A 255907-nucleotide genomic window follows, 5' to 3' on the forward strand; every position below is an offset into this window, starting at 1 on the left:
GGCATCTCATGTGTAGTACAGTAGTTGTAAACACAGTGCAGGTTGACAGTGAGATGAGTTGGGATGGAGCAGAGACAGCATCTTTGTACTGGTCTTAAGATCACTTAGGAGTCTAATAACAGCAGAAAAAAAAACTCCTTGAACTTGGGAGTGTGATCTCACATCTTGAATCTTCCTGACAGGAAGTGGGTGGAGAATGTGGTCAGGGAAGGTGGGTCTTTGAATACATTGGCTTCTTTTCCAAGGCAGTGGGAGTTAGTCGATGGAGGGGAGGGGGGCTGGATGGAGGAGAGGGGGTGTGTGATGGAGGGGAGTTGGTGTGCGATGGAGTCGATGGAGGGGAGTTGGTGTGCGATGGAGTCGATGGAGGGGAGTTGGTGTGTGATGAAGTCGATGGAGGGGAGGAGGTGTTGAGAGGAATGAGTGAAGATGTACCAGACTCGGCTGTTGGACGACAGTCACTGCCTTCAGTGGGGACGGGGAGGGGGTGGGGTTGGAAGGGGATAGAGGAGGATGTGGCATTGGTGCCTGTTCTTGCTTCAGCAACCCCCCTTAAGCCCACTGACTCACTGTGCAACAACCCTTTTCACCCAGCCCCTGCCCCTTGTGTTTACACCAGCGATCTTCCCTCTCCATCAGCCCTAATGCTGGGTCTCGACCCAAAACAACAACCCTTGCTCTGTCTTCACAGACGCTGTTCCTCCAGCTGGACATGACAGAGAGTTTGGGAAGTTATCACGAGGTGGTGGGAGGGCAGAGATGTCGTACTGGGGGATGGGATTTCTCACACAGAGTAGTCATGGCGGCAGTGCACAAGGGGTTTGAGCATTCGGAATATTCCAGAAATAATGCTGAGTTCCTGGCGAAGGCACACGGTGATATGGCCCGGAGAGGAGGGCAGGATGTTGTTGGCTATTGTCCAATCATATAGTGTCACACAGTGTGGAAACAGGCTGTTCAGCCCAACTTGTACACACTGACCTAAATGCCCCACCCACCTTCCTGCATTTGGCCCACATCCCTCTACCCCATCCTATCCAATTTTTCCTTAAACTTTGCAGTAGTTTCTGCCTCAACCACCTCATCCGGCAGCTCGTTCCACACATCCACCTTCCTCTGTGAAAAAGCTGCCCTTCGGGTTCCTGTTAAATCTCCCACCCCCCACCTCCCCTCACCTTAAACCCATGTCCACTAGTTACCGATTCCCCTACTCTGGGTAAAAGACTCTGAGTTCACTTGATCTATTCCTCTAGTGATGTTGCCCACCTCTATGAGATCATCCTTCATCCTCCTGTGTTCCAAGGAGTAAAGCCCGGTACTGCACAACCTCTCTCTGCAGCTCAGGTCCCCGAGTCCTGGCAACATTCTCGTAAATCATCTCTGCTCCCTCTCCAGCTTGATGACATCTTTCCTGCAGCATGGTGACCACAATACTCCTCATGGGGCCTCACCAACATCTTGAACAACTGCAACATCACCTCGCAGCTTCTGGTTGATGAAGGCCAATGTGCCAAAAGCCTTGTTGACCACCCAATCTACACCTGACTCCATTTTCAGACATCTGTACTGCGAGACCCTGGTCCTCTGGTAGCGTGAGGCAACGGATCTGCCCACTACACACGGTGCAGTGCATGATGGGGCAGGGTCAGTGGGGAAGGATACCGATAGTTAAAGTGAAGGGTTTAATCAGCTGGGGAATAGGACGTTTCCCACTCCAAGGTAAGACGCAAGGCAGATCCCAGTTTGTCCTGGAGAGAGGGAACGCCAGGAGAAACGAGGATCAGACATTCCCAACCAGTAGCAACCAGCTGAAGTGAGATGGGTGGCAAGCAACAAGGATTTAATTGTCCCGGGAACCAGTGCAAGGAGGTTGTGTGGGAACGGTGAGGGCTGAGTATTTAAAGCCCCAACTCACATTGATCACTCAGGCCATTTAAATCATAATTACATAGCGACGGACAGGAGGGGGTGGGAGAAGGCCACTGACCTACCCCACTGATCATCATGGTCACAGCTGACCTGTGCTGTTCCCCACAACCCTCAATTCCACTATTATCCGTCTCCACCTGAAATGTATCTAGTGACCCAGCCCCTAACCCCTCACAGGCCGAGAACTTCAGCTTCCCCGCCTCCTTGGGAGCAGAGAAGTCTAACCATAACCATTTAGGGGGAAGAGAATCCGAACCTCATCCCTTCAGGGGCAGAGAACCTTTACCCTAACCCTTTGGGGAGAGAGCTACAGGTCACCCACTCCCTCGGGGACTGAGAATTCTAATCCACTGTGTTCGCGGTCAGTGTTTCTTCCCCCCACCCCCAGGCAGTTTCCCCCCCCCCCCCCCCCCGGGTAGTTTCTCCACTCCTTTGGGGCCAGAGGACTCCAATCCAACGGTTCCCTCCCTCACCCCCCTCAGGGTCAGTTCTCCCCCAGGCACAAAGCTTCCCCACCCACCCCCACTCCCCCCCCAGGGGAGCAGTTCCCCACTAGGCGTCGTGCACATTTCTCGCACACATCTGTGGGTTGTAGAAGTTGCCGATGTTTGCTTTTCTAATTGCCCCTGAATGATGGGGAAAGTTGGCAGTCACCCCCATGCGATAGACAGGAGATCAGATGTGACAGGGAAGCATCAGTATCCATCCTGCCATGGGGCAACCAGAACTCAACGCAACACTCCATCATGTCTCTGAACCATGGTGTCCAAATCACTTCACCAACCAACCTTGGAATCACACAGGCTGTAAAGCATGGATCAGGCCCTTCAGCCCAACACCTATGCTATCCAAGGTGGCATTTTGGCCTGGTCCCACTTCCTTGCATTTGGTCTATATTCATCTCCATGTTCTTGTCCAACTTTCTTTTGAGTGTCAAAATATTGCCTGTTTCTATAGCTTCCAGATAGAGTGTGATTCAGATTTACTGTCAGGGCACATACATGACATCACATTTCCTGCAAGCCAGGCAGAATGTACACGTAAACAAATAAAGAAATGTAAACAAATTGTGCAATAAAGAAAGGAAAAAAAATAAAGTGCATAAGTAAGAGTCCTTAAATGTGTCCCTGATTGAGTTTGTCCTTGAGGGATCTGATGGTGGAGGGGTAGCCGCTGTTCCTGAACTCGGGGGTTTGAGTCTAGTGGCCCCCAGACCTCTTTCCTGATGGCAGCAGCGAGAACAGAGCGTGTGCTGGGTGGTGTGGATCTTTGACGATTGCTGTTGCCCTCTGACGGCAGCGTTCCCCATAGATGTTCTTGATGGTGGGGAGGGTTTTGCCTGTGATGTTCTGGGCTGCGTCCACTACCTTTTGCAGGGCTTTAAACTCATGGGTATTAGGGTCCCTACACCAGATGCTAATACAGGGTTAGATTGTTGCGGGTAGATTTCTGTGGGCTGGAGGGCCTGTACTGTTCTACGTACCTGTGAGGGAGTGCTGCATAGGTGCTCCTCCACCACCATCCCCCACCTCTTTATTCAGGCACCTGTCTGTTTTTGCTTTTACCTGATGAAAGGCCCAGGCCCCCAAACCCTTTACTTCCCCAGGTTGCTGCGTGACCTGCTGAGTTTCTCCGGCACATCAGTTTTCTCAACCCCTGTTGAACTGAAGTAGACTTGGGCGAACTGAGGAGAACATGCGATGTGTGCTCCCTCCACAGGATGGCAGTAGGCACCTGAATCTGGAGTCAAATCCCCTCAGTGAGGCCGAACTACAGCTAGAGTGAGCATCGAGGAGCTGGAGGGGTTCGGTGGGTGAGGCCGAGTCCATGGGGAGAGGTCAGTCAACATCTCAAAGGACACCGAGCTCCTCCCCGTCAGATCAAGAATCCAGGATCAGCAGTCTTCAAGTTTCAGCACAGCTTTACTCCCCATCGTGTTCAGCACAGACATTGTGGGCCAAAGGGCTTGTTCCTGTGCTGTAATGTTCTTAGGAATAGGGTGTGGGGAAGTGGCAGATGGAGTTCAATCCGGATAAGTGTGAAGGGATGCATTTTGAAGGTCAAACAGTAAGGTTCAGTATGTGATTAATGGGAGGCTTCTTAACAGTGTGGGAGAACAGTGGAACGCTGGGGTCCAGATGCATCCATCTCTCCAGGTCGCCACACAGGTTGATAGGATATTTAAGAAGGAGTATGGGGTGCTGGGCTTCATTAGACAGGGGATTGAGTTCGAGATGTGAGGTCATGTTGTAGCTTCTATAAATCTCTGGTTAGACCACACGGAGGATTGTGTGCACCTCATTACCAGAAGGATGTGGCAGCTTTGGAGAGGGTGCAGAGGAGATTCACCGGGATATTTCCTGGATTGGAGAATGAGTCTAGTCCTATTCCATCGAATTACTTCGTTCAACTTTCTTTAATGGAGTCGGCCTTCCAGGTATTAAACATTTTTATGATTTATTTATTGAAAATAATTTTGCTACATTTCAACAACTCTCTACCAAATACAATTCACCAAATTCTCTTTTTAAGGTCTTGCAGATTAGGGACTTTCTCTATTCTCGACTATCAAACCTTTTTCAAGCTCCTTTTATGAATGTTGTAGAAATAATTTACAATATACAACCATCTCAGAATATCTTTTGTATATGATTATTTGCTTCAGGGGATCAGATTAAAAAGACATGGGAGCAGGATCACGGGAGCAGGATCTCCAGATTTCAATTCTTGACGATTCTTGGAACTCTTTTTAAATTGGTTAACACATCATCTCTATGTGATTGACACCCATTTATGACAAATTATAGAGCTTATATGACAGAAGTTAAATAAGCTCGTATTTACCCTAATATTAGCTCCTTCTGTGACAGATGTAAGAATGAGCACTGACCATTAATTCATATGTTCTGGTCCTGTTTGACCCTCGCCAAGTATTGGGTGAGGTATTATGTACTGTATCAATAATTATTAATGTAAACCCAGCACCAGACCTGTTGGTGGCCTTGTCTGGGATGGTTGAACAGAGGGTCGTGAAATGGTCTTCATTTCTATGCCCTTGCCTCTCTTATTGCAAGACGAATTATTTTGATTCAGTGGAAAGGTGTTATCCCTGCCTACTCAGAATCAATATGAAGTCACATTTAACCTTGGAGAAAAGAAGATGTTCAACAGAGTGTTTTAAATTTCAATTTTTCTTTTCTTTGGGGCCCCTTGAATTATTTTCACAACCTTTAATGGTCGTGATAACCAAGTAATCTGTGATTCTCGTGGAATTGCGTGTTTTAGTTTTACTAGTAGTGAACTCTCTCTTTATTTTTAGCCGTGCAACTTTGGGGTTTGGATTATAAAATTATTTTTGTTTTTTTTCTACTTTGTGAATTAATAGCATTGCATAGTGTAAAGAATTTCCGATACAGTGAGTTTGTGTGCTTGTTACAGTTGTAGTGTTATGCATCAATCTCTTTTACTATATTTATTCCTACATAAAAATCTAATAAAATATTGAAAGAGGAGATTGTTGTGGGGTTTTCAGAGCTTGGGCTTTTCTCTTTGGAGCAACAGAGGGTGAGAGATGACTTAACTGATATGTGTGAGATTGAGAGGTATAGATACCCAGCAATATCTTCCCAGGGCAGCATTGCTAAACCCCAGAGAACATTGTTTAAGGTGAGAAGTTTGAAGGAAATGTCAGAGGTAAGTTTTTTTTTCTTTTACAGAGAGTGGTGGGTGCCTGGAATTCACTGCTGGGGTGGTGATGGAGACTGGAACATTCCAAATAAATCTTCGACAGGCACTTGGATGTAAGAAAAGTAGAGGGTTGTGGAGGTGAGAGTGGAAAAAATTAAGATTGTTGTGGAATAGGTTTGTATAAGTTAGCACAACATTGTAGGCCGAAGGGCGTGCACCATGTTGTAATGTTCTCTGTTCTATCTGCTCGTGTCACAAGGGGTGAGATCCGGACACATTGCTCAAACAGTTGGTGGAGGCAGGGACTTTTAGCACCTTTCAGATGTTTAAGTTCATTATTACATGCACTAAGGTGCAGTGATGGAGGTTGTTTTGCCAGTAGACATCAGAAACAGTACAACAAGTGAGGCAAGACACAGAAATGGCAGGTACAGGGAGAGATGAGTTGAGACGGAACAAAGGCAGCGTCATTGTACTAGTGTGGGGTTCATTCAGGAGTCTGATAACAGCAGGAAAGAAACTGTCCTTGAATCTGCGGGTGTGTGACCTCACACTCGTGAATCTTCTTCCTGACAGGAGGAGGGTAAAGAGAGTGTGGCCAGGGAGGGTGTGGGTCTTTTAATATGCTGGCTGCTTTTCCAAGGTAGTGGGAGTTAGAAATAGAGTTGATTTGAGGGGGGGAGGATTGTGTGTGATGGAGGGGACAGGGTGTGTGATGGAGGGGAGTAGTGTGTGTGATGGAGTCGATGGAGGGGAGGTGGGGTGTTCGATGGAGGCGATGGAGGGGAGTGTGTGATGGAGTCAATGTAGGGGAGGAGTTGTGGGATGGAGTTGTTGAGGAGAGGGGGGTGTAGGATGGAGTCAATGGAGGGGAGTGATGTCCATTGCATCGACGTGGGTGGGACCAAGACAGGAACTGGAGATGTTTGTCTATGGGAACTTTATGCTGTCGACTGTCTCCACCTCAGCACCGTTGATAGGGCGGGAGGGAGCTCCACCCCTCCTCTGGAGATCTGTGACCAGCTCCTTGGTCTTGCTGACATTGGGGGAGAGTTTGTTGTCCTGGCAACAGGCCGCTTGCTATCACTCTCCCTTCTCCCCACACATTATGGATCGTGTTGTAGTTGCTCGTTATGATGGAGAAGAGTTCAAGTGCAGAAACCCCCCAACTGGTGCCAAAAATTTAAAGATATCTTCAGTCGTTCTTTGATTCATTTTTGTCCGTTTCATTTGTCTTTAAGCCCCTCTCTCTGTCAGAGACTGTGACGTCCTCCCTGGCTCCTGTCCCACGCCGATAGCACCGTCTCCACATGATTCCACGTGAGAACAATACAGGACTGACTCCACACTCAGCCCTATTCAGACTCTGAGCCCAGCAAGCTTGCACAGACACCCAATCTTGCCCAGAACCCAACTGGTCTCACAGTATCCATAGGAGGTAAAGATATATTACTGACGTTTCAGGACTGAGTCCTTCTTCAAAGTGTGATCATTGGTCTCAGGCCTGAAACCTGATTTATGTATCTTTACCTCCTGTGGGCACTGCAAGACCTGCTGAGCTCCTCCAGAATTTTTGTGTTTTTACAATTACAGCTATGTGTTTCACGACAGACACATCTGTACCGACGATAAGGTGGGCATTGGTGAGACCACATCTGGAGTAACCTTGCTTATTGTTGGTCTCCTTATCTAAGGCAGGATATTCAGGAAGACTAATCAGTTCAGGGAAAGTGTTCAGAGCCAATACTTTTCTAATTCAGAGTTGTGAAACAGGCTCAATTTGTGGAGTAAGGATGTGAAATAATAAAACCCTGAGAAGGAAGATTCAGCAGGGTGCTAGTGAGAAGAGAGCGTTGTCTGGGGAACTGAGGGTCAGCGTTAAAATGTTTGCGACCAAGCTGAGGCAAAATTTTCTCTCAGAAGGCCATGCATGAGTCTTTGGAGCTCTTTTGCAGAAAAGGCGATTGAAGCAGAGATTTTGAATAACATTTGACAGGCAATGTATCTGTGCAGTTCTAGTTCAAAATTCAAGTTTCTTTTATTGTTATGTAATAAAACAGATGGAATATTATTCAAAATTACATTCAGTCTGTCGTACTGCAAATGTTTACTATCAGCAGAAATTGCCCGGTCGGTGCCCCTTACAGTCAGAGAAAGAACCTCATTCTCTCCCACCCCGCCCTGCCCATTTCTACCTCCTACCCAAGATATATAAACAAGACCCATTGCCTCTCCTTGCTCCTTCCCACCAAACTAGTTTTGTCTTACCTTGACCCTCTCCTTTCTCCCCTGGTCCAGTTCCCTCCCCATCTACATCCACGACACCCCACATGCCCTCCATCTCTTCAATGACTTCAGATTCCCTGAACCGGACCGCCTCATAGTCACGATGGATGTCCAATCTCTTTATACCTCTATCCCCCACACAGAAGGTCTGAATGCACTTTGCTTCTTTCTGGACCAAAGACTCGACCAATCACCCTTTTCCACAACCATCCCCCACCTGGCAGAACTTGTCCTCACTCTAAACAACTTTTCCTTCAACTCGTCCCACTTCCACCAAATCAAAGGTGTAGCCATGGGTACCCGCATGGGTCCCAGCTACACCTGCCTGTTTGTGGGCTTTGTGGAGCAATCCATGCTGCAAGCCTACACAGGCAAGACCCCTCAACTCTTCCTCTGGTAAATCGATGACTACATCGGGGCTGCCTCATACACCCGCAATGAGCTTGTCAATTTCATCCACTGCATCCAACTTCCACCCTGATCTCAAACTCACCTGGTCCAACTCTGATCACATTCTCCCCTTCCTGGATCTCTCTGTCTCTATCTCAAGAGATAAACTGTCCACCGACAAATACTATAAACCCTCCAACTCCCACAACTTCCTGGACTACACTTCCTCACACCTTGCCCCCTGCAAGGATTCCATCCCCTTCTTTCAATTTCTCTGTCCCCACCGCATTGGTTCCCAAGATGAGGTCTTCCAGTCCAGATCTTCCAAAATGTCTGCTTTCTTCCACAAACATAGCTTCCTCTCCACCACCATCAACTCAACCCTCACCAAAATCTCCTCCTTTTCCCGCTCTTCTTTGTTATGAGCCCAGAGGACCCCAAAACCCAGCAGCAATAGAAATTCATGAAGACAAATGGTTACTTAAACAAAAGTTGCTTTTTATTATCTTAAAGCATGAAAACAGGATCAAACTTATTTCTGTTAACCTAACTTAACCCCTTCCTAATTCTAAGCATACGTGTATATAATCAGTGTGTAAGTTCATAAAACTTCTTTGATTCACAGTCCAATCTCACTTCTCAATCCTCCAAGTTCACTGGTTGCAGGCAATTCTTATACTGTGTACAGAATTTAACATTTATGAATTTCACCAGGCTTTGGTGCTTGAAAGGTAAATGGTTACCGCTCAGGAAGGTTCTTGTCAGTTTTCAGAGAGAGATTTGTTGCTCGTTGGGCACAAACTGATTCCTTCAGATCAGCCACTTCAATGTCTTGCTGAAGAAACTTGCCCCATCAGGGTTTTCCAGATCACCACAGAGTTCCTTTACTGTTTCCCTTATTTCAAGTGAAACATTATACAGCCAGCCATCTCCTCTTGTATAAGGGCTTTGACCAGGCTGAACTCACAACCCATCTTCAAAATGGGGTTTTTCCACAAACTTGCCAGCTTGTCCTGTTCCAGTCCCTGCTGCTGTACTGTAGAACTGAATTTTCTCCCTCTCTCTCACTTTCTCTCTCACACACAGAGAAAACCACATGACTGTCTTAGAACAGCCAACTTCACTCAGACAGACTGCGGCTCCGGAGTCAATCTTCTGAGTTTGTTCATATGTTGTTTTCCAAAATAATAATCCATTACTCCACAGCATGTGGAATTAACATCTACTTGTGAAGTCTTTATAGGCATTCTTCAAAGGCACCTGGAACCTGGATTGTCTGACTTGAGCAGAGCTCTGGCATTTTAAATGAGATCTGTTTTGAAGTGTTTGTATGTGACCTACTCTAACAAACCTGCCACAATTTATCTCCTTTTAAAACATATAAAATATAACATAATCCGTCACAATCTGCTCTGCCCCCAGACGCAACAAACATAGAATCCCTCTTATCCTCACCTACCGTCCCACCAGCCTCTACATCCCTCCAGTGCCCGAAACCATCTCCAGCAGTCCGTAGCCTGGTGCAAGTCTTTTGACTGCAAGTCGGTAACAGCCCACAAACTGCCTGTGTGTTCTTCAGCCCTCGGTCCCCTCCCTGATCCATTGCCATGATCATTGCCCCGATGGGCTGTCTCCTCTGCATTTCCCTCTCAAACATGGGTGGGGCATTCTCTCCATTTTCCAGTGCCCACACCAGCCCTCTGCTTCCCCGTGGTCTGCAACCCCTCACAGCTGCTGCCAGCACAGGTGCCACCATCTTGGCCAGCTCGCAGAAGGGCATCAATAAGTTGGAAGGGGTGTAGAGGAGATTCACCTGGTTGTTGCCGGGACTGGAGTGGATGAGTGTCAGGGAGAGGCTGGGGTGGCTGAGGCTTTATTCTAATGAAAAATGTTGGGGGGAAAATACAAGCTGATTTTGTGCGGCTGGGTGCTCGTCTTCATGCTCCTGGACCTCCTTCCTGATGGTAGCAGAGAAGAGGGCATGGCCTGGGTGGTGGGGGTCCTTGCTTTGTTGAGACCCTGTCTCTTGTGGATGTCCATTGATGCAGGATGTGGAGAAAAGTCGTGACAAACAGTGCAGGGGTTAACAGCTGTTGCAGGTGAAAAGTCCAGTTAAGAGACTAATTCCAGCAGGAAGCGAGCTGCCTGGATGAAAGTCAACGGTATCCAGGTGATGCATGGCCCCATCCCCCTCTCCCCCACCCTGGCATTGGAGAAGATTCAAGAAGTTCACAAGAATGATTCCTGCAATGAAGGGATTACCATACGAGGAACGTATGATGGCTCTTGGTCTGGACTCCTTGGAATTCAGATAAGGGAGACCTCATAGAAGCATTTTGACTGTTGAAAGGCCTGGACAGAGTAAATGTGGCAAAGTTGTTTCCCATGATAGGGGAGTCTAGGACAAGAGGGCACAACTTCAGGACTGAAGGGTGCCCATTTAATACAGATGTGGAGGGATTTCTTCTGTCAGTGGTTGGTGAACCTCTGGAATTTGCTACCCCAGACAGCTGTGGAGGCCAGGTCGTTGGGGGTATTTAAGGCAGAGATTGATAGGTATCTGAATAGTCAGGGTATCAAAGGTTATGGAGAAAAGGCCGGGGAGTGGGGCTGAGTGGGAAAATGGATCAGCTCATGATGGAATGGCAGAGTGGACTTAATGGGCTCAATGGCCTACTTCTGCTCCTATATCTTACATTCTTTGGTCTTTCCTGGAGCCTGTCATCAGATACAACCATTCCAGCCAGCAGACATCAGTCAATTCAACACAAGTTTATTTTTGGGTGAGAGCTGTTAACTGATCTCACTGTGGCCTCAGGAGTTCAGGAATCCAATTCCTCATACATTCTCCAGGACACTTGCAAATTCCTTTCCCGGCCTGTGGTTAAATTAACGAGACCACTTCCTCCGTTCCCAGGCAGATGCCAGCCCATTTCTCCACTGTCCTGCCCACACCTCAAGGTCATACTCACAAAAAGCCATATCATTGAGTCGGTCACCGCCCCCTCCCCTTCGTCCTGAGCTGGTGGAAGACGTGCCGAGGCTGCCCTTTTTGACCGGATGGCAGCAGAAGAATTCTCACCATGGGTGCTCAGGAATTGCCCCAAGGAATTTCTCTGGAATTTGGACGGGAAAGGTTCATGGGATGTGTGCCAAAGTAATCTCCTCTCGCTCAGCATCAATAAGACAAAGGAGATGATCATTGTCTGAGGAGAGGGGGCAGAGTCCGCACCCCCATCCACATCAATAGCGTTGAAGTGGAAAGAGTAGACAGCTTCAAGTTCTGAGGAATAAATCTTTCCAATGACCCAAACTGACCAACCCCTTCAATGCAATGCCCCTGTGCTGGCAGTGGCCTCAAGGACTTGCAGACTCCGGGGAGGCAGAGGACTGGTGCAGGGCACCAGAAAACAAGGCCACCCCACCATTTGAGAAGGAGAAGCCAAGGAGGCGAACCACTGGACAGTGTCCACAAGGCCCTCCAGTAGAGGAGTAACCAGCTAACCAGGTTACCCCAGATATTTTACACAGAATCAGGCTCTGTGTTGGATCTTCTCAAAAACATTAAGATTGATAAGTCCCTGGGGCTGGACATGATATACCCTAGGTTGCTGTGGGAAATGAGCAAAGAGTTGGCTGGAGTAGTAGCTATGATCTTTGAATTCTCTTTGGTCACAGTAGTGGTGCCGGAGGATTGGAGAATGGCAAATGTAGCCCCCTTGTTTAAGAAGGTCATTGGAAGAATCGTGAAAATATCAGTGAGTCTTACCTCAGAGGTGTTCAAATCAATGGAGAGGATTCTCATCGATAGAATTTATGAGCATTTGGAGAAGTGCAGTCTACTCAAGGATCATTCCGGAATCTGATGGCAGCAGGGAAGGAGCTGTCCTTGTGCTGCCGGGTGCTCGTCTTTAGGCTCCTATACCTTTTCCCCGATGGTAGCAGAGTGAAGAGGGCAGGGCATAGCCTGGGTGGTGGGGGTCTTTGAGGATAGAGGCTGCTTTTTTAAGTCACCGCCTCATGTCGATGCCCTCGATGGAGTGTAGCCTGGTGCCTGTGATGCCACAGGTCGAGTTAACAACCCTCTGGAGTTTATTCTTGTCCAAAGAATTGGAGCCTCTGTACCAGACAGTGATGCAACTGATCGGAATACTCTCCATGGTCCATCTGTAGAAGTTTACAAGAGTCTCTGGTAACATACTGAATCTCCTCAGATGCCTAACAAAGTATAGCTGCTGCCGAGCCTTCTTTGTGATTGCATCAATGTGACAGATCCTCGGAGATGTTGATTGTGAGTGTACAGATTCTATCACCAATGTGTACAGGTACAGATGGTCGTGTAGGATGACTGTGATTGGCTGAGAGTGTAGCCACACCTACTGGCAGGTCTTAAAGGATTGCTCCTAGCCAGACCAGGTCATTCTGGACTGGTCGACCTACTTGTGATAGGCTCCAGTCTTTTAGTTAATAAAAGCCTTGGTTTGCATCAACAAGTCTTTGGTTCTCTTGACCCTCTCCACTACTGAGCCCTCGATGAGGACTGGGTTGTGTTCCCCTGACTTCCCCTTGAGGTCCACAATCATCTCCTATGATTTTCTGTCGTTACACCATTCAACAAGCTGATCGATGTCCCTCCTGTTCGCTTCCTCCTGGCTGTTTGTGATTCTGCCGACAACTGTGGTGTCATCAGCCAACTTGTAGATGGCATTGGAATTGTGCCTGGCCACACATTCGTGGGTGTATAATGAGTAGAGCAGGGGACTAAGCACACATCCTTGAGGTGCGCTGTGTTGATGATCAGTGAGGAGGAGATGTTGTTTTCAATTTGTACTGACTGTGGTCTCCGATGAGAAAGTCAAGGATCCAGTTGCAGAGGGGGGTACAGAGCCTAGAGTTTGTAGCTTCATGACCAGCACTGAGGGAATGATGGTGTTCAAGGCCGAGCTGTAGTCGATGAAGATCAGCTGTATGTATGAGTTGCTGTTTTTGAGGTGGTCCTTCCCTGTGAAGCAGTCAAGTTTTCATTTCTTCCATGCTTCTCTCCTACTGACTACATAAAAAGTATTAGGTGAGGTGAAAACAAGGCTTTTACTGAAATGTGCTGTGGGCCCCTAGAGGGACTGTACAGCATCCCACTGAGAATGGCTGGATTATGGAGCCAAATACTGATGAATGCAACCAGCTTGGGTAAACATCATGTTTAGGTTGGGCTGAAGGGTCTTTTTTCCTGTTGTGTGTCCCGCAGACTCAAAGTTTAAAGTTCAGATTTATTGTCAGAGTACATACATGGCTTTCCATACAACCCCGAGCTTCTTTTTCCTGTAGGCGAGGCAGAATTTCTACTTGTCGGTAGGCGAGGCAGAATTTCTACTTATCAGTAGGCGAGGCAGCATTTCTACTTATCGGTACAAATAAAATGTCTCAAGAAAAGTTAAATATACAAAAGAGAGAATTGTAAACAAACTGTCTGTGTAATACAGAAAATAAATAATAAATAATGTGTAAAGTTAGAGTCCGTAAATGAGTCCCTGATTGAGTTTGTCGTTGAGGAGTCTGATGGTGGAGTGGGGGGCAGATGTTCCTGAACCTGGTGGAGCGAGTCTTTTGGCAGCGAGACCTCATATTTGATGGAAACTATGAACTACTGAGACAGGAAACAACTTGGACAAGTTGTGCTCTTTCCCCACCTGCCAATAACCACTCCCCTCCAGTTTGCTTGCAGTAGGATGTGGGGTCTTGGTTATGATGTTTATTGTCATAGAATGTTGCACAATGCATGCTCAAACATTCTTACTTGCTGCTGCCAAACACAAATGTTGTAGATCAATTACAATAGTGTACATTACATTTGAGAACAGCAGCCATCATCAAGGACCCACACCACCCAGCACACGCTCTGTTCCCGCTGCTGCCATCAGGAAAGAGGTATCGGTGCCACAAGACTCGCAGATTCAGGAACAATGGCTCCCCCTCCACCATCAGACTCCACACAACAAACTCAATCAGGGATCATTTTAGGACTCTCACTTGTCCACTTTATTGATTTTCTTTGCTCTCTCTGTATTGCACAGTCAGTTGGCTTACATTTCTTTATTTACAGGTGTACGTTGTGTACAATATTTTTTGCATCACCAATGAGTGGAAATTCTGCCTCAACAGCAAGAAAAAAAGGAATCTCAGGGTTGTCCTCTGACAATAAATCTGAAATCAGCAGTTTGATTACAATTTGACAATAATGGTAACATGTTTATTGTCATATACATGAGTACAATGTACAGATGCATTGAAATTCTGATTTGCTGCAACCACACAAGACACATAGACCACAATAAATCAATTAAATAAACCCAGTGCAGAAAGGAATAATAAATATTGAGGATGGAGAGGGAAATATAGATTCTCAGTTCTGGTTCATGAAAGAAGTGACATTTCAGTACTTACAGATGATGTCCCAAAGTTGTTCATGGTTCAATGTTGTTTTTATTGACACGTTAATAAAACATTAAAAATGTAACATGGCTAATCTACTTTAACTTCTGCCCAGTGAGAGGCAGACAGAGTCACCGTTAGCGTCACCTGGCGTTTCTTACAGTAAAAAAAAGAGTAGAAGAGAGTCCCTTCAGGGACAGTGTCCGTGAATTTTCCTCCAGCCCTCCCGCATCCTCTGCAGCCTCTCACAGACTCCTGTTCGATCCATTGGCTACCCCGAGCCCCAGGTCCAAACCACATTTTTTCCTTACTAACATTCAAACTTTATTCAAGACTAAATTACAAGACAAACACACATAGAGCGACAACTAAAAACCATCAGTGATGTGACAAAACACCACGAGAACCAGTAATCACGACTGCCTCTCTTCCACACCATATTAAAACACGATTTTCACCATCAACCACACCCGAGAACTCGGCCACTGTCCCCTCGGACACCGCGTGTTCCCCCTCCAAGACCACATGGGCCTGGTCGTAACCTCTCGAGTACTGAGACTCACTGATCTATAATTTTCAGGATTCTTCCAATTACATTCTTAAACAAGGGGGCTACATTTGCCATTCTCCAATCCTCCGGCACCACTACTGTGACCAAAGAGAATTCAAAGATCGTAGCTACTACTCCAGCCAACTCTTTGCTCACCCCCTTGACTGCCTACTGCCCCAATTTTGCCGACCCCAACAGCAACCCCACAAGGAGATCGACCAAAGGCCCGGCCCCCTTCCATACCGGGTGGCCGTGGATCAGGATCATGGGGACTCGGGAAGTGGTTAGGTGGCACTGCTCGGAAAAGCACTCTCTACCCCAGGTCCCTGATGTAAAGGGGGAGGACTCCTATGTACAGAGACCTACACTAGGGTTCCCCCCCCTCACCACTGGGTGGTAGAACGGACTTTCACAGAGTCTCTGGAGGACTGATGAGGGTGAGGAAGTGAAGATTGTACAGGAGCAGGCCCATACAGGAACCACTCAGCACATCCCGGAACAGCACAGCGTGAATCACCACGAGACGGCTCATGTTATGCCGGACCTGGACCGGCTCTTGCAAAACCTATCGGGCTTTGGGTCCGATGAGCAGCCCCATTTGATGGGGGCTCAGCACAGCCGGGACTGCCCCACCCCTCCGACACCCATCACTGTGGGATGGGGACCACCCTCTCCAGCAGACACCACACCAGAGACCCGCATCAACTCCCAGTAAAACGTGGGCAGATGCACCATCGTGGCCCAGCCGATCTTCGACATAGGGAGCATCTCTGGCAAAGGAAGTAGGGGCCAGCATGTGCCTCCGCAGAGGGTACTCAATGAACATGCCTCAGTGCAACACGAACGGCTGCAGACGCTGTGATGGTAGTAAAAACACACGGAAATGCTGGTCTTTTCTGCGTCCATAGGAGACAAAGATACGTTGCCGATGTTTCAGGCCTGAGCCCCTCTTCAAGGAATAAGCAGAATGAGCCAGAAGCAGGAAATCCCGGACAGTCTCAGAATAGAGACGGTGCCGGATGGGGGAGGGATCCAGACCAACAAAAGGAGTTCGTTGCATGAGATAAGGGGTGAGGTAAGAATTTATCGTCTGTGTTAAAGGAGATGGAAGGGAGATGCAGAGAAAGGCAATGTGGGGGGTGGGGGTTAATGAAAGCCAGAGAAGTTCATGTTAATGCCATCCGGTTGGAGGGGGCCCAGATGGAAGTTGTTCCTCCAATTTATGGGGGAATCTCAGTTTGGAGACCATGGAGAGACATATCACCGAGGGAATGGGACGGGGAATTGAAATGGGTGGCCAGTGGGTCAGAGCCGAGGTGCTCAACAAAGTAATCTCCCGTTCACTCCCACGTGGAGGAGAGCACAGCGGGAGCACCAGACGCAGTAGACAACCCCTGCAGATCTACAGGTGAAATGTTCCTTCACTTAGAAGGGCTGTTTGGGGCCCTGAATGGTGCTGAAGGAGGAGAGGTGGATACAAGTGGAGCATCTCCTGTGGTCACAGGGGTAGGTCCTAAAGGGGACAATTGGTGCGGGGGGAGGAGTGGACAAGGGGATCATCGAGGGAGTGGTCCCTGCAGAAGACAGAGAGGGAATCCGTGTCTAGTGGTGGGATCATCCCTGAGATGAGGGGCTGCCAGCTGGGTCCGAAGGCACACCAGTGACTGACAGTCCTCCCCAGTGCCTCCTGTTTCCCCAGAAGTCCACCAACTTCTTCTGGGTTGTGGCAACAGAAATGGTGGGTGGGACCAGGGTGACCAGCTGATACCACAGCATGGAGCCCACTACCCCCCCCACCCAACCCATCTTCCCCCACCCTCCTCAGGTGGTGCTGCTCGGGGCTGTGGGAGGAGGGGGAAGGTGCAGGGAGTCGGGAGGAGAGTGCAGGGAGGAGGGAGGCGGGAGGAGGGAGGCGGGAGGCGGGAGGCGGGAGTCGGGAGGAGAGTGCAGGGAGGAGGGAGGCGGGAGGCGGGAGGAGGCTACACCCCCAGTGCAGCTGGACGGTGCCGGAGCGGCGGTGCCGTCTGCAGGAGTGGGTCGGCTCCATTGTTGCTGAGCGGAAGGATATGCTTTGAATCATTGGAGGGAGGGAGTGAGTGAGGAGGGAGGGAAGGAGGGAGGGAGGGAGGGAGGGAAGGAGGGAGAGGAGGAGGAGGGAGCGGGAGCCGAGGCGGACATGGCGAGCGACTCCCCAGCCCGCAGCCTGGACGAGATTGATCTGTCGGCGTTGAGGGTGAGTGATTCGCTCCACGGGCTCGGCCGACCCGTCCCCCCGACACCGCGGCGGGTTGGTCCCTCTCCCCGGTCCTGACGCCCCCGCTCTCGGCTGCATCGATGAATGGGGCGGCGGAAACCGGCCCTGGGGCACATTCACGGGGGGGGGGGGGGTCCATTCATTTTCTCCCCCTTTGTCCCTCCTCACAACCTTAACAAGTGTAACGAGAATGATCTGAGATTGTGGCCTTCACGCCTTTTAAAGGCGTGGGGGGAGGGGGTTGTGACTCTCTCCCCCTCTGTGTCTCCCTCTCGCTGTGTCCACCCAAGTGTCTGGGTCTGTGGGGGTCTGGGTCTGTGGGGGTCTGGGTCTGTGGGGGTCTGGGTCTGTGGGGGTCTGGGTCTGTGGGGGTCTGGGTCTGTGGGGGTCTGGGTCTGTGGGAGTCTGGGTCTGTGGGGGTCTGGGTCTGTGGGGGTCTGGGTCTGTGGGAGTCTGGGTCTGTGGGGGTCTGGGTCTGTGGGAGTCTGGGTCTGTGGGGGTCTGGGTCTGTGGGGGTCTGGGTCTGTGGGAGTCTGGGTCTGTGGGAGTCTGGGTCTGTGGGGGTCTGGGTCTGTGGGAGTCTGGGTCTGTGGGGGTCTGGGTCTGTGGGGGTCTGGGTCTGTGGGAGTCTGGGTCTGTGGGAGTCTGGGTCTGTGGGAGTCTGGGTCTGTGGGGGTCTGGGTCTGTGGGAGTCTGGGTCTGTGGGGGTCTGGGTCTGTGGGGGTCTGGGTCTGTGGGGGTCTGGGTCTGTGGGGGTCTGGGTCTGTGGGGGTCTGGGTCTGTGGGAGTCTGGGTCTGTGGGAGTCTGGGTCTGTGGGGGTCTGGGTCTGTGGGAGTCTGGGTCTGTGGGGGTCTGGGTCTGTGGGGGTCTGGGTCTGTGGGGGTCTGGGTCTGTGGGGGTCTGGGTCTGTGGGGGTCTGGGTCTGTGGGGGTCTGGGTCTGTGGGGGTCTGGGTCTGTGTGGGTCTGGGTCTCTCTGGGTCTGGGTCTGTGTGGGTCTGGGTCTCTCTGTGTCTGGGTCTGTGGGGGTCTGTGGGTGTGGGTCTGGGTCTGTGGGGGTCTGGGTCTGTGGGGGTCTGGGTCTGTGTGGATCTGGGTCTGTGGGGGTCTGGGTCTGTGGGGGTCTGGGTCTGTGGGGGTCTGGGTCTGTGGGGGTCTGGGTCTGGGTCTGTGGGGGTCTGGGTCTGTGGGGGTCTGGGTCTGTGGGGGTCTGGGTCTGTGGGTCTGGGTCTGTGGGGGTCTGGGTCTGTGGGGGTCTGGGTCTGTGGGGGTCTGGGTCTGTGGGGGTCTGGGTCTGTGGGGGTCTGGGTCTGTGGGGGTCTGGGTCTGTGGGCGTCTGGGTCTGTGGGCGTCTGGGTCTGTGGGCGTCTGGGTCTGTGGGCGTCTGGGTCTGTCTCTGTGGGTGTGTGTATGTGCTGGGGATACTTGGGCAGGGGAAGAATGCCTTTTGAACCCTGATAAAATCCTCTGCTTTCTTTTCAAAGGCCAGGGTGGGGGGAGGGATGGGGATTTCAGCCTGGCCAGAGATCTTCCTTTGACAGGCTCACGCAGCCTCTGCAAGCTCTGGCAGAGGGACAGCAATGTGGCCAGAGGGTTGAAGCCGGGGTTGGTGCATTGGTGAGGGGGGTCGGGCTGGAAAATGGGCTACCCTCTGTTCGCTGCGGATCCTGTGGCCTCCGACGTTCATGAGCTGAGGATTCGTTCAATGCCGTGGAGGCGACCACTCGGTGTAAATAAAAAAAATCAAGCCCAAGTCCAGGAGATTTCAGCATCTCGAGTCATTCAGATAACTTGCAGTCAGTTCCCCTGTCTAAAGCCTGCTGCCCGCCGAGTCGGTGTCCCTGTCAAAGGACATAGCAGAAGCTCGGGAGGGGGCGGAGTTGGAGGTGGAAAGGGCGGGAGGTGGAGGGGGTGCTGATGGAGGAGGTGAGGGGGTGGGAGGTGGAGGGGGTGGGAGGTGGAAGGGATGCTGATGGAGGGGGTGGGAGGTGCAGGGGGTTCTGATGGAGGGGGTGGGAGGTGGAGGAAGATGAGCAGGAGGCAGGTGGGAGGAGAGTGTGGGTGGGGAGAGGGGCTACCTGCTTTGTTGCCCATTGTGGTTTAATGAAGCAGCTCTGTTTGGATCTGTAACTGGGTGAATGAGCTGCTCCGATCATTGTCTCTTGATTTGCCTGAACGTCTCCGCGATTGTGCTGGGTGACATTTTAGAACCGGGTCTTGTCAGTGCGCATGTCTGTCGGGGGAGGGGGAGAGGGAGAGGGTGCAAGGCTGGGCTGGGATTAGTGTGATGTCCTTTCCTAGAAGCTGAGTGTGCCTACCTGTCTGTGTTTGTGTGAGTGCACCTGTGGGCGTGCAGGTCTGCAGGCATTTACAGGGGTACTGGTGACCACCAGGTGTACATGTCTATACCCGTGTTAACGTGAGTGTAAAGTGCCTGTCCGTCGGTGGACGTGCGTGTCTCCATACACATGGACGAGAGAGTGCAGAGGCATGCAAGCTTATCTGCACACTTTTGCCTGTCTGTGCAAATGCCCACCAACAGGGCTCAATTGTCCCCACAACACTTGTATCGCTGAGACAATTCAATGTCCGTCTGATAAATAATATTTATTCTCTGTGTTACAAATTTATGGTCTCTTTAATTCAATTAGTTTATTGTTAGAGCTGAAGTGGAGAATGTGGGCTCAATGTGAACATTTAAGAAAAATTTGGACAGGAACGTGGAAGGGAGGGATATGGATCGGGTGCAGGTCAGTAGGAATAAGGCAGATTAATAGTTTGGCACAGACTAGAAGGGCCGAAGGCTGTAATGTTCTTTCGTTCGATCTCTTTTCTGTACTACTACCGGTTTGCCTGCAGCAAGTAAGAATTTTTTGGGGGGGGGGGCAGTGGGAAATTCTATGGGGATAGATTTAATGGCAGATTTTTAGGGAATGGAGGGAATTGGGTCAGAGGAGGCAGGAGGGCAGAATGATCTCCACTTGCTTCGAGTTCTCGCCAGCTGCATTGGCTGATGCAGAGATAACAGGAGAGATTTTAAAATTTTCCCCCTCCCTTGGCTCCCCCACTCCCTATTTATAGCCCCTCTGATCGCTCAGCCCTCTCATTTCAACCAGTTAAATTCAGCCAGTTTAGTGGGATGGATTCTTGTGTTCCCATTCGCATCTGGGTTTCCTCCTCCCACCCACCCCCCCCCTTCTCCAAAGCTCTCCTTCATGCGAGTGGGGAGAGTTTCTGGGATGAGAGGGTGGTATTATCTTTGGAATTTGAGGTTAAGGCAATGATTCTCGACCTTTTTTCTTCCCACTCACATACCACCTTAAATAATCCCTTACGAACCACAGATCACCTTTAGTGAAGGTCTAGAATTCTCTCCCGAGAGGATTGCGATGGCTGGATCACTGGGGCAGAATTTAAAGAGCTAGTAGATAGATCAGGGAATTGAGGGCAGTGAGGAACTGTCACAGAAGAGGTATTGGGGCAGATTATCGATGATTGAATGTCGGGGTAAGTTTCAGGGGGTGAAGGAGAGTAATGTAGGAGTTGGCCACACGGCCTGTCGAGCCTGCTCCCGCCATTCAATGGTGATCTGGCCATGGACTCAGCTCCACCTACTTCCATCTCCCCAGAACCTGTCATGCACAAATCTATCCATTTGTCTTAAATATATTTAATGAGGCAGCCTCGTCCTAGAGTAGAGGATTCCACGGATAAATCCCTGCTTCCCAGCCTCAGCGATCTGGGTTCAATCCCAGCATCTATTGATGTCTGTGCAGAGTTTGCTCGTTCTCTCTGTGATCAGACAAGTTCCACCTTTGCCTCAATTTTCCTCCTGAGGGTTGGTGGTTAAATCTGTGTGTAGGTAGGTAGTAGAATTTTGTTGGGGGGGGGTTAACTGAGGATGTGTAAATGGGTGGTTGATGTTCAGCATCAATGATGGGCTGAAGGGCCTGTCTCTGTGCTGTAAGACTCCATGACGTGAGCTTGTGCTCCAGTTTTCTTATGTTCTTGTCACCCGAATGGAGCAGAATGTGGGACGTGAGAAGGTATGGGAGGTGAATGGTGAACGACTGCAGAAGCTCTGAGAACAGGCTTCTGAGAAATTCACACAGCACTGGTATGCAGGGAGAACAAGGAACAGGAAGGCTGAGCTACAGTGCATTGCTGGTGAACTTGAATGCAATTAGCTTGCCTGGGCATTGGTGAGATCAGACCTTGGTCTGGAACAGTGCTCTCCTTCGATGGGTTTGGGTTTACTTGTTACCAAATACTTGGTTCACTGAGACTGGTTCTTCTGGTTATCAGAGGGTGGGATTACATTGAAAAGGAAGATCAGCTGGTACCAAGCAAGGGCAGCGTGAGAGCACTGTGTGGGATTCATTCAGGAGCCTGATGATGCAGGGATTATACTGTCTTTAAGCTTGTTGGTGTGTGATTTAAACATCTCTTCAATGGGAGAAAAGAGTGGGTCCAAGTTGTGATGGGTCAGCGTTGGCTGACTTTCCAGGCAATGGAGGATGTAGATGGAGTCCATGGATGGGAGGGAGGTTGTGTGATGTCCTGAGCTGCTTTCACCAGCTTCTCTTGATCATAAGTGGAGCACCACCCGTCCCCCGCTGTGATGGACCCAGCAAGTTGTCTCTCCACAGAACACCTGTAGAAGTTGCGTGATTGTGGGGGGGGGGGGTGAGGAGCGGGGGGAAAACATGCTGATCTTCCTGAGTCTTCTGAGAAAGCTGAGGCATTGGTGAACCTATAAAAGATGGTTCTGTATCAGAAACAGTGATCAGGCAGATGTCTGGAATGGGTGGATTGCTTCACAACAGAAGGTTGAACCAGCTGGGGCTAAACACGAAAATCTGTGGATACTGGAGTCCAGTGCAGTCGACAAACGTGCTGGAGAAGCTCAGCAGGTCACACAGCATCCACAGGAAGCAAAACGCAGTCAGTGTTTCAGGCTGAGCTCTCTGTCAGGAAAGTCAAAATTCAGGTGAGGGGAATGGGAAGGGGAGGCCAATAGGATACAGGAGGGAGGACAGTTGAGGAAGAAGCTGAGAAGTGAGGGATAGCTTTTGAGAGGAGAAGGGAAGGAAGGGGTGAGGAGCTGAATGAAAGGAGACAGAGGCTTGGGGAAATAGAGAGACTAGGTGGGGGCACCACACCTTTTGTTGGTCTGGACTCGTGACATATACCTTCACCTCCTATGGACGCTGCAAGTTCCTCCAGCATTTCTGTGTGTTTTTACTTCCAAGTGAATCTTGTGAATCTGCCAGGGGTCGTCTACTGCGTCTGGTGTTCCCGCTGTGGTCTCCTCTATATCGAAGAGACTGGGCCCAGACTGGGGTATCGTTTCCTTGAGCAGCTTCGCTCTATTTGCTGCCACAGCAAAGGGCCCCCCAGTGATCAACCCATTTCAATTCCCCACCCCATTTCCATGCTCTCATGCTCTGCCAAATTGGAGGAATAACATTGGCATTCTCTAACCAGTCAGAATCTATATAGGCTTTTCCAACTTTCATTTACCGCCCCCAACCACTCCCCTTTCAATCGGTCTCTCCCTTTCCCTCAACCTTTTGTCTCCCCATCCCTTTCTCCTCCTCCTCCTTTCTCAGTCCACTCCTCCTATCACTTCTCAGCTTCTTTCTCTTCGACCATTCCCCCCCCCCCCCACGCTTTATCTCTTGCCTGTTCTCACCTCTCCCCCCCACTTTTTATCTGGATGTCTGCCTGAAGCGCTCAGGCCTGAACTGTTGGCCACTTTTACTTTCTGCAGACGCTGCATGAACCTGCTAAGATTCTCCAGCACGTTGATGCACTCCTGGGTTTCCACTGGGTTAGAGACGATTGCAGAAGTGTTCACAGGAAATGGTTGAGGAGAGTATATTTCCTCTGTGGGAGACTCTAGAACTGGGGGTGACATTTAGAGATCAGGAGTTGACGTCTGAGCAAGAGATGAGTGGAAACATTTTCTCTCAGAGGACAATGAACCTTTGAATGCTTGAGTGACAGTGGAAACAGTTTTGAATCTTTTGAAGGCAGAGTTTGACAGGTTTTTGTATGGAGGGGAAGGGTGAACGGTGGTGGCAGGCAGGAGTATGAACCCAGGCGCAGTCAGGTCAGCTGCGACCTTATTAAATGGTTGATCAGTGGGCTGTGGCCAATTCCAGTGTTTCCTCCTCCAGATTTCATGTAGCATATCCTCAATATCACAGGATGACTGATTTGTACAGCCTGTACAGTCCAAAAAAAACCCTCACATTTCATAGAGACCCCTCCAAGTGGACAGACAATAAGGCAGATGCTAACCTTGGGCAAGCCCTCCCCACCCCCACAATGAAATGAGAAGCCAGAGGATCCACAGGTCAGGCAGTGGCCGTGGGGGATAGAAGTAGGCTCAGTGCCTCAGTTGTCCCCCAGCAAAGCTGAGAATTTTGATTCCCTTGGACCAGTGGCTTTTCAACTTTTTCTTTCCACTCACACACCACCTTAAGCAACCCCTATGCCATCGGTGCTCTGTGAGTGGAAAGAACGTTTGAAAACCTCTGCCTTGTGCTGTTCCCTTTGGGGCGGGGAGGGGGGGGGGAGGGAGTTCCAGCAACGTCAGCTGGAAAGGATGGGAGGCAGGCTCAGGCAAGCAGAGGAGAAGCAGAGGATCCATCAAATTACGTCTTGCATCAGATTGATGCAGTCACCATGGGAGGGACCTCCTATAGAATGGTTGTGGGTAATATTGAGGTGTAGTCAGAACCAATTCCCCTGTCTTCTCTCCATAACCTTTGACACCCTTACAGATCAAGAACCTATCAACCTCTGGTTTAAATCTATCCAAAGACCCGCCTCCACAGCTGCCTGTGGCAACGATTTCCGCAGATTCACCACCCTCTGGCTGAAGAAATTTTTCTGCATCTCCATTCTAAAGGGACGTCATTTTATTCTTGGGCTATGGTCTCTGGCCCCAGACTCTCCCACCACTGGAAACAATGGGTAGAAGTGATCAGCTGACATTTCAGCTCAAAAATGTAGGGCAATATTGCATATTGGAGGGGAAAAGAAACAGAGGAGAAGGCCAAGGGCTGGAAAGTTGGGAGAGATGGAGACGTGAGGGGGGATGGGGGGGAGGGGAGGGGAGGCATTGCAAAACTGAGAATGGGATTAAATAAAGAGATGGAAACAGTGGAACCAGATTGGGGTGGGGTCACCTAAAATTAAGCCATTGGGGTTGAGGCTGTCCAGGAGGTATATGATGTGTTGTTGTTCAAGTGGATGTGGCCAAAGGCAAACATGGCACTATAGGAATGGTCGGCCACAGGCACGTCAAGCATGGGCCCACAGACAGAGCACAGGTGGTCAACGAAGTGGCCACTGACGGAGAGAAAGCCACATGTCTTCACTACTTTGGCTGACCACTTGTTTCCAGGCAAGGTGAAGAACTTGCAAACCTCTCAATGATTTAGAATAGCCATTCTCAATGAGGGCTTCACAGTCCACTCCCCCAACCAGGGCCACAGCACATTTAAGTGGGGGGGGCCACGGACTGAAATCATAAAATATGGTTTATGTTTTTATGTAGTCGCTAGGAGAGACATACGGAAGAAAAAAGCAACTAAACCTGACTGCTTCACAGGGAAAGGGAAAGCATAAACTTTGACCAGAGTCCGGAGTTGGTGGGGGGGGGGGGGGGGGGGGGAGAGCTGCAGACAAAAAAGAATGTTGAGAATGTCAGATGTAGGCCATTCAGCTCATTGGGGATATACAAACCTATACATATATGTCTGTGTGGGTTTCCTCCCACCCTTCAATATGTAGGGGGTGGTAGGTTAATTGGGTGTAATTAGGAGTCATAATTTACAGTGGCCGGAATTGGCTTCTACTGTGTTGTTTAAAAAAAAAACATACACACACATATATATGCATCTCCCTCTCAACGATTGCTATCCAGGTACCTGTTGAAATGACCTTTTAAAGTTTTAAACAAGCCTGCCTCTGCTACTTCCATGTATCCACTACCCATGCGTGTTGAAAAACTTAGCCCTCAAGACCCTCTTAAATCTTTCCCCTCTCACCTAAAATCCGTGACATTGTTTTGGATTCCCCTGCCCTGGAAAAAAAGACTGGGATGGCAGACCTTATCAATGCTCTCCATGATTTTATAAACCTCTATGAAGACCTCCCCTCAGACTCCGACGCTCCAGAAAGAAAAGTCCCAGCTTCTCGTGCCCTCTGGTCCTGGGAACCTCCTGGTGAATATTCCTGCCCCAAGGTTCAAAGAGAAGCTTGGGCTTGCAGGACGAGGAGGAGGGGTTTGAGAAACTGCTGGTGGAAATGGACATTGACCAGCTGAAATGTTAACATGGCAATTATGAGGCAAATGATGATGTATATTTGAAGGACCTTGGTCACCGCCTCTTCTCGCTGTTGCCTTCAGGCAGGAGGTACAGAAGTCCTGGTTAAAAAGCAGAGGGAGATACAGAGCAGGTATAGGCAGCGAGGAACAAATGAGGTACTTGAGGAATACAAGAAACTGCAACAAAATGATTAAGAAGGGAATCAGGACGGCTAAAGGAAGGTATGAGGTTGTTATGGCACACCTGAAGGAGGATTCCAAACACTTCTACAGATATAGTAAGAGCAAAAGGATAGCAAGGGGCAAAATTGGTTCTCTTGAATGAACCAAAAGAGATGGGAGAGATCTTGAATGGATTTTTTGCATCTGTATATACTCAGAAGACATACATCTGAGTCTGTAGAAGGGTGAAGAAACAGCATGAGGTCATGGACCCTACAGATGACACATGAGAAAGTGCATGGTATATTGAGGCAGTAAAGGGGCGGTGATGGTGGAGGAGATATTTCGGGCTTCTGAGAAAGTCGAGGTGCTGCTGCTTTCTTGGCCATTGCGACAACGGGCTTGTCCCAAGACAGTGGAGATGTTTTGCCAGGACGTACTGTTCCTGATGTGGACGGGGGTGTGGACACTGCCCCCTCTTCTGTTCCCTTTAAATATGCCCTTTAAGTCTAGTATGGTTAGCGTGGCAGTTAATGCAATGTTGTTACAGCGCCGGCGATTGGGACAAGATTAGAATCCCACGCTCTCTGTCGGGAGTTTGCACGTTCTCCCTGTGTCTGCGTGGTTTTTCCAGGGGCTCTGGTTTCCTCCCACTGTTCGTAATGTACCAGCTGGTTAATTGGGTGTAATTGGGTGGCACAGACTCATGGACAAAAGGGCTTGTTACTGTGCTGTATGTTTAAATTAAAGAATGTAAATATCTCACCTTTCACCCTTAACCCATGTCCTCTAGCTTGTATCTCACCTAACCTCAGGGGACGAAACCTACTTGTAGGTTCTATCTACACCCCTCATAATTCTGTAAACCCCTAGTCTATGACATCTTGCCTCATTCTCTGATGCTCCAGAGAATAAAATCCAGGAAATAAAGGTGCAGGGGAATTATACAGCACAGAAACAGGTCATTCAGCCCATCTTACCCATACTAACCATGAGGTTCCCATCCGTACCAATCCCATTTACCAGCATGTAGACTGAGCCTTTGATACTTTGGTGATTTGTCCTGTCTCTGCCTCCATAGCCCCTCAGGCTGTGCGTTCCAGATCCCAACACCCCAGGTGAAAAAGTTTCTCCTCAAATCCCACCTACAATCTCTTGCCCCTCTTCCAGTTGTCCTCAGTGCCTCTGTCAGGGGAAGAGTTTTGTACTGTGCACCCTATCTGTGCTGCTCATAATTTTGTACTCCTTCTTGTGTCCCCTCACCCATCTCCCTTGGCTCCAAGAGAAACAACCCCAGGCTTTCCCATTTCACTGGAATGCTCTGTCCCAGGCACTAACTTGTGGAATCTCTCTCTTGTAGTCACATCCCTCCTGTTGTTTGGCAACTGGAAATGCGCAGAGATTCTGCATGGCCTTCCACTGCCCTTTCTCTCCCTGAAAGACCTCAGCCATCAATGTGTTCAGCTGTGTGAAGATGCTTTGCCTCTGGCATAGAATGTATGACCTATTGTGCTTGACCCTGCCCGCTGTGGTCTATTATCAGTCTCACAGTCAAACCCCTCTTGTGAACCTGGTATGCACATCCTTCAAACCAAGTCTGGGGTATGCACATCCTTCAAACCAAGTCTGGGCCCAGAGGGCACAGCCTCAGAATAAAAGGACGCCCTTTGGAACAGAGACAAGGAGGAATTTCTTCAATCAGAGGGTGGAGAATCTGTCGAATTCGTTGCTGCAGGCACCTGTGGAGGCCAAGTTATTGGGTGGATTTAAAATGGTGGATTCTTGATCAGTGAGGGTGTTAAAGTTATGGGGAGAAGGCGGGAGAATGGGGTTGAGAGGAAAAATGCATGAGCCATGATTTGAATGGTGGAGCAGACTATGGGCCGAATGGCCTAATTCTGCTCCTCTGTCTTAAAGGCTGTTATAGACTTGGCCTTGGCTCCAATCTCCTGTCTGTCCTCTTGTGCTCTCACTTCTCCCAGAGACCAAATGTCCATCTCTGCTATGAAACGGTTCAGTGACTCTACCTCCACTCTGCAGGAGTAGAACTCCAGAGATTCATGGCTCTGGTGGGGAGTGGGGAGAGCTAGTGTGGATGTGCCTGTATTCTGGAACTGTACGTAGAACATCGATCCTGACCTCTAGTGTGGAGTTCTCTCTCTGACTGTGTGGGTTTTACATGGAACATTGAACAGTCTAGCTCTGGGACAGGGCCTTTGGCCCATGAGTCTGTGCTGAACATGATGCCCAACTCAAACTACAACTGCTTACACCTGTTTTCTGGTCTGCCTCTTAAACACCATGGGATTGTATCTGCTAGATAATGGTCGTGCAGGTTGATAGGGCAGTTAAGAAGGTGTGCAGAGTGCTGGCCTTTATTAGTTGGCGGATTGAGTTCATGAGTTGAGAGGTCATGGTGCAACTCTACAAATCTCTGGTGTGACCACACTTGGAGCATTGTGTTCAGTTTTAGTCTCCTCATTACAGGAAGGATGTGGAAGCTATGGAGAGGGTGCAGAGGAGATTGACCAGGATGTTGCCTGGATTGGAGAATGCATCTTCGGAAGCAAGGTTAACAGAACTAGGGCTTTTCTCTTTGGAGCGTAGAAGGATGAGAGGTGGTTTAATAGAGATCTATAAGATTATGAGAGGCATAGACAGGGTGGACAGTCAGCACCTGTTTCCCAGGGTGACATTAGCAAATGTTAGAGGACACCTGTACAAGGTGAGGGGAGGAAAGTTTAAGGGAGATGTTAGGGGCAAGTTTTTTTTTACTGGGTGTTTGAAATGTATTGCTGGGGATGATGGTGGATGCTAGTACAATACGGACATTTAAAAGTTTCTTGGACAGGCACATGGATGCAAGAAAAATAGAGGGTTAAGGGTGTGAGGTGGGGAAGGGTTAGATTATGGAGTAGGCTTATATAGGTCAGTACAAATGTTGTGGGCCAAAGGGCCTGTACTGTGCTGTATTATTCTATGTTCTAACGTACTCCAAGGTTCAAGGAACCTTTACAAGGCCAGCGACAGTCGAAGGCCCCTGGATTCTGTTTCTGTTACCGTCTCTCGTTGAGTTGATGCTCGATGAAGCTACTTTAGACAGAGTGGAACAGCAAAGTGGGGGACAAGTCTATACACATCCCTTCCAAGGCAGGAGCTGTTTGGTCAGAGAATATTTTGTTTTAAAAATTTCCTCATGTAATTGATAAATAAAAATTGAAAAATTACAATGATTTACATGATGGGTTTTTACCCCCTCCCTCCCTCCCTCCTTCTACCCCCTCCCTCCCTCCCTCCCTCCCCTCCTCTACCCCCTCCCTCCCTCCCCTCCTTCTACCTCCTCCCTCCCTCCCCTCCTTCTATCCCTCCCTCCCTCCCCTCCTTCACCCCCTCCCTCCCTCCTTCTACCCCCTCCCTCCCTCTCCTCCTTCTACCCCCTCCCTCCCTCCCCCTCCTTCTACCCCCTCCCTCCTCCCCTCCTTCTAACCCCCTCCCTCCCTCCCCTCCTTCTACCCCCTCCCTCCCTCCCCTCCTCTTTCTCCCTCTCCTCCTCTTTCTCCCTCCCCTCCTCTTTCTCCCTCCCCTCCTTCTACCCCCCTCCCTCCTCCCCTCCTCTTTCTTCCTCCCCTCCTTCTACCCCCTCCCTCCCTCCCCTCCTCTTTCTCCCTCCCCTCCTCTTTCTCCCTCCCCTCCTCCTTTCTCCCTCCCCTCCTCTTTCTCCCTCCCCTCCTCTTTCTCCCTCCCCCCTCTTTCTCCCTCCCCTCCTCTTTCTCCCTCCCTCCTCTTTCTCCCTCCCCTCCTCTTTCTCCCTCCCCTCCTCTTTCTCCCTCCCCTCCTCTTTCTCCCTCCCCTCCTCTTTCTCCCTCCCCTCCTTCTACCCCCTCCCTCATAGAAACTACACGAAAAATATAAATGAGATATATAGTTATATAAAATATAGAAAAGGAAGAAGAAAGTAGTTTCCTGGTTTGGCCGAAAGGTCAGTTCGCACACTGGGATCCCACTTCCCAGCTTGACGGCTGTTTTGGGGAGGTTATTTTAGTCTCGAGAGGCCAGAAGTAAATTTTACATATTTACCCCTGAACTTTGCATATATGGGCTCCAAATTTGCAGAAAGGCAGTGTATTTCGTTGTGGACAGAGAACATTCTTTGCTATCTTTAAAAAGGAATGTTGTTGGCTTTATTTAAAAAATCAAAGTTAAATGTGTCCCTGCAGGGTTATGCGTGTCCTGGCTAGGCTAGTCGTGAAACTAGAGGAACAGCACCTGTGCTCACCTATTACCTGCCCACTCCTGCTCCCACACCTTTTCATTTGGCCTTCTGCCTGGTTCTTGCCTCTCCAATGAGGGGATCTGGCCTGAAGCGTCGACTTCCATGGATGCTACCTGAATCGCTGAGTTCCTGTACGTGGCTCCAGCTTTCCAGCATTTTTAAAGGGTTTACAATTTTAAGTACAACACAGTAGAAGCCAATTCCAGCCATTTAAACCCATGCCTCCCAAATGCCCAATTAATCGACAACCTTTATGTTTCAGAAGGTGGGAGGAAACCGGAGCCCCTGGGGGAAAACCCACACAAGTCACGGGGAGGAGGTACAAACTCTTTACAGACAGCGCTGGATTCGAACCAGGGTCACTGGTGCTCTTATATGGTGTCCAACATCTGCTGCCTCCTGAGATTTGTGTTGACCATTAACTTGCCCAGGGGGCAGGAGTGTTCTCTGTCAGGCATGACATGTCTTGCAGATTTTTCTGAGGAGGTGACAAATGTGGTTGATGAGGGTGGGGCAGTGGATGTTGTCTGCATGGACTTTGGAGAAGGGTTTGACAAGGTTCCTCTTTGTTAGCTGATCTAGAAGGCATGGCATCCATGGGGAATTGAAGGTTTGGATACACCACTGGCTGGTCCAGAAGGTAGTAGTAGGGGGTGTTATTCTGGCTGGAGGGCTGTGATCAGTAGTGATCTGCAGCTTCAGTGTTGTTAGTGATATAAAACTGAGGTGGATGAGAAAGTAGCTGGATGGTGAGTAGGTTTGCAGGTGACACAAAGATTGGTGGAATTGTGGTCAGTGTAGAGCAGCCAGTCTCAAATTTTCTCGCCTCTGCCACCCACCCCCCCCCCCCCCCCCCCCCCACCCCAGACTCTGCTCAAAGATTATGGACCCCCTTCCCTGTGAAGCGGTCACGTTTTGGTCTCTTCTGTACTTCTATTGTGCTAGCTACATAAAAACTATTCATGTAGGTGAGGTGAAAAGAAGACAAGGCTTTTAGTTAATGTGCTGTGGACCCTGGGGAGGAGAGGGTTATCACAGTAATAGATTTGGACAGAGAGATAGTAGTTGGAGTTTAATCTGCTTAAGTGTGAAGTCAGTCAAATGTAGGAGAAATGGATGCAGTTGATGGTGGGGCCCATTTTTTTTAACTGATGTGCAGAGAGATCTGGGAGTCCAGGCCGCAGTTCATTGCAAGTGGCCATTGCAACAACAAGTGGCCATTGCAACAACAAGTCCTTCCCAGGACACAGATAACAACCCTGTTGGTTCTGGTGAATTGGTCCAGGACAAGATTTCAGACCACACCTTGGCTGCAGGGGTATTTCAGCTTGTAATTAATTAAATATGGAGTTTAAAAAAAACCCTGATCTCAGAAATAATGGTGGAGGTGGGGGAGGGGGGGGGGTCCTTCTTTAGAAGCCACCTGGTATAGGGAAGGAAGTTCATAGTGATGACTCCTGATCCATCAATGTTTAACTTTTTCCTCAGTGCCTGGGCAATAAGGGATGGACAATAAGGGTAAGGATGGCTATTCAGCCCATTTAATCTGCCCCACAATTTAATCATGAGCTGATCCATTTTCCCCACTGCCCGGCCTTCTCCCCATAACCTTTGATGCCCTGGCTAATCAAGAACCAATCAATCTGCCTTAAATAACCCAATGGCCCAGCCTCCACAACCACCTGTGGTTACAAATTCCACAGATTTACCACCTGATGATTGAAGAAATTCCTCCACATCTCTGTTCAAAATGGACACCCTTCAAACCTGTAGTTGTGCCCTCTTGACCTAGATTCTCCCACCATGGGAAACAACCTTTCTATATCTACTCTGTCTAGGCCTTTCAACATTCAAAACATTTTAATGAGATTTCCCCTCATTCTCCTAAATTCCAATGAGTACATGGCAAGACCTGTCAAACGCTCCTCCTATAATACCCCTTTCATTCCCAGAATCGTACTTGTGAACCTTCTCTGAATTTTCTGACTGGAAAATTATAATAACAGATGTAAGGGACTCTGAGAGTGAGGGGCAGTGGTGCATCGTGGAATATGATGGAATCTCCATCATCTCTACACCTGTCCAGTGTCTCCACTGAAGGTAAAAGAGAAAAAGCAAAGCTCAATCTTTGGATATTCCAGCTACCAGGCAAGGGAGGCACACTTGAGGCAGGACAGGGAATGGGATGGCTTCTCTGATGTGAAGTATATGTTGGGAATGTCGTGGGAAAGTGTGGGAGCCCTGGCAGAGATACTTGCACCATTGTTGGTGACAGTGAGATAGATACTAATGTTGTGCCTTCATTTCAAAATGGCTGCAAGGCCAAGCTAGAAAATGATCAGCCAGTGAATGTAACGGCAGTCGTGGGTATATTACTGGAGGGGATTCTGAGAGACAGGATCTACCAATGTTTGGAAAGGCTGGAACTGAGTGTGGATATGTGCGTGGGAAATCACGCCTCACAAGTTTGATTGACTTTTTTGAAGAGGGGACCAAGAGGAGGGCAGTATGGTGGATGTTAACTGCATGGAGCTTAGATTGGATACCTACGGCCATACTAGCCTGAAAACGCCCGATCACGTCTGAGCTTAGATTGGATTAGTTATTTATTGTCAAGTAATAAAAAGGAAATATAATATTGCATGAAAATTGACTTTAGTCTTCCATAAAACAAGATTCTTCATGAGCATTGCCCGGTCAGAGAAAGAGAAGTAAAAGAGAGTGTTCCCCCCCCCCCCTCCCCCAGAGTCACTGAATATCCATGAATTCACCTCCAGCACTTCCACAGCCTCTGCAGCCGTACAAGATGCCCAGGGCCATTCAGGAGCCCTCCTTGCCCTCAGCACCATCTCAAATCCCGGTTCTGATACCTGGTTCCCATGAGCCAGTCTCCAGCTGCCTGGTGTGAGTCCTTTAACCTTAGGTCACCAGCAGCCCCGCAGACTGTTGGTTCCTCACCGCATTTCATCAACAGCTTGCCACCCGTGTGTGTCCTTCAGCTGCAGAGCCACTCGTCAATCCCCCACCGTCCTTAAGCCAAACTACTGCTCCCCTGATGTCTGAATACCCTCGTGGCCGCAGCCGAACAGCGGCGGTGCCATCTTGGGCCCAGACCCTGCAATTGTAGGATTTTAACATAAAACACCGTCAGCTCTTTTAACAGGCCATTTAAATCCTGTACATAGCCATTGGCAGTCAGACTGGGTGTAGGACCCAGCAGAGCAGCACTGTGTCTCCGCTCCCCACCCTCCCCAGGTCCGCACCAGCAGCATTGTTGCTGTTACAGTGGCTCTGGCTTGATAAGTTCGCACCTGGTAGGTTGTTCTAGAAGGTCAACTGTCATGGGATCCAGGGGGAGTGGGCCAAATCGATTCAGAGTTGGCCTGGAGGTAGGTGGACAGAGGGTGAGAGTGGAGGGTATTTCTCATGTTGGAGGTCAGTAACCAGTGGTCATCGGGGGCCAGTGCTGGGTCCACTGGTGTTTGGCATTCATATTAACGACTTGGATAACGATCTATGTAGCATAGTTAGTACATTTGTGGATGACATCAAAGGTGGGGGAACAATGAAGAAGATTATCCAAGATCACAGCAGAGTCTAGAATGAACTGGATAAGTGGACCAAGAAATTGCAGGTGGAATTAAACTCTGAAAACAGTGAGGTGTTGCACTTTGGGACAGAACTTGCACAGGCCTTGGGAGAACAGGGATTTGGCATTACAGGTGCAGAGTCCCATGAAAGATGGACAGGTTGAGGAAGAAGGTGTCTGGTACACTTGCCTTCATTGGTCAGAGCATTGAGTACAGGAGCAGAGATGTCGTGTTACAATTGTACAGATGTTGGTGAGACCACGCTTGGAGTGTTGTTTAGTGTTGGTCACCTAGCTACAGGATCGACATCATTGAGGTGGGAAGGGTGCAGAAAACATTTACCAGGATGTTCCCAAGGCTAGAGGGCTTGAATTATGAGGAGAGGCTGGGACTTTTCTCCTCAGTTAAAGGGAGATCCTGCAGAGGTTTATAAAACTACGACAGGTGTAGATAAGATATATTTTCATCGTCTCTTCCCAGGGTAGAGGAATCTAAAACTACAGGGCATAGATTTAAGGTGAGAGGGGATGTGAGGGACACCTTCTTCACACAGAGGGCCGTGAGTGTGTGGAACGATCTGCTGGAGGAAGTGGTGGAAGCAAGGTGAATTGTAACAGTCACAAGTCATTTACATATGTTACATGGATAGGAAAGGTGAAAAGGGAAGTGGGCTGAACCCAGGCAAATGGGTCAGCATGGACAAGATGGGCTGAGTGGTTTGTTTCGTGGAACTGAGGTCTACAGCTCCACTGATTCCTGTCTGCCTAAGGCAGGAGTGGGGGACACCCAGCTGTGTGTGGGCCATACTTTCAGGATGAAAACAGGGAAATAAATAGAATGTCAGAGTTGGAAAATGCTGTAATAAAAGCAGAACGTGCTGGAGACATCCAGATTATAAGAGCATAATACATATCAAAGCAAGAGTCAGCCATCCGGCCCATCGAGCCTGCTCTGTCATTTAAAGGGATCACGGCTCATCTGGCTGTGGACTCAACTCCACTGACCCTCCTGTTCCCCATAAACCTTAATTTCCTGATGAGGCAAAAACTCATCTGCAAATAAATGTATTTAATGAAGCAGCTTCAGCTACTCTTGACAGGTCAGGCAGTGTCTGAGGAGAGAGAAGCAGTTAATGTGTCAGGAACAGGCCCTTCACTGGGTTGAGAACAAATGAAATCACTGTGACATTGGCAAGGCTTTACACAAACAATCTGATCCAAATCACTGCTTAACAGCTTGTAATTTGTTCTCATCCTCTCCGAGACATTTCCTTTCCCTCTCCCCTGCCCTTCCTGTCCCCCACCTTCTCAGCTGCTAAAAGCTGCGTTCTGTTCTCCCTTTCCCAGTTCTGAGGAAGGGTCCCAGAGCCGACTCTCTGCTTGACTTACTCAGTTTGATGTTAGAGGAAGGAGAGACATGGATGTCAGCACCATTTCCAAAAGTACACTCCAGCCAATCCTGCAGTGATACAGGCACATCTTCTGTGTGCAGCAAGATGCCACAAATATATATTCCATATTTGTAGAGACAATACAATTAGTTTTGGTTGATTGGGGTTTCAGCCAAAGTATTCAAAAGCTAACAGCGGACGTTGGAGATCTGACATGAAGCTTGGGAAAAACTCAGCAGGTCAGACAGCATCTGTGGAGAGAGAAACAGAGTTAACGCTTCAGGTAGAGGACGGATCATCAAAACTCAGATTTAAATTTAGACATTCAGCACGGTATCAGGCCCTTTTGGCCCACGAGCCCGTGCCGCCCAACTAACCTACAACCCCCTTATGCTTTGAAGTGTGGAGGAAACCCACGCAGATGTGTGGAGAACGTACAAACTCCTTCCAGACAGCGTGGGATTCAAACACGGGTCGCTTGCGCTGGAATAGTCTTACGCTAACCACTACACTAAATCTCAGGGTTGTATGTGATGTCATATATGTACTCTGACAGTAACCTGTCTCCTCTCAGACTAATACCTCTTCTCTGGAACAAACTGGTAAACTTCTGCACTGCCTCCAAAGTTATGGAGAAGCAAGGAGACCAGAACTCCATGCAGCTCTGCCAATAATAAAAGGAATGGTAGATTAGCGAATAATCTAGCATTTCTGAAGGGCCTTCACATCTGTCGACATGGTTCTAAGGTGCAGGCCAGTTCCTTCCATGTCCATTCATCAGCGTCCTTCCACAAGGTGGGCCTTTGGCCAATGTTGAGGAGATGGAGGGACTCAGTGAACGGACCAGGCAGCATCAGTGGGGACAGATGGTCAGTCAAAGTTTCGTCAAGAGGTTCGGACTGAAAGTGTTGAGCATCCACCTCTCTCTCCACAGACGCTGCTGCTCAGCGTTTCAGCATCTGCAGTTCTTGGGCTGTTATCAAAGCGAACTTTGTGTTATTTGTGTGTCTGGGTTTTGGTTTCCGGAACCGTGGTTTCCTTGTCTCAGCCGAGATGAACTACTGAGCTGATCCTTCGCTGCGTCCCTGAGAGGTGACAGCGTGTGCAATGTGCTCTGCAGCTGTGGCGCGAGCAGTTGGGGTGCTTTTCTAGGAGTCACACTATGCCAGAGAAGTTCACATAGTCTAGACATCTCAGCATAGTGATGGGTGGCTGATGAGCTGCCTGACCTGACGACCCTCTCTTTCATCTGAAACACTTCTAATTATTTATTTGTACACATGAATACTGGTCCCTTGTGTGTATTGATTGTCTGTATGTGTGTTATATCTGGTTGTGTGTCTGCGGATTTTGCACCAAGGACCAGAGAACGCTGTTTTGTCGGGTTCTACTTGTGCAATCAGATGACAATGAACTTGACTTGAAGCAAAGTCTGCATACCAGTTTATCATTCAGCCATAGAGCAGTATTGCACATAACCAGGCCATTCTGTCCATTATGTCGATGCTGACCCCCTCTGCCCAACATCTCTAACCCTGCCTGCCTTTATCTATCATCCTTTGCCTTGCCTGTTTCTTCTCATGACATCCAGTGATTGTATCTTGCCCCACTGACAGCAGGTGAGATCAGTGTAATGACCACATTCTCCCTATTGCTGCCGTTGAAGGCTCCTTTTTAGCTCCAGCACCCTGGAGTGAGATGCCCTGATGCTTTTCATTTGTATGATGCAACGAGAGGCCATTTATCCATCTGGTTCATGCTAGTCCCATCACTACCCCTCCTTCTTCCCTGATACAGAAAAGAACCTGAACCCAACTCTCTGTCGATGCCCCCACCATTAATCTCCTGCAAGGGGTTATTTACAGGAACCAGTTAACCAACCCCCTCACATTTGGGCTGTGGGAGGAAACCAGAGCAGCTGGGTGGGTGGGGAAAACCCACTTTGTCACTGGGAAAACGTGCACGGACAGCACCGAGGTGGGGAAGAGTCCCGCTCTCCCACCTCACTGCCCTGTTCACACCAACAGAGTAGGCACTTTTGAACCAGATCTTGTAACAGGAAGGGAGCCTCCACAACTTGGGGTCCAATCAGGGAAGGGGAAAATGACCCATCAGTCCCCCTTGGGAATGTGATGTTCCATTGTGAATGGGAGTGAACTTCACAGTGAAGAAATTGTGTCAAGATTTGGCCTCTTTCTTTACGTCAAGATCTATTTGTCATGGAGAGATTTTTGCTTAAACGTTCCTCTGAAGTTTGGTTTGTTGTTTTGAGTTGATCTCATTGAAATAAATACAAGCCTGTCACAATTTTTAAATTAAATTTAGGTTTCAACGTACATCACGGTAACAGTCCCTTCCGGCCCTCAAGCCTGTGCTGTTCAAATGTCTCAGTTAGCTTCCACCCCTGTATGTATGGATTCGATGGATCAAGTGGTACATGTTCAAGTTTGCTGATGGCATCGAATCTGGTGGGATTGTGAGTGAAGAGGATATAAGGAGGCCTTCTGGGCAATCAGATTGAGGGGGTGAGAACAGGGCAGATGGAATCAACTGTGGGAAATGCGAAGTGTTCCGTTTTGGAGGTGCCGCAGAAACGTGGAGTGTTTTGTGAATGGTGAGTGATTGGATGGAGTTGATCTTCTCTGAGAGCTGGATGTTCAGACCCATGTCACTGTCAGTCTGTGGCTTTCAACCTTTATTTTCCCACTCACATCCCACTTTAAGTATTCCCTGTGCCATCAGTGCTCTGTGATTAGTAAGGGATTGCTTAAGGTGGGATGTGAGTGGGAAGAAAAAGTTTGAAAACGACTGTTTAATCGTCCCTCATTGACTCGTTATGTGCACTGTTTCATATCTCCAAAAGAAATAGGCCAATGCCAATTTTTCTCAAACCAAATATTTCAGTAACAATTAGGTCTAAAGCAGTGATTCTCAACCTTCCCTTCCCTCTCACATCCCACCTTAAGCAATCCCTTACTAATCACAGAGCACCGATGGCCTAGGGTTTACTTAAAGTGGGATGTGAGTGGAAAGAAAAAGGTTGAGATCACTGTTGTAGGCCAATATGCAGGTAGGGAAAGCAAATATTGAAAGAGGATTTGAGAGGCCCCATTGGGGAGAGAGATTGATTTGGAGAGACCAGATCTGGGAGTGGATCATTTCTCTCTGTACTGAGGAAGGATGGAGCTTTTCAAAGATGGAGGACAGCAAGAATTAGGGTAGACAGCCAGCACCTTTTTCCTGGGGTGGGAATAGCAAACACCAGAGATAATCTGTAAGAGGTGAGGGGAGGAAAGTTGAGGGGAGGAAAGTTGAGGGGAGGAAAGTTGAGGGGAGGAAAGTTGAGGGGAGGAAAGTTGAGGGGAGGAAAGTTGAGGGGAGGAAAGTTGAGGGGAGGAAAGTTGAGGGGAGGAAAGTTGAGGGGAGGAAAGTTGAGGGGAGGAAAGTTGAGGGGAGGAAAGTTGAGGGGAGACATCAGGGGTAATTTTTCCCAGAGATAGAAGTGGGTGCTTGAGGACTGCTTGGCAGGGGTAGAGGTGGAGACTGAAACGTTGGGTGCATTTAAGAATCTATTAGACTGGCACATGGTGTGAGTAGGGAGGTATAGTTTGTTGAGTAGGTCTCTATCGGTTGGCACGACTTTGTGGGTGGAAGGACCTGCACTGTGCTGGAATGTTCTACATTGTAAGGATTCACCAGGCTGTTTCTGGAATGACAGGTTATTGCACGGGCAGAGATTGTGCAGAGTGAGTCATGCAGAAGCTGGCTTATCAGGCCGACTGGTAACCAGTCCCTTCCTGAGCTCATCTCATTTGTCTGTGTTTGACTCCTAACTCTGTTAAGCATCCATTCTCAACCTTGGTTTGGCAATGTACTCCCCTCACCCCCCCACCCCCCGAACCTTGAGGAGTCTGCTTAAAGTTTCTGGACCACTTCACTGTGAAGCAGTCAAGTCTAGTTATTTTCTCTCCTAATGACTGCATAAAAAAAGATACTTTTAAAAATTATGATTTCAGTCTGTGGCCTCCGTTGAGAAAGGCTAGTCAAAGGCTTTCCCCTCTCCACCAGTCTTGTAAACATTGCGATTGTCCCACCTCTGGCAGCTGGTTCTTCAGACCCACCACCCTCTGTGTGTGGATATTCTAGGCCTGTTTTCTTCAGGCACTAGAGGAATGAAGGGAAACATGTAGATATACTGGGGAAACTTAGCAGGCCACACAACATCCATTATGGGTGGCCATAGTTTCGGGCCTGGGCCCTTCATCAGGAATAAAAATGGGGGAAGGGTGGAAGAGAAAGAAGGTGAGATGTGAAAGGGGGAGAGAGCAGAGGGTGACTCTCTGGCAGGAGAGGGAAGGGAAGAGGGTGGGGTGTGGAGACACAGAGATGGGGAAAGGGAGAGATTGGGTCTGGTTGCAGGGGACCGAGATGGAATGCAGGGGGGTTTTCTTCCAATTTGCAGATACCCTTGGTTTGGCAGTACGTGTCGGTGTGGGAATGGAGTGTGGAATTGAATTATTTGGCCAACACCTGCAGATTTTATTTGTTTAATGAAATTCTCTAAAGATTTGTCAGGCTGGTTGAAGAGAGGGGTGGGATCCAGATCGGGGGAAGCAGATGGAGAAGTGGGGAGTAAAGTTCACTCGGGCAAGGTGAAGCTTTGCCATTGTGTACCTCTCTGGCATGCAGAAGCACATTGGGTTCATTTGGAACCTGGATCTGGTGGCAATCGAGGGGCACGGGGCATTGAGGAAGGGTGGAAAATCAGCCGTGTGGAGTAGGCTTGGGGGGAGCGGGTGGCTAAGAAACACAGTCAGTGTCACAGTGTAGTCACCCCTTGGGAAACATGGCACTGGGTTTGCGCACATCAGGGTCCCACAATATGGTAAACAAGCCCTTGGTTTTGGATGAGATGCAGGGACAAACGTTGGCCGGGGCAGTCAGCAGATGTTCACACCACTGGGCGCGTGGACGTTTGAGCCACTGGGCACGTGGACGTTTGAGCCACTGGGCGCGTGGACGTTTGAGCCACTGGGTGCGTGGACATTTGAGCCACTGAGCACATGGACGTTTGAGCCACTGGGCACGTGGACGTTTGAGTCACTGGGCGCATGGACATTTGAGCCACTGGGCACGTGGGCATTTGAGTCACTGAGTGTGTAGATGTGTATAAGATTTAGAGATCACTGTTTTAAAAATGAGGGGTCATATATGACGGGAATGAGATGGGTTTATTTTTGTTTCAGAATTGTTAGTCTCTTCCTCAACAGGCAGTGCTCGCAATGTCTTTGAATATTTCTCAAACAGTTTCACGTGGATGCCTGACAAGTGAGGAGGTGAAAGGTAACTGGAGGGTGGAGTCGAGCCTACAGACAGATCAGCCATGATCTCCATGAGCAGAGAGTGGCCTTTCCCAACCCTGAAGTTACAGGGTTGCTAGAATGTTGAAAGTATAAAGGAAATACTGGCTTTATCTCGCAGTGACCAATAATGCTCAAGTATCACTGAGTCATCCTTGGAGTAAAGTCCCCGTTTGCTGCTAGTCTAACCCGTGGTTTCCATTCATCAATATGTGATGACCTTCTCTTGTTCATCTCTTCCAGGATCCGGCTGGCATTTTCGAACTGGTTGAACTGGTTGGCAATGGCACCTATGGCCAGGTGTACAAGGTAAGCATCTCCATCATCTGGCCCAGAAGTCTCCCCCGGATGTGACGGCCACGGAGCCCGGGTTCAGCGTTCCTTTCTTATCTACATCATGTACAACATTTAGTTACTTTTGTTTCTCCTGTGTTTTTTTTAAGTTTTACGATTGAATCGAGAAGCCAAATCCAGCCATTCAAACCCATACCGCCCAATTGAACACAATTAACCTATAAGCCCCATAGGTTTTGAAGGGTGGGAGGAAACCGGAGCACCCGGAGGAGACCCACACTGGCCGCGGGGAGAACGCACATCAGTGGTTCTCAACCTTTTTCTTTTCACTCACATCCCACTTTAAGTAATCCCTAGGCCATTGATGCTCTGTGATGAGTAAGGGATTGCTTAAGGTGGGATATGAGTGGGATATGAGAATCACTGCTCTAGACCCAATTGTTACTGAAATATTTTGCTTGAGAAAAATTGTCATGGGCCCATTTCCTTTGAAGTTATGAACCTGTGCACATAACAAGTCGACAGGTCTGTCCATGGCCTCATGCACCGACAAACTGAAGCTACGTGCAAACTGGAGGACTAACACCTTGTATTCCGATTCAGCCACCTCCCACCTGCTGGCATCAATATTGAGTTCCCCAGTTTCCGTTAATTCCTTCTCAATCTTTCTCCTTCCTTCATTCCTCTAGCTCCCCACCCCCTTCCCTTCCTTCTTCTATCAGGGATGCTTCTTGGACCCCTGCCCTCTCTCCCCTCCATCACTTCTCAGTTTCTTTCTCTTTTATCCCCCACCTGTAACTACCGATTATCTGTTAGCCTGTGCTCCACTCCTTCCCTGTTCCTCCACCTACTTCTGCCTGACGAAGGGTTCAGGCCAGAAACCTCGACTGCCCTTTACTTCCTGTGAATACTGCTTGACCTGCTGAGTTTCTCTGGCACAATTGTGCACTGCATTCTGTGATGGTTTGGGAAAGGCTCGCAAAGGGTGTTCCTGGATGTGGGACAGTTGCCGCCTTCGGACAGGCTAAACTGGCTGGAATTTGACTCATTGGAGGGACACTAGTATCGGAGGAGGAAAGATTGTTAGAAGGTTAGGGAGGGTAAACACTGAGATGTTGCCCTTCAGTGGGGAGTCCAGAAAGAGAGAACAGGGTCTCAGTCTGAGTGTTGCCCGTGGCAGGTTGAGATGAAGGGGCCCATGAGTGACATGAAGAATATTGGATCAGCTGTGGTCCTGTTGAATGATGGAACAGAATTGATGGGCTGAATGGCCAACTCTTGCTTCAATGAGTTCCTCAAACAGAAGATCATTGAAGAGAGAATTGTGCCGTGAAGAGACTTTGTGGTCATGGAACAAGGGGTAGAGGGTGTGATGAGCTGATCGATGGCGGAAGGAGCCTGGGACAGTTCTGATTGGTGGCAGCCACACAGGGTAAGGGCAGGTTTGTGAGGAGGCATGGGGTTACCGCAGAGTAACTGCACAGAAGTGCCTGACAAGGCAACCATAGAGGAAACTGCAAGGGGAATTATGTCTGCACAGAGAAATTGCTCAACACCATTGTGTCCTTCGTTATGAACATCACATTTCTCCCAGGTCACTAAACATCCCCACTAATCCTGTACCCCAGTGTTAGACAATGACCAACCCATCCCCACCAGAACAGTACCCCAGTGTTACACAGTGACAGACCCGTCCCCACCAGTACTGTACCCCAGTGTTACACAGAGATAGACCCATCCCCACCAGTACAGGGTCCCAGAGTTATTACAGGGGATAGCTGTCTACTTCCCTGTTGGCTTGCAATATTGGAGCTCAGCTCAGCTCCCCATTGGCCACCTTGTCTCTAGTTGGGATATGTGCTGCTCTCCCCATTAGCCTGAAATGCTTGCTGAAGCCGCCCCCATCTCTCTCAGCGGAACCCTGCCGACAGATGGTCACCATGTTATTCTTGATTCACTTCATTGAGGAGGGTCATCATGTCAGGGGCGAGAATCTTGGTCCGTGCCTGCAGCCAACATTGGTGCACGGGTGAGCAAGTGGCTGAGGCACTGGTGCCACAAGAAGCCCTCTCCCACCTGTGAGGGCGCAACCTTGAGATTCAGTGCGGTTTATCTCTGCTGAGGTTCCCACTAACATCCGATGTAAAGAGAAATTTTGGCCTTCATTAATCAAAGTATTGAATAAAGGTGTTGGAATATTGTGGTAAAGTTATACAAGACATTGGTGAGGCCATTTCTGACGTATTGTGTGAAGTTTGGGGCACCTTGCGACAGGAAGGATATTGATAAGAATGAAAGAATGCACAGGAGATTTACTCGGATGTTTTCAGGAATTGAACTGAGTTACAGGGCAATGTTTTTTTTTTGTTTTTTTTTAAATTTTTTATTTTTCACACCATAAATCACGTTAGCCATGATATACACTTTTTCTTTTTCACACATATACAGTGTCTTTTTCTCCCCCCCCCTCCCTCCTCCCAAGCCACCCCCCCACCCCCCCTCTCATCCATTTTAGGTATACAATCTAGGTTGCATTAAGCCAGTCAGACAATGTTGTCATTCAACAAAAATACACCAGAAATTCTACTGAGTCCATTCTTTTCTTTTCTTCTCCTTCCATCAACTTAGGTAATGTTTGTTCCCAGTAGGTTTTCGCTATTGTATTTAATGTAAGGCTCCCATACTTGTTCGAATATTTCAATATTATTTCTTAAACTATATGTTATTTTTTCTAATGGAATACATTTATTCATTTCTATATACCATTGTTAGTTACAGGGCAATGTTGAACAGGTTAGGACTTGCCAGTAGTTTGAACTGTAGTCTGTGCAGCGCAGAGGCTGTGGGGAGTGTGCTGGAGGTGAATCCATGGAGACTCAGTGACTGAATGGGCCTCTCTTTTGCTTCCTTTTCTCCTATTGTTTACGGCAGACAGAAGTTGAAGTGTATCAATGTAATGACAGTAAAAGGAACCTTGGAACATATTGAACTTTATTCCCTGGAGTATTGGAGAATGAGGGGAGATTTCATCGAGGTCTACACAATTCTGAGGGATATAGATGGAGTAAATGTAAGCAAGCTTTTTTTCACTGAGGTGAACTGAAATGAAAAGTAAAGGATGTGGGTTAAGGGTGAAAGGCAAAAAGTTTAAAAGGAACATTTTGGGAATGTCTTTACACAGAGAGCGGTGGGAGTGTGGTCGGAGCTGCCAGCTGATATGGTGAATGCGGCCACAATTTTAACATTTAAGATAAATTTGGATGAGATGGTATGGATATGGACTGGGTGCAGGAGAATGGGACTAGACAGAATAATAGTTTGGCACAGACTAGAAGGGCTGAAGGGTTTGTTTCTATGCTGTAGTGTTCTCTGGTTCTATCACTGAACTGAGAAGAAGGGCTCAGGCCTGAAACATCACTTTTTATCTTTACCTCCTACGGACACTGAAAGACTGGCTGAGTTCCTCCAAGCATCTCTGTGTTTTATATCTCTGACTTGAATCTCAGCTGGGCCACCCCCAGAAATACTGTGGTGATTGGAGAAACTGAAACCCCAAGGTCACTTCCACAAGGCACAGGTCAGGGTGAGATGGAACCCTTGCGACTCAAAGCCATCCAGGGCCAAACAGCTCACTCGATTTTTCCTGATCCCCCCATCAGTCGGGCACTCTGAATCTAGTGGTCGGCATGGTTACCATAGCGGTTAGCGCCACGCTGTTACATTGCCAGTGACCTGGGTTTGAATCCAGCTCTGTAAGGAGTGTGTATGTTCTCCCTATCTCTGTGTGTGTTTCCTCCGGCGTCTCCAGTTTCCTACCTCCCTTGAAAACATAATGGGGGTTGTAGGCCAATTGGGCACCAAGGGCTCATGGGCCGAAGGGCCTGCTACTGTATTGGATGTCTAAATTGAAAAAAAATTAGATCAAAGACTTGAATTGCTAGAGAAGAGGGAGAGGAATAAAATGATTTATCCCTGGACAAGGTTCTGTGCCTCACTAACTGTGGCATGATGCCATTGTCTGGCAGTCATTCACAGATTTCTTGATGTTGTAACGCGATCTCCCAGTCACAGAGTTATGACGTTACCCTGTGGTTACTAAAGGATTACTTAGGGTATTATGTGAGTGGAAAGAAAAAGGTTTAGATCTACGGTTCTAAACTTTTCCCAACCATGCACCTGTCCAAACACTGTGATTGTTCACCCCCCACCCCCCTAATCACCTCTTCTGGTTGCCCACTCCATACACCATGAAAATGGAAGATTATTGTCTTGGGGGGGGGGGGGAAGGTTCTTCATACACAGGTTGGTGAGTAGAGTTTTGCCTCATCAGAGAAATAAGGATCATGGGGAACAGATGGGTCAATGGAGCTGAGTCCACGTCCAGATCAAGCCGTGATCTCATTGAATAGGAGAGCAGGCTTGATGGGCCAGATGGCCGACTCCTGTTTCTGATGTTCTTCTGGTCTCTGGAATGAGCTACCAGAGGAAGTGGCTTGCTCGGCCCAGATGTGTAGGGTCAAAGTTGTCTTGTGACTGTGACCCAATCTTCAAGTTCCTTCCTTCCATTGAGGTAGCAGTGATGGCCACTTTCTCCAAAGCACAGTTAGTGTTGTGGTTAGCGCAATGCCTTGACAGCTCCAGCTATCGGGACCGTGGTTTGAATCCAGCGTTGTCTGTAAGGAGTTTGTTCGTTCTTCTCGTGCCTGTGTGGGTTTTCCCCAGGGGCTCTGGTTTCCTCCTGCCGTTCAAAACGTATCAGGGGTGTAGGACAATGGGGTGTAATTGGGTGGCGCAAACTCGTGGGCCGAAATGGCTTGTGTTACCGTACTGTGTGTCTAGATTTTATAAAAACCCGTGGACAGGACTCTTGTCTTTTGCGGAGACCCTGAACCTTTGTTGTTGGAGTGCAGCTGAACAGAGGAGGGCCTTGGTCTTGTGGGCATTGAATGTGAAACCCAATCTCTCGTCATTTAGTCAGCAAGTCAATGATACGCTGAGGTAGTGGGTAGTGCGCTGTCTGTACGGAGTTTGCACACGCTCCCTGTGACGGGGCAATTTTCTCTGGATGCTTCCTCTTTCTCCCATGTCCCAAAGGCGTGCAGGTTAAATGACCTCTGTATATTGTCCCGGCTGAATCTGGGGGCATTGAAAGGGATGTGGAGAAATGAGAAGGCAAAACTAATTAAAGTTTGAAAATTGGGTGTTTGGTCAACAAAAACTCCATGGGCAGAAAGTCTTGGTCCCATGCTGTCTTTCTCGATGGTCTTGCCTTGGAGCCAACTGCACACCGTGAGGTGAGAGCATGTGGTCTTCAGGAGGTCCGACCATGACTTGCATCTCCTTCCAAAGATGAAGTAAAACACGAAAATCTGGAGACACCATGTTTGAAGTAAAAATGCAAAATGCTGGAGAAACTCAGCAGGTCACACAGTGTGCTTTACATAGCAAAGGCTCGAGCCCTTCAAGAAGTGGAAAATTGTTGGCAGGCACCCTAACAAAAAGACTAAAGGTGGGGGGAGGTGATAGGTGGAGAAGGGAGGGAGGGGACAGCAGCGATCAGGGGGAGGAGGGATGGCTGAGTGAAGGGAAGGAGGAGGGGGAAGACAAGAGCAGGTTAGCAGAAGCCGGAGAATTTGATGTTAATGCCACCTGGCTGAAAAGAACCCAGACTGGAAATCAGATGTTGTTCCTCCAAAATGAAGTCCCTGCCAGCATGGTTAGTATAGCAGTAATGTTATCTCAGCACCAGCGACCAAGGTTCGAATCCCGTCCTGTCTATAAGGAATTGGTACGTTCTGCTTGTGTCTGCGTGGGTTTTCCTGGGGGATCCGGTTTCCTCCCACCGTTCAATCAGTACTGGGCTGGGGGTTAATTTGTGTGTAATTGGCCGGCACCATTTGAAGGGCTGGAATCACCTTCTACTGTAAATTACACCTTCTGTTGTAAATTATCTTTTCAATTTTAAAGAATTAATAATTTAATTTTAAAAATACAAATTTAATTCAGTACCACACTGGGAGAATCGACAGACAGGTGTCTGACCCAGGTGTGAAGGGAGCCCACTAACTCCAGACGGACACTGTCCCCTCTCCCTCCAATGGCCTCCTCATTGAGTTTCCATCCATCCCTTGTGCCCAGCGGCAAAGATTCAAAATTCTTTTATTGCCACATAATAATACAAAATAAATGTAACTGATGAGGCAAACAAAGAGTCACCATGAACATTGCCCGGTGCCCCATGTGAGAGAGAGAAGCAAAACAGTTCACCCCTACCCCCCAGAGTCCATGGATTCACCTCCAGCGGCTGCACAGACTCCTGTTCAATCCCTCGGTAACCCGAGCTCCAGATCCGACACGATCCGGAGCCTCCACATCTGCAGCTATTGTCCTGTGGTGGGCTCTGTGCTGCTTTATTCCAAGTCCTCTTGCACCTTCGTTCCTTTCCACAGGGTTAACCCTGTGTCCTGATTTTCTCCGTCTTGCTCCCCCATCCCCTGCGAAATGACCTGAGGTCACCTTGCCCGGTGACATTGCTGCACTGTTCCTCGCCTTCCTGTATAACTTGCTTCTCTAAGCTCCTATCCCTGGATGCGATTACCCCCGCCCCCCCCCGCCCCCTGGTTCCTCTCAATCTGCTGGGTGCCTTCAGTGGCCTGGGCCTTGGGCTCTGACGTTCTCTCTCCAAACCCCTCCAGCCTCTCTCTCTTCCCTGCGTGACAGTCTCTTTATAATCTATCTCTGACCAAATCGTTGGAATATCTTCCTGATCTGGCGCCCTGCAAGATTTTGAATACTCCTGAGATTAGAACAACACAAAGCCTTTCTGTAGCTTCCATACCACCTTGTAAAGAGGAGAGGAAACAAAAAAAATAATTGAAATGCTGTTTTCTCAACTTCTTCCCAAAACAATCTTGCACAATGAGCAAACTGGTCTGGTTTTCTTGAAAGTTCTGCATCTCAAAATATCAATCTGACTGCTGTCAAAGTTGAGCTGACAACTCAAATCAATGTCCTAATATGAAGAGAGTTATTTACTCTGTGGTGGAACGCCCACTTCTCACATTTTTCTTTTGGTATTTTTAGATGTGTAGTTTTAATCTCGCATGCTGACGTTGCTTTGTTGTAGAAGCTCGAATGCGCGGACTCTGAACTCTCACTGTCTCAGTTCTGGACAGCGGACACTCTCTAACAGAGAATTACCTGCAAAGAACAACTCCCCATTCACGTTTAAGAGGTCTTGCCTAATAACATTGGAATGGGCATTTTACCCAATTGAGGACCTTAAAATTTGAACCATCCTATCTCTTCCCATAACTCCCTAGAAACATGCAGTGATGGTCCCTCGTCTCCTGTGGATGCCAGTCGATGGCTGGGCAACGTTGCCTGTGATTAGGTCCAGTACTGTCACTTCTCTGCCAGGACCAGAGATTCCCCTGAGGTCTCTTAGACTCCTTCAGTGTGTGAGGGATGTGGGTAGGATTGAGGCAGTTTGGGGGGAGCAAGATAGTTTGGGGGTGTAGTGAGATGGTGTGGGGGAGCAGGGGGGAGCTTGGAGTGAGTGAGACAGTGAGAAGGAGGGGGGAGGAGGGGAGAGTGAGACAGTGTGAGGGGAGGGTGGAAGTGTGGGGAAACGAAGGGAGAGTGTGGGGGATCGAGGGGAGAGTATGGGGGATCGAGGGGAGAGTGTAGGGAAACGGGGAGAGTGTGCGGGAAGCGTGGGGGGAATGTGGGGGGGAGCGAGATGGTGCGGATATCAGTGAATTGGTGAGGGGCAGTGTGGAGGGAGTGAAGTGGTGAGGAGGAGGGGGTATGTGAGGAGCAGTGTGGAGGAGGAAGAGGAGCGTGTGAGGAGAGGAGAATGGGAGGGAGCGAGACAGTGTAGATGTCAGTGAATTGGTGAGGGGGGAGCGAGAGGGGAGTGAGGGGGAGCGTGTAGGGGGAGTGTGGTGCAGCGAGGGGGGGGGAGTGGGGAGGTAGCAGCGCTGCTGCTTGTGTTTGAACCTCTTCCTGTAGACATCTGCCCAGTTCAGTGGATAGGCTTGACCTTTACGAGGGTTCCTGCATTCCCATCACGTTGCACATCTGGGATCTTGCTGTGCGCCCGTTGTTTTTTTCACGTTACTGATAAATGCAGCCTCCTCCTTCTCTCGGTTGGACTGTAGTCTGTGTCACAAGTTAAACCCAGAGGCGGTGATTAACACAGTGTGATGCTGTCTGTTTGATAAGCCATTGACTTCCTAAATGTTTACTTAAGCAAGCATATAATTATTCATTTCCTTGCCTCCTCATGCTCTAGAATGTCTGAGATGAGAGTTTATTGTCATATCCATAAGTACAATGTACAATTCCTCCTCGCTGCAGACACCAACAGTGGAAAACATTGACCAAAATACACCATGTGGAGAAATAGAGGATAAGTTTTGTTGTCGTCTGATTGTAATAGGACAGCGTTCTCCGGTCCACGGTGCAAGAGACTGACTGATAAATATTCATATTTACAAAAATGCGAAAGAAAAGTGATGTGTCAGAAGTGCACACACATCCTTTGGTGGACCTGGAGTTGTTTACAGATCGAGTTGTAATGAGAGGATCACAAGCCTGATGGAAAGAATCTGTTCTTGAATGTAGAGATGGTGGACCAGGCTTCAGTACCTTCTGCCCGAAGGGAGCGGTGAGAAGAGGTTGTTACCAGGGTGATGGGGTTTCCATGATGATGTCGGCTGTCTTCTTGAGGCGGCCAACAACATTGAGGATCCTCACACAGATGTCTGCAGTGGATTGCAGGTCAGAACCTGTGATGGACTTGATTTGCTACCTTCTGCATACTCCTAACCCTACTCTTTCCATGCTGTGCTGCTTTGTGGCCCCGTAACCTGGATTTCCTGTCTCCCCCGTAACCTGGATTCCTGTCACCCCTGTAACCTGGATCCCCTTTCGCCCCCGTAACCTGGAACCCCTGTCACCCCCGTAACCTGGATTGCCTGTCTTCCCCCGTAACCTGGATTCTTGTCACCACTGTAACCTGGATCCCCTGTCTCCCCCGTAACCTGGATCCCCTTTCGCCCCCGTAACTTGGATCCCCTTTTTCCCCCATAACCTGGATCCCCTGTCGCCCCCGTAACCTGGATCGCCTGTCTCCCCCATAACCTGGATCGCCTGTCTCCCCTGTAACCTGGATCCCCTGTCGTCCCCATAACCTGGATCCTGTTTCGCCCCTGTAACCTGGATCCCTGTCACCTCCATAACCTGGATCCCTGTTGTCCCCGTAACCTGGATCCCTGTCCCGTAACCTGGATCCCATGTCGCCCCCGTAACCTGGATCCCCTGTCGCCCCCATAACCTGGATCCCCTGTTGTTCCCATAACCTGGATCCTCTGTTGTCCCCGTTATAGAATCCATTCTCTCATCCCTCCCTCCTTCACAATTGCTTTCAACTGAGAGAATCTTCAGTTATTTTCTGGCAAAGGGGGCAATGTTGCCATGAAAAATCTACAACATGAGCACAATCCCACTGAGCGCAGGATGACTCACTGACCTACGGCAGGCCTGTGTGCTCCTGGTAATGAGAGGTTGTACTGAGATGAGTGGCTGTTCTTTCTGTGGATAATGATTCCACACCAGAGTCCCATAGGACTCAAAAATGGGATTGTGCAAATCTCGCACTCCCAGCATCTCCAAAATCTCTGAAGCTTTTGGAGGAATACCATGATGTTTCAAGGTTCCAGGTTCCTTTTATTGTCACCTGATAAAACATTAAAAATGTAATGTACCTCCTCCACTTTAACTCCTGCCTGTTATCAGCCAAACGGAGCCCCCACTTGTGTTTCCTGGTTCCCCTTACAGTACAAAAGAGAATCCCTTCAGGGATACTGAGTGTCTGTGGATTCACCTCCCGCAGCCTCTGCAGCCGCACAGACTCCTGTTCGATCCATCGGGCGCCCCGAGCCCCAGATCCAAACCCCCGACATGAACAGGAAGCCTTCAGCACCCGAGGCCCTTCAGGAGCCCTTCTTGCCCTCAGCACATTGTCGAATCCCGGCTCCGATACCCAACTCTCAACAGTCTGTAACCTGGTGTGAGCCTTCCAACTGCGTTGTTAACAGCCTGCGGCCTTCGCTGGTCTGCTGCCGCGGTCACCGTCCTTGTCACTCTCAGCTGAGCTGTACGGGGCTGGGATTCCTTTACTGACTGAGTGAAGGGAGGGTGCTGACAGGTGGATTGATGTTTGCTGACGGTCCCTGAGACTGACACTGCATTGGCTACTGACAGATGTACAGTGACACTCTGGCTATTGAAGGGACATCTGGAAGTTCACAACACAAGAAATGTAGGTACTGAAATCTTCGGCAAACATGGAGAAGCTGGAGGGTCTCAGTGAGCATTCATAGAACCATCGAACAGCACAACAGAGAAACATGCCTTTCAGCCCATCTAGTCCGTGCTGAACTTTGATACTGCCTTTCCCATTGACCTGTCAGTCTCAGGGACCGTCAGCAAACATCAATCCAGACCACAGGGTGTAATTGGGTGGAGCAAGCTCGTGGGCTAGAAGGGCCTGTGAAGTGCCAGTTGATGAAGTAGTCGAAGAGGATGTGGTCAAACAATAATCATGGCTTTTATTAGCAGAAATTCATGGTACAATAATGAAAGACAATAGATGCATCTACAGTTATATCCAAGGGGAGTGTCCTTAACAGTAGAGATAATGCACGGCCAATGTTAGTACAGCAAGGCTCGCCAGAGGGGAGACAAGCAGCGTGGCAGACATTCACTACAGCCTGTTACTGTGATTTATCACTCTATTTAAAAAATGTAATTGAAGCATTATCAATAATCACACAAAACAGAAGTTGTGAAACTGACGGGCTTTTATTAACTACAGACTGGAACTGCCAACAACCTCATTGACTGATCGAGGCATGGTGGAATGGGGAGCCTGCAAGGGACTATGGGTAGGTTTGGTTTTGGGAGGTGTGTCCAGCGGCAGCAACCAATCATAGCACAGCAATGGTTTACCCGACACTGCACACTCCCTGGTTCACCCCATCCCAGGTCCTCTGGGTGTTCCGGAGAGATAGCTCAGTTGACCCATGGCCGGGACAGCATCATTGCCTGATGAGAGGTCTGTTGAATAGTGTGATAAGCGGGGGGTGGGGTATCTGTCCTTCAGTACGGCGATTTGTGTTTTCAAGCTTGTCCATACCCAGCGGGATGGGGGAAGGAGAGGTGAGTCCCGTAAGTCGTAGGCAGCAGAAGGTGCAGATGGAGGGGTGGAGGTTTGCAAGGTGGCCTGAGCTGTATTCCTCTTCTCCGGCTGTGTTCCTTCCTCCCTCTTCCCCCACCTCCCTCTCTCCTTTCCTCCTGCTTTCTCAACAATATTATCTGAATGGTGACAAACGAAGGAAAGGGGAAATGTGACAAGACCTAGGGAGTGTCACGCGGTGACGGTTGGAGTGCAGGTCCAGCTGGTGGTGAAGAAACATAATGACAGGTTGGCTTTTCTTCTGAGAGGTTTGGAAAGTAGAAGCAGGGAGAACTGACTGAAGTGGTACAGGGTCTTGGTGAGCTCACACCTTGAGTATTGTGGGCAGCTTGGGTCTCCTCATCTGAGCAAGAACATTCTTGTTGTTGAGGGAGGGCAGTGAAGCTTCACCAGACTGATTCCGAAGATGGCAGGATCTAATGGATGAAGAAAAAGTGGATAATGATGGTTATACCTGTGAGTTACACTCACTTGGGTCTTAAACGAATGAGAGGATCTCATTGAGACAAAATTCTAGCAGGACTGGACGCTTTAGATGCAGGACATTCCTGATGTTGGGGGAAGTCCATAACAAGGGGTCACAGTCTAAGGGGAAGGCGGAAGTCATTGAGGACTGACAGGAGGAGAACTCCGTCCCACAGAGAGTTGTAGGGGCCATTTCATTAGATGTATTCAGAAGGGAGTTGGATGTGGCCCTGATGGGTAAAAGGATCCAGGGGAGTGGAGAGCCAGCAGGAACAAGGTGCTGAGAATATATGGTCAACCATGATGATATTGGATGGTGGGGCAGGCTTGAAGGGCTGAATGACCTTCTGCTGCACTCCCCTCACCTCCTCCTCATACTTGCAATGATAAATAACTTGGTTGCTTCAAGACCGGGGGAAATATTCTGCAGGACAGGCGGTGTCTGTGGGACAAGAAATGGACCTCATCTCAGGATTGGAGAGCTGCATCTGACGAAGGGTCTCTGTCCTGAAGTATTGACTCTGCTTCTCCTCCCACAGAGGCTGCCTGACCCGTCGAGCATTTCCAGCAGCGCTGATGGCCTTGGTTTGGTCAGTGGGTTTGGGGGTGGTGGAGAGGGCAGGGAATCGACTTGTTGAAGGCCTTTGAGAAAAGTCCGAGTTAAAACACAAATGCTGGAAGAACTCAGGGCAACACAGTTACTGTAGCGGTTAGTGCAACGCTGTTACAGCACCACTGACCTGGGTTCGAATCCCGCACTGTCTGTAAGGAGTTTGTACGTTCTCCCCATGTCTGCTTGGGTTCCCTTTTGGGGGGGGGGGGGGCTCCAATTTCCTCCCACGTACCAGGGGTTGCAGGTTAATTGGATGTAAATGGTCAACACAGGCTCGTGGGCCGAAGGGGCTTGTTACAGTGTGGTATGTCTGTATGTCTAACTCAGCAGGTCTCGCAGCATCCATAGGAGGTAAAGATTTATAACTGAGTCCTTCCTCAAGGTGTGAGTGAAAAGCAGACAGGCACCTGAATTAAAAGGCTGGGGAGAAGGGAAGAATGGGCAGGGGGAGGAGTCCAGACCAACAGACAAGTGCTGATAATTAGACATGGATAGGACAAGGGAGGAAAGGTGAGAACTGATTGGAAGGGGAGTGGGGTGTCTCTGTAAAGACCATAGATGCACAGAAACAAGCCCTTCTAGTCTGGGCCAAACCATTTCTCTGCCTAGTCCCACTGACCTGCACCCAGTCCATAGCCCTCCCATACCCTTCCCATCCATGTACCTGTCCAAACTCTTCTTAAATGTTAAAACTGAGCCTGCATTCACCACTTTAGCTGGCAGCTCACACCACACCCCACCACTCTGTGTGAAGAAGTCCCCCCTCATGTCCCCCCTAAACTTTTCCCCTTTCACCCTTAACCCATGTCCTCTGGTTTGTTTCTCACCTACCCTCGGTGGAAAAGGTCGACCTACATTTATCCTGTCAATACCCCTCAGTACATGTTGGCAAGGGAGGGTTGGTGGGGAATTGAAATGGGTTGCCCCATTTCGGGGACAGCCCGCCTGGCGTTGTGACAACCTGGTCTGCATGCAGATTACCTGCTGGTTGGTTGGTGCTTGTTGGGTTCCGGTTCGTCTGAGGGTGCCCTACATTGTCCAGCTCTGTCGTTTGTTCACAGAAGGCGCGGGTTCAAATCCCGCCATAGGAACACGGACTCCCCAGTGGCCACACTGATGTGCCTGTCCATGGACTCGTGCACTGCCAAACCGAGGTTGCCTGTAAAATGGAGGAGCAACCCTTTGAGTCCGTCTGGAGCACGAACTTCAAAAAATTAAATTTAATTTAGACATACAGCATGGTAGTAGCATGCCATCCAAGAGCCCAAATACCCCAATTAACTGGTAACCTCTGTACATTTTGAAGGGTGGGAGGAAACCGGAGCAACTGTAGGAAATTCATGCAGACATGAGGAGAACGTACAAACTCCTCACAGACAGCACTGGATTCGAACCAGTGTGAGGTCTGCCTCAGACGGTAAACCTGGTTTGCAATAGTCTCTGCGTGCTCCACGGGGAGTGTGGGTCAGGACTATAGTCTTGGTCTCTGGTGGGGCTTGAATCCACTGCTTATTGGGGAGTCGAGGACTAGAGGGCATAGTTTAAGAATACAGGGTAGGCCCTTTAGGACGGAGATGAGAAAACATTTTTTTACCCAGAGAAGTGTGAATCTGTGGAATGCTCTGCCACAGAGGGTGGTAGAGGCAGATTCGCTGATTATGTTCAAAAGAGAGTTAGCTCAGACTCTAGTGGGCAAAGGTGTTAAGGGTTATGGGGTTAAGGCTGGAAAGGGGTACTGATAGTAGTGATCAGCCATGATCTGTGAAATGGCGGTGCTGGCTCGACGGGCCGAAGGGCCTACTCCAGCTCCTATTGTCTATTACCCAATGGCAAAATGAATGAGATGTCTTGATCCACTGCAGTGTCAGCCTAGAATCCTGCCCTGCCAGCCGTTCAGTGCTGGCCCCTTGTGGTGTCGCCTGGAAACAGGGTGGCTCCGTGCAGGCGTCTTCCCACACCAGGTTCTGGGCCCCAGGCACGCATGTCTGTGCGTGCACCTGGCCGTCCTCGCCTGCTTTTTGGTGCCTGTGTATGAGAAGAAATGGTGGCATCACTGGAGCTGCTGTAACGCAGCAGTGCTGCTGGTATGGACCTGCAGGGAAGCGGAGACACAGAACTTCCCCGCGGGGTCCCACCACCCAGGCCTTCTGTTGACGGCTCCATACAGGCATTAATGACCTCTTAAAGGAGCCAAAATCCTAAGACCCTGGGGTCTGAGCCCAAGATGGCAGGACCTGTGTTCAGCAGCGGTCTCAAGAGCTTGCAAACTCTGGGGGAGTAGCAGACTGGTGCAGGGCACCAGACACAGGGACACTATCCCTCTGTTGAGAAGGAGAAGCAGAGAAGATGACCCTAAGGACAGTGACCATGGTGGAGGGCCAGAGAGGGGCTCTGCGGCTGATGGACACACACAGGCGGCAAGCTGTTGGTGACTTGTAGGCAAGGAACCCACACAGTCTGTGGGCTGTGCGTGACTTCAGGTCAAAGGGACTCACATCGGGCTGCTGGACACTGGCTCATGGGAACCAGAATTCGAGAGGGCGCGGAGGGAAAAAGGGGCTCCCAATGGACCTCAGGCACTTAGGGCTTCCTGATGGTGTCGGGATTTGGATCTGGTGCTCGGGCGGCCGATGGATCAAACAGGAGTCTGTGTGGCTGTGGGAGCACTGGAGGCGAATCCACAGACACTCAGGGACTCTGGGGGGGTGGGAAGAGGGCTTTCATTTGCTTCTCTCCCTCGTTCTGTAAGGGGGGGCCGGGCAACACTAATAAGTGACTCTAGTGGCAATTGCAGTGAGAGAGGGAGAGAGGGCAGTCTCCACACTGACAGCAGCCGAGACCGGGAATTCAATCTGGATAAGTACTTTGGAAGATTGACCTTGAAGGTAGTGTACATGGTTAAATGTGGGATTCTGGACAGTGCAGAGGAAGAGAGGGACCTTGGCGTCCAAATGCACCGATCTCTCAAGGTCGCCATGCAGGTTGAAAGGGTAGTTAAGAAGATTTATGGTACGCCAGCCTTCATTAGTTGGGGAATTGAGCTTAACTAGCTAAATTTTCCTCCTCTGTCAGTGGTCTATTCCCTTGGCATTGGATTGGAAGAGGTATTCACTGAACCAGATTGGGATTTGAACCCACAGTTCAGGGAGGGAGAGATAGATGACCCAGCGCCCATTCCCACTGCAGCCAATCCTGCAGGGTGTGTGAAGTCATCCTGAGAGGGTGAGACCTGGGGATAATCTTGGCAGTGGGGCTTGGGGGGGGGAGGGGGGGCTGTGGCAGTGGGTCCTGGGGACAGACATCATGACTGATGATATCTGGCTGATGTCGCTGTAATTTGCTTCCTTCACAGGGTCGACATGTGAAGACCGGCCAGCTCGCGGCAATCAAGGTCATGGATGTCACTGGGGTAAGGAATCATTCATCAGTAATCAGGTGGGCTGAACTTGGGTAGATGTGAGGGTGACGCAGGGTCAGGGGATTGACTGGGCCCATCACTGACTGACGTCCAGCACTGGCTCCTAGTCACCGCCACCTTCGCCTTCTGCTCCTGAGCCTCTCCAGTCCAAGGCCCAGTTCCTGTAGGAACCAGGAGGGTCTTCCTCACCTGACAGGTTTGGAGGGGAGCTCCCATTAGGAATTGGTTGAGAGGTATGATTAGCATAAGCTGTCACTTCGATGGGAAAGATAACAGATGTGGCTGCATGTAGTCCAAAGGTATATTTGAGCTCTATTGGAGGATAGAGCAGTGTAATACAGAAGCTGTCACTGTTCAACCCCAGGGTACAGTACTGGTGGGATGGGTCTGTCACTGTATAACACTGGGGTACAATACCGGTGGGGATGGGTGTGTCACTCTATTACACTGGGATACAGTACTGGTGGAGATGGGTCTGTCACTGTATAACACTGGGGTACAGTACTGGTGGGGATGGGTCTGTCACTATATAACACCGGGGTACAGTAACCCTTCATAACCTTTGACACCCTGACTGGAAAGACTGGTCGGACTAGAGTTATATTCTGAATGAGAGGGGACCTCATTGAGACATACAATTCTGATGGGAGGAGACAGGAAGGATGTTCCCAAAGTTGGGGGCAGTTCAGGGCAAGGGATCGCAGTTGAGGGAGAAGGGAAAGGTCATTGAGAACTGGGATGAGGAGAAACGTCTTCACTCAGAGAGTTGGGGGAAGTTGTGGAACTTCATATCACACAATGATGTTGAGGCCGGTTCGTTAGATGTATTCAGGATGTGGGAGGTGGCCCTTATGGCTAAAGGGATCAGGGCATGGAGAGTAAGGGACTGAGATCAATGGTCAGCCATGATGGTGGAGCAGGCTCAAAGGGCTGAATGGCCTTCAGCTGCTCCTGGCTTCTATGATTGTATCACTCTCTGTTTGTTTCCTGTCACAGGAGGAGGAAGAGGAGATCAAGCAAGAAATAAACATGCTGAAGAAGTATTCCCACCATCGGAACATCGCCACCTACTATGGGGCCTTCATTAAGAAAAACCCACCAGGAGTGGATGATCAGCTCTGGGTAAGGGACGGGTCTCCGAGCCCACCCTTGTGGGGCAGACAGTTCTGTACACAGAACTCAACTAACACCAATGACTAATTCAGATTGCTGCAAAGCCCACCACCTCACCCCCCCTTCTGCCCCATCCAAAGGGGCAGCCTCTTGGGAGTGTGGGTTCTACAATCACGAGTCCCCCTCCAAGTTCTCTGTAAGAAGTTCAAGATCAGGTTTATTGTCATTTTTAATTTTTCTTAACGAGGTTACCAGGAAAATTAACAAGGGTAGGGCGGTGGATGTGGTCTACATGGACTTTAGTAAGGCCTTTGACAAGGTCCCACACGGAAGGTTAGTTAGGAAGGTTCAATAGTTAGGTGTGAATATGGAAGTAGTAAAATGGATTCAACAGTGGCTGGATGGGAAATGCCAGAGAGTGGCAGTAGAGAACTGTTTGTCGGGTTGGAGGCTGGTGGCTAGTGGTGTGCCTCAAGCATCTGTACTGGGTCCATTGTCTCCCTGGCTTCCTGTTCCCCCATTGACCTTACTCGGAGTGATGCCTCGTGCCTCCCATTCCTCGCCCAACTAACCAATGTTGCTTTGTGCAAGATGTAGGAGTCTCAGCAATGCAGTGACTCTCGATGGGCTCCTCCTGTGCCTTGAGGATTGATTCTCTTGGTGGACCTGTAGATAAATCTCATGCTGGGCCTGTGTTTGACAGCTGGTGATGGAGTTTTGTGGGGCTGGATCTGTCACCGACCTGATCAAGAACACCAAGGGGAACACGCTGAAGGAAGAATGGATCGCCTACATTTGCCGAGAGATTTTACGGGTAAGAGTTTTCCCGGACTCACTGAGGTCCTTGCGATCCCAGCTCCAACCCCTCTGATCATTTCCCAGTATACTTTCCTACTGATCTGACAAACTAGGCTGGCCCAGGAGGTGGGATTGGGTGGCACACTGAGTCAGACTCAAAGGAACAAAATCCCTGTCTGACTGCCCTCAGTGAAAGCTTTCCAAGCCAACATAGTCCCAATACAAGCCTTGAGCCTGGGCCCCATGTGCAAGCCTCAGGATCCAGACAAAGCTTTGGGCCTCAAACATAGCCTTGGACTCCAAATACAGCCTTGTGCCTTGGTCCCAGACACAAGCATCAGGACCCAGACACAAACCTCGGACCTGGGCCCATGAACCTTCCCTCACGCACCAGACAGACTCAGGCCTGGGTCCATGAACACAATCTTGGGTCTCTGTCTCAGATGTGTTCTCAGTCCTGGGCCCCCAGATGCAGCCTTAGGCTTGCGCCCCTCCCCCCCCCCACCACCCTCACTGTCGCTACCTCCCTTGGGTAGCCAGGCCCCTGGCTTTTCAGCATGACCCATGGCTTCAGAGGAGCCACATCAAGGTGAGCAGCCGGCTTCACTCACACGACAGCTCTGGCATCCAGTGCAGCCTTGCCTTGGACTCCGGGGCTGTTGGTGAAGTGAGAGCAGCTCAATGTGGATGTCTTCTACAGTTACAAAATTGGAACGGGCAGGTAGTCTCATGGGATCTGGTGTGTGAGGGGAGCTGAAATGCATCAAGTCCTGAGGACTTGATGCATTTGTATGGTGTCTGGGGAAAGTGGAGGGGATGTCTCCCTCTATGGGACCAAGTTTAAAATCAGTGGCTACGTAACCTGGAGCTGGGCTGTTGGAATATGGTGTGGGCCGTTTAGGAGCAATGAGAACAGAGCAAATTCACAGCCCAAGTTCACATTCGGAGTTGAGCGTCGAATTCCGGGCATTAAGGAGGACGTGAAAGAGCAAGGAACTGGCCCTGTGGCAGAACATCCATGGACTTCCGAGGATCCTGCAAGGGTAGAGGGACAGGACGGGACTGGAGGAGTGTTTGGAAAATCTAGACCCCTGACCACTGCCTTGTGGGGCAACAAGTGGCTTGGGCTGGGGTTGGGCCTTCTCTCTGTATGCAGGCCAACAGGGTCAAGTCCCACGCATCTCCCCATGTCCCTCTTGCTGCCACTGGGAGCCACATTGTGAGCTCTCGTTGTTTGTACTTTTCTGGCCCCTGTGGCTTGACATCTACCTTGGTTTGAGAATGCACTTGCGATGTCCTTGAGCACAACACACAACCATGCTGGAGGAACTCAGCAGGCAATGCGGCATCCACAGGAAGTAAAGTGCAACCAGTGGTTTGGGCCTAAGCCCTTGGTCCTGGAAGTACCTGCTCCACTAAAGGCATTGTCTGTCCCCTTATAGTCATTTCCCCCCCCCCAGAATTTGGGCTTGCTGCTGGAAAGGCCTCTGACCTATGCATCCCTCCATTGCAGGGTCTGACTCACCTCCACCAGCACAAGGTCATTCACCGAGACATCAAGGGTCAGAACGTCCTGCTGACGGAGAACGCTGAAGTAAAGTTGGGTGAGTTCTTCCTGGACCCTGAGCTCTGCCTTAGCCTGGACTTGCGGTTGGTGGGACCGTGGCCCCTCCCTGCCATGCACCGTGACGGGGGTCCGGCCTCTGAGCGTCACCAGCTTGCAACTGGTAGCAGTGCTCACCGCCCAGTTCCGAGAGCTCTGCCGCTTGGCCTCCCTCCTACCCTCAACCACTGTCAGATGCACAGTACTCAGTATCGCTGGCTGTCAGAAATCCACTGATTGCAAGTCATAAAAAAAACCATTAAATTCCCCACCCATGGGTACACTTCTCCACCTGGGATTCCCAAATCACAGAACATTCCAGCTCAGTACAGGCCCTTCGGTCCACGATGTTGTGCTGACTCATGGAAACCTACTCCACAACAATCTAACCTTTCCCAACCTCACACCCATAACCCTCTATTTTTCTTTCATCCATCTTCCTGTCTTTTAGATACCCCTATTGTACCAGCCTTCACCACAACCCACGGCAATGCATTCCAGACACTCCCTAAATTTACATTTAAAATTTTAAACCTTTCTCCTTCAACTGGACAGAGGTTTTCTGCACTTTGTCGACAATTTTTAGTATAGATTCGGTACTGAACCAACTCTGCTTTGTCCCCGGTTCAAAGTCGCGCTATCTGACTGAAATGCAAAGGTGCCTGGCCACCTACTCACGAGCAGTGGTTACAGATATCAGGCCCTGTTTGTACATGGAAAAGATTCGTTATTCAGTTAATAATACGATTCCAGACGCCGTAGGGGCCATTTATCCCTCTCTTATAATTTTACCTCAGTGTAATTCTCCTCCCTTTTATTTTTCCTTTAACATTAATCGTATCTGGCAACGCGGTTAGGGAGGGGACGAGTTTTTATTTAGTTTTTTTTCCAAAAAAATGACTAATTATGGATCTGTTTTACAATTTTCGTTTGTTTTTGATATACTGATTGTTTTATCAATTTTGTGTAACCACCCCCAATTGTCTCATTGTATTGTGTTAGTATTTTAAGCTCTTTAGTAAAGTAATAAAATATTTTAAAAAGAAACCAATGTTACACTTAAATGTAGACACGCAGCACGATAACAGGCCATTTCGGCCTGAGGGCCCGTGATGCCCAATTACACCCCATTAACCTACACCCCCGGTACATTTCGAATGGTGGGAAGAAATCAGAGCCCCCAAGGAAAACCCACGCAGACATGGGGAGAACGTGCAAGCTCCTTACAGACAGTGCGGGATTCGAACCCCGGTCCCGATTGCTGGTGCTGTAAAGGCGTTGCGCTACCCACTCCGCTAACAGCCCTACCTCCACTCTGTGTTTAAAAAAAATTTACTCTCAACGTCTCCCCAAACCTTCGTCCCCTCACTTTAAATAGGTGACCTCTGGTATTGGTATTTGCTGCCCTAGGAAAAAGATGCTGCTGGTCCCATCGATGCTCCTCACGATCGTATATACTTTTTGTTCACCTCTCGTTCTTCATCACTCTAAAGAGAAATCCCCTTGATGGCTCAATTGTTATTCATAGATTGGTTCTCCAATCCAGGCAATGACTCCTCTGCCCCCTCTCTACATCCTTCCTGTGATGAGGCGACCAGAACTGAACACAATCCTCCAACTTCACCAGAGTTTTACAGAGTGCTGCAACATGACCTCAAGGCTCTTGAACTCAACCCTCCAGCTAATGAAGGCCAGCACCCCATATCCCTTTGGAACCACCCCATAAACGTACACAGTTGTTCACCTACTGACACCTGGTGTCTCTGTGACCTGGGCAGTGAGGAGGGGCCTACTGCCCTGTTAGCATCCCCTAGTTGGGGTTCAACCCCCCTGTAACCAACACAGAGCTCTCCCTCAAAGAGGAATGTGGACTCTGTCATCTGTTTGGGCTGTATTCCTGGGCATTCTACTCAGTGACTCAAGGCTCTTTTGCACTGATCGCCATGACTGGTTGCCCGACACATCCATCCCAAGGGGGCCCACCTCCTCTCAACTAATCAGAATGCTCCTTCCAATTCACGTCCACCAATCAACCACCAGTCTGGGGGTGGCTGGAGTCTTTCCCATGGGGGTTGTGGGTCAAGTAAGAGGAGGGTGTTGGCAGCCTGGGTGGGCTGCAGGCCTCCCACCTCAGCAAGCTCCTGTGCTAATGGCCCTGCTCTCCATCTTTGCTGCAGTTGACTTTGGGGTGAGTGCACAGTTGGATCGCACTGTGGGCAGGAGGAACACGTTTATCGGCACGCCGTATTGGATGGCGCCTGAGGTCATTGCGTGTGACGAGAACCCAGACGCCACCTACGACTTCAAGGTGGGCGTAGAATGGATTGAGGCATCAAACCCCCCTTTCCTGCTCTCATTCCCTCATTCCCCCTTCCCTATCCCCTTCCCTGTTGGCCCTCCTCTTCTCCCTCCCTGCCGTGTTCCCCTTTCCCCTCCCCGCCCTCACTCCCTCATTCCCCTTCCTCCTGCCTTGTTTTCCCTTGGCTCCCCCCCCTCTCCCACTCTGCCCTGTTTTCCCCTCCCCATCTCCTTGTTCCCCCTTCCCCTTCTCCCTCTGCCCTTGTTCCCCATCCCCCTCCCTTGCTCCCCCTCCCTTGCTCCCCCTCTCTTGCTCCCCCTTCCCTCCCTTGCTCCCCCTTCCCTCCCCTCTTCCACCTCATTCCCCTTCCTCCTGCCTCGTTTCCCCAATCCCGGCGTTACTGCACCTCAGTTTCACTGCTGTGGTCTTCCTTCCCTACAGATTTCTCCCCCATCCCGCCCACCATTCCACACCTGACCTCCAACCACCTCTGCCCCCCCCCCCCCACCCACAGTGACCCCACTTGACGATCTGCTTCTTTTGCCCTCCTTGCCCACTTCACCGGCCATTTTCTTCTCACAGTTTGGACATCCGTTCTTCTTCCGGCCACACTGCCATCTTGGGGCGGCGGGGGGGGGGGCAGTCATTTTCCTGGGTGGCGAGGGAGCCTTGGTGTTTCTGCAGTTAAACCTTGTTCCTGTCTTGTGTTGACAGAGTGACTTGTGGTCCCTTGGGATCACGGCAATGGAGATGGCAGAAGGAGCTCCACGTAAGTCTCTCTCCTCCTCCTAGCTCTCTGTGCGGCTCCAAATCCGCTCTCCAGATTGTCCCTGAATTTGGTCATTCAGTCAGTGATGAAAACAATCAGCATGTTGGCCTATGTTCTGAGAGGTTTTGAAGATAGAAGCAGGAAGATCTGATTGTTCTTGTACGACTCGAGTACTATGCCCAATTTTGGTTCCCTCCAGTTCAAGCCCCCAGTTTTGATCCATCCCCTGCTGAGTAGTAACGTGGGTTTTTTTTTGCCCCATAAAAATCAAAGCTCAGGATTGAGATTGTAGCCCCCCTTCACCCATTTGAAGGGGCTACTCCTCAAATTCAGCCCCACACTCCTGATCTACGCCGGAAGGGGGCCAGGCGTTCGGTCGATCTCTTTGTGTGGTTGCTGTTAGGGATGGTGAAAATGGCCATTCACAGGTCGAGGTGGCGGGCGGTCAAGGGGGTGGGGAGAGCTGGCTGCCTGCCTGTCTTTCAGGGTTACATCTGGGCCCGTGCGGTGTTGGAGCGGGAACATGCAGTGTCCGAGGGGACAGTGGCTGAGTTCTGGGAACAATGGCCCCCCCAGGGGATCGCGTGTGTGGTAGATGATGAAAATTGTGTTTTAATTTGATGTGTAATGGAGAGGAGCTTCTCACGGATTTGTTGCCTCATGTTATGGTGGTTTTTGGTTTTAGTTGTAGCTCCGTGTGTGTTTTGTGTTTGTAATGTTGTAGTTTGAATAAAGTTTGTGTGTTTTTTTTAAAAAAAGAATGATCTGGATGTTTTGGAGGTCCAAAACAATGGGACACGATGTCAGGGTAAGGGGTCAACTGTTCTGCACAGCACTTTGACAGACCCTGTATTGCTCACAGTCTCAGGAGAAGGGGGAAGCCATTGATGTCGGACATGAGGAGAAATGTCTTCACTCAGAGAGTTGGGGACATGTGAAATTCCCTGCCACAGAAAGCTGTTGAGGCCGGTTCATTAGATGTGTACAGAAGGGAGTTAGATGTGGTCATTAAGGCTAAAGGGGTCCAGGGGTGAGAGACAAAGGGACACGAGATTGAGGTCGATGATCATCCATGATGGTGTTGAATGGTGAGACAGGCTCAATGGGCTGAATGGCTCCTAATTTCTTTGTGTCAGCATTAATATCATTGGTGCTATTCGGCTGCCAGGATTTGGGATTGGGATTAAAACTGGGACTCTCTCCCTGGACCTCAGCCTGAAGCTGCTTCATCAGAATCTCTGTCGACAATGCTTTGGATCACTGTAACCTCTCTCTGCAGCTCCATCCCATTTCCCTGAAGCCTCTTGCAATGTTGTGAAAAAGCAGTTGGATGAATGCATGTTGTTGCTATAGTTTCAGTGAGAACCATAGAACCATTATTCTGCCTGGTCTCACTGACCTGCGCACAGTCCATAACACTCCAATCCTCTTGCATCCATAGATCATTGATATAGATGACAAACAACAATGGTCCCAGCACCGATCCCTGAGGCCCAGCACTCATCACAGGCCTCCAGTCTGAGAAGTAATCATCCATCACTACTCTCTATCTTCTCCCATCCAGCCATTGTTGAGTCCAGTTCACCACCTCACCATGAATAACAAGTGACTAATCTTCCCGACTAACCTCCCATATGGGACCTTGTTAAAGGCCTTCCTAAAGTCCACGTAGACAACACTTTCCTGGTAACCTCTTTGAAAAATGATTGGTTAAACATGACTTACCACACACGAAGCCATGTTGACCATCCCTAATCAGGCCTCCTATCTCTCCAAATACTTGTACATAGATTTAGTTATTTGACTACCTCTTGTCATTAACCCTTGGAAATCCCCAACGATCACGGAGGGTCTGGTTGCATTACTACACTTGTATCCAAAGACCAGGGAAATCGAGAAGAACTAACCATGCCGTCCATTTTACAGCATCCAAATAACTTCCCTGATGTAAACTAAGGTATAAATGGAGGAAATCTGCTGTCACTATCACCAATACCTTCACTCACCAAATCATTGCCCAGAGATGGACACACCATTCATGTGGCATTAGAGTGGACAGTAACACATTCCCAGCGCAGATACTGAAACATTGTCCAGTACCTCTCGTTCTTACCCACTCACTTATATTCTCTCTTCTGCTCTCTCTCCCCCTTTCTCCAACTCTTTTTCTTATCCCTCGCCTCTCTCCCCCTCCCTCTCATCTTCTCTCCTGCCCTCTCTGTCATCTTACCGCTCATTCTATCTCCCTCCTTCACGCCATTCTCCCCCCTTTCTAACCTCTCCCGTCCTCTCTCCCCTCCCGTCCTCTCTCCCCTCCCGTCCTCTCTCCCCTCCCGTCCTCTCTCCCCCTCCCGTCCTCTCTCCCCCTCCCGTCCTCTCTCCCCCTCCCGTCCTCTCTCCCCCTCCCGTCCTCTCTCCCCCTCCCGTCCTCTCTCCCCCTCCCGTCCTCTCTCCCCCCCTCCCGTCCTCTCTCCCCCCCTCCCGTCCTCTCTCCCCCTCCCGTCCTCTCTCCCCCTCCCGTCCTCTCTCCCCCTCCCGTCCTCTCTCCCCCTCCCGTCCTCTCTCCCCCTCCCGTCCTCTCTCCCCCTCCTGTCCTCTCTCCCCTCCCGTCCTCTCTCCCCTCCTGTCCTCTTTCCCCCTCCCGTCCTCTTTCCCCCTCCCGTCCTCTTTCCCCCTCCTGTCCTCTCTCCCCCTCCTGTCCTCTCTCCCCTCCCGTCCTCTTTCCCCCTCCTGTCCTCTCTCCCCCTCCGCCCTCTCTCCCCTCCGCCCTCTCTCCCCTCCGCCCTCTCTCCCCTCCGCCCTCTCTCCCCTCCGCCCTCGCTCCCCTCCGCCCTCGCTCCCCTCCGCCCTCGCTCCCCTCCGCCCTCGCTCCCCTCCGCCCTCGCTCCCCTCCGCCCTCGCTCCCCTCCGCCCTCGCTCCCCTCCGCCCTCGCTCCCCTCCGCCCTCGCTCCCCTCCGCCCTCGCTCCCCTCCGCCCTCGCTCCCCTCCGCCCTCTCTCCCCTCCGCCCTCTCTCCCCTCCGCCCTCTCTCCCCTCCGCCCTCTCTCCCCTCCGCCCTCTCTCCCCTCCGCCCTCTCTCCCCTCCGCCCTCTCTCCCCTCCGCCCTCTCTCCCCTCCGCCCTCTCTCCCCTCCGCCCTCTCTCCCCTCCGCCCTCTCTCCCCTCCGCCCTCTCTCCCCTCCGCCCTCTCTCCCCTCCCACCCTCTCTTCCCTCCTCCTGCCATCTTCCCCTTCTTTCTCTCCCCTTTTCTCCCCCCTTCTTCCCCCCTTCTCCCCTTCCCCCTTCCCCCTTCTCCCCTTCCCCCTTCTCCCCTTCCCCCTTCTCCCCTTCCCCCTTCTCCCCTTCCCCCTTCTCCCCTTCTCTCCCACCCCCTATCTTTCCCATACTCATTCTCCCACAGCTCTGTGTGACATGCATCCGATGAGGGCTCTCTTCCTCATCCCGAGGAACCCACCTCCGCGATTGAAGTCCAAGAAGTGGTGAGTACCACCGGCAGTGGTGCCAGGGATGGGTGAAGATAGACCTTGCCAAAACTCAGCATCCCAACAGTTCTGCAGTAAAGGTAGAGATTGGAGAGCTGTGAATGTAAACCACACAACTCAGGGGTCTGCAGCCCAGGTGGACTGGCATCGGTGCCCATGACTGGGGAAGGGGTAATGGCATTTAAACAATGGTTGTAGGAACAGCGTGGATTTGCAAAGGGGATGTTGTGTCTGACTGACACATCAGAACTGCAGGGTGAAGATTAGAGGAGGGTAAATGATGAGATGTGGAGTATCTGGATGGGTCTTCCCTTCACTTTGTGTGGAAGTTATCCTGTGGGTTGGGGGGACGGTTAACAGGGAGCTGGGTGAGCACTGGATGGGCAGAAGGAGGAAGGGTATGGAGGAGGGGTGATAGAGAGGGTAGAGCAGTAGCGCTGTCACAGATGAGAAGGCCTGAGGAGCCTGTTGCAGAATAATCCTGGGATTAGTTGATGGTGATCCAGTGGGGGCTGAGTTTCTGGATGGTCGCTGGTAAGGGGAGGGGGCAGTGGTGGAGAGTCATGGGCTGGTGACAGGATATCCCACCTCCACCTTGGTCTCTCCCAACCCCACCCCCCCCCCGTCCCCGTGTACCCAGGTCGAAGAAGTTTGTCTCATTCATCGAGGGGTGCCTGGTGAAGAACCACAGCCAGAGGCCTGCCACGGACCAGCTGCTGAAACATCCCTTCATCCGAGACCAGGCCAACGAGAGGCAGGTCCGCATCCAGCTGAAGGACCACATCGACAGGACGAAGAAACGGAGGGGCGAGAAAGGTGGGGGCTGCAACCAAGAACCCTGCCCTGGCTCCAAACCCACATTCCCCCTCATCAGCCCCATCTCCAAACCCTCAATCCCCCTTGACCCAGACCATCCGCATCTCTTTTATGATCCCAATGCACCCGGGCACTCTGCCTGGACTGCCTCCACCTCCCTCGCTCACTACAAGACCCCTCATCCCACGTCTCTCTCCCCCTCATCCCACGTCCTTCCCCCTCAACCCCACATCTCTAGTCCCTCATCTCCACCCCATTGCCTTTCACCTCCCTCTGGGTCCAGCCATGATAACCTCAACCTCCCAGATCCGGACACAATAACATTGACCTCTTGGTGCCAGCCGCGTGAACTGTGACCTCTGGGGCCAACCACGTGAACCTTGACCTCTGGGCCCAACTGCATGAACCCTGACCTCTGGGACTGGCCACAATAACCTTGACCTTCCTGACTCCTCAGATGAGACAGAGTACGAGTACAGTGGCAGCGAGGAAGAGGAGGATGATGGAGATGTTGGAGAACCAAGGTAAAGGATCTTGGGCAGGAGGGAGGCGGGGGGGGGAGCTCGGGAGCAGAAGGACCTGGTGGGTGAACTAGGGAGCCAGGGGAGTGGGGGCCAATGGGGCAGTGAGAAGGGCAGGGAGCCAAAGGCATGGAGAACATTGGTGGGCAGGGAGGTGGGAGCTGATGGTGGTCTGCCAGCAACCACCCAATCTTAAAACCAAAGTTACAAACAGATGCACCCAGAAAGGACATGGAAAGGATTCATCTGGATGTTAACTTGACTGTAAAAATGCAAAGCTGGAGAAACTCAGCCAGTCAAACAGTGTCCTTTATGTAGATACATAACCAACGTTTCGAGCTTGAGGCTTTTGTTGAAGGGCTCAAGCCCGAAACATTAGTTATGTATCACCATCTTTACATGGAGGGCAGTGGGTTTATGGAATGAGCTGTCAGTGGAAGTGGTGGAGGTGGGAACAGTGATTAAAAGACATTTGGCCAGGTCCATAGATAGGAAAGGCACAGAGGAAGATGGGTCAAACATTGGCAAGTGGGGCCAGCAGAGATGTTGTGGAATGAGCTGCCAGTTGATTTTGACATTTAACCGAAGATTGGATAGGTACATAGATGTGCATGGTGTGGTGCAGATCAGTGGGACTTGGCAAAATAATAGTTTGGCTCAGACAAGTAGGGTCGAAGAGCCTGATTCTGAGTTGTAGTGTTCTGTAGTTCTAACAAAGCTTCAGCAGCTATGGAACATGGAGGTGGTCAGGGCATGAACAATGAAAGTGTAGGAGATATTTTGACAGGCACATGGAAAGGTAAGGAGAGAGGGATGTGGATGGAGGGAGGAGGTGGGCCAGCATGGAGGAGTTGGTCCCAAGGCCTGCTGCATGGCCCCGTGTATCTCGTTGGGCCAGAGAAGGATGTGGCGGGTGGTTTAACCCCTGCATTCCCATGCTTTGCCAGCTCCATCGTGAACTTGCCCGGTGAGTCGACCCTCCGGAGAGACTTCCTGCGCCTGCAGCTGGCCAACAAGGAGCGGTCGGAGGCCCTGCGCCGACAGCAGCAGCAGGAGCAGCAGCGGGAGAACGAGGAGCACAAGCGGCAACTGCTGGCCGAGCGGCAGAAACGCATCGAGGAGCAGAGGGAGCAGCGGCGGAGACTGGAGGAGGTGAGGGGCAGAGGGAGAAGGCAGGCAGCAGGACCTGGGGGAACCCCGGCCGCTCCTCACATTGGCCATTCTGCCCCTGGGCTGCAGCAAGGTACAATCATAGCTTTAGATACTATGAAAAGGCCCTTCGGCCTTTCTGACCAGCTTGGCATTCGAGGCCAGTCTTGTTGCCTGCATCTTGTCTACGTCCTTCGAGACTCTTGTCATCCATTAATCTATCCATATCTCTGGAAGGTGTTCATTGTCCCAAGTTCCGCACTTCCCTCTGGCAGCTCGTTCCAGACATGGACCCTCTCCCCCCCAGTGAAAAAGTTGCTCATCAGCTCCCTCCCCCCCTCCCCGAGTGAAAACGTTGCTCGTCAGCTCCCTCTTGAATCTCTCCCCCTCACCTTAAATCTATGCTCCCTAGTTCTGGGATCATCTACACTGGCTAATAGCCCGAACTTTTCATTTATCTATGACTGTGATTTTATAAACCTCCATCAGATCAGCCCCCACCCTCCTGAACTGTCAAGAAGAAATTTTTAAATGACCAACCTTCTCGATACATGTGCACAGTTAACTTACAACCCCGATACGTTTTAGGGTGGGAGGAAACTGGAGCCCCTGGGGAAAACCCATGCAGGTCACAGGGTGGTGGGGTGGGGGTGGGGGTGGGGGGAATGTACAAACTGCTGACAGACAGCAGCGGATTCAAGCCCAGGTTACTGGTGCTGTAATAGTGTTTCGCTATCTGGGTCACCCAGCCTATCCAACCTTTCCATATAAGTCAACTCCCCACAACCCACCCCCCACCCTGTACCGGCCGACAACATCCTGGTGCATCTCCTCTGTGCCCTTTCTAATTCACTGTTCTTCCTGGAGCTGGGCAACCAGGACTGCCCACGGTGTTCTCCTAGCGTCCGTCGGGTGGGTGGCTGTCTGCGTGACAGGGCTGCTTCTTAATTTGTTCACACTCGGAGTTGTCGTCCAGATGTCTGTGAATCTGCCTTCTCAGATACTTGCCGCTCCTTGTGGTGTGGAAGGACATCCTTCAGCCAATGGAACCTCACGTACAATCTGAAGTCTGAATCGTTTCTCCGCCCCCACCCCCACCCCCCCATCCCGTACTCCTTATCCAGATTTGACCCCTCACCCACACTTTGGGGCAGTTTATAGGACAGCAGTGGTGTCTTATTGATGCAGAGAACATCAAGAAAGGAATAAATTGATAGCTGCAGGGAGGTTGTTTCCACTGACAAATGAGACCACTTCTCATGGACACAGCCTCAAGGTTCAGGGGGTAGATGTAAGATAGAGCTGAGGATCTGCTTCTCCCAGAGAGAAGTGAATGTGTGGAGTCTGCCCGAGGAAGCAGTGGAGGCTGCCTCACTAAATATATTTAGGACACAGAATGGAGGGTTGTAGGGAACAGGCAGGTCGGTGGAGCTGGGCCCATGGCCAGATCAGCCGTAATGTCACAGTATGACAGATCAGACACGATGGGCCGACTCCTGTTCCTGTATCTGATGTTCTTGTGTGGGAGCGCCTGGGGGAAACCCACTGGGAGAACATGCAAACACCACATGGGGCAGCGCCCGAGGTCAGCATCAAAACCGGGTTACTGGAGCTGTGAGACGGCAACCACACCTGATGCGCCACTGTTGCACCCTCAAGCACCGTCACATGGCAACTTGTCTGGTGGTTGTCGTGTTGCCCCGTGGGATCTTCCTGTACCCAATTCAGCTGCCATGTTTTCTGCATGGCATCATGCTGGGCGGTGGGATCTCCGGAGATCGGGTGAGGGGGAGGGGCACTAGCTCCCCTTCAGGAATGGGAGGAGGAGGCTATTCATCCTCTTCATCCTTCATCCCCTGGGACAGTGTTGGCTCCCATTTTCCCTCGACCTCAGTTCCATTTCCCACAATCCCCTGCCCTTCATCTTGTTCCTCAACCATACTTGCATTCTAACTAAAATCAAATTTTGTTTTCATTCTTTCTATTCATGGGATCTACCTCAAGGCCAGGAGGCAGTTCAGCCCATCAATCCTGTGCTAGCTTGATGACCAGCACCCCTACTCCTGGCTCTCACTATTTTGGTGCGTTCTCCTATGGAACCAAGTGGCTGGTTGCCATGTGGATGATCCTGTTCTGTCCTCTTCCACCAACTCTCAAACCACAGCAGGTTACACCAACTTGCCGTTTTCACAAAAATTCTTACCTCATTTGTTTGCTGGTGTCTCAGGGTCCAGTCACATTTAAGTTGATGGTCCTCTGCCCTGAATACAGTGAGAGTGCCTTTTCCAGGTAGCCCAGCTGGTCATAGAGACGCAGAGCATGAAAATAGGCCCTTTGGCCCAATGTGCCCGTGCCAACCAAAATGTCCAATCCACTCTAGTCCCAACAGCCTGCATTTGACCCATATCCTTCCATACCCGTCCAATCCATGGTTCGGCAGCATTCTCCATCCAGGAACCAGCTGAAATCTATCCAAAACTTCCAGTCCTGGTCTCTTGGCCTTCCCACCATTCCATCACAGCCAGAAATACCTTCACCTGCATGGGGCCCAGTCTCAGGAACTACCTCCCTGAACCAACTCCCTCTCCTTCTCCAAGAGTTTCCTTGAAGACAGTGCCTTTTTACATGATTGGCCATTCCCCCATATTAAACGCGCTCAATGAATGCACAAGTTGTTTTTGGTTGAGGGGCTGTGGGGAAGGATGAGCAGCACAGAATGTGCTGGAGAATCTCAGCAGGTCACACAGCTTTAATGGGAAATAAAAGCCTGATATTTCAGGCCTGACCCCTTCATCAGGAGGGTTGAAAATCAGGTAAATGCTAGGGTGGGGGTGGGGGGAATGGGAGGAATGTAAGCTAATAGATGTAAAAGGTGTGTACACGTGGGAGGTAGAAGAGAAGATGAGAAGTGATAGGAGGAGAGTGCAGAGGGGTAAGAAAGGTCTGATCAAAGAAAGGGCAGGGGTGGAGAGGTGGAGGAAACAAGACAGAGGGATGAGGGAAAGAGAGATACTGAGGGAGGATGGTGATGGAAATTGGAGAAATTGTTATTGATGATGTCGGGGTGGAGAGAACCCAAATGGAATCCAAGGTGCTGTTCCTCCAATTTGTGGGTAGCCTCAGTTTGGCAGTGCAGGGACAGACATGCCAGTGTGGCAGGGGAATAAAAATGGTCAGCCACTGGGAGTTCCCTGCTGTTACAGTGGAAAGAGCAAAGGTCCTCAGTGAAGTGACCTTCCAGTCTGCGTCCAGTCTCCCCGAGGTAGAGGAGGGCACAGCGGGAGCACTGGATGCAGTAGATGACCGCTTGAAGATTCACAGGTGAAGTGCTGCTTTCTTGATAGTGTGCTCATTGTCCCAGCAACAACGGAGAGAGCGAGAGTTTCGGAAGCAGCAGGAACGGGAGCAGAGACGACGCTTTGAGGAGATGGAGAGACAGCAGCGAGAAGAGGAGAGGCGCAAGGCAGAGAGGGAGCAGGTGAGTGAGTGCAGGGGCTGATGCCCTGCTTGGTCTGGTTACCTCCATCTCCCCATCCGCTGCTCTGTCCAGCATTTTATAAAGTACACTGACTGGTTCCATCTCAGCCTGGTTTGGAGACTCGAGTGCCCAGGAATGCAGGAGCCTGTAGAATGTGGCAAACTCAGCTAAGTCCATCACGGGCACCCACCTCCTGTCCATTGAAGACATCAACAGGAGGTGTTGCCTCAAGAAGGCAGTCAACATCGTAAAGGGCCCCCATCACCTTAGTCACAGTATCTTCTCACTGCTCCCTTCGGGCAGAAGGTACAGAAGCCTGAAGACCAGCACCTCTGTGTTCCAGAACATTTTTTTATCCAACAGCTATCAGCCTTCCCAACTCCATAACCCTCACCATAACCTACTCTGGGACTGCCTCAGGGTTTACCTGCACCACTGAGACATCGCTATTTTTCTTGCACTAACTGCAGCTGTGAATATTTATCTATCTTCCCCTCTTTATATTTATTATCCCTTTCTTTGTCTTCACTCTTTGCAATAATTGAAATTTTGACGATTGTAGTCGGTGCACCCTGCCTACCTGTGTGGCTGCAGTGAATTGACAATAACCTCTCACTTGTGGGCTTGTAGGTTAATTGGGGTATTTGGGCTCAGGGGCCGGAAGGGCCTGTTACCATGCTGAGTGTCTACATTTATAAATTTGAGCAGCCCCACGTCAGTGCTCCATTCTTGTGCAGGTAATTCTGGGATATGTAGTTCACTGGCGTTCACTGTTTCAGAATGTGATCTTGTTCAGTAGAGATGTGATTTAAAAACACAGAAATGCTGGAGGAACTCAGTATGTCTTGCAGTGCCTGTAGGAAGGGCTCAGCCCCGAAATGTCGGTGATGTATCTTTACTCCCCCCGCCCCCCCCAACCCTCACCATGGACGTTGCGAGACCTGCTGGGCTCCTCCAGCATTTTTGTGTTTTTACTACAATCACAGCGTCTGCAGACTTTTGTGTTTCTCTTCAGTAGAGGATGCGAATTTTACTGGGGAGAAGAACTAGTGGGATCATTTCTGCCCTGTGCCAATCTTACGATCTTTGAGATGATTGGCCAAAGGATTAGAGGTTCCCCTTCCTGACAGATCATCTCTCAGGATGAAGTCGTGGTCAGAGGAGAGCAGGTCGATGTACCTGTAGGGTGAGCGGAATGGAGCACAGTGTGCTGGAGAAACCAGCAGGTCACACAGCCTCAATAGGAAGTAAAGGGGAAACTGATGGGCCTAAGCCCTTCATCAGGAATCACAAAAAAAGGCAGGTGTCTGAATAAAAGGAAGAAGGGAGGGTGGAGCACAAGCTGACAGGTAAGAGGTGAAAACAGGTGAGAGGGAAGGTGAGAAGTGATAGGGAGAGGGGACAGAGGGTTAAGAAGGATGGGCTCCAATAGGAGAGGAACGGGAAGGGGGTGGGGATCTGGTGGAAAGGAGTCAGAGGGAGAGGGATAGAGAGGGACTGGGGGAAGGAGTTAACAGAAATTGGAGGTCGGTCTACGCCACCTGGTTGGAGAGATTGTGCTGAGATAGAAAACGAAGCGTTGTTCCTCCATTTTGCAGGAGGCCAAGTTTGGCAGTGCTGGGCTGAGGGGGTGATGTTGAAGTTTGACCAGGTTCACCTGGCGAGGGATCAACTGGGTTGGGTGGAGTGGGATTTACGGTAGAGTGTCTCAATCCTTGGTGCTCCCTGCCCTTGGCTCTGTTGTTTCTGAACCATTCCTGTTTTCTCTTTGTATCTCTCGCTCGCTTTCTCTCGCTCTCTCCTCCGATGCCTGCAGGAGTACATAAGACGGCAGTTAGAGGAGGAACAGAGGCAGTTAGAGATCTTGCAGCACCAGCTACTGCAGGAGCAAGCACTTCTACTGGTAAATGCAGCTTGGCCTCACTCCCCTCCCTCATTTCCCCTCCCCAGCTCTCTCCCCACTTCTTCCCCTCTTCTCCCCTTGTCCTACACCCTAAGCCCCTCCCCATCCCTGCCCCTCCTCACTTCCCTCTGTCATTTCTACCCTTCACGCCTCCCCTCCTCTTTGATCCCTCTTCCCTTCCCCTTCTCCCTTCCCTCCCTCCTTCAAGTCCCTTTCATTGCTTCCCTTCTTCCATCCCTCGCGTCCTCACCCTCCCCCTCTCATCTCTCCTGCCCACTGTTCCCAGTGCTAACCTGTGCCTGTGTTTATGTACAATTTGTGTTTTGTGTTTACGGGAACTCACTCGGTTACCTGACCCCATTGACTTACTTTTGAAGCTTTGAGAAGGTCACTCCCTTTTCCCACATTTTGCGTTGCTGGTTTTAGTCTTTTAGACCAGAAATATTGAAGGTGATTCCATCTCCCACTTTTCATTCTTTTTCATACGCAGAGTCTGACCCTGAGAGTGTGTGATAGGATAGTGTGGAGGGAGATTCACTCGGTGTCTGACCCCAAGAGTGTGTGATGGGACGGTGCGGAGGGAGCTTCACTCTGTGTCTGACCCTGGGAGAGTGCGATGGAATGGTGTGGAGGGAGCTTCACTCTGTGTCTGACTCCGGGAGTGTGTGATGGGACGTTGTGGAGGGAGATTCACTCAGAGTCTGACCCCACGAATGTGTGATGGGACGGTGCGGAGGGAGCTTCACTCTGTGTCTGACCCCAGGAGTGTGCGATGGGATGGTGCGGAGGGAGCTTCACTCTGTGTCTGACCCCGAGAGTGTGTGATGGGACGGTGCGGAGGGAGCTTCACTCTGTGTCTGACCCCGGGAGTGTGTGATGGGACGTTGTGGAGGGAGATTCACTCAGAGTCTGACCCCACGAATGTGTGATGGGACGGTGCGGAGGGAGCTTCACTCTGTGTCTGACCCCGGGAGTGTGCGATGGGATGGTGTGGAGGGAGCTTCACTCTGTGTCTGACCCCGAGAGTGTGTGATGGGACGGTGCGGAGGGAGCTTCACTCTGTGTCTGACCCCGGGAGTGTGCGATGGGATGGTGTGGAGGGAGCTTCACTCTGTGTCTGACCCCGAGAGTGTGTGATGGGACGGTGCGGAGGGAGCTTCACTCTGTGTCTGACCCCGGGAGTGTGCGATGGGATGGTGTGGAGGGAGCTTCACTCTGTGTCTGACCCCGAGAGTGTGTGATGGGACGGTGAGGAGGGAGCTTCACTCTGTGTCTGAACCATCAAAAGTTCCTTCTATGAGAACCCCTTTTTCAGACCCCATTTACCAATCAATGGGTTCTCATGCCTTCTCTCTGACTGAAAGAAAATCTGCACAGAATGCCCTGAATCTGAATCCTGCTGCTGGGAGTTCAGGGGTTTTGGGTGGGAGAGGCAGTGAGTGCCGTCACTCCGGGGTACTTCCCCAGTCGTGGAGTAGCCGTTGGCTGGAGGGGTGATGCCTTGTCCTGTCTCTGTCCAGGAGTACAAGCGGAAGCAGCTAGAGGAGCAGCGGCAGGCAGAGCGCCTGCAGAGACAGCTGCAGCAGGAACGCGCCTACCTGGTGTCCCTGCAGCAGCAGCAGGTAGACTCTCGGACCGGGGAGAAGAAGGCGCTCTACCACTACAAGGACAGCCTCAGCGTCAACGAGAAGCCGGCCTGGGCCAAGGAGGTATGCACTGTGGAGAGTCTGAGGCCCTGGGTCTGCCTCTGGGGACCTGGTGGGGTCTGGCGTCACCTGGCTGGTCCTGGGCATCAACTCCATGTGATGATGGTCTGATGGTAACCATCCAGCACCCTCTGTGTGTCCTGAAGCCATGTCCTCACAAGACCAGTTCTGAAGCCCCTCAGGATGGCCCTGGTGGTCACCTCATGCCCATGTTCTCTCTTCCCTCCCTTCTACCTACGTTTTCCACTGCTTCCTCATCCTCTCACCCCTCTCCTCCTCCCTCCCTCCACCTCTTTACCACTTTTCTCTGCTTGCTCTATCCCTCTCCGCTACGCCCTCTCTCTCTCCAATTACCCCTTCTTTCTTTTCCATTTCTCTCCTTTCCCCTCTCCCTTTCTCCCTCTTTCAACTTTCTCCCCTCTCTTTCTTTCTCTCTTTTTGACCCCTCTCTCCTTTCCCTGTCTATCTTCTTTCTCTCTCCCTTTATTTTCATTTTCTTTCTCTTTCTCTCTCATTTCCCTCTCTCCCTTTCTTCTCTCCCCTCTACTACTGATGGGAGGAGTTACATTGCATGGAAACAGGCCCTTTGTCCCTCCATGTCCATGCTGACCCCATTGGCCACGTTGGGCTGTGCTATGTCAGGTACCGGGCCTAGAGACAGTGTTCACACCAGCTGGAATTTCCTGGGCCATGAATGAGTCCCTCCGCTGGAGCCTCTGCCAGTCTGTGTGCTCCTGATGATATGATTGGGATGGGGGTGGGTTGGCCACGGCTAACTGCCCCAGCCACCATCCCTTGGGGGAAGGAATTGGCAAAGTGCCCATTCACCGAATTGCAGGAGTATGTGATGCCCTGACCAGAACCGTTAGACCAACCAGGTGTGTGGAAGTTACGCTCGGCATTGGGAGGCTCCAACCCATACTGGGAGGTGAGTGTAGAAGGAAACGCATCCACCATCTAGGAATAATGGTACATCGTTCCCTGAAGGGGAAGTGACATGAGGATAGGGTGGTGAAGAAAGCTTATGGCATGTTGGCCTTTATAAATCAGAGCATTGAGTCCAAGAGCTGGGATGTTATGTTAAAATTGTACAGGGCATTGGTGTGGCCAAACTTGGAGTACTGTGTACAGCTTTGGTCACCAAAGTATAGGAAAGATATCAACAAATTGGAGAGAGTTCAGAGATGATTTGCTAGAATGTTGCCAGGGTTACTGAGTCTGAGTTATCGGGAAAGGTTAAATAAGTTTGGTCTTTATTCTTTGGCACCTAGAAGGTTAAGAGGGGATTTGATTAAGATGTTTAAGATTATTAGGGGTATACACAGAGTGGATGTGGAGAGGCTTTTTCCTTTAAGGAAGGGGGAGATACAAACAAGAGGACACGAGTTGAGAGTTGGGGAAAAAGTTTAAAGGAAGCATGAAGGGGGACTTCTTTATTCAGAGAGTGGTGGGTGTGTTTAACGAGCTTCCAGATGAAGCGGCGGAGGCAGGCTCGATATTAGCATTTAAGGAGAAGTTGGATACATATACGGACGGGAAAGGAATGGAGGGTTAACGGGTTGAGTGTAGGTCAGTGGGGTTAGGTGGGAGAAAGTGTTCAGCATGGACTAGAAGGGCCAATTTGGCCTGTTTCTGTGCTGTCATTATTATATGGTTATATGCATATTTAGTGAAAAAACGCCTGGTGGGCTACGATGCTATAAGATGTCGCGGTGAAATTATACCATTCGGCCCATCGATGGCTGATTTATCATTTTGACCCCATTCTCCTGCCTTCTCTTCATAATGCTATTACAGTGCCAGCGACCCAGGTTCGAATCCCCCGCTGTCTAAGGAGTTTGTACGTTCTCCCCGTGTCTATGTGGGTATCCTCCGGGCGCTCTGCTTTCGTCCCACCGTTCAAAATGTAGGGGGTTTGTAGGTTAATTGGGAGGCACGGGCTCATGGGCCAGAAGGGCCTGTTACTGTGTAGATTTAACTATTGATTCCCTTTCTAATGCAGAACTTTATTGAGAAATCTTTGGGTAAGTATGTGGATGGGAGGGGAATGGTCCGGGGACTAGTCAATGGGACCAGGTGGTTAGGCACTGACTAGGTGGGCCACAGGGCCTGAGTGTGTGCTGGATATGGTTCCATCTTGCATTTGCCCACGGCCGTCCGCGGCTGCTGGTTTTGTGGGCCATGGTAAATGAGTGCTCCTTTCCTCCTGATCCAGGTTCAGAAGCGATCACACAGTAATTCTCCACAGCGCATAAGCATGCCGGAGCCGCTGAACGCCCGCTCAACCTCATGCCATGAGATTGCCAGGGCCGTGCCTCACCCTGGCCAGTACGTCGCACCTCCCCGTTTGGTGCCTTCTGAGCCCAGCCAAGCTCGAGCCACCCCACGCCCTTCTGACAAGCCGCGAGCCACACAGAAAGGCTGGAGCAAGCTGCCAAAGCCACGGAAGCGGGCGCCAGACAAACGCAGGGGGTCACCGGCATTTGCGTTCAGCTTTGGACTCAATGGAATGGTGAAAACGAATGTAAACAGCTCCAGTGAAAATCTCAGGCGGCTAGATGAATACATCTTACCGATGCATTATGGAGGGGTGGTTAGGAAGAGGAAGCCAGGCATCAGATGCAAGGGTCACCTCGACTACGACTTCACGATGAAGCCCGGTGGGGTGGTGGAGAAGCGGCTCAGGATCCCCACCATCAAGGTGGTCACTGAGCGGGGGGTACCCGCTCCCAGTGATGGATGGTCATCGCAGGAGGAGATGGGCTCGCTCTCGCCTCCCTCTCCCCACTGCCAGCTCAAGGGCTTTCTCTCCAGATCATGCCCCAGTTCCATCCACGATCTGAGGCCCAGTGACGCTAACTTTGCTCTCTCCACCGACCATCATCCTGCCCCATACAGCCGGTCCCTCGCTGTCAGCTCACCTGACCTCAACGACCTCCCTTCCCCACCTGACCAAGGCTTCAAGTCCACACTCAATGTTCCCTGCAGCTTGCCTATTCCCATTCGCCAAGGGCCAACACCTCCTGTGTCTGACCCTCCCTTCAGCCTGTCCCAGTCCCCAGAGTCCTGGTACAGCTCAGAAGGCAGTCTGGACCGTGGCATTGACCAGGATGCCGGCCTTTCCCTGTCCCACCCCGAGTGTGCTTTCAGGTGGATGCAGCAGGATGAGCTGCAGTTCAGAGGGCGATCCCACTCATACACCAGTTCTCGACAGAGCCCTCGGCACCGGCAGAGGAACAACCACCAGCCCACCACCCCCACTTCCAGTAGGTCCAGCATCCCTGGCCCATGGTCACTGCCGGTCCCTGGCCCATGGCCCCAGCACCGTGCTCCTGTCCATCAGGGTCACCCTGTTGAGGGGCAACCTCTCCTGTCGACTTCCTCTGCACAGTTGCTGGGTTACTGTGCCCAGAATATCTCACAGACCTGCTCTCCAAAGAACTCGCACGCATAACAATTGCAGTCTCTCACCTTCCTTCTCTCTTCTCTCTCCATCTCCCTCTCACTATCTCTCTCCCTTCCTCACCCTCCCCTACACCTCCCACCCTCCCCTACACCTCCCCACCCTCCCCTACACCTCCCCACCCTCCCCTACACCTCCCCACCCTCCCCGGCCTCCCCTACACCTTCCCGCCCTCCCCTACACCTTCCCGCCCTCCCCTACACCTCCTCGCCCTCCCTGCCCTCCCCTACATCACCCCGTCCTCCCCTACTCCACCCGCCCTCCTACACCTCCCCGCCCTCCCTCCCTTTCCCCTTGCTCCCTTCTCCTCCACTTTCCTCGTCTCTCCCCTCTCTCTCTCCCCCCTCTCTTCCACCTCTCTCTCTCCCACCTCTCTCCCTCTCTCTCTCCCTCTCCCCCCTCTCTCTCTCCCCTTCTCTCTCCCCTCTCCCTCCCCCCCTTTCTCTCTCTCTCTCTCTCTCACTCACACCCCCCCTCCCTCCCCTCTTTCCTCCTCTCCCCTTGTTTGGTGAGAGATAGATCTACCCCTCCTCACTGCAGGTCTGGTCCTTCTGTGAGGAGGGGGCTGCCTCTGTAGCTGTTCCCTGGGCATCAAGCCCACCTCGCTCCTATACCATGTGAACTCATGGGCTGGGAGGTATGGAGATGGCAGAGAAGTAGATATCCGTCCTTGAGTCCTGCAGCCCTCTGACCTGCCACACAAACCTACTTGCATGGCATGCCTCTCTTCATTCTCCCACCCCCCAAACACCCCATGGTTCATGCCCCCCACCAACACACCATGGGCAATAGCTTCAGACTTAACCCATTGACCCATGGGTGTGGGATCAGAGATCAGCATGGAACCACAAGACCGATGCCAACTCAGCAACTGTCCTTGCCTTGATCTTCCTTGACCCCCGATCCCCACGGAACTTGTTCTAGTCCTCCAGGATCAATCTCAGCACGGCCCCCCCAACCCCGCCCCTCGTACCTCTGTTCTGCAGAGATCCCTCTCAGTATGGACTGACGGCCACGGGTAAATGCACCTTCCGTGTATTTGTATTCCCAACTGGATTCTAACCAAGACTACGAGGAGTGCACACCTCCCCTTGCCATCCGATCTTTCGAGGAACGAGGCTCTTAAATTAAGCCAAGGGAACCTGCTATCCAAAGAGAAAAGTTCGAACTTCATTCAGTTTATGGATGCTAATTTGGAAAGGGGTTATGTACACTAGTGCGGCCTGTGGCAGCAAGCTCCCATAGGAGACCAGCAGGGTGGAGTTGGGTCACATCATGGATGTATTCAGCGGAAATATACCTCCTGAAGATCAGTAGACAGTGTTGCCCACCAGTTTGGTTTTGATCCCTACCTTTGCTTCCTCCCAGAACCAACAGCAGAAGCTGTTTGGGAGAGGCTTTCAGTAAATGGCAGGGCTCTCAGGGCACTGATGTACAGAGGGCAGCTGAGGTGCAGGTCTATAGTTCCAAGGAAGAGGCCACACAAGTAGAGAGGGTGGTAACAAAAGCTCATGACCTGCTTGCCTTCAAAAGTCAGGGCACTGAGTATCAAAGTCGGGAAGTCACCTTGCAGCTATGGTCTAAACGTTCCGGCTATTGGGGGAAGTTCTGGTGTCTGTTCCAGGAAGGGTGAGGGGGGTGCAGAAGACCTCTACCAGGTTGCCTGGATTGGAGAAGGTGAACTCCTGGGTGGCTTTGGAGTGATACACAAAAGTCTGCAGATTGTAATAAAAGCACAGAAATGCTGGATGAACTTTGCCAGTCTTGCTGCGTCAAAAGGAGGTAAAGATACATGACCAATATTTCGGGCCTGAGCCATTTTTCAAGGCTTTGATTGGAGGCTGGGGGTATTGATGGGGTGACCAGTCAGTACTTATCCCCAGCTGGAAATGTCAAACACAGGAAGTCTCTGGAGTACCTTTTTCAGAGTGTTTTGTGTTAGAGTCGGATTGTGATGTGGAGAAAGACAGTGAGGCAAGCTTCCACTGACGAGATGCTGCTTCCCAGGCAGGGAGGGGCCAGTGGTAACTACTGGTACACTTGGCAGATACCTCAGAACTGTTTGCTGGCTGAGCCTTTTCAACCGCTGAAGGTTTGCAGCCCTGCAGCCAGTTAGTGAACTGGATGGAGGTTTATAACAATTCACTCATTCTGAAGTCTCAGGTCTAGCTCCTGAGGGCAGGTTTATTTATTTAAGAAGCAGGCATGAGAGATGGCAGGGACTGGAATCTGAACCTTAAGAACCCTAACTGCTGAAGGAACAGCAGGTCTGTGGAGGAGATTGGACAGTCAACATCTCAGATCGACAGCAGGCGGTATTAGGACGGAACGGTTAATGTAGTAGTTAACTATTAGAGCACCAGCAACTCAGGTTCGAATCCCGCCCTGTCAATAAGGAGCTGTGTCTGCCTGGGTTTTTCCTGGGAGCTCTGGTTTCGTCCCACCCTTCAAAACATACAGGGGTGGGGGGATTGGAGGTCAATTGGGGTGTAATTGGGCAGCATGGGCCTGTGGGCCTTTTACCATGCTCTACGTCTAAATTGCAGTGTTAAAGAGGGGATGGGGAGGGGTCAGCAGGTGAATTTACACTGATGCACTGAACTTGATCTCCCTGGCTGCTGGTGTGGAATTTATACTCAGATCATGTTTTTAATGTTATGTCCACGTTGCTGAACATTAGTTGCTGGCCTATAGGTGCATCTGGGAGAACTGTCCTGTTCCTGGGGCAGGTGTCATCGTGTCCCTGTGCCCATATAAGCTACTTCAAGGGAACCTTATGATTATATGGCGATAAACGCCATCCACAAATTGCTTTTGAACCTGTCTACTGATCTTCAGCCTGTTGTATGTAACTATATTTCCTGAGGTATTTGTGTATCTTGCCCTGTTCATGTTGTATTCCTGCATTGGAGAACTCACCATAGGAGACAGAGCTTTGGGGACAACAGGTTGGCGTTGACACCATTCCTCTGCAGGCACACTGCCCTGATGCTGAGTCAGATGGAAGGCTTTTCTGGTGTGCACCAACCTGGATCAGTTGGAACACGACAATGTTTGTAAAGCACCTGAACACAGAGCAAAGTTTGCCATGGGGCATCCAGGCTAGCATTCCACTACCTCGTCTCGTCAGGAGGTATTAAGACAGGGCACCTGGATGCCAGTCAAAGGGGGAGGATAACTTTCCTGCAGAGAGGCACCTTGGTGGAGATGGAGAGACCTCATCAGCCAGGCAGCTGAGACATGGTCAGCAGTGGTGCAGTAATGACATCTGGGAACATGGAGAGATGTGGGAAGCTACAAGATTGAAGAAGGTGACAAGGATCAGGAAGACTGGAGCTAGGTTTAGCTGGAAGATTAGAGCTTCAAGAACTTTGAATTATGTCGATTGGTTTTCTTTGAAGAGCTAAGTTGTGGATTTTATAAATGAATATTCCCCCTTGGATGGAGCGGATGCAACAAAGTGCATAACTGATGTCTTCATTGGATCTTGAAACTCTGGAACAAGGTGGAGATAAACAAGGTGGAGATAAACAAGGTACTGCATTTTATGCAGCACCTCTCCCTAACCTCTGATCTCTCCACCAGGAAGGTCAAGGCCCTAGGTTTAGGGGACACACTTCCTGCAGGTTCCCCTCCAAATTACACCCCATCCTGACTTGGAGTGTACCTCCAGTCCTTCATCGTCAGGGGCTCTGAACCCTGGAACATCCTCCCCAGCCAAACAGTGGGAGCCCCTTCACCAAAAAGGACCACAATGGTTCAAGGAGACGACTTTCTCCCGAGGGAGTCAGGGATGAACAATAAATGCTGGCCTTCCCGGCAATATCAACCTTGGGAGATGGGTTGCTTTAAGAATGATTTGAGATGGAGAAAAGAATGAGGTAGAGCAGGTAGTAGTTCTGGTTGGATTGTTCAGGGAAATGAATGGAATCAGTGGCCATGTTGAGAATTTCCATCCGTTTAGTCCTGCATCTCAGACTAGACCTGACCTCATGACCACGTAATGTGGTTTATTTAATGATGCTCCAGGATGGCTTGTGTTCTGTGCTCTAGAAATGCTGTTGTTTTATCCCTGAGGCAACTCTCAACCTTCCTGGGTGCCAACTGATATTTTCTAGATCTAAAGTAGCAACAGAAACTCTTAGATCTACACAAACTCACCCACTTCAAACGCATATTGACCTTGCTGCCATTCTCAGCACTAAAGGCTGGTCCCGCTGTTGCATCCGAGGAGAGATGGCACTGACACTAACTCCTTGCTTGGGGAGGGAAGTGGTGGCTGAGCCTTGTCAGTTTGGTGCACATGCTTCCAGGTGGTGGCCTGCTGGGAGAGATTGGAACTTCCTGACCTCACTGTTTGAGAATGAAGACAAGGGAAGGCTTTTCTTAGCTCAGAAGCACGGAGGTCGAAGCAGGCCATGCCCTTAGCCGAGGTGTTTGGCCGACTCAAGGGTCATCTGGCAAAAGCGGCAGGGGCACTCTGTTTTGGAGATGGCCCTGGATTGTTCCATGCTAAAATTTGGTGAGATTTCTGGTGGATTTTGAACCACCTGTAGCATGGAAGATCTCACCTTGCAGCTGATCTTTACTCTTCTTCTGCTCTCTAGGTGCCAAAGGCTGTGGTGTTTGGGCTGCTCTCTCGCTCCTCGATTGGTTCCTCAGGATCTGGGAATGCTTGCCAGAAGCTGTTGAGAATTGGTAACCATTGTTGACGGACATGAGAGTTCCTCGCATTTATTGGGATTACAACTCTCACTTTGCAATTAAAAGAAACGGTCCCTTCACCACGGATCCTGGCAGTGGGAGACAGCTGAAAGTAGAACCCAGGGTGATGAGCGGAGCCACTAATCTCCTTCAAACTAACCCTTGTTCAAATAAGAGATCCCACACCACAGGAAGGAGGTGAAGGCTTTGGAGAGGGCGCAGAAAAGATTCACTAGGGTGTTGGCAGTATTGGAGGGGGTGAGCTGTAAGGAGAGATGGGTGAAACCTTTACCGTGGTGGTTAGCGCAACGCCATTACCACGCCAGCGACCTAGGTTTCAATCTGGCAGTATCTGTAGGGAGTTTGTAAATCCTCCCCGTGTCTGCATGTGTTTCCCTCCCACCATCCACAAAATTTTCAGTTAGTTGGGTGTAATTGGGCGGCACGGGTTTAAATGGTCAGAATCCTCTTCTACCCTGCTGTAAGTAACATGTTTTAGATTTGGGTTGTTTTCTCTGGGACATTGGAGTCTGAGGAGAGACTGAGAGAGGTTTATAAAATTGCAAGAGGCTTTGGAATCTTTTACCCATAGTGAAAAATCAAATGCTATAACATGGTGCCAGGCAAATTGTGCTTAATGGTGAATCTCTGTCTGTGGGGTAGATGAAAGGAAAATTCATTTTTTGTTCTGTTACATGACAATGAAAAGGAATCTTGAATTTTGAATCTGTTTTTAAGATTTGGTCATACAGCACAATACCAGGCCGTTTTGGCCCACGCTGCCCAATTACTCCCAATTAACCTACACTCCTTGGTACATTTCAACATTTCAAACGGTGGGAGAGAACTGGAGTCCACAGGAAAATCACACGCACACATGGGGAGAACGTGCAAACTCTGTACAGTCAGTGTGGGATTCGAACCCCAGTCCCGATTGCTGACACCATAACAGCGTTGCGCCAACCGTGCCACCCACATCTTGGCATTGGTTTAAGGTGAGAGGGAGGACATTTACCTGCAAAGTTTTGACACGGGGAGTGGTGGGTGCCTGGAGTAGTGAAGCAGATAAGATAGCATTTAGACCCACACATGAACAGGCAGGGGGTGGGGGGGGATTGGGACCATGTACAGGCAGGGGGATCAGTTTAAACTGGCATTGTGTGTGGCACAAACGTGGGCCAAAGGGCTTACTCTGCTGCCCTCGTCTGTGTTCAATTCTGGGTGTGCCATTCCAGATGAGGGGGCAAGGAGGCCAGTCCAAGGATGCTGCAAAAAACCATAAATCATTCAGATTGGGGACATTAAGAAACAAAGTTTGAAATTCTTCCATTTAACATTCATTCATGTCCAGTCTCTGTGGAAATGTGATTCTGACCAGCTTCTGACAAGTTACTACCATGTATTAATCACCTTTGCTGCCTCGGTTACCAATCAGTCTTGAGTACACTACCTTCTGGCCATCTGCAACACACAGCGTGCAGCCCAAACCAGAACCTCCCCCTCACAGACCTCCTGGAAGTGTCCGCAGAGACGTGGAGACCTTTGGGTCCACAGCACCTGTCAACCTCCCTGAACTGCCCCAGATAACCCATCAATTAGCTTGGATTCTCTGCCTCCAAAGCAACCTCCCCCCTCCCTTTGACCATGGAGGTGAGCAGCTCGAGCTGAGCTAACATGGCTTGTTGTCAGAAGGCGGGCGTGTGAACAGGCAGGTTGAGCTGCCGGAGACTGATCCCACTGACATGTGAGGAGAGGGGAGCCCCCTTCTTGGATGGATGAACCTGGACCATCACGCAGAAATGCATGGATTGACTAGGTTCAATCCCAGTTCAGTGACGCGCTGCCCCACTCCCCCACCCCACCCCCGAACTCCAGGCACTCTCTGGATCTGTGTTGAGTTCTGTTTTGGGATGGCTTGTGTGTTGAAGATGGTGCAGCATTGGAAGAGATGCTGCCTTGAAGTCACTAACTCTAGTTTGTCCATGTCCCCACCCTCCCAGGTGGAAGAGCGCTCCAAGTTAAACCGCCAGAGCTCTCCAGCCATGCCGCACAAGATGGGGAACAGGATGTCGGACCCCAGCATGCCCCCACGCTCCGAGTCTTTCAGCAACAGTGGAGTGCAGTTGGCGCGGACTCCTGCTGTCCACGAGACAGTTGAGTTTCAGGTGAGGTCCTGCACCCTCAACACAAGGTCAGGGCCCGAAGGATTAAATCCTTGCAGCTCTGCAACATTTCCAGAAGTTGCTCCACTTGCCTTGAGCTTTGCTGCAGAAGCCATTTGACCCATCTGCTCCATGCCAGTGTTTCTGCTCTCCATCCTGTTGCCTTTCCGTTTGCTCCCTCCTGTGTTGATCTGCTATCCCACCCCTGCTGATGCCTTTGGCCTCTCCCTGTGGGAGCCCACATTCCCCTCGTTCAGCAGGGAAGGGTGTTCCTCCCCATTACTGCCTGTTTTGATCGCTCCTCTCACACTGTTCTCCCCTGCCCAAGCCTCCTTCCACTCCAGCGATTCCAATTTCTCAGAAGTGAAACACTCCATCCCAGTGACATCCCAGTGAGTCTCCTCTGCACACTCTCCAACACCACCACAGTGTGGCTATCAGAACTGTGCCCAGTATTCCAGCTTGTGGTCTTGTTCACCACCTTTTCCATGTGCTGCCACCTTGGGACACAGGGCAGGGCAAGGCCTTTCAATGACAACCCCAGGAAGTGCTGGAAACACTCAGCAGACTAGCCAGTGCCTGTGGGAAGGAAAGCAGAGTTGCTGTTTTGGTCACCAATGTCTTTGCATGGTGACCTTGTCTCTGATAAACCCCCTTTCATGGCCAGTGTGTGTCTCCAGTCCAGGATCTCCAACCTGCCGCGTTAGCTCTGCTCTCCCCCCATTTTGGACGCTGCCTGACCTGCAGAGGATTCCAGCAGATCCTGGCTTAATTTCAGATGTCCAACATCTGCAGATGTTTTATTTGATTTTCAGGAATGTTTTGATGAGAAGGCTGCTGGACATGGCCCTGAGACCCTCTCTCAACCCTCCACCGTCTGATCATTCTGCTACTAGATAGTCCTGCAGCAATGGAACAGACTTCGGCCCAACCTGTCCTTGCTGACCCGGTTGACCTTGTGGGCTTGTCTGAATGCAAGGTAGTCAGAACACACCGAAATGCTGGAGGAACTCAATCAGTCTTCTCAGCATCTTCACCACCTTATCTGCCTCTACAGACTTTTCAATTCTGCATGTAAGATAGACCAGTGATATTACCACAATGGGCCAAGGCAGAATGAGGGCCAGCTAGATAAGCATTCATAGTGGTCGATGGAGTTGACTCACGGTTCCAGCGGAAGGGTGAGCAGCTCCCTGAGAGGGCGCCTCGTGCTTGCACTGATGGTGCTACTGTGCCTGTGCCTAGGTCCCAGTGGCGCACCTGGTTCCAGTGAAAGCCCACGGCACGACTATGACAGGGTCCCAGTCGCTCCACGAGCAGCCAAGCACGGGGATGTCCACCGCCTTCCACTCACGAGAGGGACTGAAGTCACAGCGCGGGGAAATGCCCCGCCAGAACTCCGACCCCACCTCAGAAACCCCGCCCCTCCCTCCCCGCCTCGGAGCGAGGGAAGAGAAGTACGGGAGTGGCAGCTGGTTCAGGCAAGAGGATGACACGCCCCCCAAGGTAAGTGATGGGGTGGGGGGGTCCAACTGCGGTCAGGAGGCAATTCTGATGCCATCTTCTGACCTCTCATCATGCCCCCCCCACCCTTCCATCTCCCACCCGTGGGTCTCCTCCCCCCTCCCATCTATTACTGCCCACCCCACCACCCATCTCCCCCTCCTCCACTCCCTCTCTCTATACCCCACTCCCATCCATCCAGAACCCAGGCTTCCAATTCACCTTTCTCACTTCCAGCCATCACAATCTCCTTCCACTTTCCCCAACCCCAGGCTTCCCTCCTCTACCACCTCTATCCACTCACCAACCCCCCCTTCCTTTCCATCCCCACCTCAGTCCTCCATCCCAATCCATCCATCACCATTCCTGCCTATCTCACCCACCCTTTTCCATTCCCCCACCCATCAACCCCTCCACTCCATTCCACCTATGGTCATCAGACTTGTTCATTCCCTGCAGCCAGATTGCTGATGTCTGTTCACCCCTCCCCAACCCTCTTCAATTGGAAGCGTTCAAAAATGTAAAGTAAAGGACTTTGTTTTAGTTCATGACAGTGACTGGTAGGTTAATTTCTGGAGATTCCCAGCCTAGCCCAGAGATTGGGACCCCCATCCATGTTCTGGTGATTGGAGGTGTGGGTTACTTGTATAAGATCAATGGGGACCTGATATATTATCAAAGTCTTCTCCATCTTTGTCAGAGTTTGTCAGAACCCCTAATTATGTACCTTTTGGAGGGAGCGATCTGAATGTTTTAGAAATAAAGTGGGTATCCTGTGGTATCTGAAGGGATTGTGCCTTGTGGAGGCAGCTTATTAACACAGTGCCAAAGAGAGAGAGGAACCACATAGTGATGTGACTGGTGAGATGAGAGTTTATTGTCATATACATGAGTGTAATGTACAGATACACCAACATTCCTACTTGCTGCAGCCACACAGGTACGAAAGATTCATTACATTACCATAATATGTCAACACAGGAAAAGAGATGTTCTAGTTGTGCAGTTTATGGTTCGTGCGAGGATGTTGCGGGGAGGTTCAAGTGCCTTGGTGGTCTTAGAGAAAATAACTAGGTTCTTGAACATAGAGGTGCTGATCTTCGGGCTTCTGTACCTTCTGCCTGAAGGGAGCAGCGAGTAGAGGTTGTGACCAAGGTGATGAGGGTCCTTTCTGATGTTGGCTGCCTTGTTGAGGCAACACCTCACAGGTATAATATAGATGATGGCTGGGAAACTCATCCAACAGGTCCCTTGTCCCCCCAGTCTCATGCTCATGATCTGGCCTGTGGGGTGAGGGAATCTCATCCTGAAGCTCTGGTCCTGATTGCCTCATGTAACCCGCAGATCAATGGTTCCAGCCCCACCCCAGACTCTGAGCTGGTGTTCCATCAGCCCACACAGAGCATTCTGCACTGTTAGAGCAGCCCCAGCCTTGGGAAATCCACCTCCCAGAGGACCAAAGGAAATGCATCCAGGCTGAGGCCATTCTGCTCCCCCCACCCAAACCTGTTCCATTCAATTGGACCGTGGTTGATCCAACAGTCCCCATCTCCACTTTCCCGCCCTCCCAATAACCTTGGGATTTCCTCGCTCACTAAAATGTAGGTCAGATTTGAACATTCCGTGGAGTCAGCCTCTGTAGCTCTTTGGGATGAGAACTTTTAGTCTTTGTCAGAAGATCATCCTCATCTCAGTCTTCATTCTGGGACCAGCCCCTCTGGTCTGAGATGCTCCTGTATTTTCCCAGGTGAACCCACTCCAAACCACAGTAGTCAATTCAATCACTTCTCACTCTTCGAAACTCCACCTGCTCACCCATTCGTCCTTAGACTCTCCTATACCCAGATCACCCACGTGGGCGTTCTCTAAATTGCACCCAATAATAAGATGTCCTTCCTTAAAAACAAGACCAAGGTCAGTTGAAGCACTCTTGAAGTGGCCTGATTTGTGCCTTGTACAGATTCAGCAAGACTTTTTCCTTCAACCATGACCATCCCCTCCAAAGAACAACCATGTTTCCATTTGCTACCCTGCTCACCTGCTTGCCTCCCAAAGTGTGTTAACTTTGTGTCATGTACAACCACAAATCCCTCCATCTGCACTTTGCTGCTTCCAGTTGTAATCAGCTGTTTTATCATTCTTCCTTCCAGAGTGAGACCCCACAGTTTTCCACATTGTTTGCCACCCTCTCCCCATTATCCTTGCATCCTCCAGAACATTAGTGCACTCTGTAAGCTCTTGCATGAAATTCCAAGCATATTACATCTACTGGATCCCCTCTCTCCTCTCTGGCTCAAACTCTTCACTTCTGTCAGTAATATTTGCCGTTATATATCTGGGGTGCTTGAGGTGTAATTTCAGATCTCCTCTTAGTGCTTGATAATGTCTCCAAGAATGCCCTGCTCTGCATTTGTGGAGCTCCCTGTTATTGGCTGGTTAGAAAACTGATTTCCTTCTCTCCGTGGAATCTTTGCCAAGTTGAACATGCTCAAGGTCAGCCGCAGGCCGGAGGACACGGACCATCCAGTGCATTCTACGTGAGGTGTACACCAGTAGCTCTTTCTTGCATCCTGGCCCTGTGGTATTCACCATGATCTCTGTGAATAGGTACCTCAAAGGACCACGTCAATCTCTCCAGCACCTGGTCGCAAGAATTCTCCAGGAAATGGAGGCGGATTAAGCAATCGGCCTGGGGCTCAGCCAATCAGAGCTAGGTAATGTCTGATGACAGGGTTCCCTGGGCTTTGAGGGGGGTGTCTCTGGAATATTGGGAGAGTGGTCACAGAGTTTGACAGAGTGTTGGTTCCCAGAGTCCCTGCACTCTGTGACTCACTGTAACACCCTACCCTCCACTCTGTGACTCTCTGTAACACCCCACCCTCCACTCTGTGACTCTCTGTAACACCCCACCCTCCACTCTGTGACTCTCTGTAACACCCCACCCTCCACTCTGTGACTCTCTGTAACACTGCACTCTGTAACTGTAACACCACACACTCAAGGTGGTGGGGGGTGTTGGTGTGTTGTAGAGAACACAGAAGGAAGAGATTGTGGGGGATAGGTAAACCCTGGCTTGAGGAGGAGTGGGATTGACCTAGGTAGATGTAGGGTGCTGGGGGAGACCTGAGGAGACTCTGAGAGCTGGAGGAAGGTGACGTTGTGGGGGGGCAGGGGCACGCGGAGGGTGGAGGTGCAGGGGAGAAGTAGGGTGGTGTGGGGTGGGGTCGCTTTCAGGGTCAATAAGGGTGTTGTGGGAGACATCGGAGAGGGGGACAGTGTGGGTCGAGAGGAGACGCCAGGGAGGAGTGTGGTGGGGGAATAGTGGGGGGGGACCAAGAAGAGGTGGGGGAGGGTTTTGATGGGAGGACCTTGGTGGGAGGACAAAGCCTCTGACTGCTCTGCCCCCCTCCCCCCACAGTAACCCGGATCTGCGGAGGGTGGACCACCCGTTGGAACCCCCACTGCACACCACTAGCAGTGGCAGCTCCTCCAGCTCAAGCACACCCAGCTCCCAGAGCGGCTCGCAGGCTGGGTCCAACGAGCGCAGCCGCACCCCAGGTGGGCCCGGTGGGGTGGAAGGGGGAGCATCAATGTTGTGTCCAGGAGAAGTTGGATGGGATTATGGTGATGGACGGGGAGGAGGGACTGGCAGTGAGGGAGAGTGGATGTGTTGGGACTGGGGAGAGGGGTGGGCTAATTGGAGTGAAGAGGGAGAGTTGGAACAAGATGGAGGGGCTGAGGGTTGTGAGGTGACCAGTTCATCACCTCCCCTCACCTTGTACAGATGTCCTCTGGCATTTGTAACTCCCACCCCAAGAAGAAGGTGCTGGTCATCACCCTCTCCTGATTCTCATAAACCTTTTGACCTCTATTAAGTCATCTTTTCCTCTACTCTGAAAAAAACCCTCGCTCTTCTGACGTTTTCTCAAAAGAGACATTCTCCAATCCAGACAACGTCTGGCTGCACCATCTCCATGGCTTCCACACCCTTCCTGTAATGAGGTGACCAGAACTGCACCCAAAAGTCCCAACTGTGGACTCACCAGAGATTTTTAGAGTTGCAACATGCCCGAATGAAGGTCAGCATTTCATAATCTCTCTTAGCTACCTGTGCGCCAACCTGGGCGTGTGATGGATTTGGACCCCAAGGTCCCTCTGTTCCACGCTGTTAAATATCCTGCAGATACCCTGTACTCAGCCTTCAGGATTAACTTTCCAAAATGTATCACCTTACACTTATCTGGAAAGAACTCCATCTGCCTCTTCTCCGCCCTACTCTGCATCCTGTCTATGTCCTGTTGAAGATACCACATGAAAGCAAGTTGTTGTTGCTGGGCCAGCTACTAATTGTTGCCTCCTCCCTCAATGTTGCCACAGGAACGGGCATGGCTGAAGGTTCACCCGTCCTGTCCCAGGAGAGTGGGAGGAAGGCTGAGGAAGGTCGCGAGCTGACACGGCCGGGGAGACCTGCGGTGAGTCCCGGCTATTGCATGTGGAGCCAACAGGCAGAGGGGGTGGACAGGCAGAGGTGACCAATGGGGAATGATGGGGAGGGGACTGTCGGGTGGGGAGTGACGGGGAGGGGACTGACCAGTGGGGAGTGATGGGAGGGGACTGTCCGGTGGGGAGTGATGGGGAGGGGACTGTCCGGTGGGGAGTGATGGGGAGGGGACTGACCAGTGGGGAGTGATGGGGAGGGGACTGTCTGGTGGGGAGTGATGGGAAGGGGAATGACCGGTGGGGAGTGATGGGGAGGGGATTGTCCGATGGGGAGTGATGGGGAGGGGACTGACCAGTGGGGAGTGACCATGGGGGTGCTGGCTGGTACCAGGATGACAGATAGAGGGGGCTACAGGTGGAGGGATGAACCACAAAAGTTCACAGATGCCCCAAACACTCCTTTTTCAAGTGAAGCCACGTTTCACTTGTGATTCTGCAGCGGTCATCTACTGTATCCGGTGCTCCCATTGTGGTCTCCTATACATCGGAGAGACTGGATGTAGACTGGGAGATCGCCTCGATGAGCATCTTGGCTCTGTCTGTGGATCTCCCAGTGGCCACCTACTTCAGGTGAGGCCACCTGCAAATTGGACGAACAACACCTCATATTTCCATCTGGGCACCCTCCAACCAGATGGACACTCTGATTTTCATTAGAGCCCCCTTCCTGTCTTTCTCCATATCTTCTCTCCTCTAGTTTTCTGTCTCCCCCTCTCTCTGTGACTCTCTCTCTATCTTTCCCTCTGACTCTCTCCCTCTGTCTCTCTGCGTGTCTTCCTCTCTGCGTGTCTCTCTGTCTGTCTGTCTCGCGTGTCTGTCTGTCTGTCTCTCTCCTCCTTCTGTCTTCATTCCCCCACCTCTGCACTTCTCACGATTCCTCTCCCCTGGCTTCCTCTCCACATGTAATTAACACTTTTTGTCTGATGGTCTGTACTCCACCCCCTGCCCTTTGTTTTAATTCAGACACCTGCCTGCATTTTACTCATACCTTGAGGAACGTCGGGAATATATCTTTACATCCTATGGACGTTGCGAGTCCAGCTGAGTTCCTGCAGCATCTCTGTATTTCTACTGCAGGTGAAGGGACTAACCAATGGGCTATGACAGGCAGAGGGGGTGACAGCAGACTGGGGTAACAGGCAGAGGGCACAGACCAATGGAACTATTGGTAGAATCATATCCCCAAATGTCACAGCAATGGAGAAGGCCACTCAGCCCATTCAGTCTGTGCCGGCTCCTCGTTGTTATCCCAAATCATCTGGGGGCATGAAGGAGACCATTTAGCACATCTTTCTTGACACTATCCCATTCCTTTCCTGTTTGCCTTGAGTACTGTATTGGGATATATCCAGCAATGTAGTCTTGGCCACCCCCGCCGTGAGGTCCCAGGGAGCATGGAAGCACCAAGGGACCTTTAAGTCCAAGAAGTGCAAGGTGGCAGCACAGGGCAATCAGGCGGCACTGCAGAGGAGAATTTCCATGGAGTGGAGAGTGGGGTGTTCAGTCATGAGGAGAGACTGCAAATGTTTCCTTGGAGTTGAGAGGGGAGCTGATAGAGGTGTACACAGTTATAAGTTGTGTCTAAAATTGGGGGGGGGGGGGGGCATTGTTTCAGAATAAGAGGTTGAGGTGGAATCTGAGTGAGAACATTTTCCCTGGAGAGGGGTAGTGGAGACAGAGTCTCCCAACGTTCAGAAAATAGCAAAATGAATATTAGAAGAGCAAGGATGTGGGAAACCAGATTGGTGCAGATCCATACTTGATGGTTGGCAGGGTAATGAAGAAGGTTGTCTTAGGCCAAAGATGGAGATCAACCAGGCAAAGAAATCGGAGATGATGTTCTACTGCAAAGCGGCTCATTTTGGAAGTTATCTCAGGCCATGACTTGGATGGTGCCCTGGAGTGTGGTTGCACAGGTAGACAGGGTGATGATAGTTGGAGACACATGGGAGACTGCCACACACACACACACACACACACACACACACACACACACACACACACACACACACACACACACACACACACACTGCTGGAGGAAATCTCTGGGTCGAACAGCATCCATGGGAGAAAAAGAACGATCGATGTTTTGGGTCAGAACTGTTCCTCAAGTCCTAATGGAGGGTTTCAGCCCGAAACGTCGACCATTCTTTTTGACTCATGGATGCTGTTCCACCTGCTGAGTTCTTCCAGCAGAGTGAGTGTGTGTGTGTCTCAGTGGTGAAAAAGGCATTTGAAAGACTTTCCTTCGTCAGTCAAGATATGGAGAACAGGAGTCTGAAACATGCTCCAACTGCACAAGGCAATGATGAAACTGCACAGAGAATTGGGGGCAATTTTGGTTGCCCAGCCATAGGGAAGATGCGATGCAGAGAGGTTCAGCAGGACTGGAGGGCTTGAGATTTTGGCAGAGGCTGCTCACGCTGGAACTCGCTTCCCTGGAGAGTCCAAGGTTGAGGGAGGACCTTATGGAAGTTTATGAAATCATGTCTATTTCCCCAGGGTCGGGGAGTCTAACACCAGAGGGGCACCTTGATGAAGGGCTGAACCCCAAAACGGTGGTTATGTATCTTTATCTTTGGTAAATGAAGGTCCTTTGGAATCTCCTTGCCCACTTCCAGACCCATGCACCAACCTTGCTTCCACTCTGAGCCCTTCCTGCCACCCCAGGGCATCATTCAGTACTGGAGGGAGTTGGCCTGAAGTTCTCCCAAAGGTTCAGCAGTGTTTTAATGGACACTTGCAGAACTACCAGGGGTTTTGAAGGATTGGGAAGATGGGTGAGCGGGGGAATCAGTACAAGAGAGGCAGGCAGTAAGACTAATTGCAGCCTCTTCTCAGATCCAGTACACTCTCAGTGGGCTGAATGTCCTCCTCCTGCACTTGTGACCCAACGTGTCAGGGTGACGATCTGGATTGGTCTGTGAATCCCCACTCCATCAGTTGTGTCGGCGTCTCTGATTTGTCGATGGGTGCTGCCCGCTCTCCCAGTGGCACACGGACATTGAGCTGAGTCACCCTAGCTCAACCTGGGCAGTCCTGGAGGGAAATGGGGTGTGCTGGGGAGAGCAGCCTATTCTCCACCCACCTACCATTGGTGACATTGTGGGGAGTTGCCGTGGGAACCAAGGGTTCCCTAATGAGCGGGCCTGGCCCTTTGTCAGACTACTTGAGGCCCTTGGCTGATAGAGACTACCCCCTTTGGCATGGTGCTCTGATCAATGTCCTCACCCAAAGTTCCTTGCTCCCCTGGCTCTGGCTGTACCGATAAACCGTGTGCTAAGATTGTGCCAAAGGTGGCACAGTTGGCATAGCGGTTAGTGCAACACCGTTACAGCGCCAACGATCGGAACTGTGGTTCGTATTCTATGCTGTCTGTAAGGAGTTTGTACATTTTCCCCGTGTCTGTGTGGGTTTTCCCCGGGGGCTCTGGTTTCCTCCCACCATTCAAAACATAGTGGGAGTTGTAGTTCAATTGGGTGTCATTGGGCAGCACGGGCTTGTGGGCCGAAAGGGCCTGTTACTGTAATGTGGGCTTAAATCTAAATTTAAGAATTTACAGCAACTCCTGCCTAAACCCAGTTCTCCAACCCCCAACACTCTTCACTGAGCCTGGCTCTAGCCATCTTGGTCTTGGTGAGGCCCAGTTGTTGTGGCCGGGGCAGGAGGAGGGAATAGTGAGCAGTGTCGGCAGAGCTTTGAAATGATCTGTCAGTTTGTGGAGTGGAACTAACATCTCTATTTTCTTTCCCTCAACCTCTCCCCTTCACTCTCTCCGTCTCCACCTCTTTTCCATCTCGATCGCGGACTAACCTTCCCTCCTTTCCAGAGCTATAAGAAAGCAATAGATGAGGTTAGTATCACCTTGCACAGGTAACAGGTTGGGACGTGTGTTGACGGCAACATGAGCTCTCTGTTGGTTCTTGTTTTGAAAGGAAAGGCTTGAACTACTGTGATTGGTTGGATGATTGATTGGAGCTCATCATGTGATATCAATCCTACTTTCCCATTGGTCCATGCATCCTTCCCATTCCCAGCATTAAGGAGAGGTGGTATTTGTCGACAGGTGACGAGGAGCAAGACTTTGGGTTGGGATTTGGACTCTGCGCTTCAACCTTGCCATCTCCCTTCATCTCTCTCCTTCCTCCCTCTATCACTCCATCTCTTTTTTGGTAAATTTATTGATGAGTTCACAGACTTGTACTTTACAAATATTATAGGGGATCAATCTTCCCCTTTTACATATTATTTTATATCGAGTCCTTCCTTTTTTTTCCCTCGCCACCCTTCATCCTCCCTCCTATCCCAACATTAACAAAGACATATATGTTTAAAAATCAGGGGCGGGTGAGGTGCCAGCCAGGCCTCCAAATTATCTCCTCATTCTCCTCATTTCAGGACTTATGTGAGCCTATTGTCCACTGTTTCCTTTTGAAAAAGGCCTTGGGAAGGTTAATCACACCTGTATGGCTGCCACACCTCGATGAACATACCGTGTCTCCCTCTTAAATTATAAATAATTTTCTCCAGGGGAACACAGCTGCATATCTCTGTGTCCCATCATACTGTGCTCAGCTGGGAGTCAGATTTCCAGGTAGCCGTTGTGCATCTCCTGGTCACCACCAAGGCAACTTTTACAAATTGAATTTGGTGTTTGGACAACCTCGGACTCACGTCCATAATATTCTCCAAAGGAACAGCACTGGGTTCTGTGTATTCTTCACCCCTGTAATTTTTTTCCAAAATGTTCCCTAACTCTACCCAAAAGGGTCTCTCCTTGGCACATAGCCAAGTTGAGTGAACAAAGGTTCCTGTCTCTACGCCACATCTAAAGCACGATTCTGAAATTTCTGATTTTACCTTATGCAATTTTTGTGGTGTAAGGTACAGCTAGTGCAGGAAATTGTATTGCATCAGCCTATATCTGGCACTACCGACTGCTGTCATGCTGTCCCAACATAGGTCAGACCAACATCATTCAGGAATTGTTGTTCCTAAATCGGACTCCCATCTTTGCCTCGATTTATCGGAGACCCAGTTTCGGGCTCTTATTTTGAAATAGGAGATACATAGCTGAGATAAATTTACGTGTGATTCCCCTTTCAAATTAGAGTCTTCATGTCACTATACTGTGGTAGGGCCAAAGATGGACCTAATTTATCCCTGAAAAGAAAATCTTAATTGAAGATAGCAGAAGGTCTTGTTTGATAGATTTTGTTTTTTAATTGTTGTCATAATAGTCCTCGATATACCTGATCCCTTTCTGGTACGTCCAGGAACTTGGAATTAATTCATTCTGGGTTAGGGGCATTTGGTGGGACAACGCTACTTTTAACCCAATAATCTGGTTTATCTTTTGCTCCTTCTCTCTCCCCCCCCCCCACCACCCCCACCATCCACATCCTCCTGTATCCCAGAGACATGAAGGTTCTCGGGTTAGATAGCCCTGTAAATTGTCCTTGATGTGTGGGTGAAGGGTAGAATCTAGTGGGTGGGGTGGGGGGGGGGAGAGTTTGATGAGAATATGAGGAGAAAACAGGAAAATTTGGTCTGGGAATGGGATTCTCTGAGAGCTGGCACAGACACAATTTTCCATTCTCCCAGAACGTGCCACCAGTACAGAGGAGGCGGGGTGGAAATGAACCTTTAAAAGGCGGATAGATTTCTATTCCTTAGAGCCTCAATGGAATATGGGGCAGAGCTCCCTCAAACATTGGTGAATATATGGCAAAATAACGCTCCCTAATGTTAATTGTGGGGAGATATTAGGACCAGAAAACTGGGACATGACCCACTATTTGAGGGAGAAGGGCAAACTGAATCAGACCAAACTCTGGAGATGCTGAAAACCTGAAACAAAGACTGAAAACCCCAGCAGGACAGGCAGCATCCGTAGAGAGAGGGAAAGAACAAATGTTTCCAATCAAGCACTCCTCCAAACTGGGAACATTTAGAACCTGTTTCATGTTGCAGGGAATGGAGAGGGGTGAGGGCAGGGGTGGAGGGTGGGGTATGGGATGCAGAGGGATGGAGAATGTGGGCTTGGGGAGCAGGAAAAGAGGGATGGAGGAGAGGGAGCTAAGGGTGTGTGTGTATGCGTGTGTACTTGTGAGTGTGTGGGGGTGAGCATGTGTAGCATGTGATCCTGCATGTGAATGTGCATAGGCATATGTGTATCTCTGTGTGTGAGCATGTGTGTACATGCACATGTGTGTAGGTGTGTTTGTGTAAGTGTTTGTTTATAGGTATGTGTGTCTGTGCTAGGGGTGTAGCCAGGTTCTAAAGTTGAGGGAGCGATGACATGAAAAAGGCACCACGACACATCCCAGATGGTGAGTCAGTGGTTGTGAATGACAGGCCACACTGATTTTTTTGACGGTGTTGGACCAGAGGTAGAGGTCGTGGGGATGGAGGCGTTGGACCGGGAGCTGAGGGGTGGTGCCGGGGGGTGTGGAGTGGTGTCGGTGTCGGTCCGGGGGTGCGCTACTTTTGATCGCCTTGCATCCCCCACCCCCTCTGTGTGTGTGTGTGTGTGAGTATTCATACTTGTCCAAGCCACCGAGCCTGGTCTCTGACTGTTGGGCCACTGGGCTGTCCCCACTGTCAAGTGTGCGTGGGCCAGATGGCACTCTGCGAAGGAGGGTGTGTTGGCTTAGGTGAGGGGCTACCTGTGGGTCTGAACTCCTGTGGTAGAGCACTCAGGGGAACCCAACACAGCCCGCAGAGAGCAGCAGCATGCCCACAGTGATGGGGGGGAGGGGGTGTGGGGGTGGATGAGTTTGGATCAGAGTAGTGGATGCTCCACTCACTGACCCAAGGCCAAGCCCCGGCAGCTTCCGAGACATCTCCGGAAAACAGGGAGCTGCTGTTTGTGTGTAGGCCCCAGTGATGGGGACAGTGCTGGAAGCATCAGTAACAATGACACATTTCAGAGTAGATTCGACCCCCTGCCTCTGGAACATAAGAACTAGGAGCTAGAAGCAGGAGTCGGCCATCTGGCCCATCGAGCCTGCTCCACCATTCAATGAGATCATGGCTGATCTGATGATGGGCTCATCTCCACCCACCAGCCTTTTCCCCAAATTCCCCAACTATGTAAAAATTTAAGACTCCTCTATCCTGCTTCCACCACTGTTCCTGGCAGCCCGTGGCAGGCACCCACCACTCTATGTACAAGCATTTTCCCCACACATCTCACCCTTCCCCACCTTAAACACATCCTCTAGTAGGTGACATTTTTACCCTGGGGCGAAGGAAGATTCTGACTGCCCACCCGACCAATACCTCGCATGATGCTATAGGCCTCGATCTGGTCCCCCCTCACTCTCCAACACTCCAGAGAAAACTACCAGAGTTTGTCCAAACTCTCCCAATACTCCCTCACTCTTTCAAGAATGGGGACAGCTCAATGGTCTAAAGAGGGCAAGTAAAATTATTGAGGTCCCCTTCCACCCAACACACAGCATCTTTCAGCTGCTCCCATTGGGGAAGAGATACAGGAGCTTCAGAGCCAGCACCGCCAGGCCGAGGAACAGCTTCTTCCCACAGGCAGTGAGAATCCTGAACAACCAAAGGAACTGGTCACACTATAAACCAACTATTTATTTAACAATAATGTGTCTTTATTTTTAAATTTATCTATATGTGCATATATAACATTTGTCTGCATGTGGGGCCAGAGAACGCAGTTTCATCGGGTTGTACTTGTACAATTGGAGGATAAATGAACTTGAATTCACCCACCAGTCTGACAACTGTGCTTTTTCCCATTTTCCCTTGTGGTTGTCAGTTTTCCTCTAGCTTTTATTTCCTCTCTGGAGACCTTAATTCTTCCATCCTCGCACGTAGGACCTGACAGCTTTGGCGAAAGAGTTGCGGGAGCTTCGGAATGAAGACTCCAGCCGCCCTCCCATTAAAGTCACCGACTACTCCTCGTCCAGCGAGGAATCAGACAGCAGTGATGAAGAGGAGGAGGAAGAGGAGGAGGAGGATGCAGACAGCGAGGCTCAGGATGGGACGGTGCCAGTCAGCGACATCCCCCGGATAATGTAAGGGAAATCTTCAAAACCCTCCCCAACTAACCCTGTGTGCACCATCCAGCCATGGAGGGAGGTTTGTGAGAAATGTTTTTAGAGGGAAGGGCAGCTGGGAGGAGAGCTGTAAATGAGCTGTGAATATGGGGGGGATTCTGGTAGATGTTATTATCACCAAGGATGCTGATTTCCCTGACCTTTGCTCTCTCCTCAATGGTTGGAACCGTGGACGATTGAGCATCAGCTCCAGGTTGCAGCACTGTGGTTGGGAGCAGTTTGACAGCCCAGTGATAATCATGCGCTGGTGGTGTGAAGGGCCTGTTGTTACTGCTGGCTCACCGTGCTGAACCCAAAGAGGGAAGCATTTTGTGGCCGGCGTTCTCCCTCTGCCAATGGCTCGGTGTTATCAGTGCTTCCTCCGGGATCTTGCTGCGCACACATAGCTGCCAAATGTCCTCCAGTGCAGGAGCGACAAGGAGAGCCTCAGACAGCAGTGACAGGACTCTGATGCGGCCGTAGGGTAATGGGTCCAGTCGTGCAGGGAAACATGGGTGGTCAGGAACTCTGCACTGGAATCAGGCCCCATTTCTTTGGACAGACCTTCTCCCCCCCACCAATCTTGTGGGGCTTCATCAATAAGTTAGCTGTTTTTGGGCATTTCTTTGAACAAAATTATCCCTTCGTCGTGAAAGCCGTGCACCCACACAAGCGTTTGGAGCACCTCCACCTAAGGGTGTCATACCTCTCCCCCCACCCCATCCAAGGGTGTGTGCCTCCCTTACCCCACCTCGACCATGGGTATCAAACCCCTCCCCCACCCCACTCAAGGGTGTCAAATACTTCTTTTAAATTTATTTTATTAAATACAGCACGGTAACAGGCCCTTTCGGCAATGAGTCCATGCCGCCCAATTTACATCCAATTAACCTACACCCCCCATGCATTTCGAATGGTGGAAGGAAACCAGAGCTCCCGGGGAAAACCCATGCAGACCCGGGGAGAACATACAAATTCATTGCAGACAGCATGGGATTCAAGCCCGGGTCCCCATCGCTGGTGCTGTAAAGGTGTTGCACTAATCATTACACCCACCGTGTCCCCCACTTCCTGCTCTTCCCCACCCAAGGGTGTCAAATGCCTCCTCTTCCTCACCCCACCCAAAGATGTTAACCTCCCCTATTGGGAACCAATCTGATTGCACCAGCTCTCTCTCCCTCCTTTCAATCTTTCCCTCCTTTTCTCCCACCTCGTTTCTCTCTGCTGGTTTCCTGAACCCCTCTTGTTTCCTCTCCCCCTTTTTTACCCCCCTCATTTCTCCCCTCTTGTTTCTTCCTCATTTCCTCTACCCCCATTGTTTCCACCCCCCCCAAGTTCCCCTCCCCTCCATCCCCACCTCCTGCCTCCCTCACCATTCCATGCGGATAGCGTGATACCCTTGACTCCTGCTCTTTGGTTTTCCAGGCCCAGTTCTGCACCAGGCGCCAGTGAGGAGTACAGTGTGGGTCAGATGGGCGCATGCGAGGGACCTCTCTCGTCTGATCTCTACAGGAACCCCACTGGAGACAGCACCTTGATTATCTGTGAGGTACGTGCCTAGTCAGCGAGCTCAGGAGGTGACCAAATTATTCACATAAATGAGACCGTCCAGAGTAAGGAGACAACAATAATCTGGTCCTTTCTGCGTTCAAAGGAAACCCCCACACCCCCTCTCGGCTGAGGGTGAAGATCAGGGCAGCAGCAGGGGCCAAGAGATGAGTCAGTGTCCATCAGAAACTCAGGCTGTGGTGGGATGCCAGCAGGAGACGAGGCTGAGAGGGCTGTTGTAGCTGCGAGGTCAGGGTGTGGGGACTGGGGAAGGTAGCATGCAGCTGCTCTCTCAGAACTCCATTGGTCCCTTATGTAGAGAAGCTGCAGACAACTCCCTGTGCTGTGGACTAGGCCAGATATGGTTCCCAGTGGGATCTGTGCAGTTAGTCGGCGTCTGTAGTATATGGAAAACAACGACGCTGGAGAAACTCACCAGGTCAAACAGTGTCCTTTATAGAGGAAAGTTAAATATATAGACTGACGATTTGGGCCTGAGCCCTTCATCAAGGTATGAAACAATGTCGGCAGGTACCCGAACAAAATGGTGGGGGAGAGGGGCAGGGGGAGGAGCAGAGTCCCACAGGGAGGAGGTAAGAGGTGGAGAAGGGAGGGAGGGCACAGCAGCAAGTAGGGGGAGGGGGGGAGAGAGGGAAGGGGGTGGAGAGCTGGAGGAAAGAAGACAGAGGGATGGGGAAGGGAGGGAGAACGGCAAGTGGTCTAGCAGAAACCAGAGGTCGACATTAAGGCCATCCAGACAGAAAATCAGGTGCTGTTCCTCCTATTTACGGGTGGTCTTGGTGGGATAGGTCTAGGAAGGCAAAGGTGTGTCTAACCTCTGGGATATGGAATCGTTGAGCCTGACAATGAGAAGGAGGCCATTCTGCCCATTGCACCTAGGTCAGCTCTCTGGAAAGGTTCTTTGCCCACAGCCGTGTTCCATGTCCTTTAGAATATTCCTTTTGAAATCTTCTGCTGTTTTGAGACAGTGTCAGAGTGAAACGATTCTCAGGTGCTGCAAGTGCTGGAGCTCCAAAACGAAGCAGAAATATTCAGCAAGCCAGGCAGCACCTGTGAGGAGAGTTTGGCCACCCTTTATCAGAGCTGGGGAAGAGGAAGTGCGTGTGTGGAGGGTAGGGTGAGGAGAGGTGGAGGGAAGGTTGGTGTTATGCGGTGACCAAGGTTAGGTCCAGGAGGTGGATCCTCATTAATCCCTCTTCTGAAGAGCAGTCCTGACCGCTGCAGTGTTGCCTGTAAAGCTCTGGACCCTGAAGGTGTTCCCTCTGCTCCTTTACCCCTCACCTTGCTTACTGAAGGGCTGCCGCGCTGAATCCTGCCCCACTCTCCATGGACACTGACTTTCCTCCTGAGCGTTTCAGCTCCTGCAGTTGATTGAAAGGTGGGTGTTTCCACGTTGAACCCACGAGGGCAGAGGGTTCCACTGCCGGCTGTAACCAGGAAACCTTTCACGCCATCGCTGATCTAGGTTCATTGCCACGTCAGCTGACTAAAGCTGTGAGTCACGTGACCAGTGGTGGGCTCAGGTGATGCCTGCAGGCTTTCTGCTTTACTTCTTCCTGCTCTCTACCAGCTGTTCTCCCCGACCAGATGTTGCCTTGCTCCACTGGGACTGGTTTCTTAATTCTCAGGGTTGCCAGTAGCCCCTGAGGTGGGACGAGACCTCCTTGATCCACTGCAGTCTGTGTGGTGAAGGATCTGCGGAGAAGGGGTTCAGGGTTCAGAGCCGGCCACAATGAATGAACAATCGTGCCCTGATCTTTAGGGGCAGCAGACAGTGGGTTAGAGGTCTTCTACAGGGTCTGCACCCTTTCTCAACAGCACTATCCCCTTGCCCTCATGGACACTCTTTCGGAAATCACCAGAAACCAACAAGATTCCAGAAAAGAACTGTGAGTCCCTTTGGCCTGTCAAGACTATTCTGGGCCCTTGAACAGGTCTCCAGTTCTTCCCACCTGAGTTTTCTCCTCTCTTAGCCAGTCCACGTGTGTCCCGCTCCTGTTGATTCTGCCTTCAGTCTCCTCTCAGTGGGTGGTTCCACTCAACTTCAGCACCTCCCCTCCCCTCCTCAGTGGCCACCCACTCCCTGCCCTTCACTGGGGTGCGTGAGGACCAGGCCTCATGGTAGTAACAAGCGTTGCAGTGTTCGTGTCCCTCGTCAGGAGCTGGAGGGGAACATTTTTCCCTGTGTAACTGCCCTCCGGCCTCCATGCCCCCCTTAGTGGCTTCCCATGTGCCCACAAGTGATGTTCCACTCACGCCCACACCTCCTCCCTCACCACCATTCAGGGCCCCAACATTTCACTTGTGTATCCTCTGGAATCATCCACTGCATCTAGTGAACCCATTGTGGTCTCCTCTACAGGGAGCCTGGGGACAGACTGGGAGATCACTTCGTCAAACACCTCGTCTCTGTCCACTGCAATAGCGAGGATCTCCCAGTGCCCACCCACGTTCCCTGGCTGATTTGTCTGTCCATGGTCTTGGGTACTGCCAGATTGAGACCACCCACAAATTAAAGGAACAACACCTCTGGATGCCCACCAACTGGATGGCATTAACATCGACTTCTCAGGTTTCAGTTAAAAAAAAAACCCCAAAACCCTCCCCCATGACCTTTTTCTGCCTGACTCCTTTCCCCACCTCTCTCCCAATCCCTCCCCCCTCTCTCTCCCCCTCCTTCCTGCTGTCTCTTATCCTTCTCTCTCTCCTGCTCCCTCCCTCTGTCTCATCCTCTCTCTCTCTCTCTCTCTCTCCATCCCCCCCCCCCCCGTCTCCTTCCACAAAGCCAAAATCAATTCTCACCTTTCCTCTTACCTTCTCCAACTAACTTCCTTAGTCTGTGGGTCTGGACTCCTCTCCCCCCCCTCCCATTATTCCCCCTTTCTCTCCTCCGCCTTTAATTCCTCCCCCTCCCATTCTTTCCCCCTTTCTCGCCCCAGCCTGTCTTTTTTCATTCACACCTTGAGGAAGGGCTCAGGCCTGAAGCGTCGATAATATATCTTCACCTCCCATGGACGCAGCGAGAGTTCCTCCAGCATCTCTGTGTTTTGATCCATGTCCTGTCTTCTCATCATCACGGCCTCCCCCTTTCCCACTTCCCAGTCCTCCACTGCAGCCCCTGACACATCAGACCCAGGAGCTGGCTCCCTCTTTCCTTCCTCTCTTCCCCTTTATTTCCTGTGGAAGCTGCATGACCTGCTGAGTTTCTCCAGCATTTTGGGATTTTTAATCTGTTCCTTCTCTCCTCCCTCCTTTTTCTCTGGCTGTTGAGTTGACTGGGGGGCTGATGGAGTCTGGCTCCAACCCCATCACCTTTCTCGACCAGTGCACATTGGCGATGCTTTTCTGTTGCATTGCTTTATCCTGGGGTGAGGGGGCTGGCACATAGAGTCACCTGCTGGCTAGGGTGGTGGTCGCTGGGCGTTGGTGCTTCCCCTGCCTGCCTGCCTGTCCCTCTATCTATCTGTCTCCCTCTCTGTGTCTCTGCAGACTCCTGGCGAGAGAGCGCGGACTGGTCATGCTGACAGCAATGGCTTTGCCAGTCAACCCAATCTGCCTGATCTGGTGCAGCAGAGCCAGTCTCCAGGCACCCCTCCGACTGAGGACACGAGGCAGATCTCGTCTCAGCTTGCTCAGGAGAAGGACTCAGCTGCTGGGGTAGGTGGTGGGGTGGGGGGTGAGGGTCTCTTGCCTAGGCCCACACTCAGAGACAGTGAAGGACTCAATGAACATCAAAATTGATCTTACAAAGAGCTAGCATCATACACAATGGGCTGAACGGTCTCCTTCTCTGCTGCTCTTTGGTCCAGGACCATGGGGAAAGTTCCCTTCACCAACTTAAAAGCTTACATCTGCGGTTGATGCCCAAAACAAACTCCTGTCGTGCCCCTTGCACACCCCTGAGTTACTGAGTTGGGAGCCTCCTCCCAGGAAGAGGGTGAGGGTAGGATGGAGGGTTGGTGCAGAGTAGGTGGTAGGGAGGGGGAGATGGGGGTGTTAGCAGGCTTCAGTGTTTGGGATGGACAGAGAGGGAAGGGAACACTCTACATGGGTTCATCCCAAAGAGCAAGCTTGTGGCCACATTATTACCTGGTGCCATGAGAGGAGTTCATTGGAGCGAGCGTTCCAGCAAGTTCAAGTTCATGGTCACCTGTTGCGACAGAGGTTGTTTTGTAAGCGGTTCACCTCGATATCTCGTATTTAGTACAGGAAAACAGCAGTACAGTCCAGTGCAACCTCATTTTAATGTGGGGATCATTCAGGAATGTGATGAAAGTGGGAAAGAAGCTGTCCTTGAATCTGGGAGATTCACACTCATGAATCTTCTTCCGACGGCAGGGGGGTGAAGAGAATGTGGCTGTTATGTTGGCTGCTTTTATAGGGAGTTGTAGATGGAGGGGAGGGGGTGGGTGGAGTAAAGGGAGGTGGGGTATGTGTGTGAGGGTCTGAGCCGTGATCACGACTCTCTGCAGGTTCATGCAATCTTGGGCAGAGCAAGTCAAGTCTCATTTATCACATGATAAAGACGAGATAGCAATTCCCATCCTAAGCAGTCACGCTCACTGACAGGGTGGTTTCAACGTGTCATCTATTGGAGGGAGATGTTGATGATATTGATGCAATTCTAACATGCATGCAGCAGTAGAAAACAGAGGGCAGGAGCCCATTACAGAGGTAGAGTGACTGTGAATGGGCACATGGACACCCTATAAAGTTCATTCAGGGCTGTGGAAAAGGAACAGCCTTTGAACCTGTTGGTGCACAATCTCACTCTCTTCATCCTCTGTCCCAAGAGCAGGAGGGAGAAGAGAGAGTGGCCAGGGTGGGAATAGTCCTTCCCCTCCACACATCCTCCAACATCCACCCACTCCTCCCTCCCACCACTTTGCCATCCCCCAGCTCCCACCGCCTACCTCTTTTCCTCCCACCCTCTCTCAGCCCCTCCTCAATACCCCTCTGGGCTCAGGATTTGACATGTAGTGCTCACCCAGTAGCACATTTGACCCATGGTAAAGCTAAGCCCTACAGTCAATCCCCTGGCCGCTGACCCCAGATACTCCTCCAGACTCCCATCTCACATCTGATTCCAATTCTTCCCTCCCCATGGTGTCCCAGTCCCCAACCCTGTGGACTGTGCATAGAGCCCCCTCGGTCCCAAGCTCTGGAATTCCCTCCTTGACCATTTCCCCCTTGTTTAAACCCACCTTGTCACCTAAGCCTTGTCTCCTCTTTGCAATATCTCACATCAGTGGTCACCTGGTGAGGCTTTGCTCAGTTGACAACATTTTACAGGAGCGCAGTTGAGAATGTCCTGTTTGGCTGCATCATTGTGTGGGATGGTAGCTGCAAAGCATCGGACTGGATCGTCAAAATGGCCGAGAAGATCACTGGGGTCTCCCTTTCCTTTGTTGACAGCAGTCACCGGGAACGTTGCTTAAATAGGGCTCAAAGGATTATAGATGACTCTCCATCCAGCACACAGTACCTTTGAACACCTACCATCATAGAACTATAGCACAGAAACAGGCCTTTGGCCCTTCTAGTCTGTGCCGAACTATTTCTCTGTCTCGTCCCATTGACCTGGACTCAGTCCACATCCCACCATACACCTCCCATCCATGTACCTGTCCAAAGTTTTATTTTATGTCAAAATTGAGCCTGCGTTTATCAATTCAACTGGTAGCTCGTTCCACACTCCCAACACTCTCTGTGTGAAGTTCACCTTAATCTTCCCTTTAAACTTTTCCCCCTAACCCATGCCCTCTAGTTTTTTATCTGATCTAATCTCCGTGGAAAAAACTTGCTTGCATTTACTCAATCTATACCCTCAATCAATTTATAAACCTCAATGAAGTCATTCTCTCCAGGGAGAGAACCTGTTTAACCTTTCCCTGTCGCTCAGTTCCTGAAGTCCGGGCAACATCCTAGTAAATCTTCTTTGCCCTCTCTCTATTTTATTGAAATTCATCCTGTAGTGAGGTGACCAGAACTGCAGACTATACTCCAAATATGGGCCCACCAGGTTCAGGAACAGCTGCGACCCCTCCACCATCAGACTCCTCAACGACAAACTCAGTCAGGGACCCATTTAAGGGCTCCTGCTTTATTGATTTTCTTTTGTTCTCTCTGTATTTCACAGTTAGTTTCTTTACATTCGTTATCGGTTTATATTTTTATTTGTTTACATGTTTATGCTGTGTACAGTTTATTTTTTTGCACTACCAATTAGTGGTGATTCTGCCTGGCCCACAGGAAAAAGGAATGTGATGTCATGTATGTATCTGACAATAAATCTGAAACTAATATCTTATACAATTTGACCATAACATCCCAACTCCTACACTCAATACTGTGATATATGAAGGTCAGTGTGCCAAAAGCTCTCTTTACAACTCTGTCTACCTGTGTTGCCACTTTCAGGGAATTATGTATCTGTATTCCCAGGTCGCTCTATTCTACTGCACTCCTCAGTGCCTGACCATTTATGTCTTATCTTGGTTTGTCCTTCCAAAATACACTTCACATTTGTCTGCATTAAATCCCATCTACCATTTCTCAGCCCATTTTTCCAGCTGGTCCAGGTCCCTCAGTAAGCTTTGAAAACCTTCTTCGCTCTACACAACACCTCCAATTTTAAATTTACCACATTATCATCCAGGCCATTGATATAGATGACAAACAACAATGGGCCCAGCACTGATCCCTGAGGCACTCCACTAGTCACAGGCCTCCAGTCTGAGAGGCAACATTCCACCACTACTCCGCCTTCCCCAACAGGAAGGAAGTACAAGAGCATCAAAACCAGGACTGCCAGCTGGGAAAATGTTTCTTCCCACAGGCTGTGAGATTGATGAACAGCGTCCTGTAACCGAGTAAATCAACCCAAAATATTTATACAGTATCCAAAATTTAAAATTCAAGCAACCGGAAAAAAAATACAAAAGTTTAAAATTGGCACCTTCTGGCGGCCATTTTACCAGTCATGCAACACACAATCTCAAGCAACCAGAAAATTCACTTATTTGGCATGCACCAATCCTCATAGGTACCGGATACTGTTTTCAAAGCTTACAGAGGGACCTGGACCAGCTGGAAAAATGGGCTGAGAAATGGTAGATGGGATTTAATGCAGACAAATGTGAAGTGTATTTTGGAAGGACAAACCAAGATAAGACATAAATGGTCAGGCACTGAGGAGTGCAGTAGAATAGAGCGACCTGGGAATACAGATACATAATTCCCTGAATATTATGTACTGTGTATTATGTGTGTACATGCGTGCAGTGTGTTCTGTAAAAACGCTATTTCATCTGATTGTCTATATAGAGTCAGATAATAATAAACTTGAAAAGGCACTATATAAATGGAAGTTATTGTGGGGTAAGTGATTATTGCCTCTTTAGAACTCCCTAGTCCTGACCGTGTGTGTTTCTTTGGCAGTACGGCCGGGGGACGGGCACCAAGTCATCGTTCACTCCATTTGTTGACCCCAGGGTCTTCCAGACTTCACCCAGTGGCAGTGAAGAGGACTCTTCGGCAGCAGGTGAGTGACGGAAACCCCTCCATCCTTGTTGATGCCACTTGACACCTGAGGTTGCCAAGGGAACAACAACTGTGGCAACTTGACCCAAGTCATCGTGTTTGCAAACTAATCACTGACTTTTGTGATCTATAATTGCAACCTATCCTCTTGGATCCTTTACTTATTTCTCTTTGTAGGGGACCCTCCACCATCTTTTTCCCCCATTTCTTGCATCCTGTTTCACCTCTTCCCCCCTCCTCTCCCCCTCCTCCCCTCCACCTCCTCCCCATCCTCTCCCACTTTCTCTCCCCACCTCCGCCCTCACTTTCACCTCCTCCATTTCTCTCCCCCTTTTCCTCTTTCCCACCCCCCCCCCCTCACTCTCAGGATAGTGACCTGTCTCTGCTACCTGGAATGTACTGTCTGCAGGGCCAGTGAACACAGGTCAAACCGTGGGGTAAGAGCAGATATTTAATAAATAACTAATGGGGAATAACTGGCCATTGTTGATTGATGGCCAGAATGGCCTCTTGTGCTGTACCCACACCTGGTCTACCATGCTTGTGAGGTAGTTTGGAGAGGGCTCAATCAGCGTGACTGCTGCCCGTCTCCACAGGCACCTCCCGGCGTGCTCTGCTCACTCTCGCCTGTGTGTTTCTTCAGTGATCTTCTCTGCGGAAATGCTACGGCAGGAACAGGCCAAACTGAACGAAGTCCGGAAGATCTCGGTGGTCAACGTTAACCCCACAAACATCCGTCCCCACAGCGACACGCCGGAGATTCGGAAATACAAGAAGCGGTTCAACTCTGAAATACTGTGTGCCGCGTTGTGGGGTGAGTCACGGAAACCTCGTCCCAACACAGCAGTGCCCTCCATTAGTCCACTCCCCCGTCCCCACTGGACTGTCGGGAGTGAACATCACCTGGGGCAGAATACAGGGCCATCTCGGCAGGCGATCACACTTGCTCAGTTGCACTGGTCACTGCATTGTGCACAGTAGCACTGGGTCACTGGTTTCTAACTGCACTAGTCACTGCACAGCAACACTGGATCACTGGCTCTTAACTGCACTGGCCACTGCTCTGTGCTCATCAGCACTGGATCACTGGTCCCCGACTGCACTGGTCTCTGCACAGCACTCAGCAAAACTGGATCACTGGTTCCTAACTGCATTGGTCACTGCACTGCACTTAGCAGCACGGGATCATTAGCTTCAAACTGTACTGGTCACTGCAATGCTCACAGCAGCACTGGATCACTGTACTACACTCAGCAGCACTGGATCACTGGATATCAGCTATACTGTTCACTGTACTGTGCATAGCAATAAGGTGATAAAATGAAGACATTCCCCAGAGATGATTGAAGCTGGGATCTCAGACGAGGCACAGCCCCTCCTGCTGAACGACCAGGCAGCAGTTAACGCACATCCCACTGGATGAACTCAGCGAGTTGACCAGGGAGATGGAGAATGGTCGACGTTTGGAACTCGGTCAAAGGTTCTGGCCGACACACTGACAATTCCTTCCTTCCCACTGACCTGCTGAGTTCCTCCAGCAGAATCTGTGTGGCTCCACGTTCCAACGTCTGCAATCTCCTGCGACTTTCACAGGCAGCATGGTTAGTGCAACACTATTACCCGGGTTTGAGTCCGGTGCTGTCTGTAAGAAGTTTTCACGTTTCCCCGAGTCTGCGTGGGTTTCTTCCAGGGCCACCAGTTTCCTCCCACCCTTCAGAATGGATCAGGGTTGTAGATTAATTGGGATATTTGGGCCAGAAGGGCCTTTTACCGTGCTGCATGTCTAAACATTAGAATGCTCGTGGGGAGAAGAGGTTGGTCTCCGTAACACCACTTACTGGCTCTGATACCTGTATTGCCCATCTCTAATTATCCCTTGAGTGAAAGCAACAACTCTGGAGCTTGTTGGGTCACTCCAGAGGACATGCGGAGTCTGAGTTCCAGTTTTCTCTCCTGAAGAAAGTTCAGGTACCTGATGAGTTTTCAGTATTTAGTGAGATGATCTTTACTGAAACTGGTCCTGGTTGTTAAGCAAGGCCAAGTTCACATCTGTGGTTAAAACACCAGGCCGGAGAAACTCAGCAGGTCAAACAGTGTCCTTCATAGAGCAAAGGTAAAGATACAGAACCAGTGTTTCGGGCCTGAGCCCTTCATTGAGGTATGAGCAAAATGTAGGCAGGTGCCCGAACAAAATGGGGAGAGGTGATGGCTCTGTGAATGGAGAGGGAAGGGGGTGGAGAGCTGAAGGAAAAAAGCAGAAGGATGGAGAAGAGAGGGAGAATGGGGAAACCGGAGAAGTCGATGTTAATGCCATCCGGTTGGAGAGGGCCCGGACAGAATGTGAGGTGTTGCTCCTCCAATTTACAGATGGCTCTAGTTTGCCCAGGCATGAGGCCGTGGACAGGCATGTTGGCAAGAGAGTGGGGAGAGAACTGACTGTGTTTTCACTTCAAACACTACATCTGCAGACTTTCGAGTTTGATTCCATAGCTATGGTGATGAGATTTGAACTTGGGTCTCTGGTAGGATGATCTGGGGGTTGTGTCCTTATCTTGTCCCACAGAGAAATGTGCTCTTTGCCTTCCAGGTGTCAACCTTCTGGTGGGCACAGAGAACGGGTTGATGCTGCTGGATCGAAGTGGTCAGGGAAAGGTGTACAACCTGATCAGTCGGAGACGATTCCATCAGATGGATGTCCTCGAGGGTCTCAACATCCTGGTGACAATATCCGGTGAGGGACCAGTTCAGGTAACTGGTTTGTGACTCAACTCCCTCCTCCTTCAGATGTTGATTGACCTACTTGTGAGCATATCTTGGTATTGTTTGTGCAAGGGGGACTTGGCTTTATGAGATGTTTTGGAGAGTGAGTGGGCTTCGCAAACAGCTTGCGTTACGGCGGCAACTGATCAGGGGAGTGGATAAGTCAAGACTGAGCCCAAAACAAATGATCTCACCTTTAAACACCTGCCATGTCTCAACAATGTCCCTCTGGATTCCTCTGGCTACTTTTATCTTTCACTGTTGCTCATCTCCACCCCACCACCTGACCATCCGTCCATTATCCTTCACTGCCCCCTCACTCCACCTATCGCCAACTGGCCTCTCCCCTTGTTCTGACACTGCCTGTTTTCCTGCTCACGTCCCTGATGCCGGCTCCCAGCCTGAGACATCGGCTGAAAGTTTGTCACCATGGATGTTGTCCCACCTGTTGAGTTCCTCCAGTCGTTTGTTGTTTCTTGCTGGATCAATCTGGTATTCTCCCTTCCCCTCTTCTGCTGGACTCAGCAGCTTTCCCACCTGCTCTCTCCCCTACTCTGTTTGGTTGCATTAGATCCTTGATCTAATATGGTGTCCCAATAACTGATTATTATAAATTACAGATGAAAAAGTACAGGGATTGCAGATGACACTAAGGTTGGAGGTTCTGTTGATGGTGTTGACGGTGGTCGTGGGTTGAAGAGTTGGGTGGAGAAGTGGCAGATGGGTTTCAATGCGCTTAAGCATGAAGAGTTGCACCTTGAAAAGTCAAACTTAAGGCAGGGGACATGGTTAATGGCAGGATTCTTAGCAGGGTGGAGGAGCAGGGGGGACTTGGGGTCCTGGTCAGATCCCTCAAGGCTGCTGCTCAGGTTAATCAAGTGGTTAAGAAGGTGTGTGGCCTTCATTAGTTGGGGGGGATTGAGTTCAAAAGTCATGAGGTAGGTCATGTTGCGGCTCTATAAATCTAGTGAGACCACACTTGAAGTATTGTGTTCGGTTTTGGTCACCTCATTACAGGAAGGATGTGGAAGCTGTGAAGAGGGACAGAGGAGATTTACCAGGATGTTGCCTGGATTGGAGAACATGAAGACCCCGGGTTAGTAGAGCTGGGGGGGGGGCTTTTCTCTTTTTTTTAAATAATTTTGTGGTCAAGCATCTATCAAGATTTAACCATTGCCTAAATACATAAATTTAAATGAAAAAATCAAGTTGTCCATATTTCCAAACAGTTTCATTCCCCCCTCCCCTCCAAATAAAACCCTGAGATAGAAAAAAAAGGAAATAAAGTGAAAATAGAAAAGAGAAAAAGAAATAGAAAAGCGGGGAAAAGAAAGAAAGAAAGAGGAGCTGTCAGGATCCGGGATCCACTTCAGACAATCTCATTCCTTTCCTGACCTGGATCTCAAATAAGGGAAAGAACCAGCGGACAGAACTCGGGAACAGAATCAGTGTCCCTAAATATTCAACCCTGCGTTCTGCAAGACCTGAAAAACATGTTGTGCTTGTTCCTTAATTATCAGTAATTTTCTCAGGGGGTTCACACCTATGCGTTTCCGCATTCCTGGAAGTGAATCATGCGTCCAAGTAACCACAATGCATTTCCTGGCCATCGCCAGTGCAATTTTAAGAAATTCTAATTGGTCGTTTGTGGTGCACCATTAGCCAGAATTAGACACACACAAGGTAAAGACTGAACAGGCTTTAATCCACAAAGACTTCCACAGAGCCAGGCTGGCTGTGTCTGCAGCAACTCTGAGTGAAGCCTTGGGAGGCCGGCACAGGCTTGTATCCTGGAGGGTGATTGACACCCGACTGGATGGGGCTTGATCCATTCAGGCCGACGGATTGACAGCCGGCCAGGTGTTGTCCTGTTCCCCTTACACTCCTGCAGGTACAGGGGTTGCCCCCTGCAGTAGGCTGGTGGTGGACCACTACATCGTTGGACATTTTAGATTTTATGTCCGCAATATATCCTAGGAGAAACAATTCTGGACTTTGTGGCAATTGTTTCCCAATAATCTGGTCTAATAAAATACTTAGATTTTCCCAAGAAAATGGAGCATAAATTAGAGCACGACCAGACGGAAGGTGAAATGGTTCCATTTCTTCACCACAACTAAAACATAGATCCGATATATTAGAATTTAATTTATGTAATTTCTGCCGGGGGTGGTTTCTCTTTTTGGGTCAGTGAAGGATGAGACGTGACTTAATAGAGGTCTACAACATTATGAGGGCCATCATTAGGGTGGACGGCCAGCTCCTGTTTCCCAGGGTGACAACAGCAAATTTCGGAGGACATGGGTACAATGTAAGTGGAGGAAAGTTTAGGAGAGACGTCAGGGTGTTTTTTTTACACACAGAGTGGGACCTGGAACGCATGGCCGGGGGTGTTGGTGCAGGCTGCTACAATAGGGACCTTCAAAAGACTCTCAAGACAGGCAGATGGATACAAGAAAAATAGAGGGTTCTGTGTGTGAGGGAGGGAAGGGTTTGATTGTTATGGAGTAGGTTTTCATGGGTCAGCGCGACATGATTTATGTGACCCTTCTGTTGCAGAGTTTTAGCATCTTAAAAGGTTAAATCTTTGTTCTAAAATTATAAGGAATGGAAAGTGTTAGCTTGAGCTGATGATCATGTCAACATTAGGAAGAGCAGGAGGCCACTCGGACCCTCTACCTTACCCTATTCACTATGATGGTAATTGATCCATGCTGGCCTCCCCTCCTCTTATCCACCACTACCCCAGAGGCCCTGATTCCCTGACTAACCCCCCCCCCCCCCCCGCCCCCAGCGACCCAGGTCCCTCAAGCCTCGGGGCAGGGAATTCAGCAGCTGCTGTGAGGAAGGTCTCAGACACCCCCACCCCGAAAGTGTCCCCTTGTGATGCTCCCACTGGTGGCGATGTCTCCAGCACTGAGGCACAGAGTGGGAGTCATGGTGATCTTGCTGCCCCATCTGAAACCCTGAAGCCCATCCCATCCATGCTGACCAAGATGTCTACCTGAGCTAGTCCCATCGGCCTGTGTGTGGCCCACATCCCCTATCCCTCCCCTAACTCCATGTACCTGTCCAAGTGCCTTCCAAAAGGTGTAACTGACCCTGGCTCTCCCACTTCCTCTGGTAACTTGTTTCACACACCCACTACCCTCTGTGTGAAGAAGGGGCCTCTCTGAAATCTTTCCCCTCTCACCTTGAGCCCAAGCCCTCCAGCTTTAGTCCCCCCTACCCCGGGGAAAAGCCTGATGATTCACCTCATGATGTTACAAATTGTAATGAAAGGGCCAGCCTTGTGCTCGGGAAGCCTGTGAGACAGAGGATGCTGGATTAACGGAGATCAACTTTCCCCGCTGAGCAGGGAAGAAGAATAAACTACGGGTGTATTACCTGTCGTGGTTGAAGAACAGGATATTGCACAATGACCCAGAGGTGGAGAAGAAGCAGGGCTGGACCACAGTTGGAGACCTGGAAGGCTGCGTCCATTACAAAGTCGGTACGTAGGGGTGTGGGCAGTGACTCCTGATAGTGATGCCCTCAAGATGCACTCTGGGTGGGGGGGGGGCCTCCCATCTCTCCCATGTGTAATGAGGCAGAAGGAATGGGAGCAGATTGCAGGCTGCTGGAGAAAGAGTGGGTCAGATAAAGGGATGGTCGACCTTTCCCTGAAGTCCCCCTGCCTTGCTCCGCTGAGTTCCTCCAGCAGGTTGTTAGCTGTGTCAGCTTCTAATACCTACGTTGTGTCTCCATGAGAAAAGGGAGAAGGAATCCATTCGTCCATTGACCCTGCTCCACCAATGCATCTCCACATTCCTGCTAGGTCCCCATCACCCTCTCCTGACCTGATCTCTGGCACTCTCTCCCTGGAGTTCCATGTCCCCTCCCCCATCGTGAGGTGTGCATGAGGTACATCCACAGATATTTGTTGTCTCTGAAGGGACTAAAAATACAGAAACACTGGAGGAGCTCGGCAGGTCTCGCAGCGTCCATAGGAGGTAAAAATATAGAACCGATGTTTCGGGCCTGAGTCCTTCCACAAGGAATGTTTTGATGAAGGACTCAGGCCTGAGACATCAGTTATACAGTAAAACCCCTGATATCCGGTTACTACGATTGCTTGAGACTCACTCTTACGGTGCCTAATACACCTGCATGAAGAATAAACAGTTTAAAATACAAAAATACTAGATTGTATTTACACTGTACAATGTCACCTGCATGAATATATAAACCTTACGGTATTTTACTTTATTTTCAGTCACATTTTTGAAAACGTTTAACCGTTGCTGCATCTGCAGGTTCCTCCCCCTCCATGGAGCCGTCCAAAAGACGAATAATAACTTTATAGATAATTAACCCCTCCAAATTTACAGATAAAGCCTCTGACCTGGGCAGCTCTTACTAAGCAGGGATAAGGAGACACTTTTAGAAAGTCACCTCAACGGCGAGCGGCGTCAACCAGCTCTTCATCTTGGGCGACACCATTGCTGTTTCACACAAGCCCGACCAAGGTTCTCCCCTGGCTGGATATTTGCTCCCATCTTCACCAAAGGTTTATGTTACTTTAGGGAACATTTACTATATTAAAATGGCGTACTTTTAAGCTATTATTTTGTTCTTAATTATAATTTTTTTTGTTAAATTTACTTTCTTTACTTTCTTTTGCTGGGTTGCTTGAGGCTGCTGGGGATTGGATTCCAGCATTTCTGTGTTTTACTCCAATTGTCAGCCCTGCAGTCTTTCATGTTTCACTGCAAAGGAACTCCCTGTTGCTTCTCTTTCTCCTATTGGTGGGGGCCTGGGCTAGTGGTGCCTTCTTGGAAAACAATCGTTGACAAATTTGGTACATTTATCACAGGACAACAAAGGAATCTTGAATCTTAACCATGAGGGTTTGCTCAGGTGCCCCAGTTTCCTCGCAGGGCCCCAATACTGCTGGTCGTTGGGTTAGTTAGCCGCTGTAAGTGTGGAGGTGAGGGGTGAAATCTGGGGGCATTTGTAGGGAGTGTGTGAAGGGGGGGTTATAATGGGATGAGTGGTTAGCAGGGATTCAGCAGACTGAAAGCCCTGTTCCATGCTGTCTGAGAAACATGGTTTATGTGGTCATTCCTCAAACATTCCCGGTCCAAAAAATGTTGTCATGTATCTGCTCGGATCTTCCTCTGGGATCAGACACTTCCCTCCAAGATGTGCACAGCTGTATCCTAACTCCCTGCTCCCCGACGTTGACACACGTGCATCTCCATCGGGATGGTGGGGGTGGAGGGGGTACCATTCAGGAATGGGGACTGTCTGATTGCCTTCACTTCCACTGCAAACCTGGGCAGCACATCAGGGAAGTCCTGGGTCCACAACGCTTGGCCCTAGGGAGCTGGGAAGGTGCCCATTCCAAGGCCGGGTGTGGAACTTGCTCTGGAACATCTCTCCCTTGGACTATAAGATGCCCCAGTGGTCTGGGTGGTGGGAGGTTGCCGAGATGGTTGAACCTTCCTGCTCTGTGTTTGTCTTCCCTGTTGAGCACTGCGCCCAAGGCCAGGAAAGTGGGGTGGAAAATTAGGACAGTGCAGTCATGGAAAAAACACAGCACAGAAACAGATCCTTCAGCCCATCAAATCTATCCCAAGCATCAGCCACCCTTTAACACCAACCCTACACGATTCCCATGTTCCCACTAACTCCTCCCAGTTTCTACCTCTCATCCCCATGCAGGGGATGATTTACAGTGGTCAACTCACCCACCGACCCACGCAGCTTTGGGATGTGGGAGGAAACCAGCGGCCACTCAGCGCCTTGAATTTGTTCCACCGTTCAGTGCGATAATGGACACAGAAGGCCATTTGGCCCATCATGTCTACATGGCTCTCAAAGCAATCCCATAATTCCCTTTCCCTTCTGAATTTCCCCCACTACTTTTTTCACTCACAACCCATCCACTACCCCCCGATTCTCCAATCACCTGTCCAAGCCTGCGATTACATGTATCAATTAACTGACTCATGTCGCTTTGGAACGTGGGAGGAAAACAGAAAACCTGGGGATAACCCATCCAGTCTTGGGGATAAGTAGACACCATGATTGAAGTAAAAACATAAGGGAGTAGAAACTCAGCAGGTCAAGCTTTATAAAGATACAGAACCAGCGTTTCAGGCTTGAGCCCTTCATCAAGGTTTGAGCAAAATGTCACCAGGTTTTCATAATGGGCGACTGTCTACATTTTGTCCTACTTGATGAAGGGCTCAGGCCAATTATGTTTATCTTTCCCTTTGCTGTATAAAGGACACTGTTTGACCTGTTGAGTTTCTCCAGCCTTGTGTTTTTACTGAGAGAACATGCAAACCCCACACAGTCGGTGCTAGAGATCTGGATCTCTCCTCATCCTTCTATGTTCCAGGGAATGAAGCTGGTTCAGGTTCTGGTTTATGTTCAAGTAGTGAACGTAAAAATAGAATGTAAAAAAATCTGCTGGAAATCTAAAATAAAAACAGAAAAGGCAGGAAATTCTCAGAAAGACCATCACTCAAATTTTTGCACTTCAACCATGAATGTCGCTGGACAACAAATATTTCAGAAGGTTTGCTTCTTGAAAAGAAATTGGGGATTATGACAGACAATTTCAAGCTGAACACAGAGATAATTTCAGATTTGCTGAATCACGTAGGAAGTTGGAGAAACATTAAATTAACTTTTATTGAATTCAGCAGGTTTAATCACATAATGACGCTGACACGTTGCGTTAGTTCAACTGACCTAAAAATGATTTCCTGCTGATTTTCGTTTGCACTCAGCATCTGATGCCTTTCGGGTCAGTGTCCAACAATAGTCAACCGGCATTGATGGATTCCAGTTGCCCTGAGGCTGCTTTTCCATGGTCGCAATGTCCCGGTGAAACCTTTCACCGTGTTCGTCACTGATGGCACCAAGATCAGCCGGGCAGACGTCCAAGTGTAAACGCAGAAAATGAATTGTTAGTGACATGGTTCATGGTTTTAAGTAGACTTGAAGTTGACTTAAAATGTGACAGGAAATCACAAGAATAGGTTATATCTAAAGAACAGTGTGTGATATGAAAATGATAATGATTTCCTTGATCAACATCCCAAAATCCATTAAATGCACCCAAAGGTGTTCAGGAAGCAAAATGTTCATTGTCCAGTGCGATCAACAGTTCAATAGCAGGGTTTGTGCGATGTGGACTCCCAAAACTCATTGCCCATTGTGAATGGAAATATTCACCAACTTCACTCCTGAAACCTGCGCTCCAGTCCTCCCATTCCCACCCTCCCAAGATTTGCTTGAATTTCCCCATCAGCTACTCTCAATGTCCTGCCGTCGAATGGCAAGATGCCCCTCACACTGTCCATTGACCACAACCCTGAATCACTGAGACCTTGTCTTGTTCTTTGAGGGACTGGCCAATGGAATTATTGGAGGTACTCACAAGGAGTTTCCACTGACTCACAAGCCCTGAGGAAAACCTTTCAGCCCATTGATGCCAGACTTGCTCTTTGAGAGTTCTTTCTGACGAGCCTGATTTCTCTTGAGTTCAACAGTTAGTTTTCAGCGTGAGTGTTCTTCCCAGCGATCTGCACCGCTTCCTTCAACTTCTCCGACTTTGTTGCAGTGAAGTACGAGAGGATTAAGTTTCTGGTAATCGCTTTGAAGAACGCGGTGGAGATTTACGCCTGGGCGCCGAAACCTTATCACAAGTTCATGGCCTTCAAGGTAGAGTCTTTTCATCTTTGTGCTCATCTCCCAAAACTTTCTTCAGTTAGACTTATGAGGTGCCCTCAACAGTCTTTTACAGATCTCCAGCACAGGCCATTACTGGTAGACCTGACAGTGGAAGAGGGGCAACGGTTAAAGGTCATCTATGGGTCTAACACGGGTTTCCATGTCATCGACGTGGATTCGGGGAGTGTCCATGATATTTATATCCCGTCACACGTAAGTATGGCTCTCCGTTTGGCCAAGGCAACATTCTATGTCGGGAAATCCCATTTTGCTTCATCTGATGTGAAGTCGAAGTTGGGTGTGGAGTTGCCATTAACCGGCATGCCACTCTCAAAGTCACTTGTACAATCTCCCCTTTCTCAGGCTCAGGAGACTGACCATCCACTAGCCCACCAACTCCTGCAGATACCTGGACCACCCCCGGTGTCCTGTCAGGTTGCCATCTCTCTCTGCCGGTTTCTCTGCCTCCGCCGCATCTGCTCTTAAGACTGGGATTTCCATTCCAGAACATCTGAAATGTCTTCCTTTTTCATGGGAAGTAAGTGTATCAGGAGTAATTGGTGGTAGGTAACCACTGTAAAAGTCCACAAATCCAACAGAAATCTGGACCACCCGACAAAAATACGGACTTCTCGAACACTCTCAAATGTTTTAAATTTAGCTGGCTTTTGCGTGCGTGCACAGACGCACAGAAGTTGTGGAAATGAAGGAATACATTTTTTTTGTTCTTTGTATTTTATAAAATGTAGGAGAGATTGAAACAAGAGGTCATGAGTTAAGGGGCAAAAGTAACGCGAGGGAGAAACTTCTTCACTCCGAGAGTGGTGGAAGTGTGGAATGAGCTTCCGAGAGAAGTAGTGGCGGCAGGGTCCATTTTTTCATTTAAGGAAAAATTAGATAGGTGTATGGATGGGAGGGGAATGGAGGGTTACGGGGGCAAGGTGCAGGTAGGTGGGACTAGAGGAGAGCACTTGGTTCGGTGTGGACTAGAAGGGACGAATAGCCTGTTTTGTGCTGTAATTGTTACATGATTATAACCTGTTCCATCTCATCTTTCATTTCTTTGAATACTTGATTTTAAAATTTGAAAACCACAATTACATCAACTTCTAATAAAATTCATTTACAGAAAAATATATGTGAATAACATATAACAACTCCCTCTCCCTCCCCATTAATTCCCACCCTCCTTCCCCTACAGCTACCCACTAAGAAAGAAAGAAAGTGTTCTCTAACCCTACCACCAATTAACTGCAACCCCAGCTCCACAGTTACTGGCCCCTCAGCTTAGGGAAATGTGTCCACCCTCTCAGCACACCCCAGCAAAATCACCCCTCAATGTTCCAAAGAAAATAATCATACTCCGTAGACCTCTCCTCGGATCTATCATCCAGAAAATGTGTGTCAGCCCCAGAGATCCCCTCTGCACCCTCACTAGTTTCCTGTCATGTGTAGACCAGAACTCTGTGCTGTGCAGTCAGTTTGTGTTTTGTACAGGTCTTTTGTGACCAAATTCAAGTTTATCATCATGTACTAAGGTGCAGTGATAGGCATTGTTGGCAGTCTAGTTAAGACAAACCACACATCGTACAATGAAATTACAGAGTAAATCTAGGTCGACTTTTTCCACTGAGGTTTAGAGAGATACAAACCGGAGGACATGGGTTAAGGGTGAAAGGGGAAAAGTTTAGGGAGAACATTAAAGGGAATTCTGGATGCAATGCAGAAGTGCAGGGTAACAGAGATGAGTTGGGACGGAGCAAAGGCAGTGTCAGTGTACCGATGTGGGGTTCATTCAGGAGTCTGATAACAGTAGGAAAGAAATTGTCCTTGAATCTGGGGGTTTGTGATCTCACACTCATCAATCTTCATCCTGATTTTGGTGGGGCAGGAGAGTGTGGTGAGGTGGGATTGGGTCTTTTAATATGTAAGCTGCTTTTCCAAGGCAATGGGAGTCGCTGGAGGGAGTGTGATGTACAATGGTCTGTGTCACATTCTCAGCTATATAGTATTACAATACAGAAAACAGGCCATTTATCCCTTCTAAACTGTGCTGAACTATTATTCTGTCTTGTCCCACTGACCTGCACCCAGTCCATATCCCTCCATGTCCCTCCCATCCATGTAGCTGTTCACATTTTCTTAAATGTTAAAATCGAGCCTGCATTCACCACTTCAGCCGGCAGCTCGTTCCACATCCCCACTATTCACTCAGTGAAGACGTTCCCCCTAAACCTCCCTTTTCATCCTTAATCCATGTCCACTGGTTTGTATCTCACCTATTTTCAGTGGAGAAAGCCTACTTGCATTTACTCTGTCGATACCCTGCATAATTTTGTAAACCGTTATAAAACCTCTCCTCATTCTTTTACGTTTCAGGGAATAAAATCTGAACTTGTTTAACCTTTCCCTGTGATTCATTTCCTCAAGTCCTGGTCACATCCTAGTAAATCTCCTCTGTGGTTTTATGCGGTGTTGGGTGGAGCAGTTCCTGTCCCACACAGTGACGCACCTTGACAAGATGTTAGGGAGACGTGGGGACAAATTTCCACGGGCATCTGAGAAAGTTGAGGCATTGGTGCAGTTTCTTGGCCATTGCATCAGGAACCAGGACAGGTGACTGAAAAACCCCAACTCTTGGCTTCTGTGAGACCTCAGCATTCAGCGGAGACTGCAGATGCTGATCCCAGATCTGCAGTCTCCTGTGTATCTTCTCTGCCTCACCCACTGAAGGCAAGTACCCATCTCCTCTTTACCCGCCTTCCCGACCTCTCCTACAACACTGTGGAGCTCACAGAGCCCTCAGCTCCTCCACACTGTATCCCGCTGCTGTTGCGTTGTGGCCCAGCGTGCTGCCCAGCTGACTGGTGTGGCGAAGGGCAGGCCTCCCTGGCATTCACTGGTGCTCTCTGGGAAATGTTCCCCTGCAGATCCAGGGTAACGTCACACCTCACGCTCTCATCATCCTGCCCAAGACCGAGGGGATGGAGATGTTGGTGTGCTATGAGGATGAGGGTGTCTACGTTAACACCTACGGCCGTATCACCAAGGACATCGTACTGCAGTGGGGTGAGATGCCCACATCAGTCGGTAAGGCCGAGACCCCTTTCCTCTGATTGCTCTTTGCTGTGGAGTACAAGGAGCTAATGTGGCCTCCATTTCCTTCCTCTCTGCAGCATACATCCACTCGAGCCAGATCATGGGCTGGGGAGAGAAGGCCATTGAGATTCGCTCGGTGGAGACCGGCCACCTGGACGGGGTCTTCATGCACAAGAGAGCACAGCGCTTGAAGTTTCTGTGTGAACGGAATGACAAGGTAGAGTCAAACAAGATGGAGTCGGCCATTCAGCCCATCGAGTCTGCACCACCATTCAATCATGAGCTGATCAGTTTCCCCACTCAGCCCCAATGCCCGGCCTTCTCCCCATAACCTTTGATGCCCTGGCTCATCAAGAACCTATCAATCTCTGCCTTACATACCCCCAATGACCCAACAACCACCTGTGATATCAAATTCCACAGATTTACCCCCTCTGGCTGAAGAAATTCCTCCACATCTCTATTCTAAATGGATGCCCTTCAATCCTAAAGTTGTGCCCTCTTGTCTTAAACTCTCCCACCGTGGGGAACAACCTTTCTACATCTACTCCGTCCACACTTTTCAACGTTCAAAATGTTTCAATGAGATAGCCCCTCATTCTCCTAAATTCCAATGAGTTTAAGAGCCATAAATGCTCCGTGTATGATAACCCTTTCATTCCCAGAATCATCCTTGTGAACCTCCTCTGAACCCTCTCCAACGTCAGCACATCCTTAAATGGGGAGCCCCAAAATGCTCACAATACCCCAAGTGAGGTCCCACTAGGGCCTGATAAAGCCTCAACATCACATCTCTGCTCTTAGATTCTATTCCCTTTGAAATGAACGCCAGCATTACATTTGCCTTCTTCACCACTGACTCACCCTGCGTTTACCGTCAGGGTATCCTGCACGAGGACTCCCAGATCCCTTTGCATCTGGGCATTTTCAATTTTTTGAACCCTTCCTATCAATAAATCTGTCCAAATGCTGTTTGAATGTTGTAATTGTTCCCACTTCTACAGATTCTTAGAATACGGAATATTACAGCACAGGATAGGCCCTTCAGCCCACAACGTTGTGCTGACCTATGGAAACGTATTGCACAACAACCTGTTCCAGAAAGATCACATTCTCAGTCACCCTGAGATCCCCTCTTAAATCATCCCACTCCCACCAAAACCACTTCTAGAATTGACCATCCTGAGATTGTGATTTTGGGCATTTCACTTTATTTGTGCCCCTCGTGGTTTTGTAAACCTCGATAAATTCACCCCTCCTACATTCCAGGGAATAAAGACCCAGATTTGGTCAGAAATAAACCAACTTTTAGATCCTGGTCCCGGTGAACTCCAGTCCAGGGATGCTGAGAGGCTGGGGATCTGGGTCTGTGGGAGAGGGCAGAGACCCAAGGTTAAACACCATCACTGCCCTGTTAAGCATCAGGGTTCCAGTTCCTCAAACCTGGTGAATTTGTGGCAGATGATGATGAATCTACTCCTCGGCATTGGTCACTGTATACAGTGGGCCCAACACCCAGACATTAATCCCCCCCCAAAAAAAAATAACCATCGGAGTGTGGCACAACCTGCACCTCCCTTCCAGATAAAATTACTGGCAGTGATCTCCACCTCCTGGTTGGACAGTTGGGTTCCATCCCTCAAGATCTCAATGAGCCTAACTTCACTTAGATCCTAAAGCTACCCTATCTCTCTCCCACTCCCACCCTTTCTTGCTCCCCTCTCTTCCACTTCCCTCTCTCTCCTACCCTTTTTCTATCTCCCCGTCTCTTCCCCCCCACATCCCCATCCTCTGCCAACCCCCACCATCTGATGCTCTTACTGTGGTTATAGGTTTTCTTTGCATCCGTGCGGTCTGGTGGCAGTAGCCAAGTCTTCTTCATGACACTGAACAGGAATTCGATGATGAACTGGTAGTGCGTTCCCGGAGCGCTGGTGGTCAAGCCCACTCTGAGACGACGGTCGTCGACATCCTGGACAGAAATCCAACTGCCTCGTGATGTCAAGGGGATAATCGGACCACTGCAATATTACAAAGCCCGTGCCGTTTATCTGCAGGGTCTGACGGGGAGTTCTTTCTTTTATTTTGGTCCCGGTTAACTTTCTGTGTGTGGTGAAGGTGGTCTCCGAGGGAAGCTCCTGGCAACAGCCACAGAGGTGAGGGCCAGGATCTGCCGAGTCCTGGGCTTGTTCCCCAGATGCTTTCCTGAAGACCAGAAAGGTGGTGGTTCCGACTGGGGCAGCTTCTGTGGGGTGGGAGGAGGGGGAAGGTCGGAAACGCAGTGGCAAATAAATCCACGCGAGTTCCTCTTAAATTTGGCTTGCTGTCGGTACAGTGCTTGAGACAGGGGCCCTGTGGTGTGGCGGATGGCTCTGTCGGTGGGTAACACAGAGCACTGTGGAAGGTTAGCCAGAAATGGGAGGAAACATTTCTTAAACAGGTGAATGACTACTGAGTTTAAAATTTGCAACGACAGCACAGTCCTTCGGTTGGTTCATCGTCAAGGACCAGTCTGTCCTGGGCAGCTTGTGTCATTGGAGACAGGGCACATTCGGGGAGTTGGGGCTTGCTCAGGTGCCTGGATGAGTTCCCCATGGATGTGAATTCCCTCCAAGAGATCGTGCTTGTGTCCTCGGTGGGAGGGGCGCGGGAGGGGGGTTGTTGGTGCTGGCATTAATCCTTGCTGAGGGCATTGGCTAGAAAGGGTGTTCCAGGCACTGAGCACTCCCTAATGGCATGACGCATTGGCACAGACACCTCTCTCCCCGGGGACAGATACTCTTGGCCTTGGCCTGCATCAGGGTGCCTTTGGCGAAGCACTTGGTGCGTCAGCAGGACAGGGAGTGGACAACTGAGTAGGAGCTGGCAATTGTGTGATCACCCCCTGACCTCTGGCCCAATACTGATGCTACTTTTATGTTAAAAAATGTAAATGCCCCAAAAAATTGCTTTCTGTGCCATGGGGCTTTTGGGTGGGCAGGGGTGGTGGATGGAGGGAGGGGGTTGTGTCCATGGGGTCATTGCGTGTGTGATTTGGGAGTTTGATCCCATCTTCTTTCAAAGCACCATGTGTATGTGTCCAAGTGGCTCTGAGACTGATCCAAGCGATGTGAAGACGATTCTTTCTTTCACTTGCTGCAGGGCATGGCTAATTATTGAGTAGGGTATTGTTGTCAATCAATCGTGTTACAGGTCCAGTCCTTAACCTACCTCCTATCGTTTTGTGTGTAGCTGTTTTTAACAGCAGATATTAAGATTGAAGCCTTTTCTAAAAAAAAACTAATTAAATGTGTCATGTTTTACTTGAACTTTTTGTTAAGTCCATCTTCAAAAACCATGTCCCTTTGCCATCCTGTTCTAGAGTTGTAGATGTTCCTTCTGGCCCTCTCACCCGCTGGTCTGAGAATGTTCACCTACAATCAGAGGGGATGGCTCACTGGACGGCGATGAGCTGCTTTCTGTTCTGGGCAGGGTGTGGGGTTGAGGGCTGGGTATTCTAGTGTTTAATCCCAGTCTTACAGTGGGGGGGGTATCAGGAGTCACATTCTCTCAGAGGGGGAAGTGAGGGTGTGGAGAATCCTTGGGATCTTTCAAAACCTGGGAGTGAAAGCCTTTCTTAGGGGGGGGCGGTGGAGGTGGGGTGGGGGGGGAACACATCGAGGTGCTTGCAAAGCCAAAGTGGGCCGTGGCCTTTGTGATGGACGAGAGCTGAACTGCCTCTTCTTGTTCCTGTGCAATACAACCCCTCATTTTGTGGGGCACCTGGAATGAGCTGAGTCCCTGTGAAGGAAGTAATGCCCTTACCCCTCCCTGAACGAGGTTCCTTCCTGTTCCTGAGCCTTGAGCAGGGTGTGAGCAACTGTCCTTAGTGCTAAACACCCCTCACACCCTGTCCTGTCCCGTCCTGTCCCCTCACACCTTGTCCTGTCCCCTCACACCCTGTCCTGTCCCGTCCTGTCCTCTCACACCCTGTCCCGTCCTGTCCCATCCTGACCTGTCCCCTCACACCCTGTCCCATCCCATCCTGTCCCAGTCCTTTGTTGCCACCACTCCACTCTGATCCCTTCAGGTTTGCAGAATCGAGGAGGTCACCACAATAACCAGCATCAATTTGCAGTATTACATTTGGCCATCATCACTCTGCTACCTGTGGGATCCTGCTGTGCTCACCGTGCCTGCCATGTTCCCTACATTTCAGCCAGGACCACATTTCAGACTCCTTCATTATCCCTCTCACTATCCCAGTCCACACTGTAGTGAGACGTCCAGTTGCCCCCAGAAATCCAATGGCCATGGTCACCTGTGTGTCATCAACTGCAAATAGCCTCCCAGTGTGGTGGGGCCCTCCTGAGCCCAGGCAGTCAGTCACCCAGGGAGTCTGGCAGCAGAGAGTTGAACACCAACCAGGCCCATGTCAACATGATGTGATTTTACCCACACATTTCTGTTGAAAATGCATGAGTCAGGTTAGAAGCTGTAGGGAAGGGAGATCGAGTAACCTCTCTGCCAATTAGTCACTTCACTGTGAGTCCGAGGTCACGTAAACCCAGATGGTGAAGGACATCAGTTAACCAGGCTTCTCCCTACAACCACCTTCACCCTGACCTACATCAGCTTTATTTAGCAAGTTAACCAAATTTAAATTCCAAGGCTACCTAAAGTGGGATTTGTGTTCATGCTGCGAGCTAAATATGTGCCCCACAACTACCCCTTGGTGACCCGTACCCAGCTCATGTCTCTCTGCCACACTCGGCCTATATTGGAGGTGATCAATGATCCTTACTCTCTTTGTTTCCACTTCCACCCTTTGCACCCAGGAACAAGGGAACTAATGGTCTGTGAGCCGATTATTTACTGTTGAATTGTTTACTACTGATAAAGACTGGTTTAAAAAATGCTCTGAATTGCAACTAATTTTGCACATTTTATTCCCTTTTAATGTGTGTCTTTTTTCCAATAATAAAATTCCAATGGGTTTCAATTGTCTGGCTGCAACGTCTATTTTGATGAGCGTTCCCGTCCGCACCGTGGGTTATCAGAAATGGCCAGACATGGGTGTTCGCATCTTAGCAGTTCCAGGTAACGTCCCCTCTCTCTGCTGAGATACTCACCATTCTTCCCTCTTCCCCGCTCCCTTTCCATGGCCTCCACCCATTCTCACCCCCCCTTCAGGTTTCATTTCTTTTCATCCTCGTTTCTCCCACAGGATTCTTCCCCCCCCACAAGTCGTATAAAACAGAAGAAGGCCTTCTAGTCTGCCCTGCTACTCAGTGCAACCATGGCTGGTATTGACCTCAGCTCCTTATTCTCCACACCCCTGCACCCCTTTAGCCATAAGGGCCACATTGAACTCCCTTCTGAATACAGTAAAAAAAAACCCAGTTGGTAGACAGCACTAATGGGGATTGTTCTGGTTGCTTGAAATTGCTTGTTGCGTGTGTTGGTGAACACCCACTAGGGGGCGCCAATTTTAAAATTAGGGATTTATTTTCCAAGATTTTTTGCTGGTTGCTTGGATTCCGGATAACGAGGGTTTTACTGTATATCTAATGAACCAGCCTCAATAACGTTCTGCAGCAGGGAGTTCCACAACGTCCCAACTCTCTGAGTGAAGAGGTTTCTCCTCATCTCCGTCCTGAGTGGCTTCCCCCTTCTCCTTAGGCGGTGACCCCTTGTTCCACAACATTGGAAACATTATTCCTCCATCTACCCTGTCTGCAGTCCTTCACCAGTCCTCTACGTCTCTGATACTGTCACTGACTCCACCTGTCAACCACTCCCCAACCCTCCCCATGAATCATCTTCCTCCACATAACCCGTTTGTTCCTCTTGCCATTTTCTCTCTTCCTTTGTCAGGCATCTGCCAGTTAATCGCTTCTGACCGTCACCCTTCCCTGGTTCACCACTGCCCCCTGCCCAACCCCTCCTGCCCTGTCCTCACTTGCTATCTCCCCTCCACACTCTCAGTCCTGATGGAGGGTTCTAGCTCAAAACATCAGTTCTTCGTCCCCACAGACGCTGCTCGACCTCCTGAGTTCCTCCATCAGCATCTGCAGCCTCCCATGTGTCTCCAGATTCAGTGATGCTTGCAGCGATTGGCCAGTTGTCAATGCCAGGAAGATCACGGTCTTTTCCCTCTGACCCCAGGGTTGTTTGAATGATTGACAGCTGCAGCACTGAACCAAGGTGGGCTCAATCCTACCACCAAGGTGGCTTTGAAGGTTTGATTTGTTCATCGTTGACCTGCTGGAGATCTCTTCTTTGCCATGATAATGATGAACAGAGTCAGCTGGAGGTTATGGCACTGGACCAGGCCATTTGGCCCATTTCCCCTACACTGGTCTTTGTACCCACCCCTTTCCATCTCCCTCTCTCCTCAATGTCTTTATCCACTCCCCTTGACCTCCCCCTGACCTGCCCAGCCTCCCTTTTGGCTCACTCAGCCTCCAAGACCCCCTCGGCCAATAGACAGAGGATGGAGGGACAGCAGATCAGGCAGCATCTAAGGTGAAAAAGGGTCATGGGGGGGCGGGGAGGAGCTGGGAGGGGCTGATTGGTGATGGAATGGGGTGGGAAAACAGTGAGACTAAGTGCAGATCAGGGTCTGCTTAGAATCAGAATTTATTGTGTTATGCACATGTCACGACATTGTTTTCAAACGTTGATATAAACCACTTTACAACAATAAATAACAATGCAAGAAAAAAGTCAATGTCAAGCAGTGTCAGGAATCTGATGGTGGAGGGGAAGAAGCCGTCCTTGTGCCTCTGAGTGCTCGTCTTCAAGCTCCTGTAACTTTTCCCGAATGGTAGCAGAGTGAAGAGGGCACGGCCTGGGTGGTGGAGGGTCTTTGAGGATAGAGGCTGCCCTTTTAAGACACCGTCTCATGTAGATGCCCTCAATTGAATGATGTCACAAGGCCGAGTTAACAACCCTCTGGAGTTTTTTCTTGTCCTGAGAGTTGGTGCCGCCGTATGAGACAGTGATGCAACCAGTCAGAATGCTCTCCACGGTCCACCTGTGGAAGTTTACGAGAGTCTTCAGTGACACACGGAATCTCCTCAGACACCTCGCAAAGAATAGCCAGGGACCAGTTCACCAAAACCTCTGCTGTGAGTCAAAGCACGACTTCCTATGGCCAATGTTTCAGCTCCCCAACCATTCCCACACAGACATGTCTGTCATCCATCACCAGGTGATACTCAACGCAAACCTGAGGAACAACATATGTTTCTCCTGGACAGCCTGAACCCCCATGAACATTGTCAGGTAATTTCCCACCCCAACCTGGTTCCACTGTTCTCATCTCTCTACCTACACCCATACATACTTGTTTCTCCCTTTCCCCTTTCCCAGTGGTCTCTCCCTCTAGCTGTCTTTCCACTTCTGTCCCATACCCCTCTCAGCTTCCCTCCCCCTCTCCTTTCCCCCTTGGTAGACTTTATTATCACCCACGTTGACTCACCCTGTTCATTTCCCATGCTGAATCACTTTGTTGAGTACCTCAGCTCTGTCTGCCACTATAGCACAATGGCCACCCACTTCAATCACCTGTCCCATTTCCTTGCCGACATGTCTGTCCATAGACTCATACACCTGCCAGACTGAGACCATCCATAAATTGGAGGAACGACACCTCATCTTCCTCTGGGCCCCCTCCAACCACATAGCATTAACATCGACTTCTCCGGCTTCCATTAACCCTCCCCATATGCTTCCCCCTGTATCCTTTCCTCCAGTTTCTCTCTCTCTCTCTGTCTCCTGTCACAGAGCCAAAATCAATTCTCCCCTCATCCAATTAACGCCCTTTGTTGGTTTGGACTCACCCCCCACCGCTCCTCCTCAGCCAAGTCTTCAGACTTTATTCTGACACCTTCCTGTTTGTTGCTTATTCCTCAGGCCCGAAAAGTCAGTACTATATCTTCACCTCTTATGGATGTGAATTTCTGCAACATGTTGACCATCTCTCCCCATAGATTCTGCCTGACTTACTGAGTCCCTCCAGCAATTTGTTGTCTGCTCAGGATCCCAGCACCTGCCATCTTTGTTCCTCTGCCTTTATATTCCATTCTATTCCGAGGACCCTCTGTGAAACCATCTCTCCGTTCAAACGTTATCTTACTTTTCAACTTGCCCCTTGCTTCCCACAAGATGCTCGATCTACCAAATGTTTGCCTATTCAGTCCATCTATAAACCTCTGCAGTCTTGGTCCCCCTCACCACTCGATTCCAAAGATGAAGGGGTTAACTTAAGAAGTGAGATTGAGTTACCAGGGTAGGTGCTTCATTGGAGTCTAGGAGAGGGATCTTATAGAAAAAGAACATTGTGAAAGGAATAGATAAGATAAAAGTAGGGAGGTTGTTTCTGTTGGTAGGTGACACCAGAACTTGGGGACAAAGCCTCAATATTTGGGGGAGTAGATTTAAGACAGATGAGAGAGAGGAGAATTTCCAGAGAGTAAGGAATCCGTGGAATTCTCCGCCCAAGTAAGCAGAATTGGCTGCCTGATTGAATATATTTAAAATGCAGATAGATAGTTGTACTCGTTGGAGTTCAGAAGATTGAAGGAAGACCTCATGGAAGCATTTTGCATGTTCAAAGACCTGGGCAGAGTAGATGTGGCCAAGCTGTTTCCCATGCCAGGAAAGGAGGAATTAACTTTGGGATTGAAGGGCGCCCGTTTAAAACAGAGATGCCGAGGAATTTCTTCGGCCAGAGAGCAATGAACCTCTGGAATTTGCCACCACAGGCAGCTGCGGAGGCCAGGTTGTTGGGTGTATTTAAGGCAGAGATTGATAGGTATCTGAGAAGTCAGGGTACCAAAGGTTATGGGGAGAAGATAGGAGAGTGGGGCTGAGTGGGAGAATGGATCAGCTCATGGTGGATGGTTTGCAACACTCATTCCAACAGTCATCTAGGTTAAGGCTGATCAGTGACCTGACCCTTAATTTTTTTTCACTTTATTCCCATACCAATATTCTTTGTTGGTTAGTGATCATCAATCAATATTAGCTTAAATACTAAACACTAATTCTCTCTGTTGCCCTTTGTGAAGGAAAGTTGCACAGTTCGACCACTCAGTGCATGGAGTGTTTCCCAACTCCAGGTCTGCTCTTCCTGCTCCAGATTTTTTAGATTGTCCCAAACTGCTTTAATCAGAACAGTTTTTATTTTGCAGGGGCAAGCAATACATGAAGCTTTGACATTTGTAGGGCAAAGTTCAAACTGTTTTTCCAAACCCTTTTCTTTCTACTTAATGTGGTTAATGATATACCATCACTGTCACCCAGCTGACAGGACAGAGGCCTGGCTGGGAGGTTTTGTCCAGTTGGCAAATCATTCCTTTTTGAGGCAAATATTTGTCTCGAAGTCACTATGAGAACTGCATGGTTCAGGATAAAATTCAGAGTCGGTGAGGAGACAGCAGAAAGCACAACTTGCATTGACATAGCACCTTTAACACAGCCTCACTTTAGTGTGCTATTGAACAAAAGGTGCATTGGAAGCATGAGGAGCAGGTGAAGATTATGGAGCAAATTCAGCTCACACGCACCTCTCACATCCCCCCCCCCCCACCCACACACTCCTCACCCCCTAGACACACACCTCTCACATCCCCCCCCCACCCACACACTCCTCACCCCCTAGACACACACCTCTCACATCCCCCCACCCACACACTCCTCACCCCCTAGACACACACCTCTCACATCCCCCCCCACACACTCCTCACCCCCTAGACACACACCTCTCACATCCCCCCCCACCCACACACTCCTCACCCCCTAGACACACACCTCTCACATCCCCCCCACCCACACACTCCTCACCCCCTAGACACACACCTCTCACATGCCCCCCACCCACACACTCCTCACCCCCTAGAAACACACCTCTCACATCCCCCCCCACCCACACACTCCTCACCCCCTAGACACACACCACTCACATCCCCCCCACCCACACATTCCTCACCCCCTAGACACACACCTCTCACATCCCCCCCCACCCACCCACACACTCCTCACCCCCTAGACACACACTTCTCACATCCCCCCCCACCCACATATTCCTCACCCCCAAGACACACACCTCTCACATCCCCCCCCACACATTCCTCACCCCCTAGACACACATCTCTCACATCCCACCCCCACCCACACATTCCTCACCCCCTAGACACACACACACCTTTTACCCCCCAACCCACCCTCCACTCACTCCCCCAACCCACCCTCCTCTCACCATCCCCCACACTCCTCTCACCCCCCCAACCCACCCTCCTCTCACCCTCCCAACCCACCCTCCTCTCACCCCCCCCAACCCACCCTCCTCTCACCCCCCCAACCCACCCTCCTCTCACCCCCCCCAACCCACCCTCCTCTCACCCCACCCCAACCCACACACCTTTCACCCTCCCCAAACGGGGAGGAGGAGAGTTACTGTGTAATAACATGGACATCGTCAGCCTGCCCTCAGCAGGGGGCGGCCCCGACTCTGTTAAATAGCGTCTGGGAGGGAGTCCGCTCTTCCCGCGGCACCTGCAGCGGCTCCTGGCCAGATGGGGAAGAGCAGCCAGGACGGGACATCGCGAAAGGTAGTGCCTCTCTGGGGACTCGGGTCCCGGCTCTCGGGGGGACCGGGGTTCCGGCTCTCGGGGGGACCGGGGTTCCGGCTCTCGGGGGGACTCGGGTCCCGGCTCTCGGGGGACTCGGGTCCCGGCTCTCGGGGGGACCGGGGTCCCGGCTCTCGGGGGGACCGGGGTCCCGGCTCTCGGGGGGACCGGGGTCCCGGCTCTCGGGGGGACCGGGGTCCCGGCTCTCGGGGGGACCGGGGTCCCGGCTCTCGGGGGGACCGGGGTCCCGGCTCTCGGGGGGACCGGGGTCCCGGCTCTCGGGGGACTCGGGTCCCGGCTCGCGGGGGGACCGGGGTCCGGCTCTCGGGGGGACTCGGGTCTCGGCTCTCGGGGGGACTCGGGTCCCGGCTCTCGGGGGGACCGGGGTCCCGGCTCTCGGGGGGACCGGGGTCCCGGCTCTCGGGGGGACTCGGGTCCCGGCTCTCGGGGGGACCCGGGTCCCGGCTCTCGGGGGGACCCGGGTCCCGGCTCTCGGGGGGACCGGCTTCCGGCTCTCGGGGGGACCCGGGTCCCGGCTCTCGGGGGGACTCGGGTCCCGGCTCTCGGGGGGACCGGGGTCCCGGCTCTCGGGGGGACCGGGGTCAGGCTCTCGGGGGGACCCGGGTCCCGGCTCTCGGGGGGACCCGGGTCCCGGCTCTCGGGGGGACCCGGGTCCCGGCTCTCGGGGGGACCCGGGTCCTGGCTCTCGGGGGGACCGGGGTCCCGTCTCTCGGGGGGACTCGGGTCCCGGCTCTCGGGGGGACCGGGGTCCCGGCTCTTGGGGGGGACCGGGGTCCCGGCTCTCGGGGGGACCGGGGTCCGGCTCTCGGGGGGACCGGGGTCCGGCTCTCGGGGGGACCCGGGTCCCGGCTCTCGGGGGGGATTGAGATCCGGGTCCCGGATCCGCCACTCTCCCAAAGTGTCGCCAAACTCGCGGTGACGAGGCCGGGTGATGGGACACACGTCGCTCCCGGGACCGGCGGAGCTCTGGTCGAGGGAGCCTCGGGCTCGGTCACAGGAGTTGTGGCGACCGGTTGGAGGCGTCTGGATTGAGGAGAGTCTTGGGGAGCTGGTGGAGGAGCATTGGACCCCGGGGGAGGGATACGACAGGGATACAGCCCCTTCGGCCCACGGACTTGGTGTTAACCACCCATTTACAGTCAACGCTAACCAACCATCAATCTCCCTTTCAATAGACAATAGACAACAGGAGCTGGAGTAGGCCCTTCGGCCCGTCGAGCCAGCACCGCCATTTTACAAATCATGGCTGATCACTACTATCGGTACCCCTTTCCAGCCTTATCCCCATAACCCTTAACTCCTTTGCTCACTAGAGTCTTATCTAACTCTCTTTTGAACATAATCAGCGAATCTGCCTCTACCACCCTCTGTGGCAGAGCATTCCACAGATTCACACTTCTCTGGGTAAAAAAATGTTTTCTCATCTCCGTCCTAAAGGGCCTACCCTGTATTCTTAAACTATGCCCTCTAGTCCTCGTCTCCCCCATCACTGGGAACAAGTAATCAGACTTCACCCTGTCTATCCCCCGATGATTTTATATACCTCAATCATGTCCCCCCTCATCCTTCTAAACTCCATCGGATACAAGTCCAGTTTTTCTAGCCTTTCAGCATATGTCAACCCCGCCATCCCTGCAACTAACCTTGTAAATCTGCGCTGCACACCCTCTAGAGCTAGTATGTCCTTCCTCAAGTTTGGAGACCAGAACTGGATGCAATACTCCAGGTGGGGTCTCACCAGGGCCCTGTATAACTGCAGAAGGGCATCTCTGTTCCTATACTCCAATCCCCTCTTTATGAAAGCCAACATGCCATTTGCCTTCTTCACAGCTTTCTGAACCTGCATGTTAGCCTTCAGTGACCGGTGAACAAGTACACCCAGATCCATTTGCACTTCCCCACTCCCTAGCTTGTCTCCATTTAAATAATACTCAGCTTTCCTATTACTTCCCCCAAAATGAATAACCTCACATTTGTTCACATTGAAATTCATCTTCCATTTAACCGCCCACTCCTCCAGCCTGTCCAAGTCCCTCTGCATTTTCCTGACATCCTCCTCACACCCCACACCGCCACCCAGTTTAGTGTCATCTGCAAATTTGCTCATGTTATTTATAATCCCCTCATCCAAATCATTTACATAAATTACAAACAACTGAGGACCCAATACCGATCCCTGAGGCACTCCACTCGTCACATGCTGCCATTCTGAAAAAGACCCATTTACTCCAACCCTTTGTTTCCTATCTCTTAACCAATTTCCTATCCATGTCAGCACCTTACCTCCAATACCATGCTCCCTGATCTTGCCCACTAGTCTCCCGTGCGGTACCTTATCAAAGGCCTTCTGGAAGTCCAAATACACCACATCCACAGGCTCTCCCAAGTCCACCCTCTTTGTCACATCCTCGAAAAATTCCAGAAGGTTAGTCAAGCATGACTTACCCTTAAGGAATCCATGTTGACTAGCCCTTATACTATTATTTCTGCCTAAGTGTTCTGCTATTTCTCCTTTTATGATGGACTCCAATATCTTCCCCACCACTGATGTCAGGCTAACCGGTCTATAATTTCCCGTTTTCTCCCTCTCTCTCTCTTTCATCACACACACAAGCAACTTAGCCCAGCGACCCACCGTTCGTTTTTTTCACCGGGAGAACATGCAAACTCCACTTAGAAAGTAGAGGAGATGGGAATCGAACCCTTGTCTCCAAGCTGTGAGGGTGCACCCCCTGCGTCTGTGTCCAGGCACGGGCAGCAGAGCTTTGGATATTGTCAGAGAGGAAATGGCCAGGGTTCCGCTGGAATAATGACCCTCCGCAGAGAGGAACTGAGGGATAGGGGCATGGTTCTCCCAAAATTACTGGGTGGGATAATCCGGCGGGTCGTGTGGACACGGGTGAACGAAAACTTTACACACGAGAACAGCGTCGAAAGCAATGGGAGTCCCAGAAACTTCATTCTCAAGGGGTGGGAGATGAGTTCCGTGGCTCACAGGGCAATTGAGGCAATGGACACTGTTCTGGCAGTTGCCATGTTCCTGATGGCCACCAGGGTCTTGCTTCTCCTCACGTGCTTCCAGAGAAGGACTGGACCAGGAGTGGTGAGCCAGGTTGGGAATGTAGTTCCCCATGCCGACCTTTTGAAATTGAATAGGAGCTTGTGAGGAGTAGCGTTGTTTGCTTCACATAGTAGCAACAGGATGGAATGGAGTGCCATGGGGAGGACTTCCTGCCAGTGTGAGTCTGAAGACCTTTTGACTTCAGGACCAGTTTGACAGCCTTCCAGACCGTGGTGTTCTCCTTTTCAACCTGCCTGTTCCCCCAGGGGTTGTAGTTCGTAGTTCTGCTGGGTGCGATGCCCCTCGCCAGCAGGTACTGACGCAGCTCGTCACTCATAAAGGATGAGCCCCAGTCGCTATGAATATAACTAGGATACTCAAACAGGGTGAAAATTGAATCTGAGGCCTTTATGACTGACGAAGTGGACATGTCTAGACATGGAATAGCGAACAGGAAGTGGGAGTTCTCATCAATGATAGAGGAAGAAGGTGTTCCCGTTCGTGGAGGGGAGAGGTCCCTTAAAATCGACACTGAGCCGTTCGAAGGGCCTGGATGACTTGATCAGTTGCGCCTTTCTGGGGCAGTAGAAGTGCAACTTGCACTCCGCGCAGACCTGGTCATTACCCTGACGTCTTCCATGGAGTAGGGCGGATTGACAAAATAAGCCATGCGGGTGACCCCAAACTTGACCAAAACATTAGTCCAATTAAATTCGATCATTCCACGAGTATATCACACACACACACACACACACACACACACACACACAGGAGTGTGTCTGCATTTATCTAGAGAGGCTAAATACTCATTCACTTTTTCCCAGGGTTGGTGAGTCTATGTCTACGGGGTATTGAGAAGGTCAGGGTTTAACAGGACTTCATGATACAGGAGTGTCTTGGTTCACTTACTGAATTCTGGACCAGTAGTTTATATCGCTCCACCAGCACCCAGGGAAATCGCGTCAATAAATGCATTTAATTTTAAAAAGCATCAGCAAGAATGGGTGGAAAACTCGTAAGAACCTCACCATCCTCACCTGGTCTGTCCTCTGTGACTCCGCAGTTCTGGGGTAATCAAGGATAGGCAATTCTGGTCATGAAACCGGCTTTCCTTCCCAAACGCTGAGCAGCGTACCAGCGCAACAATTCTAGCTATTTTTAGTGAGTTTTCAATCCATCGGGCTGATAGCCCTTCAAATAGACAATGGGTGCAAGAGTAGGCCATTTGGCCCTTCAAGCCAGCACCTCGATTCACTATGATCACGGCTGATCATCCTGCCTGAAGGGTGTGGATCCAGGTCTCACAAGAAATGGGTGTGGGAAGGTTTAGAGACCGAATTGATCATGAATGGCAAGGTTCAGGTGTCCTGCAGAGGGTCTCGTCTGGGCATCAGTAGGAAGCAAAATAATTTCATAAATATTATCTGCAGAGGTAAAATTCCAACTCCTAACCCCCTCACCCTCATCCTTCACTCACCTTCACCCCTCATCCACCCCCTCACCCTCCACTGAGCTCAATGCAAGGAATTCAGGTTTAAGAAACACAAACGCTACAGATGCTGGAATCTCAAACAAACTTTCTGCGGGTAGAAATGGTTGGTCAAGGTTTCAGGTTGGGACCCTGCTTCAAGACTGGATGGAAGGGAGTGAAACTGCATCTATAAAGGGGGACAGAAGCTGGGGGACTGGCCCACAGATGATGGGGCATAGTTGTCTGTGGGAACAAGTTCCACAGATTCACGTCCCTCTGGCTGAAGAAACGTCTCTTTGTCTCCATTCCAACTCACCAGCGGAAGGGTGGGGTTACTGCAAACCATCCAGAATAGTTGGTGATGGGTGGGACATTTGAGTCTCTTAGACAGGCACATGGATGAAAGGAATATAGAGATAGGAAGGGTTTAGTTTTCTTTTAGTAGGAATATATAAGTCAGCACAACATTGAGGAGCGAATGGCCTGTACTGTGCTATAATGTTCCACATGGGCTATGCCTGGCACACAGACCACATGTCCACATGCTCTCCTCCAACAAGGTCTGATCCCATCTCTCTTCCAACCCAACCTGCTTACTTCATGCCTCCAATCTGCCTCTTCCCTATTCTCCCCTCCTCTCCCTCCCTTCATTCCACCCAACTTCAGCCAAATCCCCTAATTCCCTTTCACTCTAACCATTCCTCTCCTCCCATTCCCCTCTTTCCTCCCTACCCCACTCAGCCCACATCACTCCATCACCCCTCCCCTTCTCTGGTCTTCACACAACCATCTGTCCCATTCCTCCTCCTCATACCTCTTTCCCTCACCCCCCCCCCCCATCCCCACTGCATGAGCTGTGACAGGCCCTATCCTGCCCAGGGTCTTATGAGTGCCTGTTCCTGTCTCCACCAGCCAAGTGGCCTCCTGCTCCTCTCAGTTTTCACCGCAGTGCTGGGGTCCCTTCAGTTTGGCTATGGAACGGGAGTTATCAACACCCCCCAGGAGGTAAGCTGCAGACCACCGACCCTCACGTACCGTACCGTCCGTCAGTCCACAGTCTGGGAGCTTGTCAAGTACAGGCCCCAAATGCACCTCTCACATCTCAAAATGATGCAGCTAATTCAATTATTTTGATGTGGAGCCAGCTTACAGCACCTATTGGTGCACAAATCAATACCCAGTAAAATGAACCAATCCATGCCTGCATGCAGAATGGCCAAGGCAATGGCCAGGCCTGAGCTGAAGGGGCAGGTACCATTCATGCTGCAAAACCTCCAGGTCAGTGAACATCTTAAGAACCAGACAGTCCTCCATTTCTCCCTGGCAGTCAATGCAATGCCATTGCTGAGAACCCCCCCCCCCCAACCATTGTGGACCTTAGTTACCCAGCCGAACACCGAGGCTGCATTGGTTGGGAATCCAGTCTCGAATGACCCTCGAGGCCTTTGACTATCTGCAGGGCATGTCTGTAATCATACAACCTGGAAACAAGCCCTTCGGTCCACTTCATTCCTGCTGACCAGGTTGCCTACCTGAGTGAATCCCATTTGCCTGCATTTATCCCATATCCCTCCAAATTTCTCCTCTACCTGGACTTGTCGAAACCTCTTTTAAACATTGTAATTGTCCCCGTCTCTACCACCTCCTCTGGCAGTTCGTTCCGCACACCCACCACCCTCTGTGTGAAGAAACTTCTCCCTCAGCTCCCCATTAAATCTTTCCGCCCCCCCCCCCCCACACCACATCAGTGCTTGACATGTCCGTGACCCTAGGAGATGTGAGCCAGGTTGCCATCAAACAGCTTAGCCTGATGGTGGAGGAACCTATCTCTTCACCTTCTGCTCCTCCAGGTCATCAAGAGGCATTATGCTCATGTCCTCCATGTTACCCACAATGTGTCTATGGCCAGGGATCTCACGTTAGCAGCGACCCCAGTGAAGGACCGCCAGGTGATGAGGTACTGGGCTCTGTCCGTCGCCATCTTCTGCATCGGAGGAATGGTCTCCTCCTTCTTTGTTGGATATCTGGCAGACAGGCTGGGCAGGTATGGATAGAGATCCAGGCTCTTTGCAACAGCTCTACTCCGTGGCAGGGTTTCAGATCAGGATCGGGGCCAAGGTCATGGTTAGCTTTGGGGTTAGTGTCAAGTCACATGTTAAGAGTGGGATGGGGTCCTCTCCACCTTCCAGGTGAGTGCTGCTCCATCAGCTGTCAAGGAGGTCAACACCACCCAGGCAAAGATGCCTCTAGATTCGCACTCCAGGCTCCACCAAGACATTCGTCCCCTCAACCGCTGGCACATAATAGCTGCAGCGACTTACCCAGGCTGCTGGCTCCCCTTCCGAGAGCTCTACGGCCACAGTGAGGGCAGTGGGCACATCACCAGCTGCAGGTTCTCCTCCACAGCACATGCTCTACCCAGACTTGGAAATCGATCACCGTTCCTTCATTGCCACTGGGTCCAAACTCTGGAACCCCCTCCCTCACACCATCTTGAACAGCAGGATCACAGCAAGTAGGAAGGTGGCTTCCATGTCTCTTGCCCCTCCCCCACCCCTATCCCCCACCTTCTCCAGGCTTAGAAGGGAGGAGTGAAATCTACACCCCAAAAAATTGAATGAATGTAGACGAGGTGCTGGATGAAACGACTGGTCATTTTGATGGGCTTCACCGTCCACCAATCTACCACCTTAGCCAGACCCTGCCAAGGTGGAGTTTCTGACCAAAGTAACCTGCACATATTATCCCTCTCCAGAGTGAAGGCAATGAAAGTGATCAACATTCTGGCCATAGTCGGAGCCCTGCTCATGGGACTGGCCAAAATGGGGCCATCACACATCTTGGTCATCACGGGACGGGCCATCACCGGCGTTTATTGTGGTAAAGTGGTTTTGGTTCAGGTTTATTGTCATGTGTACTGTGGTACAGTGAAAAGTTTGTTTTGCGAGCAGTCTAGCTGGATATCCAATACATAGGGTGGCAGGGTTGGTGTAGTGGTTAGCACAACCCCTTTACAGCACCAGCGATTGGGACCAGGGTTTGAATCCCTTGCTGTCTGTAAGGAGTTTGTTCGTTCTCCTCGTGTATGAGTGGGTTTCCCCCGGGGGCTCTGGTTTCCTCCCACCATTCAAAACTTACCGGGGGTGTCGGTTAATTGGGTGACACAAACCCATGGGCCAAAATGGCCTGTTACTGTGCTGTATGTCTAAATTTTACATTTTAAATTTAAATAGTACAACAAGTGAGACAATGCAGAAGTGCAGAATAACAGAGAGAGATGAGTTGGGACAAAGCAAAGGCAGCGTCATTTTACCAGTGTGGGGATCAGTCAGGAGTCTGATAATAGCTGGAAAGAAACTGTCCTTGAATCTCACATCATGAATCTTCTTCCTGACAGGAGTGGGGGGGTGGGGTGAAGAGAATGTGGTGGGCTTGGATGGTTCTTTTAATGCATTGGCTGCTTTCCCAAGGCAGCGGGAGTTATAGACAGAGTCAATGGAGGGGAGGGGGTGTGTGATGAAGTTGAAGGAGGGGAGGGGGCGTGTAATGGAGTTGATGGGGGTGTGTGAGGGTCTGAGCCACATTCGTAACCCTGTGCGATTTCATACGGTGTTGGATGGAGTAGTTCCCGTCCCACGCAGTTACGCACCCTGACAGGATGGTTTTTAATGGTGCCCCTGTAAAAGTTGTTAAGGGATAAAGGGGACGAGTGAAGTCCCCTTGGGGTTCTGAGGAAGGAGAGGCTCTGGTGCATTTTCTTTGCTGTTACATTGACATGGATGGGACAGGACAGGAGACTGGGGATATTTCTCCTTTGACACAGGTGCCAGTGTTGATTGCCCACCCTGATCCTCTGTTGCCCTCTCTGCCATTTGGCTCAGTGCCATTGGGAGGAAGACGAGTGGATGAAGGGGAGTTGAGTTGGTGAGGTTGAGACAGGAAGGCTGGAGATGGAACTGTGGAGGATGCAGGGTGGGACATTGAATCAGTGCTTGACATGTCCAAGATTGCGTGACAGAACACATAATATTACACAAAATTGTCTTCTACCTGCCGTAAGGGAGACAAAGAGTCCCCATTAGTGCCCTCCCCCTTACAGTATGAGAAAAAGAGAAGCAATGAGAGTCCCTTCAGAGTCACTGAGTGTCTGTGGATTCGCCTCCCGCACAGACTCTTGTATGATCCATTGGCCACCTCGAGCCACAGATCCAAACCCCCGACATGATCAGGAAGCCTTCAGCACCTGAAGGCCTTCTTGCCCTCGGCATCCTCTCGAATCCCGGCTCTGATACCTGTCAGCCAGTCTTAAGCCTTTGTGGATCCTTTAGCTGCTGAACCCTTGCTGGCCCATGGCCGTGGTTACCATCCTGTAGGGTCATCTCCTATGCATCTCCTCCTAGTCCCCTGCACCACTTGCACTGCAAGTGGCAGACCCTGGTGGGGTTGGGGTGGGGGGCTGCAGCAGGTGACATCCAATCGAATCAGGCAGCATTTGCACCAAGATGTTAGGGGTCAATTTTTTTACACAGAGTAGTGGGGCCTGAAATGAATTGCCAGGGATGGTGGTGGAGGCTGGAACATTAGGGGCATTTAAAAGACTCTTGGACAGGCAGAAGGATGGAATAAAATTAACCCTCTGGTTATGGGTGTGAGGTGAGGAAGGGTTAGTGTGTGGAGTAGGTTTACACAGGTCGCCGCCACATCATGGGCTGAAGGAATGTTTCGTGTTCTACATTCTGGGATCTATGTGAAGTTGTGTAAGCCATTGGTGAGGCCAAATGTGAAGTATTGTGTGCAGGTTTGGTCACCTAACAACTGGAAAGATATCATTAAGATAGAAGGAGTGCAGAGTAGATTTATTGGGATGTTGCCTGGACTTCAGGAACTGAGAATCAGGGAAAGGTTAAACCATCATGCCTATCCTGGAGCATAGAAGAATGAGGGGACATTTGATTAAGGTATTTAAAATTATGAGGGGGGTAGACAGAGTAAATGTAGTTCGGCTATTTCCACTGAGGGTAGGTGAGATACAAACCAGAGGACATGGGTTAAGAGTAAAAGGGGAAAAGTTTAGGGGGAACTTCTTCACACAGAGAGTGGTGGGGGTGTGGAACGAGCTGCCAGCTGAGGTGGTGAATGTAGGCTTAATTTTAACATTTAAGAAGAGTTTGGACAGGTTCATGGATGGGAGGAGTGTGGAGGGATGCCAGTGGAATTAGATAGAATAATAGTATGGCAATAATTAGAAGGGTCAAAGGGGCCTGTTTCTGTGCTGTAATCGTCTCTATTTGGCCCATTATCCAAATGCTTGCAATAGACAACAGCAAACCTGCCATGAACAGCTCTGGAAGAAATGGGGACAGGGGGTGGTCTTTAAGCATCCCACAGACCAATGAGCTCCTGTCCATGTGGTCACAGTGATGCTGGAGGGGTTGTCTAACGGATGAGACCTTAGGGTCCCTCAGCAAGCCGGTGGGGAAGAGATGTTTGCCACCAAAGTCCTAACAGAGTACAGGGCTCCGTAGAGGGACGGGCTGACTTGGAAACCTCATCCCCATCCTCAGCAAGAGGAGGGTTCCAGTGGTTTGAATGTTTAACTGACATTAACCAAGATTTCTACCACCCTTTCCCAGGTCTCTCGTCAGGACTGGTGCCCATGTACATTGGAGAGATTTCACCCACAAGTTTGCGTGGAGCCCTGGGGACAATTCATCAGCTGGCAGTCGTGATCGGAATTCTCGTGAGCCAGGTACAGCACCTCAACAATCCAATCCTACCTGTTCCTGGACAGCTCACGGTCTACAGCACCCATGTCCCTGTTCCTCAAGACCCACCTTCTTCCCCAAGTCTGCTCTTAGCAGCGTCCCAGAACCAGAAACATACTCTGGGGGGGTGGGGGAGATCAGTCATTAATATCACTCTTTGGGGTGACCCCCATTCAGGGTCACTGTCATACAGCATCACCTGTATCCACCCATCCTTCTGAGTGAAGCAACTCTTCACTTGTGAATCTGGGGAGTCGTCTACTTCATCCAGTGCTCCCATCGTGGTCTCCTCTACATTGGAGAGAATGGACACAGGCGGAGAGATCATTTTGTTGAGCCCCTTCGCTCTGTCCGCTGGAACAATCTGGACCTCCCAGTGGCCACCCATTTTAATTCCACACCCCATTCCCACACCGTCATGCCTATCCATGGTCTTACGCACTGCCAAACTGAGGGCACCCGCAAATTGGAGGAACCACACCTTGTATTCCATTTGGGCACCCTCCACCCCGACAGTATCAATTGTTGACTTCTCCAACTCCCATTAACCCCCTCCCCAGTGTCTCTCTTTCCCTCATCCCTCTATCACCTTTCGACCAGCTCCCCACCCCATTTCCTTCCTTTTCCAGCAACTTTCTCAGCCCTGCCTCCTCCCCATGAGATTTTTCTCTTCTTCCCGTCCCACCTGTATCCACCCATCACCTGTCAACCTGCGCTCCTCCCCCCACTTTCCCCCCCACCTGTTTATTCAGTTGTCTGCCTTTTGATGCCCCTGACGAACGTGTCAGGCTCGAAATGATAACTAACAATGATGCTCTGCAGATGCTGCACGACCTGCTGAGTTTCTGCAGTACTTCTCTGGACCAGCCATTCTCAAACCTTTTTTTCGGGTTAAGGTTCAGAGTTTATGGGCCCCCTTCCCTGTGAAGCAGTCAAGTTTTGGCTTCTTCCGTACTTCTACCGACTACATAAAATATATATCTGTAATGCCCCCAGAGAATGGCTGGGGTCAAGGATGCCTGCCTGGACATCACCAATAAGGCTGGTGGCCCTTGTGAAGGAGATGGTGAGGGGAGTTCAGTCCAAGTGGGGACTGAGGGGCAATTTAATACTTCTTGGATCCTTACAGCATGGCTGAGGCCTTTCAGCCCCTTGACCCCACCCTGTTACATCCTGAGTTGCACTGATCTTGGTGGAGTGACCTCCTGCTTTGAGCTGCGAGATTTACTTTTGGGGAGCAAATGGAAAATGTGTCGAGGATTGATGGGGGGATGGGGCCTGGGGATTGGTCCGATCCCAGTGCCGTGACAGAAGATCCCTAGTTGGAGGTTGGGTGGGCATCTCAGAACCTGGTGGGAAGGGAAAGAGAGCGGGACTCTGCAAGATTCCTCCCATGCACCATGTCCTCCAGCCTGTATTCATTCCTCGGCCAGCCTCTCTGTAACATGGCGAGGAGTCCCCATCATCTCAGTGTCTGTGGCCACAATGGTTGCCACATTTCCCATGTTAGCGGTGGTGAGTAGCTGGGAACCATCTCAAGACATCCTGGAAGTCACATGCCTTTGCCTTTGTCTCCGGCAGGTGATCGGTCTGAGTTTCCTGTTGGGGAATGACCAGCTCTGGCCTCTGCTCCTTGGCCTGTCTGGGTCACCGGCCATTCTACAGTCCATCCTCCTGATCTTCTGCCCTGAGAGCCCACGCTACCTCTACATAAAACTGGGCAAAGAAGAGGCAGCCAGAAAGAGTGAGTGAATGGCAGAGGGAGTGGGCAGACCATCTTTGTGGGATCTTCCTGTGCACCCTTGGCTGGTATCTTTCCCAGATTATGGTGAAGACAACACAAAATGAGAGTCAGAGTCCACCCCTGGAGCGTGCCCAATCCCTCTGAAAGGTGGTGATCCATCCCTGTTCCCACTTCCACCCTCTCCCCATAACACACTTTGATTAATGATAGATCTCTGAACAAATTCGAGCTTTGAAACTCCCAAACTGTCTGCTGCAAAGAATTCAATCGTTCAGTAAAAGTACATTTTAAATAGAGACATCCAGCATGGTAACAGGCCCTTTGGCCCACGAGCCCATACTGCCCAATTACACTCGTGACCAATCAACCTACTAACCCTGTACATCTTTGGAATGTGGGAGGTAGCTGAAGCACCTGGAGGAATCCCACACGGTCATCGTGATGTCCCAAATCTTCCACATTTCAGTCTTACAATGGCCTCCCTTCCACACTCTCCCTATGTGTGGAGATATCTGGCCAGAATTTGCTCAGACATGACCCCTAACGAACCTTACGTGTTTCAATTAGATTCCCCCTCAATCTCCAATCTTCTAAACTCCCAACCTGTTCAGTGATTCATCCAAGTGAATTACCATCATTGATAGAGTCACAGGGTACAGCACAGAAACAGGCCCTTCAGCCCAATGTTCATACTGACCTAGTGTTCCTGAACTGTTCTCACTGGCCTCCATTTAGCCCAAATTCCTCTAACTCTTATCCATGGACCTGTCCAAATGTCTTCTAGTTGTCCCCATTTCCACCTCTTCCTCTCACAGCTTGTTCCACACTCCCACCTCACTCTGTGTGGGGAACCTACCCTTCAATCCTCTTGAAACTTTTCCCCTCTCACCATAAATCTATGCCCTCTTGTTTCGGGGATTCCTACCCTTGGGTAAAGATTTTGACTGTCATAAATAGATTTGACCTTTATTCATGGGAATGGCTGACGGGGGCAGATTAGATGGACATCTCTCATACCCCTCCAACTGAGTGGTCAGTAGGGTTAAAGGTCAGTAGTGGCAAGGATGTTTGCGTCTTCACTGACCCACCATGCAGATCACCATTACTAAATCCCCCTGCCCTCTCTGCCTGTTTAAGTAACAGTTTAAGTTGATCAGCCGCAGTAGTGAGAATTGAACTCTTGGATCACTGACCCACCATGCCACTGGTCAGGGAACACCAGAGCACATTTGGGAGGTCAAATGTGGGCGGTTAGTTGGAACATCCCAAATTCCATTGGCCTTTGGTGAGGCCGCACTTGGAAAACTGTCTGCAATTCTGGTCGCCCCATTACAGGAAGGAGATGGAAGCTTTGGCAGGGGTCAGAGGAGGTTCACCAGGAGGTTGCCTGGATCAGTGGCTGCCATCCAACCACCCCCTCCCCCACCTCCTCACCCCCACCCCGGACCAACTGTGCCGAAAATTAATTGCAGTCCTCCATTCAACCACTGACTCACCATCTGGGATGTGACATGGTGCCTTTTTCATGTCATCGCTCCCCTGAACTTTAGAACCCAGCTATGCCCCCTGGCCTGGATTAGAGGTTGTGAACTATGGGGAGAGGTTGGACAAACCTGGGTTGTTTTCTCTGGAATGTCGGAGACCTGATAAAATGAGAGGCATTGATAGGATGGACAGTAGAATCTTTTCCCCAGGGTAAAAGAGTCACACAGTGGGGAAAGGGCATTTAAGGTGAAGGGGAGATGTCTTTCACACACAATGGGTGTCCAGGTAGTGGTTGAGGCTTTTAGATGGGTACGTGAAGTGGATGGAGGGATATGGATCATGTGCAAGATATCGAGGTCTATAAGATTATGGATCGGGTGGACCAGGGGTGAGAATAGCCAATACAGTTAACGTAGAGGTTAGCATAATGCTGTTACAGCTCAAGCCACCCGGGTTCAAATCCTGTGCTATTGTAAGGAGTTTGTACGCTCTCCCCCTGTGGTCCAGTTTCCTCCAACCCTTCGAAATGTACAGTGGTTGTAGGTTCATTGGTGTGTTTGCGTGGCCTGGGCATGCAATTAAATTAAACAAGTTTAATTTAAATTTAAGGTGAGGGGAGGAAAGTTTCGGGGAGACATCAGGGGTAAGTTTTTTTAAACAACACAGGGAGTGGTGGGGGCCTGGAATGCATCTCCGTGGGTGGTGGTGGAGGCTGGTACAATAGGGACATGTAAAAGACTCTTAGGCAGGTGAGGGTGGGATGGCTTGGTTGTTGTGGAGTAGTTTTCCATAGACTAGCAAGACATGTAGGGTGAAGAGCCTGTACTGTGCTGGAATTGTCTGTGTTCTATCAGAGACAGGATGGTCATTCCAAAGGAGGACATGGTCGTAGGTTACCATGGTGTTTAAAAATATGTAGAGATTTAAACAGTTTTGAAAAAACAGCAAATGCAAACACACTGTATATATGGAGTAATCTTTGGCTTGGCTTCGCGGACGAAGATTTATGGAGGGGGTAAAAAGTCCACGTCAGCTGCAGGCTCGTTTGTGGCTGACAAGTCCGATGCGGGACAGGCAGACACGATTGCAGCGGTTGCAAGGGAAAATTGGTTGGTTGGGGTTGGGTGTTGGGTTTTTCCTCCTTTGCCTTTTGTCAGTGAGGTGGGCTCTGCGGTCTTCTTCAAAGGAGGTTGCTGCCCGCCAAACTGTGAGGCGCCAAGATGCACGGTTTGAGGCGTTATCAGCCCACTGGCGGTGGTCAATGTGGCAGGCACCAAGAGATTTCTTTAGGCAGTCCTTGTACCTTTTCTTTGGTGCACCTCTGTCACGGTGGCCAGTGGAGAGCTCGCCATATAACACGATCTTGGGAAGGCGATGGTCCTCCATTCTGGAGACGTGACCCATCCAGCGCAGCTGGATCTTCAGCAGCGTGGACTCGATGCTGTCGACCTCTGCCATCTCGAGTACTTCGACGTTAGGGGTGTAAGCGCTCCAATGGATGTTGAGGATGGAGCGGAGACAACGCTGGTGGAAGCGTTCTAGGAGCCGTAGGTGGTGCCGGTAGAGGACCCATGATTCGGAGCCGAACAGGAGTGTGGGTATGACAACGGCTCTGTATACGCTTATCTTTGTGAGGTTTTTCAGTTGGTTGTTTTTCCAGACTCTTTTGTGTAGTCTTCCAAAGGCGCTATTTGCCTTGGCGAGTCTGTTGTCTATCTCATTGTCGATCCTTGCATCTGATGAAATGGTGCAGCCGAGATAGGTAAACTGGTTGACCGTTTTGAGTTTTGTGTGCCCGATGGAGATGTGGGGGGGCTGGTAGTCATGGTGGGGAGCTGGCTGATGGAGGACCTCAGTTTTCTTCAGGCTGACTTCCAGGCCAAACATTTTGGCAGTTTCCGCAAAGCAGGACGTCAAGCGCTGAAGAGCTGGCTCTGAATGGGCAACTAAAGCGGCATCATCTGCAAAGAGTAGTTCACGGACAAGTTTCTCTTGTGTCTTGGTGTGAGTAATATTTAGTAGCCAATTACCTTATCCTCTTTTGGAATGGCCACCCTAATTTAGAGGCCGAGTTTAATTTAGCATTGTGTTCAACACTGATATTGTGGCCAAAGGGTCTGTGCTGAGTCGTACTGATTGATGTCTTGCTGGTGTCAGAGGGAACACAGGACTCGACGTTTAGCCCAGGGGGTTGTTGAATAACATGTTCTCATCAGATCTGTTGGACAGGCTGATTTGGACCTTGACTCTACTGGGTGATGTGGCAGGGAGGAGAAATAGGGAAGGGGAGATGGAGGGGACTCGGGGGAAACATGAAGGGAGATGGGGATGGTAATCAGGAAGGGGAGTCGGGGAGGGGAGACTGAGATGAAGGAGAAACTAGTCAGGGCAGCTGGGGCCAAGAATGAGCCTGGACTCTGCAAACGGCTTACAGAATCCTGCCAACATTTATCAATGGCTGTTGAGCCCCAGGAGTCTCGAAACTGCAATTATCCTTACTAAAGATTTATTTTGAAACTTTAAAACCAGATTAGTGATGGTTCCCATGGCAATGGGAAGGATCGGGTGAAGTGAGAGCAGTGAAGTTGCACCAACAGGGCAGTGTGATGAGTCACACACCTCTGATTTCCCCTATCTTCCCTCTGATTTGCGGAGCACGGTTGGGGGGAGGGTGTCATTGATGCCCAGCAGAGGGTGGGGCAGAAGTTCATAAAACAATTAAAATGTGTGTGTCTACATGTGTGTGAGCGTGTCTGTGTGTGTGTGAGCGTGTGTCTGTATGTGTGTTTGTGAGCGTGTGTGTGCGTGTGAGCAAGGGTGCGTGTGAGCAAGGGTGCGTGTGTGAGCAAGGGTGCGTGTGTGAGCAAGGGTGCGTGTGTGAGCAAGGGTGCGTGTGTGAGCAAGGGTGCGTGTGAGCAAGGGTGTGTGTGTGAGCAAGGGTGTGTGTGAGCAAGGGTGTGTGTGAGCAAGGGTGTGTGTGAGCAAGGGTGTGTGTGTGTGCATGGGTGTGTGTGTGTGAGCGTGTGTTTGTCAGCATGTGAGCGAGTGTGTGTGAGCGTGAGTGTGTGTGTGTGTGTGTGAGTGTGTGTGAGCGCATGCGTGTGTGTGTGTGTGTGTGTGTGTGTGTGTGTGTGTCGGGAGTGAGTTTGTATGTAGTTGCTAGTATTTTTCTGTGTATTTGTGTGTGCCTGGTTATATTTTTGTGTGTTTGTAGATGTGTGTCTCAGTATGAGTGTGTGTTGGTGTAGGGGTGTGAATATGTGTTTATATGGTTGTGTAGGTCAGCTTCGACAAATGTGTGTTAACGGTACATCGTTCCCTGAAGGTAGAAACTCACGTGAATAGGGTGGTGAAGAAGGCTTTTAGTATGCTGGCCTTTATCAATCATTGCATGGAATATAGGAGTTGGGAGGTGATGTTGAGATTGTATAAGACGTTGGTGCGGCCTAATTTGGAGTTCTGTGTGCAGTTCTGGTCGCCTAATTAGAGGAAGGATATAAATAGAGTGGAGAGAGTGCAGAGAAGGTTTACCAGAATGTTACCTGGGTTTAAGCATCTAGAGTATAGGGAGAGATTGGACAGATTAGGTCTTTATTGGGGATTTGATAGAAGTATTTAAGATTATGAAAGGGATAGACAGAGTGGATGTGGATAGACTATTTCCGTTAAGAGGAGAAAAGATTAAAACAAGAGGACATGAGTTAAGAATTAAGGGGCAGAGGTTTAGAGGTAACATGAGGGGGAACTTCTTTACTCAGAGAGTGGTAGCCGTGTGGAATGAGCTTCCGGGAGAAATAGTGGCGGCGGAGTCAATTGTATTATTTAAGAAAAGGTTGGACAGGTATATGGATGAGAAGAAGATGGAGGGTTATGGCATTGTGCAGGGAGGGGTGTTTGGTTCGGTGCGGACTAGAAGGGCTGTAATTGTTATGTTATGTTATGTTATAGTTGGCCGAGGTTTTTATTTATTTGTATACCTAGATATCGCATTGCTTGCGTTTGCCATCTGAATGATGATTCTTTCTTAAATTTTGAGAAATCCGCATTATTCATTGGCATTGCTTCACTTTTATTTGCGTTAATCTTGTACCCCGACACTTCTCCATATTCCTTCAATTTCCTATGTAATTCTTTTATTGATATTTCTGGTTCTGCTAAGTATATTATAACGTCATCTGCAAATAGACTGATTTTATATTCCTTGTCTTTTATTTTTATCCCTTTTATTTTATTTTCTGTTCTTATCAGTTCTGCTAGTGGTTCTATGGCTAATGCGAACAATAAAGGAGATAGTGGGCATCCCTGCCTTGTTGATCTGCTTAAGTTAAATTGTTTTGATATATATCCATTTACTGTCACTTTCGCCAATGGCCCCTTATATAAAGCTTTAATCCAATTAATATATTTCTCTGGTAAGCTGAATTTTTGTAGTACTTTGAATAAATAATTCCATTCTACTCTGTCAAAGGCCTTCTCTGCGTCTAAAGCAACCGCTACTGTTGGAGTTTTATTTCCTTCTACTGCATGAATTAAGTTAATAAATTTATAGATATTGTCTGTTCGTCTTTTTTTAATAAATCCAGTTTGGTCTAGATTTACTATTTTTGGTACATAGTCGGCTAATCTGTTTGCTAATAGTTTAGCTATTATCTTATAATCTGTGTTAAGTAAAGATATTGGTCTATATGACACTGGTGTAAGTGGATCTTTCCCTGTCTTTGGTATTTCCATAATTATTGCTGTTTTACATGACTCTGGTAAGCTTTGTGTTTTATCAATCTGGTTGATTACTTCCAGAAGGGGAGGAATTAATAAATCTTTAAATGTTTTATAGAATTCTATTGGGAATCCATCCTCTCCTGGTGTTTTATTGTTCGGTAGTTTTTTTATTATCTCCTGTACTTCTTCTATTTCAAATGGTTCTGTTAATTTATTTTGTTCCTCTGTTTGTAATTTCGGTAGTTCAATTTTAGTTAAAAATTCATCTATTTTACCTTCTTTCCCTTCGTTTTCAGTTTGATATAGTTGTTCGTAGAATTTTCTGAAGTTTTCATTAATCTCCGTTGGATTATATGTGATTTGTTTGTCTTTTTTCCTTGATGCCAATACCATTCTCTTAGTTTGTTCTGTCTTAAGCTGCCACGCTAGAATTTTGTGCGTTTTTTCCCCTAGTTTATAATATTTCTGTTTTGTCTTCATTATGTTCTTCTCCACCTTATATGTTTGTAGTGTTTCATATTTTATTTTTTTATCCGCCAATTCTTTTCTTTTAGTTGTGTCTTCCTTCATTGCTAATTCTTTTTCTATATTTACTATTTCCCTTTCCAACTGTTCTGTTTCCTGATTGTAGTCCTTCTTCATATTAGTTACATAACTTATTATTTGCCCTCTGATGAATGCTTTCATTGCGTCCCATAGTATAAACTTATCTTTCACTGATTCCGTATTTATTTCAAAGTACATTTTAATTTGTCATTCAATGAATTCTCTAAAATCCTGCCTTTTAAGTAGCATGGAGTTTAATCTCCATCTATACATTCTTGGAGGGATGTCCTCTAACTCTATTGTCAATATTAAGGGGGAATGGTCCGATAATAGTCTAGCTTTATATTCCGTTTTCCTAACTCTCTCTTGCATGCGAGCTGATAACAGGAATAGGTGTATTCTTGAGTATGTTTTATGTCTGCCCGAATAATATGAATATTCCTTTTCCTTTGGGTGTTGCTTCCTCCATATATCCAAAAGTTGCATTTCTTCCATCGATTTAATTATAAATTTGGTTACTTTGTTCTTTCTATTAATTTTTTTCCCAGATTTATCCATGTTTGAATCCAAATTAAGATTTAAATCCCCTCCTATTAATATGTTCCCTTGAGTGTCTGCTATCTTCAAAAAGATATCTTGCATAAATTTTTGATCTTCTTCGTTAGGTGAATATACATTGAGTAAATTCCAAAACTCCGAATATATCTGACATTTTATCATTACATATCTCCCTGCTGGATCTATTATTTCCTCTTCTATTTTGATTGGTACATTTTTACTGATTAATATAGCTACTCCTCTAGCTTTTGAATTATACGATGCTGCTGTTACATGTCCTATCCAATCTCTCTTTAATTTCTTGTGCTCCACTTCAGTTAAGTGTGTTTCTTGTACGAATGCTATATCAATTTTTTCTTTTTTCAATAAATTTAACAGTTTCTTCCTTTTGATTTGGTTATGTATTCCATTAATATTTAAAGTCATATAGTTCAACATAGCCATTTCATACTTTGTTTATCTTTCCTTTCCGTTTTCTCATCATCACCTTTCTTTCTTATCCATTTCTGCTTTCTTTTTTTGAACACATTGTAAGACAACATTTCTAAAACATCAAACATTTCCCTTATTCTCCTATCTAAAATTTCTTTAACCCTATTATCCCCTCCCCTTCCTGAGTTGCCCATTATCCCTTGTCGGGCAACCACATCTCCCCTCTCCATTTGGATTTGCGAAATCACTCGCAAGCGTCAACTGATTTCGCAGTGACCGTAATTCTTCCCCACCCAGCCCCCCCAGAAAAGATTTTAATCTTCATATATAACAAAGGTCACTCTCTTAATTCCCTCCTTACTTCCTCTCTTCCCTTACTTTCCCTTATTAATTCTTATCTATGCTCTATATATTTTCTTTTAAGTACACATACACACATGTACACACATATATACATACACACATACATATAGTTTGTGGTCATTTTTGTTCTCGTTACATGTCTTCATCTCTCTGTCTGTTTTGTAGTTGTTCTGCAAATTTTCGTGCTTCCTCCGGATCCAAGAATAGTCTGTTTTGCTGCCCTGGAATAATTATTTTAAGTACCGCTGGGTACTTTAGCATAAATTTATATCCTTTTTTCCATAGGATCGTTTTTGCTGTATTAAACTCCTTCCTCTTCTTCAGGACTTCAAAGCTTATATCTGGATAGAAAAAAAAAATTTGCCCTTTGTATTCCAATGGTTTTTTGTCTTCTCTTATTTTCCTCATTGCTTTCTCCAATATATTTTCTCTTGTTGTATATCTTAAGAATTTTACTAGAATGGATCTTGGTTTTTGTTGTGGCTGTGGCTTAGGGGCTAATGTTCTGTGTGCCCTTTCTATTTCCATTTCTTCCTGTAGTTCTGGTCTTCCTAGGACCCTGGGGATCCATTCTTTTATAAATTCTTTCATATTTTTGCCTTCTTTATCTTCCTTAAGGCCCACTATCTTTATATTGTTTCTTCTACTATAATTTTCCATTATATCTATCCTCTGAGCTAACAGCTCCTGTGTCTCTTTAACTTTTTATCAGATTCTTCTAATTTCTTTTTTAAGTCATCAACTTCCATTTCTATGGCTGTTTCTCGTTCTTCCACCTTGTCCACTCTTTTTCCTATATCTGACATGACCATCTCTAATCTATTCATTTTTTCTTCTGTACTTTTTATTCTTCTTTTTATTTCACTAAATTCATGTGATTACCATTCTTTTACTGATTCAATATATTCTTTAAAAAAAAATATCCATTGTCTTGCCCTTCCCTTCATCTTCCATTTCTCTGTGTTCTTCCTCTCCTTCTTCTTCTTCTGAGTCCATTCCAGGATCTGTGTCCTTTACCTCTGTCTCTTCTGGTTTTCTTTTTGGGTTGTTTGTTTTATTTTGTTGGGTATTTTTGGTCTTCTTATTTTTACTAGAAGTATCTTGCTGCTGGTCTTCTTCCTCTGGGTTGGTCATCTGTAGTTTCTTTGATTTTACTATCTTCTTTCTTGTTCTCGTTATTTTCTGTGTTCTCCTCTTGCTGCTTTGTTGTGGTTGTCAATTTCAGCTGTGGAGATCGTCTCCTCAGCTGGTTGCGTATGCACGGTTGCGCACTTTTGCTTGGCTCCGCGAGCCATTTTTGTAGTCCCGAGTTCGGGGCTTCAACTGACATTAGGGAGCGGGCTTCTCTCTCCGTGGCGGGCCTCCTCGGACAGGTAAGGCCTTCACCTTCTTCCGATGTCCTTTCTTCTTCTCTTCTTCCCGTTGCTTTTGGCTTTTCTTTCTTCACTGCCATTTTCTCCACACCTTTATTTTCACTTTATTTTAGTTTTTGTGTTTGAGCCTTTGTTTTTTCTGGTTTTTTTTAACTTTTCCAGAGAGGGCTGGAGTTCCCCGACCGGCCACTACCCCATCATGTGTCTCCTCAGGGCCTGTTTCTTGATGTAATGTTCTATAGTTGACACTGAATGAGGCCATTCTGCTACTCCCCCCATTCACCGAGAGAGGATGTGTAGAGGGAGTGGCTGGGCAGTACTGAGGGTCAGTAGTAGGGGCATTTAATGCTTGGACATGTATCCTGTGACAGCGGTTCCAGGCTGTGCGGAGCAACAGTTGGCCAGAGTAGGGATCTTCAGGTGCGCTCCACCAATTGGTACAGTCTTGTCTCTCCTTGCAGGTTTGTGCCGCCTTCATGGGCCCTCCCACATGGAGGAGCAGATTGTTGAGATGGAGAAGGAGAAGGCAGAGATCGAGAAGGAACCGAGGGTCTCCATCCCACAGCTATTCCGCTCCTCCAGCTACCGACAGCCCATCATTGTCGCCCTGATGCTGCACATGTCCCAGCAGTTCTCCGGCATCAATGCAGTGAGTGTGAACTTCTCAGGGAGGGCGGGGATCTGAGACCTGTCCCATCACACATTCCCAGGGTCAGACACAGAGTGAAGCGCCCTCCACGCTGTCCCATCACACACTCCTGTGGTCAGACTCCCAACCCTCGGATCCAGGGATAGGATCACCTTTCCCAGTCTAACCCTAGGACTCCCCCAGAACCTTTCCATCCTTCCCAGAAATCCACTTGTGTCCAATGAAAGGAGGTGTAACATGATCAACCCCATCACATCCCCACTCAAACCCCAGTGCACCACCATTCCACCCCCACCCACCTTTGTCCCACCCAGCCTCTTTCTTGACTTTCGCTGGAACATTGATCTCACGTTAGGAAGACTATTCAGCCCATCTTGTTGGTGGTTGCCCAGTTAGACCCAGTCCAGCTAATACCCCCCTCATCCTACAGGCGAACCCCCTTCCAGCGCAGCACGGTGCTAATGTGATCCAGCATGGTTTACAAATGGTGATGAGGGTAGAGAGTTGCCCAAATCTATCTACACTGATTTACTGACAGTTCTTCAATATGTAACTCCACTAATCACCAACGGCCAAAGTTCTGAAGTTGTTGGCAGAACAAACGGCTCTTCACACAGAAACACTTAGATTTATAAGTGAGATTGATCTGGATTCCATGGGAATTATCTGAAGGGATTTGTGCTGTGCTGGCAGAAACTCAGCAGGTCACGCTGCGTATGTGGGAAGTCAGAAGGGATCACTGTTACCTCTTACCTGTTCGCCTGTGCTGTTCCCCCCTTCCCCATCCTCCTCCCCCCTCCACCTCTTTATTCAGGCATTTACCACATTGCCGATGAAGGGCTCAGGCCCGAAACGTTAACTGCCTTTTATTTCATGATTTCTAGGTGAAAGAAACATTTCCTTTGTCAGCAACTTCAGAATTTTGGCTGCTGGTAATAAGCGGTGTTGATTTTAGTAATATCAGTAAATCGGTGTAGATGTGTGAAACTATCTCGCCTTCATTGCCCCAGCCGTGTGAAGGAGATATCGAGTGTATGCAATCCTTTATCTTTACTTGGCACAGAACACAGAGGCTGTGCTGCAACACAAACTCCCACATGTCTGGATGTTGTCTGGGGTGTAAATGTGGGCTCTGGATTACCAGGAGGAGTTGTGTAGCTCTTCATATTTGGGATCTGTTACCCCCCCCAGAGGGTAGACAAGCCCTTGGTTCAGCAAGCCAGCTGAACGATGGCAGCATTGGCAAGGCAGCACTCCCTCGATAGTGGCTCACCTGGGTCACGTCAGCCAGTTCCTGCAGAGAGGAGAGAGGTCGGACCCTTGGAACCAGAGATACAGTCGACTTCTGTTTGTAACGGCTGTGGGAGCTGACAACTGTCATCAACCCAAACGAAGTCAGCATGGAAATAGACCATTCAACCCATCATAATCATCCTGGCCATTGTCATTCCGAGTGATTGATTTCATAGAAGCCATTGGGCCGACCTTGTCTAGGGTGACTGTGTTGTCTATCTGCTCTAGTCTCCTTTTCTCACATTCAGCCTGTATCCCTCGACTCCTTTCCAACCCACACACCACTCCAAAAGTCTTTTAGCCTTGTGATTGGTTTCCCTCCAGCATTTCCTCTGCCAGTATTCTGACTGCACAGAGAACCTACCCCTCACTTCTCCAAATCTGCTCCTCAGATTTGGCCTGACAGTTATTCCAATCAGATCTCCCTCCCTCTCGCCTTCACTCTCCCCCTCCCCCTTCACTACCCCCCTTCCCCACCCCAGACCTCCCCACACCTCCTCTCCCTCACCCTCTCCTCTTTTCCCCCCTCTCTCTCCCCTCCATCTCCTCCTCCCTCTTTCACCATTTCCCTTTTCCTTCTCTCCTTCCCCTCTTCCCCTCCCCACTCTTTCTTTCTCCCTCTCCCTTTATAGTGTATAAATGAGTTGTCATATTGGTGACCAGAGGGAGGAAATGGGATTGCCCTGTGAGCCAGCATTGGCTTGATGGGTCAAACGGCCTCCTTCTATGCCATAGATACATAAATATACATGAAGCCCATATTCCAGAGTATTCTGAAGAAAATGGAAGATGGAGGAGAATTCTGTGCTTGATCGAGAGGCCGCTCGGTGAAAGAGTTAGAGAAGCTGAGTAAGCCTCAATGGACAGGTGTGAGGTAGTGTTGGGGCAGAGAAGTGGAGTGGGAGGAGATGGAGGCACTCTTTCACACCCATGGCAGCCAACATTAAAAAGGCCCCCCATCACCCTGGCCACAACCTCTTCTCACTGCTCCCTTCTGGCAGAAGGTACAGAAGCCTGAAGACCAGCACCTCCAGGGTTGGACAATTTCTATCCCACAGCTACCAGACTCTTGAACCTCTGATCAGGGACGGCTCCCACATCCCTCATTGACCTGCAGATTGACCAGCAGTGGATGGAGATCTTTACTGAATTTCCCCTCAATAGACAGAACCATGTGCAGATTGGTCTGGATATCTCGTAACATGGGCCCATTCTCCCATGGACGCCTCTGGTTTTTGCACAAGGATCAGTGTGAATATTAATGATCTAGTGTCTTTTTAAATTTAATTCACTTCATTTACTATTATAGATTTTCTTTATGAGCATCCGTGTAGCTGCAGCAAGTCAATGTTGGTGCAGATGCACATGGTATAATGTGTCTGACAATGGACTTGTCATTAGTACCACAGTGATGAGGTGAGTCACCTCCTTCTCTGTTCTATTGCTCTCGGTTACCATCCCAAGACAGAGGTAGAAGAACTTTCTCATGGTGTGAGCCACCTCTTTAAGGGTGACTCCAGCATCACGCTCTCTGCTTCAACACCTGATTCCTCTTCTCTCCCCACCAGATTTTTTACTACTCCACGGCTATTTTCCAGCAGGCTGGTGTCTCAGAACCAGTCTACGCCACGATTGGAGTTGGGTTTGTGAACATCATCTTCACGATAGCCTCAGTGAGTAACCGGGAAAGGTGCATTAATGGGATATTGGACTAGTTATCAGGGCGTGGAGCCACAATCTTCCTTCCCCTCCCTTCCACAGGGATCGCTCCCTCCATGACTCCCTTGTCCACTCATCACCCCATTGGTACCAGCCCCTGTGACTGCAAGAAGAAAGACGATGACTCTTTGACATGGCAATGTCCTCCATGATTTTACAAAACTCAGTCAGGTACCCCTCTTCATTCACCCCCTTTAACATTTTCTTTTCACATTTCAACAAGATGATCCCTCATTGACCAGCAGTCGATGGAAATCTTTACTGAATCTCCCCACAATAGACAGAACCATATGCAGATTGCGGACACAGAATGTCTTGATGACTTGTAACGTGGACCATTCTCCCATGGACACTACACGACCCACTGAGTTTTTTCAGCAGACTGTGATGGCCACCTGCACCATCCACTTGAATTCAAGCCTCACTCTGATTTGCAGGTGGATCTCAGCTCCTTCATCACCACCCTGAGGCCATAAGATATAGGAGTAGAAGTACTCTATACAACCCATCGAGTCCATTCTGAATTCCATGATGAGTTGATCCATTTTTCCACTCAGTCCCCTTCCCCGGCCTTCTCTCCATAACCTTTCATACCCTGACTATTCAGATACCTATCAACCTCTACCTTAAATGCATCCAACGACCTGGCCTCCACAGCTGCCCGGGGTAGCAAATTCCAGAGGTTCACCAACCTCTGGCTGAAGAAATTCCCCCATATCTCTCCTATCATGAGAAACAACTTTGCCACATCTACTTCTCTGAGAATTCCCTCTCATTTGTCTGAAGACCAAGAACTCTCAAACGTTCCTCATGTTAATCCCTTCATTCTTGTCAATTTTCTCTGAACCCTCTCTAATAACAGCACATCCTTTCTTAAATGGGGAGCCCAAAACTGTACCCTGTACTCCAAGTGAGGTCTCACCAGAGCCTTATAAAGCTTCAACACCACATCCCTGTTTTTGTATCCTATAACTCCCAAACAGCTCTGCAGCAGCTCCTTTAGCCTGTGCACTGCAGAGGTACAAGGAGTCAGCTCAAACCCCACCTCCTCAAAGGCAGTTAGGGATGGACAATAAATGCTGGCTTTGCCAGAGATAGTCAGGTCCCAAACATGAACTGAAGAAAAGTCTGTCCTCCCTGGGATGAGTTAAATAGACTTGACTGCGTTTCAACAAAAGTAATTCTTACTGAGCCAGAGCCAGCCTGGTAACTCCTAAAGACTTATCATTGGGGGGAATGGCCACATTTCACCTTGGGGACGTTCTCAAGGAGACTGACTGGTTAAATTTTGGAAAGATGTTCCCTTAATTGGAAAGTCTTGATCAGTGACCCTGGGGCATTGGAGATGGGGGCCCCCAGGGAAGGGGAGACAGGTGACCCTGGGACAGGGAGATGGGGGACTCTGGGACAGGTGGATGGGTGACTCTGGGGCAGGGGAGATGGGTGTCCCTTGCAGTTGGGGAGATGGGTATCCCTTGGGCAGGGGTGATAGGTGTCTCAGGGCAGGGGACATGGGTGACCCTGGGCCAGGGAAATATATCACTGGGATGTCGGGTGGGGGGGGGGGATGGGTGTCCCAGGAAGGGAGGATTGATGACCCAGGGCAGGGGAGATGTTCAGTCATCCCGGTTCAAGCCCATGTGACTTCAGACCATTCAAAAATGTTGAGTGCAGTCCTTCACCCCACCCAACTCCGCCCCCCCAACACCCTTGGTCATGGAGCAACAGGGGATGGGTGTGAGGTGTTATCACTGCCAGATCCATGTGATAGAATGAACAGGGGGTGGGGAGGGGGGGATGCGAGTCCTTCCACCTGCCTAACATGACTTCTGTGTCTCCCTAGATTTTCCTGGTGGACCATGCTGGTCGTCGAAGCCTCTTCATGGTTGGCCAGGCAGGAATGTGTGGCTGTTCCATCCTCATGACATTTGCCCTGGTTTTACAGGTGAGTGAATCATGGTGGGGGTTCCCTGAGCAGACGGTCCGAGCTTGCCTCATCCCCACTGCTCACATACAAGCACCAGGACATGGCCTGGCTGGCAGTGAGAGGAGCCATCCCAGTCAGATCTTTCCTAAACAACCGGAACATCACCAACCATGCACATTGTGTCCAAGATGACTGCGGTGGAGAGGAGACAGTTGCCCACCCCTTTGCCAATGCAGATTTGCTAAGAGTGTGTGGAGTGTGTGGAGAAGGATACAGGGGTCCTTGACACAGTTCATCCCCAGTGGCAGTGTGACTGAAGACTCTCTGATCTAAGGGCTGTTCCCGAGGACACACTCAGAGACAGATATACAGAACTGGTGGAAGACCATCAACTCGGTGAAAGGGATTCTTTGGTCTGTCCGAAACCTGTTGGTCTGTCAGTGGACGGAGCTGTGTGTTTGAGATACAAACCAGAAGACATGAGTTAAAAGTGAAAGGGGAAAAGTTAGGAGTGACATGAGGGGGAACGTCTTCACACAGAGTGGTGGGGGTGTGGAATGAACTGCCAGACGAAATGGTCAATGTGGGGACAATTTTAATATTTAAGAGCAATTTGGATGGAACATGGATGGGAGGGGTACGGAGGGGCTATGGACTAGGTGCAGGTCCTGAGACGTCAGAAAAATGCTTGAGGACAGACTAGAAGGGCCTGTTTCTGTGCAGATGGCTGGAATCTGAAGCTGAACACAATCTGCCAGAGGAACTCAGGAGGTCAAGCTGCATCCATGAGAGGAGAAGAAAGGTCGATGCTTTGGGCCAGAACCCTTCGTCAGTTCTTTCTTTCCCACTGATGCCGCTGTTCTTCCTCCAGCAGGGTGTGTTGTCTACAGGAGTTTGGGCTGTGGGGCTGATGAGAGCTCAGTGCTGACAACACAAAGGTTTTCTGAGGAGCACCTTCAATCCAACAGCGTCAGTGTGAGAGACATCCCAGTAGCCAGCCATTTCAGTTCTGAGTCGCACTCTTATACTCGCGTGTCTGTCCATGGCCTTGGGTGCTCTCCCACCAACACCACCCACAGTTTGGAGGAACAACACCTGATTTTCTGTCTGGGCCCCCTCCATCCAGATGGCATCAACATCGACGTTTCCAGTTTCTGCTAACCTGCTCTCCATTCTCCATCCCCTTCCCTCCACCCTTCCTGCTCTCCTCAACCCCCTTCCCTCTCTATTCACCCAACCATCCCACCTCCCCTTGATCACTGCTGTCCCCTCACTCCCTTCTCCACTTATTAGCTCCTGCCTTTGCAACTGCACCTCTTCCCCCCCCCCCCCACCCTTTTATTCGGACACCCACTGACATTTTTCCACACCTTGATGAAGAGCTCAAGCCCAAAACGTCAGTTCCGTATTTTAACCTTTGCTACATGAAGGTCACAGTTTGACCTGCTGAGTTTCTCCAGCGTTTTGTGTTTTTACTTCAACCACGGTATCTGCAGACTTTCGTGTTTTACTTTTTACCCAGGAATTTGAAGTTTTTACCATTCCACTGCTGATCCCTTGATGAGGATCAGTTCATGTTCTCCTGGGTTCCCCTTCCTGAAGTCCACAATCATCTCCTTGGTTTTGCTAACGTTGAGTGCAGGGTTGTTGCTGTGACATCCCTCAACCAGCTGATCTTTCTCCCTCCTGTACACTTCCTCATGGCCGTCTATGATTCTGCCGATGACCCTGGTGTTATCAGCAAATTTGCAGGCAGCATTTGTAGATGTTCCTAAGCTGTACTCTCTGCCCCCAGTGCAGTGCATTGCAAAAGGGGACTGAACCTATGCTTCTCTGCCGATGATTAGATTGTGGTTTATCTCAGCACCCTTGGCCTCTCTTTCTCCCTTAGAGCACCTACACCTGGATGAGCTACCTCAGTATGTTGGCCATCTTCGTCTTCGTTGCCTTTTTTGAGATTGGACCGGGGCCCATCGCCTGGTTTATCGCAGCGGAGTTGTTCAGTCAAGGGCCCCGGCCAGCTGCGGTGACCATCTCTGGCTTCTGTAACTGGACCTGCAACTTTCTAGTGGGAATGACCTTCCCGTACATTGAGGTAAGAGCGTCCTGATCTCTGGGATGTTATGTAGATAGTGAGGGTTGGTAACTGTGAGTATCAGGGGACCTCTCCTGGAGCCAGCACATCAAGGTGACAGAAAGAGAAAGACACACCAACAACTCCACTGCCTCAGGTGTGAGGAGATGTGACACATCATCCCATCTTACAAACCAGCAAGTGGTGAACAATGAGGCTGATCCATAGATGCAAAACCAGGTGGTGAGTGCAGGGCAGTGGGATTAGTTTGGGAACTGATACAGGGCTGTGTGGAGAGAGCAGGGCAGTGGGATTAGTTTGGAGACTGGTACAGGGCTGTGGGGAGAGAGAGTGGGACAGTGGGATTAATATGGGACTGATACAGGGGTGTGGGGAGAGAGTGGGGCTGTGGTATCAGTGTCAGACTGATACAGGGCTGTGGTGAGAAAGCAAGACAATGGGATTAGTGTGGGGACAGATACAGGACTGTCTGGAGAGAGTGGGGCAGTGGGATTAGTTTGGGGATTCATACAGGGCTGTGGGGAGAGAGAGCGAGGGAGTGGGATCAGTGTGGGACTGATAAAGGGCTGTAGGAAGGGAGCAGGGCAGTAGTTGGTGTTAGACTGATGGGTGATAATTTTGAACTGTTGAAGCTTGTGATTTAAAACTAGGAATGGGATTAGACTTGATTCTGTCAGCATCATTCATAGTGGTACACTCGTCCCCCCCTCTCTCCCTCACGGTGACGCTCCCTCACGGTGACGCTCCCTCACGGTGACGCTCCCTCACGGTGACGCTCCCTCACGGTGACTCTCCTCCCTCTCTCTCCTTCATGGTGACACCTCCTCCTCCCTCTCTCTCTCTCTCTCTCTCTCTCTCTCTCTCTCTCTCTAGTAACTCTCAGCCTCCTCTTGCTCCAGGAGTTGTGTGGCCCCTATGTGTTTATCATCTTCGCCTGCTTGCTGCTGGGCTTCACCCTCTTCACCTACTTCAGAGTTCCCGAGACCAAGGGCAAGACCTTCGAGCAGATCATGCAGGGATTCCACCGGAAGAAGTCCCCATCACCACAGCTCAAAGTCTTGGCCACTGAACTGGAGCCCCTGGACAGCACGTTGTAGCAGAAGGAAGGAGGGAACTGCTTGAACAGGGACTGGTACAGAATCCGTTCCTGTGGAAGCCACGTAACCATCAGAAGATTGTTTGCACTCTTCCCTCTGCTCCTGCGGAGAACCACAACAGCTTGGAGAAGTGAGGAGGGGAAAGCACTGGGGAAAGAGGTTTCTGGTTTGTGGAGGTTTGTCCTTGCTGCCACATACATGAATGTCTTTCTCCAGGGACTGAAGTGTCATCTTGGGTCGCGGTTGCAGAAAGAAGTCAGGAACGTTGTCGATGAGGTTTCCTTCAAATGCTTTCACTCATAAATGTTGGAGAGAGGGAAAAAAGTTGCCCAGTGGCAGGGCAGTGACATCAGCTCTTGAAGAGACTCCACTACGCTCTGTTCCACATGGTTGGAGAGGCAGTTCTCACACTGCTCTGAGCCAGGGGCATGTAGTTTGTCTCTGTGGCCTTACTCCAAACCAGGTGTAAAGTTCAACTGCCTGCTGCACTGATTTGAATGGGGGCCATTTCAGGAGGGGTGAGGTACTGGGGTGGAGGGCGGGGGTGAAACTTCATTGGGACAAGTGTTAGCACCCTTCACACACTCCACCCTCGTGTATTTCAGTGAGAAGGTTTGGTGAGCTGCATGAATGACCTTGTTGTGGTTCACTCAGCTCCTCTACTCCATCTGCCCCAACAGAGACTTCCCAGTAGCCAACCATTTCAATTCTGAGTCACATCCCACACTCACATGTCTGTCCATGGCCTTATGTACAATCCCACCCAGACCACCCGCAAATTGGAGGAACCACACCTTATTTTCCATCTGCGCCTCTCTGGCCAGATGGCATGAACATCGACTTCTCTGTTTTCTGCTAACCTGCTCACCTTTTCTTTACATGCCCCCTTTCCAGTCTTTCCAATTCTCACCTCCCTTCCCTCCCACTACCCACCCAGCCATCCCTCCACCCCCCTCATCGTTGCTGGAGAAACTCAGCAGATCCTGCTAGATCCATGGGAAGTAAAGGGTAACTAATGGCTCATCCAGGGGCAAATAAACTACCACCTGGGCTCCTTGGCTGAGCTTTAGTAAGGTCCCCCTTGACCTTAACCCCCCTGCCCCACCCTTTGTTGAATAGAATAAAGTGACGTTAAATTACATTAAATAACATATCAGGGGTCTCCAAAGAGGTCCCTGGGGGTTGATGAGCCTATCCAACGGGTCAAAAAAATGGCAGGGGATCAAAAGGGGATAGATAATCGCTGGGTGTTGGGGGGGAGGGTTGATTGAACTTTTGGAGTCAAAAGAATTGTAGAGCCCAAGGTCACTGCTCAGGCTGGGAGGCCTATGTTCCCACTCCTGCTGGGAACCCAATGCCCCCTCCTGCTGGGAGCCTGATATCCCCTTCCAGGCCCCTAGGCTTAAGCTACTCAACCTAATGGTTAATCTGGCAGTGTCTTCTTTGATTCTTGTCAAAGAACTCAGGCTCAAAATGTTGGGCCTGGGGAAAGTTCTTGGGTCTGTAAGAGGGTGGGTCTTCAGTCCTCAGGCCAATGGGAGGGCTAGGCTTTAGGCCTCAGGCTGATAAGAGGGCCTCAAGTCCTCAGGCCTGTGGAAGTGCTGAGCTTCAGGCCTTGGGTGCATGTGTGCAGGGTTGGGGGAGTCCAGGCAGGCCTGTGTAGGACCTGGCTCCAGGCTTTGGGCCTGTGGCTTCAGACATGCAGCTGTGTGACCTGATCCCTCTTGCAGCTGGTGAAGGTCTGCACCCTGGTCAGTGCCCCAACAACCTCCAAATGTTACTGAGCTGCTATACACAGTTTACATCATCCATGGAGCCATCCCCTCCACTAGCGCCACACTACTGAGAGGCAACTATGACCCAGACCCCCTTCCCTTGCCAATGTTGGGGCCACTGTCAGGCCATAATATTGTTAATACCCTTCATGGGGAGAAGAGAAACATCAGTGTTACAACAGAGGACCTGTGAGAGGTGGACTGGGTTAGAGTGACACACCCTTGGGGAACTGCTCCTGGCATCCCCGTCTATCACACTGGGGAGAAAGGGTCGAGCTCACCTTGCCCCCCCCCCCCACCCCGTGTCTTGGCTCTCACCCATAGAGCAGGGGATGGGTGCAGGTCGCTTGTGCCCCATGTTCTCAGGAGCAATAACCGGGATATCCCAAGCATGTACCTACCCCACCACCCCATGCCTGTCCCACTGTCCTCATCCCAGATTCATTTCAAGAATGCAATTTTTTATTTTTATTTTATGAAATTATTAACATTTCTTGAAGTAAATCAGTATATTTTTCTGTGCCAATTTTGAATTCAATAAAGTGAACTTTCACAGTCGAGGTCTTTTGGTTGAACTTTACTTACACCTTTGGAAGGTGGGGAGATAGTGGAGTGACGGACGGTCAGGCACAGAGTAAATCCCTCTCCCACAAACCGTGCTGCCTGACACTTTCGCAGCAGATACAACAAGGTGGCCCACCTCCCCCCAACTTCACTTCAGGAAAGACCAGCGAGGGGCTCAGCGGCTAAAATTCCTCCTGGCTCACAGGTAAAGGATCTCAGGGTTGTGATGTCATGCAGGTACTCTGACAATAAATCTGAACTTAGAACTTTGAACTTTCATGATGAGTTTATTGTTTTGCACATTGTACAACCATGTAAAAATGCACCAAAATTCTTGTTTTCATCAACAGCTACCTACAGACAAAATAAAAAGACAAAACATTTACAAAAAATAGATTGAGAATAAGTATTGGCAGTAATGAAGTGGTTTTGCACAGTGCAGGTGGTTCTTTGGTAATCTCGGAGAAGAGCCTGATTAGTATGATGTACACTTTAGTCCCTGAGGAAAATGGTGATAGAGGGAAGTTTTACAGGAGATGTGCAGGTTAAGCTTTTGTACATGGGGAGAAAGAGGTGCCTGGAGCAGGTTTCACATCAGAAACTGCGAGAATGGGACTTGGAACAAGAAGAGGAACGTTTAAAAATCACAGGCTTGTTTAAATTTCTCCATGGGCCAATTAGTTGTAGCCAATGAAGGGAAGGGGAGCTGAAATGGAACAGCCACTGTGAGAGTGGCCAGGGTAAGAGTGGGATTTCGAGGCTCCAGATCCTGACAAACCAAGTTAGGGATTTGGGGTTTGATGAAGTATGGATCATTTAGCAGGCAGAGGGGCTGATAGACAGGAGTTACTGGAAGTAAACCACACCTAGGAGGCAGAGGAAGGGAGGCGGGTGACAGGAGACAAAAAGGGAGAGGAGGGTACACTTGTGGCTGCTCCCCTCAATAACAAGTATACGCTTCCAGATACAGTTGGGGGGCCAACAAGGTACAGTGATCAGATCTCCCGCACAGTCTGGTCGTGTGACTAAAAATGTGGGGGAGAGCAAGAGATGTGCTGTAGTGATAAGGGATTTGATGTTGTGTCCTTGGTACCAGAGTCCAAGATATCTTGGATCAAATTCACAGCATTCTCAGGAGGGAGGGTGAGCAGCCAGATGTCGTGGTCCATCTAGGGACAAGTGACATGGGTAGGAAGGGTGAGGTAGTCGTGCAAAGTGTGTTCAGGGAGTAAGGTGCTAAGTTGAAGGACAGGACCTCCAAGGTTGTGATCTCAGGATTGCTGCCGATGCCACGTACTGGTAGGATTATAAATAGGAGATAATGCAACTTAACATGTGGTGCAGGAGGGAGGGCTTCAGGTTTCTGGATCATTGGGCTCTCTCATAGGGAAGGTGGGACCTGTTCTGACAGGTCAGTTTGCATCTGAACTGGAGGGGGACTAATATCCTGCAGGAAGGTTTGCTAGAGTTGCTCTGGTGGGTTTAAACTAGATTTGTGTGGAGGGGGGGTGGCGGGGAAGCAGAGGGCCAGAGCAAATGGAGGAGGGAAAAGATGATAATGATGGAAATCAAAGGGTTTTACGTGGTGGAAATGTTCTCACCTATTTCAATGCAAGGAGTATGGTAGGAAAGGCAGACGAGTTCAGAGCGTGGATTAGCACTTGATTACGACATTGTGGCCATTAGTAAAACTTGGTTGCAGGAGGGGCAGGACTGGTGGCTCAATGTTTTGGAATTCCGTTGCTTTAGACATGATAGAATGGGGGAGGGGGGAATGAAAGGGGGAGGAGTGGCATTGCTTGTCAGGGAAAATATCACAGCTATGCTCAGACAGGACAGAGCAGAGGGCTCGTCTACTGAGGCTATATGAGTGGAGCTGAGGAATGGGAAGGTATCACCATGTAAAAGAAGTTGTAATGAAGTCAGCAGGAATTGGAGGAGCAAATCTGTAAAGAGAGAGCAGAAGGTTGTGTTTTTAGGGATTTTAACTTTCCACATATTGACTGGGACTCCCATCTTGTAAAAGGGTTGGATAGCTTGAAGTGTGTCAGATGTGTTCACAAAAGGTCTGGGCCTTAGGTTGAGATTCTAAATTGCAGAAAGGCCAATTTTGAGGAAATGAGAAAGGATCTAGAATGCGTGGATTGGGAGAAGTTGCTTTTTGGCAAGGATGTGGGAGATATGTGGAGGATCTTCAAAGGGGAAATTTTGAGAGTACAGTTTGTATGTTCCTTCAAGGATTAAAGGCAAAGTTAACAGACATAAAGAACCTTGGTTCTCGAGGGATATTGGGGAGCTGGTTAAGAAGAAGAGAGAGGTGTATAACAGGTATAGACAACAAGGAGCAAATTAGGTACTTGAGGAGTATAAAAAATTGGAGGTGTAGTGGACAGCAAGGAAGGCTTTCAAGGTTTGCAGAGGGATCTGGACCAGCTGGAAAAGTGGGCTGCAAAATGGCAGATGAAACTTAATGTGGTGTTGCTTTTTGGAAGGACAAACTAAGGTAGGATGTACACCATAAGCAGTAGGGCACTGAGGAGTGTGGTAGAGCAGAGGGATCTGGGAATAGAGACACATAATTCCCTGAAAGTGGCATCACAGGTGGTTGGGGTTGTAAAGAGAGCTTTTGGCCTATTGGCCTTCAAAAATCAAAGTAATGAGTGCAGGAGTTGGGATGTTATGGGAAAGTTGTATAAGACATTGGTGAGGCCAAATTTGGAGGATTGTGTGCAATTTTGGTGACCTAACTACAGGAAAGATATTAATAAGATAGAAAGAGTGCAGAGAAGAATTACTAGGATGTTGCCCAGACTTGAGGAACTGAGTTACAGGGAAAGGTTAAACAGGTTAGGACTTTATTCCCTGGAGTGTCGAAGAATGAGGGGAGATTTGATAGAGGTATTTAAAAATATGAGGGGGGTAGACAGAGTAAATGTAGGTCAGCTTTTTCCACTGAGGGTAGGTAAGATACAAACCAAAGGACATGAGTTAAGGGTGAAAGGGGAAAAGTTTAGGGGGAACATGCGGGGGAATTTCTTCACTCAGAGAGTGGTGGGAGTGTGGAATGAGATGCCAGCTGAAGTGGTGAATGCAGGCTCAATTTTAACATTTAAGAAAATTTGTACATGGATAGGATGGAAATGGAGGCCTGTAGACTGGATGGGAATGGAACCCTGTGGACTGGATGGGAATGGAGGCCTATGGACTGGGGTGGGAGGGGAGGCCGATAGACTGGATGGGAATGGAAGCCCATGGACTGGATGGGAGTGGAGGCCCATGGGCAGGGGTAGGAGTGGAAGCACATGGACTGGATAGGAATGGAGGCCCGTGAACTGGGGTGGGAATGGAGGCCTATGGACTGGGTGGGAATGGAGGCCCATGGACTGGATGGGAATGGAGGCCCATGGACTGGGGTGGGAGTGGAGATCCATGGATTAGGGTGGGAGTGGAGGCCGATGGACTGGATGGGAATGGAAGCCCATGAACTGGATGGGAGTGGAGGCCCATGGGCTGGGTGCAGGTCAGTGGGACTAGGAGGAATAATAGGGTTGAAGGGCCTGTTTGTGTCTTGTACTGATCGATGCAAGATTGGTCCTTGACCTCTCTGCACTCAGCCGACTGACATGTTTAAACTGTCCCAAAATGTTAATTCAATGGGAACAGTTTGTTTGTGTGCACTTTGAACAGGACACAAACATTATCTCAACATTTCACAAGCTCCTTGAAGCACAGATGTGGAAAGTCCAACATACAGCCACTATTAATTACTGCGAGCAATTGGTTTAAAGCTGAAAATCAATTGTAAAACAAAGTTGGCATTTTTTAAAATTACATTTTAAAAGTACAGCATGGTAGAGCCCAGTTACACCCAATTAACCTCCTAACCTTGCACATTTTGAAAAGGAAACCAGAGCACCCAGCGGAAACACACGTGGTCACGTGGAGAACATATAAACTCCTTACAGAAAGCAGCAGATTTGAACCCGGGTCGCTGGCCCGTAATAGTGATGAGCTAACTGCTACACAAACTCTTCCATGAAATCGTGTCCCAAGTGCTCAGAGTACTGACTGATGCAGGGATTCTACGTGGTAGCCATGACAACATTCCTACCCAGAGACCAACTCAGACACATCACCCTCTTCTGAAAGATCACCAACCTTGGTGAATGACCCACTTTGGTTTGTCCGAAAGTTGGTGATCTTCCAGTGCAGGAGAAATCTGGCAATGATTGCCATTCCAGGGTGCAGAGGAGTTCAGAGGGACATGGTGAAGCTCTGTGTGGCCTCTGTAAATGCAGGGAAGGATGATAGTCCAGATTCCTAACATCACTGGACACTGCAGAGTTTGGCTATGTGTAGAAGTCTCTCAAACAATGTCAGAGAAGTCCTGAATCACTCGGGGCAGTGAATACAAACATTCAAAAACTGCTGGAAACTCTAATACAAAAACACTCAGCAGGTCAGGCACCATCTTTGGAGAGAATCAGTCCACTATTCAGGTCAAAGGTCCTTCATCAGAACTGGGAAAGGGGCGAAAACAAGTTTGTTTTTAAGCAGCAGAGAGAGCGGAAAGAGGAGTGGGACAAAGTATTTTGCAAATAAGGTTGATGGGCCGATGTCTGCTGCTCTATCTTGTGGTCTTGTGATCTAACACCGGGTAAGAGCTGTTGTGTCACTGTCGGGATCAGAAGATGTTTCTGTGTCAGTGCAATGTGGTGCTCATAGGTGAAGTGGGGGGGAGGTGGGGAAGGGGGTGGTATAACCATTGGGAAAGAAAGTACAAAAAGAAAAATGACAAGCCCAGCTTGTTTCTGCTGTGCATGGGGTCATCGGGTTCTACAGCACAGAAATATGGTCCATGTTGACCCATTGGCCCATGTCCCTCTGAATCTTTCCTATCCCAAATGTCTTTCTGACATTGTAATTGTCCCTATTTCTCCCACCTCCTCCGGCAGCTCGTTCCACACACCCTCCTCCCTCTGTGAGGAGAAGGTGCCCATCACCTACCTCCACCTCCCACACACACACCCACCTCCCTCTGTGAGGAGAAGGTGCCCATCACCCACCTCCACCTCCCACACACACACCCACCTCCCTCTGTGAGGAGAAGGTGCCCATCACCCACCACCACCTCCCACACACACACCCACCTCCCTCTGTGAGGAGACGGTGCTCATCACGTCTTTTCTTGCTAACTTTAAATCTGTGCCTTCTAGTTTTAGACTCCCTTACCCTTGGAAAAGGACTGTGACCATAGATGATAGGGTATTGGACAGGTGTGAGAGGTCGAGAGATGGGCAGAGAGCACAGGGATCGGGGGTCTCTTTTGATGTTCTTTACATAGACTTTAAATCCTTATTCAGTTTGCAGTGATTCCCACATGCTGGCAAACTGCATTGATGGGAACTGCATCTACTGGTTAACCAACGATGCTCTGAAACATGAGCTTTGAAAGGCAGTGGAAGCAGATGGATATCATGGATTCAGTCATGGGTCCTCATAGAGCTGTGTTGTATCAGAATGTATTCGGAATCACCACAGAATGGGTAAGCAAGCAGATTTCCCTCTCTAAAACTCAACACGGAACCCGATTGGTTCTCAGAACAATCTTGAATGATTGGAACTCTCTTCCTGAAAGGACTATGGGATCAGGGTCCAGTGATCATAACTCTGTTAGTTTTCGGGTACTTTTAGGGAAGAGCAAGGAGGGGCCTAAAGTTGAGGTTCTGGATTGGAGAAGAGCAAATTTCGAAGGAATAAGAAGGGATTTGGGGAGTATTGAGTGGGACAGGATATTTTCAGGTAAGGATGTAAATGAAAAATGGAGGATATTCAAAAAAGAAATTTTGCGGGTACAGAGTAGATATGTCCCAGTGAGGATCAAAGGAAAGGCTGGAAGTCATAGGGAGGCTTGGTTTTCAAGGAATATTGGAAATTTGGTTAGGAGAAAAAGGGAGGTGTACAAGAGGTATAAAGAGCAGGGAGCTGAGAGTTTGAAGGAGGACTACAAGGAGTGTAGAAGGAATCTTAAGAAAGAAATTAGAAAGGCCAAAAAAAGGCACGAAGAGGCTTTGGCAGACAGAGTAAAAATAAATCCAAAGGGTTTCTAAAAGTACATTAAAAGTAAAAGATTAGTGAGGGATAAAATTGGACCCCTTGTAGATAGTGAGGGTATGCTGAGTGAGAAGTCAGAGGAAATGGGGGAAATTTTAAATGATTACTTTGCCTTTACTAGGGAAAAAAATATTGAACCAGTTGAAGTAAAGAAAAATAGTGAGGAGGTCATGAAGCATATAAGGATAACCGAGGAGGTAGTGATGGCTGTGTTGAAAAAGATAAAGGTGGATAAATCTCCGGGACCAGACAAAATATTCCCAAGGACACTCAGGGAGGCTTGTGGACAGATAGTGGGGTCATTAACAGAGATATTTAGGATGTCACTGGCCACGGGGGTAGTGCCAAAGGATTGGAGGGTGGCGCATGTGATTCAGCTGTTTAAGAAAGGGTCCAAATGTAAACCTGGGAATTATAGGCCCGTGAGTCTGACGTCTGTGGTGGGTAAGTTGATGGAAAGTGTTCTGAGGGATGGTTTTTACAAATATTTGGAGGTACAGGGAGTAATCAGCATGGTTTTGTCAGGGGTAGATCATGCTTGACAAACCTGATTGAGTTTTTCGAGGGGGTTACAAAAAAGGTTGATGAAGGGAAAACTGTGGACTTTAGTAAAGCTTTTGACAAAGTTCCCCACAGGAGGTTAGGAAAAAAGGTGGAGGCATTAGGTATAATAAGGAGGTATTCAGCAATGGTTGGATGGGAGGTGTCAGAGAGTAGTGGTAGAAAATTGTTTGTCCTATTGGAGGCCGGTGACTAGTGGAGTTCCTCAGGGATCGGTCCTCGGTCCACTATTATTTGTTATATATATTAACGATTTGGAAGTAGGGGTGGAGAATTGGATATGCAAGTTTGCGGATGATACAAAGATTGGTGGTGTTGTGGACAGTGAGGAAGATTACCGTAGATTAAAAGGTGATTTAGGAAGGCTGGAGGTGTGGGCTGAGAAATGGCTGATGGAATTTAATACAGATAAGTGTGAGGTATTACATTTTAGAAAGGCACATCTAAATAGGTCATATGCATTAAATGGTAGGCGATTGAGATGTGCAGAGCAACAAAGGGATTTAGGAGTTGTGGTAAATAGTACCCTCAAGGCTGATACTCAGGTAGATGGTGTGGTGAAGAAGGCATTTGGAATGTTGGCCTTCATCAATCGGAGTATTGAATTCAAGAGTAGGGAGGTTATGATGAAATTGTACAAGGCATTGGTGAGGCCAAATTTGGAGTACTGTGTACAGTTTTGGCCACCAAATTATAGGAAAGATGTAAACTAAATAGAGAGAGTGCAGAGAAGGTTCACGAGAACGTTGACAGGATTTCAAGGTTTGAGTTACAGGGAAAGGTTGTGCAGACTGGGGCTTTTTTCTCTGGAGCATAGAAGATTGAGGGGGGACTTGATAGAGGTGTTTAAGATTTTAAAAGGGACAGACAGAGTAAATGTGGGATAGGCTTTTTCAATTAAGAGTGGGGGAGATTCAAACTTGAGGGCATGGTTTAAGATTGAAGGGGGAAAATTATAAGGGGAACATGAGGGAAATTTCTTTACGCAGAGGGTGGTGGGGATGTGGAATGAGATTCCGACAGACGTGGTTGAGGCGGGATCATTGGTTACATTTAAGGAAAGACTGGATAGTTACATGGATAGGAGAGGACTGGAGGGGTATGCACCGGGTGCTGGTCAGTGGGACTAGGAGGGTGGGGATTTGTTACGGCATGGACTAGTAGGGCCGAACTGGCCTGTTCTGTGCTGTAAGTGGTTATATGGTTATATGGAATGTTTCTGAGGCAGATGCAAGTAAGTGTGGGGTGAAAAGTTGCAGGGAAGATGGTAGTACAGAGATGACACGTGATCTTACTGAATGGGGAAGCTTAATGTCTAGGGGGCTTAATGTTCGATTCTTGCCCCTAACACTTACTTTTGTCTGCATGTTGGTCACCAGTAGTTTAAAGAGCATAGCGTATTTATTAATTCAGATTCAGCTCCTGTGTGGTGTTTGAACTCCTGCACTTGGATTATTTGTTGTCAGGATACTACTCATGTAAATAACTCCCAACAGAAAAGTACCCTTTCCAGTGGATATACTCCATCAACGAGCTGGATAAATTACTGGAAGGGTGACAATTCACAGGAAAGTGTGAACTGAGTGGGACTGATTGCAATGGTCTATGACATCCTAGGCCCTAGGTGCTCTGTGGTTAGTCAGAAATTACTTAATGTGGCATGTGAGTGGGTAAAAGAAAGGTTGAGAATCACTGGATTAATTTGGTCTTTCACAGACATGGGAAAGGGAGGGGTGACAACAGCAGATACAAAGAACATCCATTGGTTTAAGGTGAGTGGAGGAAAGTTTAGGGGAGACATCAGGGGTAAGGTATTTTACACAGAGAGGGCTTATGTTCCTGGAAAGAATTGCCAGGCGTGGTGGCAGAGGCTGGTACAAAGGACTCTCAGGCACATGGATGTAAGAAAAATAGGTTATGGGTGTGAGGTAGGGGAGGGTTAGATTGTTGGGTTTACATAGGTGGGCTGAAGGGCCTGTACTGTACTGTAAGGTTCTGCACTCAAGAAAGAAAAAGGGATGAAGCAAAGTGAGGGGGGGGGGCGGAATAAAGGAAATGAAAACAGAGTCTGGGGGAAGGGTTAATGGAAATTGGAGGTCAATGTTGATGCCGTCTGGTTGAAGACGGAATACAAGGTGTGTTCTGCCAATTTACAAGTGGCCTCAACCCAGCAGTACATGAGACCATGGACAGATATGCTGGTGTGGGATTGAAGTGGTTGGCGACCAGGAGCTCCTTGTATCAGACAGCGTGAAGATGCTTCCAGTCTGTGTCAGACTCGCTGATGCCACGGAGTTTGTCGATCAGAGAGATCTACTCTTTTATTGTGCAGTTGGAATTGCTTCTATTAAACCTAAATATTAAGACATTGAAAGCTGATTGAGTTGGCATTTATTATAATCCATAAACATTAATGAGCCCTTTGTGCTGGAACCAGAGGCTAAAAGAATCTGATGATTCAGAGGTTTTCATCAGTAAGGGTGCAAAGGTTACGGGGAGCAGGCAGGAGAATGAGATTCACAAGGAAAATACATCAGCCATGATTTAAATGGTGCAGCAGATCAATGGGCCAAATAGCGTAATGTCTTATGACCTGCAGAAGCTCCCACAATAATCTGAATGGAGTGCTTTCCTCTCCTGTCCCAGTGGAGGTTCCTGGGCAGACACTTCCAAGGAATTGCCTTCCTTTAACTGAAGATATTTCTCCTCATCTCAATGTTGGAGGTGTATTATTATAAAGCCACCCTAGAGATGTTGGTCAATAGCATGGTTAGCATTGAGGCAAGCGCAACGCTGTTACAGCACCAGCGACCCAGGTTCGAATCCAGTGTTGTCAGTAAGGAGTTTGTGTGTTCTCTCTGTGTCTGTGTGGCCTTTCCCCAGTACAGGGGGTTGTAGGTCAGTTGAGTATAATTTGGCGGTATGGGCGCATTTAAAAAAAATTAACAGAAACACTCAACACTCTCGCTATGTCTAGCCTGTAATCAGTCACTGAAAGTGAGCATGTAGGTACAGCAGGCAGTGAAGAAAGCTAACGGCATGTTGACCTTCATAACAAGGGGAGTTGAAAACAGGAGGAAAGAGGTCCTTCTGAAGTTGTACAGGGCCCTGGTGAGATCACACCTGGAATATTGTGTGCAGTTTTGGTCTCCAAATTGGAGAAGGATATTTTTGCTTTTGAGGGAGTGCAGTGTAGGTTCATGAGGTTAATTCCCAGGATGGCGGGACTGTCATATGTTGACAGATTGGAGCAACTGGGCTTGTATACACTGGAATTTAGAAGGATGAGAGGGGACCTGATTGAAACATGTGAGATTATGAAGGGATTGGACACGCTAGAGGCATGAAACATGTTCCTGATGTTGGCAGAGTCCAGAACCAGAGGCCACAGTTTAAGAATAAGGGGAAGGCCATTTAGAACAGAGTTGAGGAAGAACTTTTTCATCCAAAGAGTTGTGGATCTGTGAAATGCTCTGCCTCAGAAGGCAGTGGAGGCCAATTCTCTGGATGCTTTGAAGAAAGAGTTGGATAGAGCTCCTAAAGATAGCGGAGTCAAAGAACATGGGGAGAAGGCAGGAACAGGGAACTGATTGTGGATGAAAAGCCATGATTTCAGTAAATGGTGGTGGGCCGAGTGGCCTACTTTTGCACCTATTGTCTATAAAGTAGACAATAGGTGCAAAAGTAATGTATAAAGTATCAGTAAAACCTGCTGCACTCTGAGATCTACTCCATTTCTCTGCAAGGACAAATCACTATCTCTGGACAAACTTGGGTTATTTTCTCTGGGGCGTCAGAGGCTGAGGGGAAACCTGATAGAACTTTATAAAATGAGAGGCATTGACAGGGTGGACAGTTGGAATCTTTTAAAGAGACTGATCATGTTGGTCACACAGACAGGGAAAAACAAAAGGTTAATAACTCCAGCATGTTAATATTTATCAGTCTTAAATGAAGCTTCAAATACTTGTGTCAGCAAAAACAAGTCCACAACAACATACGCAAAGAGCGTTTTCCTCTTGAGACATGACTAATGGCTCTCATTAATACCCTGAGTGCTTTTCTCTCACCACTTTTCCCTCAACTCCCAGCATCTTTGTTCCTTTTTGCTTCTGGCCATTATCTAGGGACTTTCCTATCACTACACAACTCAGCAAACCTGCCCCTTTCCCTTATGCTAATGCAATGTAGTCTTCAAAAGTCTGCTTATCCCTGCTGGGAACCAGGAACGAGAGGCTGTTATCAGGTCCCTCTTTCATGTTTTCTTAAAATGGAAAATGTTCAGGATTAGTGTGAAAACGCAGAAATGCCGAGGGAACCCCACCAGGTCTCGCAGCGTCACGTGGACGTCTGTGAACACTATGATTGCAGTGAAAACATAGGACGCTGCGAGACCTGCTGGGTTCCTCCAGCTTTTCTGTGTTTTCACTACAATCACAGCATCTGCAGACTTTCTTGCATCACAATATTCAGGATCTCATCAGAATTTGGGTTGTTTGGCCCACATCCATCTTGCTATGTCATCTTTTGCAAGAAAACTAGAGGGTTGTCGGTGTGAGGAAGGGAGGGTTTAAAATTCAAGAAAAGATACAAATGTAAAAGAGAGAAATGTAGACAAGAAAGAAGTGACGGCAATACAGAAACTAACAATTCAATATAAATACAGTGCACAAGTAAGAGCCCTTAAATGAGTCTCTGATTGAGTTTGTCGTTGAAGGGCTGATGGTAGAGGGGTCGCAGCTGTTCCTGAACCTGGTTGTGTGAGTCTTGTGGCCCCGATACCACCGATTCCTGATGGCAGCAGCGAGAACAGAGTGCGTGCTGGGTGGTGAGGGTCTTTGATGATCGCTGCTGCTCTCCAACGGCAGCGTTCCCTGTGGATGTTCTTGATGTTGGGGAGGGTTCTCCCTGTGATGTCCTGGGCTGTGTCCACTACTTTTGCAGGACTTTACACTCAGGGGTATTAGACCATGATGTAGCCGGTCAGCACACTTTGCACTATGCATCTGTAGAAATTTGCCTGGGTTTCCAGGGTCATACCAAACCTCCGCAAACTCCTGAGGAAGTAGTTCAGCTTGTTGACTAGATTTATATCGGTCGGCACAACATCGTGGGCCAAAGGGCCTCTACTATGCGGTAATGTTCTATGTTCTCTCAGGATTGGGGTTTCCGTGGCATTGCCTCTCCCTAATTGGGGGGAGGTAACACTTGATTTTGGGCGGCTAATCACAAAAATCACCTTAACATTTCCCTATCACATACCATTCTTTAGATATAACCAATTTTTGTGATTTCCTGTCATATTTTAAGTTGACTTCAAGCAGACAAAACTGTGAAGTGCAACATGTCATTAAAATTTCATTTTCTGCGTTCGCACTTGGACGTCTTCCCGGCTGATCTCGGTGCAGTCAGTGACGGACATGGTGAAGGATTTCACCAGGACATTGCGACCATGGAAAAGCGGGATCAGGGCAATCGGAATCCATCAATGCCGGCTGACTATTGTTGGACACTGACAAGAGGAGCATCAAATGCTGAGTACAAACGAAAATCAGCAAGAAAACATTTTTAGGTCAGTTGAACTAACGCAACGTATCAGCACCGTTCTGCAATTAAGCATGCTGAATTCAATCAAATTTAATTTAATGATTAACCAACTTCCTATGTGATACAGCAAATCTGAAATTATCTCTGTGTTCAGCTTGAAATTGTCTATCATAATCCCCAATTAATTTTCAGGAAGCAAATCTTTTGAAAAAAAATTGTCATCAATGATAAATTGTGCCAGAATATTGTCTTCCCATGGAAGAGAATCCACTGCCCTCCATCACAAGTGTATCTGAAACCTCTCTCCACCAAAGCCCTTCCCTCCTCTAAGGCGACCACTTATATAGTTAGATCTCTTAGACATAGACCACTACAACATAGTACAGGCCCTTTGGCCCTCGATGTTGTGCTGACCCATATTCAATGAAAAATATTTATTATCTTACTCTAATAATCTCCTTTAAATTACTGAAATTGTGACGTCCCACTGCCGCAGCATCAAACCAGTGCTCTGAGCAGCGAGTGCACCTAAAAGCCAGCAGACCACGCATCGGCACTGGCCCTAGCAAGCAAACCGGCGGATGAACAGCAAGGGCATTTGCACAACCAACAGATAGGGACAATGTGTGGGAAAGAAGGGCTTGTCATGAAAGAAGGTACCCGCACGCAGGAAACCCTCTTTTGTTAGATGGGTCATATGTCAGCAATTGGGGAAAATGGCGGGAACACGAGAGGTATAAAAGTCAGGCTTGAGCCCCAATAAAATCAGAGATCTTAACCTGACTGCTCTCGTGAGTGTGTCTTTCTTTGCGGCTACAAAATAACATTTGTCTTATGTCTTGTTAATTCCAATAAATCTCTCCTCTGAACCTAACCTTTGGAACCTTTATCAATTTGTGATGTTGCAATATATCTTTGAGAACAGCAACGAGATTGGACGTGATTCAAAATGTTAATCTGCAGATGGGAACATGAGACTGGATTCGGAGATAGGGCACGGGAATGTCAGGGGATTGCAGACGATGAAAAGTGGAGTGACAAGCAAATCTCTGGAGGAACTCAGTTGGTCAAGCTGCATCTGGGGGGGGGGGTGCATCTGGACTGAAAGTGCAAAGGGGAGATAGTCCAAACAATGAGGTGAAGCAGCAGGGTGATGCAATGCTGCAAGGTGATTGGTGGAACCAGGTGCAGTAGCAGATGATTGGCAAGTGGAACTGGGTGGGAGGGGGGAGTGGGGTGACAATGGCAGAATGAATAGAGCCAGGTTGAGGAGGGGAGGATGCTGGAGACAAGGCTAGAAGGTGATATGGAATCAGATCAGACAGCAATGATGGAGTAATTGGAAAGTTACACTGGCCTTCATTAGTCAGGGGATTAAGTTCAAGAGTCGAGAGGTAATGTTGCAGCTTCTATAAAAGTCTGATGAAACTAACATTTAAAATATCATGTTCTGTTCTGGTCACCTCATTACAGGAAGGAAATGGAAGCTATGGAGTGGGTGCAGAGGAGATTGACCAGGATGTTACCTGAATTGGAGAATAGGTCTTGTGAAGCAAGGTTACCAGGAAAGGTGACAAAGGGAAGGCTGTGGGTGTTGTCTACATGAAGTTAAGTAAAGTCTTTGACCAGGTCCCACATGGGAGGTTAGTCAGGAAAGTTCAGATGCTAAGTATTCATGATGAAGTAGTGAACTGAATGTGACAATGGCTGGATGGGAGAAGCCAGAGAGTAGTGGTGAATGATGCTTCTCCGACTGGAGGCCTGTGACTGGTGGTGGGCCTCAGGGATCGGTGCTGGGATCATTGTTGTTTGTCATCTACATCAATGATCTGGATGATAATGTGGTCAATTGGATCAGCAAGTTTGCAGATGACATGAAGATTAGAGGCGTTGTGGACAGCAAAGGTTTTCAAAGCTTGCAGAGGGATCTGGACCAGCTGTAAAAATGGGCTGAAAAATGGCAGATGGAATTTAATGCAGATGAGTGTGAGATGTTTCATTCTGGAAGGACAAACCAAGAAAGGTTACGCACAGTAAATGGTCGGGCACTGAGGAGTGTAGTAGAACAGAGGGACCGGGGAATACAGATACATCATTCCCTGAAAGTGGCATCACAGGTGAGTAGGGTTGTAAATGTAGCTTTTGACACCATGGCCTTCATAAATCAAAGTATTGAGTACAGGAGTTGGGATGTTATGGTGAGGTTGTAATAAGACATTGGTGAGGCCAAATTTGGAGTATTGTGTGCAGTTTTGGTCAATTAACAGGAAAAATATCAATAAGATTGAAAGAGGGCAGAGAAGATTTACTAGCATGTCGCTTGGATTTCAGGAACTGAGTTACAGGTTCAACAGATTAGGGCTTTATCCTTAGAGTGGAGAAAAATGAGGGGAGATTTGATAGTATTTAAAATTATGAGGGGAAGGGACAGAGTAAATGTAGGTCAGCTTTTTCCACTGAGGGTAGGTGAGATACAATCTAGAAGACATGGGTTAAGGGTGAAAGGGGAAAAGTTTAGGGGGAGCATGAGAGGGAACGTCCTCACACAGAGAGGGGTGGGGGTGTGGAATGAGCTGTCAGCTGAAGTGGTGAATGTGGGCCAATTTTAACATTTAAGAAGAATGTTGATGAATACATGGATGGGAAGGGTATGGAGGGCTATGGATCAGGTGCAGGTCAATGGGACAAGGCAAAAAAATGGTTCGGTACAGATTAGAAGGGCTGATGGGGCCTGTTACTGTGCTGTTCTATAGTTGACTGAGCTAGGGTTTTTCTCTTTGGAATGATAGAGAATGAAAGGTGACAATATAGGTATAGAAGATTGAGGGTCTTAGATAGGGTGGACAGATTGCACCTTAGCCTCAGGGTGACCATAGAAAATCCAGAGGGCATCTGTTTCAGGTGAGGGGAGGAAAGTTTAAAGGAGATGTCAGGGGTAACTTTTCTACACAGTGTGGTGGGTGCCTGGAATGCATTGCTGGGTGGGCTATGTGTGTGAGGGACAGAAGAATTAGATTGTTATGGAGGTTGAAACATTACGGGCATTTAAGAGACCCTTAGACGGGCACAAGGATGAAAGGAAAATAGAGGGTTATGGGTAGGGAGCGTTTAGTATTTTCTTTTGATAGAATATGTAAGTCAGCACAACATTGAGGACTAAAGGGCCTGTATTGTGCTGTTCTCTAACCAGCTAAGGAGGGCATTGGAGAACCAGTGGGTATATTGTGTGGGTGATAGGCTGATGGAACTATTTGAGGGATGGAGAGCTGGGTGAATCTGAGGCTGAGAGAGGGGAGTTCAGGCTGTGCTGTCTATTTGAAGTTTGGGAGATTCACTGTTCACACCATGGAGCTGTAGGCGGTCCAAGCACAATGCTCTGGTTGGTGTTGCCCACCACCCTAGCTGTGGAGCAGGAAAAAGATGGGCAGGTCAGAGAGGAAATAGGAACGCGAGTTGAAAGGACATGTGACCAGGAGCTCAGGTGTTCTGCAAACCAGTCAGCGAGTCCATGCTCGCCTTCACTGGGAAGGGACCTCGGCAAGTGCAGATCCTGAAATCCCTGTGGGTATCAGGAAAGGTGGAGCTGTATTTACATTTTCCCAGCTGAGTGGTAGACTTTGGATCCGGTGGGATAGTTCCCCAAGCCGACCGTCCAGGTCATCTGGTGGAATGCCTTATCGCCAATGCCCACAAACAAACATCAGGATATGGCCCGGCTGGAGGTGAGAGGAGCCCCCATTCCCAGTCAGATCCATCCTGTACAACCACCATGCACGTTGTCCTCGAGATGACTGCAGTGGAGTGGAGACAGTTGCCCTCCTCTTTGCTGAATGCTGATTCGCCAAGAGTGTGTGGAGAAGGATGCAGAGGTCCTTGTCATGGTTCAGCCCCAGCAGCAGCGTGACAGATCTATGGGCTATTCCCGGGGATGCACCGAGTCTGACATCCAGAAGTGCTGGAAGACCATCAACTTGGTGAAAGACGTACTTTTCTCTACCGAAAACTGGTGGGTCTTCCACCATACGGGGATGCCGTTGTGGGATTGCTGCCGACTGGCACATTCTGGGCTGCAGGAGTACGTGCTGAAGGAAACACTGAGGCTTGGAGCAGCCAACATGAGGGTGCTGTGGGGAAGGACCACAGTCTAGAGCCCTACCATTACTGGACATTGAGGGGATGAGACCAAGGGGAAGGTCCTCCAACCACAGAGGGGGGTGGTGGGGGGGGGGGAGAAATGACAAGGTGCCACAGTGGTGGCAATGGTGTAAATATAATACAAAATAAAACACAAAATGCTGGAGAAGTATGATACTTTGATGAAGGGCTCAAGCCCAAAACGTCGGTTCTGTATCTTTGCCTTTGCTACATAAGGGACCCTGTTTGACCTGCTGAGTTTCTCCAGCATTTTGTGTTCTTACTAAATAGAATCCAATGTAACAAGGCACAGTGATGAGAAAGCATGGATATGAAAGTAAGGTTGAGAGCAGACTCTGAACCGTTTTCCTTTTGTAAATAAATTATTGTGAATAAAGTCTATTTATGGTTTAAAAAAGATAGATAATAGTTTGATTGGTCAGGTCCTGGAGCCATTAACTGTTCCAGCATTGTTTACTCCCTCACATGAACCTGCTGCCTGCAACTGACCCTGACCTTGGTTGTCATGGACACAACCCTGTGGACACAACCTCTCTGTGGACACCACCGCCCTGTGGACGCGACTGCCCCATGAACATCATTACCCCGTGGACACAACCACCCCATGAACATCATTACCCCGTGGACACGACCGCCCCATGGACATCATTACCCCGTGGACACGACCGCCCCATGGACATCATTACCCCGTGGACACGACCGCCCCATGGACATCATTACCCCGTGGACACGACCGCCCCATGGACATCATTACCCCGTGGACACGACCGCCCCATGGACATCATTACCCCGTGGACACGACCGCCCCGTGGACATCATTACCCCGTGGACACGACCGCACCGTGGACATCACCACCCCGTGGACACGACCACCCCAAGCATCCTATGAAGAATGATGTGAATTTAACAATCACTTCTCATAATTTAACAAACATTATCTCAATGTTAGGATTCCCTGTTGCGGTGCCACTTTGGGCAAGCACATGGGAACACAGCAGAAACACAGATTGTGGGCCACCAGTCGGGCAGTCGATGCTGCAATTCTCCAACCTTTGGCAGATAACTGATTCTGGGCTCATCCCAGAGTCAAAAATAACATCAAGGTTGGGAATGACCCAACAACGAGAAGCTGAAGGGATTCAACAGGTCAGGAGAGAAATCGGACAGTCAATGTTTCAAGCTGGGGCCTTTTGTCAAAACATTAGCCCCTTTCAAACTGCAGCCCCTGGGCAGCCCTCCTGGGACCTGGGTGCGATTATTGGGGCAAAGGTGTTGAAAGCATCTTTCAAATGACAGAGTATTGACCCATTAAATCGCTAACCCAGTGATTTAAGGGGGATACCCTGCAATGACACATTACACACTCACCTGAAGTACTGCTGGATGTTCGGATGGTGGCTGCCCGGTGACACACGCACTCAAGTGCTAATGTCACCGGAGTTATCAGGTCGACCATTTTCCTGTTGAAATGGCCTGTGGACAAAACCTACCTCTGAGGTAGGTCAGGGACCCAGTTGGGATCCGACGGGGTTGACTGGGTTGGACCCTTTCTAACTATTGCATAACAAGTGCCAACTGGGCAAATTGCCCAGTTGACCCCATTTTACATGGCAATTTGAAAGGACCTATTGACTGTCCATCTCTCCCCACAGACACTGACTAATCTGCTGGGTCTCTCAATTGTTCAGATTCCAGCATCTGTGTTCTGCATTTCTCCAGCAGGATTCTCGGACAAGGTGGGTTGTTGGGCAACAAGTGTCATTTGCTCGAGGCCCTACAGTTGAAGGCTTTGGGCATGGAGATGCACCTGGAGGATGGTCCTGCTGCAGGGTCTCACCTGCTGAGAGACTAGTGACAAAGCACCGAGCTTCCGTCAGGTGTGGTGCTGTGCTCCCTCTGCTGGGCTGCCCTGCCCCTGCACCTCTGCCCTCAACACTTCCCACCGCCATCCGATTTTGGGCATTTCCCATTCTACAATTTTAATTCTGCAGACGGAGCATGGTTTGGAACAAGGAGGTGGTTTACCCTTCAATCAGGACCAATGGTTTACAGTAATGCAATAATTCAAATGTTACAAATTTGACACATGAACATCAGAATTTATTATCATGAACATGTCCCAAAATTCAATGATTTGCGGCAGCGTCACAGGGCAAACATTCCTATAAATTACATTTTAAAAATTAGTGGAGAAAGTGAGGTCGTGTCTGAGAGAAATGTAAACAAGAAGGAAGTACAAACAAACTGAAAATAACAATTCAGTCCTTAAATGAGTTTGTGAGTTTGTTGTTTCTGAGTCTGATGTTGGAAGGGTAGAAATTACATGACACTAAATTAGTTTATATGGCATTATATGGCGAGCTCTCCACTGGCCACCGTGACAGAGGTGCACCAAAGAAAAGGTACAAGGACTGCCTAAAGAAATCTCTTGGTGCCTGCCCCATTGACCACCGCCAGTGGGCTGATATCGCCTCAAACCGTGCATCTTGGCGCCTCACAGTTTGGCGGGCAGCAACCTCCTTTGAAGAAGACCGCAGAGCCCACCTCACTGACAAAAGGCAAAGGAGGAAAAACCCAACAACCAACCCCAACCAACCAATTTTCCCCTGCAACCGCTGCAACCGTGTCTGCCTGTCCCGCATCGGACTTGTCAGCCACAAACGAGCCTGCAGCTGACATGGACTTTTACCCCCTCCATAAATCTTCGTCCATGAAGCCAAGCCAAAGAAGAAGAAGAAATTAGTTTAATTAAAGCCCAATATCTTCACTCTGCTGTATCCCTAAGACCAGTGATTGATTGGCCAGTGTAAAACATGAAAGTCTGCAGACACCATGGTTGAAGTAAAAACATGTTTCGGGCTTGAGCCCTTCATCAAGGTATGGAAATATGTTGGCAGGCACCCGAAAAAGTTAGGGGGAGTGGTGGGCGAGGAGCACGATCCCAAAGGCAGGAGGTAATAGGTGGAGAAGGAATGGAAGAGGGATTACTCAGTGAATAGAGAGGGAAGGGGTTGAGAGCTGAGGGAAAGGAGACGGAGGGAAGGGAAGGGAAGGGAGGGAGAATGGAGAGTAGGTTAGCAGAAACTGGAGTAATGTTTTCTCCCACCCTCCAAATGTGTTTTCAACCAGCAAGCTGAAGCATCTGGATGAAAATCAGCCTGAGTAAAATCTAGATGGGCTCTGTGGTTACCCAAGGAGAAAACAAAATTCTTTAATATTCTGGTTAAAGTAAAAACGCAATGTTGGAGAAACTCAGCGGGTCAAACAGCATACTTTATATAGCAAGGATAAAGATAAATGTTTTGGATTTGAGCCCCTCATCAAGAATAGAGATAGTGCTGGCTGGGGGAGGAGTCCAGACCACAAAAGGTCTTAATTGGATATGATGAGGGGAGAGGTGAGAATTGATTTTGTCTGTGTGAAAGGAGACAGAGGGAAGAGACAGAGCTGGGGGAAGGTGATGGGGGAGGGGGTGTTTAATGAAAGCCAAAGAAGTCGATGTTAATTCCATCCGGTTGGTGGGTGCCCAGTCAGAAGATGAGGTGATGTTCCTCCAATTTGCAGGTGGTCACAGTCTAACAGTGCAGGAGACCATGGACAGACGTGTCAGAAAGGGAATGGGATGTGGAATTGAAACTGGTGGCCACTGCGAGATCCACGCTATTGTGATGGATAGAGCCAAGGTGTGCAACAATATTCTGCAGACACCATGGTTGAAGTAAAAAGACCACGTTGGCGAAACTCAGCAGGCCAAACAGTGTACTTAATATTAGCAAAAATAGATACATGTGGTGATACGTTCCCTCCATTGTATGTAGTTATTGTTGACTACTGTATATATGGAGCTGGCCCACCCACTGATGACTCATACCCTATGACTCCTCCCCCGTGGTCCTGGGTCATAAAGGTTGAGCCACCTCTCCCTTCCCACCCTTCTTATACCTGGATCCGGGCCAGCAAGGTTCTTCTGTACATTTAAGCCTATTGTTCCCTCTACCTAGTGTTTGTGGTTACTGGTAGGGCATTACAATACAGAAACAACATTTCAGGCTAGAGCCCTTCATCAAGGTATGAGCATAATGTAGGCAGGCGTCCGAATTCAGGCATGTGTCTACATTTTGCTCATAAAAGACTCAAGCCCGAAACATTGGTTCTGTATCTTTGCTATATGGTATGGGGACACCAACACCCCTGAGTACAAAGCCCTGCCAAAGGTAGTGGACAGAGCGCAGGACATCGTGGGCAAAAACCCTGCCCACCATCGAGAAGATCTACGGGGAACGCCGCCGGCGGAGAGCAGCAGCCATCGTCAAGGACCCCCACCACCCAGCGCGTGCTCTGTTCTCGCTGCTGCCGTCAGGAAAGGGGTCTCGGTGCCACAAGACGCGCACCCCCGGGTTCAGGAACAGCCGCTCCCCCCTCCTCAACGACAAACTGAATGAGGGGCTCGTTTGAGGACTTCTACTTGTGCACTTTATTGATTTTCTTTGAGTCGGTTTCCATTCGGTGTCTGTTGCACTTTGTTTGTTGTGGGAATCCTGCCTTGCCCCAGCATAAGGGAACCTCAGGGTTACATGTGTCCCCTTTGACATGTGAACCCCACGCTTTCTGCAAGGAGTTTGCATGCTCTCCCCGGGTCTCTGTGGGTCTCCCCTGGGGGCTGATCCCACCTCCCATCGAACAAAGCCCCATCGCCCCGTCTCCAGGCAGGAGCAGTGATTGGCCCGTTCACACCCCGCACGCGCCCTGGCCCAGCAAGTGCGCATCCTCCCAGGACGAGCGCCGCGCCCTCCGCGCGCGTGCCCTCAGCGTGGGCAGGACCCATGCCCCCCCCCCACGAGGGCGAGCTGACGTCACGCGACGCCCACGTGGGTGCGGCGGGCTGCAAGTCATCGCTGAGGGCGGAGCCCCCGCTGTCGCTCGCGCGAGAGAGAGAGAGAGAGAGGAGGGGGGGGGGCGGCGCTGGTGCAGTGCGAGGTGGGGCGCATGCGCGGCGCCGCTTTCTCTGCGGACCGTTAGCCGGTGAGGCGGGGGTTGGTTGGGGGGGGGGGGCGACACGGGCCGGGCCGGGCCTGCCGGGCCTAGCGGCGGGCGGGCCCCCAGGAGCAGCGTGGCTCAGGCTCCTGCCCGAGTAGGCCTGAGGGCCAGCTCACCTGGACTGAGGTGGGGGGGGGGAAGGGGGACTGAGGTGGGGGGGGGAAGGGGGACTGAGGTGGGGGGGGGAAGGGGGACTGAGGTGGGGGGGGGGAAGGGGGACTGAGGTGGGGGGGGGAAGGGGGACTGAGGTGGGGGGGGGAAGGGGGACTGAGGTGGGGGGGGGAAGGGGGACTGAGGTGGGGGGGGGAAGGGGGACTGAGGTGGGGGGGGGAAGGGGGACTGAGGTGGGGGGGGGAAGGGGGACTGAGGTGGGGGGGGGAAGGGGGACTGAGGTGGGGGGGGGAAGGGGGACTGAGGTGGGGGGGGAAGGGGGACTGAGGTGGGGGGGGAAGGGGGACTGAGGTGGGGGGGGGAAGGGGGACTGAGGTGGGGGGGGAAGGGGGACTGAGGTGGGGGGGGGAAGGGGGACTGAGGTGGGGGGGGGAAGGGGGACTGAGGTGGGGGGGGGGAAGGGGGACTGAGGTGGGGGGGGAAGGGGGACTGAGGTGGGGGGGGAAGGGGGACTGAGGTGGGGGGGGGGAAGGGGGACTGAGGTGGGGGGGGGAAGGGGGACTGAGGTGGGGGGGGGAAGGGGGACTGAGGTGGGGGGGGAAGGGGGACTGAGGTGGGGGGGGGAAGGGGGACTGAGGTGGGGGGGGGAAGGGGGACTGAGGTGGGGGGGGGAAGGGGGACTGAGGTGGGGGGGGGGAAGGGGGACTGAGGTGGGGGGGGAAGGGGGACTGAGGTGGGGGGGGAAGGGGGACTGAGGTGGGGGGGGGGAAGGGGGACTGAGGTGGGGGGGGAAGGGGGACTGAGGTGGGGGGGGGAAGGGGGACTGAGGTGGGGGGGGGAAGGGGGACTGAGGTGGGGGGGGGAAGGGGGACTGAGGTGGGGGGGGGAAGGGGGACTGAGGTGGGGGGGCTGGGGAGGGGGCTTTAATGGTGGGGGCTGTTGACTGGGGGAGGGGGCTTTGGGGACAGGACTTTGGGGAGTCAGGACTGGGAGAGGGAGTGATGGGGGTGGGAGGTGGGCTTTGGGGTTGAGGGCTGAGGGAGGGGGCTTTGGGGAGTGGGGACTGGGAGAGAGGGCTGTGGGGCTTTTGGGGGTGGGAGAGGTGTCTAGGATGTGGGGGATGGGGACAGAGGGTGAGTGGGGGGCTGGGGAGGGGGCTTTGACGTGGGGACTGGGAGAGGGGTGTGGGGGAGGGGACTTTAGGGGTGGGGGCTGTTGACTGGGGAGGGGGCTTTGGGGACTGGGACTGGGGGGTGGGGGCTGTTGACTGGGGAGGGGGCTTTGGGAACTGGGACTGGGGGGTGGGGGCTGTTGACTGGGGAGGGGGCTTTGGGAACTGGGACTGGGGGGTGGGGGAGGGGACTGGGGGGTGGGTGCTGTTGACTGGGGGAGGGGGCTTTCGGAACTGGCACTGGGGGGTGAGGGAGGGGACTGGGGGGTGAGGGAGGGGACTAGGGGGTGAGGGAGGGGACTGGGGGGTGAGGGAGGGGACTTTAGGGGGTGGGGGCTGTTGACTGGCGAGGGGACTGGGGGTGGGGGAGGGGACTTTAGGGGGTGGGGAGGGGACTTTAGGGGGTGGGGGAGGGGACTTTAGGGGGTGGGGGCTTTGGGGTCTGGGGAGGGGGCTTTGGGGTCTGGGGAGGGGGCTTTGGGGTCTGGGGAGGGGGCTTTGGGGTCTGGGGAGGGGTCTTTGGGGTCTGGGGAGGGGCTTTGGGGACTGGGAGAGGGGTTGATGGGGGTGGGAGGGGGCTTTGGGGAGTGGGGACTGGGAGAGGAGTGTGTGGGAGGGGAGTGGGGACTGGGAGAGGAGTGTGTGGGAGGGGAGTGGGGACTGGGTGAGGAGTGTGTGGGAGGGGAGTGGGGACTGGGAGAGGAGTGTGTGGGAGGGGAGTGGGGACTGGGTGAGGAGTGTGTGGGAGGGGAGTGGGGACTGGGAGAGGAGTGTGTGGGAGGGGAGTGGGGACTGGGAGAGGAGTGTGTGGGAGGGGAGTGGGGGCTGGGGCAGGGTGCTTTGGAGGGTGGGGACTGAGGAGGAGGCTTTGGGAGTGGGAGAGAGTGGGTTTTCTCAGGAATGGGAGGGTATAATTGGAGTAGGTGGCGAGGTGCCAACATGGCTGAACTGAGACAGTTTGCAAGTCTTGCCTGTCCTATTCCAAATGCTGAGGCATAAATATTTTAGTGCTGTAATAGCTGTGGTAATCAATGTATCTGGCTCTTTGGGGGTGGGGAATTCTGTAAATTTGACATGAATGTTTTCATGTTGTCTTGTAATATGTCGGAAGTCTGATTTAACCTTTGAAGGTTTTGCAATGAGGTGTTGTAAAAGTTTTTAAGGTAAGAGAGTGGCAGTAGAGGATGATTAAAATTTTTCCTGCAGTGCATGCAATTCTGATCAAAATTAAGGAGCAATGGAAGCAGATTGGATAAATGTTTCCAAAAGAGTTCTCAATAAGGCCTCAGAAAAATCAGTGGTAATCTATGCTTTTCAGCGTTCTAGTTATTGCTGCAAACTTTGATATTGCTTTGGATTTTGTTGTAGATATTCATTGTAGATCCCAATTAATTCGAGCACTGTGAATTAATTGATCATGGAACTGATAGGGACACTAGTTTGCCACAGTACCCGACATAGCAGGCAAATTGGACAGCATTTGCCTGCTTATTTGACCATTTTCCAGCCAAACCTGACTGGATTTTCCTGGCTCTCAAATGAAGTTGGACTTGATGTTCATCTGCTCAGTTATAGCTTCCTTCAAATCAGAAATATCTCGTGGCTTGACCCTTCTATCCAGGCATACTATGCCCCCCTCCCCACTCATCCTTGAGCAACCTGTCATATCTAAAATGGATGCCCATCTTTCCAAGGACTCTATTTGATATGGTTCATCAAATCTGCAAATTGAAACCTTTGTGGCATGGCTAATGGCCTTGACCTATCCATTGATTTTTGTAAAGAATGGCTACATTGTCCTCTAGTCATTCTAGGGTGATACTCTTTGGTGGGTTGTGCTTTGATTTTTCTCCATTTGTAATCTCCAGGGTTTATTTGGCTTCAAGCATTCGTAAAATGGTAAACGGTCACTTTTCATCGTGACCCCAAGTTCTATTCCCTATCCCAACCATCCACAATAGATGTAAAACACGAAGATCTGCAGACACCGTGGTTGAAGTAAAAAAAACACAATGCTGGAGAAACTCAGCAAGTCAAACAGTGTCCTTTATATAGTAAAGATACATAAACGATGTTTCAGGCTTGAGCCCTTCAATTTTCAACAATCGATGGGCAAAATGCAGACAGGCTTCTCTGATACTGTATTATGAGCTGAAAATTCTCATGGTTTCCGATCCTTGTACTTTTGCCCTTTGCTTTACCCCTCTGGAAGAACCAGAGTGCCTAAATCTTGTTTGATCTTGAGATGGGCCTTTGAATACCATTAATTTCGTCTTGCTTTTTCCTGAACATCATCTGTCAGCCCTGTCTTCATCCTTGGCTCTGATACCTTGATGACTCCATTGGTGGCTGGCTTCTCTCACTTCCACTGTCAGAGAGACCATCCAAAATGTATTGCTTACAACCCAACCCATGCCAGTTCTATTGGAGTCGTACAACAGAGCCATTCAGCTCACCACACACATGCCAGCCATCAAGTATCCCATTTATACTAGCTTTAATGCAGTCTGCTGGAAGAATAGGGTATCAATGGGAGAAAAACAGTGGTCGGCGTTTTAGGCCAGAGGCTGGATGACAGGCTCCTGACGGAAACGTCTACTATTTTTCTTCAACTTGCACTGCTCGACCCGCTGAGTTCCTCCTGCAGAGTTTGTTTAAGCTTGGATAATAGCATTTACAGCCTTCTGTGTTTCCAATCTGTGCTCATCCCATTCACCAGCATTTGGCAGAGGTGCTCCTTGAGGTGCCACTAAAAGAGCCATCCTGTACTACATGGCAGTGTGTTCCAGATTCCACTGGGTAAAAACATTTTCCTCTCATCCACTTCTCACTTTCAACCTCTCTTTTTAGCTGTCTCTTTTTGAAAAGTTTCTCATTATTCCCAATCTATGTCCTACTTGCTTTCCTTTGTTAGACTCCAGATTTATTGTCAGAGTACATACATGATATTACATGCAACCCTGAGATTTTTTCTGTGGGCCAGGCAGAAAATTGGTAGTGCAAAAAAAAACTGGACACAGCATTTACATGTAAACAAGTAAAGAACTGTAAACCGATAACCAATGTAAACAAACTACAATGCAGAGAATAAAAAAATCAATAAAGTCCACAAGCGTCCTTAAAAGATGTCTTCCTATTGAGGAGTCTGATGGTGGAGGGGGAGCAGCTGTTCCTGAACCTGGTGGTATTAGTCTTGTGGCACCTAGACCTCTTTCCTGATGATAGCAGCGAGAACAGAGCATGTGCTGGGTGGTGTGGATCTTTGATGATTGCTGCTGCTCTCCAGTGGCAGCGTTCCCTGCAGATGTTCTTCATGACGGGGAGGGTTTTGCCCGTGATGTCCTGGGCTGTGTCCACTATCTTTTTCAGGGCTTTACACTCGGGTATTGGTGTTCCCATACCAGACCGTGATGGAGCCAGTCAGCACAATTTCTACTACACATCTAGAAATTTGCTAGGGTTTCTGGTGTCCTATCAATCCTCTGCAAATTCTTAAAGTGGAGGCATCGTGCTTTCTTCACGATGCCATTTGTGTGTTGGGTCCCTCCTCTGAGATGATGACTCTCAAGAACTTAAATCTGCTCATCCTCTTATCCCCCAATGATCACTGGATTGTTAAATTCTAAGTATTCTTTTTCCCTCTTTCTAAACATTTCCATATTGCTTTAGATGTCCTTTAAATGTCTTCTGAGCAGGCTCCTGGTCATTCACTCCTTTGGTTCCTGATATGGACTATGTTAAAGCTGTTTTTATCAGCTATCAAAGAACCTTCCGATGCTCCCAGCTTGTTTTTGATTTTTCTGGGTGATATTTTACAGTTTATATTGGAGCTGGGTGGTTAATTTGACTTTTGCCAGTATTGCCAAATGTGTTAATCCTTCTCTAATGTCTCACTAAACCAGGAACCATGGACGACAACCTGGATTTCACCACTGGAGATGCTGGTGCGTCTACTACCTTCCCTATGCAGTGCTCTTCTTTGCGCAAGAATGGATACGTGGTTCTGAAAGGCCGTCCTTGCAGGATTGTTGAGATGTCGACGTCCAAGACTGGCAAGCACGGGCATGCAAAGGTTTGTGCTCCTCATTTAGTGCCTCAACTTCTGGCTTGGTGTTCTCCCAAGGCAAGAGGCAGCTGGTTTTATGATGTGGAGGAATATCCTAACCCCTTTGCACAGATATTTGACCTGCAGTGTTGGAGTTTTTAAGTGATTTTTTTCTTCTTCTGCTCTCTGCAGAAGTATTCATGAATAGGTTTTACAGCTATTGAAATAATGTGATATTTTTGTGATTGATCGAGTTGAGCAAGTTTATATGGCTCCTGTGGGATTTGCATTCTTAGCTTTAAAAAAAATCAATTTGAAATGAAGTTTATTCATTTAAAACCAACATTTAAAGCACCAAAGAAATCTGATATGCCACAAAGTGCTAAATGTTTGGCTGTGGGTTCAATATGCAGCTGGTGGTACAATGAAAAAAGTACAATCATATTTAGGATATATTTATTGTTAATTTAAATTTTTACATTTAGATGTACAGTAACAGGCCCTTCCAGCCCACGAGCCTGTGCTACCCAATTGACATACAGCCACCCACCCCCCCCCCCCATATTTTTTTTGAGGGTGGGAGGAGGATACCCGAGTGCCCAGAGGAAACGCACGTAGATATGGGAAGAACGTACAGACTCTTTACAAGGATTCAAACTCGGGTCACTGGTGCTATATCAGCCTTACACTAACTGCTACACTATAACCTCTCCCTTTTTAAATGTTTTCATTTGCAACACAGTAGAAGCCAATTCCAGCTATTTAAACCTGTGTTGCCAAATTACCCCCAAATTAACCTACAGCCCCATATGTTTTGGGAGTGTGAGAGGAAACTGGAATAGCCAGGGAAAGCCTACGCAAACATGGGAGAACATACAAACTCCTCACAGATAGCACCGGACTTGGACCCAGGTTGCTGGTGTGGTCACGTCAGTATATGGATGATAAGTTTCAGATGCAGGAGGAGAGTGAGAGTATCAGGATCACCCATGTGGCAGTGAGCCATTGAGGTGAGGTGGTCAGAGGAGTTTAGCTGGGTGGGGTTTGGGGAGTTGAAGAATGCATTGTTGTGACTAGTGAATAATAAAAGAAAGTGGACTTCACGGTGTGCTGAAAGAAATGAGTCAGTGTATTCTTTATTTGTTTGTAAGCTGTGGTAAATCAGTGCTCTTACAAATGGTGATCCCATGAGTTGACAGTACCTTCTAATTTAAAATGGATAGTGAAGAGGAGAAACCCCTTCCAGGAGCAGTTGGGGAGGTCAAACTAAAGATTCCTTCCCCTTTTTATTAATAATACACTAGTATGGTTACCGATCCTCAAAGTGCGTTTCACTGCCCTCAGTGTGACGTCTGAAGATGAGGTATGGCTTACTTGTGGAGGATCTTCCAGAGCAGATTGCCTGCGAAGTGGAGGATGTCTTAGTGGATCTGGATGGTAATCTCCATAAGACATGCTTAAGGTGGCTATTCTGCAGCAAACTCAGGCATCCAGGGAGACTCGTATTGCTCAATTACTAGCTGATGACAGCCTAGACAATAGGCAACTGTCACAGATATTGAGATGATGGTGCAGGCTAGCTTGAACAGATCCTGTTGAAGGCAATTTTTATTTTTGAAAACGGGTTCCTTCAATGTTTAACTCGTCATGTTCAAGACCATTTGGTGAATGTCTTTCGAATGTCTATGCTCGATCAGTTGGCAGATCATGCCAACCTCATTACGTCCATGCCCTCTGGGTGGTTCAAAAGTCCATTAACTTTGGGAGATGATGCTTTGCTTCCTTTCAACAATGTGAAGACTCTGCAATGAAGACAGAAGGATTGACTTCTTCCCCTAGTCAACAGGAGCAAATGAAACTGGAAAAACTGTTTTCTGGGCCTTGTGAAGAGCCAGCATTTTATCAGTCGAAGATTACTAAGTTGGTGCAGCAAATGGCAGCACTGACTACACAGGTCCAGGCTTTGGGCGCACAACAGAATTACTTCTGTCGTCCTAGTTGGAATCGTGGTGGTCGAGGATGTGCTAGAGGCAATGCATGACGTATTTGTTGGAAGCATCGGAAATTTGGTGCTGCTACCTGGTCTTCTCAGCCACCTTGCGACTTCTACAAATGGCAGCCGGAAAATGACAAGGCCGGGCAGTAGAGGCAACTGCTGCCCATGGACGCATCAGACACCGTCTTTTCCTCAAAGATAGTCTCTTGAGTGTTCAATTTCTTGTAGTTTTCTGTGCAGAGATTTCAGTGGTCCCTCCAAGCACGGAGGACCACAGATGTCCCAATATGTCATGTGTTCTTTCAGTCATGAATAATTCTCATTCAAACATATGGCTAGACAGAGGTCACTCACTTTGGATTTCTGTCTCAAAAAAAAACTTTTTGTGGGTTTGCATGGTTGCAAAAGTGGCAAATTCCATTTTGGAGCAGATTTCTTGTCACATTTTTCTTGGATTTGAAAAACAGCTGAGTCGTTGACCACACCTCTTGTATGTAAGTGAGCTGTATCTGTCGTCCCTCCAATGTTGTCGGCCACCTTACGAGCCTTCAACCTGGCTCCTGCCCTTTCTGAGCCTTGCTCAAGTGTTTCCCTCGCCTAGTGACCCCATAGTATTGTCACACAGACGTTAAACATATAGTAACCCACCATATAGAGACTCTGTGTCCTCCGATGGTAAAGCAGACTCCTAGATTACCCCTGGACTATTTTAAAATCGTGAAATCTGAATTCGACCACATGCAAGAGTTGGGCATAGTCCACAGATCTGGCAGCTGCTGGGATTCACAGTTGCACGTGGCTCCAAAAAGAACTCCTCGGGATTGGTGGCCTTGTGATTATCGTGTCCTGAACAATTCTACGTGCCTGACCGATTCAACATCCCCGTTTTACAAGATTTTTCAGCAAACTTCCATGACAAACATGTAAGATGGCAGTAATTTCATTACAGAAAGGATGATTGAGGCAAGAGCCCTCTTTCTGCTTGAAATCATACTGTGCTACATGAGTCTTTGGTTCTGAACTGGAAAATGTGATGAGGGAAGATGCAAGAGTATCATTTAAAAGGCTTCTCAATAGACCAATGAATTTGAAGGGGATGAGATGTCTGACGTGCAAGTAGCAGTTTTTTTTTTGATTTGTACATTGGCGCATGCATTTGTGCTGGTGCTAAGGGGCTGTTCCTGTGCGTCGTGGCTATACCTCTTGGTTGAGGATGATGGCCTTTGTTCCGTTAATTCACCAAGTGAGGATGCTTGTACATGTGTTGTATGCTTATGTTGTTCAATGTATACTTGATGTTGCACTCCAAGAAACACACGATACTTCACAAATCAACCAACTAATTCAAATGGCATGGAAGCCAGGATGAGCTGATGGATTTGTTGCAGCCTTCGTCCGCCTTCACAGCCGTTGAGTTCAGAGTAACTTCATCCGCCTGTTCCACCGTTGACGACCTGTGCTGTACTGTTCTATGAATCAGTACTTTGGACGGTGGGCCACGTGCCCTCTCTAAATTATAGTGGGCTAAAATGTAAATTTACAACTTATAAAGATGGCTGCTGAGGGATGTTTGTTCTGGATATTCTGCACACTTCCCTATTGCTTCAGCTCATTCTACCAAAAAAACTGCTTTATAATTTAGAATTGTACCTTTCCTGTTGTATTCCCAAAAATCCACCTTAATTAGACATATGCAGCATTTTAAACATGTTGGTTATTGGAAATTAAGCATGTCTAGGTCATAGATGAAACAGAGACTACAGATGCTGAATTCATGAGAAAACAGGAAGGACTCAACAGGTCAGTAGCATTCATGGAATGAGATATTTGGGGTCAAGACCATTAAACTCAATAAAAGGGTTCTGATCAGAAATGTTGACTGACCAGTTCTGTGGATGGGTGCTGCCTGACCGGCTGAGACCTTCCAGTTTCTCATTTACTCAGGAATCAGCAGACCATGATTTTTTTTGTTGTTATTGCTGGCCTGCGCTCATTATTTTATGCATGTCCCCATTCTCTGAAGGGTTAGAAGGAGGGTAATCACTCATCAGTGATCCTGTTGAATGTTGGAGGAGGAGCAAGGGTCCTGTTACATTTATACAAGAATTCCTTTGATGTGCGTTTTAAGTTCAAATGTGGGTAACATTTTGGTGCACAGTAACAACTGATGTTTACCCATTTGATTTTCACCAGAATGTTCCAACAGGATTTAAAGCATTACTAGATTGTTGTAAATTTTCGCTGATGTGTAAAGATTGTCAAATTAAGCCCAAAAGTACAATTACACATTTTTTCCTTTCAAAATTGGCTTGCATCTCAGGAGAGCCCCAAAATAATGAAATACCAGGAACCAACTTGCTTACTTTGGGATGGGCTTAAGAAGAAAAACATTGGCCCTACAGTTTTTTGATCCTGATATCTGGTAACAAGGGAGAGAAATAACTGGACATTATATTTTTACAGGTTCATATGGTTGGTATTGATATATTCACTTCAAAGAAGTATGAAGATATCTGCCCTTCTACCCATAACGTCGATGTCCCCAATGTCAAGAGGAACGAGTATCAAGTAAGCTGCCATGAGTTATCCCAAAGTCCTGTGCTTACTTGCCATTGCTAGCATGGTCCAACCTTATCGGCCTGCTACTTTAAATTTAGACATGCAGCATGATAACAGGCCATTTCGGTCCATGAGCCCGTGTTTTGTTTTTTGATATTATAACAATTATAGTTACTGCATCAAAACGGTTCGAGACGGGGGGGGGGGGGGTTCAAAACAGAAGGGTCGAAGCAGGGGCGTCAAAACGGGTCAAATTATAAAAAAAAAGAATGTTTAAAAGGCATTTGTACAGGTCGTTGGACAGGAACATTCTAAAGAGATACAAGCCTAATGCTGGCAAATGGGTTGATGGCCAGTTTCTATGCTGTTTCCACAGTTCTGTGAAAACACGGTGCAATATAATGCATTCAACAAGCATCGCCAAAGAGGAAAGCTCTAAAGTAGCGCAGAGCAGATTCATCAGGTTGATTCCTGGAATTGTGTGTTAATACATGAAGAAAAGTTGAGCCCATGCCATTAGAGTTTAGAGGCCTTAAATGATTTTATTGAAATATGAACCTCTGAGAGGTGGGTCAGGGTGAATGCTGTGAAGATATTTTCTGTGGTGGTTGCATCAAGAACTCATGAGCATAGTTTTGGCACAAGACATTGCCTACTTCATAGGGTCATAGTTCTATTGATGTAGGGCCTTCAGTCCATCACATCAATACTAATCATTATGCCTTTTTGTACTTGTCGCACTTCTCTGCATTAATTCCATATCCCTTTATTCTTTACTCATTGTTCTACTTGTCCAGATAACTCTTTGGGTGTCCCTGTTGTTGCTGTTCCTGTGGCTAAAGTGAATGTAGGTCACCTGGAAGATAAGAAAGCAAATTAATATTGGTTAATGTGGAAATAATGAGGCTTTGAACAGTCAGTCTGTATGTCAGTCTTCACCATGGAAGATGTCTAACATGACAGAGAGATGTTAAAGATGTGATGGGAGGTGAGGACCTCTATTCAGAAGTAGTGCTAAGCGAACTGGTGGGTATGAAGGTGGATAGGCCCCTGGTCCTGATGGGGTACACCCCAGGGACTGGAAGAAATGGCAGAAATTGGAGCAGATGCATTTGATATAATCTACCAAAATTCTCTGGACAGGTCCCAGCACGTTGGAAGACTGTTTAAGAAAGTATGTAGGTAAATGGCAGGCCACTATAGGCCAGTTAACTTAATGTTTCTAGTTGGGAAAATGCTCGAGCCTATCAATGAGGAAGAAGTAGTTAGATACATGGATAGAAATTGTTTGTTCCATCAGGCAGGCACAGCATGGTTCAGGAAGGCCAGGTCAAACATATTTGAGGATACAGGTACACGATCCTTTATCTGGACATCTAAAATCTGGAAAGCTCCAAAATCCGCCAAGTGGGGACCGGCAGCACTTGGGAGTGGATATGGCAGTACAATTTGGGTGGGCTTTCTGAAATTCGGAAAAATCTGAAATTTGGAACACACTGTCCCCCAAGAGTTCCGGATTAAGGATTGCGTACCTGTATAAGGAGTTCTGTGAATGTGTACTGTTTTCCAGAATGTACTTGGTGATGTGCCATATAAAAGATCTGTATAAGATAAGGATGCATGGAGTTGGGAGTAATGCACAGATATGTGCCACTTAACGTCCACGTGACGTTCTGTGAAACTGGGCGTTATGTAACGTGAGCGAGTGAACACCATATTACTGTATATACTTAGCAAAACTATATGGGATACTGAACTTATAATAAATTAAACTGTTTAATCTTTTTCACTTTTAAACTTTTATGTAAACACTTTAATAGCTGATATCATTCGCAATTTAACAGAGGATCAGGATCATCCACATCACTGTTCTCAATGGCCTCATAGTGTTCCACTGGAAGAGTTTCAGGGTTGAATAACCTACCTTTGATGAACTTTCATTCTGTAATTCCTGAAGAACCTGGCTGGAGCTCTTCTTCGAGATTTGTTGGCTTCTTCAGGAATATGTGTCTAGTGTTGTTTGCCTTTTCATTTCTTCATAAATTTCTTGATATGTAGCAAACACTGCATGAGCATCCCTCTCTATCAGTGAAAAACGTTCAGTGTTTGGGTCCATCTCTTCAGCAAGCTGTTGAGGTTTGCGAAGAATTTAGCTAACCCCTTAATAGCGAACAACTTCTGCACCTGTTCTTCTCCTTCTACAGTTCCCTTTTCCCTTGCCTCTCCAGTTCCAGTTATGTCTGCTACGTCTTGACCTCGCGTTCCCTAATTGGGATTTCTGACTGAATTCTATTATAATCCTATCGGACGATGGACGTATATGTGGTTGGACATTGCCCGATGGGATGCTAAGTGGTGCATACCTGTATTAGAGTTAAATTCCATCTGCCACTCCCATGCCCTCTTTCCAGTTGCTCTTCATCCAAGATAACCTTCATTGCTACCATGTATTGATTAGGATGATAATGAATATAAATGACAAGAGGAGAGCCAGCAACAATTCATGGTCACACACCTCTACTACTGCCATCTGTTTCCTGCTAGCTTGCCAATTTTGTATCCAACTGGCTAGTTCACCCTGGAGTCTGTTTTCTTTCCTTCAGAACCAGCCTACAATGCAGGACCTTGTCAAAAGTCCTTGCTTTAATTCATTTTAGACAATATCTACTGCCCTACTCTCAACCATCCTGCTTATCACTTCAAAATTGTCATTTGAATTTGTGAAACATGATTTCACGTGCATAAAGATGTTCCCTATTTTGTCCTTGGCTTTTTAAATGCAAATAAATCCTCCATGGCAAAATCTCCAAAATCTTTCCCTCCACTGATGATAGGCTCATCAGTGTTTAGTTACTTGGCTTGTCTCTGCTTTTCTTGAATAAGGCCACAACTTTTAGCTCTGCCCCAGCCTTTCCTGTCTCTCATCTGTGGCTAATGAAGATACAACAATCTGTCAGCAGGACTCCAGCAGTCTTGCTTCACCCAACATTCCAGCATGCACCTGGTCAGGCCCTGGGGATTATCAGCCTTTCAGGACCTCCAACGCCCCTTCTTGGTAATCGATGTGATACAACTGTTCCCTCACTGAACTAGTGTTAAATACAGATGAGAAATATTAATTCTGACCGTGGCTGTTTCCCTTTGGCTCCCTACGTGACTATGACACTGAGACACTGATCCTGAAATGGAGTTGCTCTCTGCCTTGCTGCCTCTTAATATATCTATATAATATTTTAAGCTTCTATCTTATCTGAGAGAGATAAATCATGGCCCCTTTTTGCCCCTTGTGCTAGCTTAATCCCATTTCTCTTTCTGTACTTCCTTTCTCTTTTTCAATCTTTTTATTAAACATTATAAGTAAACAATACATGAGGAGAATAGAATCCAGAATCGAACAGTAAAAACATACACGTCAATGTAAAACATGCAGCTCAGTTGAAATTTGTTAGTAGATTGATGGACTTGGATCAACCCCCCAATTTGGGCGAAAGTGGAGGTACATCAATTTATATTTCGATGGAATATGAATTTGTTGCCGGTATTAAAATATTTGTTAAAGGTCTGGACTAAAAGAAATATGATTTTAGGATCGCAAGGTAAATTATCAATTTTAACTCCATTATATAATGACCAACTTATTCCTTTTTCAATGTTTAATAATCATTTAAAGGGTTGGTATTCTAAGGGTATAAAGATAATGCAGGATTGTTTTGAGGAAGGACAGTTTCTTTTAATCAAGTGAAGGAACGATTTGATGTCTCTAAATTCTTTGTTTGTGTATTATCAACTTAAGAGCTTTGGTAAAAGATAATTATGGTAAAGAGATGAATTTACCCATATTGACAAAATTTGAATCTTTGACTTCCTTTATACCAAAGAAGAATTATATTTCAGTTATGTATCAAGTGTTACAAGATAGTATGGATAAACCGGAATGGGAGAAATCTAGGCTTAAATGGGAAAATGATTTAGCGTATATTTTTCCGGAAGATAATTGGGAGGACATGTGTTATGATAGGGTAACTAAAGTGACGAATGTAAGATATGGAATGATTAATTATAATTTTCTACATCAGTTATATTTAACTCTGGAGAAATTTAAAAAATATGGTTCTTGTTTTAGATGTGATGTATGTACTGGAACCTTTTTACCTGCTGTTTGGTCTTGTGTTAAAGTACAACCATTTTGGGAAGGAATTAGGTTAGTTTTGGAAAAATTATATAATATTAAATTACCATTAGACCCATCGATATTTTTAAAATTTTTATTGGATTATATGGTCTCTTTGAGGGGATTAGGGTTGGATAAGTTTCAAATTGCAATTGTACGCTTAGTGTTGTCTGTAGCACGAAAGTGTGTAGCGAGTACTTGGAAAGATAATATAGAGATTAATATAGAACGTTGGCAGAATGAATCGAAAGCTTGTACTATTATGGGGAAAAAAATACATAGAACTTGCATGGCAAGTTAGTAAGTGGTCTCCTTATTTGCAATATATGCATTTAGATATACTTTGACTTATTGTAAATTTTTTTAGTTATATCTTTGGCTCTCCTTAAGAGAGCTGGTGGGTGGGTGGGGTTTTTTCTTTTTTATACTTCTATAAAATTGATTTTGTTATTTTTGTTGTTATTTGTCTGTTTTTTTAATGATCTTTTAAATAAAGTTTTTAAAAAAGATCAATGTAAAACATTCTAACATATTGACCAATATTGGAATAGTCAGAAAAAAGAAAAAATGATTATTAAAACCCCATCTAACCTACCAAAATAAACAAGAAAGGCCGGGCAACCTACAATGGGTCAATACAAACTATTTATCTGGTCTTTACCAATAAAAAAAAATAAAACTCAAAGTAAAATTAACTCATGAGAAAAGTTCATAAAAGGATGCGAGGTCTCTTCAAACTTAACAGGTATCAAAAATGGCAACTTCTAATTTTGTTCTAAACTTAAACATGACACAATTTGAGAGAATCATGGCATCAAAGGAGGTGAATTAAGAGCTTTCCATTTAAATAAAATGGCTCTTCTGGCCAACAGTGGAGTAAAGGCCACAACCCGATATGTGGAGGTGGGAACTCGACCCACCCCGAACTAGAATTCCAAAAATAGCAGTCAATGGATTCGGTTGCAATCTCATACCCAGTATAATTTTCAGTCTTGAAAATATCTGTCCAATACAGAGCAAGACCAAAACGCGTGCATTAGGGTGGCCACGTGTGATTTACATCTGTCACACATAGGACTAACGTTAGGTAAGATACAGGCCCGTTTATCTTTCAATGTAAGAACCTGATGAACCACTTTAAACTGAATCAATGCGTGTCAAGCACATAATGAAGAGGTATTAACCATTCCAAAAATCTTTTCCCAAAGTTCCTCTGGGAGAAGTGACTGAGGTTCCAATTCCCGAACTCCTCTAATTTTATCATTAGAGCTCGATTGCAATTTGAATAAATAATGTAAATATTACCGATTTAAACCTCTGGGAAGGATTCAAATGAAAAAAAGTATCAACCAAATCAGTTTGATATGATAGAGGAAAGTTGGGTAACATCTTATTCATAAAAACTTCTAACTTTGAAATATCTAAAAAAATTATGACTTGAGTATTGTGGGGATACCACAGTAATGCCATTTCTACTGTTTGTGTGTGGCTGGCCCACCTCCTTGCTGATAATCCTGTGACTCCTCCCCTTGGAATTCCTTAATAAAGGCGGTTACACCCAAGTCTGTCCTCCAGTATGAACACTGGAATTGGCCCAGCAACATGAGTCCACGTTCAGTCTTATGGGACTAAAAGCTTGTCATCTGGCAACTTCCAGTCTTTTAGTGATAGTAATAGTGTATCAATTTTATTCCCATAACTTTTTTTATCGCAATGGACAAGTTGCTAAGGCCGGACAAGCTAGACATCAATCCACAATTGCCAAAGCCCCAGACCTATTTGAGCTCTGGCTGCTCTGTTTCAGCAGCTTTGCAAGTCTCTGCTTAAGTTGTGGGATCAGACAAGTTGTGACTACTACGATCACGGGTCAGCTACCGCATTTACACAGTGATCGGGGCTGAACTACATATGAAGAGACAATGAACAAGCTCCAAAATCAGTACCGGCCTAGGACAAACGAGGTCTACGCGAGACAACTGGCCACTCAAAAGCAACAACCTAGTGAACCCCCCGAAGAATAAGTTTTGGAGGAGGCTGCGTTTGCAGGGATGTTACTTCAGATGACTATGCAGACAAGTTCATCCAATCAGACTATATTTGAGAGCAGCTCCTGGAACAGGATGAACTGACCTTGTAGAGGGCTTTCAAGATATCCAAAACGTTGGATGTAGCCCTCCGTAACTCTGACTCATTTTTCTCCGTCAAGGCTATGGCCTCGTGGGGGAAGCGGCTGCCATCTTTGGAAGTGGGGTCCCAGGCCACCACCATGCAGGGGCACCATGACTTCACTTCAGCCACCTCTGCCACCAAGCACCCGAAGCAGCCAACAGAAGCACCACCCAGCCAAGGAAGCGGTATACTCAGGATGTGGAAAGAAGGGACATGATGCAAAAGTGAATCCAGACCTTCCTTACCGAGCAGCGCTGCGTATCACCAGTGGGGGCAGCTGCCATCTTGGCCAGCGTCATTTCCAGCATCACTTCTGCCCCCAAGCGACAGCACTTTCCGCGCACCTTGGAAGCTGCCATCTTATCAGTCTGGATCGTGGACGCCACCTTACTGGTCCAGATTGGACAGCCACTTGGACAATGACCTAATACTGGCATCGATCACACTCAACCAGGATAGCCCTCATCAGCTCACCCATTTGATGATGGACGTGGAGGTAAATAGTGGCTTAACGAACTGTCTGTTTCATAGTGGGAGCATAGAGTTTTATGCACCCTGATACTGTGCAGAACTATTCCCTCATGGTGATCCTGGTAAGTTGCAAGATCTATATGGCCTTCAAATCCCACTCGGCTGAGATCTGCAGCTACTGCATAGTGACACTGACCATACTTGGCACGAAATATAAAAACTTTAAGCTGCTTGTAATGTCAAAGCTCTGTGCACCCATGATTCTGGGGTTAGACTTTCAGTGCCATCTCAAGAGCATCAATATGGAGTTTGACGGGCCCCATCCTCCCCTCACGGTCTGCCATGACCTCCGGCTGTCCACCCTCCGGATATTTCCCCCACCCCTGTTCACCAATCTTACCGACAGCTGTAAGCCTGTCGCTACTAAGAGCAGGCGATACGGCGTGGGAGACAAGGCATTCATCAAGTCAGAGGTGAAACAACTTCTGGCTGAGGGGATCATTGATCCTAGTACAAGGCCCTGGAGAGCCCAGTTGTGGTGGTCAAAAAATGGGGAGAAACTCCACTTGGTGATTGACTACAGTCAAACTATCAACCGCTTCATGTAACTGGATGCGTACCCCCTTCCAGCATTGCCGACGTGGTGAATCAGATAGCCCAATACTGGGTATTCTCTACCATTGACCTAAAGTTGGCATACCACCAGCTCCCTATCTGCCCAGAGGACTGCCAGTACACTGCATTCGAGGTGGATGGCCACCTCTTCCACTGGGAAGTTCAACGAGCCTCCAGATGCCCTGTCCCAGGGACATGTGCTAGTGCGTAGTCTGACCAACTCCAAGCCCTCCACGATGACCTCTGCCTCCCTTGGGTCACCAGGCTTTTTCACTTTGTCAAAGCCCGAAACCTTCCCTACTTCATTGATGATGTCAGGACACTGAGTGCAAACCAAGCTTCTACCATCCCAACAAGTCACACCTATCAAAGGTACCAGCCCTTTGAAAGCCTGAGCATGGATTTCAAGGAGCCTCTGGCCTCCTCGAACTGAAGCATATACTCCTGGTTCCCATTTGCCATCCCCTGACCGGACATGACAATTGCCACAGACATAAAGGCGCTGCGCAACATCTTTACCCTATTCAGGTACCTGAGCTACATCCACAGCAACTGCGGGGGGGGGGGGGGGTGTCCTCCTACATGAGCTATGAGTTGCATCATTACCTGTTGGCATGGGGCATCGCCACTAGTAGAATGACCAGTTACAACCCCCGGGGAAATGGCCAGGTGGAAAGGGAGAATGCCACCATTTGGAAGGCAGTCCTCCGAATTCTGAAATCGCAAGGCCTGCCGGTTTCCCATTGGCAAGAGATCCTCCCCGAGGCGCTCCACAGGATTAGATCCCTTCTGCATACAGCCACCAACACCATACCACATGAACAAATGTTTTCCTTCCCCAGGAATTCTGTCGGGAGCCACACTGCCATCCTGGTTGACATCGCCAAGACCAGTCCTGCTCCGGGGACATGGGCAATGCCATAAGAGCAGTCCACTGGTCGAGAAGGTCCATTTCCATGGCAACCCCCAGTATGCCTATGTGGCGTACTCAGATGGGCACAAGGACACTTTCATGGTCCGGGACCTGGCCCGCACGGGAGTTCCCGAGACTGCAACTGCTCACCGAGTGAGCCCTACCATCACGATCAACCACTATATACCTGGGCTCTCTATCCCAACCCCCCCGCTCCAGCTGCTGCTAAACTGCGATCAACCACAACATACCCTGGTACTCTACTCTGACCACCCCCCCCACCTCAGTCACCAGATACATAACTGTCAACATGCATCACATTGCCCAGGAACTGGCAGCTCACCCACAGCTGGCACTACGATGGTCCCAGAGACAGAAAAGACCACCAGACTGGCTGAATTTGTAATGGACACTGAACCCACTACACCCCACTGGATTTTCTTTTAAAGAGGGGGTGAATGTGGTGATACTGCGGTAATGCTATTTGTTCCATTGTGAATGGCTGGCCCACCTCCATGCTGACTAACCTTGTGACTCCTCCACTGTGGAATTCCCTAATAAAGCCCCAAGTCTGTCCTCCAGTGTGAACCCTGGAATCTGAGTGTACGTTCAGCATTACTTTCGCCTGGCAGCTTCCAGTCTTTTGAAGTTTCTGATAATGTATCTTTGTTGGGTCTTAAATCAAAAGACATTAAACATCCATCTATAAACAGATCCAAAAAGTAGACAATTCCTATGCTTTTCCAAAAAGAAAAGGCTTGATCCATTATAGATGATGAGAAAAAAATGTGAAAAATAGTACTTGTTAAACTAAAAAAAAATTTAACTCAAAAAAAATTTGAAAAATTGAAACCAAATCCAAACTGTATGTTTAAATATTGGGTTAAAGGTATGTCTTCTAATCTTAGAAATTGTAAAAGGAAGAGCAGCTCCCAATAAGGAAGCTAATGAATGCCTCTGTACATAAAACTGGCTTTTTGATCTAAACAATTGTCTCTTGATAGGATATGTTAATAATAAATCCTATTGCGTTTAGAGTTCTACTCTTTCCTTATAGAGATCCATATTAGGTTTCCTCGAGTATTCTCTATAAATTTTTAAATTTTTTAAATTCAGTAATATGAACTGTTCTTTCATTCGTTTCTTTAACCCTGCTAAGTAAGAAATTACTTGTCCTCACAGATATGCTTTAAAGTTAGGCTCAACATTCCCTCAGTTGAATTTGTTTTTTAAAAAAATGAGGAGTTTGTTCCTTAATGAAGTCTACAAACTTCTCATCTTGAAGTTTTGAACAGCCACTGTTGAGCTCTGGAAATTACATCAGAAAATTTGAGAGTTTCAAGGGTGCATGATCAGAAGTATCAGTTGCATTATATACAGACTGTTGCCAAGGGAACCAGATGAGTATCAATAAAGAAATAATTAATCCTGGAATAACTGATAAACATGAGAAAAAAAGAGAAGTAATTGTCCTTGGGATGTAAAAATCCTTCATGTATCGACCAATCAGTCAAAAAAGAGTTAATAAAAGTAAATATATTAGGAAGTGTCTGATTAGAGGAAGACCTATAATAATTGGAGTCAGATGACAGTTATAATCTCCACCCATAATCAGAATATATTCATTTAGATTAGATAAAGAAGCAAACACTTTTTTTAAAAGAAAAAATCCGGGTCATCAACATTAGGAGTATATACCTCCTGCGCGACGGTAATATCGGCTCAGAACATTTTTAAAAACTTTTTGTTTAGTTGGGTGGTTTAACCCATTAACATTCAGAGAAACAAAGTTATAATTTTTAACATCCATTTGAACGTTCATTTAAAGATGTAAAAGTAAAGATTTCTGTGCATGCGTAGACCACATTCAGAAGAGAAACCCTCAAAAATGGCAAAGTTCAAAATATGGAACAGATTTATATTTGGAAATATACTTTTATATTTGTTAAATGTCCCTTCACCTGCAAACCAGTCCCCATCAACCTTTGAATTCCAATCTGATTCCATTGAAATTAGCCTCTCCACTTTTCCCCAATATCTTTTCTATGATATCTTGGAACTCCTGATGAGAAGGAATGTCTTCTTAGTGTAACCATTGGAATTCTGTATCCCACAGAGCTGTGGAAGCATATCATTGAATATATTCAAATCAGAGGTGGTCAGATTCTTGCTTTTAGGAATGATGTAGATTAATCCTCACAAAGATAAGCGTATACAGAGCCGTTGTCATACCCACACTCCTGTTCGGCTCCGAATCATGGGTCCTCTACCGGCACCACCTACGGCTCCTAGAACGCTTCCACCAGCGTTGTCTCCGCTCCATCCTCAACATCCATTGGAGCGCTTACATCCCTAACGTCGAAGTACTCGAGATGGCAGAGGTCGACAGCATCGAGTCCACGCTGCTGAAGATCCAGCTGCGCTGGATGGGTCACGTCTCCAGAATGGAGGACCATCGCCTTCCCAAGATCGTGTTATATGGCGAGCTCTCCACTGGCCACCGTGACAGAGGTGCACCAAAGAAAAGGTACAAGGACTGCCTAAAGAAATCTCTTGGTGCCTGCCACATTGACCACCGCCAGTGGGCTGATATCGCCTCAAACCGTGCATCTTGGCGCCTCACAGTTTGGCGGGCAGCAACCTCCTTTGAAGAAGACCGCAGAGCCCACCTCACTGACAAAAGGCAAAGGAGGAAAAACCCAACACCCAACCCCAACCAACCAATTTTCCCTTGCAACCGCTGCAATCATGTCTGCCTGTCCCGCATCGGACTTGTCAGCCACAAACGAGCCTGCAGCTGACGTGGACTTTTTACCCCCTCCATAAATCTTCGTCCGCGAAGCCAAGCCAAAGAAGAGATTAAGCATGATCTTGCTGTCCACTAGTCCAGATTCAGACCTGAATGGCCACCTTGTGGATTCCATACTTTGACTCCATTTTACTGCCTGAGTCGTACAACTTTTGATTCCTTTGGTCCAGAAATCTGTGCCTTGGCTTTAAATGTACTTAACAACCAATAGAGAATTTTATTGGTACAAGCTCTTGTTCCTTTATAGAGAGGTGAAAACATTTCTTTGTTCTGAGGGCAGTGAATGTTGTAATTTACTTCCTTGATGCTGTGAATGCTGAATATATTCAAGGTATAGACTGTTAGATATGTTACGGGAATCAATGTGCCCGGTGATGGTGCCGGAAGGTCATGTTGAAGATAGAATGGCGGAGCAATGAGAGAAACCGAGCGGCCTGCTCTTTACAACTCTTTTTGGTAGGAGTATGTAGGTCAACACAACATTGAGGGCCGAAGGGCCTGTTACTGTGCTGTAATGTTCAATGTCCTAAAGTTTTGAATGAACTTTCCATATAACGTGGTTTGGTGGGTAGTCGTGAGCTTAAGTTGGAATGAAATGGATATTATTTTTAATTTCCTTGGAGATTACATCAGGTCCACTGTCAATTTAATAATCTTCCATTTCTTCCAGCAATTGTATGCAAATTTAATGTGGCCAGCAACTTTTCTTGGGTACATACTCTATTTCCCTTGTATCAATGTCCTCGAGTATAATGTGTGTCAACTGCTTTATTGACAGTTGTCAATAGCTTGCTAAAGACTCCTGCAGCTCGTTATTAAATTTTGATGGAAGGTTTGTTTTAACCATATAACTAACCATTTTCGGAGCGGAAACAGGCTTGATTTAAAATTTTCTCCACAGTTGATTGGAATTACTGATGGCTACCTCTCTCTGATGATGGACAATGGTGAGGTTCGTGAGGATCTGAAACTGGCCGAAGGAGATTTGGGGAAGGAAATTCAACAGAAATATGACGCTGGAGAAGATCTAATGGTAGAGTGATCTGATTTTAAGAAATTGTCAATGTAATTATGTATGGGATTGCACGGGGAGAGCTGTCAGCTAAACGTTGTGTTGGGTCATTTAATCAGAATAATTGAACTCCTCTGGAAATGGTTACCTCATTTAATGAGAAACCACTTCTTCCTATTGAAGTTTGTTTTGTAAAATGTTTCTGTGGAGGGGACAGAATTTTGTGTCCTTGTTTCTGGTTTCTGTGATGAATTAAGCAGTGACGCCCTGCAGTGTGAAAGGTTGGTTGCAGGCGATTCTGAGAACGGAGTTTGGTGTTTATCGGCAGGTGATATGTTCCATGGATTACAGTAGTGATCTCATTGGATGCAGAAGTGAGTTTTCCCCAGCCTGGGCAGTCTAGAAGTGGGTCACAGTGTTACAATTTGCATTTAATTGGCCATTCAGGAGAGGGTTCAGAACAATTGGTTTTCAGACAAAGGGTAGTGAATCTCTGGCATCAGAGATTATGCAGGGGGTGGTGGAGACTCAGGCAATGAGAGCATTGTCAGATTAGATGTTTGAGGATTCATGTGAGGGAGTAGTGCTGAGGTAAAAGATTGGTGATGGTCTAATGGAATGATGGATCATTACCAACTGTTGGAACCTGCTTTAGTTCCCACCTATATGATGCGTATCATTAAGCTAAAAATGTGGTTTATGTCTTTCTCGCTGGCTGTTAAATAGCAAGGCCACAATGATCATTGGGTCCAGAGTTGGAGCAAGCACTTGGCTCTATTCTTCCTTGAATCTAATCCTGCCCAAACTTTATTAGTGCCCCCGTCTTATTGCAAGCTGTTGTCTTCTTCCTTCAGCCACCTGTACTCAACGAGTTTGCTGAAATCTCATTAGACCCCAGAGAAATGATAGACTTGTTCTGCCTGAAAGAGTAACCCAGTGGCGAGATGATCTGTAATGTGCAGTGCTTCCTGTTGCAGCCTGAACATGGAGACTGGTTCTGAAGAGGTTGCTGTTATATTCCTCTGTTTCTGATTGACTCCTCCTGTGTAATTTCACATGAGATGTCTGTTGTTGGCTTTAGGCTTTGACATTCTGCGACTGAACTTGTCAGCTAAGGGATTGCTAAGACTAAACAATTCTCTGCTGAGGGTACCGTCCATTTGAATGGCCAAACAAAGATGGGTGGTCTTGTAAGCTGAATGGGTGAAGGTGAGCTCCTTGCCTTGGTAGTCTTGCTGACTTGTCTTTCCTCCTCCCTAGATCACAGTTCAGTCCGCCATGGATGAAGAGGCTGCCGTCGCCATCAAGCCAATGGCCAGGCCGTAAGCAGGAATCGGGAAGCCAGTACTGACCACTCAGGCCAAAATCTTGGATCTAAATTGGATTAATCGTCGCCAAAGTTATGGCCTTCACCACATGACCTCATTTCCTTCAAATTATTTTCCAGAGGGTGCCAGAGGAACCTGACCTTTTTGCCCACTCAGCTCACCAGTTGACACTGTGGGTTGATTGGCATTGTACTAAATCACGGCTGTTGGTGCTCCCAAATAAAAGCTTGATGTAAAGTTTACCAGAGTTGGTCCTCTTTCTTAGTAGAGCTGGCCTGCAGAGCTGCTGCCCTGTGATTGTCTGCTCATCTGCCTTGCCTTGTAAAATAGGCCGAGCAGCCAAGAACAACCAAGCTGTATTACCTCACTTTTAAAGTTTTCTTTTCGGCTGCTCGCCTTGTAAATCTGCACAGTTATCCTGCTAGTACGTGTCCTGGATGTTTTCTGCAGGCAGTGTAAGAATGCTGATGTGCATCTGCACACCAAGGGTTGGGACTCGCTGCAGAATCTCACTACAGGCCTTTGTTATCGGTGGGAGAAAACAAATTGAATGAAAGAAGTGGTTGGTTATTTTAGTGTATTTATCATGGAATGATATTAAAATGAGTGAAGAATTTTCCTGGACTTTGTCATTGTGAGATGCATTTAATATTGGTTGTTATCTGATTCAGGGTGATTGTTACACCCTTCCGCAACCCCACTCCCCTCCTCTTGCTGTCAAGGATTTTATTAGACTTTGCAAAGGCAGAATTTGAAAAAATTGTTATGAGTTCCTTGAAGGTACAGAATGATCCGCCCGCCTTCCCTGAGGTGCCCGTCCCCTAAAAGCCCGCGTGAAAAAGCTTGCAGTGAATGTAATCTGAAAACCTCAAACTTTGCATTTTCCTTCATTGCAGTGTCCTTCATTCCTTCATTCCTGTATTACAGTGTCAGTCTGGTGTCTCAGGCCAGACTGCACAAGGATGACCAATTCATTTCCTCAAATTAGTGGACTAAATGTGGTTTTGCATGTATATAGGAAATAGTCAAGCATTAATTAGGGTGTCAAAGCTTGCTGTGAGAAGGCAGGAGAATGGTTTTGAGAAGAATAATGCACCAGCCATGATTTCAGTGGGCTAATTCTGATCCTATGTCTTGTGATGCATTACACCGCTTTGTTATTCCAGATTTATTTATTACCTGGTTAAACTAACCTGTTGCCTTAGTGGTATTTTGAAAAACATGGCTCCAGATTATTAGTCTTGGCCTGTCACATTTAATCTATTAGTTTGTCAGCAGATTTCTGAACAAACACAACTTGTGCAATTTGCTTGTGTTGCCTGTTTAGAAACCGGTATCTTTCCCTGTCCTGAAAGTGTATGCCAAGTGTCTGGGCAATTGGCATGTCACCTCCAACCCGCGACACTAGTACTCTGTTGTATATCTAATGTAGGAAAACTATTTACAATTGATAGTCTTGCTATCGTGTTCCAGAAACCTTTGGATGAAGTGTTACTACATTTTAATTGGCATTTGTGTTTGGCAGCAGTCAGGTGGCCTGCTATTGTTCTACTATAAGCCGCTGGAATGCAAGACCCATAACAGTTTCATGGAGTGCTTGAAATGCGAGGGATAGTTGGTTTCAATTAGGTTTTGGCTTGCTACATCAGTTGAGGCACTCTCCTTCCCCTTCCGAACCAGCTTGTAACTTAGCATGGCGTGAAAGCTTCCCTCGGGTGTGGTGGGAAGGAAGCAGGAACTTGATTCGTTTGCCCAGAGTGCTGGCTTGCTCTTTCAAGTCAGTGAACTGGTGTTGTTCTGACTTTGGCACACCTCCCATTTCATTTTATAGTCCGAGCATCACGTGATACAACACAGATTTCCATTCTGTTGTGTTGGCTCAAAATGTCACTCCAGTACCCTGTCCCGTGTGTATAGATCTCCAAGGGTTTATCCTTCTTCCAAATATTGACCAAACTCCCCTGTAAAAGTAATCAGTAAATAGCTGGGCTGCCCTTGAAGGAAGTACATTTGTGATCACAGCTTTGTTTATAATTGAAATGATGTTGGAATTGTCAGGAATACCCATATGAAGGAATAGACAGCAGGCTGTTTCACTGAGGAAGGGTAATTGGAGATACAATGCCATGCTGAACTCCAAATAAAAAAAGATCTGTATAATTACTGTAATCTGTGTCCAAAAGTCAGTGAAAATCTGGTTCTCAATTTGGCCATCTTGAGCTGGCTTAATACAGTCCATCTGATTGGTTTATAGTTAATTTATGTGGCACAAACCTTGCTGGATATTGTGATGTATACACCAACATATGGAGTTAATACAAATGTGAGAAATGGACATGTGTATAGAGAATTTTCCTGTATTGAGAGCAAAAGAATTCTGAAGTCCTGACAGTGACACAGTGTCGTCTTTTTGCAATCTGTATTACACCTTAAAAACTTAATTTGAGCAATAGATTAGAGGGGGTATCCCCCAGATGTTTTTTTCTTGTGGGAGAGGCTCAAAGAGAACTGTTTTCCAAAAAAATGAATGTGATGCCATTAATAGCAGATTGATGCAAATACTAATTTGAATTTTGCAAACTATGTAAACTATTAAACCTTTGGATAATTTACTGACATTAGTAAATTGTTTTTATTATTGCAATTGCATCTGCAACACCAAGTCAAACACCATCTAAATTCAAACCTGTAATCTGAGATGGGTTGACAGAACTGCTTCTTGTCTATCATGTCTCCAGGTCTAAAAGATTTAAATCAACATCCCTCTCTCTAAACTCCAGCTCACACAGGACTTGTGTCCAATCTATCCTCTTAAGACAGCTTGCCTGCTCCAAGATTTAAATATGAAAATGTTCTCTGAAATGCTTCCAGTGTATTTGTGAGGGTGAAATGCTCTGTATGCCAATGTGAATGGGATTGCATTTTTCTACATGTTCTTTCTCGTCCCCTTGGCTTGCCAATATCCCCTTGAAGCGTCTGCATCCTCCTCCATATTCACACTTCTGAATGGTTCCACATCAACAGCAAACTTGGAAATATGATGATGGCACATTAGGTGGGGCCCTGTTCGGTACTGCCAACCTGGGAGATACTTGTATGTTTCCATTCTGTCTATTAATCAATTGACACTATTTTTAGTACAGTGAAAAGGTAACATTGGAAGATCTCTAACATTCACAAGTAGATTCATATTGTGTGGAAACAGGCCCTTCTGGCCCATGCCAACCAAAATGTCTACCCTTGTTAGTTCCATCTGCCAGCATTTGACCCATATCCCAAAAATTCCTCATCCTATCCTTGTCTGTCTAATTTTTGCTTTAAATGTTGAAATAGTACCTGCCTCAACCACCACTACTTCTGGCAGCCCTCCCATGCACCCATCACCTGCTGTAAAAAGTTGTAAGGAGTACAATTTTCAGAGTATAGAGTTTCAATGGAAAGAAAGATCAATTAGCACCAAGCAAGGGCCACGTGATAGCACTGTTATGAGGTTTATTCAGGAGCCTGATGGTTGCTGGGAAGAAACTGTGGTTTCCTACTTGAATCTTCTCCCGGATGAGAAGAGGAAGACTACAGTTTCCAGGGTGTGATGGGTCCTTTCTCAGGCAGAGGGATATGTTAACTGTCCATGGAGGGAAGGGGAATTGGCATGATGTTCTGAGCTGCATTCAGCGCCCGATTGGGAACTGAGCTGCCCCTCTCCCAGACGGTGATGCACCTGAGCAAGTATTGCTTTCGATGTGCACTTTAGAAGTTGTTGAGGGACAAGGAGGATATGCTGAACCTACTTGGTCTCAGAAAGTAAAGGGTGATTCAATGTGCTTGGCCCTGGTCAGGTCATAGAATGACCACGTTAGCACCATTAATGTGGGCAAGAATGTGGACTCTGGCCCCTCTCCTGAAGTCTATAATAATCTTATTGACCTAATCTTAATTTGCAATCATTTACTTACAATTTCATGTGTTTTAATGTTGCTGATTAACCTCTCATGGCACCTTGTAGTCAGAGACGGCACAGAACAGCCCAACTCATCCATGCTGACCAAGTTGAAATACTAGGGCAGTCCCATTTGCCTGCATTGGGCCCTTATCTTCCTGGACCCTTATCCATGAATCTGTTCAAATGTCTTTTGAATGCCTACAGCTTCCTCTGCCAATTCTTTTCCAGTTACAGACCATCCTCTGAGTGAAAACACTGCCCCTCGGATCCCTCTTAAATCCCTCCCCTCTCATTTTGCTTCTTTCACCTATTAGGGCACTGGGAAATGTGCATGGCAACTCTGCTTTATGGCAGTGAAAAGTTAAATTATATCATGTATCATTTTTAATGTATGACATGACAATAAAAAGAACCTTCAAACTTATGCCCTCAAATGTTAGAATCATCTACTCTGGGGGAAAAAGACTGAGTATTTATACATGCCCCTTCATGATTTTATGAACCTCTATAAGGTCAACTCTCAGTCTCCTTCGCTCCGGGCAATAAAGACCCAACCTCCCCTGATCACACACCTCGAGTCTCGGCAACATCCTGGTGAATCTGCACAATTTATTGATGTAGATGAGGGTCCAATCTATATGCAAGTGTGGTCTCACCAATATTTTGTACTTAATGGCCTGCCCAATGAAGGCAAAAGCTGCCTAAAATTTTATGCTCAAATGTTTGCCCCATTCTATGTGTCTTCTCCTCTTAAAGGACTCAAGTAGATTAGTCATAAGTGATTTCCCTTTCATTTGACTTGGCTCAATTTTTTTGTTTCCTAGGTGTTAAATTATAGTCCAGCACCACTTCAGCATGAGGCCAACAGATTTTGAGTTACGCTTGTGTCTGGCAGGAGGAGAGGTGGATTCCATTCTTTCCCTCCATTTGCAGGAGCTATTCCAGAATGCACAGAACTTGATCTATATTTAAAAAAGCAGAGTTCTCTGCTGTGCCTGCTTTATCACAACATAATATTGTCAGGAATATGCAGTCTGCACTCAGTGCTAGAAGCCTCAACCTGTCTGTGTTAAGTGTCCTGCTTTTCTCTATTTGCAGCATATGTAAATGATGCCATACTCCCAACAGTTATTGAGGTGATGGGGTAAGATTGTGCACTCCCAGTGCTCTGTGCCACTCTGAAACATTTGAAATGGTCGGAGAAGATTGGAGATGTTGAGAGTTTTAGATGTATTGTCAAGAGTACATTCACGAGATCACATACAATCCTGAGATTCCTTTTCCCTGTGGGCCAGACAGAAGGACCACTAATTGGTAGTGCAAAAAATAAACGACACAATGTAAACAAAGAACTGTAGACATCATAAATGTAAACAAACTGCAATACAAAAAGAACAAAAAGAAAATCAAGTCCACAAGTCAGAGCCCTTAACTGAGTCCCTGATTGAGTTTGTCATTGAGAAGTCTGATGGTGGAGGGGTAGAAGCTGTTCCTAAACCTGGGGGTCCGAGTCTTGTGGCACCTGGACCTCTTTCCTGACGGTGTTCACGGTCATAGTGCGGTTTTGCCTGTGATCCATTAGGGTGGACTTGACTATTGGCTCATTTCAAACACTTAGTGACTCCCTGAACTGAACTCCCCAGCTTACTGCACTTTGAAAGCCCACTGTGTGCTCTCTGCTTCTTGGTCCTGACTATGAACACTGGTCTATGCCAGGTTGCTAGCTGTGGACATCGTTGATAAGCTGTGCACTACACTTAGACTGTGTGGGAATACTTAGCATTGAGCTACACCCCATCCCTTGTTGGGATGGGAATCGGGAGTGCGTGCTGAAGTCCCTGTCTTGTAACCATATTACTTGACATTGAGCCTAACCTTGTCGTCAGGGGCCAGGGATCGGGAATATGCCCCTGTCGAGAGTGACGAAGAGAGAGGAGGCGTGCACTGGCACTGGGAGATCGTTGTATCGGACGTGAATAATATTGTGTTGTTTTGCGTCTTCCCCATTGTGATGTCCCTGTGTGGACAATAAAGATTCCTCCTCTTTGCTCAGCCTGTGTCTGGATTTGCTTCTCTGTGAATCCACCAAACCTGACTTCAATCTCTCACAATATCCACCTATTACCTCCTGCTGCGAGACCGTGCTCCTTCCCCTACCCCTCCCACCCCACTACTTTGTTTGGGCGCCAGCCCACATTTTGCTCACACCTCAATGAAGGGGCTCAAGCCCGAAGCGTCAGTTCTGGATCTTTATCATAAAGGTCCCTGTTTGACCTGCTGAGTTTCTCCAGGATCCTGCTTTTACTTTTAGATAATAAATGGTTGACAGTGCAAAACAAAAGATGTCTTTGGAATAGTGCAATCCTTTGGTGGAGCTGGTGCTGGAGCTGGAGCTGTTGAGTCAGTGAGGGTGTGGAGGGAGTGATCAGGGCTGAGTGAGTGAAGGCGAACTGCCTGTCATGTTCCAGCCACAAACCATGGGGCGAAGCCAACACGTGGCAGCCGCTGCCCCCATCACGTGACGCGGGACAACCCTTTCCCTGGCTTGAATCAAGAGAGGCGAAGAGCGTTCTGACGTCAGCACGCACGGGCGGGTATATAAAGCAGCAGCGGGCGCCACTGGCTCCTTTCGGGCGTCGGGACGGTGAAGGATGGCGCCGGTAGGTGGTGGGGACCGGGGCTCGCTGGTCGCGTGCGGCTCCGTCAATAAGGCGGGGACCTTCGGCCCGACACCGCCGTTCTAGCCCGGTCTCCCCTCCCCCTCCGGTCCCAGGCCCCACCAGCCCGGCCTCTTCCCCCCCCCCCCCTAGTCCCCAGGCCCAACCAGCCTCTCTCCCCCCCCCCCCCCGGTCCCAGGCCCCACCAGCCCGGCCTCTTCCCCCCCCCCCGGTCCCAGGCCCCACCAGCCCGGCCTCTTCCCCCCCCCCCGGTCCCAGGCCCCACCAGCCCGGCCTCTTCCCCCCCCCCCCCCGGTCCCAGGCCCAACCAGCCTCTCTCCCCCCCCCCCCCCCCGGTCCCAGGCCCCACCAGCCCGGCCTCTTCCCCCCCCCCCGGTCCCAGGCCCCACCAGCCCGGCCTCTTCCCCCCCCCCCGGTCCCAGGCCCCACCAGCCCGGCCTCTTCCCCCCCCCCCCGGTCCCAGGCCCCACCAGCCCGGCCTCTTCCCCCCTCCCCCCCCCCCCCGGTCCCAGGCCCCACCAGCCTCTCTCCCCCCCCCGGTCCCAGGCCCCACCAGCCCGGCCTCTTCCCCCCCCCCCCCCCCGGTCCCAGGCCCCACCAGCCTCTCTCCCTTCCCCCCCCCCTTGTCCTATTTCCCTCAGTCTTCCCTCCTCCTGCTCTCCCCAGTTAACTCTACCATTCAGGAATGTAAGGCCCTCTCTTCCTCCAGGGTCTCTCTAGGTGCGGGTAGAGACTGTGTGTAATAGTCACCTCAACCATGCTCTTTTGCCTTCATGTTGTGCTCTGTCTGCCTCTTATTTCCATGTCATGCCACATCACTAATTCATCAGGTGTTTGTGGAGGTTTGGTGGCAAATTTCTACAGGTGGAAAGTGCTGACTGGCTGCATCACAGTCTGGAATGGGGGCACCAATGCCCTCGAGCACAAAGCTCTGCAAAATCATGAATAAAATCCTCCCCACTATCAAGAACACCCACAGTTTGTCATTTAACACCATCATCCCCGCAAAACTGATCAGCAAACTTAACACCCCATTATGAAATTGAATCACGGATTTCCTCACTTACAGACCACGATCAGTCAGGGTTTCTGTTGACAGATGAAACCTCCGCAAACCTCACATTCTTTGATTGCCCTCTACATTGTCGCCAAAGAATTGTGTCCCACCTTGTTCATCAAGGCTTAACACTGATCTCTGTGGAACACCAATGGTCATGGGTCTCCAGGCAGAAGATTCAACATCCCACTGTAATTGGATCATGGATTTTCTTACAAGGATACCTTGCACCTCTATCCAGGGTCTTCTGAGGGCAAGCTAATTCCAAATTCAGCCCACTATGGGTCCCATGCATCTTGATCTTTACATTGGCCTACAATGAGGGGTATTGTCAAATGCCTTGCACTGTAAATTCCATGCAGACCAGCTATTTTCAACCTTTTTGGTTATGGCTTCCTTGGGACCCTGCTCAAAGTTTATAGGCCCCCTTCCCTGTGCTGCAGTCAAGTTTAAAGACAGAAATGCATCCACAGCCCTTCAGCATTTCTTCTGTGTTTTTAGTACAATCACATCTGCAGACTTTTGTGTTTCACAGTAAACAAGTCTGGGGTTGGTTTCTTTTGTTATTCTCCCCTACCAACTATATAAAAATATGGTGTCTCACCCCTCCCAAATGTACTGTGGTTTCCAGGGGGGAACTACCTCAACTACACTTCTTCACACCCTTTGCCCTGCAAGGATTCTGCTCTCAATTCTTCCATCGTATCTGTTCCGAGGATGAGGTCTCCCAGTCCAGATCATTCAAAATGTCCTCCTTCCAAAAATGTGGCTTCTCCATCAACTCAGTCTCATCTGCTGTGGCCTCCTCTGCCCCCAGACAAAAGTATAGAATCCCCCTCAACTTCATCTACCGCCCCACCAGCCTCCACATCTAACACATTATTCTCCCTAATTTCCGTCACCTACAACATGATCCCATCACCAGGCACAACTTCCCCATCTCCTCCCCACTCTGCCTTCCGCTTGGACTGCTCACTCATCCCTTCCTATCAATTGCCCCCCACCCCCGGCACCTTCCCCTGCAGCTACAGGAAGTTCCACCTGTGCACCATTCAAGGTTCCAAACAGTTCTTCCAAGTAAAGCAAAAGCTCACTTGAGTATCCAAAGGATTTATCTGCTGCATCCAGTGCTCCCATTGTAGCTGTCTTTGCAGTGGACAGACTGAATGCAGACTGGGAGATCGCTTTGCTGAACACCTTCGGTCTGTGCACATCAGGGACAGGGATCTACCACTGGCCCAGTAATTCACTTCTGTGCCCCACTCCAGTGCTGACATGTCTGCCCATGGCCACATCTACTGTCAAACCAAGACCCCGTAAATTGGAGGAGCAACACCCTGTTTTCCATCTGGGCGCTCTCCATTAACATCGACTTCTCCAGTTTCTGCTAGCCTACTTCCCGTTCTCCCTCCCTTCTCTTTCCCTCTGTTTTCTTTCCCCCAGATCTCCACCCTCTTCCCTCCACAGAACCATCACCCCTCCCTTTGCTTGCTGCTCTGCCCTCCCTTATTTATCTACCTATTACTTCCTGTATGTGGGACTGTGCCTCCCCCCCCCCACCATTCTGTTCGGACGCTTGCCTACATTTTGCTCATCCCATGATAAAGGGTTCAAGCCTGAAATGTTGGTTCTGTATCTTTATATCTGCTTCATAAAGTCCACTGTGTGACCTGCTGAGTTTCTCCAGCATTGTGTTTTTACCTCCACCACGGTGTCTGCAGACGTTTGTGTTTTACTTCCTCATGATAAGGCTCCTCTTCACCTCCTATTGGGTAATGACCTTCATCAACTTGTCCTGTCTTTGTTGCTTTCCTGTCGATCCCTGAATGAACATTTCCTTCCTACACCTCAAATTTGGAAATGTACACTTGTCATGTGGATGGGACGGATCAGATAGAGATGTAAATTTGTTGAGTTTATTGCTCAGCTGAGGTTTTGATTCGAATTTACTCTCCTTCAGCAGACAACAAAGTCTACACTCCATGGGGGAAAGAAACCAGTTTGGCGATTCATACTGAACATCTCCAACCCAGTGGAGGATGGCATCCTTGACTCTGCCAACTTTGTAAGAACTTCAATTGTTAATTTTTCATTTTCTGCTGCTTCTCAAAAGGGTGCGGGGTCCGTGGGCCTTCTCTTCTCAGGTGGCCTTCCTTGAGTGGCTCTGGGATGTGGAGAACATGTTGATTGTGTTAAGGAGTGAGGATAAACACAGGAACCTTGGGGTACAAATCCATACATCCCTCAAGGTCGCTGCACAGCTTGATAGTGTAGTTAAGAAGGCCTATAGGATGCTGGGATTCATTAATAGGGGGATTGAGTTCAGGAGTAGAGATGTTATGTTACTTCTTCTTCTTTGGCTTGGCTTCGCGGACGAAGATTTATGGAGGGGGTAAAAAGTCCACGTCAGCTGCAGGCTCGTTTGTGGCTGACAAGTCCGATGCGGGACAGGCAGACACGATTGCAGCGGTTGCAAGGGAAAATTGGTTGGTTGGGGTTGGGTGTTGGGTTTTTCCTCCTTTGCCTTTTGTCAGTGAGGTGGGCTCTGCGGTCTTCTTCAAAGGAGGTTGCTGCCCGCCAAACTGTGAGGCGCCAAGATGCACGGTTTGAGGCGTTATCAGCCCACTGGCGGTGGTCAATGTGGCAGGCACCAAGAGATTTCTTTAGGCAGAAAAGAAAAAGAAAAAAAAGATGTTACTTACAACTCTACAAATCTCTGGTGAGACCACACTTGTGTTCAGTTCTGGTCACCTCATTTCAAGAAGGATGTGGAAGCAGGGTTTATATTTTTTAAAGGAATATATAGTTTGACACAATATCGAGGACCAAATGACCTGTACTATGCTTTAGTGTTTTATGTTCTACCACTGGCCTTGCCCTAGGGCCACCCTGTCCAAATGACGGGCAGAATCGGTCGGTCTCTGAGCGAGTGAGGCGATCCAGCACGCAAGACATTTACGGCATTTGGACAGAATAGGAAAGTGTTAGATATGTGTATGTCAAGCGTTGGCGAATATGACTAGCTCAGGAAGGCACCTTGGGTGGCATGGACATTGGGCTGAAGGGCCTGTTTCCATTCAGGATAAAAGCCCTTCCAACCATCTATATTAACCCCATTTTATTCTCCCCACATTATACCCCTCACCCAGTTACTTCGAGAAGGTGCAGACAGATGGGATTTAAATTGGCATTTGACCAGCTCAGGAAGGCACCTTGGGTGGCATGGACATTGGGCTGAAGGGCCTGTTTCCATTCAGGATAAAAGCCCTTCCAACCATCTATATTAACCCCATTTTATTCTCCCCACATTATACCCCTCACCCAGTTACTTCGAGAAGGTGCAGACAGATGGGATTTAAATTGGCATTGTGGTGGGTACAGACATGGTGGGCCAAAGGGTCTGTTCCTGTGCTGTACAGTTCTCTGAACAACTCATCATTAAAATTCAAACCCTCCTCACTTAGGAAAGCTACACCAAACCAGTGGATCTCTTCCAGAGTCGTGATTCTCTGCACTACATATCTGAGTAGCCCAGGTGGGAGTTGCAGTTTGAGTCAGTGGGTGGGGGCTGCATTTCACTCAGTCCTTACCCAGTGTCATGTGATGAATCCTGAAGCACACGATTGGCAGCAGTATCTTTGGGTTTCAGTTAGTCTTGTGGCCCTGCTAACTGCCTGTTCTGACTAGGGTTCTCGTCCCTAGTTCGTGCCTAGGGTTCTCCTTCCCTAGTGTCCCACCCGTTTATTGTACTGACAGGAGCAGTTCCTGCGGGAGAAGGTGAAGGTAAGAGGAAAGGCCGGTAACCTGGGTGGCATTGTGCAGATCGAGCGTTTGCAGAACAAGATCATCATCACTTCGGCCAAGCAGTTCTCCAAGAGGTGAGTACGCGTCACAGTCTGCATCTCCCTTGTCCTCTCCCTTTTTCCCTTCTCTCCCCCCCTCTCCTCCTCCCCATCCCCCCTTTCCCTGCTTCTTCCCCCCCCCCCCCCTCACCATCTCCAGAGCGCAGTCTTTGCCCGGTCTCTCCGTGTATTGATGTTGTAGTACCCCAGTTCAGGGAGAGGGTCATGCTTGCATTTGGCTGCAGCTCCATGGGATGGCAAGGCTGTAGTGGGTTGTAGCACCCTGAGTTAAACAAGGAACTTCATTGGAGGGAGCAGAGTTAGTACTGGTTCCACGTTCCTTTTATTGTCGTGTAACAATGCATTAAAAATGTAACACTTTAACTTATGCCTGCTGTAAGGCAAAGTGGCTGTGAGCATTGCCCGGTGCCCCTAACAATAGGTGAAAGGCCCTCAGTGACATTGAGTATCTGAGGATTTGCCTCCAGCCCTCCTGCAGCTTCTGCCTGTCCTGTCTCAAAAAGATTTCCAATTCTCCCTTGTCCCCAAATAATGCACGGTCTCCAGTTTCCATTTGAAAGTCCTTGTTGAATTGCTCCCTCATGTGTCCCAGGTCAGACTCCTGTTCAATCCATCGACAACAAAAGCTCCAGATCAAAAACCAATCCAACATGTGCAGATGTCACAAGAGTGTGTGAGGACCCTGCGGAGGCTGTACAATCTGCCCGTGTGTTAACCCCCACTGGGGAACTATTAGTGGAGTTTGGGCATCGGGACTCTGATGTTTATGCACAGCAGGTCAGTTGGCTTATCATCTGCAAGGCTGTCTGTCCAGCCTCATCCCTCTCTCGGTTTGTATCCTCGCACACTGCTCAAATGTTCGCAGCAGGCTCACTTCCACATTGACCATCAAGCACCAATTTGAGATGCGGTTGTTCCTTCCAGGCGCACTTGCTATTCCTTGGCAGTAAGAATTTCCTCAACTCCTGCTCCCACTGATACATCCAGTGGCGTACTCTCATTCCAGTGTTACCCTCAGTAGATCCACAGCAGCAATGTGAGGTCTAATCTCTTCTAGTCATGCAGTTAGGAATTAAATATCAGTCAAAGGATATTAGGGAACAAACTCATGGTAGGGAGGGTTCTTTCACATCCATTTAAGAGGGCAGATGTGTGTCTGCAGTCTGCATATCCTCCCTTAGTGTCAGCATGGAGGTTGGGAGCAGCTCTCTCAACCTCAGATGAGACACTTTCAATCTTGGCCCTCTCTCTTTCTCTATTGTGCCTCAGATACCTGAAATACCTGACTAAAAAGTACCTGAAGAAGAACAACTTGCGTGACTGGCTGCGAGTAGTTGCCTCCGACAAGGAGAGCTATGAGCTGCGCTATTTCCAAATCAGCCAGGAGGACCAGTCTGATGTGGAGGATTGACGGGCTGATGGACAATGGACTATTTTGTATTTTATTAATAAAACACCAGACACAAAGGTCACTTTGCAGAAAACATTCTTTCATCTACCCGTTGTTTATTTGACACAAAGTACTTCATACAGTGAGAAGGGTTTTTCTGAGAGCAGTCTAACAGGTTATCTCTAACATTCCTACAGCTGTGTTAAAAAGCACTAACACTACCTTTCTTGTAATCCTATAATTAGCACCAAACAAGGGCAACGTGAGAGCATGGATGTAGGGTGGCTTGGTTGCCATAACGGTTAGCGCAGCGTCTTTACAGCACCAGCGATCGGGACCGGGGTTTGAATCCTGCACTGTCTAAGGAATTTGTACATTCTCCTCGTGTTTGTGTGGATTTTCCCCAGGGGCTCCAGTTTCCTCCAATCATTCAAAAATGTACTGGGGGTGTAGGTCAATCGGGTGTAATTGAGCAACAAGGACTCGTGGGCCAAAATGGCCTTTACTTTGCTGTATGTTGAAATTTTAAAGTTTAAATTCAGGAGCCTGATGGCTGTGGGGATTAAACTATTTTTAATCCTGCTGGTGCACGCTTTCACTCTGATGGGAGTGTCCGGGCATGATGTTGGCAGGATCCAGCTGAGGACTTTGGGAAGGGTGCAGGGGTACAGTGCCGCACCAAACTCACAGCACAGGAAGATCCAGCCTTCCCTTCCCTCCTGTCCCGTCTCAAAAAGATTTCCGATTCTCCCTTGTCCACGAATTCTGCACTTTCTCCAATTTCCATTTGACAGCCCTCATTACCAACAGCGTGTGTCCCAGGTCAGACCCAACAGGGTGTGTGCCTGAACTTGATTATATTCAAAACACACTTCTGCAGAAGTGTAAAAAGTTGACATTAATGTGAACCTACTGAAAAACTGCTGGAGGAACTTAGCAGGTTGAGCAGCGTCAGTGGGAGTAAAGGTTATTGATGACCTGTCTCCTACCCCATCCTGCGTCACATCTTCCACCACCTGGCCCTTCTATTTATTGCCCTCTGGCACCTGCCAATTGACTGCCTTGACCTCCCTATCTCTCCATCATTCTTCATCCTTCCCTGGTTCCTAATTCTCCCGAAAGTGTAAAGTCCCTTTCAGGGATTCCTTGTCTTTCACTGTTTTAGAATGACGTGGATTTTTTTTCACAAAAGTTTTTTCAAAACAACAAGGCAAGTCACATACCATGCACGAACTACATCTAAAACCACCGTTAACATCATTGAAAGTTAGTGAGAAATGGTAAATCACCACTGCCTCTGCCACACACTTCACATTTTCAAATTAAAATCCCCTTCTCGCTGTCCAAGACACACTCAATCCTCTGGGGGCCTGCCTGTTGTCCTTTCATACACTGCATGCTCCCGCTCCAATACCACATGGGCTCAGGCGTAATCCCAAAAGACAGGCAGGCAGGTGACACACCCCACACCCTCAACCGCCCACTTCCTCAATAGCCAGCTTGGCCAGGCCCAGAGACAACCCTAGATGGAGATCCTCCCAAAGCCTGACCCCCCCCCCCCCACACCCACTGCAGCAGGGGAAGAAGGGCTGAAACCTCGCACACTCCACAAGGATGTCTCCTCCCGGCCACGAAAATGATAATGGCCAAGGTGTCAGTGAATCGACTCAGGAAGTGGTTACATGGCACCCCAGGTCTCGTGTTCTCCATAGTATCCCCTATCTGTTATGTCCTCACCCAGTCAGTCAAGATGTCCACATCCCTGGAAGCCTTGTCGTTCCCTTCTCCCTCCATTGGCAGCAGCAAAACATATTTGGGTCTTGGCCAAATTGTTGAATGGGATACAAATCTGGGAAGAGTGAGTGTTCAGGAGTGTGGAGGTAAAATGGTAGATGTTACTGGAGTCCTCCAGCAAACCACTAGGTACCATGTTCCCCATCTCCAGCAATACCCAGATGCAGACAAATCCTCAGGAGAGTCAGTGCAGATGAATTTCTCGCCAGCCCGATGCCTGGACCTCTGGCTGCCTTCCCCAGGTCCAGGAAGATCAGGCAGTCAGTGCAGATGAGCCCCTCACTGGCCCGATGCCTGGACCTCTGGCTGCCTTCCCCAGGCCCAGGAGAGTAGGCCAGTTGGTGCAGATGAGCCCCTTGCTAGCACAGGGGGGAGTGGTTGTGTTTGGACGTGACCAAGGAAAATGAAGAGTGCGCCTCTTGAACAGCACAGAGAACATTTCTGAATGATGACATGTAGGATTGGCTCCAGAAGTGAGTTTCAGAGCCTGGGTCTGCCAAGCAAGGGTTGGCCGCACACTCAGGAGCCCACTCGACACCCATGGTGATGGGACGGCCCAAGAGGAGTTTACCTTCTTCCTCCTCCACCTTGATTGACCACACTCCAGCCTTGAGCACCTCCCTTGGCTGTCTGATGGTAACCATGTTCCAGACCCGAAGAAGTTCTGGTAAAAGGAGAGCACCTCCCTCAGTCCCTACCCTGTACCTACCCAAAGTGTATCTGCAGCATATGCAGTGCTGGAGAGAAATGAAAGTCATTCTTCATCTTTCCATTTTCTCTTTGACAATAGTTCAGTGATGGATATGGGCAGAGAAAGGGCAGATAGAGTTTAATCTGTGAGGTATTGCACGTTGGGAGGTCAAATATAAGGAATGTATATGTTTCAAGGCAAGGCTTGGAACTGTATGAATGTGCAAAGGGATCTGGAGGTCCATAGCTCATGGAATGGAATGCTTGGCTTTACTGGGTGGGACATGAGCATTAAAGAAAAGGCTTTTGCTGCAATGATATAAAACTTTGGTGAGGCCACACTTGGAATACTGTGTTCAGTTCTGGTTGCCCCATTACAGGAAGGAGGTGGAGGCTTTGGAAAGGATCCAGAAGAGGTTCACCAGGTTGCTTGGATTAGAGGATGTAAGTTATGGGGAGAGGTCAGACAAACCTGGGTTTTCTCTGGAGCGTCGGATGCTGAGGGGAGACCTGATAGAAGCTTATAAAATGAGAGGCATTGATAGGGTGGACAGTCAGAACCTTTTCTTCCAGGTTAAAGGTGTTACACGTGGATGTTAGGGACTTCATAGAGTTGTATAAGGTTATGAGAAGCATGGAGTGGATAACCTTTTCCCCAGGGAGAACATTTAAAGTTTGTGGAGGAAAGTTTAAGGGAGATGTCAGAGGTCATTTTCTTTTACACAGAGAGTGGTGGGGGCCTGGAATGCATTGCTAGGGGTGGTGGTGGAAGCTGGTGCAATAGGGACATTTAAAAGAATCAGGTTTCAGAAAAATTGTGGGTTATGTGGTGTGAGGTAGGAAATCACTAGATTGCTGAGGAATACGTTTATGTAGGTCAACAGCATTGTGGGCTGAATGCCCAGTAATGTTCTTTAAGGTGAGGTGGAGGGAGATGTGTGGGGCAAATATGTCAGGCTTGGTGGGTGCCTGGAACGGGCTGTCAGGACCAGTGGTGGAAGCAGGTACAATGGCAATGCTTAAGAGGCTTGTAGATAGACCCATGAATATGAAGGGATACCTATCAATGCAAGCACTAGTGTTTTGGTTTGATTTGGGTAGACAGAAGGGCCTGATCCAGCACTGCTGGACGTGCGGACCCACAGGGAGCAGAGACACAGAGCTCACGTGGGGTCCAACTGTCCGACTGCCACCAGCTCCATGCAGGCTTTGAATGGCCCGTTAAAGAAGACGATGGTGCTTTAATTTAAAATCTCGAGACTGTGGGGTCTGCGCCAAGATGGCGGAGCCTCTGATCGGCAGCAGCCACAAGGGGTTGCAGACTCCGGGGAAGTGGAGAACTGGTGCAGGGCACCAGAAAACTGGGAGACCACCCCCATTTGAGAATGAGAAGCAAAGGAGACAACCCAGGGGACGGTGACCATGATGGCAGAGCAGCGAGAGGTTCTGTGGCTGAAGGAACCACACATGTGGCGGGGCTGTTGGCAACTCAAGGCGAGGAACCCACGCAGGCTGTGGGCTTCTGGAGACGGCGATCAAGGGACTCGCACCGGGCTGCGGGATACTGGCTGGAAACTGGCTAAAGGGGTACCGGGTATAAGAACTGGGATGCGAGAGGGGGCCAAGGGTGCTGAAGGGATCCTGATGGTGTAAGAGGTTCGGACCTGCAACTTGGGCTGCTGTGGCTGTGAGAATGCTGGAGATTAATCCATGGACACTCGGTAACGAGGATGGGGGGACCACTCCCTTTTGCTTTTCTCTGACTGACAGGAGCTTCAGACAATTTTTGCCAATGGTGAATCTGCCTTCCAGCGACAAAAGGCAATCTGGTGTAATATTACACAAATTAAACCCTTCACCCGGTGGTCTTTCTCTACCTCTCCCACCCTCTGTCCCCTCTTCCAGCTTTCCTCCATTATATAAGGTGACATGTCCCATTAAAGGATCTGACCCCGAGACGTTGATCTACTTTCCCCACGGATGCTGCCTGTCCCAGAGTCCCTCCAGCATCTCACTGCTCGGCATTCCAGTGCCTGCAGTTCTGCGTCGGTCTGCTCCTCCCCATCTGCTGTTTGTGGACTTGCCACCAGAGGGTAGTCCTTGTCAGCTCGTCCACCGGGAGGTTTGTGGTGCAGCATCCGAAGGCTGGTTTCTCTCCTCCAGCCCAACCTGCTGACTCCAGCAGTGTGAGGGCAGAGGTGAGCTGGGGCACCTGGTTTGGAGACCCTCAATGTTCTGTCTGGTTCCATACCATTCATTTTTGGGATGGGGGAGTGACCCATCCCCTGCTTCTGTGCGATCGATTTGATTCACCAACCAGCTCCCTGGGCATTTGCAAAGTCAGCCATGCCTATGTGGTCACGAAGAGCCCAGATCAGGTACTGCCACAGTTTAAAAACACGATGCTGGAGAAACTCAGCAGGTCAGTGGGCTTTATGCAAGCAAAGATAAAGGTACAGAACCAATATTTTGGGCTTGAACCCTTCCACACGTTATCAGCAAAATCGGCAGGTGCCTGAACAAAATGGTGGGGGAGAGCAGAGGAGCAGGGTCCCACAAGCAGGAAGTAATAGGTGGATAAGGGAGGGAGGGAACAGCAGCAGGCAGGGGGAGAGGGAGGGGGTGCAGAGCTGGAGAAAAGTAGACAGAGAGAAAGGGAAGAGAGGGAGAACAGGGAGAAGGCTAACAGAAATCAGACAAGTTCGTGCCGTCAGGTTGGAGAAAATAAGGCAATACTCATCCAATTTACGGTGACCCTAGGTTGGCAGTGCACGAGCCCATGAACCGATGTCAGTGCGGGAGTGGGACGCAGAATTGAAATGGCTGGCACTGGGAGATCCCTGTCACCGATGTGGACAGAACAAAGTTGCTTAACAAAACCATTTATTTTGTGGTCCAAATGAAGAGTATACAGCATAAGGAGAGCCACTCAGCCCTGGGCACTGCCAGCCCTTATAGACCAATCCCAGCCATGGATTTTCTGGCCCTCCTGTCTCCCTATTAGGTTGCCAGTGTTACGTCTGCAGACCAGAGTCACCTTGGAATGTCCAGCAGGATTAACTGGGATACTTGTTCAGGGGCAATGTGTGCCCATAATGTCCTCTCCAAGAGCACCAGAAGGCTGGTCCACTCTGGGTGATCAGGGTGCTGGTCTCAGATCTAAGAGGCTGTTGCTTCACACCCATCCAAAGGCTCCACTCCCTGAGCTCCCAACCAACCTGTGCCTTTCCATTCTCATGTCCTGGTCCATGTCTCCATTGTAAATTTCTGTTGAATTGGCTGTCCCCAGCTCCCAGAGACTCACTGCAGTTGAAGGCCTGATCCTAGTCCTCAAAAATCATGTGAGCTAGCCACTGGAAATGCACTCAGAGCAGAGGGTGGGAGAGCATCCACTGGCCCTGGAAATTTTACCTCTATGGGGAGGAGACTGTGTTTGGGGTCTGACAGGTTGAGGGACAAGAAACAGTCTTTGCCTCACACTAAAAATACAAAAATAGCCCAGCTCCACTTACTGTAAGACTCAAGGCAGGCACCATAAAACATCTCCCTACAAGGTTACAGCTGGAAGAATCTCCCTTTTAAAAACCAGACACATAACGTAAATCAGAGAATGCAGGAGGCCCTGGAATCATAAACAACTTTGGCTTGGCCTTCAGAACATTCCATTTGAAATGCAGGAGGGGTCAGGTAAACTACTGTTGGTTGGAGCACACTCGAAAACCAGATCCTATCTCCACATTCCATTGGATATTGGAGCTGGAACGTGATTCAGCAATGGGTTATAACCATGGAAAGTGAAGGTGGAAGGCTGATTCCCAGAGTCAGTGAAATCTTGGATGCAACAGAAGGCCATTTGGCCCATTATGTACGTTAGCATTGAAAATGTGATAGAGGCCTTTAAAATCAACAAGGATTTGGTGAGGGGAGTATTGGAACCATACAGGTAAATGAGAAATGGGCAACACAGTGGTCCTGGTTCAATCATGGCCTCCAGAGCTATTTGGAGAGAACATACCCCTGGGTGTTCCATTTTCCTCCCAAATCCAAAGACGTGCAAGGTTTATTACTCCTTGTAAACTGCACCTACTGTGCCGATGGATGGCAGAATTTTGGGGGAAATATGGGAAATAAAATGGGATCAGGGCAGATTTTGTGCAGAGATGACATTCTGTGTATACCTGCTGGGACCAGATCCCAGATTGCAAACTACTGACTGTCCAAGGTGCTTCTGGAGGTAGAAACAGCACCCCTCCCTATCCCTAACCCCCTCCAGTCCCCTATATCCCTCCCTGTCTCGGTAATCCCCTCCAGTCTCCTACACCACTCCCTGTCTCTGTAACCCCCTCCGGTCTCCTACATCCCTCCCTGTCTCTGTAATCCCCTCTGGTCCCCTACACCCCACCCTATCCCTAACTCCCTCTGGTCCCCTACACCCCTCCCTATCCCTAACCCCCTCCAGTCCCCTACATCCCTCCTTGTCTCTGTAACCCCCTCTGGTCCCCTACACCCTCCCTGTCTCTGTAATCCCCTTCGGTCCCCTACACCCCACCCTATCCCTAACTCCTCTGGTCCCCTACCCCTGTCCTTATCTCTGTTGCTCCTTCTGGCACCCACACTACCTAATTGATGATGGCAGATGAAAAAGTAACATTGAACAAGAGAGTCCGTAATATCAGGGAAGGACTGAGCTCCAGAGTCACGGTGACATATAGTTAAACAGAAATGATGACCGTCCACCTTGTCCATGCCCCTGGAGATTTTATAATCCTCTATAAGGTTCCCCCCACCCCATCACCCAACACTCTCTACCCGATCCAGGCACAGTTATATCAGCATTGATCTATTCTGCCTCTTTCCAGTTTGGTGACATCCACCCTGTAGCTGGATGACCAGAACTTTGCACGACACTCCCAGAGTGGTCTCACCAACACCTTTTACAGTTGTGACATGATGTCCCTGCCCCTGCCCCTCCATTCCATGCCCCAACTCCTGTAGGCAAATTGGCCAAACATCTTCAGCACTCACTTTCAGGGGACTATGGGGTAATGTGACGATCAGTTTATTGTCATACACGTGGTAATATGTACATATACACCAACATTCCTACTTGCTGCAGTCGAACAGTTTAAAAAAAAACTACCAAAACAGCTGAAAAACCATTACAACTGAATTAAGAGACAAAATGTTCACAGACAATTACAAAAAAAGTTCCGTTATAAATACCCAGTTATTCTCATGGGTGTGGTGGCCGATGAGTTCAGCTGTGCAGATACAGGTGTGTGTCCTATGCATTTAGGGTGTGTGTATGTGCATGTCTGCGTGTGTGTGTGTCTGTGTGCATACATGTATCTATGTGTTCAAATTGTGTATATGCATGTCTCTGCATGTATGCACCGGTGAGTGTACATGTATATCACATGCACCCATATGTCTGCCTGCATGCGTGTGTGTGTATGTATGTGTATTCTTGGCCCTTCTCTGCACGCTGATCTCTCCCCTTCCCTTCACTCCCCAACCTGAGCCCCAGTTTTCTCTGCACAATAAACTGTAGCTGCACTCCAGGGCCTGTAGGATGCAGTTTTCCCAGCTGATGCCATGCAGCTGTAAGTGCAGGATGAGCTGAGTGAAGCTGTATGTAAAGGGAGAGCTGAGAGGAGCTGTGTGTACAGGGAGAGCTGAGTGGAGCTGTATGTACAGGGTGAGCTGAGTGGAGCTGTATGTACAGGGAGAGGTGAGTGGAGCTGTATGTACAGGGAGAGCTGAGTGGAACTGTATGTACAGGGAGAGCTGAGTGGAACTGTATGTAGAGGGTGAGCTGAGTGGAGCTGTATGTAGAGGGTGAGCTGAGTGGAACTGTATGTACAGGGAGAGCTGAGTGGAACTGTATGTACAGGGAGAGCTGAGTGGAACTGTATGTACAGGGAGACCTGAGTGGAACTGTATGTAGAGGGTGAGCTGAGTGGAGCTGTATGTAGAGGGTGAGCTGAGTGGAGCTGTATGTTCAGGGAGAGCTGAGTGGCAGTGGACCTGTATGTACAGGGTGAGCTGAGTGGCAGTTGAGCTTTTTCACCTGTCTCCTGGTTGACTGTAATGGAGAGTGACTGTGCCAGTTCCAGTGACAGGATGTTCACTAAGGCAAGCCCGGGCAGGAAGCCACTGAGTCAACACAAGCCTTTTCCTGTCTGCCGAAAGCATTGACTCATGAGCTCTGCAGATGGCAGCTGTGAGTGGCCCGGGTCATTTCCCCCTTTAAATCATTGTCTTTTGAATTACTTTCATCAACTCACCCGTAGCTCTCAGCCCTGTGGTAACACTCAATGACATGCTTAGCCTTGTGGCATAGGTTCGAATCTGGCGCTTGCCTGTAAGTTTGTACATTTTCTCCGCAACCTATATGGGTTTTCTCCAGGTGCTCCGGCGCCTCAACCCTCCAAAGCATACGGGGTTGGTAGGTTAATTGGGTGTAGCTGGGAGGCATGGGTTTTATGGACCAGAAGGCTCTGACCTGTATCATCAAAATTTAAAATTAAATTAACAAACAATTCTAGAACAGAACATGGCCAAGGTTACTGGGAGCATTGCAAGGTCAGGTCCATGGCTGCAATGAAGATGTACAGTGTGCACATTAAGATCCCAAAAAAGAAATCGTGAAGTCTTTTTAACACTTGATTGTGTTTTGTACTGCCCAGGGTCCATATGTGAAACCTCTTGGCAGTAATAGGATCCAACTGTAAGCAGACAGGGGTTTGGTTGGTATGTTGATCTCACTGGCACTGATTACCCTTTGAGAAAGCAGAGGTTGAGACTTCACTTTGAACTCTGAAGGCCTCCTGATCAAGCTGTCGGGTGACGATTGAGGACTGACATTATAATTCCCTCAGGATTGTTGAGACTTGTGAGGGGCGGGGGGGGGGTGCCTTGTCTTTGTAGGTGGAAGTTCCTGGGCTTGGGAGTTACTATCACGGTTTGTCTCAAACCATGGGCCTGAAATTCACAAGCTACTGAACCCTCCTGCCCCCCAAGGGAGCAAGGTGAGTCACCGCTCTCCAACTACACGGCTGCCAACTGTCACAGAGTCTGGAGGTCGTGGGTTTGGGGACAGCTCTTATTCCAATGATCAGAGACCGGAATCAAATTACAAATTGTGAGTCTGGTTGGTGTGTGGGTGAGATGTGGATGAGAGGGTTAACATATGAGGAGCATTTGATGGTTCTGGGCCTATACTCGCTGGATTTTAGAAGACTGATGGGGGATTTCATTGAACAATTCTGAAAATGGAAAGGGCTAGATAGAGTGGATGTGGAGGAGATGTTTCCAGTAGTGGGAGAGTCTGGGACCAGAGGGCACAGCCTCAGAATAAAAGGACGTCCTTTTAGAACAGAGATGAGGAGGTTTCTTCAGCCAGAAGGTGGTGAATCTGTGGAATTTGTTGTCACAGGTGACTGTGGAGACCATGTCACTGGGTAGATTTAAAGCAGAGGTTGATGGTTCTTGATCAGTAAGACTGTTAAAGGTTATGGGGAGAAGGCAGGAGAATGGAATTGAGGGGAAAAATACATCAGCCGTAATTTGAAGGGCAGAGCAGACTCAATGAGCTGAATAGCCTAATTCTGCTCCAACATCTTATGGTCTTATAGCAGGTTTTGTGCTGCACACCTACCTTTGTTCTCCAGAAGCAAAGGAATTACTCAACCAAAGTGTTAACCGTGCTGCGTTGGTCAAACTGGGGCACTCAGAGGGTCAGGCAACACCCGTGGGGAGAGGAACTGATCTAATGTTTCATTGATGGCTTCTCACTGGGGCTGGGATGGTGCTGAGTTGTTCTGTTTCTGCGGCGGGGTTTAAACGGTTCCACATTAGGCCAGATTCGTCCACTTCAGATAGTTCTCAAATTCTCTGGCCTGTTTGTGATTTTTATGGAATTAGTTGCAGGTTGAATGCCCTGAAATTCTTTGATGTGCTGTTCACCAGGTGCTCACACACTCCCCCAACCGGCAGAGGCACAGAGTCACCCAGCATAGAACAGGCCCTTTAGCCCCACTCATCCATGCTGACCCCTCTGCCATTCTGGGCCAGTACTCTCTGGCTATGTTTGGCCTGGATCGTTCTGAACCCAACCGGTCCGTAGATCTGAAATTTTGGGTTGTTTCTGGGTTGATAATTGGGCGTAAGCCTTTCCTCACTACCCCCATGGACAACAGTGGGGGATTACAGGGTCATGTGCCGCAGAAACAGGCCCTTTGGTCTACCAAGTCATGGTGGACACAAAACATCCAAGTCCCACTTTATTCTGATCCCATCCCTTCAACTCCCCCCTCCTGATTGTTCCCCTCCCCTCACCGCGCACCAGGGAAAGGTCACAGCAGCCCCTAACCCAACATGTCTTTGGGATGTGGGAGGAAACGCACGGAGATTGTGCAAACTCCACACAGACAGCACCACAGGTCAGGATCGAACCCAGTCGCTGTAGTGCTGAGGCAGTGTCTGCACCTGCTCTGCTGTTCATTCATGTCTCTCCCCAAAGCCAGGGACCGCATGGGAAGATCCCAGAATTCGAGCTTTAGAATCTGCTCTCTGAAGGAATCCAGCAGGTTGAGCAGCATCTGTGGGAGAAAGAGAATGGGCAACATCACTTACAGGCGAAAATTTTAATGGGGAGAAAATTCAAAATTTGGAGGTGCAAAGGGACTTGGAAGTCCTCGTGCAGGTTAACCAGGTTGAGTTGGTGGTGAAGGTGTTCATATCTCGAGGGAAAGGGTACAAGGGCAGGGATGTGGTGTTGTGGGTTTATAAAACACTGGTGAGGTCTCAGTTAGAGTACGGGGTGCAGTTTTGGGCTCTTCGTTTAAGAAAGGATGTGGTGGTATTGGAGAGGGTTCAGAAAAGGTTCACAAAAATGATTCCTGGAATGAAGGGATTAGCACATGAAGAATGTTTGACAGCTCTTGGTTTGTACTCCTTGGAGTTCTGAAGAATGAGGAGAGAACCCCATAGAAGCATTTTGAATGCTGAAAGGCCTAGACAGGGTAGATGTGGCAAAGTTGTTTCCCATGGTCGGGGAGTCTAGGACAAGAGGGCACAACCTCAGGATTGAAGGGCACCGATTTAACACAGAGATGTGGAAGAGTTTCTTCAGCCACAGAGCATTGAAACTCTGGAATTTGCTATCACGGGCAGCTGTGGAGGCCAGGTCGTTGGATTTAAGGCAGAGATTGATAGGTATCTGAATAGTCAGGGTAGCAAAGGTTATGGGGCTGAGTGGGAGAATGGATTTGCTCATGATAGAATGGTGAATGGGCCGAGTGGCCTACTCTTGCTCCTTTATCTTATGATCTTATGCTCTCGGAATGGTCACTGCCAGTACCTTCCTCAAGATGGATGTGAGGGGGGGCAGCTGTTGCAAAGAAACATTGACCCCCTCTCCCCGTGAAGTGGGCAGCTACAGAAATTCAGTGGCAGGACTGGCAACAGGCAGAAAAGTTCAGCGTTTCTCTGACGCAAACTGAACAAAGTCATCAACTAGAGTGTCAAGTCCTTGCAGAACCGTGAACAAAGTGTTGCCACTGACCATCATCCTGTCGGGCTCGACCAGGAAAGGATTACGTGTGTTCTGAGCAGTGTGAGAGAGCTCATTCCACATGGTTCAAACAAAGGGACGACTTCCCTTCACACACACTCAGGCTGCATGTTTCCCAGACACTCGCTGCTGCCCCGAAACGTCCCAGATTTACTCCAAGCAGGTTAGTGAGCAGCTTGTGATGGTAAGTCCATGAATCACCTGCTTCTCCGACCTCTTGTGTCTGAGTCAGAAGGTCCAACGTAAGAGGTGGAAGCAGGAGTGGGTCAATCATCCCTTCACACTCCCCCATTGATCAAGGTCATGGCCGATCTCCAATCTCAACACCATTTTCCTTCAGGCTCCTCAATTCCTTCACTGTCCAGGAGTTTGGATTTCCCTTCTGAAGGAGCTGCCCAGAGGCATCCGGTGTAGTGAGTGTCACATCAGTGTGACCCGGACTGACATTCCCTGGGCAGAAGAGTTGCAAGCAGCACCTTAGGGTGAGACTGGAAACTCGGTCAGACAAGTGTGGCCAGTAAGAGTGGGGAAGAAAGCCTTAGACTGCGGCAAGGTGAAGTCCACTGCCCCGGAGCACACTCTCCCTCTCCAACTCACCCAGGTGCTCCTTTTCCTCCCACATCCCAAAGTCGTGCAGGTCACTGGGCTAATCATTAACTGATGATTTTGAAGGATGTGTGTTACCTTGAATTGGAGTGAAGGTGGGGTGTTACAGTCCCAGAGGGCAGGGCGCGGTGTTACAGTCCCAGAGGGCAGGGCGCGGTGTTACAGTCCCAGAGGGCAGGGCGCGGTGTTACAGTCCCAGAGGGCAGGGCGCGGTGTTACAGTCCCAGAGGGCAGGGCGCGGTGTTACAGTCCCAGAGGGCAGGGCGCGGTGTTACAGTCCCAGAGGGCAGGGCGCGGTGTTACAGTCCCAGAGGGCAGGGCGCGGTGTTACAGTCCCAGAGGGCAGGGCGCGGTGTTACAGTCCCAGAGGGCAGGGCGCGGTGTTACAGTCCCAGAGGGCAGGGCGCGGTGTTACAGGCCCAGAGGGCAGGGCGCGGTGTTACAGTCCCAGAGGGCAGGGCGCGGTGTTACAGTCCCAGAGGGCAGGGCGCGGTGTTACAGTCCCAGAGGGCAGGGCGCGGTGTTACAGTCCCAGAGGGCAGGGCGCGGTGTTACAGTCCCAGAGGGCAGGGCGCGGTGTTACAGTCCCAGAGGGCAGGGCGTGGGTGTTACAGTCCCAGAGGGCAGGGCGCGGTGTTACAGTCCCAGAGGGCAGGGCGCGGTGTTACAGTCCCAGAGGGCAGGGCGCGGTGTTACAGTCCCAGAGGGCATGGGGTGGTGTTACAGTCCCAGAGTGCAGGATGCGGTGTTACAGTCCCAGAGTGCAGGGCGTGGGTGTTACAGTCCCAGAGTGCAGGGCGCGGTGTTACAGTCCCAGAGTGCAGGGCGCGGTGTTACAGTCCCAGAGGGCATGGGGTGGTGTTACAGTCCCAGAGTGCAGGATGCGGTGTTACAGTCCCAGAGTGCAGGGCGTGGGTGTTACAGTCCCAGAGTGCAGGGCGCGGTGTTACAGTCCCAGAGTGCAGGGCGCGGTGTTACAGTCCCAGAGTGCAGGGCGCGGTGTTACAGTCCCAGAGTGCAGGGTGCGGTGTTAGAGTTAAGTGCAGGGCGCAGTGTTACAGTCCCAGAGTGCAGGGCGCGGTGTTACAGTCCCAGAGTGTAGGGTGCGGTGTCACAGTCCCAGAGTGCAGGGTGCGGGTGTTATAGTCCCAGAGTGCAGGGTGCGATGTTACAGTCCCAGAGTGCAGGGTGCGGTGTCACAGTCCCAGAGTGCAGGGTGCGATGTTACAGTCACAGAGTACAGGGCGGGGTGTTACAATTCCAAAGTTTTGTCCCAAAATGTTGACTGTCCAATCATTCCAATAAATGCTGGCCTTGCTGGTGACGCCCTTGTCTTTACATCAGGAGAAGGGGTAGAAAATGTCTCCTGGCATAAGTGCTTGAGTTTACAGATCTCTCTCTCTCTCGGGGAGAACTAAGGGGGAAGAACAGAGAACAAAATAGAAGCAAGTGTTGAGAGCAGAGGGTTAATGATCTGCACCTCATCTCAGCTCCACTGACAGCCTCCTGCCTGGTGGAATGGCGACAGATCTCGCTGCTTCGTTAATGATGTCTGCTGTTCATTCTCAGCCACACCGGCTCCACATGTGTGCTCCACATGTGTGCAGACATGCAGCCAGGTAGAAAGGAGCTGAAAGTTCCTTTCAACTATTCTTCAAAGGCCTTCCTCGCTGTTTGCTCCCTTGGCATGGCACCCGCTAATTGTTTGCCACAGTTTTCCTCAGTGAGCTGGGAGAGTTTACGATAATTTTCAATTGAGAAAAGATGTATCTTTCAGGCTGTGATTCTTGTGTTGCCAAGGCCCTTGTTGCAGACCTTTCCAGGTGCAGAGACTAATGGGCACACAAGTCTTTCTAGATCATTCCTGAGCACCCCGTCTGACTGACAGACTTTTAGAGATAGAGTGCAGATGTTCGCCCAAATACACCCATGTGACTTACCAACCCCGTCTGTCTTTGGAGCAGTAGGAGGAATCTGGAGCCCCCGATGAAACCCACAGTCATGCTGGAATAGTATTGCGCTAAATGTTACTCTAACGGTGGCATCATTGAAACGCCTCTCACCACTTCAGGGCACCCACAGTTCATCTGACCCAATAAAGAACCTTCACACAGGGTACAAGACCTGTGAATATGGGCACAGCCAGCTCCCACACAGAGCAATGTGATAGGGGTGGATAATTTGTCTGGTGTTGGACACCAGAGGGAACTGTTCCTTTGCTCATTTGAAATAGTGTCTTCTACCACCTTCAGAGAGGAGATAGAGTCTTGGTTTTGGAGGAGCGAGCGGTGGAAAAGCTGCGTTTGGGGAGATTACAGCCAGCTCGGTTTCTGGTGATATGCGAAAGAGGGCAAAGGCAACACAGACACCTCCCCAGACTTAAATCAGTCAATCTGTAGAACCACAGATCGTCTCTCTTGCCCCTGACAGAATGGCTGAAGTTCTGATTCTCGGGATGCTGCGGGATTAGAGGGGCTGGCTCTTAATTCCCTGGAGTGGAGGAGATTGAGGGTAACCTTATAGAGGTTTATAAGATTATGAGGGGCACCGATGAAGTGAATGTGAATATATCCAGGCTAGATGGTACTAGGGAGGCACGGTTAGTACAACGTTGTTACAGCGGCAGCGATCGGGATCGAAGTTCGAATCTTGCGCTGTGTGTAAGGAGTTTGTAAATTCTCCCCGTGTCTGCGAGGGTTTTCTCCAGGGGCTCTGGTTTCCTCCCATCCTTCGAAACATGTGGGGTAGATCAATTGCATGTGATTGGGTGGCATGGGCTCATGGGCTGAAAGGGCCTGTTACCATGCTGTATGTCTGAATTGAAAATTTTAATTTAATTTAAAAATTAAAGAGCATGGGTTTAAGGTGTGAGGGAGGAGTGTTATGAGGACACATGCATAGTTAGGAAGTGCTGGGAAATACCATATCTGGACCAAATGCAGTGCAAATGGGTTGGACTGAAGGGCCCGACCATGCTGCATCTGGAAAATGTCCAGCCACCTCGCGTCACCGGTGCCTGGAATAATATGGGAGTCAAGGACAATATTCCATTGTGTGTAGCTGTGATCCTTGGCTGGGTAAATCCATCTGCTCCTGGAGCAGTGCCAAGTGTAACCACAGGTGCAGGTATACAGTGAATGCTTCAATTGTGGCGAACCCCCATTGTTCTTTAATGCATCGATCCCAGATCCCTTTACGGTCAAGGTCAGAGGTAGTGAGCACATGGGCTGCTATCTCCTGCAGGATCCTGTCCACGTTACACTCACCTGAGATCAGTTGCTGATCTTCGTCACTACATCTGTATCCTGGGACCTCCTTCCCCATGCACCAGAGGACCACAGAGAATTAAGAATGTGCTCCCCAACACCTTTTCCGGGAGGGGGTTGGGTTCTGCAATATGTCCTTGGAATGTAATCCTTTTGGCTGCAGAGCCAATCTCAGCAGATGGTTGGTGGCTTATGTTTTGTGTGGTGAGTGGGGAGGAAGGCGGATGCTCTCTGATTCAAAAATGTGACCCCAACCAGCTGGGGCACATCAGGGTCAGGGCTGAATCATGTTTCACCTGCAGTTGGTAGATCTTACTCCTGCCTTCTGTGATTTCTTGTCATTCTACTGGACATTAACACAGACGCGCGTACATACATGCACACACACCAACCCACCCCATGTCCCTCCATATAAACATGCACACACACACACAGCCTACACATACACACCCACTACTTTACACACACACACACACACACACACACACACACACACTACATATACACACATGTAAACTAGCATGCCAGCAGACAGACCTCCCTCACGGTCACAGATTTCCCCTCATGTGCTTTCTGGTTAAACTGAGTTCAGGAAGTCCTGTTGAATTCATTCACTTCACACGTGGATGTGGTCCTCCGCCACATGAGCAGATGTTGAGTTGGGCACTGCAAACCCGTGGTGATTGGCAAACCTGTGGGGGTTGGAGCAGGTTGTGGGATTGGGGAGGGAGAAGGCCAGAGACAGGTTTGTGATTAGCCGGCAATTGAAGGGCAAGAGGTGCAAGGCAGCCCACAGCTAGTTCACATAAGGGAAGGTGGGTTCAGTCAGGAAGGTGTTGGAGGGTCAAGCCATGAGCTACAAGATGAGGGGTTCAGCAACAATCTGTTGCAGTCCTGTGGCAGGAGGTGCTCTGGTGGTCTCAAGTAAATGAGTCTCGTCAATGGAAAGAATCTGGGGTCAGAGACTCATGTCAGGGTCAAACAGGTCAATCCCACAACACATTCCAATGCCGGTCCTTGTATAAATGTAGGGACAGCTTGATGCAGAGAAGCTGAGGAGAACTGTCAGATAAATGAGTGGGCCCCAGGTACTTAGAGATGAATCACTTTGCATAACTTCATCCCCTCCCTTATAAGGTCAAATCTCCAGAATTTTCTCCAAAAAAGGCAACAAGAATGTAGTTAGAGGGGAAGGAATGTGGAGGATTCACCTGAGGTCAAGCAGTCTGGCTGTGTGAGCTCGGACCAATATGTGTTCCAAGAGCACGTCGAGCATCGAGCATGCTGATCCGAGAAAAGTTGGCTTGTTTGGAAGGAGTGGAGGGGGGTGGGGTGATGGTGGGAGATTTGCCAAGGAGAGAGAGCTGAATGTCTGCAGCCCTGTCGATCAATATTTTCCCATTGTGTGGATCCAAAGTGTTCAGTTTTAAATTTGCTTCTCTGCAAGGTATAGGAAATTCTTGTCTACAAGATCATTAAATCAGATACTATTTAATAAAATGGAGATGTCATATGACACAAAATTCCCTTTAGTCTGGTGTAAAGCAGAGATTCGCCATGAGCATTGCCTGGTCCCCCTGACAGTACGAGAGAAAGGGAAGCAAAAGAGAGGCAAAAGAGTGTCTGTGGATTCGCCTCCAGGCCCCTCTGTGGCCACACAGACTCCGTTCCCTCAAACCATTGGCAACCCGAGCTCCAGATCCAAACCCCCGACACGATGAAGAAGCCTCCAGTGCCTGAGGCCCATCAGGAGCCCTTCTTGCCCTCAGCCCCCCTCGGATTCTGGTTCTGATACCTGGTTCCCATGAGTCAGTCCCCAGCAGTCTGGTGGGAGTCCTTTGACCTCATGACACCTACAACCCACGGACTGTGTGGGTGCTTGGCCAACAGCTTGCTTCCTGTGTGTGAGAAGCATAGATAGGTTGGGCAGCCAGCACCATTTTCCAGGCATGAGAGATAATTGGTACAAAGTGAGGTGAAGAAAGTTAGGGGAGAAGTTGGGGGGGATGCATGGGATGGATGCGGAGGCTGGTACATTAGGGACATTTAAAAGACTCAGGCGCGTGGATGGAAGAAAAATAGAGGGTTATGGGTAGAGAGGGTTTAGTCTTTTGAGTAGCTTTATATGTCAGCACAACATCATGGGTCAAAGGGTCAGTACTGAGTTGCAATGTTGTCTGAACATTCACAGCACAGATAATGGGCATTTGGCCCATCCTGTCTGTACCCACAGCTAAACACTGCTCCAGACTGTAGCTCTATTCTTCAAGATGCCTTCAGATTCTTTTCACTTTACTTTGCTTGTGAGTAGATAAATCATGAGGAGGCCCCGATAAGTTGGACACATGGAAACTATTCCACAGGGCAAAGGTATCATCCCTTAGTTAAGGTGAGGGGGAGGAAGTTTAAGGGAGGTGAGCAGGGCAAATGTTTTTTGTCTCATGGAGAGGTTGCAGGGGACCAGGAGCAGGCAGCAGAGATTTTGTTTGGTTTAGCCACAGACACAAGGGCCAAAGGGCCTTTTCCTGTGTTGGACCATTCTTCATTCTACATTGAGGCCTTCTGAGCACAATATGCTGGTACTTTCGTTGTTGGAGTTGGATTTGACCCTAATAACTGAGTGATTATGGGATGGATCCTACCTGAGCAGCTGGAAAATTTGATTTCAGTTTCTGGTTTCCATAACGTTTATTGTCATACATGGAGTAGAATGTACATATGCACTGGAATTCTTATTACTGCAGTTGTAAAGAAAAACTACAAAAGTCTACAAAATTTGAATTAAAAAGACACATTAAGAACAAAAAATGTATATATATTTACAGTTCTCTTAGTGCAAAAACTTGCCATAGAGCACAGCGTCCTTTGCAATCTGGAATTAAAAGTCTAATCTCAGGTTAAAAAAAATGAGCAAGATGGGAACTGCAGACACTGGAACCTTGAGCAAATGACGAGAAGCTGGAGGGACTCAATGGGCCAGGCAGCATCGTTGGGGAGAGATGGTTGGTCAATGTGTGGGATCAGGACCTTTCTTTGAGACTTGGGTTAAAATGATTTACATAAATGGCTGAACGATTTGGGTGAGTGTTTGAGGGAGCTGCCATCACAACTCCAGTCCCACAGCAAGATTCCCTCCAAGGAATTCCTGCTGGACTTTTGGTGAAGGAAGTCTGCCCAATCCTGTCTGGGGTGGGGGTGGTGGAGTTGGGTTTTTTTGTGATTTATTGAGGAATGTGTTGGAGGTGAGCATTTATCGCCTCTTCCCTGAATTGTGCAGGGACATGTAAGTCACCCTCTTTACCAACACCCCTTCCTCTCATACTGGTGAACACCTCTCTGTCAGCACTGGGGTAGAGCCGGTGATCGCTTCCTCTTCCAGAGGCCAGGTAACAGTGAGTCCCCACAGGATCCCCACAGTGAGTCCCCACAGGATCCAGGGACAGTCCTGACGCCTGGATCAGCTCATCCCCACAGAAGCAAGCTCACAATTCTAGTGCAGCCACCTCAATGACACTTGGCTTTGCCTAATGAATGTAAAACAAAAATATACTTTGTTTTAACAGGTAGGGATTGCCAGGCAGGCTGGCAACACCAAAGTTGTATGAGGGTGGGTCATCACATTTCCTGTTTCCTTGGTCACTTGTTGCTGACATTTATTGCCCATTCCTTGTAACCTGGAACTCGTAGCTCATGGTGGGGGGTGGGGGGGATGGATTTCGCTGCCTGCAGGACAACAGTCAGGTGAGTGGGTAATCAGACACACCCATCCCTGATGATAGCCAGTCAGTCAGAACTTGTTCAATTGCACTGGACAACAAAAATTTAGCTTCCTGAACACTTTTGGGTGTATGTTAAGGATTTTGGGCTGATCGTGAAAATCGCCTGAAAGTTTTTATATCATGTACCATTTTTTAGATATAACAAATCTGTAATTAGACATGGACTCCATCCAGCTGATGGACAACATGCTTCAAGCAGACAAAACCATGAAATGCAACATGTCACTGAAAATTCCTTTTCTGTGTTTGCATTTGGACGTCTTCCCGGCTGATCTTGGTGCAGTCATTGACGAACATGGTGAAAAGTTTCACCAGGACATTGTGTCCATGGAAAAGTGGTATCAGGGCAACTGGAATCCATCAATGCTGGCTGACTATTGTTGGACACTGAGAAGAGGGGCATCAGATGCTGAGTACAAATGAAAATCAGCGGCAAAACATTTTTAGGTCAGTTGAACTAACACAATATATCAGCATAATTTTGCAATCAAACATACTAAATTCAATAAAAGTTCATTTAATGGTTCTCCAACTTCCTACATGATACAGCACATCTGAAATTTTCTCTGTGTTCAGCTTAAAGTTGTGCATCTTAATCCCCAAATATTTTTCAGGAAGCAAACCTTCTGAAATAAATTGTTGTCCATTGTTACTAGGGATAGAGAAATAGTAAGATGGATTCAGAGGTGGCTGGAGGAGAGACAGGAGAGGGTCATGGTGGACAACTGTCTGTCAGGATGGAGGCCTGTGACGAGCGGCGTGCCTCAAGGATCGGTGCTGGGTCCCCTGTTGTTCATAATTTATATTAATGATTTGGATGACGGGGTGGTTAACTGGGTAAGTAAATATGCAGATGATATGAAAATAGAGGGAGTGGTTGGATAGTGAGGAAAGTTTTCAGGGACGACAGAAGGATTTGGTTTGTCTGGAAAATTAGGCTGAAAGAGGGCAGATGGAATTTAATGTAGAGAAGTGTGAGGTGCTTGATTATTAGGAAATAATAATGAAAATAGGAGATATGTAGTAAAGGGGAGGACATTGGGGAATGCACAAGAACAAAGAAATCTTGGAGTTATGGTGCAGCGTTCCTTGAAGGTAGATTCCCATGTTGACAGGGTGGTTTAGAAGACATTTGGTATGTTAGCCTTCATAAATCATAGTATAGAGTAAAGGAGCTGGGAGGTGATGCTGCGACTGTTTAAGGTGTTGGTGAGGCCAGGTTTGGAGTATTGTGTTCAGTTCTGGTCATCAAATTATAGGAAGGATATAGATAAGGTGGAGAGGGTGCAGAGAAGATTTACCAGGATGTTGTCTGGCTTATAGTATCTAGAGTACAGAGAAAGATTGAAGAGGTTAGGACTTTATTCATTGGAACATAGACGGATGAGAAGGGATTTGATAGAGGTATTTAAAATTATGAAGGGAATAGATAGACTAGACACAAGTAGCCTCTTCCCCCTGAGAGCAGGGGAGGTGGAAACAAGAGGACACAAGTTAAGGGTAAGGGGGCAAAATTTTAGGAGAAACATTAGAGGATGTTTCTTCACTCAGAGGGTGGTGGCTGAATGGAAGAATCTTCCGGAGGAACTAGTTGACTATTCTTTCATTTAAGAGGAGGCTGGATATATACATGGATAGGAGGGGGTTGAAGGGTTATGGGCGGAGAATAGGCGGAGGGATCTCAAGGAGTTGTTTGAATGAACTGGCGTGGACTTGAAGGGCTGAGATGCCTGTTTCCATGCCATAAGCTGTTATATGGTCTTTAAATGTCCACAGTTGTCAGGGCATTATACAAACAGCTCTCTGGGTCAATAGGTCAGCTCTCTAGTTATTAGTCCACACACTTAAGCTGAATTGGAAAGAGCTGATAGGTTCAAGTTCCTGGGAATAAATATCTCCTCTGACCTGACCTGGGACAAACACGCTGAAGCAACGGTCGGTCAAGAAGCCACATCTTTGCCGTTACTTTCTCCGAAGACTAAGGAAGTTTGACCTGTTCCCCTTTCTTTCCTTCACCACCTCCATCCCTCAACAACTTCTACAGGGGCATTATCAAGAACAGACTTGCCAGGTGCATCACAGTGTGGGACGGGAGCAGCTCTGCTCGTGATGGTAGTGAATGCAGCTCAGGGCATCACGCAAATTCCCCTCCCTCCACGGACTCCGTCTACATTTCCCACTTGTTGGGTAAGGCAGCCGGCACTTGAAGGACCCCTCACACCTCGGACACACTCTCTTCTCTCTCCTCCCATTGGGGAGAAGGGTCAAAATTTTGATATCGCCCACCCACAGGCTTAAAGACAGTTTCTTCCCCACAGCCATCAGGCTCCTGAATGAACCCCGTAACACATTCCCCTTGCTTGCTGCTCTGTTCGTTGTATTCTTCCCACCACTAAATAAATGTTAAATATAAGAAGCCTGACTGCTCGCAGAAGAACCCTTCCCACTGGGCTGGGTATTTTGTGAGCAGTGAGAAGGGAGCCATCCTGCATGGATGTTACACAAGGTCCATGTTCCCTGCACAGATCCCATGCTTCGGCTGAAATCTCTGCACACATACCCCCAAGGACCCCAGAACCCACCCCTTTTCTGATCTTCTATTGCCCTCAGTTGTTTCTGAGCACCTCCAGTTCCAACCTCATTCCCACAGCTTCACCATCCAGGGCGGAGAGTTCTGGAACTTCTCCCTGACCATCACTGCTCCTGCTCTGACAGCCTCAGCATCACTCGATCGTGGCAGTCACTCCTCTGGAGCCTGTGCCACTGCTTCACCATGTCAAGGGTGCAGGTTCAGCTGATGACACTTTGAGAGTCGGTCCTGTCAAGGAGGGCAGACACCGACAGACAGGCTGGGACTGTACAGAAGTACTGGCAGACCGTTGGTTGGCACACAGCTGTTGACCACATGTGCAAGCCCACAGCTGCCACTGTTTAGGCAGAATTCCTTCATCCCCAGATGGAAACCCACCACTACTGTTAAACAAAAATTGTGTTGTGTTGTCTTTGCATCTCTCCTGTCCCTCATCGCTCGGCTCTGCCCAGGGCTGGGACATCACGGCGATGTCTGCTCCATCACTTCTCAGCCTCCTTTCCTTCTACCTGTATGACCTTTTACCTGTTAGCCTGGGTCCTCCCCCTGCGTTTTACTCAGGCTATTTTTACTTACACCTGACCAAGGGCCCAGTCCTGAAATGTTGGTCATCCTTTACCTCCCATAGGTGCTGCGTGACCTGCTGAGTTTCTCCAGCAAGTTTGTGTACTGCCCTCGACCCCAGCACCTGCAGACATTCTTATTTAGAACATAGACCACTACAGAACAGTACAGGCCCTTCAGCCCTCGATGTTGTGCCGATCCATATATTCCTTAAAAAAGGTTTTAAACCCTCCCTATCCTGTAACCCTCTATATTTTTTTCATCCATGTGTCTGTCTAAGAGTCTCTTAAATGCTCCCAATGTTCCAGCCTCCACCACCATCCCTGGCAAGACATTCCAGGCCACCACAACTCTGTGTTAAAAACCTACCCCTGACGTCTCCCCTAAACTTCCCTCCCTTCACTTTGTACACTGTCTTCTGGTGTTTGCTACTCCTGCCTGGGAAATAGGTGCTGACTGTCCACCTTATCTGTGCCTCTCATAATTTTGTAGACCTCGATCGTCTCCTCTCATCCTTCTATGCTCCAAAGTGAAAAGTCTCAGCTCTGCTAACCTTGCCTCATGTTTTCCAATCCAGGCAACATCCTGATAAATCCCTTCTGTACCCTCTCCACAGCTTCCACATCTTTCCTGTAATGAGGTGACCAGAACTGAACACAGTACTCCAAGTGTGGTCTCACCAGAGATTTGTAAAGCTGCAACATCACCTTTCAACTCTTGAACTCAATCCCCTTATTAATGAATGCCAGCATCCCATAGGCTTTCTTAACTACCCCATCAACCTGTGCGGCGACCTTAAGGTTGCATGGATTTGCAGTCCAAAGTCCCTCTGTTCATCCACATTCTTGTAAGTGGACAAACCTGGGTTGATTTCTCTGGAGTGTCAGAGGCTGAGGGGAGACCTGGTCGAGGTTTATAAAGCTATAAGAGACGTTGGTCAAAATCTCTTCCCAGGGTAAAATGTCACACACTAAAGGACATGTGTTTAAAGTGGGGGTTGGGAATAGAGAGGAAGGGAGATGTGTGGGGCAAGTTTTTTTTACACAAAGAGTTGAGGACTGCCAGTGGTGCAAACAGATGAAGTAGTAGTGTTTAAAAGGCTTTGAAACCAATAGTTCTCAACCTTTGTCTTCCCACTTACATATCACCTTAAGTAATCCCTTACTAACCACTGAACCCCTACGGCATATTAAGGGATTATTTAAGATGTGAGTGAAATAGAAAGGTTGAAAACTACTGTTCTTAACAGACCCATGAATATAAAGGAGGTGGAGGGAGGAGGACATGTGCAGGGAGCAAGTTTTTGTTTAATGTGGCCATCATGTTTAGCACAGACACATGGGCAGAAGGGCCCGGCCATGTGTTGCTTTGTTCTTCATAGCCCTGTAACATGAAGACTCTTGTATTCCCAACCCTGTAACTTCCACTATGTTGGGAGGTGGAAGGAAACCAAAGCACCCTGGGGAAATCCACGCAGTCATGGGGAGAACGTGCGAACTCCACACGGACAGTGCCCAAGCTCAGCATTGAACCTGGGTCTCGGGAGCTGTGAGGCAGCAGATTTACTGGCTATACCGGGCATATCTGGTCCATTTCCCTTTGTTGTCATTTCTACCGCAGTGGCAGCCGGAAACACTCTAGGGTAGGAAGGTTGGACCTCAGAGACGGACTTCAAAGATGGGTATACTTGGTGAAAATGACAGGCAGAGACAGATATTTTATGTCTTTTCTCATATTAGCAACAAATGCTGATCCAATTAGAGTCTGCAACTGTTCACTGAAACATTTGTGGGGATTTGTGTCAGTTTGGAGGTTTCCTGAATTTTGCATTAATGCAAGTTTGACTTTTTTTTTGCAGTAAATGGCATTTAATTTGTCACTTTCCAGCTGATCTTGTGTTCTCATTATATACTCTGTCACAGATTACAGTTTGCTGTTAACAGGAATGATATTGTTTTGGGTATCAAGTGAAGCTCGTCTCCACACTTCTTCAACTTCCCCCAACCCAGGAGTAAAAGGAAGAGGGGCAAAGGTTGGCCTTTGAACCCACAAGCCCTGCTCTACCATGTAAACAACTCTCAGATGGCGTACCTTACTCTTCCAATCAGTTGCCCGTCCTTGGTGGCCAATGGTTAACTGATCTCTGTCCAGAAAGCTTCTTGCTTTGGGCAAGACCTGGGTGACCACTTCCACAGGGTGAAGAGGTGGCTGTGGATCCCACTGTGGGAGCCCAAGACTGTGCCACAAATGGGGTGGAGGTTGGGTGTTGGTCAGGTGGGTCAGTTGTTAGGTGGCCTGCTCTTCCATTGCCAACAAAGTGACTGCCACTCTGAGCGCTCCTTCTCTGCCATTGGTGGTGGTGAGCCTGTGGGTCCCCGATATCTCCTCAGAGCAGTTTTGAAAACACCCTCGAATCATTTCATTTCTCCTGCTAATCTCTTCTTGTGAAGGAGCTCAGTACGAGGAGTTGTTTCAGGAGTCTAGTGTCAGGCATGGGAGTCATATGACCTGCCCCTCAAAGATGATGGCTGAATACAGGAATCTGGTACCTGCCCAGGGATCTGGAGGATTTTGTATTGACATTGCCTGTTTGAGTGCTCCAGTGCTTTGAGGTAACCGATATTAAGAGTTCATAAGAACTAGGAGCAGGAGTCGGCCATCCTGCCCATCGAGCCTGTTCTGCCATTCTGATCTGACGATCGGGTCATCTCCACCTACCTCCCTTTTTCCCATATCCCTTAATTCCCCAACCTTGTAGAAATCTATCCAACCTTGTCTTAAATATATTTACTGAGGTTGCCTTCACTGCTTCAATGGGCAGTGAATTCCACAGATTCCCCCCCCCCCCCCACCCCAGAAAAGCAGTTCCTCCTCATCTCCATCGTAAATCTACTGCCCTGAATCTTGAGGCTCTATCCCCTCGTTCTGGTCTACCCCACTGATGGAAACAACTTACCTGCCTCTATTTTATCTATGCCTTTCATAATTTTATATGTTTCTATAAGATCCCCTCTCATCGTTCTCAATTCCAATGAGTACAGTTCCACACGACTCAGTCTCTCCTCATAGGCTAATGCTTTGAAATACAAGGGCAGGGATGTATTCTAATATCCCCAATGACTGGAAATATTCCAACCTCTAGAAGCAGCCAATCTCTACCGAAGCCATACATCCCCCACCACGCCCACCCCCCTCCCCCCCGGATCCACAGACTGAAATCATAAAATAGTTTTAATGTTTTTTTGTGGAATTACAGAAACTAACTAAATGACTGCTTCACAGGGAGTCATAGCCTAAAAACGAGGTTGAGACTGGCTGCTCTAGAGAAGAAATTCCTCCTCAGATCTCCATTAACTCTCTTACTCCTGACCTTAAACCAATGCCCTCTGGTTTCAGATGTCCATTTAAAACAGAGATGGGGAGGTATTTCTTTAACCAGAGTGTGATGAACCACTGGAATTTGGGGAGGCCAGGTCATTGGGTGTATTTAAAGTAGAGATATAAAGGCTGTGTACGGCCCCTCACCCCAAGTCCAAAGCCTGCTGCGCAGCTCAGACGGCAAAGTCCTCCTCAGCGACAAGATCTCCATCCTCAACCGATGGTCAGAACACTTCCAATCTCTTTTCAGTGCCAACCGCTCAGTCCAAGAATCCGCCCTGCTCCAGCTCCCTCAACAGCCCTTAAGGCTAGAGCTGGATGAGGTCCTCACCCGGGAAGAGACATATAAGGCAATTGAACAACTGAAAAGTGGCAAAGCAGCAGGAATGGATGGAATTCCCCCAGAGGTCTGGAAGGCTGGCGGCAAAACTCTGCATGCCAAACTGCATGAGTTTTTCAAGCTCTGCTGGAACCTAGGAAAGCTGCCTCAGGACCTTCGTGATGCCATCATCATCACCCTGTACAAAAACAAAGGCGAGAAATCAGACTGCTCAAACTACAGGGGAATCACGCTGCTCTCCATTGCAAGCAAAATCTTTGCTAGGATTCTCCTAAATAGAATAATACCTAGCGTTGCCGAAAATGTTCTCCCAGAATCACAGTGCAGCTTTCGCGCAAACAGAGGAACTACTGACATGGTCTTTGCCCTCAGACAGCTCCAAGAAAAGTGCAGAGAACAAAACAAAGGACTCTACATCACCTTTGTTGACCTCATCAAAGCCTTCAACACTGTGAGTAGGAAAGGGCTTTTGCAAATACTGGAGTGCCTCGGATGACCCCCAAAGTTCCTCAACGTGGTTATTCAACTGCACGAAGATCAACAAGGTCAGATCAGATACAGCAATGAGCTCTCTGAAACCTTCTCCATTAACAATGGCGTGAAGCAAGGCTGCATTCTCGCACCAACCCTCTTTTCAATTTTCTTCAGCATGATGCTGAACCAAGCCATGAAAGACCTCAACAATGAAGACGCTGTTTACATCTGGTACCGCACAGATGGCAGTCTCTTCAATCTGAGGCGCCTGCAAGCTCACACCAAGACACTAGAGCAACTTGTCCGTGAACTACTCTTTGCAGACAATGCCACTTTAGTTGCCCATTCAGAGCCAGCTCTTCAGCGCTTGACGTCCTGTTTTGCAGAACTGTCAAAATGTTTGGCCTGGAAGTCAGCCTTAAGAAAACGGAGGTCCTCCATTAGCCAGCTCCCCCACATCTCTATCGGGCACACAAAACTCAAAACGGTCAACCAGTTTACCTATCTCGGCTGAACCATTTCATCGGATGCAAGGATCGACAATGAGATAGACAACAGACTCGCCAAGGCAAATAGCGCCTTTGGAAGACTACACAAAAGAGTCTGGAAAAACAACCAACTGAAAAACCTCACAAAGATTAGCGTATACAGAGCCGTTGTCATACCCACACTCCTGTTCGGCTCCGAATTATGGGTCCCTTACCGGCATCACCTACGGCTCCTAGAACGCTTCCACCAGCGTTGTCTCCGCTCCATCCTCAACATTCATTGGAGCGACTTCATCTCCAACATCGAAGTACTCGAGATGGCAGAGGCCGACAGCATCGAATCCACGCTGCTGAAGATCCAACTGCACTGGGTAGGTCACGTCTCCAGAATGGAGGACCATCGCCTTCCCAAGATCGTGTTATATGGCGAGCTCTCCACTGGCCACCGAGACAGAGGTGCACCAAAGAAGAGGTTCAAGGACTGCCTAAAGAAAGCTCGGTGCCTGCCACATTGACCATCGCCAGTGGGCTGATATCGCCTCAAACCGTGCATCTTGGCGCCTCACAGTTCGGCGGGCAGCAACCTCCTTTGAAGGAGGTTCACTGTCAAAACCTCACTGTCAAAAGACAAAGGAGGAAAAACCCAACACCCAATCCCAACCAACCAATTTTCCCTAGCAACCGCTGCAACCGTGTCTGCCTGTCCCGCATCGGACTTGTCAGCCACAAACGAGCCTGCGGCTGACGTGGACTTTTACCCCTCCATAAATCTTCGTCCGCGAAGCCAAGCCAAAGATATATAGGTTTTGGAATAGTCAAGGTGTCAAAGGTTATGGAGAGGAGGCAGGAGAGTGGGGCTGAGTGGGAGAATGGATCAGCTCATGAAGGAATGGCGGGGCAGACTCAATGGGCTGGATGGCATACTTCTTCTCCTATATTATGTGGACTTATGGTGTCTGTTATGGGAAATATGTAGTCACTACTTATCCCATCGTAATAATAGACACCTCTGTCCGGTACCCCTTCTGCCTCACCCGCATCAGCATAAGCCTATCCACACCCTCCTCATAATCAACGTTGTCCATGCCTCGTGACATCCCACTGAATCTCCTCTGCACCCTCTCCTCTCCTGAAGGTATGAAATGTCGGTAATATATCTTTTCCTCCTACGGACGCCATGAGACCTGCTGAGTTCCTCCAGCATTTCTGTTTTTACTACAATCACAGCGCCGTAGTCTTTCATGTTTCACTCTCTTCAACCCCCCACCCCCCCATCTGAAGAAGATTCACAAAAATGAGACCATGCACCCCCTAGTTCAAGGATAGTTTATTTGCTGCAGTTATCAGACTCCTGAATGAGCCCCATACCAGTACAATGACGCTACCTTTGCTCTATCCCAACTCATCTCTCTCTGGAACTTTAACCTTCTGTACTGCGTCTTACTGATTGTACTATGCTAGACTACTTGCAAAACAACCTCAATCACTGCATCTTGTTACATGTGGTAATAATCTTGGACTTGAGCAAGTTTTTTTAACATGGAACAGTCTAGCACAGGAACAGGCCTTCAGCATATGATGTCTGCACTGAACACGACATCCACATTAAACACAAACTCTGCTGCTTGCATTTGATGCCTGCGTGCCCAAGTTTCGATCTCAACATCTTTTTAAAAATGCCATTGCGTCTGCTTCCACCACTATTCCAGCAACGTGTTCCAGGCACCATCTGCAAAAAAAAACTTGCCCCTCAGATCTCCTTCAACCCCTTCGCACATTAAATGCATGCCCTCCAATTTATGACATTTTTACCCTGGGGAAAAGATTCTGACTGTCCACTTTATCAATGCCTCTCTTAATTTTATAAACCTCGATCATTTCTTTCCGACGCTCCAGAGAAAACAACCCAGGTCTCCCCATAACTCCCTCCCTCTAATCTAGGCAACATCCTGGTAAACCTCTTCTGTCCCCTTTCCAAACCCTTTGCATCCTTCCTGTGACCACAATTGCACACACAGCACTTATCCATGCTCTGGCTGAGATTTAAAATTGGCCCATTCTGGCCCACAAGTCCTTGCTGCCCAATTACATACACCCTGATTAACCTACACCCCTCAGTACATTTTGAACGGAGGGAGGAAACCCACGCAGACACGGGGAGAACATGCACATCTGTCTGGATCTGTAACAGTTTTTTGCCTGATAATTGGCACTGGCCTAATCGCCCCCTCTCGTACATAAGTGACATTTGTTGTTGTTCAGCAAGGGTAGAATTGAAAGGAATCGGATGGTGAATCAGCCAATGCTGCAGCTTCTATTTAAATATCGCCCTCTTGCTTTGTCTCTCTTCCTCTTCCCTTCCATTTTTAGAATTGAATGAACAACTTCTGTTTCCTTCCATCCCTCGTCAATGCCCTTAAAAGCAGTTGCTTTGGTCATAACCCTTGGTTCCATTGTAGAGCTGCTTATCTTTCCACGGGATAATTCCTTCCTGAAGCCACAGCACCCAATGACCCAGTCTTTAGTGAGATGTGATTCTCTCTGTACTTTCTCCTCTTGGATTTTATTCCCAGAAATTCTCAGGACCCAAGTCCAATGTTTCCTATAAGTGGTAAATCTGCTCAATGAGAGTTTGTTGTCATACTCGTAACAGATACGGTGAAATTCTGACTGGCTGCAGGTCAGTAAGATACACTGCAACAACAACGCTATACATTAAATTACCACAATATTGCATGAGATGGAAAAAGAGAGAATAAATTCAAAATGACAGAAATATAAATATTTTCACTTGCAGCTAATGCAGGAAAAAACGTGTTGTTTCAATTAGTCCAGACAGATGGTCCCAGCGAAGTTTATGGTCAGGGTTAGGACAGCACAGGGAGGTTTAAGAGCCTGATAGCTGTTGGAATAAAACTGTTCTTGAGCCTAGAGGTGCTTGGTCTTCAGGCTTCTGTGCATATAACATGGAACACCACAGCACAGTACAGGCCCTTCGGTCCTCGATATTGTGCCGACCCATATATTCCTTCCTAAAAAAAAGTGCTAAACCCTTCCCTACCCCATAACCCTCTATTTTCCTTTCATCCATGCGCCTGCCCTGTGAGTCTCTTAAATGTCCCCAATGTTTCAGCCTTCACCACCATCCCTAGTGAGGGATTCCAGGCAACCAGAGCTCTGTGTGGAAAACTTACCCCGATGTCTCCCCTAAACTTCCCTCCCTCCACTTCTGCCCAAAGGCAGCTGTGAGAAGAGGTTGTGACCAGGGTTGGGTGGGGGAGGGGGGGGCGGTCCTATATGATGTTGGCTGCCTTCTATAGGGCACTGAAAAAGAAAGCAGGAATTAGAAAATGTTGGGAGTTCGCAGGAAGTGTCCCACAATAACCCTGTTGACCTCATCATTCAGGAAAATCATACTGGCAATGTGAGCCATGGGAGTGAACTTAGTGAGGGTGTTCAGCGCAGTTCCAGAGGACAAGCAGGAAGTAGCTTTCTTGGAAACGTCTTTCATATTGAGACAGGATTAATTAGCTGCCTCGTTGCAAATGATCTAAAGGAGGATGAATAACTACTGCTCAATCATGGGTCTGTTGCCAGTGTTTTAAGGAAGTCACAACAGGTTTTAGTAGAGTCTGCCTCCAAACTCCAGTGACCCAGGTTCAATCTGACCTCTGATTGCAGTGTATGTGGTGTTTGGACATTTTCCCTGTGAGCTCACCTAGGTGCTCTGGCTTTCTCTAAAAGACTTGCAGGTCGATGGTGTAGTACTTTGGGCTCAGGCTATTCTTAACTTTTCATTACATGGACTCCAGACTGGGTCCATGGGTAAACTACAGTACAAACCAGCGAGTGATTGGGTATAAAACCAGTCCCCGAAAAAGGGGACACAGTGCTTGTTGGTCGACCCAGAAAACAGGGACACAGGGTGAATCAGACACTGAAAG

General features: G+C 48.9%; 4 protein-coding genes and 1 long non-coding RNA gene across 23 annotated transcripts; 4 read left to right on the plus strand and 1 right to left on the minus strand.

The window, feature by feature from the left end:
- Positions 1–17279: 17279 nt before the first annotated feature.
- Positions 17280–128413, plus strand: LOC138742753 (TRAF2 and NCK-interacting protein kinase-like). 12 transcript variants are annotated; one of them, XM_069897586.1, is made up of 34 exons: positions 26000–26090; positions 40887–40952; positions 51820–51889; positions 56631–56687; positions 57693–57818; positions 58513–58623; positions 60121–60211; positions 62388–62518; positions 63224–63278; positions 66679–66757; positions 67401–67576; positions 68034–68100; positions 69045–69249; positions 72608–72724; positions 74541–74627; positions 76148–76336; positions 78549–78857; positions 86501–86665; positions 87908–88168; positions 90773–90879; positions 91584–91723; positions 92543–92637; positions 100514–100713; positions 102160–102283; positions 105793–105960; positions 109744–109846; positions 110489–110659; positions 112433–112576; positions 115964–116098; positions 120224–120324; positions 120397–120546; positions 123264–123423; positions 123510–123649; positions 125265–128413. In XM_069897586.1, exons 1-34 carry the CDS (start codon positions 26020–26022, stop codon positions 125346–125348), a joined length of 4455 nt encoding a protein of 1484 aa, XP_069753687.1. In that variant the 5' UTR covers positions 26000–26019; the 3' UTR covers positions 125349–128413. The 12 variants fall into 12 exon arrangements, with proteins under 12 accessions (XP_069753689.1, XP_069753692.1, XP_069753695.1 ...); XM_069897588.1 differs by lacking the exons at positions 26000–26090; positions 51820–51889 and adding an exon at positions 17280–17504; XM_069897590.1 differs by lacking the exon at positions 105793–105960.
- Positions 128414–130037: 1624 nt separating this feature from the next.
- LOC138742757 (uncharacterized) lies at positions 130038–134014 on the minus strand. The gene is made up of 2 exons (XR_011344388.1): positions 133841–134014; positions 130038–130450 (listed from the first exon to the last, which is right to left on the minus strand). It is a non-coding gene; the product is annotated as an uncharacterized lncRNA (long non-coding RNA).
- slc2a2 (solute carrier family 2 member 2) lies at positions 133922–166978 on the plus strand. 4 transcript variants are annotated; one of them, XM_069897598.1, is made up of 11 exons: positions 133922–134030; positions 139514–139606; positions 140452–140645; positions 141357–141481; positions 144235–144350; positions 145948–146110; positions 156048–156235; positions 159097–159201; positions 161091–161192; positions 163066–163269; positions 164169–166978. In XM_069897598.1, the coding sequence occupies exons 1-11, from the start codon at positions 133995–133997 to the stop codon at positions 164364–164366; spliced, it is 1524 nt and encodes a 507-aa protein (XP_069753699.1). In that variant the 5' UTR covers positions 133922–133994; the 3' UTR covers positions 164367–166978. The 4 variants fall into 4 exon arrangements, with proteins under 4 accessions (XP_069753699.1, XP_069753700.1, XP_069753703.1 ...); XM_069897599.1 differs by having other exon boundaries at positions 164143–164231; XM_069897602.1 differs by lacking the exon at positions 140452–140645 and having other exon boundaries at positions 133947–134030.
- Positions 166979–187903: 20925 nt separating this feature from the next.
- On the plus strand, positions 187904–217395 carry LOC138742756 (eukaryotic translation initiation factor 5A-1). 3 transcript variants are annotated; one of them, XM_069897603.1, is made up of 5 exons: positions 187982–188104; positions 193304–193473; positions 197906–198010; positions 210051–210182; positions 211422–214101. In XM_069897603.1, exons 2-5 carry the CDS (start codon positions 193309–193311, stop codon positions 211485–211487), a joined length of 468 nt encoding a protein of 155 aa, XP_069753704.1. In that variant the 5' UTR covers positions 187982–188104; positions 193304–193308; the 3' UTR covers positions 211488–214101. The 3 variants fall into 3 exon arrangements, with proteins under 3 accessions (XP_069753705.1, XP_069753704.1, XP_069753706.1); XM_069897605.1 differs by lacking the exon at positions 187982–188104 and adding an exon at positions 188119–188245; XM_069897604.1 differs by lacking the exons at positions 210051–210182; positions 211422–214101 and adding an exon at positions 216254–217395 and having other exon boundaries at positions 187904–188104.
- Positions 217396–218002: 607 nt separating this feature from the next.
- LOC138742758 (ribosomal protein eL22-like 1) lies at positions 218003–224494 on the plus strand. 3 transcript variants are annotated; one of them, XM_069897606.1, is made up of 4 exons: positions 218003–218089; positions 221125–221229; positions 222921–223042; positions 224297–224494. In XM_069897606.1, the coding sequence occupies exons 1-4, from the start codon at positions 218081–218083 to the stop codon at positions 224436–224438; spliced, it is 378 nt and encodes a 125-aa protein (XP_069753707.1). In that variant the 5' UTR covers positions 218003–218080; the 3' UTR covers positions 224439–224494. The 3 variants fall into 3 exon arrangements, with proteins under 3 accessions (XP_069753707.1, XP_069753708.1, XP_069753709.1); XM_069897607.1 differs by having other exon boundaries at positions 221128–221229; XM_069897608.1 differs by lacking the exon at positions 224297–224494 and adding an exon at positions 223620–224285.
- The last annotated feature ends 31413 nt before the right edge of the window (positions 224495–255907 follow it).

Source organism: Narcine bancroftii, chromosome 9, assembly GCF_036971445.1.
Source record: "Narcine bancroftii isolate sNarBan1 chromosome 9, sNarBan1.hap1, whole genome shotgun sequence".
NCBI classification, from domain to species: domain Eukaryota; kingdom Metazoa; phylum Chordata; class Chondrichthyes; order Torpediniformes; family Narcinidae; genus Narcine; species Narcine bancroftii.

Bases quoted from the DNA above. Each gene is read 5' to 3' on its own strand.
- slc2a2 (XM_069897598.1), top strand. From the start codon at position 133,995: ATGGGGAAGAGCAGCCAGGACGGGACATCGCGAAAG. The intron at 139,607-140,451 runs GTAAGCTGCAGA...CTGCTCCTCCAG, and splicing joins TTATCAACACCCCCCAGGAG to GTCATCAAGAGGCATTATGC. The intron at 161,193-163,065 runs GTGAGTGAATCA...TTTCTCCCTTAG, and splicing joins CATTTGCCCTGGTTTTACAG to AGCACCTACACCTGGATGAG.
- LOC138742756 (XM_069897604.1), top strand. From the start codon at position 187,906: ATGCCCCCCCCCCACGAGGGCGAGCTGACGTCACGCGACGCCCACGTG. The intron at 188,105-193,303 runs GTGAGGCGGGGG...TCACTAAACCAG, and splicing joins TCTCTGCGGACCGTTAGCCG to GAACCATGGACGACAACCTG. The intron at 193,474-197,905 runs GTTTGTGCTCCT...ATATTTTTACAG, and splicing joins GCAAGCACGGGCATGCAAAG to GTTCATATGGTTGGTATTGA.
- LOC138742753 (XM_069897586.1), top strand. From the start codon at position 26,020: ATGAGGTACTTGAGGAATACAAGAAACTGCAACAAAATGATTAAGAAG. The intron at 58,624-60,120 runs GTAAGAGTTTTC...CCTCCATTGCAG, and splicing joins TTTGCCGAGAGATTTTACGG to GGTCTGACTCACCTCCACCA. The intron at 120,325-120,396 runs GTAGAGTCTTTT...TGCCCTCAACAG, and splicing joins ACAAGTTCATGGCCTTCAAG to TCTTTTACAGATCTCCAGCA.
- LOC138742758 (XM_069897606.1), top strand. The intron at 221,230-222,920 runs GTAAGAACTTCA...TTGTACTGACAG, and splicing joins TCCTTGACTCTGCCAACTTT to GAGCAGTTCCTGCGGGAGAA. The intron at 223,043-224,296 runs GTGAGTACGCGT...ATTGTGCCTCAG, and splicing joins GCCAAGCAGTTCTCCAAGAG to ATACCTGAAATACCTGACTA.